The 288,358-nt window shown below is 37.7% G+C and overlaps 10 protein-coding genes and 1 long non-coding RNA gene across 22 annotated transcripts in view; 7 read left to right on the forward strand and 4 right to left on the reverse strand.

Annotated features, from left to right (window-relative positions):
* Nucleotides 1-28,101: 28,101 nt before the first annotated feature.
* LOC139149886 (centrosomal protein of 128 kDa-like) lies at nucleotides 28,102-84,019 on the reverse strand. Of its 4 annotated transcripts, none has more exons than XM_070721897.1 (27): nucleotides 83,841-84,019; nucleotides 80,360-80,642; nucleotides 77,340-77,426; nucleotides 76,392-76,547; nucleotides 75,335-75,406; nucleotides 74,998-75,165; nucleotides 74,154-74,276; nucleotides 73,504-73,656; nucleotides 72,957-73,098; nucleotides 72,372-72,535; nucleotides 70,824-71,089; nucleotides 69,187-69,361; nucleotides 67,868-67,987; nucleotides 66,727-66,858; nucleotides 65,213-65,374; nucleotides 63,177-63,236; nucleotides 62,218-62,304; nucleotides 61,043-61,236; nucleotides 54,592-54,739; nucleotides 51,851-51,913; nucleotides 51,269-51,461; nucleotides 49,492-49,577; nucleotides 45,506-45,598; nucleotides 43,670-43,713; nucleotides 41,779-42,017; nucleotides 40,653-40,828; nucleotides 28,102-30,384 (listed from the first exon to the last, which is right to left on the reverse strand). In XM_070721897.1, exons 2-27 carry the CDS (start codon nucleotides 80,519-80,521, stop codon nucleotides 30,361-30,363), a joined length of 3,489 nt encoding a protein of 1,162 aa, XP_070577998.1. In that variant the 5' UTR covers nucleotides 80,522-80,642; nucleotides 83,841-84,019; the 3' UTR covers nucleotides 28,102-30,360. The 4 variants fall into 4 exon arrangements, with proteins under 4 accessions (XP_070577998.1, XP_070578000.1, XP_070577999.1 ...); XM_070721899.1 differs by lacking the exon at nucleotides 83,841-84,019 and adding an exon at nucleotides 77,166-77,252 and having other exon boundaries at nucleotides 80,360-80,463; XM_070721898.1 differs by lacking the exon at nucleotides 77,340-77,426 and having other exon boundaries at nucleotides 83,841-83,997.
* A 342-nt stretch (nucleotides 84,020-84,361) lies between these two features.
* LOC139149887 (cyclin N-terminal domain-containing protein 1-like) lies at nucleotides 84,362-86,311 on the forward strand. Its single transcript, XM_070721901.1, has 2 exons — nucleotides 84,362-84,473; nucleotides 85,183-86,311. Exon 2 carries the CDS (start codon nucleotides 85,230-85,232, stop codon nucleotides 86,166-86,168), a length of 939 nt encoding a protein of 312 aa, XP_070578002.1. The 5' UTR covers nucleotides 84,362-84,473; nucleotides 85,183-85,229; the 3' UTR covers nucleotides 86,169-86,311.
* Nucleotides 86,312-89,294: 2,983 nt separating this feature from the next.
* On the forward strand, nucleotides 89,295-110,495 carry LOC139149889 (PHD finger protein 10-like). 4 transcript variants are annotated; one of them, XM_070721904.1, is made up of 14 exons: nucleotides 89,295-89,353; nucleotides 91,471-91,586; nucleotides 92,058-92,191; nucleotides 92,488-92,571; nucleotides 95,801-95,937; nucleotides 96,734-96,862; nucleotides 102,977-103,086; nucleotides 103,223-103,355; nucleotides 104,013-104,156; nucleotides 105,031-105,105; nucleotides 105,842-105,950; nucleotides 108,555-108,667; nucleotides 108,975-109,050; nucleotides 109,968-110,495. In XM_070721904.1, the coding sequence occupies exons 1-14, from the start codon at nucleotides 89,333-89,335 to the stop codon at nucleotides 110,072-110,074; spliced, it is 1,488 nt and encodes a 495-aa protein (XP_070578005.1). In that variant the 5' UTR covers nucleotides 89,295-89,332; the 3' UTR covers nucleotides 110,075-110,495. The 4 variants fall into 4 exon arrangements, with proteins under 4 accessions (XP_070578005.1, XP_070578006.1, XP_070578007.1 ...); XM_070721905.1 differs by having other exon boundaries at nucleotides 104,016-104,156; XM_070721906.1 differs by lacking the exon at nucleotides 105,031-105,105.
* A 1,519-nt stretch (nucleotides 110,496-112,014) lies between these two features.
* LOC139149888 (uncharacterized) lies at nucleotides 112,015-153,230 on the reverse strand. 2 transcript variants are annotated; one of them, XM_070721902.1, is made up of 32 exons: nucleotides 153,118-153,230; nucleotides 144,965-145,437; nucleotides 140,900-141,045; nucleotides 139,886-139,987; nucleotides 139,300-139,425; nucleotides 138,551-138,623; nucleotides 135,311-135,421; nucleotides 134,776-134,915; nucleotides 134,084-134,150; nucleotides 133,015-133,136; nucleotides 132,342-132,492; nucleotides 131,896-132,033; nucleotides 129,729-129,832; nucleotides 127,226-127,316; nucleotides 126,340-126,540; nucleotides 125,075-125,151; nucleotides 123,394-123,504; nucleotides 123,008-123,071; nucleotides 122,612-122,688; nucleotides 122,167-122,266; nucleotides 121,661-121,717; nucleotides 120,916-120,963; nucleotides 120,559-120,627; nucleotides 119,848-120,039; nucleotides 119,296-119,487; nucleotides 118,939-119,142; nucleotides 118,472-118,537; nucleotides 116,702-116,745; nucleotides 115,685-115,757; nucleotides 115,195-115,264; nucleotides 114,398-114,521; nucleotides 112,015-114,156 (listed from the first exon to the last, which is right to left on the reverse strand). In XM_070721902.1, the coding sequence occupies exons 5-32, from the start codon at nucleotides 139,302-139,304 to the stop codon at nucleotides 114,111-114,113; spliced, it is 2,817 nt and encodes a 938-aa protein (XP_070578003.1). In that variant the 5' UTR covers nucleotides 139,305-139,425; nucleotides 139,886-139,987; nucleotides 140,900-141,045; nucleotides 144,965-145,437; nucleotides 153,118-153,230; the 3' UTR covers nucleotides 112,015-114,110. The 2 variants fall into 2 exon arrangements, with proteins under 2 accessions (XP_070578003.1, XP_070578004.1); XM_070721903.1 differs by lacking the exon at nucleotides 153,118-153,230 and adding an exon at nucleotides 148,470-148,605 and having other exon boundaries at nucleotides 118,939-119,139.
* LOC139149890 (uncharacterized) lies at nucleotides 141,804-217,823 on the forward strand. 2 transcript variants are annotated; one of them, XM_070721909.1, is made up of 4 exons: nucleotides 141,804-141,957; nucleotides 166,368-167,518; nucleotides 202,680-202,798; nucleotides 214,692-217,823. In XM_070721909.1, exons 2-4 carry the CDS (start codon nucleotides 166,582-166,584, stop codon nucleotides 214,899-214,901), a joined length of 1,266 nt encoding a protein of 421 aa, XP_070578010.1. In that variant the 5' UTR covers nucleotides 141,804-141,957; nucleotides 166,368-166,581; the 3' UTR covers nucleotides 214,902-217,823. The 2 variants fall into 2 exon arrangements, with proteins under 2 accessions (XP_070578010.1, XP_070578009.1); XM_070721908.1 differs by lacking the exon at nucleotides 141,804-141,957 and adding an exon at nucleotides 157,370-157,509.
* Nucleotides 217,824-240,764: 22,941 nt separating this feature from the next.
* Nucleotides 240,765-246,137, forward strand: LOC139149891 (uncharacterized). The gene is made up of 2 exons (XM_070721910.1): nucleotides 240,765-243,848; nucleotides 245,061-246,137. The coding sequence occupies exons 1-2, from the start codon at nucleotides 242,826-242,828 to the stop codon at nucleotides 245,127-245,129; spliced, it is 1,092 nt and encodes a 363-aa protein (XP_070578011.1). The 5' UTR covers nucleotides 240,765-242,825; the 3' UTR covers nucleotides 245,130-246,137.
* A 2,773-nt stretch (nucleotides 246,138-248,910) lies between these two features.
* LOC139149892 (uncharacterized) lies at nucleotides 248,911-253,442 on the forward strand. Its single transcript, XM_070721911.1, has 2 exons — nucleotides 248,911-251,971; nucleotides 252,446-253,442. Exons 1-2 carry the CDS (start codon nucleotides 250,949-250,951, stop codon nucleotides 252,644-252,646), a joined length of 1,224 nt encoding a protein of 407 aa, XP_070578012.1. The 5' UTR covers nucleotides 248,911-250,948; the 3' UTR covers nucleotides 252,647-253,442.
* On the reverse strand, nucleotides 253,184-257,544 carry LOC139149894 (uncharacterized). Its single transcript, XR_011556162.1, has 2 exons — nucleotides 257,459-257,544; nucleotides 253,184-255,544 (listed from the first exon to the last, which is right to left on the reverse strand). It is a non-coding gene; the product is annotated as an uncharacterized lncRNA (long non-coding RNA).
* Nucleotides 257,545-260,585: 3,041 nt separating this feature from the next.
* On the forward strand, nucleotides 260,586-262,497 carry LOC139149895 (uncharacterized). The gene is made up of 2 exons (XM_070721912.1): nucleotides 260,586-261,661; nucleotides 261,931-262,497. The coding sequence occupies exons 1-2, from the start codon at nucleotides 260,639-260,641 to the stop codon at nucleotides 262,069-262,071; spliced, it is 1,164 nt and encodes a 387-aa protein (XP_070578013.1). The 5' UTR covers nucleotides 260,586-260,638; the 3' UTR covers nucleotides 262,072-262,497.
* A 2,088-nt stretch (nucleotides 262,498-264,585) lies between these two features.
* On the reverse strand, nucleotides 264,586-267,324 carry LOC139149896 (mediator of RNA polymerase II transcription subunit 30-like). Its single transcript, XM_070721913.1, has 2 exons — nucleotides 267,245-267,324; nucleotides 264,586-265,250 (listed from the first exon to the last, which is right to left on the reverse strand). The coding sequence occupies exon 2, from the start codon at nucleotides 265,247-265,249 to the stop codon at nucleotides 264,881-264,883; it is 369 nt and encodes a 122-aa protein (XP_070578014.1). The 5' UTR covers nucleotide 265,250; nucleotides 267,245-267,324; the 3' UTR covers nucleotides 264,586-264,880.
* Nucleotides 267,325-271,165: 3,841 nt separating this feature from the next.
* Nucleotides 271,166-288,358, forward strand: part of LOC139149897 (uncharacterized) — a 38,995-nt gene continuing 21,802 nt past the window's right edge. For 2 of the 4 annotated variants that reach the window (XM_070721915.1, XM_070721919.1), the window contains exon 1: nucleotides 278,719-278,888. The gene's annotated coding sequence lies outside the window, so the exon portion shown is untranslated. Of the gene's footprint in view, nucleotides 271,310-278,718; nucleotides 278,889-287,477; nucleotides 287,574-288,358 lie in introns of those variants that run through there. The other 2 variants (XM_070721917.1, XM_070721918.1) reach the window with 2 other exon arrangements.

Here is a 288,358-nt window from a genome sequence, read left to right on the forward strand (position 1 = left end):
CAATGTTCGTAAGCGATGACTTTTATCGTCCATTTGCAAATTAAAAGTTACGAACATATATCACCACAGGCGGCCAAAAAATTATTACTGAGTTTTTCTCACAGTTTTCTCTATCATTTTCTCTCCTTTTCTTCATGCTCTGACTGATCGGAGTAAATAAAACCAGATATGAACTGAATATGCTCACGTGTTTTACAACAGGTTCATTAATAGTAGTGCACTTCACAGAACAATGAGATATATGTTATCACTATATGTAGCAGGTTTTTTTAAAACTTCGCACAGTACTCTCAGAGTTTAATCACTAATTACAAAACTTTATTTAATATGCTAATGAGCTGTCAATTAACTTGACACTGCTCAATGCTTTATGGGACAATTAGATATCCATCAGATCAACATTTGTAGCACATTTTATTTAATTCAAATGCTGTAATTTTAGAGTAATGTCACTTATTACAAAGTTCATTGAATATGCAAATAAACCCTAAATTAACTTGACACTGTTCAATGATTCATAGCAGTATTAAATATTTATCAAATCAACATCTGTAGCACGTTTCACAAAATTTTAGTGCCGAAATTTCAGCAGATTTCATCACATTTGGTGCAGTTATTTTGGAGTTATATCACTAATTACTAAACTTCATAAAATATGCAAATGACCTATTTGGTAACTTGACACTGCCAAATGCTTGTCAGTACAATTAGATATTTATCAAAACAATATCTGTACCCAATTTCACTGACTTGGGTGCCGTAATTTCAGATTTATATACCTAATTACAAAGTTCATTAAATATGTAAATGAACCCTTAATTAATTTAACACTACTAAATGCTTTACACTACAGTTAGATATCAGTCGGATCAGTATCTGCAGCAGATTTCATCACATTTGGTGAAGTTATATCGGAGTTATATGACTAATTACAAACCTTCATAAAATATGCAAATGAGCTATTTATTAACTTGACACTGCCTAATGCTTCTAAGTATAATTAGACAGATATCAGATCAATATTTGTTGCAAGTATCGTCAAGTTTGGTGCAGGAATTTCAGAGTTATCTCACTAATAACAAAAGTTCATTAAATATGCAAATGAGAAGATAATTGACATGACACTCACAATATCATGATAATGTTCTGAGATTGTCATCTGTGAAAAGTTTCATGAAATTTTGTGCAGTATTTCTTGATATATGTCTTCACTGTCATTACCGTCTCCATAGGGAAACCATTGTACGGAAAAAAAAACGATATTGCATAACTTCATTAACATGCAAACTACCAAAATCTAATCAGTTCTTGCAAGTAGCATATGGTACCTGTGTACCAAATCTGACTTGAATCCGTTCAGGCGTTTTTGAGATATCGTGTAAACAGACAGACAGACACACACACAACACACACACACACACACACACACACACACACACACACACACACACACACACACACACACACACACACACATGGACAGACAGACAGACATCGCTATGACATTAGCCCACGTGTTTACACACGTGAGCTAAAAGCAGAAAGATCTTATACAAAATATTTGTGTTATCATAGTTATGTATTGTTTCTCAGAAGCGATTCCACTGAGATCGATTTGAAAGTTATGAAACTGTCAAGAGCGTTAAATTTCAATTTGCAAATTACATAGGCAAACTGCAGTCGATGAAACCCAACTTTAATAGATATTTCAACACGTGATTATATGGTCCGTTTCCTTCGGAATCTGGCGTCCGCGAAGGACATTCGTTGAAATCAAAGAGAACTGAAAAGGCAAGACGTAACTTTAAGATGTAGTATGTGCCTCGAGGACAGACAACTTGACTCCATTTTTTTACAATCCTCTTCGGATCTAAGCTTACCACTTGTGGAGGTTCATTTTCAAGCTCTTTGAGTATGAAGACTTTCCACCATCTTACTTTTGTGAAATTTAAAACTAATTTTTTTCCCATGGAGTTAAAACGAGGATGGCAGGCATTTTGATTTTTATGGAAGACCGGTCACGACATGCGACATGCGAGTTTTTAAAACTGCGATCTGCGCTTAGGGTTAGGGGTTAGGGTTAGGGTTAGGGTAGGGGTTAGTGTTAGAGTTTAGATTTTCTCTGGTAAAAAGCCTTACTTCGCTCTCAACCCTGGAGGTTAGGCCAAGGGAGGGAAAAATTGTAACGGCTTAACTTAGGGTTAGTTAGCGTTAGGGGTTAGGGTTAGGGTTAGGGTAGGGTGAGGGTTAGGGTTAGGTCGCAGATCACAATTAAAGACGCAGGTCGTATGTTGCAGGTCGTGACCGGTCTTCCATATATGTCGGAGTCCTCACGTGGCCGCTATTTCTCCCAGGGTGTATCCATTGTAGAAGTATGCAGAAATAAGCTCGTCTCTACCTCTGTAATCCATCGTTAGGAGGAGAACGAAATGACATGTATGCAAACGCCATATTAGTTTTGCAACTCGCAGTTTAAGAACTCGCATGTCGCAGTTTAAGAACTCCCAGGTCGCAGTTTAAAAAAACTCGCATATCGCATGTCGTGACCGGTCTTCCATAGATTTTCCATATCGGTAATGTTAATTAATTTATTTCGCTAGTTTCAATATTTGCGGGTATCCTCTGTTCACATTCCCTCCACCAACTGTTATACCACTGTCCCTCCGTGTGTGGCTATGCCTTTGCTGGTTCGTTCGTTGATGACTTTGTCAAAGTTAATCCGGTCATAATCTGGTGACAGCGTCCACAGATTAGTAGCTTACACTTGCTTGCTTTGGCGCATTTGGCAATCACACGCATGATAAAACAGCGTAAGATTATCACAGGACAAGTACATGACACTGTTACTATGTTCAGACAGGGAAAAATTGAAACGCTTCTGCAACACTATTTGTGATTTGTAAACACAGGGGATTAATAGATTGAGTCCGCTTGCGTCCACATACACAAAATTAAGCCATTGTTTTGATGTTTAAGACGTCTTAATGCGCCCTCTCGAGTTCAAAAGGTGTGTATGGCCAAGCATTGTTTGTAACAAGATGGCTGAAATGGACGACGTCGTACTGGCTGTAAAGAATGTGAAAGAGGCTCCCCACCTAACTATCCAAAATATTTTTGTGTCGAGTTTGTGTTTTATTCGTTTCTAAATGTGTTCCTACATTCTTATCCGAATGTTTGTTTCGCCTCACCATAAGCTTTCTCCACACAAACAAAACATTACTGTACACACTAATCCAAACTTCCCTACAAATATCCGAGGTGAAACAAACATTTTTATAACACAAACAATCGGATAAGAATGTAGGAACACATTTTTGAAACGCATCAAACACAAATTTAATGACTCAATAGAATATTTTAGTTCCCAATTAATAAATTATAGACAATCTCAATTCTCGGTTTAGGCCTATGGCATTTTTTGTCCACCGATAAAAGTCTTTTCATCTTCAATATTCCATTCTAATTTCACCTACGGTATATAATATCCTAACCTCCTGTGACTTTCCTTCTAAACGTTGATTTGCCTTGTGCACCAAAAGAGATGCTGTATTTTATGCCAAACGATGAAAAAATATGTGAAGAAATAACCATGTGTCAGTCAGTACGGCAGGCGAAACCCGGACGGCCATACCGATTGGGGACAGAGCAGAGTAGATCAAAACGCAAACGGGGTGTTATTATAGGAAAGGCGGTGACTTATTTTAAAGCTGAATAAAATGTTGTCTCTGGTTGTGTAAGTCTGTTGATAGAAATATAAAAAAATATATTTTGTTCCCAGTTGATTAATCATTTGGGGATGGCAGTCTCGATCTCCCCTTTATGGTTCGATATTTACTGACTCGTTCCCTCTCATTATTGTCAATCGACGAAAGTATTTTCGTCTTCCATATTCTTTGACCGATGTTACATCCTGACCTATACTGTCATTAGTTTTGACCAACGTACAAAGACGTTGCCCATGCGTCCGGTTGATGATATATTTTGCAAAACGGTGAAGAAATGGGGGCCCGGGAGACATCGATGTCAGTCTTTCCGGACTGTTTACATGTAGCTTAGGGGATATCAAAGGAGATGAATCAGTTAGTTGAATAAAACATAACTTTTCGGACTTATTTTATGTCAATTTTGTCAATGTCGGACTTTTGATTCGATTGAGAAACCAGAATCACCTACAGAGATGTCTGTATTAAACACGGACGCACAATTGGGAATAGTTTGTTGTGCTACTGTCAGTCTCAGTCGTGGTGTCTCTCCCATAAAATTTCGAAGCTATAGGTCTACACTTGTCGTTTCGATTCACAGGTAGCGGTACACCGATGACCAGATATTGTACCGTTCTTAAAACTAGTCTAAGCAATTTTACGACACTGCACTATTTGCCATCGTGTCTCCCCGTGTACGTCCTTGAACCTATATATGCACGTGACCATTGTCTTACTGCGCCCATTAGAGTGTAAACCCGGCCCTGCTCGTTCCCAGCAGAATACTTTTTAAAGTTCTGTACATCAGTGTACACTGTGTGTATAAGCCCTAAACCTAGTTTAATTCAATTAGGCCAAAGTAAGTAAATTCTTTGTTTTGCGTCCACTCAAAATCCTAAAAGGTACGCGGGTAAGCGGTTAAAAAACACACACAGAAAATTTAACACAAAATCAGTTTGCCTTTATAGTACAACTTTTCTCAAACAATTTGAATACTCCTGTCATAGTGTGACACACTGTATGATCGCTGAATGCATTTTCATAACAAATGGATCAAAATAAAGTCATTCTTCAAAGTTTTCTTTTGTCTTAATAGTTTTAGATGTCTTTCTTGTGCATTCAAAGGGTCCACATGCACAGCACCTTGACAGCCTCATCAAATTACTTAAATCTGGACAATTTGAGGAATGGGTACACTATAACGGTATACAGTAGCAGTCTTTTGTCCTCAAGTTCTTGCACGTTTCTTTCAAGTTTAATTTTCTTGGGTAATGTTTATGCTCTGATGGAATGTCATAGTTTTGCTGAAAGGTGTCTTTGTTTTGAAAGAAAACACCAAACAGATCAGGTAACTTAAAGCCTCTGTATTCAATTTTAGAAAGATGGGGTATCAGAGAGAACAAGACACTGGCGATATTATCGACAAAAGTCTTCCCTGTACCTTCCTCGGGACAATCCGTAAAACCAGCACCTTTCCTTTCCTATGGAAGACCGGTCACGACATGCGACATGCGAGTTTTTAAAACTGCGATCTGCGGTTTAGGTTAGGGTTAGAGTTAGGGTTAGGGTAGGGGTTAGGGTTAGGTTTATGGGTTAGGTTTTCTCTGGTAAAAAGCCTTACTTTGCTCTCAACCCTGGAGATTAGGACAAGGGAGGGAAAAATTGTAACGGCATAACTTAGGGTTAGTTAGCGTTAGGGGTTAGGGTTAGGGTAGGGTTAGGGTTAGGTCGCAGATCACAGTTTAAAGACGCAGGTCGTATGTCGCAGGTTGTGACCGGTCTTCCCTACATGTCGGAGTCCTAACGTGGCCGCTATTTCTCCCAGGGTATATCCATTGTAGAAGTATGCAGAAATAAGCTCGTCTCTACCTCTGTAATCCATCGTTAGGAGGAGAACGAAATGACATGTATGCAAACGCCATATTAGTTTTGCAACTCGCATGTCGCAGTTTAAGAACTCCCAGGTCGCAGTTTAAAAAAAACTCGCATGTCGCATGTCGTGACCGGTCTTCCATACTTTCCATCAAATCAATGAAATCATTTCGCAATTGCCAGTCTCAAAGAACAGAATCATCAGACCCGAATTTAGGTGGACACTTCATATCTATTTTCCTTGCATTTTCAAGTACCACACCCCAGATTTTTTGAAAGATGAAGTATCATGGCATAAATGAAAATATTCTTCAGTGGAGCAAAGCTTGGTTGACGAATACAAAACAGCGAGTAGTCATAAATGGAGCATCATGTGAATGGAGGATACGTCACAAGTGGTGTCCCAAAGGGTTCAGTTCTTGGACCAGTACTCTTTCTAATCTACATCAATCATACTGACGTTGAAATTAGTTCTGAACTCTGAACTTACTGACAATACCAAGAAATATCACCCCTTGCGAAATTGTAGTGGCACTAAAATTCAACAAGCTGATTTTGACAAGCCAAAAAATTCTTCATTCTACCTTAAAACCGTCAAGCAAGTGTGTTAAGTTTGCAAAAAGGCAAACAGAATGTTTGGTTTAAACAAACGATCACTGTCAATCAAATCAAAAAATGTCATTCTTCGTCTTTACAAGCAACTTGCTGTTTTGCTTGAATATTTGGTACAAGCTTGGTCACAATGGCTACAAAAGGACATAAACATCTTAGAAAAAGTGCAACGCAGGGCAACAAAAATGATACCTGAACCCCCACACTACAATTAACAAAAACAGACTTAAATAGCTTGGTTTAATAACACTTATAACACTTAAGCAAAAAAAAAATCGTGGCGACATGATTCAACTCTACAAAATTATCAAAGACTACGACCAATGTAACCTTTCACTTGCGTTAGCAGCTGACTCGAGATAACTTGCCGTTCGACTTAACACAAGGAAGTACTTTTTTCTACAGGAGTTGTGGATACTTGGAATAATTACCAGCCGATGTCATTAATGCAGAAAGTGTGACCTCCTTCAAAAGCAGCTACGACTGCCTACTACAAGTTTGAACTTTCACAGAGGAATTTTATCCTTAAGGATAACTTTCCCTTACCCAAACTGAACAAAATAGCACGTAAAGGCATTTCGTTTACAGGACTGATCACTGGTTTGTTTTTGTTTAAAGTTAAAATGGACAGATGAACCAAATTTTTGGCAAACCTGAAAGACTGATAAACTATGATAGGCTTCAACACTTTCCGATTTTTCCGTCTGCCATAAGCTTACTCAAGTCCAACCGGCCGACTGAATCTCTCTCTGTTTAAGTCCGGGTTGCTCGCGATGACTATGCCTTCAAGTTAATTGCCGTGCAAAGGTTTCCTGTTTTGTAACGTCGATTACTTCCCTGCTTTCATCCATTTTCTTTCGTTACAAGGCAAAGCAACAACAGGTAAAGCCACAACAGACAGCGAGAATGATTGTGAGGCGGCGAGTATCGACAGGGGTAAATGTGTAGAGAGTACCGTTTTACGTCACCGCATGGTCCATTAGTGAAATCCGACTGCCGTAAAGGAGTGTTTCGCCGCAAAGTAAAAAGCCACGACCTGTTTTTGCGACAAAATAGCGCCACCAACGGCGAAATTTTGAAAGGAACGTTTGTGTTTTTTTTCCTTAAAATCTCCAAAAACCTAGGCGCGCGCGGACGCAAAACAAAGAATTTACTTACTTTGGCCTTATGGAAAGGTATTAAAGAATAAAGGGTCGTTATAGTTGCTAAAATTGCGAGAAAAAGGGCACTTTTAACTCAAATAGAATAGTCCTATCCACAAGCGCTATTGTTTTAAATCACGTCCAGGGTGTGCTGTTGATTTTCATTCTTTCGTGCAATTTCATTCGTTTGGAGCACATATCCTTTTATTTGACCGCTCTGTGGGAGTCTTCTGGATATGTATTTTGGATGAAAAGAACTCTACAGTGAAAGACATAAACTTCGACGGTGATAGGTATACAATATCGGTTCCATGTGCGAAGATATGCAGATTACAAGTTATTTTCGAAGTTCTCAAAACCAGTAAAAATAATTCTGCACGCCACTTATTGATAATTTCTTCTTGTGAACGTCCTTGAATCCGTGACCGCGACCATTGTTTTCGCAGTGTTCGACGGTCGATGATCGGTAGATTAATGAAGATATATGTAACTGAACTATCCTATGATTGTTTAATAGCATGGTTAGGTAATAGACGGTGTAGTCTGTAGAGGCGATACGGCGAAATTCCACGGCCCAAGGGAGCGTACATCGCATGGTTTCTTACAACGAACGAGCCGTCGGTTTCCATAGCTACTACGTGAAATCCGGCCTCACAGATATCCCTGGCCTTTGTCCCTGTCCTGATTCGGAGAACAACTTTCAAGCTGCGTGTTGAGGTTCAGATGTCCGACTTTTTCATATTCAAAAGGCTTATTGATTTACAGAGAACGCCCGTCTTGTTTTTAGCTTTAACTTAGCACATGATGGCAATTGAAAATTCAAAGCCAAATAGCCAGTGGGAAAAAACGTGCGTTTGAGGTTTTTTTGTTACCTAATTGTCGACCTCACAAAATTTCACAGTCCATGCTTTGAAGCAGTCTCAACATGGCAAACATGTCTCGCTTTAATTTCATCCTCGTCATTCCAAATTAAATTCGACCACTAAATTATTTCGGCAGTTTTAATTTCCTATTAATTCGACGTTTTTCAAATCGTAATTATTTTTTTCTGGTCGAATTGATAGGGTTTTTGGTAGCAAGCTTATCTCTTCGTCGGACCAGTATACCGCGAGATGTAGTACTGTGTTCGGCAGCCATGGCGAAAGTGAATATTGTATGTTGGTTGTTGTTTGTTTTATGTTACAAATACCTGTCGCGTGAGGGCGTTTGAAACACTTCTGAAGCGGCTCAGTCTGTCCACACAGCGATTTGCGGATAGAGTTAATCCCTACAACGGCTCTGGTCGGGCCGACTAAACCGTCTCAAATCTGAAACGCTTCAGAACCACTTCGGAGTGTCCACACATAACTTTCTGTGTCAGTATTGGCCCAGAACCGTTTCAGAGGCGTTTCAATGGCCTGTGTATGAACGGCATATGTGTATGCAGTGAAGGAGAACAACTTCAACAAGAAATGTCAGAAAACCAGTTCTATAAGACCAAGAACTTTAGGATGGTAGTATAAATCTTTATTGGCAGTAGTATCATGCTCGAACGTATTAAAATAAAATTAATACTAGCAACAAGAAGGCTGTGCTGAGACCATGACACCCCTCCCCGCCCCCCGTTCCTGGGGACGGACATGTGAACTGCCCCCATGGTTTTACCATCGGAAACACAGCATACGCATCGGGCTCATATTTACTTGTGATAGCGAGAAAGAACCGTTGTTGGCTTGCACGCGTGCGAATCGTAGCTTTTTGGTAATATTTTGATACATGATTGATTGACATATGTCAAGTTTATAGGGCGGTGGCTTTGTCCACAACAGTAAAATATTCATTCAGGAGTTTCAAGATATTATATAGAATTATAGGCCTGCAGGGATTCTGGCATTTCCAGGAAACAACTTTTTACCCCCTTTCTTCTCTCCATGATGGACTTGTCCTACTCGTCGATCGCGTTTGACGTGGCTACGTGCGCTTCTCCTCACATGGCACACTTCAGACATCTCCAATCACCAACGCATTAAAAAATAGGAAGACACGAATTACCCATGATGGCGTAATTGACACCCCACTCCCAGTAAGCTCGTGTCACGTCGCGTGCACACACAACAATGAACCATGGTGTCACATGTGTGCGACCGCGTGAGTGAAAGGAAGTTTGGGAAATATCATCGTCGTACACCACGCCCTCTTCGGCGAGTCTTATCACCCAACGCCAAAAAGGCGCCAAAAATTGATTTTGCGAAGGTCAGCGGAGCGGAAATTATTGCTCTGGCTCGCGAGAATGGGAAATATTGGAATTTCCTGAGGCTTTCAGTAATACACGGGAGGGAAGGCAACAGCCCCTGAAGGCGTGACCATCATATACTCTTACGTAATCAATCCGTGACAAATGAGTCGCGCGTGGCCAACCTGTTTACTGCAACGAGATTTCAATAAAGGAATTTGAAAATAAAATTTTTGTTGATTTTTCTAGTTTGATAAAATCTACTGAATATTGAAATGTACAGCTCTTTCTATTCCTATCACAGGTTAGTCGTATTCTATTTTCTATCACAACTGAGCTGACGTGCGTCACGCTACAAACCGAGACACCACGTGCCAGTGTGGTCAACATCGTTCCGCTTCGGTATTTACGTGGGAATAATAGAATCTCACACCCCCAAGGACCTGGGATCAGATTTCTCACACTACTTGGGAATATTTTGTCTCACACGAGTCGCAGGCGAGTGTGAGAGAAAATATCCCACACCGTCGATCCCGCACTACCAGTGGCCAGGAACGTGAGAAACTGGTTTTAATCTTTCTTGTTTTTCGAATGCTATGCGTCAGAACATGGATTAACAAAAATGTTTGTACATCCATGGTCAGAATAACTGCCACGCGTAACTTATCTCTCCCCGACGAAGAATACGGCGTACCAGTGATCATGACCTTCACCTCTTCACTTTTCGAGCAACGGATTGGCTGACTGAACCATTGATTCATTCATCAATCCTTTCATTCGTTCGTTTGTTCTTTCAGTCAGTCAGTCAGTTAGTCAGTCATTCTGTCTGTCCAGTCAAAAGTCGGTTGAGAACTTGGTGCCAAAGTTTACACCAATGACAGACTCGCAGATGAAAGACAAACACATTCTTGCTGCAAATATAATATGCGTCTGCAGAGGGTATAGTAAATATGCACGTAACACGAATCATGCATGAACTGCAGGGTATACGCCACGGGCACTGTATGTACCGCCATCTCGCGTCCCTTCCACTATTCATGAGAGCCTCAACAACAGAACGGCAGCAGATCCAGAGCAAGAAACGACGTAGACAAACTATAAAAAAGACGTTCGTCAACAGCAAAAAGACACAAAATAAATTAAAGTGGACAGCCCCGCTGGCAGTTATGTATGGTAGGAGTTAATTAAACAATCGCCTTATTTCTTAGGCACCGCATTTCAGGTCTAACCATGGAGGTAGTACCTCCATGGTCTAACCAACAGGCTGATTTCGAGATCATCATTCCCCTCCCGACTAGGAGTCCTCCCTCTTCTCGCCAAGAAAATTCTGCTCTCCCCGCTCACTACTGAAAACTCTCCCGACTACTCTACCCCCTAAAAAATATTTCCCCGACTATACCTCTCCGCCATCGCTGTATCTTTCAATATTATTTTGATTCCCATTACAACGCATGTCCGCAAACACCCGAATTTTGTCCCTCCTCTGGCTTCTGAGACTGGTGCAGTCAAAAAGAACGAACTTCCCCCTTATCGATCGTCCGCCCGCCTACTAAAACGAGAAAAACAATTCCTCAACACCAACCCACCCCATCACCCTCCGAGAGGAGGAAAAGTGTCCGCCCGTCCGCAAAGAAAGTGCTTAGGGATAGTTTTTGCATGAACAGCTTTATTGGCTGCCCCTGGGGCTGCCCCTAACTTACGCTACTTGAAACAAAAAAAAACTTCCTAAACGACCTCTTTGTACTTACCTAGGAAACTGTTTAGGAAAGCGTAGAAATCGCACAAAGTTTGTCCCCATAACCAAGATCCTGGGTATGTGAATGCCGATATCATTGACAAAGGATAGGCTGTCGCACTGACCAAGAAATCACAGATACACAAGTTCAGCAAGTACAGGGAGAACGGTGAGTGCATCTCACGGTTGCACACGACAACTGCTATCGCGACCATATTGTTCACGACGCCGAAGAAGCACACGACAGCAAACGTCGATGCGATAACCATCTGCCCGCTTCGGTCGAAACTGGCGGCAAGCGAGCAAGATTGATCTTGTGCGGCGTCTGTGTCGGACAAGTTCATGTTTTAGCAAGTCTTGCCCGTTTGTGCAACACAGTCCATAGTTCCCGTCGACACGCGTTGTACGTACATAAATATGGGCGATGCGCGACGCCGTGAGCGGCTTTATATACTTCACTCTCGCCTCAATGGTCGTCCCATGAATGGAACACGATTGCACACTCTCGTTTGACAATAATAGACACTTCTCGTTTACGTATAACGACATCAAGAGGCGTTCAGACAACGCTAATGTGAGGGCGTTATCGGATTCGCTCGTGGAAGCTCATGTTGTTAACAGTGTAGGAGACGCGTTTAAAATCCTTCGTCGGTTTGAGCCCCAAGCGCAAAATACGGTTGATACGTCCTTTGCAAGGACAATGTTGGACGTATGACATCAGATCGTACGCAACGATGCTCACTCACGAACAAGCGAAAACAGTTTTGACATCTGTTCACCATCGTTTTCAGTTGCAGGGGCGTAGGAAGCACTTCACGGTTGGGGGGGGGGGCAAAGGTAACCTATATTCTGGTGATGAATGAATTACGATCTAAAATTTGCATATATGAATAAATTAAAATATTAAATCATACACGAATAAATTAAAATAATTAAAACAGGCCAAAATCAATCTAAATAGTAAAAAATGTAATGAAAGCACCACTACTTTCACATACGGCAATGTCTCAATATTTGTGTTTTTATGTATTAGGCCGTGTAAAGAAAATTCTTTGTTTGAAAACCTACAAGCCAGCCAGCAAAAAAAAACAAACAAACACACAACATAGATCAATCGCATAAACTTTAACTTTCCCATCGGTTTATGGGTCACTGTATGAAAAATCATCTGTTACATTTACAATGCAGTGTTTCTTATGCTCTTCATTAAGCACGTTGAAAGCAATGCTTGGAAACAAAGGTTATATTTGTATAAGTACAACAAGCATACTTAGAGTTAGGTGACTGTGAGTCTGAACAAAAATTCCATAAAAAACTAATAAACAATGGCAATAAACACTATACCAGTACATAGGCCCTAGTGTACCACATGTACAGTGTGATAGTAATCAACTGGTTGTGTTACGCAGATCTATAGTTTGTCTCTGACGGAGGTTTATGCACTAGGTAGTCATAGGCAAGAGTAAAACTATTAAAATAACAAGATCTCAATTATGAATAAAAAGCATATTTGCGACAAATGTAAAAGATGCAAATTACGTATTACGAAGTTTTGAAGAAAACAAAATATATTTGAATCAACACCTAATGAAGGAACATAAGAACTTCACCGTTTACGCAATGGCTTCAATTTTGCAACGTGTCTAAGTGACATTTGTATATTAATTATGACATGTACATTTAAGATCGAGATCTGTATTGATGTTTACGATTGGACGTATATTTCCATCTTTAATTCATATCTATCATATGATCCAAACCAAGCCTTAAACATAACGTTTAAAATCCCATTCTAAAATAATACGGGAAAGGGAATACAAAGGACAAGAGAGAAAAATACAACAGACAGGGCAGGAGGACAGACAATTGGAGAAGCGTATCTTGGGCGATGGCAGCTGTCAAGCTTGTCTACCGAGAAATAAAGTCTATGTAGTACCAACGAACTCTGAACATCTCGTGTAGTCAATCGAAGATTACCAGCACCTCTCAGCAAGCTAAGACGAGTCATGAGTAAAAGCAGGCCAATATGAGGTAATGAGATAATAGGAAAACAACGAGTAGTAACAGTTGTTTTGACAACTGTACACTAATGTATTTCAACATGTTGGGGTAAGCTTAGAACAAAAAGGTGTTCTTGCAAAACCTGAAAATTCCAAATATGAAACTGCAAAAGTTACTGAGTATAACAGAGTATGTAGTTGTTACTCAGAAAACAAATGCTAAACATCTTGGTAAAAGGTGAAACTACTATCTTTTCCATAAAATTACAATTTTTACAGTAAGAAGAGTGGGTAGCTGAACAAATCATAACAGCCTCGAGTACAAATCCCCTTAAGAGTCAAATAAATACTAGTCCTGAGCACTGTTACTGTTGAGTTGAATGATCCATTATCTGTAACTTTAAATGCTATTAATTCTGAATTTTGTGTATCAACTATTTTTTTAGCCGAATTCCAATAGCGCTGATCGCGATGTCAGGTTTGTTACTAAATATAGCTGCAGGGGCGACTTCAGACACCGCTGCCTGAAATTCGGACAAATTTTGCATGCGCGGTCGTTGTTGCAGCTCAGTTGTAGTCTGAGCCATAAATTCATAGGAATTAGTGTGAGTTTTTGTATTCATTATAACACTAGCAGGTTTTGATATCATCGTTCTTGCCGAAAATGCGGACTAATAGTTATTTTTGCATATTAATGACAGAAAACTGACGCTATTGCATACTAAAATGCTAAATATTCTGCTTGTCAAGAAAGCAATGCCGAATGGCCATTGCTATTTTGAAAACTGAATTCTAATCCGGACTTATAAAATGTCCAAATCGTTTTTTAGCAGAAAAAATGTTCAAAGTAAGGGCAACTTCCACCGCGTACGAACTATTTGGAGCATTCAACAACGAACATTTCACCGGCGGTACCTGCTTGCCACGGTGCAGATCCAACATCGTGATCAATCGCGGATCGTGGAAAAGCTGATGGAAATTCAGTTCCGTTCCTTATTCGAAGCTAAACCAGTCAAGAATTGTTTTCGATCCGTCTTGTATGGAGACCAAAAAGATTTTACGCACTTCCGCCGATTTGAAAACTTTGAGGGAGAAATCAACTTGTGAAACGGTCGATTGATCTTCACTTACGGTACACTGCAGTCCGCTACAACAGGAGGTGCACATGTACACTTTATGTACAGCGGTTGATGTACCCCTTTAAGATAGGTAATCTGATTTGTATGGAAACGATCGTACGACATTTGCGTTTTTGCGACATTAAAGTAAATTACTGCGACATCGCGAAACAAAGGAAGAGCACATCCCGCCGTATTTTCGAGCGTGCGATCTGTGTTTGTTTTCAGATTTCGTCCAAAAACCCGTAGTACCCGCACGCGGACGGCAAACAAAGAATTATTTTACAGCGCTGTTTGTTTAACTCCCTACATAGCACTCAGCAATAGTTAGGACAGCTAGCCGTAGTCAATGTGTATTTGTAAAAGTTGGGGGGGGCGGCAAAGTATATCTTTGCCCCACAACTTCAGCTTTGGGGGGCGGCCGCCCCCCTGCCCCCCCCCCCCCCGGTTCCTACGCCTATGAAGCTGTTACGATTGATCTTCAAAATTTTTGTCCGGATGGGCAAGATGGAGCACTACCCCTTCGAGAAAGTATCAAAACATCTCCATACCGCGTTCTTTCCAAGACTTAAAGTTGAGAAAAATCATCTTTACAGGTTCAGAAGTTTTCTAAAGTTCGAATATATAGGGGGTCAGCCACTTTTTGACGTCGGCAAAGAATAGTCTATCTCCCCAGGCCGAAGAAAGTGACAGTTCCTTAGTTTGAAATGTTACCTCCCCCGATTCCTTTTTGTCAAATCAAATATGACCCTCCCCCTTTGCTAAACTTGTTAAACGTGACACTCCACCCTATACTCATAATGTGGTCTTGAGAAATCTTTTGATTGATAATATGCCGTGCATGCAATTACAAGACACGAAGTTATTCAGGACACTAAGTTGTTTTGATAGATTTTTTATGTGACGGAGACATCAAACAATCACATATTCGGACTCTCAAAACTTTTCAATTCGTTTCTGATCTACCACTTGTAGGGGCTCTTTTTGCAGCCCGTGGAGGAGAAAAACTTTAACCTTCTTTGTTTTTTTTTTCAAATCGAAAATTGCATTTTCCCCCATAGAGTGAACACTAGGGATGGTGGCCATTTTGAATTTCAAATATCGGTAAATCTTGGGTAATTTTTTTCTCAAGTAGTAAACTTTGCACGGTGACCCCTAATTTTTATTCTTGATTTTGAAAGAGAATGGTTGAAAGACTCCTTAAGGAAAGTTTGAGCAAAAGTTTAAGTTTTTTCACTTTCGAGGCGCATACTACATTAATAATAATATCGTAATTTCCAAGTCGTACACACTCTCCCTGAAATATATGTTGTAAGAGTCAATAGAGTCGGTCACTGTCTAGATTACTCAAAACCGCATCACCATCAGCACCCCAACCATCACCACCACCATCAGCAGCAACAGCAGTTGATCATCATCCTCGTGGCAAACATCGTCCTCACCCTATCCATCTCCCGGATTGCTTTTTTTCCTTTGGTGTTTGCAATCTCTGAAATGTTAGAATCAAAAATGCAAAATGCCATTTTTCACTGAACTTTATCATGTAGGCTACTTATTCAATGCATGTAGTTTTTAAGGCAAAGTGCATACATGACTGTTTCTGTACCTTTTTCCACTGGCGAATTATAATATTGAAAACTGTGTTCACTTTCAAATGTAAAATTTGCAAATTCGACCCTCCCCAGGACATATTTTCAAATTATGACTCCCCCTCCCCATTCCTCCGGCCCACCCCTTCATAACAAATGAAAGCTCCCTTAAAAAAATCCTCGATTGCTGATGACGTCACGCCGTCCTTGAGAATGCACATCTGTCAGACATTTACGGTGTGCAGAAGAAAGAAAGAAAGAAGTAGCTTAAGAGCCACTAGCAGGCATTTATGGTTGTACTAGGACATAATCTGTAGCGGACATTAAGACGAGCGAAGCGTTATTTAAAATCATCGCTACCTCACTTGAAAATTGTGAATTTAGAAGCTTACGCAGCCACCGTTTTGTGCTGAAGTTGAACAAAACAAATACATGAAGTGTGTCGAATTAATGACATAATCATGGTTGTAATGTTACTTAAGTCTTCACTGTCATTGCTATTAGGAACACCATCCGAAGCGCAGCCAACGAATCGTGATGTCGGTATTATCACCTGACGACCGCTACTCATAGAGAAAACTTACGATGAGGTGCAAATACACATGAAATGTATGCACATACACGTGAGACGGGTAATTAACGCCAAATACAATCTTCAGCCAACTTGAAGGGGGCGGAACGGGCAGTCACCAATTAGTATACTGGCTGTTCTTTTTGAACAACATGAAAATACAGTCTTTGCCAGCGATTCCTTGAATGGCAGACGATATCTGAATCGATCATGGAGAAACTTGTGAAATTTTAAGCGGGCGGACAGAAGTTAGGTTTGCCGTTTGCGATGACAAAATCATATTACACTTTAAGATAATGCAATACATTACAAGCATGCAAATATCTAATGACGCAAGCATTTAGGAGTCTCAGAGTAAGATTACAAAATTATGTGGCTTCGTTGTGGAGCATTTTGCGCAGTTTCTATATTACTGTGGGGTTTTAGTGAAAGTATAGTGGGCGAGAGACGATACATGCAAAGCCGCAGTCGGACCAAGAGTAATTGCAAATAACTTTCATTTATTTCCTCCCAATTTTTATTCATATTAATTCTATACGCTACAATAAAATGCGTTCATGTAACTACGCCTGGTAACGATTTCCCGACACTTGCCACTGTGCTGCCCCTCTCCCACAAACAAAAACTAGCCCTCTACATAAACTTGGCCATGTAGCGTCACAGTTGGCGTACAAACCTGCCTGAAGAAATGACTTTATGTATACCTGTATAAAAGGCGACCTGGTCACTATCCGCCGGGCACCATTTGTTTTGTTCAACTGAAATATTAATATTTGGCACTAGTATTCTAGACAGCAAAGCTAACAGGCCGGTTACTTTGAGCACCTGAAAGACAGGAGTCTGCGCCTCGGAATGGTAGAAGTGCCTTCTGCCAAATGGAGGGATTCTTGTTCTGCGCACTGTAAATACTTTTTCACGTCACGTTCTTCGAGCCTACAGGCGCACACTTATAGTTGTTCGGCTTTCATGCCCTTTTTTACTTCCATGATACAGCTTACTAACTCTAAGATATGAAACGAAAAAGCAAAAGACACACCACTCAAGTTTTCATCCGATCTCTCTACAATGAAATATACAATAAATCCTAAAATAAACTAGCTGGTGGCCGGTCTATAGCACGATATCCGAACAACACCAGTAAGCTTACTCCACAAAGAACACTTTCCGCCCTTGTACAAGTACACGGAGCAAAATTTAAATTAACGCGCTTCTCATCCATACTATACCGGCTCAATTAATTTGCACGCGTTTTTTGTTAGGACGGATCGGGTAATAAAATCCATGGGGTTTCTGATATTTATACGGGGTTGTCGACCTATTAAAATGATGAGAATGTTCAGCAAGACAAAATCTACAACCTCAATAGGTCGTTAGGACCACAAAGGATGAAAACGAAAGCGAAAAGAGAGACAGGAAACATTTTCCTGACCTGAAATGGAAGGTTAAACTCATATTTCATGTTCAAGGATGATGAAGTTATAGTAAATAGACAAATACACTAATCAGGCATACAGAAGAGGGTAAAATTAACGGACCTTGTCATCGTTCGGCAATGAATAAACGGGTAGGAGTTGCTAAAACGCACGTGCGCCCGTGATATTCTCGACGTGCGGCAGCCGCATTGTTCTGTTAGGAATCTCGGTAAACATAACACTCCACCCAATCCTCAATATTAATGTGGTCTCGAGAAATCTGTTGATTGATACAGATATGTCGTACATGCAATTACAAGACACGAAGTTATTCAGGACACTAAGTTGTTTTGATATATTTTTATGTGACTGAGACATCAAACAATCACATATTCGGACGCTCAAACTTTTCCAATTCGTTTCTGATCTACCACTTGTGGGGGCTCTTTTTGAAGCCCGTTGAGGAGAAAAACTTTAACCTTCTTAGTATTTTTTAGGGATGGCGGCCATTCGCATTTCAAATATCGGTATATCTCTGTGGGGTATTTTTTCTCTAGTACTAAACTTTGCATGGTGGTCCCTGATTTTTATTCTCGATTTTTAATTAGAACGGTTGAAAGTTTCCTTAAGGAAAGTTTGAGCAAAGATAAGGTCTTTCACTTTCGAAGCGCATACTACCTTATTAATAATATCGTAATTTCCATGTTGTACACACTCTATACCTTTCTGTGTTAATGGGGAAATGTCTGTTATAAGAGTCAACAGTCAACAGAGTCGGTCACTGTCTAGATTACTTAACACCACCATCAGCAGCAGTTGATAATCATCCCCATGGCAAACATCGTCCTCACCCCCTCCATCTCCTGGATTTTCTTTTATCCCTTTGGTGTATGAGCGTACATTTCACGTGTATTTGTACCTCATCGTAAGTTTTCTCAATGAGTAGCGGTTGTCAGGTCACGATTCACAATTCGTTGACTGCCCTTTGGATGGTGCTTCTAATAGCAAAGGGCAGCCAACGAATCGTGAATCCAGTGAATCGTGACCTGACGACCGCTACTCATTGAGAAAACTTACGATGAGGTACAAATACACGTGAAATGTACGCACACACACGTGAGACAGGTTATTAACCCAAAATGCAATCTTCAGCCAACTTAAAGGGGGCGGAAGTGGACAGCCACCAATTAGCATTCTGGCTGCTCTGTTTTAACAACATGAAAATACAGTCTTAGCCAGCGATTCATTGAATGACAGACCGTCCGATATCTGAATCGATCATGGAGAAATATGAAATTTTAAGCGGGCGGAGAGCAGGTAGGTTTGCCGTTTGCGATGACAAAATCATTACACTTTGAGATGATGCAATACATTACAAGCATGCAAATATCTAATGACGCAAGCATTTAGGAGTCTCAGAGTAAGATTACAAAATTATGTGGCTTCGTTGTGGAGCATTTTGCGCAGTTTCTATATTACTGTGTGGTTTTAGTGAAAGTATAGTGGACAAGAGACGATACATGCAATGCCGCAGTCGGACCAAGAGTAATTGCAAATAACTTTCATTTATTTCCTCCCAATTTTTTATTCATATTAAATCTATACGCTACAATAAAATATATTACAATAATGTATTCATGTAAAATACGCCTGTGACGATTTCTCGACACTTGCCACTGTGCCGCCCCTCCCCCATAAAAAACTAGCCCTCTACATAAACTTGGCCATGTAGCGTCACAGTTGGCGTACAAACCTGCCTGAAGAAATGACATCATACCAGTATAAAAGGCAACCTGGTCACTATCCGCCGGGCACCATTTGTTTTGTTCAACTGAAATATTAATATTTGGCACTAGTATTCTAGACAGCAAAGCTAACAGGCCGGTTACTTTGAGCACCTGAAAGACAGGTGTCTGCGCCTCGGAATGGTAGAAGTGCCTTCTGCCACATGGAGGGATTCTTGTTCTGCGCGCTGTAAACACACTTTTTCACATAACGGTCTTCGAGCCTACAGGCGCGCTCTTATAGTTGTTCGGCTTTCATGCTCTTTTTTACTTCCATGATACTTACTTACTCTAAGGTATGAAACGAAAACGCAAAAAACACACCACTCAAGTTTTCAACCGATCTCTCTACAACGAAATATACAATAAATCCTAAAATAAACTAGCTGGTGGCCTGTCTGTAGCACGATATCCGAACAACACCAGTAAGCTTACTCCACAAAGAACACTTTCCGCCCTTGTACAAGTACACGGAGCAAAATTTAAATTAACGCGCTTCTTATCCATACTATACCGGCTCAATTGATTTGCATGCGTTTTCTATTAGGACGGATCGGGAAACAAAATCCATGGGTTTATGATATTTATACGGGGTTGCCGACCTATTAAAATGATGAGAATAGCCAGCAAGAAAAAATCTACACCTGAATAGGTCGTTAGAACCACAAAGGATGAAAACGAAAGCGAAAAGAGAGACAGGAAACATTTTCCTGACCTGAAATGGAAGGTTAAACTCATATTTCATGTTCAAGGATGATGAAATTATAGTAAATAGACAAATACACTAATCAGGCATACAGAAGAGGGTAAAATTAACGGACCTTGTCATCGTTCGGCAATGAATAAACGGGTAGGAGTTCCTAAAACGCACGTGCGCACGTGATATTCTCGACGTGCGGCACCCGCATTGTTCTGTTAGGAATCTCGGTAAACATAACACTCCACCCAATCCTCAATATTAATGTGGTCTTGAGAAATCTGTTGATTGATACAGATATGTCGTGCATGCAATTACAAGACACGAAGTTATTCAGGACACTAAGTTGTTTTGATATATTCTTATGTGACAGAGACATCAAACAATCACATATTCGGACTCTCAAACTTTTCCAATTCTTTTCTGATCTACCTCTTGTGGGGGTTCTTTTTTCAGCCCGTTGAGGAGAAAAACTTTAACCTTCTTAGTTTTTTTTAGGGCGGCCATTCGCATTTCAAATATCGGTATATCTCTTTGGGGTATTTTTTTCTCTAGTACTAAACTTTGCACGGTGATCACTGATTTTTATTCTCGATTTTTAATTAGAACGGTTGAAAGTTTCCTTAAGGAAAGTTTGAGCTAAGATAAGGTCTTTCACTTTCGAAGCGCATACTACCTTATTAATAATATCGTAATTTCCATGTTGTACACACTCTATACCTTTCTGTGTTAATGGGGAAATGTCTGTTATAAGAGTCAACAGTCAACAGAGTCGGTCACTGTCTAGATTACTTAAGACCACCATCAGCAGCAGTTGATAATCATCCCCATGGCAAACATCGTCCTCACCCCCTCCATCTCCTGGATTTGCTTTTATCCCTTTGGTGTATGAGCGTACATTTCACGTGTATTTGTACCTAATTGTACGTTTTCTCAATGAGTAGCGGTTGTCAGGTCACGATTCACAACTCGTTGGCTGCCCTTTGGATGGTGCTTCTAATAGCAAAGGGCAGCCAACGAATCGTGAATCCAGTGAATCGTGACCTGACGACCGCTACTCATTGAGAAAACTTACGATGAGGTACAAATACACGTGAAATGTACGCACACACACACGTGAGACAGGTTATTAACGCAAAATGCAATCTTCAGCCAACTTAAAGGGGGCGGAAGTGGGCAGCTACCAATTAGTATACTGGCTGTTCTTTTTTAACAACATGAAAATACAGTCTTTGCCAGCGATTCCTTGAATGACAGACGATATCTGAATCGATCATGGAGAAATATGAAATTTTAAGCGGGCGGAGAGCAGTTAGGTTTGCCGTTTGCGATGACAAAATCATTACACTTTGAGATGATGCAATACATTACAAGCATGCAAATATCTAATGACGCAAGCATTTAGGAGTCTCAGAGTAAGATTACAAAATTATGTGGCTTCGTTGTGGAGCATTTTGCGCAGTTTCTATATTACTGTGGGGTTTTAGTGAAATTATAGTGGGCGAGAGACGATACATGCAATGCCGCAGTCGGACCAAGAGTAGTTGCAAATAACTTTCATTTATTTCCTCCCAATTTTTTATTCATATTAAATCTATACGCCACAATAAAATATATTACAATAAAATGTCTTCATGTAAAATTCGCCTGTGACGATTTCTCGACACTTGCCACTGTGCCGCCCCTCCCCCATAAAAAACTAGCTCTCTACATAAACTTGGCCATGTAGCGTCACAGTTGGCGTACAAACCTGCCTGAAGAAATGACATCATACCAGTATAAAAGGCAACCTGGTCACTATCCGCCGGGCACCATTTGTTTTGTTCAACTGAAATATTAATATTTGGCAATAGTATTCAAGACAGCAAAGCTAACAGGCCGGTTACTTTGAGCACCTGAAAGACAGGTGTCTGCGCCTCGGAATGGTAGAAGTGCCTTCTGCCACATGGAGGGACTGTGGTTCTGCGCACTGTGAACCACACTTTTTCACGTTACGGTCTTCGAGCCTACAGGCGCGCTCTTATAGTTGTTCGGCTTTCATGCTCTTTTTTACTTCCATGATACTTACTTACTCTAAGGTATGAAACGAAAAAGCAAAAATCACACCTCTCAAGTTTTCAACCGATCTCTCTACAATGAAATATACGATAAATCCTAAAATAAACTAGCTGGTGACCGGTCTGTAAAGCAAGAGATCCAGTAATCCACAAAGAACACTTTCCATCCATGTACAAGTAAACGGAGCAAAATATTAAATAAACGGGCTTCTTATCCATACTATACCGGCTCAATTAATTCGCACGCGTGTTTTATTAGGGCGGATCGGGCAATAAAATCCATGGGGTTCATTTATGATATTTATACGGGGTTGCTGACCTATTAAAATGATGAGAATAGCCAGCAAGAAAAAAATCTACACCTGAATAGGTCGTTAGGACCACAAAGGATGAAAAAGAAAGTGAAAAGAGAGACAGCAAACATTTTCCTGACCTGAAATGGAAGGTTAAACTCATATTTCATGTTCAAGGATGATGAAATTATAGTAAATAGACAAATACACTAATCAGGCATACAGAAGAGGGTAAAATTAACGGACCTTGTCATCGTTTGGCAATGAATAAACGGGTAGGAGTGCGCACGTGATATTCTCGACGTGAGGCACTCGCATTCTACTGTTGGGAACATGTGTCTCGAGAGGAAAGGTAAACTTCAAACCTTTTGGATCGAGCATGGCCGTGAACGTACATGTTCCCCGATAAGGCCCATCTCTCTCTCTCTCTCTCTCTCTCTCTCTCTCTCTCTCTCTCTCTCTCTCTCTCTCTCTCTCTCTCTCTCTCTCTCTTCAACAACTGATATATTCGGTGCGCCTTTGTGCATGGTGACCAATGTAACCATAGAGTTGGTTTTGTGATCAATCATCCATATGTAACATTAGCTTTTCTGACATTTAAACCGGGGAGTGGATAGATTGCGGTATACACATGTGATACTTCATTTTGCAGATGGGATGGTTGCACAACACTTGTACCGAAAACATTTTGGGGGTTTGGTTTATTCAGAATTCAAGGCCTCCGGCCTTTATATTATGCATGAAAAGAAAAATTGACACAGACCCGTTTGGCGCAAATTAATTTCGTATAATACATGTTTGTAAACATTGAAACAAAGCATTATTGGGCACAACGAGAGGTGTCCTCTTTTAATCTAGAAGCGTAAAAATGAACTTATATTTATCAAAGAAGACGAATTTTTAGACTCCATAATTTTACCTGGGAAGGGAATTCCCAAAAGAATGGAGATGGAAATTTTCTTCTTAAATCTTTGTACAACGGACAAGACAAACAAAAGTGAAATTCAGTTCCAACCTGATTATGACACATCGGACATATTCTATTTTCTCTTGATAAATTTTCTATGACTTTGACCGATCCAGGAATGAAACATGGGAAGAATCAGAAGAGAGAGTCAAGAATTTATATCAGAGAAGCTGGATCTTGAAGGCAATAGTTTAAAATTCGACGGCGTTCATCGCTTGACTAACGCGAGATCACGTCCTCGGCCTATAGTTGCAAAGTTTGCACGCTTCAAGCACTTACAACGAGCTTACAAGAGTTGCATTGAAGAACACGCGCTTCAGAATGTTTTCTTGAGAAGTTTTTCGCCGAAGGTACGCGAAGATGTAAAGAAATTGGGTCCATTTCTCAAGAAAGCAAGAGAAGAAGAAAAAACGCGCTTTTCTAGGCTACAAGTTAAAAAATACCGCAATTATACGTTGTCGCTCAAATTTGATCAGAATTGGTATATACCAGTATGGGTACCAAAGATCAATAAATATTGTTTCTATCTGTTCAGTGCAGGAAAATTCTACATTGATGTTATGACAATGATTTCTGCACAGTACAACCAGAAAAACAACAAGAAATATTTAAACCAGAAAAAAAGAATGACAAAAGTAAATAAGGTCTGAAACTTTAGGTACTGGAGGTCAACTTTAGCAACATGCATAGCAAAAACAGCTAGTCCCTCTTAGTTTGACCATAGACAGTCTTCCCCCCCCCCCCCCACTCTACTGTCTATGGTTTGAGCAGGTCTGTTAATATGTAACAGTTCATAAACAACGACAGGAAATGACTCAAGCCTGTTTCAGTCACTGGCATGCCATCACTCCTGCACATTTGCAGGATTTCCCTTTTTCTTACCTCATTTGCACATTTTTGACACTGACATGTTCATTTGAACAAATTCATATCTCAACCCCTGCATCTACCTGTACACCAAATACTGAGATGGTAGCTTTGGCAGTATGGGAGCCTTTGTGTGTGACGGACATACATCCGCACATACATACCCACAGACGCCACCGACTCACCATATAAGCTCTTTTTGGTATTTATACAAAACCAAATATGAGCTAAAAATTAATCGACGGGACGTTCTATATTCTTGACGAGTCACACAACATTTGTATTTGTGTATTTGTAACCAGACAGTATGCAAATGAGGAATCAGGTGTTAGAGGATGGGTTTGCCAATTACTCAACTTCGTACAAAGATTGTCCTGTAATTGTTTGTGGGAATTTCAATGCCCGCACTGGTTATCTGCCAGATGACATTGAAAGTAGCTACAAAGTTTTACCAGTCGATGACCATATGACTTTGATTCAGCCTGACCAAGACGAGAGTCACGTGATGTATTTGTAAATTACAATGACAAACGCTTACTTGATTTATGTAAAATAACAAGTTTAAAAATCATGAATAGCAGATATTTCAAAGATCATGGGAGCGGTGACTATATCTTTTGTTACATAGCAACGATGTTTATCTTTCATCAGCTATGTGTGTCGATACAAGACTAGAATCTGACCACCAGCTTTTGGTTTTTACACTTAATTTGTCGCCTCATATTAAAGGGGGTGGTCGTCTGAACTCTGCTCAAAAGGGACCCCTACGACCGATGTAAATGCTGCATCTAGGGTACGTTGGCGATTGATGAAAGTTGAAACATGCTTGTTAACAATGAATATCGTAAACTTTATATGTTGCAGCTATGTTGAAGTGATGCATATTGATATCATGCATGAAATATATTGTTTGTAAACAAGAAAGTCGCACGTGCGCAGTTCCGACGACCATCCCCCTTTAAATCAACTTCCTTTTTACCAAGTGTAGGAGATCACAATGATGACACCCCTTTCAGTTGTAAATGGGATAACAGTTTGCTTGAGAATGTTAATAATTTTTGAGTCGATGCTATTCACTGTTCTATTCACTGTTCGAGTGCCACTGAAATTAATCTGCTTATTTCTGAGGCGGGATTGATAAAGCTACTACCGTTCTGAACGATTTAATCCATAAATCACTGCATTGTATGAAAAAAGTAACGCAAAAACATGTCTACAATAGAAATATTTGGTGGGACAAGGAATATGATGAACTCAAATCTGTAGTAAAAGCATGCTCTCAAAATGCATAAGCGTATGCCTACTTCCCGCGTCATAAGCTTATATGCTATTACAATCGCTACCGACCAAACACTGTCATCTGCTTCAAATCTCTCCTGATTTCGACCACGCTCGATCGTCGTACGGCGAAGAGAGAGGCTGCCATTGTTGTTGTTGATATGTGATATCCCTCCTTTACATGTATGCAAGTAGAAGCACCCTGGCTCCGTCGATGTAATAATGTTCTGGGCGTCTGCTGCCATTGAACGTGTACGTAGAACATGGCAATAAAAATAAAACCTCTAGAAATTAGTTCAATATAAGAAATTAGGTTCGTCTGGTGCAGAGGAAAGTAAGCAGAGGCATCAAAAAGCAGCTGTAAACATGTCATGAGGACATTCCAGGAAGCGATCAATGGACTAGGATTCTTTAAATTCTTACACGGGAAGTGCGAAGATGACTCAGTGCTGGCAGCACAAAATGCGGCCACCTGAACATAATCTGCATGTAGGGTTCACTTTGTTTTGGTTTAATCTTGCTTTATTTGCTTGGAGAATATAACAGCCAGTTATAGTTTTACTTTGATGTAGGCATGCCAAGTATCCCTGCGATAGGAGTTAACAGTCGACCAAACAGGATGAGGCTTGTTCCGGCTACAGGCTTCCAAACTGATGAATCTGAAGGAAGATTTTCCTTTGGCTTCATCAAGGAGTTTGGTGTGCCAGAATTTATCGATATTTGTCTTTCGGAAATACTTCCCTTATGTAATAGTGAGATATAACGGGGAAGCTTTTATTTAATGAGAAGTCTATTAGCCTAATGATGATTAACCAACTCTTGCTCTTGATATCCTTCACATATATTGTCGCAGAGCTACATTATATTCAGCAGAGTTCTTTAGGCAGCAAATATTGAAGAAATCGGCCCAGACATCTCCAAGAAATTTTGTCTACCATTTTCTTTGTTTACACTGATAGTTGCCATGTCAACTGGGTCACGCCACGCGCTCACCAGCTACGTTCGGAGGTACGGTAGACCATAGAGGTCTCTACTACCTCCATGGATAGACCGTCCCGTGCGAATTGCGAACGGCGAAATATTTGCTAGAGCTTGTTCAAAAAATGCAAGAACTTTAATAGAAAAAGCATGGGGAACATTACAGGACTCAACATGTTATTTCCGTAATTAGCAACCCGAAATATCATTGTTCCTCAAAACCCTGCAAATTTTAACGTCGGCAACATCGCTTTGTAGTCGGAGAGCGGCAGCCATTTTGTTTGCTACCGTCAAACCTAAATTGTAGTTCGGGAACACTCCAAAACCGATGACGTTTATCGTGTATCTCGATGACGTTTACCTTGAAATATCACAGCTGATATTTTACAGTAAACGTCACTGTGGTGAAGCGATATGGGCATAGGTATATGATAAGAACTTGGAGTCATGCAAATATTTTTTTTAGTTCGTACGGGAGGCTTTTCCCGGAGATGCCTGTGCCGATTTCTTTCGAAGTTGATAATAAGGACGTAACCCTATCCCATATACAAGTCACAAGTATACACAAGTATATACAAGTCAGATTAGACTATTCAATATGGCCGGCTATTTGAGTCAAATTTAAATTTGTTTGTGTCTTTAGAACATGTCTGGGGCGATTTTCAAAGTTGATATAAGAGCATTAACCCGTTGTCCTCCATATGCAAGCCGATCTGTTTTACGATACGTTCCAATATAGCCCATAGGCGGCCATTTTTCTCAATTTTCTGATGTCTAGAGCCATAACCTTGACCGATTTGCTTCATTTAACGTTTGTGAAAGGTAAAGACTTTAGAACTGTAAGCCATCTCTTCTTGATACTGGGATCTGTAACCATGAAAACAAATCGCATAATCGCTCACCAACGCTCATGTATGACGTGGGCGTTTTGCTCAGAAAGTTATGAGGCACCGTGGCTCAGTGGTTAGGGTAACGGACTCACTGTCAGAGGGTGGTGAATTCAAGACCCGGTAAGTCCAGAGTAACGGACTGTCAGAGGATGGTGAGTTCGAAACTCCAGACGGTGTTGTGCCCTTGAGCAAGGCACTTTACTCCTCAGTGCTCCATTGGGGGTTAGTGGGTCATGCATACCTCATCCTGTAATTGGGCTAACGCCTGTTGGATGATGGACTGAATAAATAAATAAAAAAAGATAATAAAAATACATCCCCATTGCTTGCAGCACAATATGACGCATGTATTTTATTCTTACAATGAAAATTTTTCAGACGTTCCATAAAAATATATGCAGAATGATATTGTCTCAATTATTGCAAACTATGTACATAATACTTTGATTTGATTCTTGATTTGTCCCCCCCCCCCCAAAAAAAAAATATGGGAAAACAACAATGCAGAATAAGAATACATGACAAATAGCATTTTAAATTACATATTAAAATAGATTTTCAATAAATGGAAAGACATCAACAGTTACAATATGGATAGGAATCGTGGAGTAAAGTCCTACGGTGTCAAATAAAATAATATTGACATACGTGACATAGTTAAGCACCAATCAGAAAAGCAGTAATTTAAAATATAGATACTAAAATGAGCCATTCAAAGTTTTGATTCTTTTTTATATTTGAAATGTAATTATCTATATTGTATTGTTCAAGATAATTTACATAGTACTTATCAAATTTGTGAATTACATGTAGACATTTGTCCATTCATTACCGTCATTTGATGTCCTTAAAAAACATTTTTTGGTTAAATTATGGCACTTTTCTCTTCCATTTCCACTTTGGGTAGATGGCTCTGATGACCTGTGCAACTAGAATATCTTTTTTTGATAACTTATATGTATCCCTAAGAATGAATTTCATTAAAAAAATATGGACAGTTCATGTATCATTTCAAATCTGTATAAAAATAGTGGATCTCATTTAATTACAAAATTGAAACATTCTGCCCTTTCTCATCCCTCTAAGTTAAAAGTAACATGCAAAAGTATACTTCGTTTATACATAAGACTTACAACAGAAAACAAGAGACACACACAGACATGGATTTCATGGAAAGTATGGAAAATAGCTGTAACTATTGACAATAATTTCAATATTTTTGTTCAGGGACAAAGCACACTTTCTTCCTCTTGTCCTTAAAGGTATACTGTCACCTGCTCCAATTTTGCCACAGTTACCATGGAAAGAGAAAATCTAACCAATCACAGATTTTAAGAGGGTGGCCGCTTTTTAAAAACAGCGCCCTCACATGGGCATTTTGAATACCAAGGAACGGCCCTTTGACCATATATGGGCATATTTATATTACAGGTGACTGTATACCTTTAAAGTATGTGGAAATTAAAAGGCTTATTCTTGCAAAGGCAACACATTATGTACAGGATGCAATTTCTTGTTGACAAATGAATTTTTGTCTGGACTAAAATTCAATTGTCAAGAATAACGTTGGATGTTGAATGCACAACGGCTGTGCTGACAAGTTTAACACTAGGCATTTCAACATGAGTTTGGGAGTAGAAGAAGAAATACATTTTCAAAACAGCACCACACTGATGGAAACTGCATAATAAAAGATAGCACCACCGGAGATTTGTGGGTATATATGCCAAGTTAGCCAGAAACAGGAGTTAAAACAATGTCCACATGAGGGCTTCATGTAATGAGAATCCCACAGACCCAGACTTGATGATGATGATCAAACTGATTAGCTAACCTGATCAAATACAATGATCAAATTGTCTTTCACATTTGGAAGATCTCTCCAGAAAGACCTGCCATTAGAGATGTACATTTTTTTCTCATCTAAACAATTTCAGTTGCATTTATTGCTGGTGACAATCTCATTGAACATTACATTGGATTCCACAACAGATAAGTTGTCATTCTTCAGTCACACGAAACCTCTGAGGACCCTATGGGTATTATCGATTTTAACTGGAAATGTTGATCCAGAGGGGGATGTTTTGTGACACTGCACACCCATCACTGTGTGTATACCTCATGATATTGATACCTTGCAGATCTTTCGCCTTCAAATGCATTTTAGACTCCTTGGAACATCCGCTTCCTCTTTGTATCTTGTTGGGAATTGTGTCTCTTTTACAAAAATAAATCACTAGAAAGGTTCAGCAGCACTGGCAAGGTCAGTGACTGAACATAGATAACAAGGTTCTTTTACTTAGATGCTGTTCAAGTGACCGTAATGTGATACTCAAAATCAGGAAATACAGACTTTTTCCCTGACTGAGATTGCTCTGGCTTCAATTGCTGGTAAAATGACATACACTGTAATGCCTTTGAACTTTTTATCAGTCTGGGAAAATTTCTTTAATTGGAGCCATCCGGTTTTTTGTTGAATTGCTTGGTTGTACGTCTTCAAGGCTGTCTTCCTCATCTATTAGGTCCTAATGAGTGCGTGTTCATTCCGGCAATTCTAAAGGCTTGCCTCATGGAATGGTGGTCCCTCAGGATATGAGCTCACGCTCAGGCTGAAATAACAAGTAGAAAGTCTTTAATATAACGCAAATGAGTCTATGACAATGAGATACTGTTCCTGAAGAAATTTGTAGAAGAGTTTCCTCTCTTCAGAGAACTGAAACTATACCTTTAGATTGCTCCCAAGGGCTGGCAATTAGAACACTGTCACTCTATGCCATATGGCCCAAAGTTGAAGGGGTGGAGTGGGTGGGTAGCTGAGAAGAAAAATTCACGCCATTGCTTCAAAAACAGTCTGGCATTGAGAATAATTATAGTAAATGACAAAACACTTGATATGATCCACTTTGACATTTCTTTAATGTTAATTTCTAAGTCAAGTGCTCTCTTGGGTTTTGCGCAGCAAGTATCTTATACACTGTATTGACCGGAAATCAATCCACAAAGTGAAGAAACATGCTAATTTTCATAAAAAATAGACTTATTCACTTCCTCTACACTGCTTGCCAGTTTTTAGTAAGCTCTTGAATGACAGGCTGCTAAGCCTAACGGTGGTTTTTTTCTCATCTCTTTGTAAACTTTTCTTATCTTCTCCGTGTCCATACGCAAGACAGTTTTCAAAGTTTGGCTTTGTGCATTCCTAGGGATGGCCTCACTCAGATTTGAAGAACTGGAAAATTTCCACATTTGTAGTTTTGGAGGTTATGCCTTAATCATTTTGAGTGGAAAGACCTCTTCTTCTCTGAAACTTCTTTTCCAGAAAAAAGTCAAGCTCATAGGAATCGCCTCAATATATTCATACTAGTGTTTGGGTGCAAATTTTGTAAAGTTGATCAAAGGTTATTATATTCTCTGAAACTCCTTTCTCAATAGCTTTCAAACTCTATTTCTTGATTCTTATGGATGACCACATTCAGATTTGTTCTAATGATGTTGAAAATACCATATTGTGTTTTGGGGCCAATGTGCTACTTTGGTAAAAGATTAAGTACTTTCAAACCGATAGATATTAAATTTCATTTTTTGATACCTTAGCATGACTCTTTCTTACATGTTTAAGTTAAACAAATTCACACATACCCTCCTTGGTCAAACTACTGAACAGACAGCTTTCAGAATTAAGGTAGTATGCACCTTGAAAGTGAAAGACTTAAACTTTTGCTCAAACTTTCCTTAAGGAATCTTTCAACCATTTTCTTTCAAAACCAAGAATAAAAATCGGGGGTCACCAGGCAAATTTTGGTTCTACAGAAGCAAATAACCCAAGATTTACCGATATTTGAAATTAAAAATGGCCGCCATCCCTGTGTTAACTCTATGGAGAAAAATAACATTTTCGAATTTCGAAAAACTAAGCCAGTGAAAAGTTTTCTTACACCAAGAGCTTTAAAATGAACCCCCCACAAGTGGTATATCAGAGAAGAATTGTAGAAGTTTGAGAGTCCAAATATTTGTCCCCGAGGCACTTTCTACCTTAAATTCATTATTTCCTGGTGAATTTTACATATGAAATCAGGTTAACTCAAACTATCATCAAATCTGTACATTTACGTTTGTGAGGATGTTTTCCTTATTTTCTGTATAAAGCTAATTTCTTCTCAGACACTTATTTAGCGGTAGCAAATGGTACACAATCAAATTATTGTTCGTACGCATTGGACCTGTAAAAGTCACTACGGTACATGGACAGTTTTAGTGCCAACTTTCATTGAAAATGTTCATGCTTTTCATGCAACAATCTTTCTAACTGGAAACAGGTGGTCTGCGACAATGCTAGGTTTTCATATCGGGATTTTGTTGTACAGCAGGTACCAGGTTTGTACGGGACAGGGTAACATTTCAGCAAAAGCCCCAGCTTTGACTAAGACAGGATGAGTAGAGAGTCGCAAATGATGCACACAATGTGAGCAGTCGTTCTGTCAACTGAGGTTCAGGTCAGTGACAGATGAACTCTGCAGTAAAATTATTCTTCTTCTAAAATATGAAACAGCTTAAACCATAGAGTCTGTGGGATTTATCTGATAGAGTGATGCGTTACGATAGTTCTCTTAGCTGTACTAGTGAGCATTTATGAAAAATCATAATATTATAATATCTTATAAATTCTGCAAGTTACATCTGCGAGATTCCACTTAGTTCTAGATAATCATCCGAACACTCCTCATAATAAGATAGTCATATTTGGTGCAATAATTTTTTTTTTAGTTATGAGCTCCACAAATTTGGTCTACAGACGTATGGACAGACAGCACAGACATACAACAGACTGACAGAGTGATGAGATAAGCCTCCTAGTGCGCCTCTGGCGTACGGGTACCAAAAATGACTACCATGAACATTTGAGCTCACTGATGAAGAACTCAAACGTGGGGTCGAGCAGTGCAGATGTATTACACCTAATTGGTTACATCAGGAGGACGAAGAAATCGTGACAAAATGAATGCCTCTGAATAATGACTCTGGGACATTTTGTCCAAGTGATCTCAATTACTGCCTACAGTGCTTTTGTGAGTATACTTAATTCATATGCACACCAAGCTGCGTTTTGTATACACTGATTTTATCTGGCATGGGCTTTACTCTAATTTGAAAGACTGCTTCAAGTGGAAAGCAGATGATATTTGGTACTACAGAAGCCGTACATGTGCAAGGAAATGTGTTTCTAAATGCAGTACAAAGATTGGAAGGACCCTATAGGGCCGTTCACAGTTAACGTCACTGTTCTCTCATTAATATGCAAAAATAAATATTTGTCTGCATTTTCATATAACGCTTTTGAAAATTACGCATGCAAGAACGACGAAAATACATCTCAGTGGGTGACTGCTAGTGTAACAATGAATACTAAAAAACATATTCACGACTTTGAGTACTAGCTGCAAAAACGGCCACGTATGCAACATTGATAAAATTGTCCGCATTTCAAGCTGCGTGTGCGATGTCGCGCGCGTACAGCTATATTTAGTAACAAACCTGTAACCGTGAACAGCCCAATTATCTGATGATCATGAAAATAATGGCATTGATATTAGAGTGTACATGTGTACCGAGCACATCAGCAGTAGGTGTTATAGGCAATGATGTCTAACATTATTAAACTCAAAACAGGGACAGTAGCTGTAACTTTTGATGGTTTTTTCCCCACTATTTTTATTTTGTATTTTATCTGCAAGTTCTTGTTGTAGTCCTGAAGCGTGTTCAAACACCCATCATGCAGCTTGTCAACACAGTATGTATATGTGAAATTTGCATTGTTATTGTTTACCTATGGATTTTAGTCTTGACTTGAACATGTATTAAAAAATTCAGTCTAGACTGAAATTCATTTGTTAACAATAACAATTCACTATACACATGTACAGGCTGTGTTGACAAGCTGAATACTGTGTATCTCAACATGCTTTTGGGAGTCGAACAAGCAACTATAGTTGACATAAAACATATAACTTGTAAAATGTCATCAAAAGTTACAGCTTCTGTGCCTTTAATGTCTTACTATTTTCTTGGTTTACTCCCAAAAGAAATGCACAGATATACTGTATTCAAATTGTCAACTCCACTTGTTTCTGTATGAAGTGCATTGTCATCGTTGACAAGTTAATTTTAGTCAGGACTTAAATTTTTTAATGTTTGGGTGTAAAATTCAAATGTACACAGTGCTCATTATACATATACACATTATGATAATAATGAAGAGTGGGCATATGAACACGCTTTGGGGAACACGACATGTCGACAAGAACTTGCAGTTGACATGTAAAATAAAAATAATCAACAGGTACTATTCTCCCATAAGTGTGATTATAATGTGTGCGGTAAGCTTTTGATATGAGCAAATGATGAAAGGGTGATGATAAGAAATGTTTACATAAAAAATGGTGACAACATCACTGTTCGCTCCCATATATTTATCAAAACAAGTCAACAATTGTATGAAACATGGACATACATATACAGACAGACTGACATACACAGACTGGCACAGAGTGATGACATTGACCCAAAGTGTGCCTTGGCCCATGGAGAGTAGCAAAGATAAAACAAACAGCTGAAAGTAATCATAAAATAGTCAAGTATAGGCCTATACAGGCACTGAGAGTGAATATGTTACAGCAATTTGATTAGTTTCTTTCCTTTTCTACTTCTGTGATAATCTTTAAGACAATCAATCTGCAAGGCAGTTTATGTATTGACAAATATGTTATCTTTTACAAGCACACAGCAAACTGTTCTTGATTTTTTCATTTACAATATTTGACACAGACTGAAATACATAACATGCAACCAATGTTTACACTTTGCCCATACACCAGATACATGGAGAAATTTCAACATACAATCATCAACTCAGAAACCCTACATGGAAAAGTAAACATTGTTTTCTTCCAGAACAGCTGGTGCATCCACATCTGAACAACTTACAAACTTAACCAATGAATACACAAGGATGATGACACAAGAGATAAAGTTAAACTGTGGTGAACTTGACTATTCCTTTCGAATCCTTACCTAACTTGACATCTTAAACTAAAATACACTGCATGGTTAATTGCGCACAAAAAAACATCGGGGTGGACCATTTGATAAGGGACGGTGTCTGGAAGATCGATGAGGTACATTATCTTTTTATCCAATCCATTGTACATTCTTTTTTCCCCACTCTCCCACCTTTTCTTTTTGTCAAACCTTCTCTGGCTGAATTTTTTATTGGCATTTGTTCGGAATTTTTCAAAATCTGCCAGGATTTTTTTACTGCATTTCAACACCAAATACAGTTTACCATATCGAATGCTTACTAAATCACCACATTATATACTCTTAGTTCCAGTAGGTATAAAATTACCAAAAAAAATCTTAAAAATACAAAATGAAAGATATCCCAGTAACACTAACAGTTTCGCAAAGTTGCCCCAAAAATTCAAAATTCCGGATTTCAACTTAATTTCAATATATCTTATTAACAAAAACCCTAAGAACTGGTTTACTAAATATCAAAGCAATCACACTGGTAAATTTTGAGAAACAATTTTTTTTACCAAAAATGAAAAAATTGCCCCCAAAATACAAAATTGCAGATTTCATCCTAATTTTAAATATATCTAATTAACATAAACCCTAGGAACCTGTACACTAGATATCAAAGCTACCAGATCAGAAGTTTTAGGAGAAAATTTTTTTGACCAAAAAAGGCAAAAATTGCCCCAAAAATAAAATAAAAATTGCCAGTTTCAACATACCTTCAATACATTATATTGAGATTAATCTTAGATACCTGTATACCAAATATCAAAGCTATCAAATCAGTAGTTTTTGGATAAAAATTTTTTTTATCAAAAATTGGGAAAATTGCCCCAAAATTACAAATATGACAATATCAATACAATTTGTACAAGCATGACTGAGGTCATACTGAGGAACATGAATATCAAGTTTCATAGCAATCAGACGAGCGATTTCAGAGAACAAGATTTTTTTGACTAAAAAAGGAAAAAAATACCCTAAAAATACAAACATGCAAATTTCATCCCAATTTTTGCACACATAATTTAGAATACCTAAAGAAATCTGCATACCAAGTTTCAACCAAATCTGACCAATGCTTACTAAGTTTTAGCCATTTGCAGGATTTTTCCTTTTTTTCCCCTCATTTGCATATTTTTGGCACTGACATGTTCATTTGAATAAATTCACATCTCCACCCCTAGGTGCACCTGTACACCAAATACTAAGACAGTAGGTGCTACGGTTTAGGAGTTTTTGATGTGGACGGACATACATACATACATACATACGTACATACATACATACATACAGACAACATTTTTCCACCTTATACGAATACCTCCCATTTGCATATATACATATGCATATATGGGAGCTAAAAATCAAAGTAAGACTAAGGTGGAAACCGTGTGCCAAAAAGGAATGCATTAGATACATGGTATAGAAGCAACATTAAAAAAATTATTGGCATTTATACATGTTTGTGTATGCTGTACACAAACCTGTTTTACTTTCTCATCATGCTCATAAGGGTTCAGGTAAACAGAGGTCATTTATCAGCGATGTACTTGTTTAAAGTCAGGGTACTCAGCTTTGATAGTTGCCTGCATGCAGTTGGTCATTTGTAGATATGCAAATGAACTCATTGTGATTTGTCAAACTCATCTAACTTCACACATGCCAAAGTGTGAGTATGATACTCATGTCATGTTCATCAGACTTTCAGCATAAGCAACAGTAAGGATGTCAAATGTACCTTGGAAGTCCGATGAAATCCACTGCATTCGACTTTTTTTTTTCATGGCCTACTTATACAAAGTTAAACATATGCAAATGAGCTAATTGTGAGATGTTATACCCAGGGATAGAAATACTTTTTTATTTCTTGTGGCAAAAGTTTGCCACCGGATATAAAATCAGGTGGCAATTATGAAAAATCTGGTGGCAGTTTAACACATCATGTGATCGGTATAATACAACATTTTGTCATTGCCACATACTCATTCTAATTTATAAATTCTTGAAAATATGGTGAGTACACGTCACAAAAAGTCAACCCATACTGCAGGCCTCGAAAAAAAATTTTCAAACTTACTAACCGTGGGACACATGAATTTCATTTTTACTTGCCCGAGAGGAAAAATTACTTAATTGCCCTAAATTTATAATAAATTTACCAGTAATTTGTAACAGAGAGCAAGAGTTTGGCCATATGAAGTGAATTCAAAGAGGGAAAAAACAGATTCAAACATGAACTACATGTACATCTTGTTAAAATGAAGGACTATTACCAAATCTGAAATGTAGCAGAAGAAATGTGAGAATACTTTAGTCTTTTCTGTAGATTTGGCCATCTCGAAAACATCTTTGAATTTGGAATTTTTCCACAACCTAATCCAAATTAAAATCTTTGCATTAGAGTAATAAGATTGTGTGATTTACAATGTGCATGGCTGGCTGCTGCTGTTTATTATCACGCTGAGATCACAAACAACTGCTCTGCTAGTAGTATTGTTTATCTTCCAATGCACACGCACATGTACATCTGCAACCCTTTTACCTGTTTACATGTTTGCTCACTGAGCACAGCAGTGTTCAAAGTTTTATTTTGATAAAATGTATTCGTCAAGAGAGCAGATTCAAGTTTCGTTAGTCTTCAGTGCAGATTTGTTTTCTGTAAGTGAGAGCCGATTCCTAACAACCAAGGTCACGTAATTTGAAACTGTCTGCATCTCACGCACTACGTAGCTGCAATATGTAGCCTCCTTGGTCGACTGAGCCCGTTTCGACTACAATGTAAACTTGTACTTTTTCAACAGGGTGTTGATTAACATTGAACAGTAAGCATTGCCGAGATCCATGGCTTCGAATAAGTTTACATCCATTTACCAAGCACATGATGCAATTACACTATCGCGTGAAGCCGATACGACTCGTACACTTGCACAAAGCATCACAAAGAGAATGGCAACCACTGTCAAGAGCATACCACTTTACGGCACACATACAAAACAGTGAGTTCACTCCGTGTCGTCGGAGAGAACATGTCGCAAAACTCTATTTTTACGACTTTTTGTGTTTTACAACAGCAAGAACGATTATTTTGCGATGTCGGGCGGATTTCAAGGGTTTTCAGAAAAAAACTTCAGAGAGTTGAAGGACTTACAATGATTGTAGGCGTGTACAGACCTAATGAAATACGTTTTCAAGCTTGAATTGTCCAGAGCTAAGTTAATTCAACCGCTGGTGCACTTGCCCGTCAGACGGGAGGAATATTGATTTTACTTGCCCGAACGCAAAATTCACCAGCCACGGTCGTCGAGCAATAGGAATTTTTGAGCCCTGTACTGGCTATTGAATTGCAAGTATTTATCATTATTTAATTCATGCAGGCTGCAGTTTGGCTTTGTTTTCAAAATGTCACAACATGCTTTTATCTTGTGCGGTATGACTGCATATGCGGCTATCACAGAGGGCAACAACATGTCAAGTGTACAAAAGCTGCTGTCATCGATGTGGAGATTAGCCAATCAAAAGTTTGGATTTACGCTGTGTTTTCATCATGCCAAAATGTCGCAATTAGTTTGTTTTTTGGGTTTTTTTGCTAATGAGTTTTTCCGCTGTCAGACAAAGCGTGTTCCTTCAGTGTTCCTTTATTCAAGCCGTAGGATCGATGACATGATGACCCAAAATTTAGTGGCAGAAAAAATACCACCAGAAAACAATTTTGGCGGCAGATTGACAATTTTTGGTGGCAAATGCCACCATTGCCACCGATTATTTCGAACACTGGTTATACCCATCAACATCCAGTATGAACTTAGTAATGCAGCGTTAAATGTAAGTATAGCTACTGTGCTTTAGAGGTCTGATCAAATTCAGCAGCTCAACATTTGACACTTTAGTGTAATTACAGAATTTCATTAAATATGCAAATAAGCTATTATGGTCATCAAACTTTCAGTATAGGTATAACTGAGTTTGTCAAGTGTATCATATAAGTCTGATCTAAATCATTGCATTTAATTTGATAATAGCCTAATTACAGAGTGATTAATTATGAATATAAGCTAATAATGAGTGTGTCACAAGGGCCACACTTTCAGTACACCTAAAACATTCTGCTCTAGAAGCCTAATCAATTTCAGTGCATTCTGCCTTGATAGATGGCCTAATTACAAAATTCACTGAATGTGTAAATGAGTAATTATGAGATGTCACAATCATCAAACTTTGAGCATAAATAAATCTCAGTATAACCAATGTACCTCAGAAGTTCAATCAAATGCAGTTCATTCAGTTTTGATATATGACCTACTCACAGAATTTCTGTAAATATGCAAATGAGCTGATAATTTGAATGCTGAGTTCATTAAAACGTACAATAAAAGTAGACCTGAGTATGATAAATTAATAACAGAGGTCCAGTCAAAATTGGTGCAATCAGTATTGACATATAGTCAATTACAGAAATTCATTAAATATGTAGATGAGCTTATAATTAAAATGTCATACCCATAAAACTTACAACATACCTAGATCTAAATATTATCAATGTACAGCAGAGGTCTGGTCAAAATTGAACTCAGTATTGGTAAAGAGCCTAATTATAGAAATTCATTAAATATGCAAATGAGATTATAATGTAAACTGCCAGAGAAACAAATTGCCTTAAATTTACTGATATTTGAAATTCTGAATGGCTGTATTCCCTGAATTAACTCCATGATTGATTTGCTCAAAGAGCTTCTAAACAAGACCCTTCAAGTGGCAGATCAGAAAAGTCTGGTAAAAATTTGAGTCTGACCACCTGTCCCCAGGGTGCATGCTACCTTAAAACAATTCAGTCACCTAGATTAAATTGAGGTTATAAATGGCAAGCGAGGGTATTTGGTTGTGGATATGAGACCTCCCGGGTGAAATTTAGCATATATGGAGGGAAATAATCACCAAGCCAAGCGAGGTGATTATTTCACTCAAATGTACAAATTTTCACCCCAGAGGTCTTATATCAGCAATCAAATACCCAAACGCACCATTTATAATCTAATCATAATATGATAAAGATAAATACAAGTGTAAAATGTCGTTATTACGATGAGCAGTTGGGACGATGGTTCAAGAGCCTAGCCTCAACACAAATTCTAAATAGAACATGTCAGAACGTGTGTATACACGGTTGATTCCATACAATACGGTAACGCAACACATCAATTACACATCGAACTTGAAGAATTTTTACGTGCAAAATGCTCAAAAAAGAAATAAAAAAAATATTTTGCTGTTTTATCGCTGGCGCTGTTTATACAAACTCTTCATTCTTCTATGTTCATTGAGCTGCACCAGACTCAAAATTAACCTCAAGCTGTAGACCTGTTAGAAATAATAGTGTGTTGAGCTCTCTAGCTGGACATGAGTTTGAAATAGATATGCACGAGCTTCCGAATATTATGCAGCGCGCAGGTCTTCTTGTTGAGAATATAAACCCTGGCTCCAGTGATCAGTTGGCCAGATTCCAGCTCAGCATATTATGATTGAAGCCAATCATTGATTTTTCACTGTGGATGGGCATCAAGCACAAGGAAAATGCTTCTGCCCAAAACTGTCCAGTCCTACTGATGTACGGTAGTGTAGCCATTAAAGCATAAATAGTTGGCACATCTCTTTGAAGTTACCAAGTATGGATTAACATTCTTTTGCAGCAACTTAGTGACATTATGAAAGTTATTTCAGAAAAGTAGCGCTTCACTCATTGACGATTGAGTCATCTGGTCATAAAGTGGGTTAAGTAGCATAAAAAAAGTTTATGAAAAGTCACCTCAGAGGAGAAGCTGGGCATCGGAGGTAGAAATCTTTGCTTGAATTCGTTATCTGATAAGGAAAGGGGATCAGGTGAGCTCCTGCCAGTCCCAGTCAGACCGACTCTGTTCCGACTGTACGACCAGTTTACTGGAGATGCATCAAGACTACTCATTGATAGCACTTTGCTGTCATCTGTGGAAGACATGTACAAAAGTTCTCTGTTACAGCCACCGAAAAGAGGCAACCTGTCATCAGCATAGTTGGCACACTGACATCAGAGTTATCTTTGGGATTTATTTTGCCTGGCCCTGTTGAAATTGGGTTGCCCACATCTGTGAAAACCATTTATCAGGAATGTAAACTGGGGGTTTTCAAAGTAGACGACACCATTCTGATAACTTGCTAGTGTCAGCTGTTGTCCTTCAATTTCTTGAAACAGTATCTTGGGGAATTTTTTTGATGTTGAAGGATTTAAAGATTCATTAAGTCATGATTATTATCTGGATTGTAATAATGTACGATATCATTATCATCAATGCACTGCCACGCCATTGTCTATTATTCGTTTTCGATGAGCTGTTGCTGTGTCCTGAAAGTCATGGATTCTATTCAGAACACAATCTACATATCTTAAAACGTCTGTCAAACTCAAGTAATCATTCAAAGCAGCAAAATAAATGGCCCTTGGCTGTGACTTTTGATGATTTTTTTCACTATTTTTGTTTTTCAAGGTCAACTAGTTTCTTGTTTTCCTTGCCAAAGCATGTTGAGATACACAGTGTAAGCTTGTCATCTCTGCTGCTACATATGTTGTGGACTGCATTGTTATTGTTGCCAGGCGAATTCAACCAGTCTACAAATGTAAACAACAAAAGTGTATTTTTTGCATACAGACGCTGTGCTTGCAAGCTACATAAGAGTGTGTTTCAACATGCATTGGGGAATAGACAGAGAAATTGCAATTGACATACGAAACATAAATGGTGTGAAAAATCATTAAGAGTTACAGCTACTGGCCTTTTACTGAAGGGCACGGATATCTTTACAAAGGAAGCGACTCCTTTGCATGCAATTTTAACACATATTCACCAGTTCAATGACAATTCTTTTTTTCCTTTCTCATCACTGTTGAAACAACTTACATCTTGTGTCTGGTGATGCTGGTGAACTGTGAACAGGTTTTTGCACACAAGTGGGCCTGATTACAGTGGGTGGAGAGTCCCTTATCTGCACTCGACGCCTGATCTTTGGACTGGGTGGGCTCCAGCCTGACACCCTAGCTGCCTGCAAACTAGCATCCAGCCGTGCCTGACGGCGGTCCTCGGCGGTCTTCTTTGCATCCTGAAGCTGCTGCTGAAGGACTCCGATGGTTTCCTTGTACCTAGGCAGGTGACAGATTGAAGACTTGCTTATTGATATTGAGTGTGTTTCTGCTTGGTGATGGATGCTGTATGTTGTGAATTTGAACCAGATTGAATACTAGCCATACTTTCTACCCTGGGTTGATAGCTCTGCTGGTGTACAGAATTGTCCCCAAGGCTGTCTTTTGCTCAGTTGAAGCGATGTATTCATTACTTCAATATAGATTGTGTGCGATGTGTGATAGAATGTAACAACTTGGCTCGGTTATATGAACAACTCTTTTTGCGAGTGGGGATTTGGCAGGGCGGTTCTGTCTGTTAATTCACTGCTAGATAATGGATGCCATATGTTGTGAGTTTGAACCCGATTGAAAAAATATCATAAATATCAAAATAAAACAAAGTGGCCGCCCGGCACCCATATTGGATCGTATCAGGGAAACAAATCAAGAAGCATATGTATGACCTAGGGGTATGTCCTTCTGCCAACTTTGAAAGCAGTCCTGGCATCTCTGAGAAAAGCTTACAGACAGATGCACAGACAGACATGATCAAAACTTGACTTCCTCAAAGGGGACTTCAAAATCAAAGGAGCCTCGGTAGAAATCTCTGATGAAAGACAAGACTGCAAGACATCTGTTTGTCACTGGCAGATTTGACAGAGGGCAAAACAAATACCTTTAGAAGACTATAATGCAATGTCTATGTAGACAATCAGCTCCTCAACCTTCCCTGAAATGTCAAGCACATCTTAGCAAAATAAGATGACACATCTTCCCAGACTGTACATGCTTAACTTATCGCAAGGAGACAATTTTGATGTCACAGCTTCTCATTAGGTATTTTCAATCTAAAGCATGTCAACGAGCCCACTCATAAGATTGCCGACACAACGTGTACATGTGTCAAAATTTATACTTCAACCGATTGAACATCCAGTTAGGTCTGGTGTGTTGAGAGAATGCAAGGTTGCAAATGCATAAGCTATCACGTCTCTACTTTGTTCAAACACTGTACTTCTTATCATGTTCTGTAGGGGCAGGGTGTTCTAATATTGCATATTCCTATCATGATGAAGAAAAGTGACAATATTTACAGTTACTCTCAGTGGATAGTAGACTGAAAGATTCAGTCGTCTGCGGGTCCTCTGGCGCACTGAGACCTACGATCCTTTCATAGGTCGCAGTGCGCCGAAGCGCCTGCACGCAATTGAATGTTTCAGTCTAAGTGGATAGACTCGAGGAAGCTAAACTTCCCTGAAATGTCAAGCACATCTTAGGAAAGAAAGATGACACATCTTGCCATACTTTACTTGCTTAACTTATCGCAAGGAGACAATTTTGATGTCACAGCTTCTCATTAGGTATTTTCAATCTAAAGCATGTCAACGAGCCCACTCATAAGATCGTCGACACAACGTGTACATGTGTCAAAATTTATACTTCAACCGATTGAACATCCAGTTAGGTCTGGTGTGTTGAGAGGATGCAAGGTTGCAAATGCATAAGCTATCATGTCTCTACTTTGATCAAACACTGTACTTCTTATCATGTTTTGTAGGGGCACGGTGTTGTAATATTGCATATTCCTATCATGTTGAAGAAAAGTGACAATCTTTACAGTTACTCTCAGTGGATAGATTCAAGGAAGCTCAATTACATTGGAAACTTACTTGTTGTAGCGTTCGTTAATACTCTCTCTTTCTCTCTGCAACTCCTGATTCAAAGAGAAAAAAAACCACATAAAAACATTGGGTGAAATAGAAAAACTGCAACTATTTTAATGGTGACTGATCAGAACTACTGTGCTTTCATTACCTAATGAATGCCTGAAACAACTAACTTTTATTACAGTAATGGTCAGTCTATCACATCATTTGTTTATTTCACAAAGTGGGAATATGACGTCAAGACTTTATATGATGCTGTTACTTTAAGCTCATGCATTCAGGCACATGAGCTAATGTTGCAGCGAGGTCTGTCTGTCTGTCTGTCTATCTGCCCGATATCTCAAGAACGGCTTAGGGGCCGTTGATAATAAAAGCTGACGCACAAGAAAAGTAATTCCTTCATTTAACTTGAAACCCCCTCCCGAAAGTTATTATGCAAAATCAATTTCATGTTACGATGCCGTTTCTGACAAACCCACACTTACATCTCCGATCTGCACACCCATGAAAAAATACCGGAAGGGCACATTAATTAATAAACCTCCACTTTACGCGTTTCACTTTTTAAGACAGACCATTTTAATGTATGTCACACGTAGGAAAATGTTTCACATACATGTTTCACATTGAAAAATCATTCAAGTTTTTATTTCACATTCATGTCTTTTCGTTGTCTTTTCTGTCTCTGTGTTTTGTGGTCATTCTGTTCTCAATGAACGCGAAGGTATTTTTGCGTTCTCACTGCAAGGTCGCACTTCGAAAACAATATAAATTCCTTATGCAATTTTGATGCACACAAAACGAAATGAGCTTTTACCCCCTCCCCCTACACAAAAGAATTACGTTTGTCGTGTGTCAGCGTTTATTATCGACGGCCCCTTATAAGATCAGAATCAAATTAAGTACATAGATTCTGTTTGAAAATGGCAAGAGCTGATTAGTTTTTGGCAGGTGTGGCTTGCATATTTCATGCTAATTTGCATAATTAGTGATTTTAGAAAAAACAAATACAATGAGAACAGCTGAACAGAATTGGATGAGATTTGCTACAAATGTTGATCACACAAGGCTATATCCATCATGAAAGATATAATGGTGTGACATGAAAGTCAATTGCTAATTTGCATATTTAATGAACTTTCCTAATTAGGCATATATATCTGAATTGACTCAATCAAAATTGATGAAACTTGGTACGCATATTGAAGATACCACAATTTAACATTACTGAAAGTCATTAAGCATTTTTACTTCAGACAATTCCCAATTTGCATATTTAATGAATTTTCTTGATTAGGGTTATATATCTTGATTGTCTTGACCAAAGTTGATGCAACTTGCTATGTACACAGAAAATTCTATGATACAACAAAGTCATCAGACATTTTTACTTCGGCCAATTCCTAATTTGCATATTTAATGAATTTTCCTAATTAGGGTTATATATCTTGATTGCCTTAACCAAAGTTGATGAAACTTGCTATGTACACAGAAAATACTATGATACAACAAAGTCATCAGACATTTTTACTTCGGCCAATTCCTAATTTGCATATTTAATAATTTTGTACAGGTTTTATGTACACACCCACATACACAAGAGGGCAAACATCAAAGACATACAGACACACCGTGACACATGATTGCATGCCAAACATCCTTGTAAAAAAGGAAGTACATTCCATTTAAGTGTTCTGGGGAATGTTGTGAAAAAAGGTGAAGCCAGCACGTAATAGTCAGCCACAGAAATTTTGAGTACTTCATTTGAAAGACACTGATAGATAGAAAAAGTCGTTTTGTCGGCTCTTGTACTGATGTTGTCCAAGGGGAGTGACTTACCTGTAATTGTTGAAAATCTCTCTGTATTTCTGGGATAGCAGTTGTGTCATTGTCTGGAATGGAGTCCAGGCTTCTTTCTAATGCTCTGGCTCTCTGGAAGCAGGTGTTAAATAAAGACAGTTCAATGGTGTGACATTTCTCGAGCAAACGGTTCGTATATTTTCAAGTACAAGATTTGTTCACCTTGAAGAATTCCAAAAGAATCCACAGAGGCAATTTAATGCTGCCAGCTCTCTTAAAAAAGTAAGCAAAGCAACAACAGCTTTAAATGTACCTATTAAAATTAAATGTGTTTATTTATCAGGGCAAACAATCACAGTAAGTCCATGAAAAATAAAAAGTTTGTTTCTCATCCTTGTCTCAATTCAAGCCCACCGCATCTTTTTTTTCTGCTCATGAAGAAAGAAAATTTTAAAAATCTGCAAAAATATGCCACGTATAGTGTATAACACAGTGCTGTATAAAACAGATCTATAAACACTAACATTCCATTCAGAACTGTACACATATGTCTCTGTTATATTAAGATGTCAAAACTGTGCTGCACTAAAAATCAAAACACAGAACTGTTGCTATACAAAAATACTAAAGCAACACTGCTGTGCATTTATCTCTGTGTGCATTCCTATGTCGTTTTATGTTTTTAGTGCGTTCTTGTTGGTTGAAGAATAAAAAAAATTGAGAAAAAAAAATGCGTCATCGCATCATTTTTCCAATATGTCTAGCACAAGAAACAAACTTTTAATTTTTCTTGGCCTTAGACTTTCATGGCATCTTTGTATATTCGGGCTGTGAAATTAAAAAAATACAACATCATCAACACGATTTTTCTTCCCAAAATTAAGCCAATCCATGGCATCTAAAATCAAATATGGAAATAGAGTACATGACATCACCATTTGCACCAAACAGAAAGCAGTCAGCCGTAAGAACCTTTCAACTCAATTTGAATGCTTGTCTCCTCTCAAAGATAAGATGTTTTGAACCCAATGAGGAAACTGCCATAAAAATTGACAACCATCTATTTCAGTGATTTTCTGAAATCAAAATTAAGTCATCCCCTAAGAAGCTATCAATCACCTTGAAAGCAATCAAAATTGTGATTTGGAGAAGATGATCCTTTTTGAAACATGGAACCCTAAAGCCCTAAACTGCAACTTCTGCCACTATTTTTATCCGTTTTTGTAAAAAATTGTGTGAATTATAAATGGAGAAAATGGCTTTTCCAGAATAAGCAACCCCAAATCTCGCATATAAATTAAAATCAGCCTTAGTGAACTTCCCCTTTAACATGCAGCAGTAACACTGAAAGATGGCAACAAAAAGTTAACTATTCATAACTGTTGAGCAGGCATGAGTGATAAGACAAACATTCTCTGCAAGTCATCTATAGGGCACTGTCACATTTTATTTTGAATTATTTTTTTTAAGCAATTCAGTAAATGAAATTCAGTAAATTTTGATCGGATTCAACTCACAAAGTTCAGCACTGAGTCATCTAGCAAAGACAACAATTGACCAAGCCACTATAGCTACACTGTGATATTTTCCATAATATATATAAACAGGTGTAGGCTGGTTTGTCAATTAAGAGAATACTAACAAACTTGGGACACATTTGAATATCAGCAGCAAATTTCGACATATGCTATTGATTATCTTTTTGGGATGGGAAAGGGTCCAACCGGTGATCCTTTACAAACATCAGTGCTGGCTCCAACTGCTGGTGGCATACATTGTAGATGGCTCACTTTGCCTGAGTACCAGCATGTAATCATGGCTCATTGCCCAGACACTAGTCAAACGTTTTGTTTGACCAAAACTCACGAAAGTTGCCCCAAAATATAGGTATGCAAGTTTATCATAATTTCAACAAGTCTGAGCCAGGTCGCCCCTGGGAACCTGCATTTGAACATTCAGACTGGGGAATTGAGAAGATTTTGGTAAATTTTGATGAAAAATAGCAAAAATTGTCCCAAAAATACAAAATGTGTACAAAGCTGATAGAGATCATCCTTAGGAACCTTCACTTCTCTATTCTTGGCAGACAAATGTTTCGGCAGAATTATTTATAGGTTTCAGGGTGATGACTGAACAGCAATATTAGAGAAGCAAAAAGCTGCTTCTTTCACTTACAGGCACATCAACGCCATTTTCACCGTAATAATCACAACTACATGTACCAACCACATAGATTGTCTGCGCTACCACCATCCATCATCAATCCCATCATTACCATGCCCCTCCTCCTGGTCATCAACATCATCACAATTAACCCTTACATCAAAATGTTCAAGAAATTCTCAGAAGATGAGAGATCAAGTTCATAATGACATTTCCAACCAATGCCCTGTCAACTTTTCATTGAAACCATTTCAATTTCAGAGGGCCAGTAGCTGTAACTTTCAAAATTATTTTGGCTGTTGTTGGGTTTTTTTAATATCAATTATAGTTTCTTGTTCTACTCTACGTAAAGAGCATTTTGAAACAGCTACTATTTAGCTTGCCAACGCAGTCTACAGATGTAGACACGCATTTACAGTCATTGCAATATAATACGTCATTAAGCAGTTTATACTTCGTAGGATTCCCACCATTGGCATAGCCAGGTTCAATCTGCCTTAATGATGAGACGTCGACAAGTGGAGGATTACAAAGGAACTTAAAATTAATACCCAGACTGGACAAACACATATCTTTTCACGGAATGACTCAGCAAGAAGCAAAAGGAAAGAGGTGTTGTACAACTGTCAAGATTAAATTCTGATTACCTAATTTCTTCTATATTATAATATATTAAATCTTGATCTTCAAGGCATTTATTCATTCTGTATATAGAATTTTCATCTGAACTTTATTTTTACAGCTGTTGCCATGACCAATTGATAAGTACAAAACAGTTGAACCAGTGATGACTACAAAATGAATTTGGAGGCAAAATGATTTAGTTTTTTTGTACAGTAGTCCTACTAACTCTCCCAGAGAACAAAAACACCTTATCCAAAACGTGACCATATTTCAAAAACAGAGTCATGTTTTTCACAGGCAAGGGAGCATCTAAAGCCCTACTCAGCCAATTAGAGCAGAAAACGCGTGGCCTTGTCAGCGAATTACAATGAATAAATGCAAGAGGGGAATTATACGATCAAAATTTAAAACAGAAATGCCATCAACAAATGGCACACCCTGCACTTTTCAATAATATCATTGAAAACTGACAAATGCTATAATTGATTGTGGGATTTGCGGAGACACGGTCGTTGACCTTTAGGATACATATATGTATCGTCGTGTCAATGTAATAAGGTTGTGTCTGCAAATTTCAGCCAGTAGGTTTGCCAAAAAGACTTCATTTTGCTATAATTGCAGCCATGACATGAATGCAAAACATTTTCTAAAAAATGCAGGGTCCATACTCATAACCACTTAGAATTTCAAACACTTTCCAGCAGCGCATGTAACAAGATATTCTGGTGGTTTGGATCATATTGAAATTTATAGATAAAATTATAATAATATAGAACAATTTTTCTCATTCTGCTTGGCATTCTTGTTTCCATAATTGCCCCGATAATTTTATGACACTGACTGCCTCATCTGACTGCCATGCTTATGCAACAGAAACAAATACTACGCAGTTTTCTTCATTATTTAATGAGGTTTTAATAAAAAGAGTACGGTCACTCGTTAATCAGTGAGAAAAACTGCAGCGTAAAGCATTTGCTTCTTATCGATATTTCAACAAATGTTGAAATCAGCAAAACTAGATGTTGCGATTTTGAGGAACAGTTCTTGAATTAAGTCAGACCTTTAATGAAATATAACTCAACAAGATTCGAGCAATGCCTGCACAAGCTAGACCTACACCAAACTTGTTCTACTGACGTCTATTCTTCATTGTCCATGAAAAAATAAGCAAAATCAAAATCATTTGCATAGGGCAGGATGAGCCCAAAGCGAAGGCTAAAAAAGAAATCTGGACGTACCGTTTCAATTTGCTGGGTGAGTCGCGATATCTGGTCTTCAAGGACCATAACTTTTTCTGCTTTCTCTTTATTGGTCTCTTGTAAGACTGGATAAATAGAAAAAATATTAAATGAAATTAAAATATCGATCAAAAGATGCACACCTTTCTACAATTTGTACCTCCATCTCATCTATCTACCTCTCTCTTTCTCTGTCCGTAAGTGTGTGTGTATATATATATATATATATATATATATATATATATATATATATATATATATATATATATATATATATATATATATATATATATATATATATATATATATATATATATATATATATATATATATATATATATATATATATATACACAAATGTATATATATAATAAGACAAATTACTTCATATAGAAAGTACTAATATCTGTTGCTTAAGTTTCATGCATCCTGCAATCTTCAGACAGACAGACAGAAGTAGTTCTGTCAATCTGTTTGAAGAATGCAGGATGCATGAAACTGATGATGAAAGTTTGGCAACTTTTGAAAACATAGCGTTAAAAGATCGTACTGCTATGCAGAGTCTCTCAACTCTGGAGTAGAGGCGATTGCACTGACATGCAGATTACAGCTGTGTCTCTCTGTGGCTAATCAGTTCTATAATCAAAATAGCAAAACATAAAAGACACAAAAATACAGGAGTAGAGTGCTTTGGCTCATGGCCACAACACGGTGCTGGAGTATCGACTTTGCCATCCTCCGACAGAGCGTCTGTTACTCTGGACTCACCGGGTCTCAAACTCAGCATCCTCTGATAGTCAGACTGGTGCCCTACCCACTGCCCCACACTGCCTTCCATAGATAGATAGATTATGCTGCTTCCCCTCCCCACCCTACTCCATACTCGCTTTTGGTGCTTGCTCAATAAACTTTCTGTTGCATAATATGCAAGTTAAGGGGGTAACTACGGTACCGGTATGTCATGCACACCCTTTGTAAAATGTCACAAATGAATATGGCTATATGGAACAGTTACAGTGAGATATAAGCTGAAACTAAAGCAATATATTTCTGGTCTTCTGTTCTGTTTATTTTTCGTTCTTTCAAGTGAATGCATTCACAGTACTCCCAAACCAAGAATAGACAGTCAATCTCAATGGCAGCATGAGTGGTAGGAAACAGTTACATAAACCTGAATTTACTTTGACTTCCTCAACTTTCTAGTTGCTAGGCAATTCCCTCCTCTATTCAAAGATGCCGGTCGCTCTTCCGGTATTGCTTCGTAATTTGAACATAATTACTCTTACATCTAGCACAGACTTAACACTCCCCTAGACACTGTGCCCGGAAATGTCAAGCCTAGAATCAAACAAACCGTAGATGTGTATTACATGTATTCCATTTCTAGAGCTGAGTGAGGTGTTGTTTTATCTCACAGACGTCCTTGCCATTGCAAATGGCATTGGCACAGACGATGCACTCCTGAAAAATTGCTGTTCAAGGCAACACCTGCTGGGAATCTTTCATGCTAATGATGACATTGCTCAGTGAACGGTAACTGTCTCCCTGGTGACCTTTATCATCTTTCTAGAAATGCTTTTATTCTTTTTCCCAACAGGCCATCTCTAGACAGACAAATTCGTACATGAAAAGAGTGAGTTAAAGCCCAGTAGGTGGTTGCCAATCATGAAAGGGTTACAGGGCTACAGCTCTCTCCCACTCTCTGTCTCACACCATATAGCAAGAAATATTTCTAGTGATACTCAAGCAATTACTATCATATTTCTTGCTGTCTCACCTTTCCTCTGTGCATTGACTTCCTCAAGCATCTCCTCTTGTCGTTGCAATTCAGATTCATAGAATTCCCTATCATTGTCGCTGGCCCTCACAGTTTCGTGGACGTCGGTGCGACTTCGGTTCAGCTCCTGTTTTAACATTCTCTCACTCTGGTGTCTGGTGCGTAACTCTCCCTGCAGCCATTGTAATTTCGACTGAAATCATACACGCATGGGAAGAAAAAATGTTTACATAGCAGTATGGACTGCGCTTGATTAAACATTGTTGCAAATTTGCTCTGGTCAATGTACGCTACTCTCCCGGTAGCATAAAATGTAGGCATTCAAGAACAAGGCCCATCAATTTTGTTTTGGCTCAGATCTGTTCACCAACATTTAACAACCTACGACCAGAAGCATTCTATGTGGTGTGGAGTTCTATTGGTAAACAATAAATTTTCATGATAACAAACTGCATGATACTGCAGCTCAACAAGCTTACAAAGTTGTAGCAACCATCAGATTTACCGTAAAAGCGAGGATATCAAGGTTGAAAATATGAGAGAATTTTGAAAAGTTTCAATTCTTATTCCAAATGAGCTCACCCTTTTATCAGCTAACCACTTCTGCGTATCTGTGTATATGCCTTTGATTGGAGGGGTTAGAACCTGTAGTCAATGAGAATTGTTGGAAAAATTACAGTGACGGTGAAAGAATACACCAAGGCACTTTTTCTGCTTGACATTTCCCATCTCATATTTTGTGCACCTGATATATTTATGACTACATGCACGAATACATATTTCAATTCACATGTATGTAATTAGGTACTCGCATCATTTACTCATGCCCATATATTTTCAGATATAAGGACTAAAATCTCATTTGTCTGCGTATCAAATCATTTAATATGAGAACAATAATCTTTCTGTGAGATCACTTCAAGGATATTAACATTCAAATGGTACACATAGTGCTACAGCTGCTGTTTCACCGTATTTATTTTGCAACACACCAGTTGTATGCAATCGATAATGTGACTTTCCAGTGCACTTAGGTCAAAAGTAATTTGATTGACAATGCAACTTTAACCATTATTGGATTTCATTCAACCATTATTGGATTTCATTGATGAATTTCCAAACAGTATGTTGCATACATGTATGTTGCATGATGCACATATTGTATATTTGTGTTTGGAGTCACAGCGATATGGCTACAATTTGCAACATTGTATGTTTTTTGCATGGAGTCATAGCAACATGGATACAATTTGCAACATTGTATGTTTTTGCATGGTGTCATAGCAAGGTCTGTATGTATACAATTTGCAACATTGTAGATTTTTTGCATTGAGTCATAGCAATGTATACAATTCGCAACATTGTATGCAAACAGAAACAAAAGAATGAAATTTGAAAACAATTCTATCATCAAAATACTCTTGTTGAGGGAGAACATTTTTTACAGTGAATGATGTATCACAGCTGTCCACAATGTATAAAGTTCAAGACTGTGAAACTACACCATCAAGAAATGTTGCTATATTAAAACTGCTTATCAACTGTCATGGCCATATGTACTGCATTGTTGACACTGTATAGAACTCCATCTATGATACTTTGAATACATCATACTTTCTTGGTAGTTGTACTGAAGACTTGATAGAACTCAATTGAAAATCAGATTATGCAGAGAATCTAATGGGATGACAAAAGTGGCTTGACTTCATTATTGTTACAAGGAAGGGTGATACAGAGATCTTTTGAGATGCAAAATCGCCATTTTAGTTCAGTAAATGATCACGTTCACTGTTGATGTACAGCAATCAAAAGAAATCATAGAAGCAACACATACACACTCAATGTCACTGCCAGATCAGTAGATATTTCAAGGAAAAGATTTAAAAGAAAACCAAACTTTTATGGTGTATCAAAAGGACTGCTTCCCTCAAAGTGTAGATGACGACAAGGTAGTTTCCCTCTGGTGTTATAAAAATGTTGTATTGAACTTGATTGAATAAAGCATCCACTTTGATGTTGCGACAGACTTTAGATTCCAGATGGCACACTCAAACTCTTGAGTAGTAAATCAACCATTTTAAAGTCAATTTCCCAAGGGTATACATGTCTATGCGTCAACTTGATGGAAAACTCTGGCATTGAAGGAAACCAAGCATGTTTTTCTCGGTGAATGAACTGGGTCAATGGCAGGTCAATGGTTGAGGTCCTTCAATTTGAACCTGAACCTGGTACAGTAATATAGAGATGCATGCTTATCATCAACAATAATAATCTAATCCGCATGGTTACTCAAGTGCGGTGATCTAACTCAAAAACTGTGCTATTTTCATACTTATCTGCTAATACATTCATGTGTTGTGTGTGTGTGTGTTAGAGAGAGAGAGAGAGAGAGACACACACACACACACAACACATGAATGTATCAGCAGATAAGTATGAAAACAGCAAAAATAGCATATCTGCCAATACATTCATGTGTTGTGTGTGTGTGTCTCTCTCTCTCTCTCTCTCTTACACACACACACACACACACACACACACACACACACACACACATGCCCGCGTGTGCATGCATACATAACAAATACATGTACATACAGTAACAAATATATACACACCGTATTGTCATATACGGTAAAACAAAGATCACTGTTGAAATACGATATTTTTTTTCGAGGCATTAAAAAAATCAGGGTATAGACTTTCTGGTTGTAATGAAGTATCTTGGCAACGTGAAGCACCATTCTATCAGCAAGTCAATGTCAAAGTGACTGGCTCGACTGATGAATGTTATTTTGACATAAAAGTCCCACTATGGTAGCAGTAATGAGAATGATTGGCTCCGTTTTTACTAACTTTAAACTTTCTGAGGTCTGACAATAGCTGGAAGCTGTGGGTACTGTGAGTGAACCTTAACAGCCATGCTAACAAACAAACAGCTGGTTTGACAGGTGACAAGAATTGAAATGGTGACAACCAATAGGGGGTGGTTGATTATCTCAATACATTGAGTCTTCAGTCTGTTATATGAACCTTTTTATACATGGCACATCAAATAAAAGGCCAATTAGCTTTATACACGAAATTGCCTCATAACACCTACATGTTATCAAAACCCTGGGTGACACTATTTTCTGCTAACACTGATAAAAAGCTGAGTGACAGATAAGCAATGTACGCGCACACAGATCCATACATAGATGCACACATAAGACAACAGTGTAAACACACAGACATTACATGTACATATGCACCGGTACGCGTTCAAACATCAGTGCGTAAGCCTTGCTTTCATGTACCAAGCTAACAACTGTTTGACTTACCCTGAATCTCTGCGGCGCATCGGAAGACGTTAACTGGACCAGCAGATCTATCTCAGAACCAATGCTGTGCAGTGTACCCTCGCACTCGGCCTGATGTCGACGCAGCGTATCCTGTGTTTGCTGCAGCGTCAGTTCCAGTTCAGCAAGTCTGATGAAACAAGCAATCAAAAGCAACACGTTTGATAATATGACGATATTACACAGAAGGATTTGGAGTTTGATGAAAAGTTTCATCTTGTCATACCCTCGGACACCTCTTGCAGACAACCATCTTTCACCCAGAATTTCTCAACTCTGACAGGTCAATAGTGCATGATCTTCTCAACATGATCACTTATTACAGTCAGGTCTTATTCCACTTCCTTGTTCTACATGTACTTCAAAAATCATGTTAAAATACCGTGTGTTCAACTTGTCAATTAACATAGCCTAAATGATTAGAAGGTTTTAATTGTTGTCAGTTTACTCAATATCTAAAGGGACAAAGTCAGCCATTTTTCATGAATTTTGTTTGATACAAGATACTACATATATTGTTTGACATGTTGAAAGATAGTGAATGAATGGGTGACCATGCATATATTCGCCCCCAGTTTTAGACAAATTAAATGAAGCCATCGCGAAAATGAATTAATGGTCATGACCATTAATTCATTTTCGCAGTGGTTTCATTTATCGTCTCTAAAACTGGGGGTTTTTGACATCATTTGAACAAAATTGAATTAAATCATCCCTGGTAACTTGAAAACCAAATTTGATTTCTGTTGGAGAGATTTTACAAAAAAAATATATGAGAAAAAATGTAAACAAAATTTAAATATGCAAATTTGAAAACTTGATAAGGGAATACCTGCAAGCTACACAACGAATTGGAAAACTGTCAGATGAGCAGTATAGAGAAAATCAGGTCCTTTTTTTTCAACAACTACGAGAAAGCTTGCTCTAAACGTTTGCATATGCAAACTCCATCCTCATTTGTACAAAAATTAATGAAGTCATTGCTTATAATCAATAGCTAATACCATTGGACGAATGGTTTGAGAGACAAACTAAGAGAAAATTGAGCAAACAAGGAGAATTCTAAAACTTTAAATATATGTAAGTTTTATTCTTATTTTAACAACACTAAGCTCTTTCTGAAGAATATATACTATCACCTACAAAGTTGTAAGATCATCAGCGACATCAGAGAAAATGTTTTAATATAAAATGAGAAAATTAACCCAAAAAATTTGCATATCTAAATTTCATCACTATCTGTCAGTGAACAAAACTGAGTGAAATCATCCCTTGGAACTTAATTAAAGAACTATATTTGATTGCTGTTGGACAGACACGTTCATAGAAAAAAAAAGTTCTGAAGAAAATTCTCAAAAATCTACATTATGCCAATTTTAAGTTATTTTTCATGAAACTTAATAAATGGCATGCCTAAAAAGCTATATGTCAAATTTGAAAGCATTCAGACCAGAGATATCTCAGAAGTTGTTTGACCAAAAATGAGAAAATCAGCCCAAAACATTTGCACACACAAATATTCTCATTGTTTGAACAAATCAAACTTAGGTCATCCTAGGAGAGTTCTAGACTAAAATATGAAAGATTTCTGAGCAGCCGTTGAAGAAGTGCCGAGTCGACAGAGGACAGCAGACAATAGATGCCTAGTAGATGATGGACAACAAAGGACAAGCATTAACCTATAAACACAGCTAAGTGTCACTCACAGTGGACATATAAAGGTAGCAAATCTTACAACTCAGTATAGCTCTTTTAATTTATTTTTGCAGAAAGTTACCAGTGACGTACGGCTTGGTGATGCCCAGTGTATTGTGCAATGGAGGGATGGGTAAATAGATAGTGCATACCAAGATGTCTATGTCAGCATTGAGTAAGTGGTTTTGGGACAGCTACATACTGGAAGGGGGCTAGCTCTGTGGACTGAAAAACTAGATCTGTGTCATCACACAAATCTTTATCAAATATTACTACTCAGTATAGTTCTTTTTACTTATTTTTGCAGAAAGTTACTGCTGACAGCCAAGAAGGGCAAACCTGATTTTTTTAAGGAAAGTATGCAAAAAGTAATCATTTGACAACCTTTCATCGAAAGTAATTTATGGCAAACATCAACATTTAATAAGAACATCATGTTGACAATGTTGAATGGAAGATAATTGAATAATTCTCTACATTCAAATTTTTTTCCGTTTATGATAATTTGAGAAATGGCCTCGTTTTCTGACTTTTGTAATGATTAAATCTCAGTAATACCATGAAGCTGATTATAAACCTTGGGTCAGCTTCAGAGATTGAGCAACAACACAGACAACCTCAGAGGGCATACTTTTGTGGAGCATTGCTTTGAAAGCTCATCAGGATGTCATATTAAATCAAAGCCTTGGGCGGTACACTGTACACAAAATCACAATCACCTAGGCCCACTCATCATGTGGCAGCACATACACGGGCGACTGAACCTACCAAGGTGGCCACCTACTCTGCATTGATCCACAAGGATTATCTCCTTGATAATTGCAGTGGTTTTGTATCTCAACACTACTGTCAGACTGATTGAAATTATGTCATCAATGCTCGTCGCCCTTCAAAAGGAAGACAAGAGAAGGCCACGCAAGCTGGAAACAATTTACTCATACTTAACACTTATATGTGGACAAGTTCGTATCAGAGGAGTGGACTGAACAAACATTACTAGGAAAACTTTGCACCCAACTTGGGTTGAAAAACATCAATTGAAAACAATGGAACTGTACCATGAAGGAGATGGAACATGATATGGTTCAGTGAAACATAACCTGCAAAGTTTGACAATTTTTTTCCATGTAATTCAGGTCTGACATTTGACTAATGTAGCATTTTATATTCAGGTACACATACTGAATCGAAAAACCATGTATTCAATTTGTCAAAGTGACTTAATATATTCATTGTTATTCTTGACAACTAAAGTTACAAATATTCAATTGTTATCGATCAGAAAGTAAGCTATGCTGTGTCGGCCAGCTGAATACCAGGTATTATTGCCACATGCTGTTGAAAGAAGAGAGAGGCACAGTAGCCTACACATGAAATGTTATTACTGAGATTGTTAAAAAAGAAGCAGCAAATATTCCCTGAAATGTAAACAGCTGTAAGTTGAGTTTTTGAGTATTCTGTCCTGTTGATCTGCCTGTGTATTGGTAACTATGCATGGCATCTTTGTAAACATGACGGCATTTCATGAAACCTACACCATTCCAGCTGACTACGATTTCTTTATTGTTGCGTTGACCTACATGTAGTAGCTGCCACTGATCTGACTTCTAAGAAACAGAGTAGACTTGGTACTCTCCTTGTTCCACGTTTTATATAAGTAGAATGCATGAAGTGCATGTCATAACCTCAACACAGATTTTCTGGGGTTTATAGCGATAGGTAACCTGGTGGTATTAAAGCCGCTGGCCTCTGTGCGGTGACCGTCAGAGGTTCGATTCTACTTTTTAGCACAGCTTGCTCTGTGTCGTGAGAGTGGGTTGTGAAAGAAGACTCAGTCAAATTAGTGAAATCATTGAGAAAATCTGATGAATGATCATTGCATCGACCTCTGAAGATGCACAGAACCAGAACCCTTATGAATGTTCAAGGACCAAGGTCTAATTAAACATCTATTTCAACCCCTTCCTTAAACAGAATGAATGTCTGTTTTACACAGAGCCTGTCATACTGCCACATCTGACGGCACCAAAGTTTATCTCCAAATGTGTCACTTACTATTAAACCTGAGTCTACAAATTTTATAAGTACTCCCAACAACTCCACTGTTACATCCTGAAATAAATGCACTTCAGACTTTTGATTCCCCAACTCCTCAAGTTACCCATTCTTGTCACAATACCTTTACAATTAAATCACTATGGCTACATCTTTGTGATACGTCACTGGTAATTATGCTTCAAGCTTCAAGTTTTGCCATTGATCAATTAGTGCATTTCTGTGGCTACCTGACCCTATTTAAAGGGCCTATGACATGCCCATAACAACCTAACGTAAAATCACTCTTTGGGTCTTGAAGTTAGCTCACGTCACTGTCTTGCATTGCGTATCGCCCCCCTTGTCCACATAAAACGCAAGTAAAAGTTACGGGTGGGCGTGTACCCCTTGCCCAACTTCTTCGACTTTTTTCGGCTTTTCGAAGTTGAGCCGACGACTTATCTTAATACGGGCAAACAGTCTTTCACACCTTCGCAATCTCATGTCCGTAAGGGTGTGTGGCTAGGGCTTCCCTTACCCAGCGCGTAACGCACCAGAAAACATTGTAAGCTTAGTGTTTAGTTTGCTATAATGACATGGTCTTTTCAGGAGCTCGAGATCACCAACGGTAACATGTCGTGTACGGTCAATCGCCTCGCCGATCGAGTATAAAATAAAATGACTTGTCAGGCTATGTGATTAGGTATACTATGCTTTCGTGCCAATTATGGCAAATAAACATTACAAGAAGGGTGACAGTTGATGTCACATTCTCATGTATCGGGAATTAATTGTGCGGCAGGAAGCTTCCCATCTCTCTCTCTCTCTCTACACAATCATGAACGGTGAAGACGGCGATTCAAAATGGCGACCTGACAATGTGGCTACAAGCTTTCTTTGTTTTACTTCATCAAAACATGTACAAAATTGGGACTGTGGCCTAGCACATCACTTTTTGTAGGATTCGTTTGCTCTTGAAATGCACGGGAACATATGGGTCGATTGCATCATTTGTCTCGTGCTCCAAGGAAATGAAAGTTCTGTCAAAGGTCTACGTCCAACACAGCTACACTCAGAGTGATAGTTTTTGGCAGCGTGATAGTTTTCGGAAAGGGTAGTGAATTTCCCCCTAAGCCGTTTCATAAATGACGAGCACTACGAATTCTTATTACCATACCTTTTGAATTTTGTTTTGTTTATCCTCAAACTGTTAACACAACGGACGTGTGTATTTAGGGCGTCAAGTTACAAAATTGTTGACACCGTGTTGAGTGCGTAGTAATCGGACTGCTATCGCAGTATTCGGAGGTTGAATTTGGAAAGTGATTAGGGGATAAATGTTGATAATTTGAAACTTGAAAACCGCGATTTTCATTTTCGATGTTTAAAAAACTGAATGTAAATATTTCGTGATAATTAGTTACGTTTAATAGACGACATAACCATATTTCGACGTGTTTGGCGCTTACCTACCGGACATATGGGCTGTCTCTGTGTGTTGCTTTCGGCACCTTTTATCGTGTGGTCTGCCTAACTTCGCCAAATTTGTGTAGCCCGAAATAGCTTCTAATAAACAAACTATCCAAAACGGGACGGCAGTATCACTTCACTTAATATAAGGTCACTCAACTTGTAAAACACTATCATTACGGAGCGAAGTGAGTCGGACGAACAGCATGTGATTGAATGTCCGAAAACTGAGGTCGTCCGAAAACTGTCACACATACTCATGGAGGTAGGAAGAGATTACTGTACTGCAGCTACAACATGCAATGTATTGAATCGAAACACTCAGGCGCGGGATTGATCCACTTTTTATAAAATAAATTCAACCGTGAAAAGTTCAAACTGAGACTGATACTGTTTATTTCATACAAAGAAATGAAACGTAGCCTCATCGTACTTTCAAATCTGTCCCGAGCTACTCCCGCTTTGTTCTTCAGAGTCAGAATCTGACTCTGATTTTGAACCACCCGTCCCGGATGCCTGGGGTTGCCTATGCGCCTTCAAGCTAATTCCCCTCGAAATCACTTTCTAAATTCTGGTCAACACTGTCCTTGCTGGAAGCAACTTGATAGGTCCCTGCAGCTGGACCGCCGGTGTGCCTTTCTTGCCAGTGTTTACTGGGCGTCTGTGAGCACTGTTTATATAGCTGACATTGTTTGTAGCCTAATTTATGCGAGGACCGCTAAGTACACTTTCGTGACAATAGCGTGGTCAAAATGACGTCAATTGTCCATGTTGGTCAATATGCAAATACCGCTGCCTGGCTCGGGTGCGAAGAGGCCCCCTGATCACCAGGCATGAAAAAGGAGTCAAATTTCGCCCTTCGCGCACATCTTTCCGAACTGACACTATATGCAATCCATATACAGGTCCCCTGCCTAGGTTTTTGAAGGGAAAAAATAAAAACTTTGGAAATCATGTCATAGGCCCTTTAAACCTCCTTTCAAATTCAAACCATCTTTAACCCTTCGAGAGTGGTAATTTTTCCCACAAAAATTTTAGTGCAACATTTTACCAATTTTTATGAATTTTTCTGTAATTTTTTAAATAGTTTTGAACCCAATGGACGTGAAATTTCATTGGCTACAATTTGTCACCAAAATTTTGGCAAACATTGGGAAAATAAATTGACCTGAGTATATTTTATAGAGGCAACAGAAATTGACTTTGGCGCTCTAATACACACCAACTTTCATACCTTGCATCTCCATCTTCGGCTCTCTGCATGTTCTCTTCAAACCCTTGTTTGAGTCGTTCATACTTTTTTCTCACTCTACTGTTTTCATCCTGTATTTTGGCGAGGTCCTCGCCAACTTTCTCAAGTTCGGCTTTCATTTTCTCAGCCTGTCTTCTCAGCTGCTTCATGGTACACTTGTCATCAGCTCTTTGCATCTTCATCAGAGGGAGAGACAAGTCTTGCGTTAATATTGTGATTCTGTGCGTTTTTATTAAAATGTGCACACAAACAGATGTGCGTTAGCATTTACTTGTGAAAAATGACCCATTGTATAGCTATCAAAACTTTGACAGAGACCAATAATTTATTCATTAAAGCCCCAATAGCTACGAATATTATGCATTATTTTCATGATTTTATTTTTAAACTAAAGTTGGTTTGTGTAAATGTGGTAACTGAAGGAAGTGTATGTAGATATCACTGCTTGCTGATTTGGACTATGCCTAAGCATGTTAACGGGTTAAATAATAAATGGGTGCTGCATTCATAAAATGGCGCCCCCACGGAAAAGTACAAAAATACAGTATTGCACGTACACACCATGATCATCCAAGGAACTAGCATTATGCCATTTACGTGAATGCAGAACACACAATGGCCAACGTTTTGTTGTCGTAATCTTTATTTTCTCTGTCACTTGATTGGTTTTTGAAAATGGAGGGAATTCTAAAATGATGTAATTGTAACTTTTGAATTTACAAACACTCACGACAGTGTTACACACAGTTTCAATCTTTATTGGTCTAATTCAAAGAAAACCCTAGGAAAACTGAGGATATTTTGAGATCGGTTTATTACACATACATAGCTATAAGAGCTTTAATAAACCAATATATCTTAATAGGGTCACAAGAATAAAATAAAGTAATCTAATAAATTGCATTTCAATGTACAAAACCATGTCTGTGGTTGTACCAATGTGGCTATTAAAAGAACATTGGCCTAGAACAACTCTAATTACAAAAATTAATCACGTATAAATAAATAAATAATAAATACAGAGATAAAAAGCTTCAGATCCCCACTGGACGGTGTTAATTACAAGTTGATTCACAATGGCAATGATACTGAGGAGCAAGGGTCACTCGGGAATTCCGCCAAGGAATTAGTTCTATCATCAAACATTCAACCAGTACCTTTAACGTTTGCATTTCAGCTTCCAATTCTGCATTTTCTTTCTTCATCTTCATGGCAACTTCCTGTACGCTTTGATCTTCTCTAGCCTGTCAAAAAATGAAAATCATTCAACTGTCTTTACTCTTTCACTGCCTTGGTTTGGTCTAATCCTATTGTATTCAACGGCAAAGTTGGACATCGACACAGGGAACTGGAGGGGGAGAGGTTTAGTTGAATGGTATCATAATCATCAGTATCTCACTGATAAAGTTCCAAGAAAAATGAAAACATCCTTCCAGCCCTCTCCCCCTCCCTGCACTCCACCCTCAAAAAAATAGTTTACCGGTCTAACTAGTTTCACAGATGGCAGCGGGTGTGGACTGACTCTAATAGCTCGATCAGCACTGTTATACTCCCTGGTTGTACTTCAGAGCTGAAAAATACCATCAATGACTATGTGCTCCCATATTGCTAGACTACACACACATTGACGAGCGACTTTTACTTGTAAATGTGGATTGAGTATACCTGAAGATGCCATTTCCATGCAAAAATTGCATTTTTTTTTTGACAAGCACATCCATTTAGGAAAATCCTATCTGCAACCAATGATGCATCTTCACAACAAAGATATACTGAGATTATTCATGCAGTTCTAAACTTTTGACATGGACATACATACATATACACACACTAACACACATAACTGCCTACAGACATACATATTGACCAGGGACGTTAACCGACCTCGACAGCTCCCCTTGCTGTTCATATGGGAGCTAAAAACCAAATGAGATTGCATGGTTACAAGTGAAGCTGTCTGAAGGGAGAAAAATGTTTACATGTTCAAACGAACAAGCTTTTGCAAATTGACCTCAATTTTTTTATATCCAAGAATCCATTATTACACTCCCGAGGGGTTTTGCTATAATCGTGTTGCATCCTCAGGCCATTGGGGCGAGGGGGATGGTAGACTCACCTTGACTTCTTGAAGCTCTCTTTGTAGCTGTGACATGCTAGTTGTGTGCAATTCGTGTGCCTGAAGGGAAGGTGAATCAGAGATTTACGAACCATGATATAATATTAATAGCCCGCTGGGTGAAATTTTACGACCGAGAGCTGACTCGGATTTCAGTTTTGACTAATGTACTCATATTACACACTACCCTGACTGATTCTTTGCTTGCAATTCGCTGATTTCCAGTACCAATCCAAAACAGACTGCCATGAAAGCTTTTTTTTTTTGACTGGCGATACAAAGCAGGACTTAGGCTTGTACGGACCCATGAGATGTTTTTGTTGATTGACAATGCACAGCGGGAATTTAGGCCTGAAAAGTCATGTGAGAAGTACGAATGAGGTTTTCAAAAGCAGATTCAATTTAAAGAGACTATATCACATATGGTATGAACACAAAAACATACTTTTAAAAACCACGTGTTTACAACACACAAAGGGAATTGGAAGAACCATCAAGTCATATGACTGAACTGTTAAAAATGCATATAAAATTGAACAGTCAAGGCTTTATAAGATATGGTATAAAATCATAAACATAAATTCTAAAAACAAAAAAAAATCAATATACATATTTCTGGAGAAAAAAGCTGAAAGAGCTATTTAAAATAGGTCAACTGATTATAGTCGCGCCAGCGGCTTACTGACTACGCATGCGCTTATTCATAATATAACTATGCGAGTAACCGGAAGTGTACCCTCGGCCTTCTTTCATGGGCGCCGCCATGTTTTTTTTTTGAGTACTCGTAAATAAACAAATACGAAACAAATTACTATGATATAACATGCCTTTTATAAAATATACCTCTTTTATTAGCCAGTAAATGTTATTATACACCTTGTCGCTGATACAAAGTATCGTTGATATAGATAAACGGAGAAAACTGTCGTGCATATGAACGGGGGCATACGCAAAGAATGCTGGGATTGAATTATAGAAGAGCGCCCCCTGTGTCAATAATTAGATTCAAAAATTGCAAGTTTTGAGACGGAACGCTCTAGTTTTCAGCTTGCAAGTGGAAGGTGGGCAGTGCGGTTACCATTGCAATGATAATTATTGCATAATACGTCCCTTGTTTAACGCAATAGGCTGTTATCATTGTAAAAATTGCCAATTTTTGTCCAAAATTTTTACACGCTACAGAAAATCTATACCTGCCCTGCTGCAGGGTTTGACGTCGTGTAACACTGTAAGTACGTGAACTGCTTTCATCAGAGGGAAACTGGGCATAGTTGTCATATAAACGTTTATGAAGTAACAATTACAGTTTATCATGAATCAATACAAATAACATTGCCAATCTTAACCCCTGGCGCGACACCAAGGGCTGAGCCCTATATAATATTATAATGTATAACCCAATGTATAACCCAATGTACATGGATACTCTGCATTAGTAATGAGTCCTAATCTCCCATTTTGCATATTTAAGCAATGATAATTGATACAATTTGCATAAATGAATACTTAATATGTCATGCTTTGAGCATTAGATACAGCTGGTCCAAAATATCGAAAGCCAAAACCTTTTAAATTTGAAAATCACAAAAATTATTGTTTCCTCAAACTGATCTGCGTATAAGTTTAATCACATGTACATGTAGGCGTAACTACCGGTAGAAATAATAGTTCAGTGTTCATGCACTGATTACAGTACTATAGACCAAATGAGCCTAGGCATAATATGGCAAATTATTGAACAATTGTATGGATGTAATCATGTTTTATCCATGCATTACAAACAGGAATCATCAAGGCATATAATGATACTTTGTTATTAGCAATTCATTCCTTCATCAGAAATGTAATTTTACATTCTGGTCAGATACGATGAAAAATTTGATTTTCTCTTTCATTTGCTGATGTCACTTTCTGAATTTTAGAGTTGAGTGGCCAGCAGTTGAAAATCACAGACACTTTACATAATAGGGTCAAGAATACCCCTTGAACTGTTCACAACATCTTTTTACCGAAAGGTTTTCACAAGAAAATGGTACCTGTTTCAATTCCTTGATGAGTTGTGCGCTTTCCTCTCTGGCTGCCTCTTCCCGCTGTTGAGCTTCCGTCACTTTGGACTGTAGCTCTTGCCTTGCCGCACTCTCTTCTGCCAGCCGAGCAGACAACTGCGCTTTCTCAAAGCCAACTTCTTTTAAGTCAGCCTGCAAAATAATACAGATTTAATGCAGGCATCAGTTGGAATAATATATATGTGAACAGCAGCTATTTAACTTGAACATTTAAGTCTTCTGTTTTGTTTTTTCTTTGCCCTTTCATTTCTTAACACCTATGTAAGTCATTTATTAGTTTGCCATGTTCCTGATTGAAGCCATAATGTATGACATTTTATCAGATCATGTATGTACCAGACATCAGGGCTGGTAATTTTAAAAAGTTAACTGTCCTTTCAGAAAGTTGCTGGTCCTGATAACTGTAATTTTTCCCTCAAGATCAGACAACACACCAGTACTTTTAAAGTTAGACAGTACGGATTAATTTCAGAATTAATCAATTATGCAATAGGCTGCATTTGATGTAGGTACACTTTATCTACAGAATAATTTACATGATCATTGTGAGACGCTGGGAATTGCAACAGTCACTTACAGTAGCATCATCAAAATTATAGATTGAGTCTGAGTTTAAATGCAGCTGTATGTGCATGGAATTGTGCATCTGCATACTGTCCTTCTTCCGAATCAAAAGTGGTATAAACTATGGAAATGGTTATTTTATATTTTGTTTCCTCAATTGTTTATCCATCTATAGAGAAGATCAGACGTCAAGAAAAAACTGATGGTTGGACTGTTTCATTTTTAAGTTTTTCAGTTTCGAGCATTAAAGTTTCCAAACCATTGGTCTGGTAAAATTTATACCTTTCCAGCCCAGTGGCATTGTTACTTATCTCAGGCATGTAGGCGGAAGAAATTTCAAAAACTTATGATGATTACGATGGATTCTAAGAAGAAATACAGGTCTTCTAGTGACAAACATCTTATGCAGTCTCAGCGGGGTCAACTTAAAGAGGGCAAGATCGAGCCACGACTTGCTCACTCAATTGCAGCTGTTCAAAAGATTCAAAGTCATCGTGATAGATGAAATACCTTGAATATTTTACAATAAAGTCAATGAGTATGAACTCGTGAATAGCTTTAATTCACTCATTTTTCCAACAGACAAGACTCTAACATCCTGTCGAAATTCAATGTCATCGCAATTTAAATAGCAACAGACTTTTTGACCTTGCCAAAATAACTGAAAAAAGGGAAAGGTTAGAATGATCATGAAAACAATGTGTCATATACAATTGGTTCAATCACCTCAAAATTTAATATAATTCCTGACCCTATTTTAAGATAGTTTTTCTCTACCAGCACAAGTCTCTTGTCTGACTCACAGAGAGGTGGGCTCCTGTTGAAACCTCTCATCACGATAGTTTGGCCCTAACCGATTGTTATCATCGGTGATTGCGCACCTGTTTACAGAGAAAATTAGGTTGAACAGGTTAACTTACTTGGAAATGATGAACTTGGTCTTGAGCTTGCTGGAATGAACTTTTAACAGAGAGGAGTTCTTCATCTGTCCGGAGTTTCTCTTCTTTGAGAGATGCCTGCCTTGCAATCTGAGTCTGCAATTCATTGTCGAGCTGTGATGTGAAAAAATGGCATGAAAAACAACATTTAAGACAAGACTGAAGAATGCTGGGCCAGTGCTATGCTGTAGGACAATTCAACATATTACTAGGGGGTATGTTTGCTGTAGTACAATTCAACATATTCCTAGGGAGTATGTTAGCTGTAGTACATATTCCTACTAGGGGTAATTTTGATGTAGTACAATTCAACATATTCTTAAGGGGTATGTAACAGTTACTGCCGTACAATTCAACATATTCCTAGGGGGTATGTTAGCTGTAGTACATATTCCTAGGGGTAATTTTGATGTAGTGCAATTCAACATATTCCATAGGAAGTAATTTTGAGGTGGTACAATTCAGTACATTCCTAGGTGGTTTTGATGTGTAATTATTCAACATTAAAGGCACCCTAGACAAGCACTTATTTTGACTGGAAGAAGGATGTGATTGAGTGTTCTCCGGGACCAAACTTTTTCCTGCCAAGTTCATATATCACCATAAAGTCAAGTTGGTTAAATAACATACCCCATATGTCGCATTTTGACGAAAACGTGAGCATTTGAAGGCCTCAGAAAACATTGATACAGTGAATAGAGATCTTCACTTCAATAACATATCATGCAAAGTAGGTAAAAACTATGTATAGGTTTTGGCTCAATACCGCTTTTCAACGACTCAAAAGATAGGGCAGCAATATTGCTAGCAGGATATGGGTTAAAGCTGAAGGGGGGAGATACCAATACTACTGACAAGACCATGGGTTAGTATGATTCCATAACAGATCACGAGATAAATGAATTTTAGAAAGACTTCAATAACTCATTAAAAGCATCAGGAATATTAGGACATTCACAGATCTCACTTTTATCCTATTTTGTAAGGAAAAAGGCCAAGGGCAGATGTAATGATAAAACATTCAATTAGGTGGGTTTTTTGCTTGCCTGCAGAGCACTAAATTGCAGAAGAGATGATGTCAGGGTAGAGATTAATCAAGATGAAGCAAAAAAAACCAACATACCTTGTCCATGAACGCTCTAGTGTCCCTGAGTTCTTTTTCTAAGTCCATTTTGAATGATTTCATCTCGTTCAGTTCAATCTCCTTCAATCTCAACTGCTCGTCCTGCTGGGCTCGGATTGCCTGCCCGGGAAATCAAACAAGACAGATGGTTGGCCTAGGAAATTAGCTCTCTTAATTGTACTTGAAACTCAAGATTTGTAGTCTCCTTTCATGGTACTGCAAGTATTGACCATGGTTGCTATTTTTAAAATTTTTCATACACGCCATTGTAAAAGTAAACCCTTTAAAATGTTACAATCATATCAGAGTCATGTTGCTAGCCAGAGTGCCCTCTACCGCCTCTCAGCCAAATATGCCATAATATGACCCAAGCAATATTTTTTGGATCACATACAAAGACAGGGCTGACACAAAGAAATTTCAACAAGTCCTAAAACTGATGCAGTTTCCAGACGTACATATTTGTCAGAGGGGACCTAGTCTGGTTTTCAGAAAAATTTTCAAAAGAGGCAAAAGAAAATGCTTATCAAAGTTCAGTATGTCTTCCAAAAAAGGGAGGAAAAGTGTGAAAAATTTAATTTACAATTTTTGCCTGCCGTTCTTTTTGACAGGTACACAGATTCTGTTCATTAAAGTAGGTGTAAGTACGTGTGTATCTAATGAAATCTTATGAGTGAGTGTTGGAAAAATTGTGGGCTTTCATTCAAAATATCTCCCTAAATATTTGCAGAAACTCAAGATTTCCCTGTCTGCTTTCATGGATATTATTGATCTTAAATTTATACTTGAAACAAACAGCCAAGGATGCACCTTAAATCAAATATACAATTGATTTTGGGGGATAGTCACAATTCACATATCTTAATTTAAAGGGATGCATCAGTCGTCAGAACTCTGCTCAAAGGTTGCCTGGGACCCCTACGACAGATGAAAAACTATCTCTAGGGTACGTAGGTAATTGATGAAAGTTATTAATAAAACATGCTTGTTAACAATGAATATCGCAAAATCTCAAAGTTGCAGCTATGTTGACTTGATAGAGCTAGATATCATACATGAAATACATTGTTTGTAAACAAGAAAGTCACACATGCGCAGTTCCGACGACTGCCTCCTTATATTAAATTTATCTTGCTTTACATTTTGTTCACATTTTATTTTTTTAAGGAAAACTGGATTATTCATGCGCAAAGGCTTACAGGATAGTACATTGTGGTTGCAATACGTTCCAGTATTGAAAGTGAAGATATTTCTAGGTTGCAGTTTCAGCCATGCATTTCGTTTTCAACATCATTCAAGAGGTGGGACAACAAACCTACCAGAGCATCATTGAGCTCTCTGTGGAGACTTTCCATTCTCTGTACGTTGGTTTGAGAGGAGGTTTTGTTCATTTCATTATCCCTGGCAAGTTTCTCATTTCTCCCCATCAACTGTTCCGCGCTGTGCTTATACCGGTCAACGTCCTTTTCCAACTTCTTGCATTTCTGTTTCCACCTGTGGGTACAGATTTGGAAAAAAAACATGTTTTTTTGGAAAGGAAAGTTTATTCACAAATAATTACTTCGATGGTAGGTATGTCTGCCACCAACATGAAGCATCATGCCTACATAACTGAAATAAGCAAAATACAGTAGATTTTCGATCCGATTCGGACTCACAACATATGGCACCCAGTCACCTAGCGAAGACATCACAGTCAAAACCGCTCGGCCAAACCCCAACGCTTAAAAAAGCATGATACAATACGAGTGGAATAGCGCCCTCAGTAAGGTACATTTATTTTCGTTTGTTTTTACTTTTCTTTGTTTGTAGAATTTTGAATTACAGTGTGCAATGCCTGATTTGCAAATATTCACTGTCAACAGTGCTTCATTACAGTCGGATTTACATGCTTAGAGGCACTCCCACTTTGTAACATTTTTAAAACACATTTTTTTAATGCCTACGGTCGATATTTGACTTGGTGACTGCGTGCGGATCGCGAGATATCGATAGAAACATGTCATTTCCCGAGCATATGAAGTTTTACGATCGTTCTAATTTTGACTCGAAATCCCCCGAAGGTTTGTTGTTGTGCTGATTGACGATATTCTAGGGAGTCTACAATAAGTTCGAACGACGCAATTAATTTACTTCCCACTGCAAAGACTTTATATACAGCATTATGCCTTTACCTCAGGTAAGTTTTTAAAAACTTCTCCTTAGTTTTTGTCGTTTTCATTATTCTAAATCGGTTGTATTATATTTTTAACCAATACCACATAAAAATCAGTTTTTACATGTCAAATATTAGCCGCCTCCGATGACTACATTTTGTCGTCTGGCACACAGTACGCCACGCGCATGGTATGCGCGCGTGGCATGTGTCTATGCATATCACGCGGCGGCCGCTATGTATCAACCGCACGTAACTGTGCTAGTCACCTTTGCCAATTCTGGTGGAATCAGCAAAAATTGTTTTTCATTTATACGCCAAGTCAGTAAGACTCAGCTTTCTCCCACAGGCCATGACCGATCACCGACGCCAGTGGTACTGTGGCGTACAGCAGCGTCAGCGTAGACTCGTACTCCATAGCTTAGTTGACAATGGCCCCAGTGCCGAACGTTCGATGTTCGGAAGCTGAATTTAGGTGGGCCACCGGAATTCAAACTTTTACTTTTTTGAAGACATGTTTTTATCGATATCTCGCGATCCACGCGCAGTCGCCAAGTCAAATATCGACCGTTGGCATTAAAAAAATGTGCTTTAAAAATGTTACCAAGTGTGAGTGCCACTTTAAATAACGTTCAGTAATACACTTAGCATAAAGGAATATGGCACTTCATGCATTAGGTACTCAAAATATGAAAGAAGAAAAAAATTATTATCTCTGCACAGAAGAACAATTATTTTTATAGCCAGGTGATGTATGAAAGATAACACCCAAAAAGTGAAACAAGACTCGCAACCACTCACTGTCTGACAATTTCCTGGGCTTTCACTTTCATCTCATCTCTCTTTCTCTCGGCATCCTCGCAGAGCCTCTGTGTGTCGCGCACTTTATCGGCCAACATGTCGGCTTCCCTGTTGATCTCCCTCAGCCGCTTCTGCGTGTCCTCCAACTGCGCCATGGCCAACTGTCGCTGCCTGTCGCTCTCCTCGTACTTGTCCGTGGTGTCCTTCAGCTGGTTGATGAGCTTGGCTTGGTACTTCTCCTTGGAGTCGATGTCCCTGTTCAATGCCTGGTGATGGAGAGATGGATGGGTTAAAGGTATACAGTCACCTGTAATCTAAATATGCCCATTTATGGTCAAAGGGGCATTCCTTGGTATTCAAAATGCCCATGTGAGGGCGCTGTTTTTAAAAAACAGCCACCCGCTTAAAATCTGTGATTGGTTAGATTTTCTCTTTCAATGGTAACTGTGGCAAAATTAGAACAGGTGACAGTATACCTTTAACAGTGCTCTTTGCAGGTAATTTTTTTGACAGCGTAGTTTCTAGTTTTATTATCAACAGAACTTATTTTTACATCAATGCATTTCCTTGTTTCTCTCTTCAATTAAGCGAATTCGTAGCAACCATCCTTTCCCTGGTCTTGGAAGAATACCCAGTTGGGCTTGTAGAGTGTTGGAGATATAATTACACCTGATAGCCTACAAATGTGGCTCCTTTGACTGTCATTATTTCTTCAATCTTAAGTTTTCACCTTTTTTATTTTAATGGCACTTACATACAGCTGTAACTTTTGACAATTTTTGCACTCTTCTTGGTTTTAATGCTTAACTACATTTTCTAGTTCTACTTCCCAAAGCATGTTGAGATACACAGTATTCAGCTTGTCAACTTAGCATATACGTGGGTAGATCGTATTGTTATTAATGACAAAAAGAATGATAGTCCTGGTCCGGACTAAAATTCAAATATAGACAATAACACTGCAAATTGTATAGACTCTGTGTTGAGCGAGCTGCGTAGTAGGAGTCACAATATGCTTTGGGGAATAGAACAAGAACTTGCAATTGAACTACAAAACACAAATAGTGAAAAGAATCATGAAAGGTTACAGCTAATGGCCCTTTAACTCAGATTAACCCCATCAGACCTGATTTTCTGGTCATAAATGCATATCTGAATTATATGTATACAGTATAATATATTATATGTAAAGGTTCAGACCTGAGGCGGTTCATGGAAAGTTTAAAGTGGTAACATGCTCAAACTGGCCACTCATTTATATAAATCTAAAATTTTGCCCTTTAAAATCTGGATAATCCCTATATAGTATGTACAGTGTATAATATTTAGGGTTACGACCTCAGATGGTTAATGGAAAGTTTAAAGTTGATAACACACTCAAACTTGTCAATCATTTACATAAATCTTAAAGTTTAAAATGTCGGGCAAGTTGTTTAACGTTTACATTCACATCATTATTGAAAGTGCTCGTTCTCACTGTAGAGGCGAAAGTTGATTCCACTGAGGACTGAGTACTTAACATGAAAAGTGAAATGTCCCAGTTCTTACTTCCATGTGATCGGAAAGCTGAGTCCTCTGTCTCTCGCTCTTTTCCAGCTCCTTCCGTATTCCTTCCAGCTCCCTTATTCCACTGGACCTGGTCAACTGGGACTTCAAGCTCTCAATTTCACGTTCAAGCTTCTGCTTTTCCACTTCCTGTTTGTGTCTCTCATCTGGAATGAAGGAAAGAGGGATTGGATGAAGTTAGAGATCGTCTCTCTCCTTTCTGGGTGTAAATCTTGACGTTGTATACACCTCAAGACTGAACAAATCACCTAACATTCACCGACAACACTTGAAGTTCAAAATGACCGTCATCCCTGTGTTAACACTATGGGGGAAAAAATTGAAATCTCCATTTTTACAAATTAAGACGGTGAGAACGTCATTCACTTCACAAGCTTTAAATAAGCCCATACAAGTGATAGACCAGTAGACCAGAAAAGTAAATTTAAAACTTTGAATCTCCAAATATCTATCTCTGAGACACATTCTACCTTACAGGATGTATCTGCCGTATGTACAAATTACCTATTTTCTGCATTTCAAAGACATACTGCTACATAATCAATACAGAAGGAGCATCTCACCCACCTTGTAGCTTTCGTTCTCTCCGAGCTTGCCTGCTCAGCGGTAGGCCCTCTTCTTCTAAGACACTGGTGTACTCTGCAAGCTGGTCCTTCATCCGGGCTTTATCGTGATCTGACCTTGAGAGTTGATCTTGAAGTTCGTCAATCTGAAAACAGGTCACAATGACATTGTGTTGTTGGAGACATGTGACTTAAGCATGGAATGATACATCTTAAAACTATAAAAATGCTTGCAAAACTTCAAAAACCCTTTAAAAAATTTAAAAACACTTTATGCACTAAAACTGCGTACTTTTTGTTAATTTTCGTCTAACGTACAGTGTTAAATAAACAAATGTATTGTCTACGCACTACAGCCAACTTCATGATTGATGATAAAATTCTCACAGAAACTGTCCCATATAGTCAGTCACAAGACAAATACAGTGGCAGATCAGGGAAGAACGATCTGATCATTCGACACTTATCATTGGTATCACTGAATTGAACGCAGATATAAATATATGCTGCTGGTTCACTGCAGTGGCAAGCAACTGTAGGAGAATACAGACCTGAAATTTGAGAGCGTTTCTCGTGCCCTCGGACTGGTCAAGTTTTCTCTTGGTAACTTCATAGTCACTCAGGATTTGCTGTCTGTCATTTTCACTCTTCATCAACTTGTCTCTCATCTGTCTGTCCTCATCAAGGGTCTGTGATCTGAGAGCCTATAGCATAGACAACGCAAGAAAATTTTAGAAAGACAAAATACACTAGGAGATGTTACAGACGACCAAACTTAGGTATGTTGGCCATAGCTGCAGTGCTTCTCGGTATTTATTGATGTGTTGGAACAGAACATCAAGTTAGTGCTTTGCATCTCTAGGCTGTCCGTTTCCAGATAGTGTAGAACAGCGATGAATGAAAGCCAGTTTTATTTTTGCTCAAATCTCTTATTTACATGCAACCACTGGCATTCATGGATGTACACTGCAGAGGAATAACATATTAGGTCATTCCAAATTAACTGTGTGACACAATGTCCAGATGCTGCTTAGCACCGTTCTATCAGTCTGTCTGCTCAAAATTTGTACACTTCACCCATTATAGCTTACATATTTCCACTGAACACTCACATATAACGTTACATCAGTTCTGTCATGGACAGTGTGCCACATACAAAAAGCATATCAAATATGGAAAAACAGAACAGAACATTTCTCACCTGTCTGATTTCTGCAGCAATCATCCCTGAGGATTGTGCGGGTTCTCTTATCTCCCGCGGCCCTCTCTGCGACCGCATCTCGTCCTCAATTTCTTTCAGCCTCCTCTCCACTCGACTGGAAACCTTCAACAAATTGATATCAAGGTCAAATGACTGTGGGAAAAAATCATCACATCCCCTGATCAATCTGTCCAGTTTTTATATTGACGGGTAAACAATACTTGCATTTCATTATTGGTGAATTTCAGTTCCTTTTGATTTATTAAATTGAAAACAAAATTTAATAATGTACAATGTACTGTGGTTTTAAGCCTATCATACCACATAGAATACCTCAAGATATCATGACAATTTTACAGCATAATTCAATCAACAAATAATGGTATTCTCAATATAGTCAAAATGCTAAGCCTGAATGGAGCAAAGTCGCCGGAAATTAACCACGAAAACCAACATGTGAATCATTCCAGCCCCGTATGTAGATGAGTCCCATAGAAAGCAATATAGAGGGACCACAAATATAGGAAGCACACGTATGACAGAGGTCCAGGTAACCAAGACTAACACTACAGACCTTGAAGGGTACTCCATGTCCATTTAAATCTTATTTCTCTTTGGCAAAGGTGATGATAATTCTCTTCTTTTCTTTCCTTCATGAATAAACCAAACTAAAATTTCTGGTTCTGGACAAGTAGAAGAACAAGTACAACATTCTTCACGACTCACAAACCCAAAATCAAATTCACTTGCCACATGGTCAAGTAAATTTCAACAAAATATTTTGCAGTTTCCCTGTATTATCCATGCCCTGTACTTGCTAGCTGTCTCTTGCATTGTTACTTACTGATTCTTCTGGTGCTCGGCTCCTGTGCATGCTGTCTGTAATATCAGTTATGGCCCTCCTGTGGTCATATTCTAACCATTTCCTCCTGTCTATCTCTCTCTCCAAGTCCTCTCCCAATCTCAGCTGGTCACTGCTCAGATCACGGATCGTTTGGTGAATGTCATGCAACTAGTGTGAGATACAGGAATATCATATAAATATATATATTACATATAAAATATACACCAAAAGAAATGTATAAAAACTATTGAAGATGATGGTTGCTTTGGACTGAAACATGAGTAATTACTTTATTTCAGAAAGCCTAAATGTGAAAATAATGTTGGTGATCACCCACCTCCTCTGGTTCACTGTCAAATCTCACTGTTGTTTTCTTTCTTCGTCTTCTCCTTGAGTAATCACCAGCATCCTGTTGGAAAAAGCAACATATTTTAACGCGAATCACGCTTCAATCAAAACTTCATTGACTGACAGCCTATCTGCAGTACAAAGGGGCTGTCAACCAATTGAGCCAATCCAGTGGTTAGGGTTCCAATGAGCACCAGTGTTTCAACTCTTGTATCCCCCAAGCTTACTCCCACCAACCCCTACCCCTCCCTCACCCGTACCCCCATTTCCACCCCATGCCCCCTGTATATAAGTTCACCCATCCAACAAGAAACAATGGACATGTACCAAAGTCTGTTGAAAGGTTTAGGATCATATCAGTTGTGTTGAAGTTCTGCTTGTGCAGAGGACCTTTATACGCTAGCAGAGGAATAAAAGACCACCAGGCTAGGATACAGGATCAATGGATTTACCCTGGTTCTTTGGCACATCTACAATTTCTGGATTCCCACAATCCTAAGCTTAACTCATTTGTGATGAGTAAAAAGGTTTAAATATGAATAGACATGCACACCTTAACATGAATAAGTAGAGGGACAGATATTCAGACTATTAAACTTTTACAATTCTTTTCTGATCTACCACTTGTGGGGGTTCATTTTAAAGCTTTTAGTGTAAGATAAGTTTTTACTGTCTTAGTTTCTCGAAAATCAAAAATTTCATTTTGCCTCATAGAGTTGACACAGGGATGGTGGCCATTTTGAATTCCAAACATGGGTAGGCGTTTAGCTTATTTGTTTCTCTAGTTCCAAATATTGCAAAGTGATCCCTGCTTTTTATTCTTGATTCGGTGAAAGAATGGTTGAAAGGTTCATTGAGGAAAGTTTGAGCAAAAGTTTAAATCTTTCACTTTTGAGGCATACACTACCATACATCCCTGCATGCAAGTTTCGCAAACCAATTGAAAACAATTGGAATATACCAATGTGTGCTGGTAATAGGGGCCAAACTCAGCAAAGATATTGCACACATAATGTTTGACAGTATATGCGCGCATGCTTACTCACCCCATAATCTCTCAAGGGTGAGGTTGCGGCGAATCTCCTGCCCGGAGCCTCTTCCTCTAGATCACTGGATCGGAGAGGCCTCGAGTCCCTGAGAACACCTCTGCGAAGTCTCTCTTCTCGCAGTCTGTCACTGGATCTGGCTAAGTTTTCTCTGAGCTACAGAGACAATCAGCAGAGAAGACAAGATTACGAAACCTGTGTCCGGAAACCGAGGGCAAATGATCCCTTTAAAAGCATGAGTGATATTAATTGTGGTCTGGTAGAAGAAGTGGCCGTCACCTTTTGAAGTTTCATAAGATTTTCCGCAGAGCATGGTACAACCCATGGACATTATACTATTGAAGTTACAGAGGAAAAGCTTTTTTTTTTGTAAGATATTCAGAAAGCAGGATCATTTAGTTTCTGAGGTGAACATGGAAATGTGCCTTGCATAAGATGTGTTGATGTACATGTAATTTGTAGGTCATGGAAAGGGAGAATGGAAATGGTAAGTTTTGACCGAGGTGACCAAAAAACACCAACAAACATGAATTTTCACCAGTGAATAAATATTAGAGGCAAAGATAAGTTAATTGAACATTTTGTGAATTAAGATTTCTTAAAAACAAGAGAAAAATTAGTCAAGTATTATCCTTTGTAAGTTTTTTTTTCTTTTAAAATATTTCAAAAATGTCATGTGCATGATGTGAACCAATGAAACACTTGAGCTTATATAGGTAAGGCAGTCAGTGTGTGCAAAAAATGAACCACAACTTAGATTTATAGAAACTCAACTGATGCCGACGCCATGCTGAGGACCCTATTCTCTCAAAAATAAGTTGGATGAAAGACTCCTTACACTTCCTTGTAGGCGTGTACAATCTGTAAAAACGAGATTAATTCTTTTTTTTTTGCATTTGTGAAGAGAAAAAAAAGTTGGTGAAAAAGATGTGGTGTTAGAGATCTCACCCTGTTAATGGCGGCACTCTGTGAGTCGGTGGCGTCGCGGTATCGGCCTAACATGCGATCTACTTCCCTCAAATTACTCTTTGTGTCCTACGGGAGTGGAAGAGCGGAGAAGAGTGTATCAGGACCTGGACACATTTGAGGAAAACAGAGGTGGGGAATTTTTCCGGAATATTCTACCCACGTCATCGAGGAAGAGCAGCTCACAAGAATTTTGTGAAGAAGCTTAAGAATCCACTCCCAAGAAGAGTACATGTGGTGCTATGTTGATGAGAAGGATTTTGGCAGCCAAAAGAAATTACAAAAATTTTAAGCCAACAAACAACATAATCTAAATGTATCAAACAAAAAGAGGGCTGTTCTTTGAGAAACGAAGTTGAATTCTGAGTAATTGATTGATTGATTGATTCATTCATTCAATAAAAGAAACATGTTTAACCATCTAGAGGGGACTCTTTAACAAACAAATCAACAGAATTAACTCTACGCAAAAAGGAATTTCACTTTTGTGTCATCAAAAATGTCATCTCAGTTCCTTGCATTATTATGCTGCGTACAGAGATTACAACACCGCTGAGACCATAAGACAGCTATTGTCATTGGAAGGAGAAAGGTATTTCCTTTTTTTCATCCAAGAATAAATAAAATAATGAGAATTACATTTCTACAGAATCAAAGTTCCATGGAAGTAATAATGAGTACAGAATATTTCTTCTTTTACTGACGGAACTTAGAACAAATCCATTTCAAGGAATGAACACCTTGACCTTGAAGAAATACATGTATCAAGACTGAATCAGATCTACATGTATTCAAGAGGTTAACCGTCATGTTGTGCCATCAGAAAACAGAGTGATCAACACTATATTTTATCTAGATAAACTGGTCGCTTTTTTTGACAGTACATGCATGTCATATAAAGATATTTGTATGAACGCAATATGTAAGATGGAAGTTCAATTTTTCTTCTTCTTTTTGTTCTAAGTTTTTTGGGGGGAGGGGGAGAAGAGGGTGGTAAAAGTTGCATGATATGAAGGGTATGACATGGACGAAGGGAAGTCAAAGTACATTCACTGATTCACATAAAGATGTTACGACTGTCTGCAAGGAATACTGACAAGAGACTTTGTTCAATTGAACATTGCCAGGAACGTCACAGGGAGAGTGAGTGTTGAGTAGAAAATGGAGCACTCATCATTGTTCCATTCCTAAATGTACCTCCATGATTGTTCTGACGTCATTTATGGTTTCAATGAAAAGAGGTTAAAAAGTCCATAAACAAAAAAAATAACCATCTCTGCTCTTTCTGTTCCTTCTCAATGTCTGCATACGAGCTAACTTGGCCCCTGTCCAAATTCACACACAGTTTTTGAATGTAGACAACATAATTAAACCACTGCTGTGCGTAAAAGCTTTCTGTGGACGTGCAAACAAACAGGGCTTGCCTTTCTTTGAGGAGCGTCTCATCAGGTGAATGAATTGCTACCATGTTGACATCAGTAGTCAAGAGGCTTTTCAAACTCTTCTCTGTGTAAATGTGTTTAAAACGTTTAATCTCGAGTAAGCCTGCACAATGTGTTGCATTGTACAAACTACAATACACAATGCCGCTCACAACATTCTCACATCAAATATTGGAAAATCATACACACTCACCCTTTTTTTAAGTGTCTAGTATTAAATTCAGACACATAAAATGCATAAGAACAAGAATTGGAACAAAAATTACATCCCAACATATCTAAGTCTATATGAAATCTGTCATTAAATGTATATGTAAATTTACAAAGTAACAGAAATGAAAGCATCTTCGGAGGGTTAACTACATGTAATGAAGTATCTTCCAAAATTTTCATTGGCTGATAAAATTTTCATGAACAGTTCATTTTTCCGGGTGCCTATTGCTTGCTGAAATGTGATTGAAAAATTGCAAGGTTTTTCCTTTAGAATACATACTGCCGGAAGACAGATTCGTGACAACTATATTACATCATATACAATTCCTTCCCTCCCCCCACTGTGTATGCTGACATGTAACAGAGCAAAACTGATGTTCAATGCTATGGTAAATAACAAAATTGTAACGCAATGAATTAAATCTCCTCAACCGATTGAAAAATAAATGAAACACAAACTACCGCATTTAAAAGCTTAATTTGTTCATAATTGTTGTGATAAAACACTCTTTCCACACACAAGTAATGGTATTTTGTGGTGTGTGCAATGATCTCCATCTCTGAGCTCAACAACTGAAAGTAAATATTTGTTAAATACATTGACAACGAAAAAAAATTTGCTGTGTCTGCAATTAAACACAATATGCACTTTGATTTTAACAATTTAATTCATAAAGTTCTTGCAATTTCTTTGAGAAAGCCCTTATGCCATGATACACAAACTTCAAATGTCTACAGAATATCCTTGAGTCAGCAGATTAAATTAAATCTTGCTCAAAGAGCACACGGATTAGGAAAACCTGTCACAAAGTGCAGCATTGCAATTATTGCAATGTACATTTACCTGCAATGTTTATTGCTGTCAAAATCAATTGACATTTTTTCAATCAGTCATACATTTGGCAAATGGCTTGAAAATTGTAAAATTGATATTAGCAAGGAAGTAACACAACAGTAGCTGTAGCTTTTGGTGATTTTTTCATTATTTTTGTTTTTAATATCAACAACAGAATTCAAATGTAAACAATGAATAAACGGCAGTTTACCACGTATAGACACTGTGTTGACAAGCTGAATAGTGAGTGTTTGGTTTCAACATGCTTTGGGGAGCAGCACAAGAACTTGCAATTCACATAAAAACAAAAGCAACAAAATCATATTAAGTTACAGCTACTGGCCCTTTGAGAGTTTAACCCTTTCACCCCCAGTTGCCTGTATACAGGTCCAATTTACCATAGAAAACAATGGATTTTGGGACAAACCATGGTGGTGAAAGGGTTCAACAATCAACAGAATTGCAAAAGTGAAAATTGAAAAATCAGAGGAAAGCAAATGTGTTATACTCACGTGCAAAGTGGACGTCAGGGTGTTAACACTGTCTCGGTTCAATATGGAATCGGACAAAACGGGGCTACGGGGAGAGGACGGAGGAGTTGGAAGCCTTCTTGATGTTCTACGCAGCGGAGATGGATGATCAAAATCCTCCGAGTCAGAGGACATATCACTCATATAGGCTGTCTTCTAGATGAAACAGGTCTTCAAGAGTCTAGATTGTGTGGATTGTCACCTCATCTGGATGTGTCCTTACCGTGGCAAATACTGCTACTCTAGATATGCGACCCTCCGGGGACTGAAAAAACAAATACCAAAACACAGTTGTGTAATTCGTTTCTCCCAACGACACTTTCATTACTAGTAAGTGATTAAAATAAAATAAATACATTAATTATTTATATAGTAAAGAGACAATAATTTAACTTTCAGTGATATTCTAAATTGATTTTGTTGAAGCAAGCAAATATATCTTCTTCTTCTGCTGCCTAAACTTCACTGAAAGACACAATATTAGCCTTGCTAAACTACCGTATATACAATATCCAAAGTTAATATTGACCAATGAATTCTAGTTTCTACTAGAAGTCAGTCGTCCACACCGTGTTACATTGGACATAACAGGTACACCTTCCTTACAGACAATGAGCAATATTATTCAAACTCAACGTTGATTTTGAGACTCTTCTTCACGATACAAAAACCAACAAAATGAACAACGGGCTGATAATTTGTTTTTTAATCTAAACAAAATTTTTGAGTAATTCTGTTTGTGGACTCACATGCTGTGCTTCTGTACATGCGCCGGTATGCAGGCTTCCCTACTTGACCTGGCACACGGCTATTATTGTAATCTAATTTCAACGGTTCTACAACCGGGAAGTAGACAATGGGAACCAAACAATGCCATCAAGGACATACCTAGCAGCCATGAGACCAATGCCCTATTGTCAAAGACATCGTGCCCCAAGTGGTAGTGACTCCACAACTTGATCAAACACAAAAATCAATAGAACTTGGAGTGGAGGCACGGACGGAGGCTGTCATTGCTTGCACTGACGAACTTCATACGACATTCTTGGCTTGCTTGGACACGGCCTTCTTTAGTGGTGGTCAAAATTAATGCACCACTGAAGTCCAAAAATCAAGCTCCACACCAGGTTAATTATTATATTATAGAGAACATGTCAATTATAAATGTAGTACTTTGCCACAGAGGTTCAGTTATGCAATTAATATTATTACTCGGTTGTCTCTCAGTGTCTCAAAAAGGAGGGTTACATTCAGAGTATTTTTTCAATGGAAGGATTTTTCTGCGATTTTCTGTCGGGCAATATTTTAAAATCAATTTGTTTTTCCAAAGCCAGTAATACCAAAAGGATTCTCAATGAAGAAAAATAAATTTATTTTTTTTTACAAGTAATATTTGTCAACCAAATTTCAAAAATGTTGATTTGATTTTAGAGAGCCAAGATGTCTGAAAGCTAGTACTTCGTTAAAAACACCAGGGAGAAGAGAACACATTGTGTCCCTTTTTGAACTTGCACCAACAGGACTGTGCTCTACCAAATACACACATGAAGACTGACAAAGCTGACAATTCACCCAAAAAATAAACAAGACATTCAAAAATCTAAGGAAGTGTTCAAGAGCATTGAGCAAGGGTCCCTCACAAAAATGTAACAGTGATTACATGGAGGACCAGTCAAATAGTGGCTTAGCTAGAATGCATATACCTGCAGAGAATAACATACAAGTAAGGACATGTCCTGTCATGTTCAATATGTGATCTCTCCATTGACAAAAGTCCCTGATAAAGCTTTCAGTTATGCTGCCACTACTATTACTACACCTCGCATATCCCCGGAGATGGGTCAATCGTTTTGAGCCATTGTAGTATTTTTCTGTGGTGAACTATCTGGACAAGACTACAATCAATGATTTCCTGTTATATTCAGGCGATCTTATCGTGTTTGCGTTTAAACATAATTGAAGTTTTCAATACAGATACAACAGCCATGCTTGAAGAGCAGTTGGCCGAGATGGATAACTCACTCACTGGCCACTAGTGTCATTTTAGTCTTCATCGACTCACTTTTTTTGTACATTGGTCTAACCCAATATTAAAAAACAATTGGATTGTACCACATTGGAGGAGGGATAGGGCTGAAGGTGTGAACAAAACATGAGCCTGTTGCAAACAACAGCACTAATGTATCAAATCCCTGCTTTTATAGATATTAGTTGAAAACTATAGCTGTTTGTCAGAAATATTAATGGAAAAAAATTAAATGGATAAAAAACAACATATAGGTATTAGGGTTGAAAACAAAGGAACAGTACTTTACAATTTGAAGAGAACTCTATAGTACTGTATTTACATGTACTTTGTATGACAAAAATGTTTTGGTCATTTTACAAAGGGCAAAGCATATTACACAGCTTGATACAGTGTGATATAATTTTAAAGTGATAACAGTACTGATATAACTCATTTATTATCACTGGTGGGGCAAAAAATATTTGAAAAAAATTTTAAAATACATAGACACTCTTGGTAAATATTGTCATTAATGCATAAAAGATAATGACCTGAGACACAACTTCTACAGATGAGGGGTTGATTAATTATAATGATATAATGTAAAAAATTAAGACTCATCCAAGTTTGTGTTTAATACACTTTGATTTATGAATGGGAAAAAAAACGTATCTGGTTGTAATCTCGATGAGAATGTGTACACACACAAAACCAACGGTTAACCTGGCCTGACAATGGTAGTTGCTTGGCAACTGACGCCAATTTGGGACGATGCCAACTTGGCAAAAATACCTCCGTGAGTCGTTGAACGTTTCTCAGCTTTTAGCAACTGTGGATTAACTTCATTGGTCAAATGGTACCGGTCGAATGATGCATGACTCTGTCTTGTCCCGTAGCGAATAGCTCAAACATTTCACGGTTTACGTTTTTTTCAACTGCCCATGAGGAAGGGATAATACAATGGTCAGAGAATTAAAGTTTTAGCAAATTTTGTCATGGCCAAAGCATTGCTTCTCAGTCCATGAGTTGCTCTACAAGCGGAAACTTACTTTGGTAGAACTCATAACATGGAATAGATGCGAAGATCGTTGTTCCACCGTCAAGTCGCTATTTTAACAATTCGCAACACGCAGATAAGGACTGCCCTGGCCTGCGAGGATACAAGTGGTCTAGCTTTGCGTTCGAGGTTTAAATTCAGCTGTCAATACATCGTGCCTCTGATTCTCGATGCGCGGTTCAGTAATTGTAAGTTTCGGTTGATTAAAAAGACAACCAAATAGCACACAAGCTACATTGCACCTTCTGCATTATTAGCCAACCGTTTGTAACAGAAGGCGCAAAAAGAGAAATATCCCACGCTCCCAGCTCCGGACGCATAATAAACATGATCATGACATGACGCGACCACTGGCACTTCCACTTATCTGATCACTAAATTATTTAAACGTCTCTTACCTGGATGGTCTTCAAAATTGTACTGTAGCCCGTCCGTTCGTTCGATTTAGTATCACTTTTCAACACAGAAGAAGTTCAAGCTGTCATTGCCTTAAAACTGAAATGTACCACAGAGAATCGTTTTGCGGTCGACTACACGCCGATGCATATGGCATATGGCAGGAGCTTCGTCGTTAACTGAGGAAATTGAAAACGCCGCCTGAGGTTGAATCTCGTTTTCAAACAACCTCGCTGATTGGCTAAACGTCTTTATGATTTCTCTGTTTGAGAAAATGTTTTCTGAGCATTGTCAATTCTAATATACAGTTTGCTTCAATAAATACCAATATTCATCCACAAAAATAACATATAGAAGTACAAATCAACATTAATATGAAATCGCTGATATTTTCACATCAAATAGTGAAACGGCAGAAGCTTCGTCGTAACCAATCAGAGGTAGTATACCGTTGGACTATCGTACAACTAATCGACTTCCTGTGCGTGTTAGAGGGCGTGCTAATAATTTCGTCTGCAAGATTATTTTCTGGGGTACACAGTGGGAGAAGTCGCGAGCGACGTGTCACACACGAGGGCCCACAGTGAATATCCTTCAACAAACCCGATGCAGACTGCAGTCAGACATTGCATATAGTAAGTTGCGACTTAGCAGTATCATTGTATTTCTGTCGTCTGCATATTGTGAAACTTGCGTTGCATGATTACTGGAGACTTTCCAGAGATCGGCAACAGCACCAGTTTCACTGTCACCAATGTCAGTGAGCGCGTGCAACCGGGGACGATTGTTTTGCACGACCTCTCCTGGTTTACGGTGAACTGTAGTTGTTCCGTTATGTTATGTAGGAGTGGTCTATTCTTGTTTCACATATATGTATTTTCTTTGTTTCCATGATACAGTCTATAAAATCTTTCGTGTAGGACTGTGAGAGGCCAGTGATTTCTGTTCCTCTTTCCTGCCTTGCATTGGAAGCTTTAGACTAAATATCATGGATGTAAAAATAGATACCCGCTCATGTCAATATGCAATGCATGCTCAGAAAATAACTAAAGAAAACTTACTGTTAGGTGGCAGTCTGTGATGAACTGTTGTTTTGCAAAATATTTCCTCTTATCTACACCACTACAAGTCTTTGTTGGGCTATAGTTTTCAAAATATCTCCTCTTATCTACACTGTTGTATTTATCTATTTATTTATTCAGATATTTTGGGCTTTGCTTGTTTTTGTTTGTTGTTCATACATTCATTCATTGAATGACAAACTATCTTTTACATGACAGTGTTTATCTTTTCCTCCATTTAATTATGTGTTTATAATCTCTTTCTCTTGTTGTTTCTCCGTAGGATTTCAAAAGATGGCTTGGTGATTAAATAAATGAAGCATTGACATCATGTCAGCAGGTCAAATATTTGGCAGCCCACCTGAGCCAATCTTCAACCTTGATGGTGTATGTGTACAACCAGACCTCTTGGAAGACATTTTACACATCTTGGCATCCAGAAGTGAAGAGCGCACCAAATCTGCTGTAGGACAAAATTACGGGCAATTTTGCGGTGGAGACTGTGCAAAGTACATATTTCTGCTATGTGAGCGTTTTAACCAACCACCAGAAACCAGGTATCTTGCTGTCGACATTTTTGACAAGTTCATGTCCAAGCATTTATGTGGACTGTACAAATATATACGGACAAGCAAGAAGTATGTAGATAGGAAGAAAGAATGGGAGGATCTGGAGACAAAGCTTAGCCGCTTGATGTGCTTACGTATGGTTTCCTCTGTGCAATTAGCGAGTAAACTATGTTCACATTGTAAAATTTTGACACTGAGGAAGTGTCAGCGGTTTTTAGCAGCATCAGGTCATCAGTACACGCTAGATAGCATCATGCTTTCTGAACTCAGTATCTTAAAGACTTTGGATTTCAAAGTGCCTTCGGCATCAGCTCTGACATACATTGAAGCCCTTTTGGAGATTCTGGGCTACAACGATAGCAGCACAAATGTAAAAGTGTTGCATGCAACATGCCTTGATGTTCTTGATGTGACAATTCTCAGGAGACAAGTAGTGTACAACAAACTCTGCACTCTAGCCATCAATAGCATAGAGGTCACCAAAGAAGATCTGGAGCAGTTTGCAACAGTTGAAGAAGACATGATGTTCCTCGCAGTGGCTGTTATTGGAGCAGCAACATACATTGTTGATCAAGATACTCTTCATAGAGTTGTGGATCACATCTCTAAAATAACAAGAATTCCTTTTGCAGACATTCTTGATTTTTCCAACATTCTTATACAAGAGTGTGTACCGGTACAGGGTACTGGTATGACATAAACGTGAAAACACATGAAAGAAACAGGAAAGGCGGTACATCGGGAAGACTTTTCAAACGGCATCACTTCCATTCATCAGATTTTGTAAAAAATCAAAACAGTACATGTTACATGTAAGAGAAAGATTTATATGTATTTATTCAAAATATTTATTACAGCTCTAATGTGAAAATATTCTCTGTCACATGTATATGTACATGTATTTATTTCATTGATTGTTCTACAAACATCAGTTGAACTTTGTCAAAGAAGACTTTTAAATGAAAATAGTTATTACAGTGAACAGTTTATATTTTCTTTTTTTTGGTACATGTCCAACTTTTTCCATTTATTTTCAGTCATTGACTGTAGTAAAATAAAAAGATATAGTTCACAAAAACTGTGGGTATGATTTTTTTTTGTTCTACATAATTTTCTCTGAAATATAAGACCATAATATGCAATCTACCATATTCTATGGTTATGTTTACATATTTTGGTCTCTTGTAGTTACAAATGCACTGCTCATGCTGTTTGCAAAGGAATTAATCTACTATCACACTGGTGGTCAATAGAGTTCATCAGTGCATCCATGGCCAGAAGTCTGGATTTTTTCATTTTAGACATTTTTACATTTTAGGGAGCGTTCAGTTTTTACGGCCGGGGGGGGGGGGGCGGCAAAATCTTGTCGCCGGTGTTCAAAAAAATATAGACCCCCCTGTATTTTTTGTGAAAAAAAGATGACCCCCCTTTGTCAGACAAAAAAATTGATGACCCGTCCCCCCCCCCCCCCCCCCCCCTGAAAAGTAACCAAAACCCATATGTCAAATTTACCCGCATGGTTTGGATTTGAACTCCGGTACGCAGCGCACTTTATTCGTGTAGCAGAGATGCCAGTTTACAAACTTCTCAGCCACATCCATTGAAATGTCTGTTAATTAGGATGACTGTAAGGCAATTTTTAACTTCATTTCCATAAACAAGTCATGTCCATGGACATTGTATAAAGTAAACTTTATTGGAGTGGTTCGCCAAAGGCAGCCCTGCGGTTAAGAGGGTCATGGGCCATTACGTAAAGTAAACTTTATTCTAGTGGGCCACCAAAGGTGGCCCGCCGGTAAAGAGGGTCGATCATGGCTATTGCATAAAGTAGACTTTACTGGACAGGGCCGCTGAAGGCGCGCGGCCATTACCATTATTCAGTGCGTGATCCCAGGGGTCCCTCAAAAATGTTTCTAATACAAGCCGCAGCTTCAATTGGGAATTTTAAAGTAAGATTGCCTTGGGGTATTACATAAAGTCAATTTATTGTAGTAGGCCGCCACAGGCGGCCCACCGGTAAGGGTCGGATCATGGCCATTGCATGAAGTAAACCTAATTGGAGTGGGCCGCCAAAGGCGTCTGCCCGTTAAGAGGGTCATGGGTAATACATAATGTATATTTATTGTAGTGGGCCGCCGAAGGCGGCCCACCGGTAAAGAGGGTCGATCATGGCCATGGCATAAAGTGAACTTTATTGTTGGTATTATGTTTTTGTAAATGTGGTGACCCCCCCTTTCCTACCAGTGAAAAAGCGATGAGCCCCCTTTGTGGATTCCAAAATTACGATGACCCCCCCTGGATTTTGCCGCCCCCCCCCCCCGCCGTAAAAACTGAACGGTCCCTTAGTGGTTCACATTTGACATGTTAGGTCAGAGCTAACGTGCCTAAAATATCTAACGCGTTAGATCAGTGATATTTCACACAAAGCATATGAATTGTAGGAGACCTGAAATGCAGAAATCAAAGCAATTCCGTACCCTCTTTTTTTAAAAATTCTTTGACGAAAATGATAAATATGTATGCCTCGAACCCCTTTGTAGTTTGAATAAGCACATCTGTAGCTTCAAAGAACTGCAAACTATGTATATTAAAATGGTCAAGCGAGTGGTAAGGGAATTCTTGGTTTTTACCTTCTGCCCAACGCTATTTGGAAGTAGTGATTAGGAATATGAAGTTTTGTGACCATGCAAATTTCTGCAATTGCATACTAGGATGTTCTTTGTCAAATTTTGAAATATACTATAAGACACTCTCTGCTTGTGTGAGTTGAGTATAATAAAGATTATTTGATAAATAACTTTATTGACGGTATTCCCTCAAGAGAACATAGTCAAGATTTGAACCAGGACTACTTGAAAAAATAGAAGCACACAGAATAAACAGAAAGAAAAAAAATATTATGTTAATTATTTTACATATATAAATATATATTAAAATGTATAAATATATAATGTATTGAGAAAATTTAGGTAAAATCTAAAAAAGATCGGTTTCTTGTATAAATGTTATGTGTATGTTATTGCTTCTAAATAATGTATCAACATTAAGCATCTTCACTCAAAGAGGTGAAATTTTCATCGCTTACCACTATGGAGTTTAACAACTTTTATCTTGATTGCATATGTTGTTGACGATGCATGATATAGTGAAATTCTTCCTCAGTGGAGTTTGTATCACAGCTAGTACAGATTGTGTCATCGACTTTTAGTTATGGTCTTGTGTGTCTGCCTTTTTCGATAATCAGGTTTTGGTCACTTATCCTCAATTTAGTAATGTATTTTCTGTCGTTTTTATTTTTAAAACAGCTTAAATACTTTTCCATCTTAAAATCTGTTCTAAATTTTCCTTACATGCATAGTTTTCACCAAATTATGTCTTTTCCACATTTTATATACCTCTTGCTAATTTTTTCACACTACGTTTATCATTTTGCCAAAAATTATCTTCACTCTGTGATCCTACAGCTTCTTCTATTACCTTTGCAAAGGCCATATTATTATTGATACAATATTATTACCTCATGGATCAAATTATTTCCTTTTTTTCTTGTGATTGATTCAATGATTGCAAGTTCTTGCGGTGAAGAAGCTAGCTTCGAGCAAAATTTAGATTCGCATTTTGGGATTCAGTTGCACCTAATATGGGTGAAATTGCTGCTTCTACGTCGAAATTTTTGTCGAAATTGTAATTTTCTATGCAAGCGGCTCGTAAGATTAAATTATCAACTTCTGAAAATCTTTAATGTTAAAAGATAAACATGTAAAACAGGCGGCCCGCTTTTAGTGTACAACATCACTACGTAATGTGAATCCAAAAATAATCTTGACCGCTCCACATCGTTGTTGTTCGTGCACATTGTGGAATATGGCGACTACCGTGATACAGGTAGGAATATTTTAACATTTTCGTTTAGAGCGGCATAAACTATGATAAATTGTACGTATCACAATTGTTTCTAATATTAGTTAGCGTTAAAATAGTCATTTCTGTAGGTGCATGTTCAAGAATTATATGTGAAGTTCAGCAGAAAATTCTTGCGCGCCGGACCTGCCTTTGTTGTGGGCGTCCCGGTCAGTGTGAGTGTGACCGCTAGTCAGCACAGGCTTCTCTTTTCGCGGGATACATACAGACACGATGAGATGTTATTACAGCCTACAGGGCTCATGTGCGTACATCGTCGCCTTGCGCCGATTCTTAATATGTTAAAGTGCTGATTTTGCAAGCCCAGACACCGGGAAGTCTTCGATCATGTCAACACTTCCTATTTTGCGCATGTACCTGAGATCAATTTCATGATTTTGGACATCTCTCCGGCATCTCTCACCACCGGTATCGCACATACATGTAAAACCGAACATGAACGTACCACATCATATATGATCCGGCCTTGACAGGTTGTATGATTCCAGTGTACTGTCCTTCGGGATCTTAGTTAAGATTCTCATCAAATTTCCAAACCTATTTTTGTCCAGACCAGAATGGAACAGAAAAGAGAACAACCAAATAATATTGATCACTGAAGGGACCGTGTATTGATAGCTGACATGATTGTTATGAAAAAAACCCAAAATCCCTTTAATTGCAACTGATAATGATAATGTTTCATGAGACGTGTGGAAAATACTCAGTCATTATCCAAATGCACCACAGAAAAACAATTCATTGGAAATTTAACATTTATTCCATGATATTATATTTTTTATTGTGAATAGCATTTTAAGGTACAACAATCAACATTAGCTTGACCTTTTAAAAAGGTTTTTTCCATTAAATTTTATATGCAGCATTGTGCAGCATCAGGTTGATTGAAGACTTCAATGATGTAGTGGCTTTCATTCTAAATGATCTAATATTCACAATTAGGAATATCCTACTGTTTCTAATGAAGTTTCTTCTCAATATTTTGACCTCTGTCTTGGAATAATTAATGCACAGAAACCATCTGATATTTATGAAATAACTATGTTCTGCATATTACAGTAAAATTGATTTGATTAAAATTAGCGTCGTCAAGATGAAAAATTCATGTAATCAGACTCGGATAATCTGTCATCATACATCATATAGCTAAGAGTATTATGTGGAACAAGCCAAAAGCAAATTGCATTTAGTTTGACCTCGTTGATAGTAATTGGCAAGAAGCCATGGAAACGTCAATTAATTATTTGAAAGCCTTATGCTCAAGGACACCTTCATTGCAACACCTGGATCTTTCTAATCTAAAGTCTCAGCCAATAATAGTAATAAGAACCCCTAGAACATCATATATGAAATATCTGTTATTTGCACTGCAAAGACTTCAATTATCCATGAAACGCATGTCATAGTGAATCTGAAAATAATTCATGACGTGATGTTGTTTACAAATCCTGTCACATGATCAGGTTGACATCAATAGATATTTTGTGCAAATGTAGGTATTTTTATACAGCATACATCATACAGTGTCTGTGTGTGGTCACGACGTGTTTTATAATTATACATTTCATATGATATCAGACTGTGTGTGCTTCATTACACATGTCCTTTTATAATAATACCACAATATTCTATAATTTAGATCTGTATATTAATGTGTCATGTGCAGGCAATTGTCTATTATCTATAAATGGATAATAAATCATGTGATATTTGCCATTACCGGTAAATTTAGCAGCATTATCTGTGCAAGTTGCAATTTCCATTGTTCAAAAATCATCAGATATTCAGAGGGTAGTATAGTAATATTACTGTGCGGTAAATCATCTCAAAATCACAGACAGCTTAAGAGTAATGAAAATTACTTCTTCTATACTGATTACCTCCTGATTTTTGCACGGCGGCTAAAAGATCAAAAACAGCAAAACAGGATAGATACTGACTTGACATATGGTGTGTGTGACACATAGTATATGTATCTGACTAAAAAAACTACTATTTATTAATTATGTAGAGTGTTAAGAACTGCAAGAACCAGTCAGAATTTCTTTAATCTCTTTTCCTTTGTTCTCATAAAACCTCAGAAGGATGTGGAATATGTGGATTCTGGTGATGAGTCGTCACGCAGGCCTGCCAAGAGGCGAAGGGCTGGCTCCCGAGAAAGCAATAAAAGTAGCGATTTAGGAGATGACGTTGCTGGGTAGGTCGAATTACTTAATCCAAGGGGTTAACAAAGAAAGTAGCTGTACGTTGTGGACAACATAGATTTTGCTTAGACTGTTAAGTTTCCAATTCCACTGGTCCAATACGCTGGTGTGTGCTGATCCACCTTTATGATATTATAAAGAAAGTGTATACAAGACTGGCACACCACTCTGTATTCCAATGCGCTTGCTTTGATCATGATGCAAGAAAAATAACATTCTGAATTTGCCTGTTTTTTGTCAGTTCCAATATGTTTGGCAGACGTGAAGACACAGTGATCCTTTATGAAAACATCACTAGGAATTTATTCATCCTGACCCAAAGATACAGATTGCCAGTAACCAGATGGCAATGTAATCCTGTTTTTAAGCACCAATGTCTGCCTCATTTCAACTTCATTATAATCTGGATTGCTTGTATACAATATTTTTCTCACAAATGTGTGTTTTCTGTTTATCTTATTCAGTGAGACGTTCTTTCCAGCAGAGAGTCTCTATGAATACCAATGGCCTCCGAATTGTAAAGATGCTGAACTGTACATGCTGCAAGAGCAAGTCAGCGAGTTTTTGGGCGTGAAATCCTTCAAAAGAAAGTACCCAGGTTTGTGAACAGTTACACTCTTGTTCTAATAACCGCTCTGTCACATTCTTTAATTTTGATTGTGCAAATCAAAACAGATTCTGGCAATATTTTTAAGCCTTTCTGATTCAAGCCAAAAAAATGTGCGTCACTCTTACACACGGAAGGAAGTGTCCATTGCTCATGCACGTGAGAGTCGTTATTACATGTGAATGTAACTGATTAGAATTCATGACAAGCTATTACCTGTTGATGAGAATTTCAAAATATTTAGTATCTACTGCCCTCTATGATCACCTTCCATTTTCTCTCTTTAGATCTGGAGAGAAGGGAACTGGACATGAAAGAGAGGAATTATTTGAGAGAAAAGGGAGCTGTTACTGAAATGCAAGTTAATCTAGGTGAGAATAAGAGTTGGTAATTTAAACTGTTATTTTACTTTATTTTCCTATTCACATCTACCTGTGCATTCCTTTTTTGCTCACGTGTGAACACGTGAGCATATGTCGCAGCGATGTCTGTCTGTCTGTCTGTCTGTCTGTCTGTCTGTCTGTCTGTTGGTCCATTTTCTCAAAAACGGCTGAACATATTTCAGTCAAATTTGGTAGACATCTTCAGAATTCAAATGGCTAGAACTGAAAAGGTTTTGGTGGGCGTGGCTTGGATATTAATGAAGTTATGAAAGTTTTAATTTTTCTGTTACGCCGCGTATGACAAGTGAAAACAATCGACTGTTTGAGGGCGCTGTGAAATGTGCTTGTCCAGGTTGGCTGCAGCTGGATAGCACTGGTTTCAACCACGGTCCCTCCGTGTTTCAACCTCGTATTGAACATTAAAAATATGATATTTATTACTCATTCAACTCACTATTCAAGATAAAATATCGTTTAGCAAATTAGCTTTATCCTTGGTAATTGATTGTTTCCCTCGCTGCTCGATCGCCAGAAATGAGTACATACGTTCTCTACCTAGCCTCATGGCATGGAAGTGCTGATGAATAATAACTTTGGGTCAAAGGTATTGAAGTGTCCAATCAGGTTCGTGCACAGAGTCCAAGGCCATGACCTACTTCATGTACTTCTGCACTGTTTTGAATTTGCTTCGCCAAGAAACGTGTTCGTCATTGTCCATAGAAGTATGTTTGCTCTCCTTTGAGGTTGTTTGTGAAACAAATTCCGGGATAGGCCTTGGAATGCATACGATCGGCATCGCGGCAGTGCATGTAGCTAGCCCTACGAGTATGACGAGAGTGTCCGGCTTTGGCTACGCCGCCTCCCACCTCCGGTAGGCGGCGTAGCCAAAGCCGGACACTGTCGCCATACTCGTAGGGCTATGCATGTAGCGTACCATGCTTGTGTAACTGCCGAGCTCAACGTGCATTCACGGTTGATACTCGTGTACAATCATGATGTGTTCAATTCTGATGAAGATTCATAAGTCTTACTTTTGCAGTCTTTTTTCCGTACGATAATCCCGACAATACGTGTTACTGTTAGACGAGGTGGCCATTTTATGATAAGTTTCAATACTGCACAGCTACATAGCGTCACTATCGTGTGATCGAGGTACAGCGTTGTTGAACGGGATACAGAAACTCTGCAGAGGGAGAAACGATCGTTGACATGAACAGTCAATGTACTTCAGCACGTAGTCCGCAGATAGCGGATCGAGAAAATAAACGTGTCCCAGTAAATAACGGAATATTTATGTACATTAACTCGATATTAATCAAATTTCCAGCTCATCGCAAAAAAATGTATTGGAAAGATTAATTTGTCACTGACAAATACTGCACTGTATGGAAAAAAACAGTCTGTAGGATAGTTCAACCTTCAAGTGGTATTACCCGAGACAAACACTTGTGTTGTCAATTTTGATTTCATTTCATAAACTTCATACTTCATCGAGTATCGTGTATTTCAGCCTTTGTGAAGCCATTTTATTGATATTTTCAATTTTTGTCTTGGCTTTGTTGTGGAACATGTTGAATCGTCTCCGTGGACATGTAGGCAAAAGTGTGACGGGGTCGAAGTGACTTGGGTACCTGGGGCCGACCAAAACCAGTGTGAATTACTGGGGTCAAAGCGGACAGCGGCCGGGATGACGTGTTCCCCAAGCGAGCTACCTTCAGAAGTCTGTTTCATCGAAAAAAAACGTCAACTTTTAAAACCCGTCATTTATTTACTGATGTTATTCTCAGCATCACAAACATATACGCCTCTGCTATGTATCACAGCAAATAGTTATATTTGAGCGCCCCGTAAATGGGATCCTCGTTTTTTGCGAACCCGGAAGTGTGTCTTGCTCAATGCATTTCCTACCATAGCGAGGGAAACTGCCCGCGTTCCATGCTCCCATGCACCCTTTTTCAATGCCAGTGCAACGCCATCTGTGCAAAATTTGTGGTGGTATGCTCCCGTGTGATGAAAACCTCTCTTGTTCAAACAATGACGTTGTTGATTTTGGACTTCGATTTCGTAAATGTGATGTCCATGCAGTGAGTTGGGTTTGGCGCTCTTATAATGCAATCTTCACCCGCCTGCGGTCCGATATCCCGCATTTATTAGCGATATTTATCTGTTTTGACTTGACCAAAGTTGGCAAAACTTGCTATGTACATTAAAGATACTATGATACAAGATTATTGAAAGTCATTTGACATTTTTTCAGCCAATTCCCAATATGCATATTTAATGAACCTTCCAAATTAGGGATATATACTGGCATTTACTTGATAAAATTTGGCGAAACATGCTGTGTACATTGATCATTATACCAGGTTATAAACAGTATTGAAAGTCATTTTGCATTTTCATGTCAGCTAATTCATAATTTGCATAAATAGCTAACAAGCTTTCACGGTTTGGCATATAGAGCTTGAAGGACTTGACCAAAGGTAATTACACATGCTATATTGTGATACAATGACAGTACTCAAAGAAATTAATTATTTTTATTTCAGCTAATTACATATTTGAATACTTAATGACCCTTAGAATTGATCTGTGGTGAAATTCATTGTGTTGATCATAACACTTTAAATGTAGCAAAGCATGTAGCAAAGGTTCAAACTTGCACATAAATGCAATATATAATGAAACACGTGAGCATTTTCAGTTCATATCTGGTTTAAGCCCAGAGTTTCAGTTCTATGAATTGCAGCATGTATTTATAGAATATAAGAATTATGAATGTCTTCACTGTGTAAGGCAGGAATTTACAGTGTAATCAGGGATCTAGAGGAAGCCATCCATCACATTAAAATGTTTAAGCTTCTTACTTCTCAGTATACTTTCTAATTGTAGCATTTATCTGTGCTGATATCTGCTTAGAAAATCATCTCCTTCCTCATTCCATGTCTGAAGATATGTTTTTGCCGAGAGTGATAATCATGGGTGAATGCTATTGTCCTGTGATGTGATTGCATTGAGCCAATTCAAATTTTGCCAGTTCAAAATTCGTAGCATCACCACTCCAAAGACAAACACAACCAGATTGTGTGCTATTATTTTTCTTGACATGAAATTCTACTACCGGTCAATTCAGCCAAATTATTTCTCACCCATGAATAAATTTGATTTCTGCTTTCATAAAAGTGAGTGTACAGTTTTTTTCCTGTTCAATATGTAGGTCTGACGGCGTTGAAGACCGAGGAAGTTCTGGACTTGATGGCCAAAGATTATCCAGAGAAATACAAAGACTATGCTGCTGTACTGCATGAAAGAGAAAGGCTGAGCATTACTGAGAAACACAAAGAATACGAAGTGGTGAGTGGGATCTTCTTCTTTACACATGTAACATGCATACATACACACATGAACACAAAATAAGTAGTACACAAGTACATACGAGTACATACCCCAATGTGTCACATACAACTTCCTCCATGCGCAACACTGGTTTATAGACTGACTCTCAGTCATTCTGTCAATTTGCTCTCTTGATTGTCATCAGGGTCCATATGCTCCTGGAAAGTCCTGGAATTTCAAAGCTTCCTAGAGAGTCCAGGAAAATTGATAATCCACAAAACATTTTCTAAAGTGATAAGATGATCAGTCGTAATATCATAAAAATGATACTTGAAATGCAATACACATGAATTATATGCATGTATTGTAAAAGTGATACCTGGAAAATAGTATTTGGACCTAAAAAGTCCTTGAATTTTAAGTGACTGTGAGTGTATGGACCCTGGATCGTGGGTGAATTTGAAATATTTAAGGATTATTGAAACTCACAGTTAACTCTTCAACACCACCATATTGGTAATACTGTCACGTTCATGGTGGTCCAGCTGGCCTGGTACTGCCAAAGGCGATTGACCTGTTCACCCCTCTATCCTGTAAATAGTTTCACCCTTGCCATGAATAATGTCGGGTTAGGACCAAACCATCGTGGTGATAGGGTTATGCCAGGCAAAGTGCAGCAACACAAACACCACTGTTCCTTCATCGTGCTGGCTTCATTAATCATGGTGCCATACACACTCATACGTACAGCTTGTTAATTTGTTTTTCAATGACTTCACAACATGGATAATTACCAATAATGTTGTCCTTTCAGCCTGCCGTTGATGCCGGTAAAATCAAAGAGTACATCAAGAAAGCCGTCAAGCAGGCGTCTGAATACAACATGTTATTCAACAGAGATAGGCGAGAAGAAAGACAAGCATACTATGATATGCAGACATCTGTGAGTGCCAATTTTCATTTGTGTAATGTCTCAATCCTTTGCAGTACAGCATCAATTCGGTCTTGTGCCACAGATTCTTAACAATAACACATCTTGCCATTCAGAAGTAATGTGGAGGGGTTTGTTTATAAAAGGCTAAAATGTACTTTGAATCATGAGACTAATTCCCAATTGTTGCAACGTGCAGTTGTGTGCACACGCAGAGTTATGAAATTTGGATTTTGTCACATCTGTTTATCCACCAGCGTAACATTTATAACAGATCGCATGGCTATACTTGCTACAAAATGTGCTGTGAAATAATACCATAAACCCATTCAATTTTTGTGTTGTGTACATGGCATCTCCCTTGCAGTCATGTACTGTACACCACCCATCATCTCACGCAATCTTACTCTTCATCATAATGCCAATGATGTTGTATGAATGACATCTCAGTCTATATTGAGCAGTAGTATTTTGCCTCCAGGCGAAGGGTTAAATTAAAGACCCATGATAAAGTAGAACTGTTCCATCCCTGAGTGAGAACAGATGTGACAAGGGGTTCTGTGACGTGCAACCATGAATGACTGACACCACTAGAAAATAGTTCAGACTTAGAAAAAGCCAATGAACACGCTTAACCCTTTTCCTGCCAAGTCCATATTTCAGCATCAGGTTAGGTCAACAGGGTTCTGCCCAGAGTTCCAAGAGTGCTGGACGGCTCATTAATATTCATGAGCATTAATATTCATGAAAAACTGTAACATTTATATGCTTGTATTTTTACATTCTTAGGGCTTGATATACAAATAATAGCCAATTCCACTGTACCTTCAAAGTATTTTTTCAGTTTTAACTGAACAAAACAGAAAGAAAACAATCTTTAGTAGTTGTAAAGGAATCTTTTGAAGCTTCTGAAAAATAATGTACCACTTTTTTGTCATCATTTTCCTGTGCTTATATCATCCCTCACAACTATGAAGTTTGGATTACCATTGCACTGTACCAGCATCCAGTGTTTTTTCAAATGACCTAGGTGGTCTTGTTACTGCTCATGCGCAGACTCTATAGAGTTTAAACCAAGAACTTAGGGGTTGCTAATCGGCCATAGTTTTGAAAGTGGAATTTTAGTCCAGTCAATCTACGAGATTTTGGCACCTAACCCACCACAAATTGCAACAGAATTTTTTTCTTCAGAATGCATTTCAGAGAGGTACCCTGAACAACATATTAAAAGTTTACTCGAATCCACCTTGGGGAAATATGTCTAATTTGCATAATCAAATATGGCTGCCAGCCATCCGACAAAATAGCATAATTGACCATATATCACATATTAAACAAGCTATTTCAGTGATTTCGAAGTCTGACACTAGCTATTTGGCTCAGAGAATCATTTTGGAGTATAATGTTTCATATAGGCATTTCATTAATTTGCATAATTCCAATATGGCGGCCAACATTCCTACAAAAGACATTTTCGGTCATATACGACATATTAAACAAGCTCTTTCAGTAATTTTAAAGTTAAAAGTACATTTCTTAGGCATGGACAAACGTTTTTCGAGATGCAATGATTTGCATAGGTAATTTGTTAATTTGCATAAATCCAATATGGTGGCCAACATACCTACAAAAGACATTTTCTGTCATATACCACGTATTAACCGTTTGGGCACCACGGTCCATTTTTGTCATCTTTATAAAATGTACCACAGTCATTTTTTCTGCTTTTTGCCAATATTTTGATAAAAAATGTAGCTAATGAAAAATGATATCCATTCGGTCAAAAATTATGAAAAAACGTACAGAAAAGTTCGCAGAAATTGGTAAAATATTGCATTAAAATTTTGGTGTGAAAAATTACGGCAGTCAAAGGGTTAAACAAGCCATTTCTGTGATTTCAAATAAAAGTATATTTCTTTGGCATGGAAAAACAATTTTCGAGATGCAATGATTTGCATACTTAGGTATTTCATTAATTTGCATAAATCCAATAGGGATGCCAACATACATACAAAAGACATTTTCTGTCATATACCACGTATTAACCCTTTGGGCGCCAAAGTCTATTATTGTCAACTTTATAAAATGTATTACAGTCAATTTTTCTGCTTTTGCCAAAATTTTGATAAAAAACTGTAGCTGCCGGAAAATGATGTCCATTTGGTCAAAATTTATGAAAAATCGTTCAGAAAAGTTCACAGAAATTGGTAAAATATTGCATTAAAATTTTGTGTCAAATAATTAAAGCAGTCAAAGGTTTAAACAAGCTATTTCTGTGATTTCAAAGTTAAAAGTATATTTTTAGGCATGGACAAATGATTTTTGAGGTGCAATGATTTGCCTTGGCACTTCGTTAATTTGCACAAATCCAATAGAGCGGCCAATATACCTACAAAAGACATTTTCTGTCATATATCATGTATTGAAAAATCTATTTCAGCCATTTTGAAGTTTAAATATATTTCTTGAGCATGAAGAAACACCTTTTGCGGTTCAATGTTTTTAAAAGACACTTTGATAAGTTTCAGAAATTAAATATGGCTGCCAAATTAATGACCAAATAGCTTCTTATATAAATAAGGTTCTGTAGAGTTTTTAGCAACCGGAATATCAAGAAAAAACTGTTAAGAGGGCATTGCACCCAATGCAGCATATTTTGCTCACTTTTTTTGCAAATATTCATCCAATTTGATTAATTTGTTAACCCAAGATTAAAAATTGGTTAGGATTACCTTTTAGCTTGGCAAGCAGTCGTAAGTTGCATGATATAGAAGGGGTAATTTATGCAAATTTATGCAAATCACCCGATTTTCTGCTTCCCTTTTATCCGAATTCAAGATTTGCTAAGAATATAACTCTAGTCTGGCTGGGTCAAATTTTCTAAAATTTTCACATTGTTTTTTAAATGCTATATAACAAAACAACTATTTTGTTTTGCAATAAAATTCTGATGCAAAAAATTTCAGACTCTTAAAAACTTGATCAACACATAAACTCACAAAAATTGAAAATTGCATGCTTAGGAAAGGCTTAAAATTAATTCAAACAACTCATCAGCCCCACAGAATCCAACTGTTACACGATACAAACATGTACATCTGGAAAAATGACACTTGGAAAAATGACTCAAGATGTATTTGTTTGTATTGTGTAATAGTTGGATTCTGTTTTTGGATTAATTGTAAGCCTTTGCTAAAGCATGCAGTTTTCAGATTTTTATGAGTCTGTGTTTCCATAAAGTTTTTATGAATCTGACATTGTTTGCAATAGTGCTAAGTTTCAATTTGTGTGTATTATGGCATTTTTTATTTGGTCATATCATTTTTTCTGTATTTTAGCTTTGTTGTGTTTATTGTATTTTTGCTGTTATGTGTGATGACTTCTTGCCTGTCATCTAGGGGATCTTATAAAGATGCACCCATCCATAAGAAGGGGTTCAGTCTAAATTAAAAACTAAAGATTTTGAACACGTCTTTGTTTTACCAGTAAACATTACAGATTACATGTTTAGAACTGTACAGTGTTAAACACCCATACAAATTACGAAAATGCCTTACACAGATGAATCCAATGTTATATTCAGAAAGAGAATATATTATTCAGAAGACTAACAATCATTAACAGTCGAATGCATTTCAGAGAGGTACCCTGAACAACATATTAAAAGTTTACTTGAATCCACCTTGGGGAAATATGTCTAATTTGCATAAATCAAATATGGCTGCCAGCCATCCGACAAAATAACACAAATTAACAAATTAACAGAAAAATTAAAATTTTAAAAATACTGCAATTATACAGTGTCGCTCAATTTTGATCAGAATTGGTACATACCAAAGATCAACAATAAGTGTTGTTTCTATCTGTTCAGTGCAGGAAAACTCTACGTTGATGTTTTGACAATGATTTCTGCACAACCAGAAAAACAACAAGGAATATTAAACCAGAAAAACAAGAATGACAAAAGAAAATAACGTCTGAAACTTTAGGTACTGGAGGTCAACTTTAGCAACATGCATAGAAGAGAATCTTTCAACCATGGATGTACAAAAATAGACATCCATGGTTTGAGCACAGGCCTGGTTTGAGCAGGTCTGTTAATATGTCACAGTTCATTAACAATCACAGGAAATGACTAATAAGCTGTTTCAGTTAATGCCACCACTCCCGCACATAATAGGTACCCTGCATACAAATAGGTTGAAGGTCAAAAACCTCTTACTCAGATGTGTGCGCTGTTTCAGTTATTGCCACCACTCCTGCACATTTGCAGGATTTCCCCCTTTTCTTACCTCGTTTGCATATTTTTGACACTGAAACAACGTCACAACTCAACCCCTGCATCTACCTGTACACCAAATACTGAGATGGTAGCTTTGGCGGTATGGGAGCCTTTGCGTGTGACGGACATACATCCGCACATACATACCTACATACATACAGACATACAGATGCCATTGACTCACCATATAAGCTCTTTTTGGTATTTATATCAATACCACATATGAGCTAAAAATGAATGTCGAAGGACTTAACAGTTTCTTCTTGATAGTTTCCTAGTGCTAAATACTATACCAAACCCTTATTTATATTATAAGCTATTAAGCTATGGGGCATTAATATGGCAGCCATATTTAATTTATGCAAATTATCAAAGGTTCTTTGTAAAAGTTGAACCACTTAAAGTGTTTCTTCATACCCAAGAAAAATATTAAAAGTTTAAAATCACTGAAATAACTGTTTAATACGTGGTATATGACCGGAAATGTCTTTTGTAGGAATGTTGGCCGCCATATTGGAATTATGCAAATTAATGAAGAGCCTATATGAAACATTATACCTCCAAAATGATTCCCTGGGCCAAATAACTAGTGTCAGACTTTGAAATCACTGGAATAGCTTGTTTAACATGTGATATATGGCCAATTATGTTATTTTGTCGGATGGTTGGCCGCCATATTTGATTTATGTAAATTAGTCATATTTCCCCAAGGTGGATTCGAGTAAACTTTTAATATGTTGTTCTGGGTACCTCTCTGAAATGCATTCTGAAGAAAAAAATTCTGTTGCAATTTGTGGTGGGTCTAACCCTATTTTGACTGGACTATTTCTCGATGTCAAATTCACTTCAATTGCTTCTTGATAGTCATTGTAGAATGGGAAAATTCACAAACAGAGAGACTTGTTGCCACGGACAAGTAACTTTTGGCTTATTGACCTGAAAAATAAGTGAGTGTTCATTGATAATTCAAAGACTGGATTCGTTGACATTAAACTTGCTCGTGACTTTCATTGCATGCAGTCTTTCCACAATGCCACTCATTGAGTTTGAACTGAACATTGAAGAGTACGTTTTAGTTAGAAGTCCTGTTTTTTGTGCTCATTTTCGCTTCCGTACTTCATTTTTGTGGTGTATAAACCTTGATACAAAGCAAAAAAACTTCAGTTTTTCTCCTTCTTTCGATCGTACAGAGATACTGTGTGACAGGAAAACCGTGTCTAGTTCAATAGGGCGATGATCTTGTGAACGTACGTTCAACAGCTGAACAGCTTTTCATATGCAAAATCAGCGTACGGTAATCAACCAGTGGTATTGTTTAAATAGCATTTTATTGAAAGGCATTCTATAGTACCATTGTTTTCATCAACTCTTCATGCAATTTATGAACTGCTTGACCTCAAAAGTGTCACTCATAGACATTCATGTTGATTGTTCAAGCATTGAACTGCAAGTGCCGGTCGGTCACTTGTCAATGCTGGTCGGAAATTCTGAGTGCCGGACGGGCCGTCCAGCGCCGTCCGGCGTGGGCAGAACCCTGCAGGTCAAAATGGTTAAAATTAATGAAACACAACATATTCCATAAGTTGTATTTTAACATAATACTGTATACGTACATTTGAAGGCTGTTGAAAACATACATACTGTAAACTTGATTTTTTTGGACTAAAGATGCTAAAACAGACCAAGCCAAGTGGTTGAAAATACGTCATGTTTTGGCTTAATACCGCTTTTTACTGACTTGGCTGATGGGGAAGTGATACTGTCTGGCAGGAATAGGGTTAACCCTCACAGCTTCGCATGCTAGCTCAGTAATAAGATACATGTATTTCACATCTGTCTCACAGATTGTCCATGTACCCACTGGTAAAATGTTGAAACTCCCAAAGGAAGCTACAAAAGTTGGGGCATATCCAGTAATGCTGATACCAGGACAATTCCAAGAATATTACAGAAAGTGAGTCAACATTTATGATCACTTCGTGGAAAATTTTCTTAATCACTTCAAATTGTTTATGCCACAACATTGCTCAAACACAAGGTGTGACAGTCGACACTGTTTCATTGTTCAACTGCCTTCCATGATTTCCCAGATACACATCTGATGAACTGAAGTACTTCCCATTGAACACTGCCATCTATGGCCCGCCTGTTGCCGCTGGTGACGTGCCTGCCGGAGCTGAAGATGATCTCTCAGAAGAGTCATCGGTAGAGAGCAGTGCTGAGGTAAGTGTAGCTGTGTGTACATAGCAAGTAAGCTTTGTCTTTTGTCAAAAAAAAAACCAAAACAAAACAAAAACTACTCATTTGTTCAACCCCTGCATGGCCTTACATCTCAGAACATTTTCCAGTATCAGTGTATCAGTTTTGATTTCAGTAATTGCAATATCAGCCTCTGCCATTCACCATGAATAACATAGATACAAAAATGTTTAACTTACTTCATCATCAAGGAGGAGGAATATGAATTTACAAGTTTACAAAAGCCTGATCAAAAGTCATCTTCATGCCTGTCTCAGGGTACTTGTATTAAGGATCATCGGCTAGGTATAGGAACATCTGAAGAAATATTTGGATAATCTTACATGTGGTGTTCATCTGTTGATAATACATATATGTTGAGGTGCATAGAATAACGTACCTTGTTGGAGAAATGTTGAATGGTAATAAAAGCCAACTTCTTCAGTTTTTCCATGGCCCCCGTTTTATCATGTGAAAAGTGAGAGTAGTCCTAACAGTTTATGTCTCAAACACAGGCAGATATGGAAATCTCACAAAGATGTTGATTTTCACATCATCACAGTATAGAGTATTTTGTTTGCCATTTCCCGTTTGGTTGTGTCTCTCTATTTCAACATCTTCGTGATTTTTTGCCTTTACCAGCAGGAGAGTGAGTCCAGCGACGGATCGGGATCAGACAGCAGCGACAACAGCAGCAGTGGCAGTAACAGCAGCTCCAATGAATCCGACGCAGAGAACGAATCCGAGAAGGCCAACAAGCAAAGCGGCAAAGGAGGAGGCTATAAGGTGAAATCAAAATACGCCAAACCCAATAAGAACGGTCTCCGTTTCATTCTGTAAATAGTCCTATTGATCTAAAACTGAAGACACTCAGCCTGCTGATGTTGTAGACTCATTTCTGTGCGTAAAAAGTCATCCTTTTGATTACAGATACTAATGTTAATTGATAACTTTTTGACTAATCGTCATCGAGTTAAAATGTGTGAGTATTTTAGACTAATTGTCTTTAAGTTTTGAAGCTGTACTATCACTTTTTTAAATCCCTAATTTCTAATATCCAACTAGAAAATTGAACGAAGACACTTCTTATTTTCAGAATATCAGTACTAAATTCTGATATTTTCAGTAAAGCTACATCAATAACAATATTAGCAATGAGAAAATCCCCAAAGGATATGTGACAGTACAGTTTTCAAAAGTCTCTCATTCTCTCCAAAACGTTTTCAATTTCTTCCAGTATGACATGGCGTGAGTAATTTACTGATCTCAGACTTTCCATCGCCAATGTCAGAGCTGTCAGCCAATGAGGTGAGAGCCAACAGTGGAAAGCTCCCCTAGCTCTCTGTTAATTAACATGGTAGCAAACTTGGCTCTCAGCCAACAAATCGTACACCTTAAGTCAGCCTAAAAAGTAATAAGCACCCCTAGCACAATTGAAAAATAATTCCTTATCGGGGTGTTTCAGCCCAGACTTACTTTTTTGCATGAACAGTGAAGAACCAACACAAAATTTTTTCACAAACCCGTGAACATTTTCCAACCTGATAAGATGTCCCCGACTTTCAAAAAAAACTATTAGTTAATATTCGTTTATGTATTTGTTTATTTACTCTTTCTCTCTTCTGTCTCTCTCTTTAAAATGTCGCTGTTGTAAATGCAGTCGCAGCCTGCTGAGCAGGGTGAGGAGGATACTAAGGAGGAGAAGGCGAAGGAGGAGGACACAGTCCAGAAAGAGGTGTCCAAATCTTTCCCTTTCACACCCTTGGACTTTGTTACCTTCTTTATTCTGTCAGACAACCGGTTACCTTCCACTCAGTGCTGCCGACATGTGTCTCTATTTTTTTCATCGTGTACTGATGTCCGTCTGTCTCATTGTTGTGTTCTTTTGACGTGGTTGGCTTGTTTGTGTTGTTGGGTTTTCTGTTTATTTAACTTCTCTATGGTCAAATCATGACCTTTCACCTCTCGCACATTACCCATTGTCCGCCACCTGTGTGTTAATTTCACAGCTACGTGTAGGTGTAACATCTGCCATTGTTATGTTTGTTTCACACACCATCATGGCAGATACAATCTGGTGTTGGCATAATTATATAGTATCCTCTTTTCGGGGAAAGGGGAACACAAAACAAAAGGGGAGAAAAAAATCAGGAAAAAAAAAGCAACACCACATTCCATATTCACTGCATGCAACATGGATCCATTTATACATGTTGTTGAATATTAATGTGTTGGGTTGAAATTTCATTCCTCCAGTGTGGGCTGTCTGCACTTGCTCAACAATGTTTGGGGTCAGGGGGGAAAAAGATTGAATGGGTCACCATTTCTGGAGGATTTCAATGTAGCCGAGTTGTTTTATCATAGATGTCTTCACCTGGATTACAGCCAAGTCTCAATCCGACAATATCCCCTCATATATACTAAAAAATATCCATCTCCTTTTCCACCTTCCTTTTTCTGACCTGGAACAGGCTAAGGATATTCCAGATGCGATATGTGGCATCTGCTTGAAGGGCAAGCAGAGTAACAAGAAAGGCTTGCCGGAAGTCCTGGTGCACTGTTCACAGTGTGACAATAGTGGTAAGTGAACACGTAGCCAAAACCTAATGCTTGACAAAAACGGCAGATAGGTAATCTGTACCAACCAAAATCACCATGCTGTAATTGTTGAGTGCTTAAATCAGGAAATAAAACTGTTTTCAACTTCTCTCATTATTCTTATGATGTTGTGAAAAGATGATGTATTACGCATTCATCACTAGTATGTCTCTTTTAATTCTCCAATCAAATGTCTCACCTTTTTGATTGTCGCTTTTATCACATTATTAATACGTAGCCGTTATTATAAGTACCATAAAAAGTTCTCGGAAGTGTGTCCACTGTAAGAAATCTATTTTTTTATGTTTGTCAGTTCAACCGTTTCTCTTCCAACCTTGATGTGCATTTCTCTGTGCAAGAACATTAATTGTATAACCAGCAGAGCATGCTGGCACTCCAAACTGACCCAGCTCAGTGGCAAAAGAGTTAGATACATTTGAAAACGGTTGTTAGTCCCCATGGACACCGTTCGGGGTGACTTATAGGTTTGGTCGTGTCCGTGCGTGTGTGCGTCCGTCCGTGCGTGTGTGCGTCCGTCCGTCCGTCCGTCCGTTCACGCAGATATCTCAGAGATGCAAGGAGCGATTTCATTCAAACTTGGTACAATAATTACTTCATATGTCATACAGATGCACGTTAATTTGTTTTGTGATACGATCCAATATGGCCGCCAGGCAGCCATTTTATTACTATTTTTTCATGTACAGAGCCATAACTCAGACACGTTTCAACCGATTTTATTCAAAGTTGGTACAAGGACATTGACCAATGTCATAGATATGCACGTCACTTAGTTTTATGCTACGATCCGATATGGCTGCCAGACGGCCATTTTCTAACGATTTTTTCATGTACAGAGCCATAACTCAGACATGTTTCAACCGATTTTATTCAATGTTGGTACAAGGACATTGACCAATGTCATAGATATGCACGTCAATTTGTTTTGTGATACGATCCAATATGGCTGCCAGGCGGCCATTTTCTAACGATTTTTTCATGTACAGAGCCATAACTCAGGCATATCTCAACCGATTTTATTCAAAGTTGGTACAAGGACATTGAACAATGTCATAGATATGCACGTCAATTTGTTTGGTGATACAATCCAATATGGCCGCCGTGTGGCCGTTTTCTAATGATTTTTTCATGTACAGAGCCATAAGTCCGGCATATCTCAACCGATTTTATTCAAAGTTGGTATAAGGACATTGACTTATGTCATACATATGTACGTCAATTTGTTTCATGATATGATCCAATATGGCTGCATGGCAGCCATATTGGTTACAATTTTTTCGTGTCCTTAGCCAAAACTTGGGCACGTCTCAACTGATTTTATTCACCGATTTTATTCAAACTTAGTACAAGGACATTGACCTATGTCATACATATGCACATTGTGATACAATCCAATATGGCCGCCGTGTGGCCATTTTTTCCGATTTTTTCATGTCCGGAACCATAACTCAGACATGTATCAAGCAAATTTATTCAAAGTTGGTACAAGGACATTGACTTATTTATACATATGTATGTCAATTGGTTTCACGAGATGGTCCAATATGGCCACATGGTAGCAATTTTGTTATGGTTGTTTCATGTCGAGAGCCATAACTCTGGCAAGTCTCAACTGATCTTATTAAAAGTTGGTACATGTACATTGACTTATGTCGTACATATACGTGTTGATTTTTTAAACAGAAAGATCAAATATCGCTGCATGGCGGTGATTTTGTTACAATTTTCTAATGTACAGAGCCATAACTCAGACATATTGCCACCAGTATCATTCAAAGTTGGTACAAGGACATTGACCTATTTCATACATATGCTCGTCAATTTGTTTCACGTCATGTAGCAGTAACATGTCAATTATTTAAGTTTCGTAAATAGGCTGATATGTCAAGAAATACTGCATCAAATTCATGAAACTTTGTACAGATGTTAAGCTCACATTGCTTTAACATTGGAAAAGACATTTATCAGTGTCATTTTAATTAATTTGTAATTGCATAAGTAATGAACTTTCCTAATTAGGGTGATATAGCCACAAATTAATACAACGTCAAATGTGATGAAACTTGATACAGATGTTGATCTCATAGTGTTGTAAATACTGCATCAAACTTTGTGAAATATGGTACAAGTGATAATCTGTTAAGTGTTAGGATTGTATGCAAAAATGTTTTGCAACATCCTGTTGATTAATTCCTAGTTGACTCATTTTATGAACTTTAGGATGGTGGCCTACTTTGGTTTTATGTTTTCATCACCATGGAACTCATTCTTGGCCATTGAGCGCCATCTGTATCAAAGTATTTTTATCACAGACCTAGTTAATGAAGAGGACTCTATCCTCTCTGAGGACATGTAATCAAAGTACCCATTAACAAGTGGGGACTGTGTCATCAACGATGACTTGTTCCAGTTACTTCAAATTCACATGCCTCCATGATACCTTGTGCAGAAGATACTATGTACCCGTTCCATAAAAAACGACTACTCCCTAGCTTTTATAATGTGAGAACCCAGACCTCGTTCATGTCATCTTTAATATGGAAACATTGACACATCTAATTTCAGGTCATCCATCATGCCTTGAAATGAGTTCAGAGTTGGTGAGAGTGATCAAGACTTATCCGTGGCAGTGTATGGAATGCAAGACATGTACACTCTGTGGTGATCCCACTCATGAAGTGAGTATAGCGGGGACAAAAAACCATCTTTCTTTCTCGTTGTAGAAATTTTCAAAAGGCATGTGACATTAAAGTGTAGGAAAAGTCAGTTTCACAACATCCATCGACAGAGTCATGTGAGGACCAATACGGAGTTTGTCATTAAATTCATTACCATTGCTTGTGTACAAAATTAGAATCAGAACTTCCACTTTCGAAATGAATACCTTACACACTCACTGCAGAACCTCTTCCATTTCACATAAAAAATGTGACAGTTGACAAGTTGACTCAATATGAAGTCTGAACCCTTGACCTTTTTTCACAGGACAAGATGATGTTCTGTGATGAGTGTGACCGTGGATACCATACTTTCTGTGTGGGACTCAAAAGCATTCCAACAGGTATGTCTGTCATCTTTATTCAAGTTTCACAGCGAGAAGAGATAAAGCAACCAAATACAAACATTCTTCTTGGGTCACCTGTTCCTAAGTATGGTTTAAGTAAAGACTAAAAGTGTCAGAATTGGATACAAAACAAAGCAGTTTTGAACTTCGTAATTGAAATGTCAGACTTTTGCATGAAACATTTAAAGGGAAAGAGTCGTCCCGTTTGTGACTGCGTGACTTTCTTGTTGATAAACATAGCCTCTTCCAAGAAACTGAATGATAAGTAAATGAGAAGCAAATTCAGTATTAACTCTTTGAGCGCCGTAAATTTTTCCCGCCAAAATTTTAGTGCAATATTCTACCAATTTTTATGAAATTTTCTGTAATTTTTTTGATAATTTTGGACCAAATAGCAATTACATTTCATTGGCTACAGTTTTTTCTCAAAATTTTGGGCGAAAATCTGAGAAAAATCGACAGGAGTTTATTTTATAAGGGGACAATAATAGACTTTGGCGCTCAAAGGGTTAATTCATGTTTGTAGTTCACAGTTGTATTTATAGCTTTCCTATCACAGGAAAACTTTGCCAAGTAAACTTTTGTTGCTTCCCTTTATTTATGTGAGGCTGCTTTCAGCTGGAGCCACCATTTTGAAAGTTTGGATATGCACAAAGGATGTTGGGATATTACCGGTACATATTGTGTATAGTAACAGACCTGCTGTATGGGTCCCATATGCACAGCCGCAGATGGCTTTTACAACTTTAAACTCATGTTTACTCAAAAAGTATCGCTGTCAAATGCATTTCATGTTAATTCACAAACCATCAATTTTTCCCTATCAGTAGATTTCATTGTTAGTGTTTTACATGAAATCCACCACCCGCCCATCATAATATTACCTTGACTTCACTGTTCATTTGTCCCTCCAGGTAAATGGGCTTGCGAGAGCTGCGTCGACAACTCCGACACCAGCAGCCACAGCAGAAGCCAAACTCCAACCACAACACGCTCCGGCCGCAGATCAAGGAGGAGGTGATGGTCCTCAACGTCATGAACTGAAAAAAATGTTCCTCAACATTTTAGAAATGGACAATGGACACATTAGTTTCTTGAACAGTGACCCTTATAGAAATCTGTCCACTTGCCATGTTCGTCACGTAGCTTCATGGCCAGATAATGAAATATTTTTGTATCTCACTGTTGTGTTCAGCCGTTGCCCTCCCTGAACTAAATTACTGCCACTGACATAAAAGCCTTGACGGATGAATGAATGTAATGTTGACAACGTAACTTTTCCATCACATCTAGATTTTCGAGGACTGTGCATATGTGATTATTTTTTACCAAACTGAAGCATTTTTGATACAAACTACTGAAATGTTCCCTCAGAATTTATACTTAGCGTTTCATTCCTTGTCAATCAGACAATAAAATCAACAGGGTTGGAATGACCAATACTTGCATGAGTGTTGCTCCTTCTTGAAGATCTTCCATTGTATCTTATTTTCAAGCTGGACACAGGACAAATCGACTAGGTATTCACTTTTTTGGCCAGCTGGCTTTTTTTCTCTCAAATCCTTTCCTAACCATGATGGCGTACTTACCTGCTGTAAACTCCCTCCATTCGACAATCACCTATCGCTGACTATATGCCCCCATTTTCTTTCTGAACAATTTTTGAAAACCCTGTTCCCTGCCCTGTGCATTGTGAGCATGATTTTGTTTTATTTTGACACCAGTACATTTAGCAACTTCACTTCATCAAGTTTACGGGATCATAAAAATTTATCAACTCAACGCATAGAATAGATTTACTGCCAACCAAACAGGCATGTTGCATTGCATCTCGAGGATGGACTTTTTTTACCAACTGCATGACATGAAAAGCATAATTCAGATATTTTCAAGTCTCACCACAAACATTCAAATCACTCTTCACCGAGAGTATCTCAGACCTGTGCTTGGGACAAGCAGCTCTTGTCAGAATATTTTTCAGTATTAAAGTAGACCCTGGTACAAAGCAAAAACATAACAAGCAATATCAACAATATGTATCATTATTCATGTTTACTTCAGAGTTGTGATAGCAGCGTGCTGCTTTTCAAACTTTTCTATTGTAACACTTGATTTCATAGAGATGGTGACATGTTGACAATGCTGTAGAAATTAGTTAGGGAGCAGTTTCTATTTCCACAGCACAGACTGTGCACCCCTTTCCAAAGTGTACTGTACCCCAGGTCCTCAGACTAACTGATGGTCTGAAATTAACCCAGTGTTCAGAATAACAACCAGTGGAACAGCACCCTCACATGGTTTCATGGGGAGATGGGTTTTGTTACAGCCCGACCAAACCTGAACTGCTTCTACATCATCAAAGCCGCATTTTAAACCACATGACCATAAAGTCAGCCCTGAAAATACATGTACTGGGATTACCATTGACTGCACAGTAAAATGTCTTGAAATCAGAATGAGTGGTTTGGTTTGATGCTACTATTTAGTATGGACAGACACTTCCTACTGTGATGCTCCCTATGCCAATATTGATGGAATACCCCTGACACAAAACGGCGATGGTGGCCAGATCCGGCAGAATAATCACTCTACTGACACATGGTACAGCTCTGCAAACTTCAAGAAGAGATACACATAAATGGAAAATGTCAAGTTTTATAGTTTATTAAATCATAAAATATGCAGTATTTTTTTACATTTTAAATAATTTCATTGGATATCAGAAGCAAACCACAGAAGAATGTCATAAGCAAAATAAAGTGACTACATGTTGGATTGTAAAATATTGGAACTTTTGCACACAGTGAATTGATACTGTAGTATCTTTTTTCCAATAGAAAAATACTAAAAGATAATCATCTAATACATTAAGTTACGGTCAAACTTCATTCCTTTACAGTTGCCTTGAAGTGACCGTAGCACACGCCAGCAAAATATACAGAAAGATTTTTTTTTGTAGTCTGCCTATGATGGCTTGATAGCCTTTGTATATACACTGTTGAGAATTATTAAAAAAAAACATTTCAACATTGTTATAGTAGCATACTCTTACGAACAAATTGACCCATTACTATCCGATTTATTATAAAAATATGAAGCTCTCCCTACATGAAGCTCTCCCTACATGGGTAACATGCTGCCTAGTTGTTGCGTCTTGCATATTATCAGTGTGACATTGGCATAAAGGAATCTGCAGTTGGCAGTTTAAAAGGGAAAGTTGCATCAAATCTACAGAACTGGCCAGTCGTTGAATCAGCCCTAAGCTAGTCACTTTTCATGTGAAATCATTTCTCAGCGTCGGTGATTGTCAGTCAATGGTAAGTAGCCCTAGATGTATGAAAGAAACCATGATTGTAGTGAGTGTCTGGGTTTTTGAGATTGGTTTGTGCTTGCTCTGACCACCACAGAGTGACACGCCGCAATCAGCGTGCAGTGTTACTATTTACTGCAAGACAGTAACAGCTCTGTTGAACACAGAAATTTCACTGGAGATTGCTATCGCCTGATATGATGTAACTTTTTTTAAATATTCAACTTCAAATAATACAACACCAGTGTGTTCACCAATCACAAATGAAATGTTTTCTAAGTACATATGAAATGTGATGTTCAACTATAAACATCTTACAATGATATTAACGTTTATATTAAAATGCAATATTTAAAAATATTACCCTGCATGTAACTGCAACATGAAGATCTATCTCCGTACTGGAAAGTTCAGAAACAAGAGGTTTTCAAATTTTGTCTCAAAATGAAAATGATGAAACAAATGAAATTAGAGAATAACTTGGAAAAAATGTAAATTAAATAATATACCGTGTCAGATCCATTAGTGGCGCATTTAAGTTCCTTGGATGTATTCATATGTAAAAGCCTGGCCACATGGCTACCTACACTTCAATGAGTCACTGAAGTTTCATCACAGACTTCTAGAACAGATGTGTTTACGAAAGTAAAATTTTGAAAAAGGGGAAAAAAAATTTTACACTATTTGCAGGAAGAGAGCAGTTTTGTATTTGTTTAAGTTAAAAATGTAAACTTGTCTTGAATCACAAATATTTACATTTTAAAATTATCCAACACCTAAAAGGTATAGATTGCACAGATGCTGCATGTAAAAAATGTTTTCCAATCTGAATAATCATAGCCAATTTTTTTGCGATCATCATTTCAAAGTATTTTGAAAAGGTTGGCAGCAGTATTTGAACCACAAAACGCTAAGGACTGTCCTATTTGTGTATTTTCATCTAATCTCCCTGATACCAGGATTGTCATTTTATGAATATGCCTGAAAATTGAAATATTCAAGTGATGATTGCCCTTGTTTAAACTCGCATGATTGGTTCATCTAACTGCATTGCATTCTGGGACACATGATTGAAGTCATCCGATTGTCTCTTTCCATGATTCAACGATGTAACAGTTTCTTTTGGTAAACTTGTAACGCCCATGTGTAAAGGAGAAACTTTCAAACCCAGGAATTGCGCCCTCACACATTTGTCTCTATACATTGATGCTGTCTACCCAGTGTGCTGTTCCCAGCTACACTGACTTCGCCATTGGTTTTTGATCGTACAGTATATGGGTGCAGTTTGCTCTTGACATTAGACATGGAAAGGAGTTGCTCCTTTTACTACATGAATGTCATTGCTGATGTTGACTGAAGTCCAATGCAGCATCTCTATCAGACTGTGCTCAGATGCCATACCTATAACTACAGGCCATGCCTGTTTTCCAGTGCGTAGCCTGGCACCTGCAGTTCCTGTGTTGGGATTCAGTGAAGGGGGTCACGCTGCACAATCAGACACAGGTCCCTGTACATTTCCAAACAGTCTCAGCAGATATGAATATTCATGACTGTGGAGCATGTTGTAAATTACATTCGAAAAAGTACCGCATTTAAAAAGTACATTTAAGTTGACACAGCCTAAAGCCATAGAAGAATGGACACGGCGATATGATTTCTACTGCATGAAATTTACCACATCCATTCCAGTGCTTACATTCATATTATACAGACTTGGAGCAAAATTACATAGCGCTGATATTCGACATCATAGTTCTGTCGTCTGAATATTAGGATTTCCCGGTAGTGATGGACTGCAACGAAAAAATCAAGAAATCGATATCACAGATCAATCTCCGTACAATAATTTAGTGTGGTGTCACCAATGTGATGTCAAAACAAACTGCTACAGGTAAACAGCAAGGGATTTTACTGTGAATAAAGTAACTCTGAAAATATTCCCTTTGTTTTTACGACATGGAACAGACACACAATAAATTATTTTCACAAAAGACTATGAAGACAGAAGTCGAAGGAGGGGGAAAAATTACTTACTCTTCGTTTTGTTGATTAGGTTTCTCCAGTTTGACGTCTTCTTTAACGCTGATGTTGTGACTTTCAGCAAACCTCATCATCCAGGACGGCATATCTTCTTTTCCTTCACTGGTGCCGGATTTCTCTAAAAGTTTTGATCAATTTGAAAGGATTTATTTAATACGTAGCACTGGCTACTTGAAAACTTCATGTATCAGGGACAGAAGTGCTTTATGACGCTGAACTATTTGTTGCAAAAAGTGGGACATCATTCGACTCAATGGGGACAAATGAATATTTACTTGATTAATAATAATAATATTTTATTGCTTCCTTGCAAATATAGGATTTACATCACATTTGTGGCAATAAAAGTGTGATACAAAAATAAGTTTAAGTTCATAGAGGCAAGTTATTTCCATTTTTAGTGAAATGCCAGCAGTGCCTGTGATTTTTATGGATTTGTATCCCAACACAGGATCAAGTTCCTTATTGGAAAAAGGTCTTTATCAGATCAGACAGACTTTCTCACTTCCTTGGCTTCTGCTCCAATTCCATCAAAACAGCTAGCATTTGCCCGTAATGAACATACACAGAATCTTACAGTTGGAAGTATCCTATTCATACTGGCAATGGTGTGGGCCCTAGACAGCCACTGTGTAACAGTGATGGTAAAGGCAAGAGCGTAAATTCGAGCAAAAAAAAAAAACGTTCTTGGAGATTTGAGGGAAGGATATTGAGAAATATTCCTGCCTTTCTGTAAGAAGTGCGTTAATCAATTTTAACATTTGAAAAACTGGAATAGTGGATCATCTCACCTTTCTCAGTCTCTCCGTTGTCTTCTTCAACCTTGTTCAACGCAATGGATGGAATTTTATCACTGCTGATCTGCTCAGATAACATAAGGAAAATGGTTATAATAAATGGTTAAAAATTCAATGATGAAAGCTGAAGAGCTCTCTCTCTCTCTCTCTCTCTCTCTCTCTCTCTCTCTCTCTCTCTCTCTCTCTCTCTCTCTCTCTCTCTCTCTCTCTCCCACATCCTCTTCTTCATGAGAAAATAAATGGACAATTCACCCCGTATTGATCATTATTTAAAATTTGCATATTAAAAGAGCACTCACAAGTCAAAAGTCACTTCAAAAATATTCCTCGATAGAAACAATGACGCTTTCATTTATTCACAGATTTCCAGTAGATATGTTGTCAGAAATCTTTTAGCTCCAATTTATTTCACAAGACTTCATACAAATATTAGTATGCCCTAAGTTGTACTCGTACACTTGTGGCTGAAGCCATCCATACTCACTTGACCAGGTGCTGTCATGTTGAATCTAGCTGCAGCATCAGCTTCTCCTTCCTCCTCTTGTATACTGCCATCTCTGGTGGAAGATAAAGATTCCTTTATTTATACTTTATCTTTACACTCTATTTGAACAAATACCACCCTATTCACAACATTTTTTCATCATGGTAAAAAAATGTTGGATTCACCAAAATATACTTTGTTTTGTCAGCAACATTTCACTGTGAAAATATGAACTATCAGCATTTTGATAAAAACACTTCAATCTCAATGTTACAAAGGTTGAACTCCCACATCTGAAGGTCATGAGCAGTTAGAATTTACTCCTTTGATGAAGAGCTTTCAAAAAAATTCAAAGCGAGAAAATTTTAATCGTCTACTTTTGACATTTGGAAGGTAATACCCCCAAGTGATATACACATTCTGGAGTAAACAGAACTCGCGTAATTGAGAAATTCAAATTTGAAAATCCCAACTAATTTTCAACACACTGTGTGAAGGAAGAATCTACCTAGAATAAGTACAATGTTTCTCTGACATTTGCCAATTTCAAAGGAAATTTGAAAGCACAATGAGTACTGAAACGCCATCAATATGGTTGATCTGCACATCCAAACTCATATTACGTTTTTTGTGTTAAAAATTACCAGCCCCAGGTTAGAAACTGTCTACATCTAAATTTTAAAAGTTTACAGAACCGTTCACACTCTACGTCCGTAGGTTATGCACAAAAGAGCAGAAATATGACACAGTTTTCCACCGACAAAGCCTCAGTGAAATGCAAAGGTGGAGCTGAGCAGAAAACCATGCAACTCTGCCCACAGGGCTGTGCTACCTAATATTTTTCATTTCCCTTCACGCGAATCGTTTCAAGGTTTCTTCACAAATTGACTGATGAATCACTCTACAAAAATTCTGAGAAAAAGAGGAAAAGTTTCAAAAGCTTCCTGTTGATGACAGTCTTGTAGAGAAGACATCTAAACTAAGATACGGGACATTTTTCCGGGAAATCGTACTCACATCGTTGATGACAATTTCATGGTTCCTGGTAACGATCCTGACGACTGCGGTGATGAGAGAAATGAAAAGAAATGAAAGAATGTCGGTGTATTATTCATAAAAGCTTTCAATGCCCTACATGTGAATTGTGGAGAAGGCAATATTCATTGCCCATACAAATTGTGTAACTTTCTAAGTTCCCCTTCAGCTCTGAAATCAATGATTGATGTTTTGTAACCGATGCATAATACATAAGCAATGACTTTAATCTCTTGCACTCTGCTTTATTTGCCCTATCCACGCAGGCCTGCCTTTGATGATACTGGTTCAGTATCTCTGAATAAAACAACACCAGACAATTTGGGCAATTCCTGCATCAGGCAATAAGATGTGTGTTTTCCATTAAAACATACCTCAGGGTATGGGGTAAGTCGGTCAGGAATATTTTTTAACCTTTTTTTTTAATGAGGTACCTTATGCCCATCAAAAACAGCAACATTTGGCAAAACATGCATGATTTTGAAATTTTGAAAATATTTGAGTGACAGTTTTAAATACGGGAAGGTATATGTAGCATTAAAGGATTTCTTTGGCCTTAAGGTAGCGGTAAAGGCTATTTTTGCACCAATTCTTTTCTCAGAGTTAATGCAAGTTTCAAGTGTTAGAATCAAGATATTTAGTTCAAATTTTCAGGATAACTCCCTTAGTTTATACTTTCTCCAAAGAATATAAAAATTGTATGTTTGTAGCCATGATTTTGAAATATGACACCAATCAATATTAAATTTAATTTTTTCATATTTTTTTACATCTTTGAATTCAATAATAAATTAATATTACCAAATTAGTTATAAATATGTTGACACTATTAATTGTAAGATTTGTACGGCAGGATTTGTAAATAAAATTTGTTTTTATGATTTTACATGGGTTTACATATCAAAAAATTATTAAAAATTCTTTCAAAATGTGATTTTTCAAAAAGTACTTCAAATACAGGAAAATTGTGCCGTACAAATCTTATCTGTAACCTTGTTAATAGGCTGTAAAAATTCCATGTCCATATCTCATTTCAAAGGTTGGATTTAATTGGTATAAAATTATGTAGGAAAACTGTTATTCTGTCAAAATTGTTGAAAACAAGCCATATTTGCACCCCTCTTTTGAAGTCAAAGAGCAGTCTTTTTGGTTAATCTCACTTTTGACACCTCTTTGACACTCAAAGAATCTAAAAATGCATTTATAATAGCAGTCACGCATTCTGAATGCAAGCACTGCCTTGTCAAACTTTCCTAAAAAACAGTAAAAAATGACTTTCCCTTTTCAAACATCTTTTTAAAAGCTAGGGGACCTCTACCATAGTTAATACAATAAGGACTCTCCAACTTCCTCTTATTTGGTCAGTTTTTCAGAAGTTTCAATGGGCTATAACTCTGCAATGCTTATGACCCCAAATGTCTAGTTTTTTTTATTCCACAGAGAATGTTGACTTCTTTCATGTTTTAATAGTTTTATTGAAGTTTATAACTGACGCTCTAGCCTTTACCGCTACCATGTGAAAACATTACTTCATCTCTTATGAAGAAAAAAGGAGAGACAAACCATTTATATATTGCTAGTTTCTCAATCTCGTAAAAACAATACAAAATTATGCACTAGTCTCTCACAAGGAGAAGTGCTCAGTGACAAATTTTGTGAATAAATTTTAGACTTTGAGTGCCACAGGTACATAACATTGGAGGCCCTTAAACATCCCCTTGTTTACAAACACAACATTCTCAGCATACTCACGTCACTAGAACTCATTCTGCCTCTGTATTTGAACTCAGATTTCATGATTTTGTTGAGTTCTCGGACCTAGGAAGAGACCATATGAAATGTATGAGTGCCTCTGTGCTATGAGCTCAAGCAATCATACTGAACAAAAAAAGAAAAATATTCCATACATGAAATGCACTGTACAGGCTGATACTGCAATGAATACTTCTAGTTTCAAAATTTGAATGCTGAAGGTAGAATCTTTGGCTAATTTGCATTAATGTTGGAAGCTATTATGTCGGTTACCATATGTCTATTAAAAAGCTACTTGATATGTTTCAAAGTAAATTGTCATGTTAGTTTTGAATATTTGGCGCAATTAAGGCATTATCAATGATACAAAAATACACAACAGTCAAAGTTTAAAGGCCAGTTATCAGTCTGACACTATGCCATGGAAATGACAAACTAGTGGATAAATCAGTGGTAATCATGAGTACCTCTTCTGGATTCATGACGGTAATATCACCAAGAATGCTCTTCCTCCAATCAGTTTCTCTCTTCTTAACCTTTAACCTTGGTTGCTGTGGAGACTGCTGTTGCTGCTGCTGCTGCTGCTGCTGGACTTGTAGATGAGTTGTTGCGGCAGCTGCCAAGGCCGTGTTGTGAAAGGATGGGTGGTCCCCTCCCTTTCCGCTACCCTGCTGGATGGAAACAAGGATGGATGTCAAGGGTCATTTGAAGGGTCAAAGGTGGTAGAACTCATGACTCCTGTCTTTGGTGTCAAATATAATTTTTGCGATTTTAATATTAATAAAAAGGAAAGAATTCATGACAATATGGCACAACATATTTACCTTTGAGTCACCAGTTTTATTGTCTGCTTTTTCACTGCTCCTTCTGTTCCAAGCTGGTTTGGGGCTGGCATTGCTGGACTTGACAGGACTGTTGGCATCATCCATCGATGAAGTCCTCTTCATCTCTCTGACGTGTGAGGCTGGCAGCCATCCGGTCTTATCATTGACAGAGCCTAACAACCAATCATTTCTCTGGGGAGACAAAACAGTATATAGTTATGTCGTGAACAGTTTTGAAATATGGAAACTGGGATGAGTAGGAGAAGGAAGTCATCAAGGGGAGGCCACATTGTAATTTATCATGTGACTTATTTATTTGTGTGTTGAATACCAAAAAAATTGTAAAGTATCACAAATATGCAGCTGCCATTTGCATGATCATGCTGGCATATTTCTGGTGATTTTTTTATAATTACCTTTTATGAAAAGAAAATATTAGAAAAGACCAAGGTGACCTTTCATAATTCTTTAGCTGTAAAAGAAGTTCAGTCAGATTTTTAAAATATATTGTATATTCCTTCAGGTGAGTACACAATGAGAAAACAAACTAACCTTTTCAATGACACTAACTTCTTCACCAACGTTCAAATCCAGCTCATTTTCTCTATCTGCTTTGAACGCTGTCATCACAATGATCTTTGTCATGGCAGACTTGGCGTGTTTCCTCTTTCTCTGTGCCATTTTCTGTTTCAACATCTTCTCTCGCCTCTGACTCGCTGGAAGGTCAGAGAAGTCCTCCTTACCCTGTTGAAAAAAAGGCCACAAAATATTCAACATATCATTTTATTTAAATTACATTTGTCAGGTGTCCCACAGCATCTATGCAATTATTTTAGTTTCTTTTCATTTTTATTTATTTTTTTATTTTTTCAATTCTATTTTTATCCCCACTTTTAGGGGCACAATGTTAGTCAACATTCATGAGAGCAAGATTTTTTGTGATTACAGTAATGATACTTTTGCTTATTAAAATCCAATTTAAATGATTGATAAGTATAAAAGTCAGCTTTCACAGGAACTGCTTGCCAAGATAATCACAATTTTCAATCATTACGGCAACAATGATTTCAAACCAGGATATCACCACAATAGTTTCTCTATGATATATCTACCCATATATCTTACGGCACTACGGAAAGCAACAGCTTTGTACAGAAGGGTACTTCAGAGAACTATAACAAAAATAACTCCATTTCCCCTGGCCAACAGCAAAAGTCTTTTAAACCACAGTACTTTACGACAAGGTGAAAAGGAAATACTTACCTCTTCTGAATTGCAATTGATGTTCAAATTGCTGCCTTTCTCTGATACATGTGACAAGCTTACTGCACTCTGAAAGGCAAAACAACGTACAGCTATTAACATTCTGTTAAATTACAGTAATATTTGATGCACACTGATCAGAGTTTCTAAATGAAATTTCACATAACAGGGAAGAAAAACATCCAGAAAGCTAAATAATGCTTTTTTAATAGTTCTAATCGATTTTTCTGACATGAATAGGAATTCAATATAACTGTTTCTGTAGAAATTGTTTTCCATCATATCAAAAGCTGTTGTTCTTCATTTTTTTTTTAACGTTGGTAGACACTGATGAGAAATTTTGTGGGAGTTACTCACAATATGGCTTCCTCTTCTGACAACACTTGTCTTTCTATCTGGTTCGTGCTACAACAATGAAGTACATGATACAGCTTTCATTATCACATTCTGTGATGGAATCATCACAAACAACTACTAAGATAGAATGTGCCTCGGAGACAGATATTCAGTCTTCCAATACTTTTCTAATCCGTTCTTATGGGGCTCATTTTAAAGCAGTGGCGTTAAAAAATTTTTCACATTTTTTTGAAAATCAAAAAAATTTCCCCATAGAGTTAACATAGGGATGGCAGCCATTTTGAATTTCGAATACCATTAGATGTTACGTAATTGGTTTCTCTTGTTCCACACTTTGCACGGTGACCTATGATTTTTATTCTTGATTTGGTAAGAGAATGATTGAAAATTCGATTGAGGAAAGTTTGAGCAAAAGTCTAAGTCTTTCACTTTCAAGGTGCATACTACCTTACAACACTATTTTTTGTAACTTCATATAACCCTAAGTGCGGTCTTCTAATTCACTGAACACTGGTTTCATATCTGTGTCAATGAAGTAACATGGACATCTGTTTTGGAATAGCAAAGTTTGCCATATTTTCAACATTCTTATAATTTTGCATCCAACAACACTCATAAATACACTGACAATCACATCTTTACAACTGTACATCATGTCGAAAGTGAATACAAAAACAAAATTTCATAGGAGAAGCTGTGTCAATGATATAGTTCAAAATCTTTGTCTCATTGTTGCAATGCTTACCCTTGAACTTTCAAACATATTGGAGATGAAAGTCTTGGCATTTGCTGCTAGTGTACCCTGAAAAAAACGAAAAACAAAACTTCACTCTGTGGAGAAATAACTGGCAGTCCCCCTCCCCAACTTAAAAAAAATATGACAAATTATGCCAAAACTTAGAATCACTGCAAAAGAATAAAAAAGAGCACTTCTAGTAGTTATACATGTCAAACTATGCAAGCATTCAGTGTTCCCCACTACTGTGTCAAAATTTGTGTACAACCGCTTTTCAACATTTCCCGTATAAACAAACTCGTAATTACCTGGCATAGGTTTCCTAAAATAAAAAAATCCTGGATGAACAATAACATAATAAAACAAGTTTATAACAAGTTTACACATGGAATTTACAAACTGGAATTCTTGACATATTCCGTCATTTTTTGTGTAAATAGTCACTTTGTGACACTGATGAAGTTGGGTATAATACTTTTAAAAGTCTTCTTCAATAGATGTTCTTAGTTTCTTACCTTGGCTCCGTCAACATCATCCTCTCCTTGCACCATCTGTTCCATCTCCTTCTCAGTGCCCAGTTTGTTGAACGCCTCGATTGCTATGGCAACAAATATGCTGGAGGAAAGCAGAGGGGCAAACTTTTAACAAATTCTAAATGAACTTGACTTGTAGTGTTTAATGGTGACAGTATCAATGACAATGAGACAAAAAACCTGAACAGCGCAGCCTGGAGAAATGAAGACATCAACAAACAAACTGCTCCCAACAATTAAAATACACGGCTAAGGTTTGTAATTTTCCTTCTTTCAAACTAGATCCATATGCACAAAGTTACAGAAAATGTCAGGACTTTCTAGGAGCATGCCAACCCTCTTCAAAGTGCTCTTTGAAAAGTCCCTGTACGACTGTACGGTGAGGAAAGATTGTGTAATTCATGGTAACAACATATCTGACACTTACTTCATGACCATCAACTCCAAAACAAAGTAGCAAGCAATGAAATAAAGACACGCCCATTCACTGGTTGATAGCATTGTCTGGGGAGAAAATTCAAGAGAAAACACAAGGCAAAGGTAAGTTTGAAATTAAGATCTCTGAAATAGGAGCGGTTTGATTGATTATCTGACATAAACTGTATCATACCCATCTAACAGTTACTTGAACACTGTGTTTTCTGATTTTCGAAGTTCTCTGCTGTGCAAAAGCAGTAACCTGCTGGCCCTGAAAACATCCATTATTTGGTGAGGGGCAGTGATATTTCAAATTCACAGAAATTCAGCTTGATTGGTCAATTTCCGGAATATGATGACATAAATATCACCAACTGTCTCACAATTCAAAAAAAGTTAAACTTACAGCATTCATAATTTCATGCCAATTACTGGTAGTCATGACTTGGAAGATAACAAGCAAAGAACATCTGGTGAGAAAAAATATGAAAAGTATGTTTACATACATATAATGCAACTCGTATCCAACTCAGGCCACACACAATAGAACCAAAAATATTTTTCGGAGTGCAAAACAATCATATAGGGGTGCAAAACAACAAACATTTATATTTTGAAGAACATGTATGCCCAACTCCATGTTTGGATCAAAGCCATTGTAAAAATTTAAAATCAGGCAAAATTGTTAGCCCAGTAAATTTGTGATCAGTGACATTTCAAGAACCCTGTAACGATCCAAACTGCCGTCGATTATATGGCTGAGCTTTCTACCATAGGAATCCTGACACTCACGGAAATGTTTGAAATCCAAGTCCACATTCGTACTGGTAGTAGTCTGTGTCAAAGCTGGAGTCAGGTGTCGCACCATAGAACAATTCCCATCCGAAGACAGAGAAGAAATAACTGGGGACAAGGAAGAGAAAAGTAGATTAAATTTAGTTGCGAAAAGAATCACTTTATCAGTCTAAACTGAAATGAATATTATGACAGAACCCCATGGCCTGTGAGTGCAAGCGCGCCGTACTAGCGGTATTTGCACGAGTGCTGCGGTGTATTCGGCGGCAGTCCTTTCACGAGCGAAGCGAGTGAAAGGACAGCCGAATACACGGGGTTCTGTTATTATTACATATGTTCTGTCTGTTATTTGCATCATTTATCGAGAGAATCGACGATTAGTCGTGCGTACTACTTGTCTGTCAAAGCTTCAGGGCTACCCTGCGGAGTTATATAACATTGACATCACTGTAATGAGGCATCGAATCAGATTTCACTTTTCATTGGTCAACGCCGCCACACCCTCCATTTTGATTGGCTAAACTATTGTTTACTTGTTTATCAAGGATGACGTAAGAGGAACGTCGGAGGGCTTGAACTCTGCTTGCGATCGCTTACACATACGCAGCCATAGATAGCCAAACGAAGAGAACTTTGAACGTGGAACGCTTTTGATTTTTTCACATTTTGAGCTTGAAATTCTTCTAAATGATCGATACAAATAACAGTTCGAAGATTTTTACGGGAAATTTAAGAGTAAGATACAGCAAACGTAACTTGTCGAACGATCAAATTTCAGTGTTCACCGTGGCACACAAGCGCTCACTCAGTCTCTGTTATCAATAGCGTGTAGGACACACAAGCACAGAATAAACTGCATGTAAAAGTGACTTTTTATTGTAAACAGGGAATGTCCGGTGAGAAAACTACTGGCAAAAACGTCTCTGAAAATGTTAACTGTTTAATTGGCTCCGCTGCGCCCGCAGTTACGTGTGTTTCGATGTATGATGGCCGCCGTGGTACGGCGGCCACCGTGTATCCACCATTCAACCATTGAGCTAGAAACGGACGTCGCCCGTTGTCAATGTTTTGGCTTCGCTGACAAACAAACTGCTCTTGCGGATAATAAAAATCATCCTCACACTATAATAAGTACATGCAATTTTCTTTGTCGTAGTTTTTAATCGGTAATGTCGTGCATTTTACTATAACGAGCATCGAACCAAAGTGAAACGAAATCTTGTAGACGACATTTTTTGTGTTTACAAACATAAATAGTTCCGGGTCAAAATTGGTAAATACTCATTAACATAAAGGAATGGCATAATGTTTTTGGTATTGCACTGCAGTGCAAATACCGGTAGTACGCGCGCGCTTCGATGCAAGTAAACTGTGGTACATATGTAATATTAAAAGTTACAGCATGTATGGCATCTGGCATTTGAAAAGTACTTGGATTAAATAAGAAATTGAGCCCGTATCATTTGAGGGCATCAATAGAATCTAGGATTTGCATAGGATTTGCATAGCATCAATAAACATTTTTATAAGTGTAGCAGATTTTTCCAGCACAGAAACATCTCACAGCTGTGGGGCATAAGTTCAATTCTGACACTCTTTGCAGTGGTTTAAGAGCTGTTCAACAGCACTCTTCAAACTTCTACTATAAAGACCTCTGTAAAATTTGTTTTGTACTTACAATATGATCACTACCAGTATAGTTAGGTCAAACATGACTGGGAAGATCTTCATGAGCAAACTGACAAGTCTCTTTGTCTGCAGTTAAGAAATGAAATACAGGGACAAAATGATAACAACAAAATCCAATGATAGAACCCTAGTGTAACAAAGTATTGCAAACTTGAAATGTATCAACATATGACAAATGGTTAAGATACAGTATGGTCCGCTATACTAGTGGGCTGTACGTCTTTTCACCATAATGCTTATAATTTATCATCCGAACGTTACATTTGTTGTCTTTTTCGCCAATGGTTGATTCGGTACGCTGAAGAGGTGACAAGAGTTGCTTGCTGCATGAGGCTAACATTCTTTCAAGAAATGGCCAAAACAACGAACGTAAAGTTGGTGTCATCCTCATCCTCATCCTCAGCCTCAGGTGACCTTTCTGTGACCTTTCTAGCTGACGCTGAAAATGACGCTACTCAGCGTCAGCTTCAGTGTCGTATCCGAAGATTGCTGAAGTTACGCTACCTGATGACGGATAAATTCGCTCATAACTTAAGAAAATAACAACTCCATTCTTTCTCAACTTTCTTTTGAATCGTAAAACTGGTTCGCAGGTAATATTTTATCGTTAGAATATCTCATACAGACTAGTTTTTTGGAAATGTTTGTAATTTTCAGTCCATAGATCCGTGGATGTGTTTGTTGGTATCCTCTCAACTCTTGCGTTAAGATTTTCCAAAAATTGGTGCAAAAAAGGTATACATGGTCCGAAATGTGTAAAAATCGCCACCATGAGAGGCGATATGAAAGCCCTAATTATTCAGAGGACATATAAAACAATTAACTTGTACAACTATGATTTAAGGCCTGAAAAGTCAACGTATTAAACATATAACCTTTGAACTTTAAGGGCTAAGAATGTTGCGTTGTAACTACATCGTGAGAAACGGATATTAAGAGGAGAGGTTACTAAATATTATGAAATACAAACCCCACTGTGTTTTGATTAACATTTACAGTGATATTAAACTTGGAGCACATTTTTAAAGTTGTTTTTACACTTATCATTACACTTATCATTCCATCAGACGCATTCGGGAATAATCGGATCTGACGCCGGTGAAGCTGACGCTGTAGCGTCATCCTCATCCTCATTTTTGCGTGACCCCTGAGGCTGAGGATGAGGATGAGTATGACGCCAACTTTACGCTCGTGCCAAAACATGTACACTTAAGGTTAAAGGTTAAGGGGAAAGGGTCATTTAAGGTCACTGACCTGTGCAGAGTTAAATCCCATCCTGAGGACCACAGCCAGACTGGAGGTGACGACGCAGGCCCCTCTGTGTATAGTGATGTCAGTGACTGCATACCACACAATATTGGCTGTAAATGCGATCATCACCAACACTAGATCAAGTATTTCTAAAACTTGTAACATTCCACGTCCTATTCCGATTGCTCTCAGAGTGATTTCAATCTGTAGGACATAAATTACGTAAAAATCTGTCAGGGGTACTATCTGTGTGAGAGTTATTAGTAATTTGCTGATTAAACAGATTTTCTCAAGAAATGTTACATTCATCTATATTGTCACTTTGTAAATATACAAAGATACAGATAAAAAAGTTGAAATTACTCATTAAAGCTTTGATTTGCAACTGGTCTGAACACTTTCTACTCGGCACAAGAAAAATGATGTATGCAGTTTAATTATGATAAAAAGCTGGACTCTAGGAAACTTAGGACCAATGACCATATACTATAAAAAATATCAATCTTATCTGGCCAGCTGTTCTTGGATTCTAGTACTTTTACTGATTTTGCTTTTTTTTACCTAGTTTGATATTTTGGATTCTAACATCGTCATATGAACAAATTCATATCTCTTAACGTATAACATACCTGCACACCAAATACTACAATTGTAAATGCTGTAGTTTAGGAGTTTTTGATGTGGACAGACAGACACACATACATACATACATACATACATACATACATACATACATACATACATACATACATACATACATACATACATACATACATACAGACAGACAGACAGACAGACAGACAGACAGACAGGCAATTTTACCAGCCTATAAGAATAGCTTACATTGGCACATATATCTATGGCCATATGGGAGCTAACCATGACCTACCAGGAAAATGGACACAATGACTGTTCTGATTGCCTGTACAATGAGTTCCTGAGTGTACGTCATTCCCCACCATCTCACACAAAATATGATACTGGAATAGAGAAAAAAATATGAAGGGTGAGTATCTATAGCTTGTGAACACTCACAACACTAATGTACTAATTTCCCGTGTCTTATGGTTGCCATACATGGCAATAGCATATTTAAAAAGTATCACCGGAGTACAATTCAATTCTGAATCATGCTAACATTGCTGTTTCTTTACGATATCAGCTGATATGAATATTCATGAGTAAAATGAGCACCATGTAACATTCAAAACGTACCAAAAGTAAAACAGAAATCAAATCACTATCACCTGAGAGCATATAATACCAAAAATACCGTCAAGGACACTATGTGCTCACATTCGGTTTGAATTGGTCCATTTGAGAAATATTTAAACCAGGAAAAACAAGAATGACAAAAGCAAATAAGGTCTCCAACTTAGGTACATGTACTGGAGGTCATCTTTAGGAACATGCATATCAACTTCTATAGCAATGGGAGAGCAGATCCTAAATATACAACCAAATGTCAACAACAACAAAACAGAGAAGGCTTGATTAAAAGAAAAGGTGGGAGTGGGCAAAAAATGCACAAGGGATCTGGTAAAAAAGTAATGCTACATCATCAATCTTCTAGACCCTACCCCCTCCTGAATATCAAATGTTCCATCCCTTGGTATTACATAAGACCAAATGACAGGAAGTACATTTACAACCTTGGAGATTTTTTAATTAATGCCATGAGTGTTATCATTCTAATGTAAACAGCACTTAAGTTAGTTACAGATAGTGAAATGTCTCTACTGTGGGCGGTGATTACACATCTGGAATTATCCTGGATCCAAATTTCTCATCAGTTCTTGTATGTCTTACATAAAAAAGTTGCAAAAATTGGTCCAAAATGAAAAAAATCACCTCAGCTTTGTTTTCTGGATCAAAGTTTCCTACAAATTGATACCAAATATGACAAAATTATGTTCACAGCCTTCAAAATTGTCACACAACATATCCTGGGTTGGTGTAGGTCATTTAAGGTCAAAAACTGAGAAAATTACCTAAAATATACAAATTTGGGGGTTTCCCAACACTTTGAGCAGAAAATTTATCTCATAACATCTTTCGGGACTCTATACCAAATTACAAAGCTATCAAACATGGGACTTTATACCAAATTACAAAGCTATCAAACAAGTAATTTTGAGATAAAGTTTTCTTGACCAAAAATGACAATATTGTCGTAAAAATACAAATTTTCAATGTTTCAGGACAATTTCCACATATCGAACTATTGTCATCTCTGTACGTCTGTGTACCAAATATGAAAGCTGTCTGTCCAGGGGTTTTATAAAGGAAATACTGTTTAGGATTTTTAGACCAAACATGACAAAATTGCTCCAAAATAGTAATTTCCCAATTTGTCATAATTTCAACAAATTAGAAGAGTAACACCCTTGCAAAGAGTCAACCAAAATTTGAGAGCGATGGGCTGGCGGTTTCAGAGAAGAAGAATTTTTACTGAAAATGAGAAAAATCACAAAAAAATTCAGCAAAAATACAAAATTAAGGATATCTTCACAATATTCATAAAACTGTATAAGGTTCACCTAAGGTACTTGCACACAAATTTTCAAAGCAATCAAAAAAGCGGTTCTTGAGTTATTAATTCTTAACCATTTTCACATTTTGTAAGCTCATTTGCATAATTTTGGCAATGCAGACTTCATTTGAACAAAATCCCATCTATAGCCCAGGATGCATCCACACACCAAATACCAAGCTGAAACGTGCAGCGGTTTGCGTGTTTTTGATGTTGACGGACATACTGTACGTACATACATACATACATACATACATACATACACACATACATACAGACGCCATCGACTTCAGCCTATACGATAAACTCACATTGGTATAAGCAAATGTGAGCTAAAAATACAACGACAATGACGTGCATTGTGTCAATGAGTTGTAAAAATCCCTACAAGTGCACGAGCGTTTGTCAGCATCTACATGGAAATCCACAACTTGAAATTTTCTGCATTTAGACATGTGAGACAAGCATTCATATTGCTGTCTTTAGGATTTATGAAACTTTCTGCTAGGTAAAACACAACATGTTACTCAAAAATAATTTTTTCCCCAAGTCTTTGGTCTAAGAAATCTACAAAACCTGTCATATTGCTGTCTGAGAAAAACCCTTTTGTATATGTGTATGCATAAAGGCACCATGCATTTCATTGACACTAAATCAGGTTACCAAAAGGTATATTATGGGCTTGTCAAAAAAGATTAAAAACGCTGATTTTGAAGGGAAACATCAAAGTTGTATTGAATATTTTCATAAACTTCAAACAACTGCACATTTCAAATTCATGCTTTAAAACAGAAGACAATGACCTTTTAGTTGTCGGACATACAAAACAGAATATGACAATTGACTCTGACAAACTTACCTATGTACAATTATTAAAATAAGTATTGCTATGGAAAAGACCCTGTTGTTGACCAATCGACGGGCAGCACCTATGATCACCTGGCAACACCTGGGTAGCTTGCTCTGCCAATGAGAACAAAACAAGAATCAGTCTACTGGAATTCCCTCCCTGGAACTAATTCTCTTGCTGGAAAGATATCTCTTCAGGTCTATGTATCTAGTTTGAAATAAAACAGACCTCCTGTTTCTGGTCGGACTGTGGAAATGACTGAAATATTTGAAAGGACCAGGAAATTGGGTATATCCATGGATCCAACCCGGAATATCAAAGAATATTACTGTATTCATTCCAAGTTGATTTTTTGCTGCTATCTGCAGTGTTGGAAACTGGCCGAAATATTTGCCAGACATCAGGACTGGTAACTTTCAAAACTTGCCGGTCCTGCCAGAAAGTTGCCTGTCCTGAATTTTTGACAAATCCATTCATTCAAAAAACGCAAAACCATTATGTACTTCAAACTGTAAACAACTTTATTTTCAACATGAGTATTAACTGTGATCTTACAAACTGTTCTGAATTCCACTGTTCGAAATGAATTCTAATCCGGACTTGAATACAAAATTTCTACAATAACAATGCTGATAACACTCTGATACATTGTGTTGAAAACCGAGTACTGGACATTTCATCATGGATCTTTGCATGGTCTCCTTGATGAAATCAGTGCTGACATGAGTCAAGCACAGATTACATCAAATCAGTGACACTACCAACATCACTTTCCAGGAGATCAGAAAAGTCTGATTCATAATCAGAGTCCAGTCCCTGTCCTGCTACAAATGACTGCAGCATCTGCCCCCTATATATTTGGTTTTAACAATGGGGAAACTGAATTTTTAAATTAAATTTATCTCCATTTCATGCCACAACTTATCGTATAAAAGCAAGATGCAATCTGTCATCGAATTGGTACTACAATTAACCAAACTGAACAGATTGCTGAGCAATACAGAAAACATCATCTGGCAAAGAAAATCAAAACTGAGAGAGTTGCCATATAAGTAATCATAGTTGGCGGCATGAATTAAATAAACCAATACTCTCCTCAGATCAAACCGATTTCAAAGGCCGTTTACAGAAAATATTGTTAACGAAACCATGAAACCTGGGAACGGCTAAACACAGAGAAACAAGATTTATTTCTCGAAACAGCCCTTCACAACATGCTTTTCAAACACCGGAAAGCAGGCACCAATATCGACCCGAAATCTATTACAAAGTCCATAAAAAATTGACACAAAACTAAAAGTTCGGATAATCGATTTAAATGCCTAAAACAAACTAATCGTTGACAGATTAGTACAACATTTACTGTTAACACAACGAGCACTAGCAACGCTCAAAATATACCCTAAAACAAAAATCCTTATAACCGTCCAGAAACTCCGGTCGATGCTGGGTCATGTCAATTATAATATGACACCACACACCGGATCGCTCACTATAGAGTCAGTCAATAGTGGCTAACTCTCTCAATAACGAATCTGGCTTCTCCTCTTCGAGGACGAAGATGACTTCATCACACAACCAAGCGGATGGGATACAAAACAAGAGAGCGACTGATGAAGGAACCCCATTTTTGGTTCCGAAACACCGTTAAGACGAATCACTCAATCAACAAACCGGTTTACCGGGGACCCAGATCACATGACTAGGGTCAAAGCACTATCGATTCACCGGTGTCTCGCCATCTGTTCCACACAAAATAAATGCAATGATCCTCTTATTCACCATATCGTAGTACTGAACAATCTTGGTACAGCCGATGTGTGGAGTTGCCCTCATTTTCCTTTATATTCCTTTATAAGCAGCTGATCGATGAGATTACTGGGTATGCCGTATGGCCTACTATCGAGAGCCCGACACACGGACGTGGAAGTACAATTTTCCTCCCGTCCGACTGAAAGTTACCCGTCTCGGACGGGAGGACGGGCGGTAGTTTCCAACGCTGCTATCTGATATCAGTAAGCATTTTAAAAATTAGGTTTAATTTTAGACTGTGAAATAAAAACACATACCCACTTGCATTTGGTCACATTTTTATTAATTGAGAGAATTCTGTAAAATAAAATACAGGAAAATCTAAACTAGTCATGGAAATGTTTTATTTCAATGTCAAGGTCACCTGCGTATTTGCATCATCTTCTTCAAATTCAAAGCTGAGGGTTTCATTCAGCCTTGTTGTCCATTCAAAGGAATCAATGTGCCCGTCATCATTGCCGTCCAAGTAATCGATGAGCTGTTGATTCATGTCATCCGTGTTCTGAGGAATTGAAAAGAAATATATCGTAATTTCATTTTCTGAAATGGTCTGATCATCATGAAATGAGAATACTTGAAACTGTCAGTCTATTTTTATGTGGAGTTGTCATCCGATAAAATATTCATTACACAGTTTGATGGTTAAGATTACACTGAGATACCTGATGTTTTCTCACTGCAAAGCAGTAAGCGAAATCTGTATCTGGCATGTTCATGGTAGTGAAAAATATTGAAAGTGTTTAAAGACGGATTTTCATACACAATAATGCACATCAAATTCAGCTTTTGGAGCGTGCGGTCAAAACTTACCTTGGGTCTCAGAAGCCTGAATAAAACCAAGAATTTGGAATCGCTCTTTTCCAGGATGCCTTTCCCTAACGGGTCAAGTAAATTCCATGCTTTGGCCAGTTCCGCTCTCTCCCGGCTTCTTTCCAATTTCACATGTTTCTTAGCAAACACCCTGGAAATGATGAAAGAGGAATTGGATTAAATACAAACTTTGATAACCAACCGCCCTGGAGTGAGGATGAGATAGGCCTTCATGAACACATATTACCAGGACTTACATAACACATTACCAGGATTTACATCTATACATGCTGAAAGTGTTCTACAAACATTGTCTCACGAGCTGCTCCGAACAGTCAACAGTTATAATTCTTTAACAAATTGTAAGAAGTCAAGTCTTTGTGATTATCATCCTCTTCAAGTAGGTACTACACATCTACAGTATTACCGGGCACGGGTCCAGTCTCCAAAACTAAACCAATCGTGTTTGCTTAGGGGTGCCTTCCTAGCTCTATGAAGCAACTTGACCCTCTAGGATTGTAGTGACTTGTCAAATTGTTAAGTGTGGACCCAGCATTTCTCGGTCTTGCTGGATTACCATTCACTATGCCAAGGTCATGGGTTCAGATCTCATGACTGGCTTGGTCCTCTCCCTGTATGTTGTCAACAAGGACGGGGAATTTAATGGACTTACCAGTATCCATCTACAATGACAGCAAGCATTATGGCAAGTAAAAGAAAGACGCCGGCATATATAAATAATCCAAAATAGAAGAAACTGTATTTATTCTTTGCATAGGTAGGTAGCATGAATTCCTGAATGTGCAAGAAAAAGGGAAAGAGAGTAAAAATGTATTATGGTTTTGTCATGGAAACATGAAAATCATCTTTTTTTGTTTAATATCATTAAAGGGGCCAGCAGCTCTCACTTTTGATGATTTTCTTCATAATTTTTGTTTTGTATTTCAATTGTAAATTCTTGTTCTACTCTAAAAAGCATATTAAAACACATAACCCTTATCATGCCAAGTTCATGTCACCATCAGGTCAAGTTGATTAAAGCCAATGAGGCATAAGTGGTGCTATATGTTGCATTTTAACAAAACTTTCATATTTGAAGGCTCCTGAATAAATTGGTACTGTAAACTGATTTTTACTAACCATACCTGCTATAACATACCATGCCACATTGCCAAGTTGGTGAACATACATATACATTTGGCTCCACACCACGTTTTACTGACTCGGCAGATGGGAAAGTGATACTGCCTGACAGGACTAAGGCCTAAGCTTGTCAACAGAGCATCTATACATGTATAGAATGCATTGTCATTGTTTAAATCTGAATTCAAATGCGGACCTGAATTCAATGACAATGCAGTTAACACATGTACAGGCTGAGTTGACAAGCTGAATACTGTGTATCTCAACATACTTTGGGAAGTAGAACTAGAAACTGTAGTTGACTTTTAAAAACAAAAGCAAAGAGAAAGCCATCAAAACTTACAACTACTAGCCCTTTAAGACTGTCTGTTTTATTTCCATGTCTACCTGGACATGCATGAAAATTGCAAACATTCTGAAAATGATTGTTATCATTGCTCACTCTTCAATGATCTTTATATGCAAAGACACAATCTGTGACTGTGTCATTTTCCTTGCTATGCATACTATTCTACCGGTAGTCCAATATTCCATCGGGTAAAACAGAGCAAATGCTCTACTTTCATCAGCCGTTTGAAAATAAAGATAGCTACACTTACGGGATAATTTTCTGTTGTCAGAAGAACAAACAGGCGTAAAGATGATATTCCGATGTGATCAAAAGCTCTGAAAATGATTTTGGAAAAAAATATAAAAATTGAGTATATGTCCTGAGTGAAATGACAAATGTGTTATATTTGAGCCGAAAAACACAGACAACGCAAACACTGTGCAGAGATGTTTAAGTCCATGACAGAACACGCCGAGTTGATGATATGGCCAACAATTGGAGGCCATAAAAATTTTCATCAATGATTTCACTCGACCTCATAAACTCTGGAAATGACACATAAAGAAACCATATTTAATACCCATATATGATCAATCAAGTCTACAAGTAATTTTTCACTCTCAGCTTTAATAACAAGAAAGTTCATAGAACTGTAATTGTACGTGGCTTTACTTTTTAAACCACACCTAGAAAACCTCAGAAATGACAGATTGTGTAAACAGTGTCTTTACTTGCCATATTATACAAATAATACCTCATAGAGCATCATGGGATACATTTAAAACCAGGTTTTTTGAAATTCCATAGCTTAACCCTTAACATTTCATTGTTTTTTCCTGATTACAATGACTGTAACCATTGAAAAAAAATAAACAAGGAGTGCTCCAAGATTGGCTGGAAATAGTTTTGTGCGAAACTGCAATGACAAACACAATTTTCATTTAAAATTGCAAATCTTACCCTGTGTAGATGTTATCATTATCTTCAGTACAGTTCACCAAAGCAGTATTGTTACATCCAATGTAGTGATAGTCAACTCCAAACAAGTGAAGACCAATAGCAGCATATAGAATGATGAACAATGCTATGATGAAGAAGATCTGCAGATGGGAAAAACAAAGTGCCATGAAAAATGTACATCTTGCAGGCAGGTAATACAACATGGAAGAGCGCCCTCACATGTTATATCCTTGCCAGCCCGTCCTTCAGTAAATCACTGCTTAATTATGATGTTCTACACCATACAAAGTCCCTTACAATTTGGAATTCATTTATCATATCTTTGAAATAAGATTTGTGAAATTTATGAATGGGTTTACAGTACATATGATCACGACATTGTCAAACCAATCTACCGGTTTACTCTTAAGATACCTGCTTTAACAGTGTATTTGGTCATATCTATTATATAGTCATCAATGTATGAGTGACAGGGGCCAAAAAATTAACAACTGAGGCAATCAAATTAAAAAAGAAACATAAAACATTCACTTACAGTTGCCATTTTGACTGTGATTGATAGTGCAACATCGTAGATGTGGCCCACATTTTTTAATTTACAAAGCAAGAGAGCCGCTCGTAGACATCTAAAAGGTTGGGCTAACCTCTGTGAAGTTAAAAAAAATTGAAAATAGATTATTGGGTTATGTTCTCAAAATGCAAAATATGGTTGCTAAGTAGTGGCTTTAACATCAGTTTTCTACAGTTACAATGTATGGGGAACTATCTCTGAACTGCAAAGTTATGTGTTATTCTGAATATCTACCAGAGTTAGTTGATTTATGGGTTCCGTAATAGATAATGATATCATCCCATTGATAGTGATATAAAATGACAGAGTCTATTTAAAATAAGGAAAGTCTGTCATTACTATAACAGTTTAAAGCTCCATTAGCATTTTGATGTGTTTTCAATTAATTGTATTGTGATTGTGGAATAAAGTTTCTTGTTCTCCTTCCAAAATCATATCGAGATGTCAAATGTTAAAACATGTCAGCACTGTCTCTGTTTGATGTTATCATCGACAACTGAATCTTGATCAAGGATAGAACTCACTGATCAACGATAACACTGTATATTGTACATATTGCACTGTGTTTGCCATATTAAAAGTTATGTTTCAACAAATTTTTTCAGGAGGAAAAGAAGAAACTACTATTTTTTTTAACAAAATTCATGAAAATATTTTAAAAAGTAACTACTACTGTCCCAAACTGTCTATGTTTAAATTACTGAAAACATTACATTGATGACTTGGATAAGGATGATCTGTATTTGCTCTGATATTAAATGTTACAGGGTGTCTCAACAACCAAATCTACTGTTTAGAATAAATGCTTCCACAATAGTAATCTGACGGCGATAAAAAAACTATCACTTTTTGGTCCCTAAAATATGTCCAAGTACCTTTATGTTCTGGAGTAAATGGGCTTGCATTCTTGTTGCATGATAAGTTAATTTCTTGCTGTGCACTTCAAAATCATAGGCTTACTGCCGTTGTTGACATACTTAAAGATACTTGACAGTAAAATGCTGGTAATTCGAACTGAGGATCACTGTTTCTAAGCTACATTTTTTCTTTCTTTTTTTATCTGACATCCAAACTTGATCATCAAAAGCTTGTGGTCATCTATATAATAATGTAATATGCAAGTACAAACTTTACTTGAAATATTACACGTGTTGGATGCTACTTGACTTTTTTCTGTGTCTACTGAATCATTTTCACTGGGAGATGGAGAGATTGAGCGAAACATAAGCAGACCCTCACAGACCAAATACCTACAGAGTATCGTGCATGCAAGCCAGATGTGCGCACATGCACACACACGGAGCGGCAACTTGTGTTACTTTCACGGCAGTCTGTTTTGATTTCGTGTACTTATAAACTGTTTTTTTCTGGAAAAAACCCACCAGCTTAAACCTTACCCATCGCTCGGCAGATCGTCCATGTAGCCGACACGAACACGAAGTGTGTGTTACCGGCTACTAAAACTATGAAAAATAGTAAAGAATGAGCTACAAAACCACTATCAGTTTGAAGTTGAAGGTAGAATATAAGTCTGTGCCTTAGTATAAAATACTATAAAATTCGTAGAAAGTGAAGAACCAGCTGAAAGTTAGTCGAGGGGACCTTGACCGCATATCATTTGCATCTCATTGTCGGCTACATGGACTGTGTGCCCATCGCTCTGTTCCCAGCAAAAATCTTCAAGGATAATGGAAAACCCCCTAAGTATGTGCAATTTCATGGAACAGTTGCTAGGTTTCTAATACCCCATAAAAATGACCATCACAATGGTACAACTACAAGCAGCATTGTCACTTCTTTCTTATAAACAGCGGTAGTATAAGTCAGAATCCATTCGAGGGATCACAACAACAGACATTCTTAATGCCTTAACAATCACCTGAAAAGTCTTCAAGTACCAGTACTGAAAACACCTATGTCTGTTGTCCTGGCAACCTGGGAATGTGCCCGCCGGCCATCGACCTTGCCGACCCCTCTGAGAGCTTAGAACACATGTTACCTAACAATCGCCATTGTTTTCAATGGTCAGGTACTAAGCCCCATGGAAACTTTTTAAAATGGGTTTTAAAGGTTGTATTACCGAATACATGGTAATTAACCTCAAACTCTGATTGATAGAGTACAATGTAAGAGTGCACCGGTAAAAGTTTAGTCAGTTTAGTTTGTTCCTTGAAATTCAACAAAACAAATGCTGATTTTTCAAAACTGACAAACTCCCTTCATTTCAGCGTAGACATAGGCAAACATGACCCCTGCTCTCCTAAAATGCAAGCATCTTATTTGTTTAGTTGGCACTTTCAGATCTTTGTTTACTTCTGTACATAATTTTTAATTTTTGAAAATATTTTTACATCAGTTACCTTAACCCTTTCACCCCAAGTTCCCTGTGTACAGGTCCAACTTTACTATAGAAAACAATGGATTTGGGACAAACCATGGTGGTGAAAGGGTTATAGGCAGAGATCTTGCAGCCAGGGGGCAACTTGACATTGACTATTTATGTGATTTTTAATCTTGTGCTCTCCTTTGAAAGGAAAAGCTTCCGATTTAAACAAAGAAATGAAAGCCCCGAGTTCCAAACATTCTCTAGCCCAGAACCTACGGTACTAGGTAACTGCAGTCTCTTTACGGACAAAGAGGCTAATTATCAAATATCCTTTCATTTTCTCCTGCATGAAACATTTCAAGTAGAACTACATGGCAACATTAGTACCTGTCATGTCATGTTTAATGGTAACCATAGAATTTCTTGAAATTATTCAATATTTTGTCTCCCGTTTGTAATTCTATTTCATGACTTGTTTAAATTAACACCTGAAAAGCAGTTAAAATTTTTTTCTTATTTTGCTTTTCCACGGAATGAACTCCCATGAGTGGTATATCAGAAAAGATTTGTAAAATTTTGAGTCTGAATACCTGTCCTTGAGGTGCGTTCTACCTTAAAAGAACCCGGTTTGGGGGACCAGGTATCCTACATGTATATGTATATCCAAATTTAAACCCTCCGTTATGGAATACATACTGAACAAATGAACGAGTGAGTGAATTATTTCTGTTATGTGACTTTTAGTAAAACCTTCAAGACATATGGCACACTGACAATTAGTTATGGTAAATGTTCAGTTATAGTCAATGTATACCCTTCAACTGGAAAATACTGGACGCAAATGCATCAGTATCCTGGAGACAGTATTACCGACTTACCATTTGTATGCTCTCTTGAATTATTAACAAAAGAAAGTCCACTGAAAACATACATAGAAAGACAAATTCCGCTCTGAAAAAGAAAATGCAACAATAAAAAAATGTTACATGTTGATTTATGGCTGTGACCTTTCAACTCAAAATTCACAAGTTGCTATTTACATATGAAAAAAATTGACATTAAACTCTGAATTCGACAGATTTCAAAAAACTGATTCTGATTGTGCGGAGTGACTTACGATCTGATTACTGGCTACAGCAATATCATCTCATAAATTTTGCACATTGAAAAGAACGACCAAACAATGCAGACACAACCATCAGATTAGTATCTGAACCAAACAACAATGAAGATTTACCGATACTCTTGGCAACTTGAACTACTGTACGCAATCATTTGTTGATAAAATTCCTGTGTCTCAACTCATGAATTATGTATAATTATCATTGGGAGGGTATCTCACCAGTTGAAAAGTACATGCTTTCATCTTTTTCTTTCAAATTATTCATAAACAATAATGAATTTTGGTTTTCTCTCTAGCTGTTTTCTTTACAGTAATCAAAACATTTCAAAATTCTAATGTCCATCTTTACAATGTGCCATCCACAGATTGACTCATGAACACAAAATTCAGTTCTTTTGTTTTTTGTAAGCCATAACAACCGTATCAGACATAACAATACAGCATTGATAGTGCAAGATGAAAAGTGTCATTCTCAGACACCATTTCATACTGGGTCAAACTCACCTCATCCATCTGTTCTCCGGTATGGACCAAAACACCGGCCACGTCAAGAACGTCACACAGAGTATGACATCGAGCAAGTAGATGAGTAAACATATTGCAGTGAGAACGAAAACTGCTGGTGAAGTCCTACAGATTGCAAAAAAGGAAGGCATGAGAGTTCATCGATTTTTTCATCTCGTTTTGCACTCAGTCCTAAATATTTTCAACAAAATCATAAAAGTCAAATGAAACCTGTAGTACAGATTAAGGAAAGCTGTTTCCACAGATGTATTTGTTTAATTTGGCCATTTTGGATAATATTTTTCTAAAAGTGTTCTGTTTATTCCATATAAAATTGACCAATTTTCCACACTTATGCTACATTTAAGACAGCTGGCTGCTGAATATAATGATGTTTATCCACTCAATTTCCATTGGTAATCTTCATTGGGATGGCTATTTTTTAAATATCAAAACTGCTTTTGAACTGGAATTTCCAATATTTAGAGTTGAAGCACAACAAACAAACAAACATATTCACAGAGGACTGCATCATTTAAAAAGAACGACATACACATTTTTACTTTACAAGTGATGTTTCACTCACCCATTTACCGGTGGAGGTTCAAAGAAAATGAGACAAGTATGAACGATGATTGCAACCAAGACAATTTTGCTGAACCATCTACTGTCCAGAATCGAAAAGCATCTGAAATTTTGAAGAAAGGATCAAAGTCACAACTTACTGGCAATTCATTCCCATAAAAGCAACCAAAGTAGATATGCTTCAAATGATTACAGGACAATGACACTATTACAGTAGCAGATTTCACATGATCAATGTCATTTGCGCAATTCTATGAGATTAAAATATTTGTACATAGAATTCTCGTGTCAATCGACTTATCAGCTGCAGTGCAAATGGGTTTTCCACTGCAAAAGAGCAAACAAGCTTTGAAAAGTTTGGTTATATGATCAAAAAAATACAAGTTGCATGATATGTCTACCAAATAATATGGCACTGATAGTGGACAAAGTAACCGTGGAGAGAGACTGACTTTTATTCACCTGTTCTCCCCTATTCCCTGTAAATAGGTCAGCCATCACCATCAATAACAATGGATTTGGGCCAAACCATAGTGGCATGTGGGTCAAAATAATCTGTCAGCAGTTATAAAACCAAAACGGGACCACAAATATACATGAAATCATAAATGTGCAACAGGGAACTAGTTTCTTTATGTGCAATCTTCTCACTAAAACCTCTTAGGTGATCATTTTGTAAAGATTAGACAGGTTCCAAGACACTGTGACACTCTTTCCTCGGTACCAAAGGTGGGAACACTATGATGAGGTCAAAGTTGAATAAAATAGAGTATGCATGTATATACAGTGGTGTGATAGAATAATGTGAACAAGTACTTTACAGCATTGAACTTCATAAAGCTGGTGGTCTCAACTTCATCTAAAGTTCACAAACTTTTGTGCTGCTTTGGAACTGTCACCCCTCCTTGCCAGTGCACAGATTCAACAGCACCACTGATCACAGAAGCCTGAGAAGGGCTGCATGACCCAAGGCTTGGAAGTTTAAGGTCAGGTGGTACAGAGAGAAAATACTCACATCTGAGCCTTGTTGGGCTTGAATATGGCCCTGGCTTTGCCATATCTACCACGACCGTTGATGGCATCATCTATGTGAGCTGCAGCCAGGATAAGCTCTCTGTTTTCACCATGGAGATCCGGAAATCTCTGTGTAAGTGCGTCATTCTGTGTTTTCAAAGACAAGAACAGAAGGAAATTGAATAGGATCATAAAACGAACAATATAACTGCAGTCACTCAGGATAAGATGGGATTACCAGAATGCTATACTTGTATGATATTTATTTTGTGTATCAATCCACTGAAACTGTCAATTATACTTCCAATCAACAATCAGCCTGATGAACCACATGTCAGGCGCCATGTAATTTGTAACTCTCAAAATATCATCTGCCAGGCACTGTTCTGATAATACCGCAAGTTTGGTAACTGTGGAGGCCCTGATTTCAGCCACCCAGTCCCACTTTGACCTCATCACATTCTCCAAAACTAATCAGATATGTCTGAAAAGTGACAATACATATTAATTAAAGATAAATCATTGACTACAAGTATCGATATTCCTTGAAAATTTGACTTTTGGTTTATTTTGTCTATTTCCATTGATAATTTTCTTGCTACATGTTTACGAAAAAGCATTTCAATGTCACTCTCATTTACACTGATGGAACACAGACCACAAGGCAGGTGCCGTCAGTTTTTGCAAATTGACAGAACCAGCCAATGCAATCACCCTGTAACGGAGCCAGCTGAATGCAACTGACACCACCATTCCACGCATAAACTACCATGTAAGGAACGCTGGTTCCATCCATCACCACCAGGGGGCACCGTTGACACGCATTAATTTTGCCCCGCAAACCTCTACAGCAGCAGAAGCAGCGTGTGCCGGTATTTCTGGATGGCGCACTGGTCTATGTCAACACTGTCAGTTGGAAACCCACTTCCACGTTTTGTGTTCCCGTTAATTAATTAGTCCAGGCTAAATGAAGATTGACAGGCACAAATTTATTTTGCATTTCCATTGGACTTGACTGCTGACAAGAGAGTACACAGGAGAGATCACGCCCTGTTTCAGGTAGGTGAATTCTTTTTTAATAAGCAATTAGGTTTGAGTAAAACAAATTCTCTTCTATCAAATTTTCAAGCTTTGTTACAGGGGCATCATGAATATACACTGACACTAGTGGTATCCCATATATTTCAAACATGCAGCTTCATAATAACTCAAAACAGGGATCAGTTCAGTGTCCCTCATAATGTGATGTATCATGCGAAAACTATGTCAAAATACAGTTGCTACTGAATACTACAAACGCAAATTTTTCCTTTTTGAAAATTCAGAGGGGAGTTTCTTTTTTTAGCACTGTCATCATACATATGTACTAATTATAGAAGTTACCATGCCAGGCGAACAGACTTGTGATAACATTGTGACTTATAAATTGACTTATTTCCACCTTCGTGCAGGCCACTGATGAAACGTGCGTGGAAATGTGCGTGAGTGTGCAATTCCCTCACTTCATTACTTTCCACACGCGTTACCTCAACTCAATTTTCGCAGATTTTAAATTGAACGCATGCATCAGATACTGATATTACTGACATATTCCATATATTCAATAATTGTTGCTGGTCCGTTACTGTCACTCTTTCAAAATTGCTAATTTTCAAAGCCAGCATGTCAAATGTTCAGTGAGGGACGTGATGCAGTCCGCTGCGAAAAGTTCACGGCTGTAATCATAAAATCCTGTTTTAAAGCTTAATGTGGAAACAAGATTTAATTTCAAAAAATACTGTCACAGCTAAGAAAACTGACCGTCTCAGAAATTGACTATTGGGCTTAATAATTAAACAAAAGCCTCTTTATTCCCATAATTAGTTTACCATTGTATATATACATATTGCTTTTCAAGGGTTGACTACCTACCAGGCATAGTGGCAGCCCTGACATGAATTACTGTTAACAGTTGCCGGGAGTGAAACGCAATGAACTACTACAAATAAGAGAAAAGGTTGGGAGGTCAAATGAAGTTTGACCTTCCCAAAGGTCACGTTGTAATTATGACAACAAATATCTCGTTTATGAAGACGCAAACACGCATCCCATGGAAATTCTATATATTTGGTGTGATCTTTCACAGCCATTGACGATAGGTAGTGTTATGTGTGTGTTGAGAGAGAATTGCTTGACGTGTACAATGGGCATAAAGAAACACTGAGGATTGCTGAAATATTAATTGTCAGCCACTTTACTGGAATAAAGGCAAGATTTTTTCAAAAAAAACGGTGAAGGTCTAAAACACTCTGAATGTCAAACTCCTCTAAAATGACTGTTTTATGTTGCAGAAGCTTCTGTTTTAACTATATTTATATTTTTTGCATCATCTGATTTTCCTTGAACAGGAATCGTTACTTTTAATAAGCAAGATTGAGTTGTCACACCATTGGAAATGTCGTAAAACTTTCAGAATGTTGGATTTGATGCTCCATTGTTGTATTATTGTTATTGTTGAAGAGAGGCACCTCTCTATGCACAGTGCCATCTCCTCTCAATGCCAGCTTGGACTACAAACCATAGAGGGTTTTACAGTGATGCTTACATCGCTCATTGTCAGTAAAACTGTAAACAGAAAATGGCAAACAAAATGTTTTCAAATGTTTTTATCATTGATCTTGATACTGAGATGCCCCAAATTTGAATGTGTTGCAGAAACAAACACCTTCCATTTTGCATTTTGGTTTTTTGGTCATTATTTTTTGTCTTTTGGTTGGTTTACCTTTGTAGTAAGATGACTCAAACAATTTTCATTGCCCGCAATTTGGAAGAAAGATAGACTAACTGAATATATGGGTAATATGGAGAGCAATTTGCAATAACTGTATCCTCAAAAAATTTCACTTTGCCTCCAGTTTCTTCCTCTCCCCTCCAGTGGTTCCCCTCCCCAACTCCCTTACCAATCAGCTCTGAATTCACTGGTTTTGCTTTTAAAATTCATGCAATCAAAATGCCACTGGTGAAGTAGTTAATGAAATGACACAGAAAGACATCAATTTAGCAAAGTTACGTAATAAATGAGTGATTAACTTAATTAGTCAAGCAGAAACACAAAGCATTACTAAATTGCAATTTTCTTTTGAAAAAATACCCCCTATTAAAATTGCCACCAGCCTACTTAAATGTCCATTTCATTGGAATACATGCTGGTATACACGATTACCACTAAAAATAAATTAACGATTTGAAATCAACACTAAAAATAAACATGTGCAAATAACTGTAGCATGTACATGCACACTATCCCACAGGAATTTTACGACGTATTTCTGTTCTATTTGTAAGTGAACGGTGAATTCCCTGATCACGACATCGTTCGATCAAAAATATTTACAACATTCCAAAATCAATCATCAAGCTGATGGATGTAGACTTCAGATGTTCTTTACATCTACGTATGGGACAATGAAGTGGGAATATATTTCCAAAATGTCAGGGTTCAATGGTACAAACTACATGGTAATGAAGATCGTATTATAGAGTAGTAACCTGCATCCATGTATGAATGTGAAATATTTCACGCCAAGTTTGTAAATTTCCTTCATAAAATTATGTCCCAAGATGAAAAACAAAGAGCACTACGACTATTGTATGTTCTTATTGTTGTCTCCTCAACTCCTACCAACACAGAAATGTGTTGACTATAACAGAATTTTTGTTTCCTCCAGTAATGTACAATAACGTGGATGACAATTCCAGGGAATCAAAGAGGTACTTTTCATTGTTATGCTTCAAATGGTAGTCCAAGTTTTAAATCGACGATTGTTTGCTCCCCGGGGCATGGAGCAATTGCTATTTGAAACCTTCTAAGACTGAATATGTAAACAGAGGCAATCAGAATGATATACAGGCATGGGTAAAATGCAAATTCACTTTTGTATTTACATCAAAACACTGAGGTTTGCGTGAACAAATACGCATACTGCTAAACAAATACAGAGTCTGTATGGAGCTGGAACAACAGAATACACTATCACACACAAACACACTTCGACTCAAACCCTTGAGATCAAAACGACAAACTCACCCCATCAATTTGTGGCACAAGAATCAACGCCGGCGCAAGCAAACCAAATCTTCCAAAGTTTTCAATCGACGATCTCCTCTCAAATGGTTTTGTTATCTTTTTTATCTCCTCCTCCCCCTCTTTCTCATCCTCCCCGCCATGTTTTTTGACATCGTTCAATTTTTCCTCTCCCCTATCCTCCTTGGTGTGTTTTTTGACATTGTTCAATTTTTCCTTGTTCGGTTTTTCCGTCCGATTGCATTCATTCTTGTTTACATCGTTCCAGTGTTTGTTCTTTCCCTGGCCTCGACGTGTGTCAGGCTGTCACGTTTCTTTCCCTCCTTGGCGGCCGGCAGGAGCAGCGGTTTGCTGTCCCCTACGGTGTCCTGGCTTTCAACTTGTATCACAGTGCTTTGTTCTGGCATAGTGTCATCTCCACAGTGTGTGATGTTGACATTCTCTCTTTTTTAATTCAACACGGCAGATTTTACATACTGTGAAAAGAAGAAAAATAAGAGACAATTGATCACTGACAGCAGTTACGTGGGGAGCTCAGAGTTGAACCACAGTCAATTGATCCTGTCTTGGACTGGTTACAGTGACACATATACCGAACGGTTTCATTGCGCGAACACTGCCGAGTACTGCTTAGCATTTCACAGCCAAAATGATGACATGTTTGATGGATGGATATAATTATTGCATCAGTGTTTAAAACTTTTTATCGCTATTGTTTTCTACTGGCAATGAAGTTGGACCTCTACAGAGGGAAATGGCAATGTTCACCCATGACTTCCCTGAGGAAAGATTGACTCTCCACTTTGCATTACAAAACAACATGGTAACTTTGAGATGTGCAAGGCAATACTGAGAAATTCACAATCTTGAAATGTAGCAACCACTGGTAAACATTCGTACATGCGTGATCGATCAACATACAGAATTTAGAAAAACTTTCAAAAACTCATGAGTTGATGATAGGTGCAGTTCAAAAGCGGTCATAATCTGAAGCTCAATGGTCAATGTGTTTGTTATGCTCAATGTAATGAAACTTTCAATTGAATGGGTATTTTCTATCGATGCCAGCCAACTTTAAACCTTTAATCTCCATTTCCCTACTCATAGAGATCTTAATCCTCTGCAGTAAACAATAGAGTTAGACCACACTGTTGGTGAAATCCTCATCATAGCCTCAGACTGCATACCCTATATTTTTGCCTTTTGCTTGAAGCGACTGGATTTATTATTATGTTCTGACAATTGTTTAGTGGTTTTCTTCTTGGATTAAGAATTGAGATGACGTCACCTTCACCCTTTTTGAACATGTAATTGTGTTCACTTGGTGGACTCAAGATTTACGATATGTGACAACTTTTCAAATCACTTGTAGTTGAACTTGCAGATAGATCAATTGAAACTCCTGGTACATAGAAAGCAGCTAGCCCAACGAACTTATATAAACGTTAGCGATGACCGCTAGATGCATGCTCAATGTTATGGAGTAGGAAATCTATTTGGCCACATACATGCATGTATCCGGCCTTAATTATTTATATAAACCATGAGGTAAAATGTTATTCCAACAAGACGATTCAAAATAAATAGTGCCACATTGATTTTCCTAGGGAATCAATATAAACTAACAATTGATTAATTACATTATGTGTATCCTCATCAGACAACACACACTGGCATTGAAACAGAATGTAAATATCCCATTTTAAGGTTTACTCTTACTCTGTGTCTAAGTAAATTGATTTCAAATGCGACAAAACGACATATATTGGCCAGATCCACTTTTTGCCATTGTTGATGTTAATACACACCTAGACACCTACCAGGTTTGTAAGTGACCAGTTACACTTAGACAACTCTGGTAAGACAGGGATAACTTCAGTTGTCAAATGTTCAGGACGGTGAGCTGATTTCACCTTTTATTAATTGACCTCTGGTAAAGGGGGAGAGGGGAGGAATTGTGACCAACAAGGAACATGCATGCATGAAAGAAACCAGTTATAGCTGGTCCTGATCATTTCTCAGTAATCACAAGTCTGATTATATACACCAGGGCATTGCCCTCTTGTAGAAACATGCTTCAAGATTCAAGTAATTACTCTAATTTTATCCGCGAAAAGATGTAATTTGACCAAAGCAGCCACACAAGTGTTAGTGAACACAATATCAGTATATGAGACGTATCTTGATGCATGTATACAGTATCATTAGTTCTGTTAATTGTGTACTGTATCCATTTCCTAGTGACTATTCTCATTGAGATGAATATCACAAATAACACCACACATGTATTACAAAATACAAAATGCGTAATAGAGAGAAAACTGGAAAAAAAATACCTGACTTGATTCACGACCCAGCCAGCTAAACGTATCATTGTATCCCGGTGCTGTTTGACCTAATCAATTTCGGGGTTAAAGGTTATCTGGATGTTTGAGAGTACTTGAGAGTTTCGTGGTAATAAGTAGCTTGAGTCATATCTCATATTGGAACTGAAGTGGATTGCATTAGGAAATTGATTCAGAGACGATTCATGAAAACATTGTCTACAGTAGAATGCTGCGCAGTATTTAAATAAGGAACAGATTTGGGGAAAAAATGTATACTTCATTGACATAATAATACAAAATCGTGGTAGTATGGGTCGAAAAGAACTGACATACTGGTGCTGTAATTTTACAAGATGTACTTTAGGCGTGTACACGGTATGTCAAATGCTAATATCACTCCAAATTACAGTGGTGAATCTGTTTAATTAAAAAAACATGATACAAGTCTCATTTCTTGCTTCAAATGGAAAACAGTCTGGAGATAGAGACATAGTGTGATGTCGTAACGGGAACTTGGCATTGCTTGAAGTTGTCATGGCAACTTGAAAAGAGGCCAACAGGCTAATACGGAAATCTACGCAGGGCACACACTCAGCTTACGTCCTTACGCTACAAATTTCAATTACAACATGCATTTAAACCCATTGAGAACACAATCTGGAGATATCATAAAGGCAATTGATAACTGACCTGTTGATTCATATAGAACGATACATATAAAGAGTCAGTAAAGTTCTGTCATATGGTTTGCCTTCCAACTTCAATGATCAGAAAGCATAGAGCAAAGTAATCAGTTTGCTGGAACACATCACAATATGTTCCCTTTTATAATGAACTTGACAAGAGGTTTAACGTACCAATACTGTTAAGAAACTCAGTTTAAATCCCATGGCCGGCCACTGGGATGTATCATTTACAAATCCACAATCCTACAACCTGGATGATTTACCCTAATTATTTGTCCGGATCCAGACAGCTGTTAAGTTTTGAATTCTGTAAGTTTGGAACAGAAGGGAAAAATATCCATGCCTTCTCTTGAATATACAGCGGTGCTAAACACATGTTACATGTAATTAACCTGACTTTTCATACACAACAGACTGACGTTAACTCTATGCTAACTCAACGACAACGACACTGCCAGTGTTGCAATTTAAATGATCAGTAAATAGAAACCATACCTGACAAACAGACGAAACCACTCAGACACAGAAACCATCATCGGTTTTCAATGCGTGAAAAGGTCCACACATAATAGTTATTTGTTTGATTGCTGCTAGGTTTCTCCCCACACCACATACCACAGTTGTGGTAAGTGGTCACACAGGGCAACCCTGTTGAAACTGAAGGGGGAATTCTTAACCCGATCACGACTGAGGATCTGATTTCACAAAGGCATTATTACCACTCATACGGGTACCCAGAGTGTATAACCATTGAACGGGGAAAGTCTGCGATAGATACATTACACCCACTGCCCTATGAAATCTGATAAAAAATTCACCAATGGGAGCCACTGGTGGTGCGGTGCACTCACACACGGTGTGATCATTTCAAGTTTTTGACACCAAGTGCAGAAATGTCAACGAACCAAACACAACACTGTATACATTGTACCTATAAATGTCTGACAAAAGTCAATGAACCATGAGACTTTGGTGGCTGACTCAAACATTGAGAATTTGTGGTCAACCTGAGTATCATTGTTACATAATTTGACAAGTCTCAGTGAGACAAAACAAAGGAAATGCCAAAATACAAACCACGATCCCTCTGTGATTGAGGAACCCTGAACAAACATAACTTCTGGCAGACAATTATGCAAGAAAAAGTCATATATCCATGCATTATGTAATTTGAATGAAAGTACAGTTAAATTAATATGATGATGTTATTCAATGTATCATTCAATCTTTTTAACACGACACACACTGACCGAAAGTGTGGCATAGTGCATTCCAAATGACATAAAATGCGCCTTAGGGACAGATATTCAAACTAATTTTTTTATAATTCTTTTCTGATATACACTTGTGGGGGCTCAGTTTAAAGCTCTTGGAGTAAGAAAGCTTTTCACCATCTTAGATTTTTGAAAATAGCAAACTTTATTTTACTGTTAAAACAGTAGTGGTAGTCATTTTGAATTTCAAACACAGGTAAGGTTAGGTAATTTCTTTCTCTTAGTACCAAACTTTGCAGGATGACCCCTGATTTTTTTCTTGATTTGGTAAGAAAATGATTGAAATTGTCACTGATGAAAGTTTGAGCAATTAGTCTTAATCACTTTCGAGGCACATATACAACCTTAAAAACTAGAACACCATTATTTGCTAAAATATTATTTGCTTACAAGCTTTCTTTTAAGGAATATATGGATCTTAAATGGATCTTTAACAATATATTGATATTACCATTGTTGCTCCAATGCATTCTCTAAAATGTATATATTTGTTAGATGGAACAACAAGAAGTAGAATTTCCATGCCAATTGAGCGATACAGCCATTGAATCTTGTCACCTTTATTTAAATATTATGAACCCAAGTTGATTTGCTTATTCAAACATTTGACACGTTGTGACCAAAATTTATTGTTACATCTTGGACTTTGAAGGAATACAGTGATTCTGTCATGCCTGTAGGAAGCATGACCAATGAGATTACCTGACTGATAACAACACAGCAGTACAGCCTGGATAATGATACTGTAGAGTTTCAAGGCTTCTTCGTACTTATTAAATAATAATAATAATAATAATGGTTTATTGTAAGCACTCAAAAGGTGACCGACGGTCAAAAAGTATGAGTTACAGGGAAATAAAAGAAGTATTACATCTAGAAAACACTTACTGAATAATATAAAATAAAACAAATTATTGCGTGTAAAAACACTGACAGAGTAAAATAAAATAAAACAAAGTCGAGACCAGTTGTATCTCTGAACCTTAAAATACCACTCAGTTGTGTTAAAACTTGAAGCAAACGGCAAAATGGCATTGAAATTGTAAAATACTGGAGAGCAGATTTTTGGTGCTGCATGAAGCGCCACCACTCGATCAACGGTGCTCAATTAGCCGCAAATTTTGTTTTTTTAAAGTTACTTTTGTTGTCTGTAGAGGGCCAGTAGCTGTAACTTTTGGTTATTTTTTTTTACCATTTTATTTTTTTATTTGCCAACTATATTTTCTTAGTCTACTCCCAAAAGCATGTTGAGATACACAGAATTCAACTTGTCAACTCAGCCTGTATATACTGGGCGGGTATAAGCGAAATCTGTACAGTCTTCAGGTATGATATATTATGGCATCCGGACAACGGAAACAAGATTTGCTTCTCCTGTCTGTGGTAAAGAGAATTGTTATTATGGACGAGTGAATTCCGGTCCGGACTAGAAATTCAAACAGAACCAATAACGATACATTTTACACGTATTAAACACTACATTGACATGCTAAATAGTTAGTGTTTCCACATTCTTTCTGAGGGTAGAACTATGGCTAATATTGTGGACAAAAATAGTGCAAAAAATCATCAAATAGCACCATTCTACTGCTGAAATCAACACATGATGAATGTTACATCCACTGTAATTAACAATTGAATTTTCGATGACGAGGGGGTTGAATCCATTCATTGAAAAAAAACAAAACAACATTGCATATTGTTCATACTGCATTGAATAATTGAGGCAAATACTAAATGTTTCTCAACATACTTCAGGAAAAAGAAGAAAATAAACTCTTTCTAGCAGATTGCTAATACGGAGCAGACCAACTCTAGAGTCCCATTGCAAACTTCCAATGATGTCTCTTTTGATTTTTTAACAGATCAATTCGATAACATTCTGCCCCTTTTGTTTTTGCTGGTAAATGACGAACACATACAAGGTTAACTTCATGGCAGTCGGAAAATCCTGTTATGGTGCCTTCTAAAGAAACTTAATTATTCTAATTGCATTTTAATTATACTGCATCGCAAAAACGCATTTTAATTGCGGTTTTGGCTGCACTTTACCAATACAACCACTTTAATTACTTTAATTGCAATTTTTTGCCTCATTTTACCAATGCCAACACCTTGTTAAATTGATTCAAAACATTGAAATTTGATGATTCACTGGGGTTGAATTTGTTGATCAGAGATATATGACCATACTCACAGAATCAAAGGACAATAGATTGTATTGTTACGTTTATGAAGACAGAATTGCCAATGTTTGCACAATGTTTGTCTAGAACATTAAATCATGAACGTTAAATTCAAAATTAAAAGTTAATAATACATCATTACTGTATCTTCCCAAGGGTTGGTTAGCACAGAAAAAACTGCTTTTAATTCTACTGAAGACAAATTACGGAGAGAGAAAAAAAAGCGGTAGTTGCTACCAACACCGAAAACGGTTCCCAGACACTTCGCACCAAAACCACTTCGCACCATACCATCTCGTCCCATACCATTTCGCACCAAAACCACTTCGCACCAAAACAACCTCGTACCAAAACCTCTTCGCCCCAAAAATCACGTCGACCAAAACCATTGCGACCCGAAAAAAAAAACACGACTTAACTCCCCAATTTATCGGTAACCGTTAAAAGCTGAAAATAACCAACCCCTGCCAGTGAAGTTTTAATCACCTTTCTACCATCCCAGGACTGAAATCTTGAAATTGTACACATTTCGAGAAAATGACATCGCATCGTACAATACCGCGCACGGCACCTGAAATGTACCATTTAGTAGTTTGTGTGTTTCTTTTTTCTAATATATGGTATGGTTTCATGGAAGAATAAATGGTTCGTGGTAGCCAAGTTGCAGGTAAAAACAACGTTATGATACATCGTGACATCGATGTTTTAGGACGAGTTCACGGAACTATACGGTAAGCGAAGTGGTTTTAGTACGAGCATGGATGTAAAAAATAGATTATAGGGCTGTCCTGTATCCTTCTATTTTTTACATCCATGGTACGAGGTGGTACTTGGGGCGAAGTGGCGTTGGCCGAGGTAGTACTTGGGACGAGGTGGTTTTGGTGCGAAATGGTTTTGGAACGAAGTTGTGTGGGGCGAACTGGTTTTGGTACGAAGTGTCTGGACCCCCCGAAAACAAAGAAGCTGCTACCGCAGCGAGCCGTGGGGGCTGTGTGTACAGGAAGGTAGCAGCGGATATGTGCTTGGGGTCATGTTCATGGTCAACGAGATTGGTGACCCACCAAGGTGTTGTGAGTCTACACTAAGACTTGAAGGAAATGCTCATTTTAATCTCCCCGATCGACGAATTGACTACACACATACTGAGCGCTGGGTTTAATAACGTCACTGAGAATTCTTATAGAATGAAACACTTTCCCGGACCTGGGATCTGCTATGACCCACAAAACGTGTAGCGGTGCGTACCTTCAGGATCCAGTTTGTTTACTAAGCCATAGAATCAATAGAAACCATGGTTGAGTTCGTGCGACTGCTCCATGACTCATGAACATTTCCTCACCCATACACATACCGCACTACCGGTAACAATGCGTTTGAGCCCGTCCTAATGTATTTGACGACTCGCGTAGTCATCACCAAAAGACACAAAAAGCGGTTTGAGGAGAGCATGTGTACTGGCGAGTTGCCCCGATGATGACCGTCTTGCTTTAGCATGAGTACTGCGCGCGAGATCCTGGGCTTGATTCGCAGTACACTGGAGTAGTGGTACTACGAGAGTAATTAGTACTATTTCGTTCCTGTACTTGGAATAAAGCCTGCAGGTGTTAACTTAAAACTTGGCCATTGAACTTAAAAAACGTAAATGCGTTTTGCAAGTGATAAAAAATATAAAATGTGCCTTGCCTTACAGTCGTCTTGACAGAAGAACCCAAAACTGTAGCGGTACGGACGTCGCCATGTCAGTTTTCAGAAGACACAAGTTTATTTACAAGTTTGCTGGGGGTAGTCAATTAGCCACCAAAACTCAAGACTAGACCCCCTAAGCTACGGTCGTTCTGCTTCTCCGAAACTAGGGAGCGAATAGTGCCCCTTCCCCCTCCCCATGTCCAATACAAGTGCACCGGCCCCAACTTATGTGTGGCACTGTACATCTTATTCTATATTGATGTTCTCATTTATTAAACCTGCATACCTAGTACAAAATATGTTTACTAGTCCTGTATATGATTTAAGTAGGTCCTATGGTGTTACTGTTGACAAATTACTAAAAATTAATAAACATATTACATGCTTATGTATGAAACAATTGCGAAGTGCCTTAGCAAAAAATTACTGCTACAGCCGTTGAAATAGCAAAATCAGGGAAATTAAGGTAGCATAAAGTCCCGAAAAAATGCGACGTTACTGCCGATCCCTGGAGGGGTAAGCTTACTCCTATTTAAAGGTGTCCGGGTGTGCAAATGAGCACTTTTTCACAAAAAATATCAAAAAAATAGGTCGACTTTTCATCCGAGAAAGCCCTAAACAAGGGTCTCTAACATAGGAAGTGTCCGCGTGCTTAAAATGAGCGGCAAATATTCCCCGACTTTGTTATATAATAAAAGAAATACCCTTACAATGTTTCGAGAATATTTATTATCGGTAGATGATACTTTGGCGGTACAACGCCGTCCGTATACGAAAATTTTGGAATACCCCTGCATGGCTGCATGATTGCACATGTAACACCCTTGTAAAAAAAAACTCCAAGAAATAATAGGAGTGTTGTTATTTATTTATTTATTTATTTATTTATTTATTTATTTATTTATTTATTTTGTTCTATTCATTTATTCATTCATTCATTGTGCATTCATTTACTAACAAACTCACTTGAAATACCTCATAATGCGCCGTGCTTTAGAATTACAATTTGCATCAGTGATCGCATACGGGTTGTTTCGTTTAAGCCTGCTGCTTCATATATTTCCTGGTATTCGTGTTGTATAGTAGTGGTTTATTATTTGTTTGAAAAAATGGAAAACATACTCTGTTATGTACATTGTCAAGAAAATCTAAGGAACATTTTTTCCCATACCTTGTTGCGCGACAGTGAACACGTCGGCCAGACGTTGGTATGGACGGGCCCGGGCGCGGTCAGACGGGGAATACGCCCTCTCGCGAGAGCGACATTAAACGTTAACATGGACAACAAACATGGACTACAAATTAAAAGCTACAACATGGCCATATGTCGCAGTTGATTTTACATTGTGAATGTTTTGTTATTTCGCGTAAACTTTTTCTACGAGTCATGGCGGTGATTATACAAAAATTGCTGTTGTTGTTTTTTTTTGTTTTTGTTTTTTATGTCTCTTGTAGTGTAAACAAATGCAACAAAAAGTTTGTCCCTATAGACCTACTAGGCCTTCATACCTTTGCCCAGGGGGCACCATGGCAAGGGTGAGCTTATACACACGCGTACACGCTGCCGTGGTTTCGCTTCATGTAGACTTTTGACTGAGGAAATGATGCTTAAATGTATACTTTTGATTCTTTTTTTTATTCTAGAACAACTTTTGACACCGAATAAGCAATTTTTGACTTACCGTTTTGAAGAGAACGTCGAGTTGTGACGTAACTATTTAAATTTTGTCAACTGAAAATGTATTTCTTCGAAACACCTCGCAGTAGAGTTTTTGCCGTATTTTGGAAGAGCAATACAAGTGCTGGAGCCAGTGATGACTTGGAAACTTTTGTTCAGGCTGATTGAGCCCAAAATGCGATAGCTAATAAACCTCGCGATTATTATGCCCTCCGGCGTGGTTTTTGTATATTTCAGGACTCCTTTGACCCTACGTACCAATATTTTCAACGGGGTTAATATTCATCTGTTAACAAAAGACATGTCAATAAAAGCTTTTGGTGTCCACTTCTTTCGTACCTGTGGATACGCGCAACATCGATAGAATCCCGAGTGTATATGTTATAGCTTTCTCTTCAAAACCAAACACACTTAGCTATATATCAAAGTTTTGACTCTAATCAAAGTTTTGACTCGTCAATAATTTACACCCCCAAAAGAAAAACAATATGTAAGCCGTATGTTGAAACTTTAAACGAAAGACACACAGTTCTATTTGTTTTATATAATAAGATTAATGAAAATACCATCAAATTTTCATCTCTATCGTCCCTTTTCGGAAAAATTCCGGGAAATATTTAAAAGTCTCGCCCGGGAGCCACAGCTCTGTGCACATTCGCACACTTCAATCAGGACGAATAATACTCTTCTGGAAATGTTTATGTAAAAAGCTGGTATGCAGGTAGCTGTAGGTCCATAGCTGTGGTGTTTTTGAATGGGATTTCTCCCTTGTACGGGCTGGTTTTGACTTTTACGTAGAAACATAAAAAGTCAAAACAGCTCGTAGAAGACAGAAATTCCGTCCGAAAAATACCACAGCTATGGACCCACAGCTAGCCTATATGGTATTCGCTAAAAAACTGCAGCGAAATTATGGAGTTATTACATTTACATGTAACTGTTCACTAAAATACGGTCATTCAGGGAAAATGCGGGAAATTAGGGAGCATTCGTTTTTCAGAGGGAGGGGGGTCAGTGAAAATCAGGGGGGTTGACTTTTAAAAAACCGTTTTTTAGGGGGTAAAATTTTACAATCAGTGATTGGAAGGAGGTCATATTTTATAAAGGTTTGTATGGAGTTGTGGGGAAAAAATTGACTTTGGAATTTCACCGAAATGTTGCTTGGTCCTCCATACATAATCTATGAGTAGTCTATGAGAAGCTATGAATACTTTCTTTTAAATACAAAACTAGCTAAATATGTGTATTAATAGACTCTTGATTACTGATATTAATGTACTTGATCAGACTAGGGTAGTTACCGGTGCATGTGTGAGCAAGAAATTTGATTTTGGAATTTCACTGAAATGTTGATTCACTATCTTGTCTATGTGAAAACTATGAATAATTTTTTTCTAATACAAAACTAGCGAAATCTGTGTATTTATGTGTGCTTGATTATTGATATTAATGTAAGCCTTACTTGATTATACTTGAGTGGTTGCAAGTGGATGTTTGTGCAAGAAATTTGATTTTGGAATGTCACCGAAATGTTGATTCACTATCTTATCTATGAGGAAACTATGAATAATTTTTTTCCAATACAAAACTAGCTAAATCTGTGTATTTATGTACTCTTGATTATTGATATTAGTGTACTTGATTAGACTAGGGCGATTACAAGTTAACGTTTGTGCAAAAAATTTGATTTTGAAATTTCACCAAAAATGTTGATTCTCTATACATTGTGGTATGTGAGGAAACTTTAAATTTTTTTTACAATACAAAACTAGCTATTAAAATACGTGCTTTAAAAAAGTTTGACAATTGATATCACATTTGAAAGAGCAGATCTGAAAAACCAATAAGAACTTATGATATTGAAATTTCACCCAGTGATTATTTGTAAAGTTCAAAAAGGATTCTTTGAAAGTTCAAAGATCAAATGGAAAATTATAAGTCAATTATAAGATATTATTGATACGGACTGTGACATCTGGGGAGGGTCGCTGTTTTTTGTGCATGAAAATTGGGGTTGGTAACTTTTTCTTGCCAACACTTTTGAAGGGTCTAATTTTTCAGCCCAGGGCCATAGGGTGCGAAGAGTTAATTAATCAAATTTGATAATTTTTTTTTTTTGGGGGGGGGGAGGGGCACATTTTACAATTGATTTGGGGGGTCGAATTTTAGAAATTTGATTTGGAGGTGGGTCGCTTTTTACATTTCATTTGTCGCTCAAGTTCCACCGACCCCCCCCCCCCCCGTAAAAAACGAATGCTCCCTTAAGGAAGAGGGTGTGATAATCAAGACGACGGTGAATTTGATCGTAGCCCCGCTATACATGGAGACATTCCATCCATCACTGAACCGAGCATACCACCTGGTGAACCTCATTTTGTACAGATGGGTACTGGTGAAGCTGTCTCCTCCGAGCAACATCTTGAATCTTGTCAATCACGTTTCCTCCCCTCATTCACACAGTACGTAACTATGAATGATGTTTCGGATGTTGGAGGCGTGCGCCCTCTACATCCCCCTACTGTCATTTCGAAAAATTGGACCGTGTCATCATAACACATGGCGCAGTAAGCGGTTAACGTGGTTCCGGTGGGAATGACACTTCCCGAAAGAACAGCGAGCGACGACGGCAAAATAGTCAGTCACGATGTACACGGATTAGAAGCAGCACGTGTGGATGGCTGTCGTTCAGCCAAGTTACTGGATACGTGGCGGTGAGTCGAGTTGACCCTTCCGAGCTCTAGATTTTGTTTATTGTTTTTCAGTCGGTTTTTGACACGAGTTGATTGAGAATATTGGAGCACAAACTTTAATGAGCGTAATATTTGTCATTGGTAGTTTAGTGGGCACTACGCGTACGAACAGCGTCGGCTGCTACAAAAGTTGATGATCTTGCTGTACAGCGATAGCTGAAGAACCCGCGCTTTTCAGATAGCATAGCAGTTCTGTGAGAATATGGAGGTATATACCTCCTGTGCAGCTGTGGTGAGAGGGTTACGTTTACGTCCGATATCTGTAACCCATTGACCACAACGCCGTCTACGGGCAACGCGCTATTAAAATACGGAAGGCCGTACATTGTATTGTTATTTTCAGTTCACTGGTATCTGAACTATTGTATAGCGCCCTATTTACAAAGTATTTGCAAATTTGGCCTGTGCTAAAGCATAATAAGCATGGCGGTAATGATATTTTCACCAAATTGTTTTATTTTGTTTTTTTTTTAATTGTTTTTGTTTGTTTTTGGAGGTTAAGTATAGTGTACGCGATTTTACACACTTCGGAAAGAGCAGTATATAACAGAACTTACATGTCAATCTAGACTTGCCCAATAGTCTGCAGACACAAACATCAAAACAGTAAAATATGAAGTATTATTATAGACTCTGGCAGAAAAAATTGCTTGCTTGTAAATAAAGGATTGGGATCACATTTTGTAACAATAACAGTTTTATAACAGTTTTATATAAAAGTAACTTTTACATTTTCCTCTGACATAACAAGATAAATATGATAATAATAATAATAATGAAAAAAATATCTAGCTATTTCTTATCATATATTATTCATATACTTTGCCTGCAGTTCAGATCGACGCCTACGCTCTGGAAGGGGAAATATTTTCAGCGAGTTTGCATTCATTAGGTGTTGTCATTTCTGTCGGAACTATGAAAATTTACCAGAGATTTTCACTAAGTTGAACTTTGTTTCATTAGTTACCTATATCCATTGCAGTGAGCTTGTGAGATATCGATTTCAATGTGCGGTCCTGGAAAACAGAAGGTAAGCTGCCAGGTGTTGAAACTATCTGCGCAGTGTTTGCAACTTGTCGCTAGAAAGTCAGCATAGGGTCAGTCGAGTGGCAGAGAGGACTGGAAATAGAATGTGCCTTTTGATTTTGTCTGCAGAGAACCTGAATGACACAGTGAAATTATTGTCCCAGACTGACATTGCTTACCTTTTGTGTTCCCTGACTATATCCACATTTACTGCTATTTAATAGTGCGTCGGCAACCTTTGTCTATTATACGGCCTCCTTGGATGCAGTTAAAAAAATTTAACCGATCTCGATTTCCCATTGTTGAGGGTAAATGTTTACTTGGACAGTTCTAAATTACACATTGCTGGAGGCAAATGTTTACCGAGAGTAGGGGTAAATCATGATGCGTGAAAGTTGTTGAAAAGTCAGTGACAATCTACTGTAGTTGCTTCATTGCTTCTTTGTTTGTGTTTTCAGGCATATTATTAGATATATTTCAAGAACACACACAAAACAGTCACCTCAAATTCAGTTTTTTTTGCTCTAAAAAGATGTGAACATTTTTACAAAAAAAAATACAGCAATTAAATGGCATTCTCAATGTGGTCAACTTGGTGGAGGTCAATCATCGCTACATTGACATCTGTGCAGTAACTGTTGTAGCCCTGATAAAGTCCAGCATTCGTACTGGGTCACTGTTGATGAAGTGACATATGTTTTGTCTGAATATGCAATGACCAAAATATGGCATTGAAGCTTTTCATAATAAGCAAAATTAATATATGTATATGTGTATATGTAAATTAATATATGTATATATATATATATATATATATATATATATATATATATATATATATATATATATATATATATATTAATATATATATATATATATATGTATATGTGTATATGTAAATTAATATATGTATATATATATGTATATCCTTGTATAACAATCGAATAAACATAAATTTCACTGTTAGATACCATAATATCCTTAATTTAATTAAGGATATTATTTAGTTAATATAGGAAGTTAGATGCACTTGATTTCAGTCATATATAAGCATGTTAAATGTTTTGAATAGTAAGCATATGTTGTGAGTTTGAATGATATCATAACATATGTATAACACAGGTATCAGTTCAAATGGGCTTACTTCTGGGTCATAATTCAGGAAAAGCATCGTAATCATACAACAATGGTTACATTCACCGATAATTCACAGTTGTTTGATGTAATTTAATACTCTTCTCACATCCATGATGGATTGCTGTATTTTGAGCCGTTTTTTTTTTTTCGGTTGTTTGCTGTGTCCTTTCATTAACCTCTTTACATAATTACAAGAAGTAGCTTTAATTTGATAACACACTTAACCCAGGCAGTCAATCTCACAGCCAGGAGATTTGGCAAATTCCGCTCGGTGCATTTAGAACATTTTCCCTCTGCAGCTCCGTATCTGCAGCTTCTCTGCCACACTTCAGGGCAAAATGTTGGGAATGGGTGATTCAGGGTCAGTGAACCACATCTAGCTAATCTACCGCATGGATCATTTACCAAGTAATGTGATAAATTTATCGCATTCGCTCATGTATATTATTATAAAATTATTGTGCTCTCTAATTTTTAAGGGCATTTTGAAGACATCTGTATTTGATGCTGAAGGCAATTATATGCACATCTTACTTTGTTGAAATATGTATAATTTTAAAAATACATCAAATGTTTAATTGTTTTAGAAATTGCAGTAATATAATCACCCATATATATAATATATGTGTATATATCTATATATATATATGTATATATATATATATAGAGAGAGAGAGAGAGAGAGAGAGAGAGAGAGAGAGAGAGAGAGAGACAGAGAGAGACAGAGAGACAGAGACAGAGAGAGAGAGAGAGAGAGAGAGAGAGAAATATTGTTCTTATCATCTGTACTCCGTTAACACTCTACCCTATTGTCTTTTTTAACACACACACATACATATACACACATATATATAATGGTGTGTGTGCGTGTATATATATATATATATATATATATATATATATATATATATATATATATATATATATATATATATATATATATATATATATATGTGTGTGTGTGTGTGTGTGTGTATAGATAGATAGATAGATAGATAGAGATAGATATAGATATACAATATAGATAGATGCATGTGTGTATAGATTAATCCACACACACACACACACACACACACACACACACACACACACATATACCGTCACATATATAAAGATTTTGCAGAATTTTTGAATACTAATATTGGTAATAACAAATCTGACATTAACTCAGCCACTAAGCATTTTAATGACATCTTAGATAAAGCCTGCAGTGGAATTTTCAATAGACAAAAGCAGAGAAAGAAAAATTTAAAGAGAAAGAAATCAAAATGGTTTGACAAAAGCTGTGATGCAGCAAAAAGGGACCTAATAGCAACAGCTAAACTATTAAATAAAGCTCCATATGACAGTCAGTTAAAAATTATCTATTATACAAAGAAAAAGAAGTTTAAAAAACTTGTTAAAAATAAGAAATTGCAATTCTGGCAAAGCAACTTAGACAAACTAAACAGTCTACATGCTAACAATTCACATGATATGTGGAAATTGATCAAGTACTTAAAAAATAATGATAAAGATAACAATACTGGAGATTGTGTCTCAGCAGCAACATGGATGGAATTTTACAAAAATTCTTGCTCAATTGAAAATGACAGGTATAATGATTTCCAACAGCAAATTATTGATAGTTTAACATCTGAAGAAACTAAGAACCAGGCTAATCAGCAGCTGGATAAGTCAATAACAACTAATGAAGTGTTATCAGCAATTAGAAATTTAAAAAGTAAAAAAGCAGCAGGGATTGATGGGTTTTGTATAGAGTTGTTAAAACATGGTTCCTCCTTTCTCTGTAAACCCTTAGCTAAATTATTTAATGCAGTTCTAGACACATCCAACTTTCCAGACATCTGGAATACAAGCATTATGACACACTTATTTAAAAAAGGAGATAAATATGACCCAAAAAATTATAGGGGCATTTCTGTTGGAAGTTGTGTAGGAAAAGTTTTCTCTTACATTCTAAATGAAAGGCTAAATAGTTTTTAGATGACAATCATATTATACATAATAATCAAGCTGGATTTCGCAAAAACCATCGCACAATAGATCACATATTTACCCTGAAGACAATAATACATAAATATATTAACAATAAGCAGAACATTTATGTTTGTTTTGTTGACTTTGCTAAGGCTTTCGACTCGGTATGGAGAGTTGGTCTTTTTCATAAACTTCTCAAAAATAACATTAATGGCAAATTATACAGACTTATAAAACACATGTACACCAACACAAAAATACACATCAAAACAAATAATTTATCTCGCCCAGCCTGAAAGTTGAAAAAGGAGTAAAACAGGGCTGTGTTTTAAGTCCTAGTCTGTTCAATTTATATGTCAATGACTTGAAAACAAATCTAGACAAAGTAGATACTCAACCACCAGTGTTGAATAATACCCCAGTTAACTCATTATTTTACGCTGATGACCTTGTCTTAATCTCTACTTCAAAAGAAGGTTTGCAGAGGGAGTTAAATACGCTACACACATTTTGCTCCAATTGGAAACTTGATGTTAATTTACAGAAAACCCAAGCAATTAATTTTAGTAAATCTCCTTTGATAGATAAACACATATTTAACTATGGTAGTACATGCATCAAATCTGTTAAGAGCTATACATACTTAGGACTGACAATTAAATCAAATGGCAGTTTTAGTGACACAATTACAAATTTGGCTGATAAAGCAGCAAAATCTTTGTATAGTTTAAAAAGGGTTTATTGCACAACAAAAAGATAAAATTTTCCCTACATCTATTCAATGTTTTCATTAAACCTGTTTTACTGTATGGCTCAGAGATTTGGGGACAAGATTTCATGGACTACAAGAAGTGGGATAAATCAGCAATTGAAAAAACTCACCTCAAATTTTGTAAGAACATTTTACAGTGTAATAGACAAGCTTGTAATGCCGCTGTGAGGGGTGAACTAGGACAATTCCCACTTCTACTTGAGATCAAACTTAATATTGTTAAACACTGGCTTCATATCGTACAACTGCCACATTATAATCTCGCTAAAGAAGCTTTCCTGGAGCAAATGGTAAACGACACTTACAATAGATCCTGGTTTAACTCTTTAAGTTCTTTAGTTAAAGAAAATGGAATGAACTTTCTCCTTGATAAAGCTCCATCATTTAAACACCAAAAGGTTATTGCGCGATTAATGAAAACTTTAACAAACAAATATGAGGTCTTTTGGAAAAAATTGATCACTGATTAAAATAGTAAACTAAGAATGTACGCCAAAATAAAACAACATATTAGATTAGAACCCTACTTAACACAGTTACAAGGTGAGAAAAGAAAATTACTCACCAAACTTCGCATTAGCAATCATGATCTAGCAATTGAAAAAGGAAGACACACTGTTCCAAAAACCCCAATTACTGAAAGATACTGCAATCAGTGTAACACCAACAGTATTGAAGATGAAACACACTTTTATTAGTCTGTCAGAAATACAAAGTCCAAAGAAAGAACTTTTTCAGTAAAATCAACTTCCCAAACGACAATACTGAAAATCAGCTTATTTCTCTACTAACAAAACAAGAGTTCTCTTTTAATGAACAACTTGCAGATTATATTTTTACTTTATACAAACAAAGAAATACCTAGTTATATTTATTATTAGCTACTATTATTATACTGTAATACTTTATCTTTATTGAAGAAAATTTTAACTTTTTTTGTATCACACTTTTATTGCCACAAATGTGATGTAAATCCTATATTTACAAGCAAGCAATAAAATATTATTATTATTATTATTATATAAAACCTCAAGTCTTTCCTTTCACACGAGAATCATGCTAGTCAGACACAGTACAGAAATCCATCAGCACTGCATCTAATCAGTCAAAAGTCATTGACTTTGCCATGACTCCATGCCAGATACTCCATATTTCATGTGTAGGTACTCATTTGTCCTCTTTGTTTGATGGCATGAAACTCAGAGTGACACTAAACAACCCGTTGTTGTATCATTTTCATTTTATTTTGCATCGTTTCACTCTACTGGATTCCATAACAAGTGTCTTCGTGCTAATTATCCAGTCTTCCCTGGGTAGAATATATGCTGAATTCTCACATGATAAACCTAAGTGACCATAAATATGCATCAGTGTTTCACTATCGCAAAACTTTATTCATGTTCACGCCTTGATTGCATTGTCTGGTAGCATGATCATGAGGAACATCAGATCATTTTAGGTATTTTTTATACTTCTTGTGAGTGTAATATTGGCATATAACAGAAATGCTGTCAGTGTCTGAAATTTATTGAATTTTACAGGAGATAGTGTCTTTCATTGTGTGATATCATCTCTGTAATGTAATGCTTGAATTGAAAGGGGGGACCACAAAAGCAATCTTCCATCAACCTCTGCAAAGAAGAGTGCTGTATCATGTATGGGACCATCTCACAATATTGCATAGTCACCCAGAAAATTTAATTCATGAAGATCAAAACTTCCTCCCCCAGTGTAGACAGAGAGTACGGTAGCTATTGAATCATACTCTCACCAAACCTTTCCATGGTTCCAGTGTCAAAGATTATTTGAATTTGGTAGTCCACGTTCTGATGTCAAAGATTAGTTGAATTTGGTAGTCCACATTCTGATGTCAAAGATTAGTTGAATTTGATAATCCACATTATAATTTCAAAGATTATTTGAACTTGGTAATCCAAATTCTAATTTCAAAGATTATTTGAATTTGATAATCTACATTATAATTTCAAAGATTATTTGAACTTGGTAATCCAAATTCTAATTTCAAAGATTATTTGAATTTGATAATCCACATGACATTCTAATTTCAAAGATTATTTGAATGTGATTGGCTACACTCAACTCTGCTATTTACAATTCCTTGCCTAATGGGAAAATAAATATCAACCAGTGCACTAAGCTGCAGTTGTATATATTTAGTGTAATTACCGTGTAACTATTCTCTTTTATCCCATGGTATTCATTTTGACTGCACTTGTCTTTAGTAAACTGTTATTTGGAAAAAGGACAAGCAGTACTGGGCCATATGTTTGAATTTAGTGATAGAGAAGTGAAATTGATGACAGAATGCAGGTTAAAAACCTTTCAGGTGACACAGGATCAAGGCAATCATGACCTTCAATTTCAATTTTTAGGGGACTTTGAGAGCAGCCAATCATTTGACTAGCGTAACGCTTATCATGGGAACAAAAAGAATACCCTACTTGATTTTTTTGTCACTTTGTATCATAATCTACATCATATTTCACAAAGTAATGAATGCTTTCGCTGCCATTGAAGAAAAAACTGACTTAAGTTTGTTGGTGTTAAATAGATTGTTGTTTTTTTGTTTGCATAGATAATATTTTGCATTGTGAGCCGTTAATACAGTGTTGTATAATTGAAACATAACTGTATCTAACATAGTACATGTACATAATATACCAGTATGCTAAAGTTGGGTACATATAGACTGACCTCGCACAATGTATGATTATTTGCATATTCAATATTTCAAATTTTTTTTTAAACCTTGAGAAAAACATCTAGTGATGATCCAGGCTAGGGAACGTCTGAAATGAGTTTTCAAGCAATCTACAGATTCCCCAAGCTCTCATACACAGTAGTTTTCATTGAATCCTCGCATCCAATGATTCAGTCACCAACAGCTAGCTGTACATTATATGAGAAACACTGCGATGATTAAATCAGTAGACCTGAACAAGATTAAGACGGGTTTTGGTAATATGAATTGCATTGTTCATGAAAAGGTGACACTTTTATGGCAAATAGATTCATCTCGAAATGAGGTAGCAACCTATTATCCACATGTATTTAGATGTAATTACAGAGTAAAAACCCAATTCAAAGTGGATGACCGTTCTGGGACACATCACATGATCAGGCAGCGGGCAATGTATTGTGTTTATTGTTTGCATGTGATGCTTAATGATATAACAGAATTAATGGAAGTAAGCTGGTACCTGCATTCTGAGTAACCAACAACATAAATTAACGTAAACAAAATTTGTGACAAAAAATATTGCCAGTGACAGTTATAAAATGTGTAAAGTGACGTCCTCATTTGCCCAAAAAGGGATACAGCTCTCATCTGTTGTAAAGTTTTGTTCCAAGATGATAATTTTGTTGTTATAAAGATGTTATCAATAAGTGAATGTGATCATTTGGTAATGAGTTGTTGATGATTTTCATTGATAGTCATACTGGATGGAATGACATGCATTAAGGTCTGAAGTGAAGGCCAACAGAACAATACGCCGTATATGGTTAATAGCCATGAATAACAATCATCTTCAATAATATAACATTGGTGCACACAGGAGTTCTTCTCTGTGATATCAGCCACCAAGTGTAAATTGTCTTCTTCAGTGAATGACATGTGAACTTCTAGGTTAGTCTTGTGCCACATATTTGATTATGACATTATTCTGCTTGGATGTGGCAACCTTCTGTTTGTACTTGGAACGTAACTGAAAATGTTTTTCATTACTTGTGATGACCAATTGTGTATATCACACCCTACATCATACATAACATGTATTGGTTTTTGAACTGTTTTGATGGTTTGATGTGAACGGTTGACTCCGGATGAACAACATGTGTACTAATTATAAATGGAAAAATGACTTTTTAATCTCTTTTTCAGCCATTCAAAATAGATCAGGTCACAAGTGCCGGGACTTATGATGTGGAATTGAGTCAACGGATGGCAAGATCTGCAGGATTATGTGCGCCAATCAGTGTTGCCATGGTGACAAGAGTGAATAAAAGCTGCCATCTGAGAATTCCTGGTAGTAGACAGATGAGGCAGTGCCAGTAACGATAACGTTTGTCATTGTTGCGAGCATCGTCTGAACAGTATGGCTGAAGATTCAGAAACTGCTCTGGAACCCCTGCACGACCCAAGTGAAAATGGGACGCAGAATGGAAAGAGGGACATCTGCAGAGGAATACTCCTGTGCCTCGCGGATGCCACGTCGCTTCTCGCGGTGGCCACCACGGCTGTCGTCTTCTTCTGGAGAGGCACGTGGTACATCATGGACAGCATGGTCAATCCGCACAACTACGAGGCCAGCGGGTGGCTATCCTTCGTTCTGGGCTTCCTCATCCTCCTGGTCATGCACATGTGGCAGTCGACGCTCAAGCGCTTGGTCAGCAAGGACCGCCCCGTCCTGTGGCACGTCCTGAGCCGCTTGCACTCGTACATCCTGGCATTCGGATGCATCAACTACTGGCGGGGAGTGTGGCATGTGTGGGACAACTACACGGGAGACGGCCTGACTAGCTCTCTCATATGCACATTTGTGTCCCTGGTGGTGCTGTGGCTCCTAAGAAGCAGCAGAAACGCCTCAAGAACACCCTTCCATTTACAGTTCGACAGCAATCACAGATTCGTTCTCTTGACGAGATTCAGAACCGATATCACAATTGACGTCTACCTGTACATACTAGATTTACTCTTCACGGTCATTGTGGTCGGAACAGCAATAGTCTCCCTATGGAGAGGGGTATGGACTTGTCTGGACAACACTTTATTTCCAGCAGATATCGAAATGTCCGGATGGACTTCCCTGGGCATTGGCTACGGAATAACTCTATTTACCTATTCTACTCAGTACTGCACAGCCTTCGTCACCAGAAGACTCAAGAAGTTCTCAAGGATTATTTTTGAAGACATTTATCTTTCAGTGGTGACTTTCGGCATCATCAATGTTTGGCGGGGGATCTGGTATCTCAGTGATGTATATATTTTGCCTGGTCAAGTTCTGCCTAGCGGGTGGATAACACATTGCCTTGGTAAGTATTTTTATTTTATTGAGATGGCATGCATGTCCAACACTTCTGCTCAATTTTTGGCAAGAATACTGGTACTTTTTGAAGTATTCATAGTTGGCAATTTTTTTTGAGGGGGTGGGGGGAGGGGAGAGGGGGCAGTTTCACTTATATTTTTAATTAAAAAAATGAAATTCCAAAATACACTCTTCATGAAATTCAAAGCCATATTATTCCATGTCACTTCGATGTGAAAAAAATCATGTCCATTTTCATGAAAATAAAACCCTGAGCAGTATATTGACTTTTCTCTAGTAAAATGGCTTCACACACAAGCTGTTGTTTAGCACAAAGTGATACATGTAAGGTAAAATGTATGTAACTAAGGGTTTTTATATATTCTAGAAGAGTATTCAACCTCAAAGACAACTTCCATGATTGATTCAATATACCAGTGAAATATGACAGTGATGTTTATCATTTTAGTGACTCATTAAAAACTCCAGGACAAGTTTCAATCTCAGGATTCAGTTTTTTAATAAAACAGAGCATTAATTCAACACAGTCAACCCTATTTATCTGGCTATGATATCGATGGCCCTCGAAAAGAGGTCTACTTGGCTGACCAGCTGTGCCTCCGCACACTTTACTCTCTAACAAAGCTAATAGTTACATCACTTGTACCTGTGTGTCAGCCACTGTCAGACACTTCCAGTTCTAGGTGCGTTCAGCTGACATGCTGTTTGTTCGTAAATGTAATTCAAAAGCTACATTCCCCAGTGTCATATAAGGGAAAGGAGAGAATGTGACCACAGCGGAATTGAAAATAAAGTGGTTTTCTTTCCCGCGAAGTATTCCATCATTTGATTATCGCGCTCATGACTTTTCGTAATTTGGTTTCGCAGATTACTTTGAGTATGTACTGTATACATACCTGTATACAGTCATAGTATCATAAAAAATGTACAGGAAAACTCGATATTGAAGCCAAAATTTCCAGCAACGCTCCATCTGAGCCAGGATTTCCTCACAACTCCAATATCATAAAGTGTCAGAGGCCATTAATAATAAAAGACTGCGGTTGGAGAAACATAATTCCACCACATTGGGGAAGAGTGAAAGTGATCAGAATTTGATTCGTTTTCTTTGCATGAATTGGTCTGGGAACGATAGAATGTATCTATTCTTATGAACTTTATTTCAGTGAGGAGTTCTGTTCAGAGAGGAGGGCTGAGGGGAGGGGTCAGTCAGCAATCAAATAAACTTGATTCAGAAGGGTGTGCTTCCACAATCAACATCCATCACCACACAATCTTTTAGTACATGGACCCTCCAATCCTTCCATCTCTACTGTTTGTGTGAGTCACAATAATTTATCCGTACTGATGGTTGTTATAATGCACAACTTACAATGTAACAATGATTGCGTTGATGGTATTATGACATGGAGGCCAATAAAATATGACAACCCAATGATGCAGGCAGCTCACAAAGTCACCGAACAAAAACCTCTCTGAGTACGGTATATGGGCTACCCAGCAATATCTTCAGTCTCAGCAGGTTTTACTGAGTACAGAGTAAGTTCAGGAACAGAAGGGAAGTTTCACAGAAACGCTGCTATTTTTATCACTTATACAAGGTGCATTGTTGATTCATATATATTGCTAAGTGACGCATTCATTTTCAAAATGATTCAATATAACACATCAATTTGTCGCATTTGATCCATTAGATGTTGGTTGAAAAAATACGAGTGCTTTTATCTTTGCAAATATTGAGCTTTTTAGCTTTTCACCGCAACCTCTTCACTATTTCCTTTTGATGGATATTTTCCCCTGTTTTACTGTAAGCTTTGGATCTTAAAAGTTTACAGCATGGGATTTATAGCATCCGTATATCATGGTATTCAATCACGTAATCGTATTTCATGTACCTGTGTACGTGTACTCATTATGAAGCACTTATTGAGCAAACCACATTTTGTCAATCACATACATAACTTAAGCTCCACTGTAAGGGGTTGTGGATAATTAAAAGGTGAGCAATTGAAACTTTTTGGTTTTTTCGGTGGAAGGAGAGGGCTACTTAATATAACCCTCTTGCAATGATCATGTGCGCAGTTTTGCCACAAAACGTTATGCCAAGGTTGTGCCATCGAAACTGTATGTACACAATAATGGATCAGTATTAAGGCTTTGTTTTGAAATGTTGTTCAAAAATTCTCAGCAATTCAGCGATTTATCATGTCAATGGGAAGTTCAAATCATAATTTTTTTCCGGATTTCTCACACCTCCCATATTTTCGTTCAGGGAACTCCGGAGAGTGAAGGGATTTGAGGTTAAACACAGTGGTTGAGTTTTGCCACATTCCCATTTGAATTATCCATGATCCGTGTAGGAATACTACTTCCAGCTTCCAAAGAGTGTGACAATCAATCTTGAACAGTAATCACGAAAAATCAAGTCTCTCAATAAAATGGTCCAGCTCAGACTTTGAAAAAGGGATTAATATCAGTTTTACTGAAATTCCAGTGGAAAACTCATTTTCAGAACAGAGAGGCATGCAAGAACAATTTTAGAATAAAGATTCTAACTGCCTTCAAATTGATCGCCAAAGATGGTACAGCCACAGATATTCCGTACATGTGAGTTGTGCATAGGCAAAGAGCATGGCTTCTGTTTTGTTCCATTGGGCATGTACATCATACGTGCTATGATGAGTTACCATTAAGTCATTTACTTTTCTTCCCGATTTTCACTTAATGTAACTTTTCTTTACATCTCTTTGAAAATCGCCGTGCATCAGTGCATTGATGTGTTCGCAGCACGCACATTTGACAAGCCAACCGTACTCTCTGCTTTTTAAGTGTTTTTTTATTGAACAGCTCGAGCTTCTGATGCTTTTGCCTGCATTATCTGTAAAGTGATTCCCCCACATTTGCATCATCACGGTGCAAAGAGATTGCACGGACACAATAATGTATTTGTACGCTGCATGTAAGCCGTCTACCCTTTCAATTTCCATTGAGTGTTTTATAGGAAAAAGATACCGGAACATTAGAGACCAATTGAAATCTATCTATTAATAGGAAACTTGGTACGTTATAACATTAGTGCTTTGAAGCATAGGGGAAATAGTGGTGTCTAGAATTTCCAATGCAATGAAACCACAGTCAAGTCATTCATGTCTTCTGACAAAGGCAGAAATCGTTTGCTTCTTCCCAGAGATAAGTGAATTGGACTTCAAAAGCTCCAAATTGAGTCGATCTGTCGAAGGGTTTGGAGCAAATTTGGTAGTTGATTCTTGATACAGATAGGGAAAAAAAAGGAGTCAAAGTATATGAAAATTGTTACATATTACTTCAACAACAACAACAACCATTCATTGAAAGTTGGTCCATATACTCAATATTGATAACAATGGATTTGGGCCAAACCATGTTGGTGAAAGGGTTAAAGTAACAGTCACCTTGAAAATGAAAATTCTTTTGCTTATGCTTGTACCTTTGCCAAAGGAATTTTACTCTTTCACAATAACAAATACAAACAACTGTCATCATTGGTATATACTATGATTTATAGAAAAGTGGAAAACATCAAATCTACTAATATTTTGAATTCAAAATGGTTGTCATTCTCTGTGTTAACTCAAATTTCACAAAATCAAGATTGTTAAAATCTGATTTCCTCCATAGGATGCAAAATGAGTCTATAGATGCTGTAGATCAGCTATCACTAGTTTGAGATTTTTGAGTGTCTGAAAAAATCTTTCATCGAGATGATTCAGCTGAAAATCAGTGTGTGAAAATCCGCCCTTCAGGTCGTTAGTTCTTTGTAAAAGTTAAATAATATTTCGTGTAAATTCAGACACAGAAGGATTGCGGAGGATAAGATGTGGGCCTCAAGTTTTCTGCAGAGCTGTTGAATGCTTCGCAGAGGAGAGTTGTGTGTTGAAGATGGCAGTGCCTTGCCTTCATACATAATTCACGCTAATGAAATAGTCTGTAGAAAGAGACAGAAAGTATGTATTGAAAAGAGGGATGAGGAGAGTCTAATTATCCACGTCCAGCTCTCCACCACAACACATTCTTCTTCCATGGCTACGCCAATTAACGTATCCCTTTATTTCATGCTTTCTTTCTTTAGTGCTTCAATTCTTTTGTGTTTCAGTGTTCCAGTTAACTTTGGCTTCATTTCACACTCTGTTAGTACATTAATTGACATACTTCAACACACCTTTGCATCGTTTGGTGAGACCGGGAAATGCTTGAACTTGTTTTTGGGTCGCCCTGACACTATATCATGCAAGGTGTGATTACCCTAGTTGTGTAGGTTTTGCGCCGGTATTCTTGGTCGTTTTCTCTGCCTCTATCAGTCAAAACTTCCCTCTTGAATTTTGGTAGAAAAGGATACGTATTAATTTAATGACCCATGATGAATAGCGCTGATTGCAAATGATGTCATTTTTCTTTCATTAATATGCAAAAATAAATATTTGTCGGCATTTTCCACAGGAATGATGAAAATAAAACCTGCTAGTGTAGTGTTACAATGGATACTAAAAGTCACACTAATTCATGGCTTACACTACAAGCTGCAACAACAGCTGCCATGCATGCAACAACAAAATTTGTCCAAATTTCAAGCAGTAGTATCCGATGTCACATGCTCGCAGCTCTATTTAGTAACAAACCTGAAATCGCGATCAGCGCAATTCATCCTTCCCAACACAATAGTGTTTCAATTGTACCATGAGAATAATTCATTAATTTTTTACGCACCAAAAAATATACATCCTATTTTCGTCACTTTTGGGAATTAATGGAAATGAATTTTTGAAAGTGCATCTTTTGTTTTGAAACGCCTCAGTTGTCGCCAAAAACCACTCAGAAGTGTTATATATAGCGGGCACACATCAAACAAGTGAAATCAATTTCAAGGGTTTCTGATAATGCGTCCATGATTGTGGCTATCTGACCGATGAAGTGTGTAATCATCAAGGAAGAATAACACGTGATATGAGAATGTCTTCACACACCATAACGTACATCAGTGTGTGTCATCCGTTGCTTAAGGTAGAACGCACCTCGGGGACAGATATTCGGGCCTTCAAATTTTATCAATTTTCTTCTGACGAACCACTTGTGGGGGCTCATTTTGAAGCTCTTGGCGAAAGAAAAGTTTTCACCGTCTTAGTTTTTCGAAAATCGAAAATTATATTTTTTCCCATAGAGTTAACACAGGGATGGCAGCCATTTTGAATTTCAAATATCGAGAAATCGCAAGTTATTTGTCTCTCTAGTGCCCAAAGTTTGCATGGTGACCCCTGATTTTTATTCTTGCTTCGGTAAGAGAATGGTTAAAAGTTTAACTGAGGAAAGTTTGAGCAAAAGTTTAAGTCTTTCACTTTTGAGGTGCATATTACCTTAAAGAGCCACTAAGCTGTAACCTTTGATGATCTTTTTATTCACTGTTTTTGTTTTGTATGTCAACCAGACTTTGTTGATCTGTTCCCCAAGGCATGTTGAGATTTTACTTTTATTTATCAGTTCGTCAACTCAGCCTGTACATGTTTAGATTACATTGTAATTGTTGACAGGTGTATTCTGGTCTGGACTAGAATTCAAATGTAAACAATACTAGATGATTATGGATCTGCTATAATCATGGTTAAAGGTATACAGTCACCTGTAATCGAAATATGCCCATATATGGTCAAAGGGGCGTTCCTTGGTATTCAAAATGCCCATGTGAGGGTGCTGTTTTTAAAAAGCGGCCACCCCCTTAAAATCTGTGATTGGTTAGATTTCCTCTTTCCATGGTAACTGTGGCAAAATTTGAACAGGTAACAGTAAGCCCCCACTCAATTATCAGATTAATCTAATAAGTAATATAGATATTATTTACTTGATGAAATATTCAATAGAAGACAAAAGAATGATAAATTGTTAATGGGCTGTTGGCACATTCGCTAATGCGAGAACCTGGGATTGAGAAGGGCGCCTTTAAGGCTGAGTAACTTCAGTAAGGGCACGGAAACTAGGGCCATGTCTACTAATCTGTGCAAGCTTAGCTATTTCACAGTGGTCTCATATCACCCCATACAATGGTACAGTTTTAAACACATCAATACTACAATGATGAAAGTCATATCTGCCTCATACTCAATCATTATCACTATCCCATATGCATGCCATGCATACTTCTATTTACACCCAATCTGTTCCGTAGTTGGCTCATTGCCCATCCATCAGCCATCAGTGCTAACATCCTCTTGCTCATTAATTTCCACGCTGCAGCCATTTCATGTCTAGGCCACACTTGCATTCGCACATCACAAATTCCCTCCAACCCACTACAACTTCAAAATGAACAACAACAACAAGCAAACAAACAAAACAAGGCAGCTCACACAAATACATTTCAGAGTTGTCATTTCCTAGTAGAATATTGCTTTGGTTTATAAAGCTCAAAGTTCCGTGGAGTTGCTGTCGCAGGTACGGAGGGACCATGGTACCATGCACCTTGCCCGTTGCACGGCATGATCCTGTCATTATGACGCTGTGGATCATCCCTGCCATGGCAGTAAGCACTTCTATGGTAACATGTTTCCCTCCCTTGATGTGATTCAAATCTGTGACTGGCTTCATGATAAAGGCCACTTCAGCACCTGGACAAGATATCACCCCTGGATTTTGGCTGTTAAACGTTTGTCTGTGTGTCGTTTCTTTGCGTTATTAAACTGTACATTTTACACATATTGACACTGTGTTGCTTAGCTAAATACCGTACTCATCTGAGTATAAGCCCCTGCTCATGTGTACGCCCTCCAGTGATTTCAGAGGAATTTTGAAAATGCATTTCATCCGTGTATAAGCCCCTACCCTAGTGTAACTCAAAGACAGAAAGGTTAGGAGAGTATATTTGGTCATTAAACTTGGTAAACGTAAGGAAATTGACACGGTTTTTTGAGAACTTTCTTGATTCTTTGACCCTGCTCACCCCGTCGCCTAAATTGAATAGTCTCACTCACATCCGCCATTGTTTATTTTCATTCACAACCACAATGTTTTCATCCTCTGAACATGCAGTTTCTTTTGTTTGAAGCAATTATCCTTTCATTTGTGAAGACTTTTTCCTGGTGACTATTACAATTTTCACTGCTATGTTGTTGTTTACACAAGATGTAGACAATTGATACTGGAATATTGAGTTGCCTTTCCGTGTAGGCAATGCATATCATGCCAGTTCACATTACTGTTGATCAGCAGCATACATGACGTTTTTAGTCCCCACGGACACCGTCCGGGGGAACTTATAGGTTTGGTCATGTCCGTGCGTGCGTCTGTGCGTGCGTGCGTCCGTCCGTCCGTGCGTGCGTGCGTGCGTCCGTCCGTTCACGCAGATATCTCAGAGATGCAAGGAGCGATTTCATTCAAACTTGGTACAAGGATTACTTCATATGTCATACAGATGCACGTCGATTTGTTTTGTGATACGATCCAATATGGCCGCCAGGCGGCCATTTTATTACGATTTTTTCATGTACAAAGCCATAACTCAGACATGTTTCTACCGATTTTATTCAAAGTTGGTACAAGGACATTGACCAATGTCATAGATATGCATGTCGATTTGTTTTGTGATACGATCCAATATGGCTGCCAGGCGGCCATTTTATTACGATTTTTTCATGTACAAAGCCATAACTCAGACATGTTTCAACTGAATTTATTCAAAGTTGGTACAAGGACATTGACCAATGTCATAGATATGCATGTCGATTTGTTTTGTGATACGATCCAATATGGCTGCCAGGCGGCCATTTTATTACGATTTTTTCATGTACAAAGCCATAACTCAGACATGTTTCAACTGAATTTATTCAAAGTTTGTACAAGGACATTGACCAATGTCATAGATATGCACGTCACTTTGTTTTGTGATACGATCCAATATGGCTGCCAGGCGGCCATTTTATTGCGATTTTTTCATGTACAGAGCCATAAGTCAGACATGTTTCAACCGATATTTTTCAAAGTTGGTACAAGGATACAAGGATATTGACCACTGTAATAGATATGCATGTCAATTTGTTTTGTGATACGATCCAATATGGCTGCCGTGTGGCCATTTTGTTACAATTTTTTCATGTACAGAGCCATAACTCAAACATATCTCAACGGATTTTATTCAAAGTTGGTACAAGGACATTGACCTATGTGATACATATGCACGTCAATTTGTTTTGTGATACAATCCAATATGGCCGCTAGGCAGCCATTTTATTATGATTTTGTCATGTACAGAGCCATAACTCAGACATGTTTCAACCGATTTTTTTCAAAGTTGGTACAAGGACATTGACCAATGTCATAGATATGCATGTCAATGCGTTTTGTGATATGATCCAATATGGCTGACATGCGGCCATTTTGTTACGATGTTTTCATGTGCAGAGCCATAATACTCAGGCATATCTCAATCAATTTTATTCAAAGTTTGTACAAGGACATTAACCTATGTCACACATATGTACGTCAATTTCTTTCATGATATGATCCAACATGGCTGCATGGCAGCCATTTTGTTACAATTTGTTCATGTCCTTTGGACACGTACGATTTTATTCACCAATTTTATTCAAACTTAGTGCAAGGACATTGACCTATGTCATACATATGCACATTGATTTGTTTTGTGATACAATCCAATATGGCCGCCGTGTGGCCATTTTTTTTCCCGATTTTTTCATGTCCGGAACGATAACTCAGACGTGTATCCAGCGAATTTATTCAAAGTTGGTACAAGGACATTGACTTATTTATACATATGTATGTCGATTGGTTTCACAAGGTGGTCAAATATGGCCACATGATGGCAATTTTGTTATGGTTGTTTCATGTCGAGAGCCATAACTCTGGCAAGTCTCAACTGATCCTATTCAAAGTTGGTACATGGACATTGACTTATGTAATACATATACGGTACATGTTGATTTTTTAACAGTAAGATCAAATATCGCTGCATGGCAGTGATTTTGTTACAATTTTCTAATGTACAGAGCCATAACTCAGACATATTTCCACCAGTATCATTCAAAGTTGGTACAAGGACATTGACCTATTTCACACATATGCTCGTCAATTTGTTTCACGTCATGTAGCAGTAACATGTCAATTATTGAAGTTTTGTAAGTAGGCTGATATGTCAAGAAATACTGCACCAAATTCATGAAACTTTGCACAGATGTTAAGCTCACATTGCTTTAACATTGAAAAAGACATTTATCAGTGTCATTTAATTAATTTGTAATTGCATATGTAATGAACTTTCCTAATTAGAGTGATATAGCCACAAATTAATACAACGTCAAATTTGATGAAACTTGATACAGATGTTGATCTCATAGTTTGTTGTAAATACTGCGTCAAACTTCATGAAATATGGTACCAGTGATAATCTATTAAGTATTAGGATTGTATGCAAAAATTTTTGCAACACCCTGTTGATTAATTCCTAGTTGACTCATTTTATGAACTTTAGGATGGTGGCCTACATTGGTTTTATGTTTTCATCACCATGGAACTCATTCTTGGCCATTGAGTGCCATCTGTATCAAAGTATTTTTATCACAGACCTAATTAATGAAGAGGACTCTATCCTCTCTGAGGACTTGTAATCAAAGTACCCATTAACAAGTGGGGACTGTGTCATCAACGATGACTTGTTGTTTCAAGTTTAGGGTTTTTTCAACGCTGAAATTTCACCAAAATGTCACTTCTTTTGAAAGCGATAGAAAGATCCAGAGGTGTTGAAAAAATTGTGCATAAAATTAGCATAAATTAAGTGTCAGTAGCAGATACCATGGGGTAGTTTTAACGCCGTTCAGTGTTGCCGAACTTGGGGCTTATACTCGGACAAGTACGGTATATGTTGATAATGTTTCAACATGCTTTGGAGAGTAGAACAATAACTCACAATCGACATACAAAATAAAAATCATCAAAAGTTACAGGTAAGTGGTCCTTTAAAGTGCAAACAAGGTTATCACACTTTTTATTGCCTTCATCAAGTGGATGAAACTTTCAGTGTTGGTTGAAAACGAAACTGCAGTGGCTATCAGTGCCGATAGGAATTTATCCTCAATCAGCCAGATTAACCGTCAATGGAAAATTGAAATTAAACCTATTGTGCGAGATAAGTACCGGTATACATACCCACATCTTCTGACTCAACGTATTACCTGATTGAAAATTTTCTTTGCAAAAGAAATGAAGATTTGTTTGATTTGTGTTCATTTCAGAATTGCTGGGTGCATGCATGTGTTTGCCACAATGGCCGGCGTCACTCACAGCTGGGCATCAAAAGTCTTTTGACAGTGGTACAAGCCCTCCTTTGTGGCCATCTTGCTTTTCAGGATGAATGTACACGTAATTACATAGTATTAAGGTCTTTCGCATGCTGGTAGTGTTTCTTTGCTGGAATTGTGCCGGTATTGGAATTTTCAAAGGTTGGTATTTGAGTCAGTCCACCATATGGCTACGCTGGAAACGCAATACATTCCCGGTGACATACCATCCATCACGGAAGTACAGGATCGATAATATGATCAATGCACGCTGTCTGATCCTTCCTGCCGCATGAAAATATTGAATATTAATACAATTACTTTTTTGTTCACAGAACAGTCAAATAAAACTCCATATATTATATTACCACTCTCAGAAACTCTTCCATGGAGACATGAACATGGGCAGTCAACAAAGCTGTTGGTGTAAGAAATGTTCACAAGCAGTTTCTCGGTTGATATAAGCAAGCAGGTTATGGATAGATGGACAAATTTGATCTTTGGTGGGAGTGGAAATTTAATTTTCTTTTCAGTGTGCCAAGAGAGCAGGCACAGACCAGGATTTACTTATTTATTTATTTATTTATTTATTTTATATATATATATATATATATATATATATATATATATATATATATAATATATATATATATATATATATATATATATATATATATATATATGGTAAAATTTTAAAATTTGATAAAATTTGATAAATAATATTATTATTATTATTTATCAAATTTTCACACCACCTACAAATAGAATGATACGTCCCGATCATACATATAAGACTGTCAAGCTAAGAATCCTTTCACTTCTTGTCTGATGATTGCAGGATGCATGAAACTTAAGTAACAGATATCTACTTAAGTAACAGATATATATATATATATATATATATATATATATATAATATATATATATATATATATATATATATATATATATATATATATATATATATATATATATATATCGACATTCATATATGTGGACATTTTCTGTTTGTGTAGGCATCCACCCCTATTGTTAAATAATCTTTGCAAACTGTGAATTAATATGGCTGACCATGTTAGCCCAACCAATGATATTGTACACTGAAACCTCATAAGAATGCCTAGAATTCAGTGACCTGTTCTACAAGTTAAACAAGCCCTGTAGAATGGAGTCTTTATCATATTAACTTTCAGAGATGTATTTAAGTTGGCTCACTGGTCAACACAGGAAATAACTTGTACTTTAAAAAACAAATCAACTTCATTTGGCTGCACATGGGCAAATTAGCTCAATATCTATGAGCATGAAAAATCCTAGATAAGTGGTGTGCATCAGTACATATGTTCATGAGTCACATCTGAGAAGCTGCAGCAAAATATCCGTAATGACTTGTGAGAAGCCTCATGAACTCAACTGCAAATTGCATGCTTGTACGTCTTTTCTCGACTACACAGTGGTTTTAGCCATTCACTGCTGGTAGCAAAGAGTACAAGTATTTTCATATAACTACACATTTATTGAGGGTCAAAAGTGACTCAGAAAGGAAAAAGAATCGTCAGTATATATACAATCTACCTTCCATATGCTTTTAAATCCCACTTGCTTTTCCTAGGAAGATTTGTGGAGAGTTTAGGCATGTCGCTTAAAACTTGGAAGTTTGCCAATTTCGATTTTATCTGATGAATCATGCATGAATTCCTGCAGAGACTTTTCCTGAAACAGATATCTTCTTTGCTGTTTAGACAAACTGAAGGATTGTAAATTGAATCTGATGAACTTTCGTTATAATTGGAAAATGAGTGAGTCATGCAGCGGGATGAGTGCAAAGAGAAAATTGAAAAGATATCACCAGAATATTTGCATTTCATATCTGTATTGAATCATATTTATGTTTGTGAAATACATTCATGTACTAGAAGAAGTTTGGGATGTTTTAATGCAAGCATTTTTCAGTTAATGTAGGTTTAGCAATATCTGCAGGAAAAGACACAAAAGGTGAAATATCACTGCACTGTACGCTTCCAAAGTGCAGGATTGACGGTATTCAGAGGCAGCGCATAAAATTTACTGGCCTGACAGTAAGCAATTCATGCCAAGGAAGGTACACAGTTTATCAAAATGCAATGTAGTTTTAAAGCTACTGGTACGTATTCCACCCACTATTTCTGATGCAGACACCCACACACAGGCTTTAACCGTCGGTAAATTTGATGTAAATGTTAAAGCTGGATAGATATCACACCTTGTTTTGCCCTGCAGCACCGAGGGAAATGTGAACCTTTGACAGTCACTCCCTGAACGAGAAGTGGTTATAAGTCAGAATCAGTGATTTTTCCACATGGCTACCGAATAACAGCCTTAGTGTGGGTTTCCACAATTATACTATTTAGACCAGGAAGCGTAGCTTCAGCATTGTGATGCTAATGCCTTGTAGGCTGCAATTAAGTAGTTTGGAGAGAGTTTTACGCAGTAACCAAGAAATGAGACGATGGGATATGAATCATCGCCAGTGGTGTTTATTTTGGACTGCAAAACAGACAGTCATTATCACGTATTACGCACGTACTGGGCAGGCCGCCTGTGAGAATACGTGCCAAATTGCTCAAACAGCTAGCTTCAACCATTATGTGAATATGTGTGTCTATTAGGCACTGTTTAACTCAAAATCGGCATATAGTTGTAAACTTGTTGATCATGAGATTTTATCAAGGGCATTATGGCTGAATCAGAATTATATGAAGGAGCTACCGGTATGGGTTGAAAAGAGTTCAGATTTCAATTTCCGTTCCCTCTAATGTATCTCCCTCCTGAAATATTACAATTAATAACTCTATCACTGTCACTTCAGTAAATCAGGTAAAATTGCTTATGTGTGCCATGAGAAAACATAAAATGATCAGCACATACTGGTATGTAAAGAATGGATGCCCTTATTCAGATTTCAGATATTTTAAACCTAGCTAGCAGAAAATTTGCAAAATTGAATTTTGTTCACATGTTTCACCCATTTGACTTTAAATCTTCTCTGAAAATATTTGTTCGATACCCAGTCAGATTTCGTTTCCTCCCAGGGATGACCTCATTCAGTTTTTGTTCAGATGATGGTGAAATTTGCATATGCAAAAATTTGATGTGCGTCTTCTGAAAGAAACGTGCTCACTCTTTTCAGAAAACTTACATCACTGCATTCTTACATTGCACATTGTACCTTTCCCACTTGACAACGTCATTTTGTCATAAGTGGACTTACAACTTGTGGAACATACCAACAGGTACAGCTTTTGATCAATGTATCAACATTTTGGTCACCTCAACCTTCTTCAAAACATACTAGTTATAGTTAAAGGTATACAGTCACCTGTATTTTAATGTGCTCATATATGGTCAAAGGGGCGTTCCTTGGTATTCAAAATGCCCATGTGAGGGCGCTGCTTTTAAGAAGTGGCCACCCGCTTAAAATCTGATTGGTTAGATTTTCTCTTTCCATGGTAACTGTGGCAAAATTGGAACAGGTGACAGTATACCTTAAGAACTATATTCATGTTGTGGTATGCTGACATTTTTTTCACCCTTTTTTTTGCTTGCTGTAATTTCACTTCACTAATTTCACAAATTCAAGTACTTTCACTAAAAGTATCTTATGACACAGTCTTGTGTCATTTATTGATTTGTAACTGGAAAAATGATATACACTCCACATGGAGCCCCAAGCTCGCAATTAAACTCATCTTTGTTTCTCAGTGCCGTAACCTTACACACTGACATCAACGCTATCATCTCCCAGAAATCAATATCATCGAGAGAGGTAGTATTTCTGTCACATATCTCTCAAGACTCCAATTATAAAAGTAGATATTAAAAACGTACATGTAATTTGATACAACCGCAGTAGATGAGCTCTATAATAGCTAGCAAAACAAATTTCAAAATGGTTCATGCTAAATTTCAAGTGCCTCACAGAAGGGACTACACCATATCGTGAACCTCCATAGGGCTTAGTGATACAGTATATTAAAAAAAATAATATTTGCAGTAGTGTTACCAATACTTGTACAGTTTGTGGGAGGAAAATGTCACTCTTTAACAATGCATGTGGATCGACTGATTAACTATACTGCATATATGCATTTCGTCACTCGGAACACCATACATCCTTCTGATGCTGTCATATATTTATCTGACACGTAGAGTTACTATATTTTGTCACATACCACACAACAGCTGGTTTGGCTATTAAATTCACTAGTCGGCAATATACTAGCTGGTAGCCATTACAGTTTGTTGATTGCGGATGTTGGTGATGTACACTGTGTGCATCGTATGCTCACAACCATGGGAATGTGATCCACAGTATGTTGTTTGACCATCATATCAAATACTCTGGAAAATACCTGCAAAAAGCTCATCTTGGAAAGGAAAATGCTGGAATTTTCTTTGACTTTTCAATTCCGAAAATATCAAACTTGTGTACTCTACAGATTCCAAAACCAATTGTCTTATTAAGTGTTTATTTCACATGTGGTGTCATAGTAATGAAATTTTGAGTGGAATTTAATGACAGCTTTCTTAATTGTAGATTAAATGATCAATTTTTGGTTAATTAACCCTCTCTCTCCCAAGTTGTATTTGTTTCTGTGGTTTGTCTGTGGAGCCTGGTAGAAAGAGGATTAAATTCGTCCTTTCTATTTTGCTAACATTACAAACTTTAGAACGTTATGGAAAGTTTACCACAGACAACAGTGCCTTACAATACTCTTTAACCTGTTCACCCCCAATTTACTGTAAACAGGTCCACAATCACCATTGATGACAATGGGTTTGGGCCAAACCATGGTGGTGAAAGGGTTAATGCATTGAAGGAACATATCTTTTTGTCAAATATATTAAACATTCAATGATTGACAGGCCTTTATGTGTCGCACAGTAAAACTAAAAATAGATCGTCTTTTTTTTTAGAAACAGAACGTTCTCAGGAAGGTTTGCCTTATTCAATGAATTGGAAAATTCTCTCAAAACAGAAAGCTGATAGAACACAACATTGATGCACATCTGTGCTGATATGGCATTTTTGTACAATGCGCATGCAGTTGCTATTCATCACCTTTACATCTACACTGTTAAGCGTATCATGGACTCAGTCGGCTAAACCAACTGCAATTCCTTATCAATGACATCTTGTTCGTAATTAATTATTTTCATGATACTGTCCGTATATCGATTTTTGTTTTCGCAACGTGTGAGCCAATATTAAACAAAGAAAACAAACAATTTTCCTGTGTACTGTATGTGTGTTAAAGTATCATACTCGTCCTAAATACGTCCCTGGATTTTTTCATTCAATCTCCCATTGTTTCAAGGTACCCTTGTCAAAAGGATATAGATACTACCGATATACAAGTCATTTTCCATGCACTCTGAACTGAAGAGATCTTCGTTATTTTATTGACAGTCCTTCACACTGAAGTCAGATGTGGCCATGATAGCTTTTCATGCATAGACTTTTTATTCTCATTCAATGTCAAGGGCAACGGCAGGGAAATGACAGTACCCTTTGCATCTTGTGAAATTTTAAAGACAGTTTTTAGACATACTGCAACCAAGCTATCATAATTATTTCAGTTTACTTTTCTTAGCATGGCAGGAAATTAGTGACTTGCCATTTGAATACTGACTTTTACATGTATGTTATCTGATTTATACAGCAATCAGCCAGAAAATTTTCTTTTAAAAAACAGGATAGGAATAAATTATTAGTACAAGACATTAAAAATTGACATGGTTGGAAGTAATGAAGTGCTAATAAAAATTACGTGATCAATACTGTGTTGCCATGAGCCGTTTGGTGAGGAATTTGACAGCGCTTGAAGACAGATGACCCTAAAATATTGATTTCCACACATCGTTTGTTAACCCTTTGAGCACCAAAGTCTATTTTTGTCCCCTTTATAAAATAAACCCAGTCAATTTTTCTCAGATTTTTGCCAAAATTTTGAGAAAAAACTGTAGCCAATGAAATGTGATGTCCATTTGGTCCAAAATTATCAAAAAGTTACAGAAAAATTCATAAAAATTGGTAAAATTTTGCATTGAAATTTTAGTGGGAGAAAATTGCAGCGCTCAAAGGGTTAAGCGGAAGATTTGCTTCTATAAGAAATAGTGTTAATGGTGTTTTAAAGTGACACCATCTGTTACCTTCATTGAATGAGTTATACAGTGCGTTATCACTCATCAGTCTCCGGTCACACTGTCCATTCAGTTTATGTACACGTACTGTGCAGTTACTATAACCCAAGTGCGTGTTGTTCCTGCATCCTAATCGTTGCTGCTGACACACATACTGAAATCAGAGGCAGAACCATTGTCCAATGCTACTGCAACATCTTTATAAACCAAGCAAGCAATAACAGTCATTTCGTTGTTTTTTCATGAATTGAAACTTTACCTTTCTTTCACTGTTGATTATTAAGTTCAACTAATTAATGGTCAAGCAAATTCACTTTCAACATTTGTGAGTAGATAACAAGAAAGACACCTGCACTCTGTCAGATCATAATTTGAGAAACTGTACCTCCCTGCACTAGTACATGGAGGAATGAGAAACAATTTGAGAAAGGAACATCAACCAGTCAAAGGATTGAATGACAGCAAGTTCAATGAAATGCAAAGCAATTCATGAATTGTTGCCTGGAATATGAAACAATTTTGCGTACTGCATAGGATTCAATGGTATAACTCATCATTGACTTTGCAGGCCGCATACTATCCATAATTTGACTAAAGGTGAACCGGAACTATTTCAAACTTTACAACTTTGGGATTTAAAAATGTTCAAATTATATATTTTACATAGGAAATCAAGTTTTGAAGAAAATAATGCATGAAAATAGATAATGGCATAACAGTAATTTGAATAAATCTATGCAGGATTGGACGATGAAAATCATCATTTTTTTAAACATATTTTTATCTAACGTGGAGATAAAGTATGATTTTGTAAGTTTTCTTTTCTCTATCTATGAAAACTTATGTGTGTCAGGCATTTGTTGACATGCAGACATTCTCATAAAATCACCAAAGATACACTGAGACTCAAACTTTGTTACCCAGGGATACTGTCTGAAAACACAGGAAAATGCAATTTTGGTAAATATGCTGGTATTTCATACGTAAACTGACTAAAGATTTTATGTTTTATGTTTGTGCGATAAAAAATGGGCAACTGAAATACACTTCAGAGAAATATAGCAAAGGGGGATTTCTCAGCCCCTTTCAAAGAACAAATCAACTGAAAATTACTTACGCTCACATTTGAAGTGATCACATTAAAGGGAAAAGTACCACTCTAAATCCTGCTGCAAAACTTATTAAAAGTGAACCATTTTTCAATATCGACAATAGTAAAAATGTGGAGGGATTAATTTCCATTCTTGTCACTCAGGGTCATTCTACTTATGATCCAGTGTCATCCTACTGTGACCCAAGGTCATTCTACTGTGACCCAGGGTCATTCTACTGTGACGCAGCGTTTATTCCACTGTGACCAGGGTCATTCCACTGTGACCCAGGTCATTCTACTGTGACCCAGGGTCATTCTACTGAAGATTGACCCAGGGTCACTCTACTGAATGTTTCATTCTATATATCCTCTCAAAAAAAGTGCCCTGAGCATCTGCAGGTGGTATCAATGTAATAAAATCAAACATGGCTTGTTGCAACTGTATGTGAAGTTATCTACGTTACTAATACCTAGTAAGTCCAATATGGATTATTTTTAGGTTTAGTCATCAGTATATTTTCCATAGCCCAATTCTAACTTGAATACCACACAGTCAACCTTCTACTGGTCATTTCATGACATTATTATTTTCATTCTGCTTCGTTCTCTTGACATGCAGCAGAGTCACAATGAATTTTTATGTCAAATTTAAATGAATTAATTCAACAAATTTATTAATCTGTTGAGGTGTACAATATACTGGTATGTCATCTGGTTTCTTAGACCTATACATAACCCAATTTAACTGTAAATAAACTGTAAATTATGTGTTTGAAATGGATATTCAAGCCTATAAGTTTGTGATGTGTTATGCGAGTACAGCATAACATGACACAGCATGGTACAGTCTCTAAGGCTTCAGTATAATCGTGAGTACTATACGTACATCTTACGAGCGCTTACTACAAGTTGCTTGATTTTCAACACCAACAAAGAGTGAATGTGTCCAGGAACATCTACTGGAAAGAGCTAGAAGAGATGTATGTAATATATCTTTCTGTAATAGTAACACTCAGTCAACCTCATAATTGTCAATGATGTTAACGTATCACTGGAAGTTGTTCTTGACCTCTATAACAAAAGGTCGTTTGAGTGAGGACTATCAAATCTCTATGTAATGTTTTCATCAAATTATTGTTTCAGTAATTAATGCAAGGCTTATAACCCATTTATCACCATGGTTTGGCCCAATCACATGGTCTGCTATGGTAAAGTTGGACCTCTACACAAGGAAATGGGGGTGAAAGGGTCAAATATAGTTCAGGGTCTTCACACCTGCATAGCTAATGAAATTGAGATACTGCATGACAAATGCATTTATGTACCAGATACCAGTACACTGGTAGTGGTACAGTACATTGGTGCACTCTGTCATGCACAAAATGCTATAGAAATCTACAGGCCTATTATATCGATATAGTTTGAAAATTAAAAAAACGTTATTAAAAATAATTGATAAAAACTAGTGTGTGAGAACTTCTTTTGTATTGCTTTTAAAACAATTTATTTACTTGTATAATGTAGAAAAATTGATGAAATTTTTTAAAGTTTTGGTTTTTTTAATTTTTTAGCATTTTAACATGGCAAAGGTTTTCATGGTCTTTTAAAATGTTTGCTGCTGGCATAAACACATATGAAATAATTTTTTGACATTAAAATATAAATGATTTGCAGAAATTTGCTTGAGGTGATATCTAAAGATGACAACACCTGCCAGCTATTTTTGAGATGTCCCTCATTAGCACATCACAGGATGATTTTGCTGAAAGGAAATATCATGATGATGTGTGAGGAGTGTAAACATGACATAATTGCATGGTAGAGAGAACATTTAGATAAACTTGCAAGGGTTTCTTGAGGTAATTTCTTGACTTGACAAGATAAATTACAAAGAGTTGCTTTAGGCAGTGTTTAAAGTTTAGACACGACTCGCGCCTTTGAAGTGATTTTAACATCACTTGTCAGCAAAGCAATTACTTAAATTTGTAGATATGAAGAAATTTCAATGATTGTTAAAGTGTTCCTCAAGATAATTTTCAGACGTACAAGAAACGTAATGATCACTCCAAATCTGCATATCCAATGTGCTTCAGCACAATTATACATTTGAGATGATTTTGACACAACAGAAATTTCAATAGAAGAGCAGATCTTACCATTTTGAATTGAAAATAAATTCCACTTGCATGTCCAATCCAATAGTGCTCCAGATGTACATTGTAATCGAGAAAAGAACTCAATTTAATAGATGTGTGAATTTTGTTTCTGCTTTCCAGCCTGTAAGTGTCATATAGTTTGAAACCCTGGCATATGCTCTACACTTCAGATTCTGTCTTGTCAACATATGTCCACCCACAAATTACCAGATGTTCTAGGGTCTACTAAATTAGTCAGTCATGCAACTTGAGGTGAAATAATGAAGTACCGGCAAAGCTATATAATAGACATTGTCAGTTTTCAGAAACAAAATAAAATTCTATTTGGTATTGGTGAATAGGCATTACTCAATTTCTCAATTAATCACAGAAGCCAGTAAACTGTGAATCTGACATGAAATATGCTCAGCTGCTCCAAACCCTTGTTAAGTTTCTCTGAAGCTGCTTTCTTATCTCACGGATGCTTCATTGTTGAGTGATCTTTGGAGCAGATATCTACCAGAAATATTGCCACTTCATACTTTGAATTTGCCCTACCATACTGATAACTGCTGAAAGTTGCCCACTCCCTGATGTCCATCCCTCCCATACAGATTACTGAGTGAACAATTTGAATGCACAGAGATTCGTTTTCCCAATGCTCCACTACATACACAGGTTCATTTTTCAAGCCAACTCCCAAAGAAACCAATTATTCCAACCAACGATTATTTTTAATGAATGTAAAAAAAATTCCTTACCAAATAACAGACATAGGTTGGTTTTAAGTGTCAATTAGATTTGCATGCCCTGTCGACAGAGGTTATAATTACAGGTGACAAACGTCAGCAAGTCCTTGGTTTGCGAGTGTTACTGAAGCTGAGAACTCTGAAACGTTAAGATTGTCTTCAGCAGATGTGGCCATACGTCAGCAGATTGACTTCATACCACCACAAACAGATAGGATCAAAACAGTTTAACCCTTCTAGAGCTGTAATTTTTCCCACCTAAATTTTAGGGCAACATTTTACCAATTTTTAGGTATTTTTTGTAATTTTTGTGATAATTTTTGACCAAATGGACATCACATTTCATTTGCTGTAGTTCTTTATCAAAACTTTGGCAAAATTCTGAAAAAAATGTGACTTTAGTATAAAAAGGCGACAAAAATTGACTTTGGCACTCAAAGGGTTTAAAGGAAATCGTCAATGGCCAATTATACCAATTCTCCCCTTAAAATACACTTGCGTCTGTTTGTAGTAAGGGTAGTTCTGCAGACCTATGGGGCTAAATAGGCACATAACCTTCAACACTCTGCCATTACTCTAGGTTTACGAATTTACCAACCGGCAATATTAAAAGCTACCAGTAGAATAGTGTGCACAATAATTGAAAGATGATGAAAGATTTGCATATCATGTAAAGTTAAAAAAATAAATGGCAAATCAACAGAAAAAAATCATCAAACCATTTCATAATTTATTGTTGATCCCACTCATTAAAAGCCTCGTGGGATAAGTTAACAATTATCAGGCTGATGTAACCACCATGACTGCTTGGCTCTAAAGAATTTGTGTTTTATAAGTGACATATTATTAACCCATTAAAAAATCAACATTCCATACTGAAACCAGGTGTAGCGGCATTGAACAAGTGTTATGCTGCAAGTTCACAATTATATTTAGTTGCTGTCCTCAGTGTTCATATTAAAGAGATGGTGTGAATCGAATGATATTAATCAGATCTGTATCTCAAGTGGTTTCACAGTAATATGTGATCCAGTCCAGAGAGAATTGCCCTCTGAGTGGTTGCTTTCTATTCATCACCAGATAAATTGATGAAACTGCCAAAAGTCTTCCCGAAGTCAAATTATGGCTACACACAATGGAACGTTAAGCATCCTTCAATTTAATAATTGGAAATTTTTTATCAAGAGAATGATCACCCCAGATAATTCTTCATCAAAGCCACACGATCTATTACGGTCTTTCTAATTCTGGTATGTGGCCATTGTCTGAAGTGGACAAGCAATTTCTCATAATGTCGTGTATTAAAAGAATGTCTATCATCTGATCAGCAGAGAGAAACACCGTAATTACATTCCGCAAAATTCCTGTTTGTTCTCACCAATCATCTACGGCTTTGCCCAATGATCACGATGAGTGTATCACGACTCCCACGCTCTAACTATGTACTTCGTACCTGTTCCTTCTTAAATACCCATTTTATAGCAGACTGCATATCTTGCAGTGGATTTCACTCAATCTAACCAATGCAGTGTCTGGTAGACACACATTTCGTGCAGGGAGCCCACTCTGCCACAGTTTTTAAGACATAAAGAACAGAAAGTCTCATGAAAGAGATGCCATCTAAATTTAGGAATTAGGCCTATATAATACAAGAGAACAAAGTTTCAAATAAATGACCGCCATATATACATTGCATCTGTCAATTGAGACGACATCACTTTTGTGAAACTTGTTGTTTGTGTCAGATAAATAAAAACATTGAGGGTTCCATGTGTATACCAGAAACTTTATTCTGAGATGAAGCGAAATCGGCTGTAATTCAATCCCCAATGTAAACAAATGGAATTGGTTTCCTGGCACTGAATTCATGGAAAAAGTGTTTTCACACAAATTTAATAGTTGATTGAAACTCAAACGATGGGTTCCTTCCAGCTGCTTTAATTGTACTTGTTTCAGAAATCGCTGAATAGATCTGCTTATTGCACTTGAAATAACTGTCACAGTCATTTGAAATTGGTACACTTCACATAGTCACTCCTCAAAAATTTGCGTAGTCACTGTGTTCTAACACATCAAAATGTTGCTCAACACTCACGGAGTGATGAAGTACTCTTCACTCAAATGGAACCACACACTGTCAAAGGCAACGATAGAAGTATCAGTATTGAGTACACCTTTTAGCCTTTCACTGTACACTGTTCAGTTCAATTCCTGAGGGTGGGCATCGGATATTGGAAAGTAAATTGATATCAAGATGCAATGATTCAGTCATCTCCATCGTTCGATTCCTTTCATCCCGTGTGGGACTGTTCACTAATACATGTAAAGGGCAGCATAGACAACTAACAGTACTGTAGGGGGACCTATACATTTCCAATTGAATTCTTATCCACACTGAAGGGTCACTGTCCGAGAAATTTCTCTTTCGTTTCCAACTGAAAGAAATATTAAAAGATCATTAATTAAGGAATCAGCTATCAGAGCAAAAGTCATCCTTACTCAGTGTAGAACCATAATATCCAAATTCTGAGATCTTTGAAGATGAAAAGACGTCATAACCGAACTAAATGAGTTCTAATAGTGGATGTACTCATTTGTTTCCAATCTATCTGAAAGCGTATTGATGAGTTCCCTATGGAAATAGGTCATTAATAAACAATAACTATTATGAGCAAAGCTGTGCATGTAAACTAGGAATTACGCCGTTTAACTTGAAAGATCAATAAAACAATTTGAGATATCTGAAGTAAAAGATTACCATCTAATGAAAAGCATTTGATTCCAAAGGAAGAGCAGATCTTCAAATTACAAATTTACATTTTAAAAAAATGTGCACATATCAAAACGTAAACTACATTTCTTGATGTCCAACTGCATATGCAGATTTATTAGATATGTACGAGGAAACCATGAGCCATTAAACCTTTGTTATGTGTGTAGTAGCAGTATCAGGCTTTATTTGTGTGAACTCCACGATCTAATTTTCATTGTACTGCACCGGAGATTTCTACATTATTTCAATTCGACCAATTTTAATGCAGAGCTTAAAGGATTCCTAGTGAGACGAGTATTGTACTTGTAAAACGTTGCAGTTCATATGGTAATAACGGCACCATTGTAATGATAGCGTATCATGTAATGATGGTGGACTACCTGCCCATGAAACGCAATATTGATAGAAAATTGGAGACACTCAGAAGCATACAGATGTCTAGACCACTTTACTGTCTACTCAAATCTCAATCATGCAGAAAGTGGTCACGGTCTCTCTGCCTGACATTTCCCAAAGCAGGAGAGAAGAAAAAAATTAAAAGACTCAGTAATTCTTTAGCATCATGAAGATATCAATGAAGTGATGCTAAAACTACGGAAGCTTAATATTCAAAGAGAAAACACTCTTCAAAAAACTCATTCCCTAACTCATTTTCACAATGCCCTTTTATCGGTTCATCTACTACGTATGCATTGTGTTGTCTTACATGCACACATGCATAACTGTTAGCTATGGACAGGCAACTGACAGAAACAGATTGTATGAATTTACTCCAATACACGTCTCATATTGTACAACCAATTTGCAAACTTTTCTTCACCTTTTGATAGAAAATGTAATAAGTAAAGCTGTTTTTACTCACATGTATTTATTTATTTATTTGTTTGTTTGTTTTACATGTTTACTTATGAGCTCCCATTTTGTTCTGAATATATTTTTGTCTCACACTTTCGTTTGGACATTGATATGACTGATTTCAAAGATTTCTTATATGAAATGGTGATGAATAAAACATCTGGTAAACCATGCATTTCAATGTGTCTGCTTTAAAGCATGTTTTCAAAAGGGGATTCCTTTCATAGAAACATGGGTTCATCATACATATCTCAGTCAAAGCGTCACACTATTTGTACGTATGGTAGAGTGATTGTAAATATCATAGGTCACATTTAGGTCAGAGAGATAAAATCTGCCACAGCCTTCGTGAGTATGTTGAAATGACAAAGTCTTTGTAACTTTGTCGCCATATTATTCAAAAACATTAAAAAGGCATATATATTCTGAAATTGCTTCTGTAGATACTAATCGCGGCATAGGTTTTATCCGTTGTAAAATCACGCGTAGCTGTATTGACTATGACTTCGACAATCAACAATATCCACTTCAGACCAGTCAGAGATTTTACTTTTGATACATCGATGCTGCAGCTAGATCAGGCAGAGATTTTACTGATGATTTAAAGCTAGATACAGGGCAGAATTTATCGACTTTTCTTTTCCATTCAGTGTTGAGGAATCACTTTCAGTAAGCCTGTACAGCTTTCACTTAAGAGTCCATAGAGTCATTTTAAGAGCCATTTTGCTGTTTTCAGAAATGCAGCCACTATCAGTTATCTGAACTCAGCGTAATAAGAGCTGAGAAATGTGCATCACAAGGCAGAAATGCTGGTTCTGTATCAGTTTATAGTAACTCTGTTGCAGTGGGCATTTGGGAAAAGCCTGTGAGTTTGTCAATTCTCACTGTTTGGACCTGCTTCAAGCAATCTCACTATATTATAACTGCAGATAAAGCATCAACTGGCACTATAAGTTCTATAAAGTTAGTGTTCTAAAGTTATATTAGTTCTCAATTGGTCAAATTATTGGAGGAAGGGAGATTAATTTTCAAAACTAGACTAACATAAATTTTGAGATAGCAAGAAAAAATAGTACTGATTTCGTTGTAATTTTTAGACTACAGAAGTCTGGAAGTAATTATTATGCCCATGAATAAATGAATAAATAAAGTTTTGAAAAATATTAAAGCCACAGGCCTCAATCCTTGGTACTCAAATTATTTCTTATCATTATTGACTATTTAAATGGTTTTTCAATTAATCTTTATTTTTCACTAAAAAAGTTTTTTTAGCAAAGTTAATGTAGATTGACGTAACACGGATATGAGCAACTTGCACCATTAAGTTTGGCTTTAAGTACAGTTTTCGAATAAATAATAAAGCTTCCAAAAACTTGTAAAGGTATACAAGAAAAATATTTACTTCCAAGAGATTTAATTTAATACAGAAACCACAGTTAGAGAACAGGTTTTATGGAAAGAGCCAAAGGGAACGTTCTGCATTATGTTTATGAAAGACATTCAATTGATTGTTTTCAGACAGTCGATGAAGTATCCAGAAAACATGGATTCTAGGTTTCAAATGTCAAGTGTCGTCAGGTGATGTTTTCTGGTGTAGACAGTGTAGTCAATAACCAGAGTAACACTAGATCAGTGAAATTGGCAGATGCCCATACAGAGCAGAGGTAAATCGCCAATCTGTAAAGTGCAAATTCAACTGTAGTCATGTCAGCCCTATGACGAAAGGTAGCAACAGGGAGTACTAAAGAACCAGGCAGAAAGTTAATTATGTCAGGAGCACTTTTATGGTGTTTCTGAAAAAGTAAATTAAATTTTCCATCAAAATGAATGTACAACTGACATTTTTACGCAGAACACAATTTATTCATGAGTCAGAATTATTTTGAGTCACAATTCACTGAGAAATATGAATTAAGCAAGGATTAAGAGATGTGCCAAGCCTTCATCTTCTGTACCGTGCAGTTTGAGTCACGGGGCACTTTAATGTAGATGAACACGTAAAACTAACAGCTGTTTATAACTGTGAGAAGTCTTAAGGGCTATTTTTGTGTACTCATTTCCTCAAGTTGATAATTCTGACAGGGAGTGCTGTCACCGCTCATCTGCCCTACAGTTAATGGACCTGCGGCTATGCACTCAAAACAGAGGATTGCAATATTGTGTGGGGAAATCCTGACAGACACACGTGTTTGTTCAGTTGAGGGATAAGTGGTTCATTTTTTTTTTGCAGTAGATGTGTTTTGGTCACCTACTCAAGTGCTGATTGGTCCAACCATGCCTGCAGAGCAGAAAAGTCTTGAGAAACTTTCTTTGGGGTTCAGAGTTCCTTGATCGCAAACCTTTCAAAATTTGAAACACTGTGAAATGCAGTGTAACGTGATTCCATCTTTCTGTCATGGTAGCTGGATCTTTCCAACTGCCAACTGAAAAGGAGAGATGATGATGATGATGATGATGATTATAGTGATGATGATGATGATGATGATGATGATGATGATAATAATGATGATGATGATGATGATGATGATGATGATGATAATGATGATGATGATGAGGATCTTCAGTTGTCTACTGTTATCATCATTTGGTAAAAAATGCATTATATACATATATCTCAGTCCTTAACATTAGATGAAAATAAAACTACCAGTACAATTTCTTATTTTTTTTTATATCAAAGTAGAAATAGTCGCCAAATATGATCCTAACTCATAAACCAATATTTTCCCAGCTACATTGAGTCTTATGGTTTTATGTTCACATGCGAAATTCACAAAACTAATACCAAAATATCAACAAAGACAATGCTAAGATGATACATGAAGCCAGTTGCAATAAACAGATTGTAAGAAAGCAGTTGGTAAAAGTAGTAAACAGTGGATGATTCAGACTCAGTTTTTGAATTCAATGAATTGTAAAGTGTTCACATGGCAAGTTATAATGGTGCAACCTTTCCAAAATCAGCCAGTCCAAGTTGCTGAAATACCTAGTACTTAATTTTCAATTTCAACTGACGCTGTCATTATTTTCACATATTAAACAGAACAAATCACTCTTTTGTTCAGATATTGATCGGCGGTGGTTATTATAATGGTGCAATTCAAAATAAAGCATGCCAATTAGAGTTTCGTTGAAACTTACATCAGTGCTATTGCACAGTAAAGCAAAATATACAGTCGCATTTAGTTTGGTAAGGTACATTGTAAACAAATGAATGACAAGGTCACATACCAGTATGTGTGTTTGGCTGTGAGTTGTAAGATGAACAATTTATACATGCTCATTGTTGGAGACATACGTTTCAGTATCCTTATTGAGATTTGAAGTGAGGTATATACATATTATGTAATATTGAATTTTTGCCGTTCGATATCATAATTACACTAAGAATTGCTAGGAAATCCATTTATAGAAATATGATTTTCATGAAACTACACTAATGTCGGTGTGGTGACATCATTTTAAGTAAACTTTACAAAATGAAGTTATGTAATGGATATACTGTGAATAAAAAAAACCAAAATAACAAACCCATCAACTCCTATTACTTGTAAGTTGTAATAATAAGCCCCTGATCTATACTCACTGATGTATTGGATTTCTCAGGTAAATGTTCAATATTTATGCAAAATGTATCAATGTTAGTTGTATTGGTTTGCAGATCAACTAATGAGACATTATCAATGCAAATTCCTCATTTATCCAAAATCATAGTGAAATTCTTAACACATCAAGGTAGGGTTTCAGTTTTACGGAGATCTTCTCAGCTCCCGTGTGTACACAACGAAACTTATGTTGTAATGCTGTCTCAGTACCTCTGTCATGTGTCTGTCAATGTGCCCGACAACAGAGTTTCTCAAAAAATGTTAGCAAAATTTACATGAAAAGAGGTGGGATTCTCTGAACAGATATATCCATGTCCTAGATGTGTGATCTGGACTTCATCACACACGCTTTTGGGAATTTAGTCAGATGATAAAACAGCATCAGTTCCATCTTAGTATCTTTACCGGCACCACCATGCACTCTCCAGTTTAATGTCCCCCAGTTTAATGACCCCATTTTGTGTCTCAATGGCGCATTTGAATGGGGGTTAAAAGATACTTGTTTGATGAAAATGTCTCCTTCTAACTGCCTTTTACCAGTCCAGGTTATGTCCATAGAGAGGATATTACGATTGACCAATCAGCGAACCTGCCGCCGCCAACGTCATGAATAATTAACCATGCGAACCTTGGCTCGTACATTGCAACGAGTTTGGTACTTTCGGCTTGATTTCGCCCTTTATTTTTAGCACTGGGTAGTTTTTAGATGTAGACGTTACGCACAATGTTCAGTGCGGCCGAGATGGTGACCGACACAAGTGGTTAGTACATTGAAAATTACTTATCTGGATGAATTTCCTGGCCGGGAAAATCAGCATTTGACCCTTGTAAATCTACAGTAAGTTATTGTCGCCAAATATCGCCTACTTTTGGTCAAATTTCAATTTAACCTTGCCATCTGCAGTATGGAGAATGTTTCAAGCTTTGCAAAGATGGGTCAATTGTTTTAGTCGGTCATCGGAGCACGATGGAGCACGATTTTTTCGATAACCATGCGTTGCCCGGTACGATTGACCCTTCGCTCAGAAAAACGCGCGCTGGATCAATCGCCGAGAAGTTATCCAAAAGCTGGAAAAGAGAACGAAAAACGTCCAATAACTCTTCGTCGAATATGGTCAAGGGTTAAGAAACTCAGAAAACTATTCTTGAAGAAATCTTACAATTTTTAACACGGTAGAACGTCGCCAATCGACTGGAGCTAAGATACTTCCGGGGAGCCAACAGTCTCACTCGATCGGTGGATCTGTCAGGTCATATCGCGATCTGAACAAAGTGAACCAACGTAACCTTTGACCCTTGTTACATATACAGTACGTGATTGGTTCTTGCCTTAATTTCATTACATATACGGTACGCCATTGGATCTTCCCTACTATCCTCTATATGGACATAACCCGGACTGATTACTGTACAGTTACCAATGATTTTGACGATGAGATACAGCTGGATATTGATACACTACCTAATTAGGTTTGTCAGTTTGCTGGCGAATTTACCCTTTTAGTGGTCAACTTTTACAACTTTGCGCCAACATCAGACAGACTAAAACAGCAGGTGACGCAGCAAGATGTCTGTAAACTAATTTTTTCATTACGCCAGTGAAACTGATAGCTGCTAATTAGTGTCAGCGTATGTATACAAAGCCCCACCATGGCTGGCAATACCAGAATATCTCATTGTCTGAGTTTATTAGACTAGAAAGTTGCTGACTCAAAGCCCTGACTTCCAGACATTGCTATCGCTACTCAAACGTTCTGATTCTTTCAGATCGATTTGTGTTGTTAGTTTTAGATTTTGTTTGAAGTCATGAACTTTATTGATATTCAACTACAAAGAACACTGTCTATTATTTTTTGTGTTTAATAAAAACGTCGGATCAACTAGAAATGATAAACACTCTTACAATGTTGCAATGCTTTTATCGCTTGCCACTACAATCTTGTCAATATAGAAAACAAATGACGTTCACGAAATAGCCTGAAACCCCCAAGTTCACTTCGTACTGAAGTAGGCCCCGATGTCAGCTCATTGAGAAATGTGGTGTCATTCATTTGTTGATAACCAAAGTAAAGTTTGTTCATTTTACACATCACTCTATTATTTTTGAAGTCATGAACTGTATTGATATTCAACTACAAAGAACACTGTCCTCTGAGTCTAAATTTGCAGTAACTTCATTCTTTTACCACCTCTCCGTGAATTTGAACTGCTTGTAAAACTTGGCAACCAGTCTCTGTGTGTGTCACCATTGAAACTGATAGCTGCTGTAAAGATATAAACATACTACATAGAAATTAGTTTACAGACATCTTGCTGCATCACCTGCTGTTTTAGTCTGTCTGATGTTGGCGCAAAGTTGTAAAAGTTGACCACTAAAAGGGTAAATTCGCCAGCAAACTGACAAACCTAATTAGGTAGTGTATCAATATCCAGCTGTATCTCATCGTCAAAATCATTGGTAACTGTATAGTAATAAGGTGATTGCGTAGATTGAGATGATCATACCGACAAAAGTGCAAATGGCTCTCCTTTGTGATTGTGTTTGTCAGCACAGAAACAGTTATTATCTATATGGCACTAGAAGTCAATTAAAAGTATTGATGACACCACAGAAAGGCAAAAAGCTTGTGCCGTAATGTAATGCTATAACAGTCGTTTCATTCCAGTTGATGGCTCTTCAAAGGTACCTGACTCTTTACAGCTTTCATTTACTGTTGATGAGTCAGTATTAAAAAAAACGTTGATTAAAGGAACTTCACAGAGAAAATGGCATATACCCTTAGGCTGCGTAAACCCAGGAGGCCAATTAGCCATTCCACAACATTTGTACCGCCACAGTACCCATACACAAGCAAGTCCTCCTTAAAATTGTATCGAATCAATAGTTAGAGTAAGCTTGTTTATGGTGTAAGCTACCACTTGTACTTGTGCAGATAACTTGTTTTGACGAGTATACAGCTACACGTGAAACGAGTGTGAAAAATCAATGAATTGACGAAATAACAACTGAAACAGCCCTTTTTCAAGGTGCGTTCAGTAGCTTTTAAATGCATTCATGTGTACGGCACCATTGTTCACATGACATTTTTTCAGTTTGAGATGAATAGTTTTATCTCTGGTTTAATCCCAGACTTCACCCCCGAGCAGTACATGCTGTAGTATTGATCGCAGATTGCGATTGCTTATCTGTCCTGCTCTCCAAATGGAAAACAAAAAGAGCGCTGCTGGCAGGGAGTGCTTATCCCTACAAATGTTTTCTTCAGAGCCCTAGTTCTATCTCATACTCTGTGACTCTGCATAAAACTTGTATGGAGATGGTGGCATCATCAATATATCCATTGATTAAAAAACTCAATTATGTTGGGCCAATTCCTCATTGTGTCTGGCCTAAGTGAAACATCTCTCTCCACTGATGTCTGTAGTTCAGACACATGGAAAAACTGCATTTAAATATAGTACATAAAATTTGTACAGAGCGTGCTTGATTTAATTGATTAAAACCTATCATATGTGAACAGCAGAAAAGGTCTTCAAGATAATTATCAAACTGGTGATACAGGTTCTGAGAGCATTATAACACAGTGCTAACTAAATTATACACATTGAGATTCTCTGAATAGATTCGTCTATGCCTGGTTTGTCATGGATGTTTTCAGCTACCAGTGTTCAATCAAACAGGGAGTTGATGTCATATATACAGTCATACCACAACGCCCTTCTTTTTTTGTAGTCAGCATTTCACAACCTGAAACCAGATTAAATTGAAATTTTGTACGGATTGTTGGTACATGATAATGCAAAGGAGATTTGGAATAATTCAAAATAGATTTGGCTTGGTTGGATTAATCAATATGATTAATATGTAAATTAGTTTTCAACTTTAATAGCAACTGATCATTGTGTATTTCAATTATAACTTTGTCAAAGGCGGTCAGATTTGGTCAAAAAGATGCACCAATGCGTACATGTGAGAATGTCACTGGGAATTACACAACTGTGTGCATACCCCGGTACTTAATTGCTCATTTTCATATTTCATGAACTAGTTAACTTTTGACATACACTTACACTCTAAGGTCTCTTATTTAACTTGCATCATTTTCAGAGTTGACTATGTCACTGGGAATTCCACAACCATGTGCTTATTCCATTGCCATTTGCATATATAATATATTCATAAAGTTCTGACATACAGAGCTATGTGCATGCTTATACATTTATTTGCATATTTATTGAACTGATGAACTTCTGTCATACATATGATTTATGATATACATCGTTTTCAGAGTTGAGTAGAACTTTCATGTTCAGGTTGGCACATATATGCTGGCATAAAATTGTCATTTTTGATGAATACATCGTACAAATTCAGACTGATCTGAAATAGATATGAATTCACACAGCCATGGAACTTGATTGATGGATTTTATTTGATTTGGAGATCATGTAAAGTTGTGATTTGCAATCCTTCAGATTTAAGATATCATATACTGACTATGAATTCCATGACATTACTTTCCATGTAAACTCTAAACTCAGTGTATGCAACTCATGAAAGGCAAACAATGTACAGTAATCTATCCTTTTCCGTGAAATTTACCAGTAAAGCTGTGGTTAACTCCCGGTGGTTGTTTCGCTCATATTTGCTGTGCTACCCAAACACTTCTGGCATGGCCACGCATGAAAATATACTTTGAATTAGGACGATTGTGTAAACTTTTGGGTGAACGTGCTGCCAAAGTTGTGACCTTCGTTATGATTATGAATTATAGATGAGATTAAAATACGACTGACGTGCTCTTTCACCACCCAGAGCTGTGCTCAGTCAATCTACCTGGATGAGGTCTGCAGGAATGAGGTCTGCTCACAAGGGATGCAGGGATTCTGTGAGTTGAAAACTGTCACTGTCGTCTGTGACATCAAATAGCTCTGTGAACACAAGAGCATCGGTGCTCAGGAAACGGAAGAATGAATGCAAATTTGAAGTGGAATACCTGAGGTGTGAAAAGCAAATGTGTTTTGCACAAACTCTGGGAAGAGAAAATCAAACAGGTTTAAAACATTGTTGCTACACTAGCCATTGGCATGTCAGCAAAAATTTGAGTGGCACCTTTGATTTTCAGCAATGCTACTTGTATATATAGATTCTGCTTGCATGTGGCTTTGCTGTATGGTATATTGGTAGGCATACCGTTGCTTTTCTATAGTAATGTCATGGAATTGTCAAGTTTTGATCTGAGTGTACATGCATGTATCGGTACGTCTCATCGGGAATACAGTGACAAGTTATACAACAGCTCAGGTTTCGTGTATCTAGGTGAGGATGTAATTTGACAAGTTCAAGAATCTGCCAATGAGACATTGAAATTGTATTCAGTCAAATTATTCCTTAAAGCATCCTTACAAATAGCAGTTTTGCAATGTGTTAACCAAATCTGATGGAGTGTTGACTTTGATCACTGAAGTTGGACATACGTGGTATGTGTACGAAATTTTTCAAGCAAGTACTGGCGCAATTTTACCGTTCGATACACAGATCATTTGGCATTAGGTTTTTAAAACATAAACTTTTTATTGTCCGGGTTGAAGCCATTAATTTTTGCCTTCCGATTTGAACCCCCTCCCACAAGGAAATGGAGTGAAGAGCTAAAGGCATTGAAGAGTCTAATTCTGTCCCCTCACATTTCTCTTAGAATACAGTCTGTTCAGTGCAAAGTTGCACACCCAGTCTACGCAGAGCCATGCTAAGTAACGGTATCTCATGAAATCTGCTGTTACTGTAGTATCTTTCAAACCATCAACTCGGCCATTGTCATTAGGCAGACGGTATCACACTCTCTTTTCCTGTTGTTGATGTGTGTGTGTGTGTGCCTGGACTTCATAGGTATCAGAGAATAACACCCCTGGTGAAGACAATTACCCGATACAAACTCAGACAGTCTGACACTGCAGCTCATGTGTAAACATCACTTGATGAGTTTAATGGTACTTTCTGTGGACTTAGCAAAGCTTTACATGGAACATCACTGCTTTTTAAAATCCATCAAGGAGGTACTCGTGACTCATGTCTCTCAATTGAGTGTCCGCTCACACCAAGATTTCCCTTTAGCCGCACATCCCGTTAAAGTTATCTACCCAAATAATGATGCTATCACTCACCTCAATTTCATAAGTGGTCCTCAAATGATCAAGTCGTGTGTATTTAGTTATTGAAAACTCGCAAACAAGCCACTCTGATCTTTTGTCATCATCGCAAAGTTACCCCCTCCCATTTATTTCTTTCAAGTCTTTATGTTGGCTGGGGGAATGTTTGGAAAGTTACTGCCTTACCTTCCTGAGGATCACGATATGATCTTGAATTTGTGCCGTTGGGCTGTACATGTATTCACATGAATGATTCAAGAAACACTTGAATGGTTAGGAAATGCCCCAGGTATCGAACCATTTTCAAAGATAGTAGGCATTCAGTAGAATTCTGTACAAAACTAAAAGTTGACCTGCCTAAATGATTAGAGTTTATCCAACTATTCCAAATGTAATGGGTTTTATGAGAATTCTGTACAATACCCAAGGGTGACCTTCTGGGTTTCATATGATGAGGTATAACTGCAAAAATATTATTTCTTGATATTAATATATCTTATGCATATTGAAATGGTTATTACATGCTGTTAATGTGTAAGCCTGAAATCAAATTTAATCTACTCTGTCTGTGTGTATATATAAGTTCTCCAAAGGCTACCCACACAGAAGGCTTTACATAGAGTAACCTAGTTTCAATGATGTAATGAAATGAAATTTCCCATGTTAAGAACCACTACTTTCGGGAAGCATTCAGACTCAACATTTACTTTTTTATTTGAACAATAGTAATTAAAGCTCTTCCACCGTCATGTGTTGAATTGCAAGTCATGATGATTGCATCACATAATTTGCCGTATCTCATGCTGGCATTTTCATGATAAAAGGTTGCAATGTCTCTCGATTCCTAAATTAAAATTCACAAATAGTTACCCAGATTCTTGCTGCTTTTCTGTCCACTGTTTCAACAGCAACGTTGTGGGACCTGCTGTCGAACGATTGTACAAAACATGATCTTGCTCCACAAGAGAAGCAAAAACATCTTTCAGTCGACATAACAGCCTCTACAGCCACCAGTCAACTGGCCTTCATTTTGCTGTGCTGTGAATAAAACATCACTGTGCAAGAAGTGCAATCAATGCCCTGTGGAGGCTTACCCACTCCATTGAGAAATGCCCTTGCTTTCAAATTTTTCCCCATCTAAATGTTGAGAAATGCCCACCCTTTAAATTTTCACCCCATCTAAATGCTGGATGTTAAGTCGCTTACTATAATTACTGCAAGATAGAACCAAAATTCAATCAATTTTCTGATGCTGAATCAATTTGAAAATTCTTTTCTCATTTGTTTAATATTTCAGGAGCTGTCATTATCTTCGTAATGGGAGTTGGGAGATCGCTGCTCACTGTGGGATGTGCAATTGATGGTGAACAAGGAGACGGAAGAGGAGTGTTATATCCTCATTACATCAGAATCAAGGTATGTTTTAAACACCAGCCATATCAACTTTACGATAAGCTACTTCCTTGCATTGAAAATAAGGAATTTGTAGATGTTTTCAGTCGTCACTTGTGTGTGTAATTTCACATCTCACATCTTAGCCTTCCTTTTGCTTGCATTAGTTCCAAACCATGCAATGCAACGCAAAGATTTCCTGCCCATGAGAAGTGAAGAATTGCTTCCAAGTTCATGGACATGATCTACTTGTAATGTACCCACACTTCCGAATGCATCTGACTGATCTTTAAGTATCATTGGAGGTAGCTTTTTGTACCACGTTTGAGAGATGTTTTAGAGGAATTTGATCTGTAACCATTTTGATTTTCTGCATTGCTGCATATATATTTTGATGTTGTGTGTCCTTGTTGTTTTGTACGGTTTAATTTGTCTTCTCTTTATATATTTTTGTCATATTGACCGCTTTTTGCAAGTCTGAAATAAAGTGAAAGATTATCGTCATCCTCATCATCATCATCATCGTCATCGTCTTCGTCGTCATAACACGTACTTTGCACATTCTGTGTCATATTGTACAACTACAAGTCAATGTAGTGATTAGTGCGAAATGATTCTTTTTACGCCAAAAGCAAACTGTATTCACAATTGTCTCCACCTCTGATAACTCAGTAATCCCTAATCAAAGCAGTCACCAGGCCCACTGCTGCATGTTATTGATTATTTATCCAAATGGTCCATTAGTCTAACAGCAAAATCTCTCAGAAGCGTTCAACACGTCCAGAAAGAATAATAGAATCAACAAAATAAAGACTGGCTAATTCTCAATTGGATAATTAATTGTCAGACAAAACAGGTAATGAGGGAGATTTACTGTTTGATGTTAAAGATTTAATCTCCATGTGATGTCTGTCCAAAAGGATGGACTGCAGTCAAAAGTGAACTGCCGTAGGCAAATTGTTCATATTTGCCGTCACATTTGCTCTCTATTATGCATATTATGTGTGTTGTGTTAGTATTTCCGACAGTATTTGTCGCTTTAAATAATTTGTCTTCAGGTGATGACAATTGACATCATGATTAATTATTTACGGCAACAGACTTTTTGTCTGCAGGATGCCTAATAATAATATACTTGTAAGTACGCAGTGCTTTTTCAGCACGCCCATGAAGAGAGTCAATTTTTATCACATTTCATCATGTAATATTAGGGATGGACTTGAAAATTCTGGAACAGATGCAGGAGGACAACAAATTTTGATAGGGGAGGTTAAACCATGAAAATGTTCAGTGATCAAACAAGTGCGTGTAATTGCCACAACAGATGATGGAATGTGTTCCAATATGGAACTTTGCATGCAGTCAAAGTTTGGCATAAAGCAGTGAGTGTCCATTTTCAAGGACTAACATCATCGGAAATATCACAGTGATGTTTTATAAGGGTATCGCAATGAAGTTTATGGTTGTGTGTGCATACAGTTGCACCATTTTTATCTGATAGGTAATTTTCCTAGGCATTACAAAAGGCTCAATTGCACACTTTCTGCAATCACACAACCAAAAGGAAACACTGTATCAGTATGCATATGTCTGCCTGCGGGCTATCAATAAGAAATGTTTCTCTCATTTTCATTTTCTTCCCCGTGTTTTATACAAAGTAGGTCACTTGTAATTATTTCACGCACATTTGTGTCAACGTCACAGGTGTCCCGTTTCAATTATTAGAAGCGAGGTTTATTTGCCTTCTCTTAATTTCATTTATTGATATGCCAGCCACTGAGTGATGCATCGACATCAAGACAGTCAGGCTGGTCACATCGACAAACATATTCCCAATACTGTATCTTTATTTAGTATTCATTTCAGTTTAATATATCTCTATATCATGAAAAAATTGATGCAGCGGGAGTATTTCATTCCGTGAGCTTTATATTACCGGTACATCGTCAGAATTGCAATGGATACCATCATGAATTTGATCTAAAAATATACTCAAAAAAGATAAACTTTAATTGCTTTCTTTATTTATTTTTATTTAAAAGTTTCTTTGCCATCCCTCCCCTTTCCTCAAGAGGAGAAGGGAGGGATGGCAGGGTTAATGAGTACCTAACCTACGCCACACTGTAGCACGGGTGCAGTGTGGCATAGGTTAGGTAGACTCATTAACCCTTTGAGCGCCAAAGTCAATTTTTGTCACCTTTATAAAATATACCCAGTCAATTTTGTTTCAGATTTTTTGACGTAATTTTGATAAAAAACGTTAGCCAATGAAATGTGATATCCATTTGGTCCACAAATATCAAAAGAAATACAGAAAAATTAAAAAAATTGGTAAAATGTTGCACTAAAATTTTGGCGGGAAAAAAATTATAGGACTCAAAGGGTTAAGGCTTAATCATGCTACAACATAGCCTCAATCTCTGACACAAGATTTAAATCCCGTTGCACAGTAGTAACTCAATGCGTATATCAGCATCAGTGCAAATAAATTGGTTTACATTGGTGGTGTTAAAAGCAAATACAATTAGCTGTATTTTGTGCTTCTTTGTTTTGGCTATCAATCTTAGCCATTAGAGTTGGGACTGTACCATCAGAATCCAGAGGGCTTTGTGCTGCAGAGGTTTGGGAATCAGACCAATGCCTTTTATAGGGAGAAATTAAATTTCCCCTCCCTATATTAGACTTTGCAGTGTGCTAGAGTTCTGAGAAAAAAAAATCAAACCCTGATTATATTTGATTTTAGATGCCCCAGAGGCCGTGCACTCATTACTGGAAAGAGATTTTTGTTCCCCAATTTTCAGCAAACTGGAGCAGATTCCTTGTCCGCATGATTCAATCATCAAACCAATGTGATAACAGCACTGTAAATACTCTGCTAATATAGACACTTGCTAGGGAAAATTACCCACTTGATACACCTGCAGCCACAAAGTCTGGCACTGTCGCTGGTCAGTCCACCCAAGGTGAGAAGGGGCACAGTGTTTGATGTCATCAGCAGAGAATTGATCAAACTATAGGTAATTCTTGTCTTGACTTCGGTTATTTTAGCATGAGCCTTCTGTGCCAATTGAATTCTCAAGAGGTGAGATAAATTTTCTGTCATTATGGAAGGGCTAACCCCATTGTATGCTCACTGAGTATATATTTCCATCACAGCATTTTACCAGTATGCCCTAGATAGTCAATTACAAATCTCTGTTCAGTGCCTAGATAGTCAATTACAAATTCTCTGTTCAGTGTTCAACGTTTAAAAGCATTGTGTCAATGTATCACTCTCCTTAGAGCCACAGTGAAAAACTTGTACTCGACTGTGTTCTCCCACGGCACCTTGGTTACATTCAAATGGCTCATTTTATCCAAGCTATTTGTCATATGGAGTCCCAGTTATTTATTATTATGTTTCATCCCAGCTGTTTGCTATATCTTGACACAGTTTCATGAATCCCAGCTTGAAACAGCTGCAATAACCAAGTGGTGAAAATAATTTATTGCTGAAATACTAGATGATGGGAAACATCAGGAGGAAGTCACGTGTTCAGCACAAATTGAAATTATCAAAATTTCTCAGACACCACAAAATAAACAGCTTATCTTGCCCTGCTTCAGAATTGTCAATTTAAGTCAAGGCAATTATCACTGTACAGCATTGATGCCAATGAGTGACTGTAATATATTTGTTTTATCATTTTTATCATCATCTCATCAAAGATACAGTAATCATAATGAGTAATACAGCAACTTGCCTCTTTGTGCTATCATTTGCAAACATCACAATATTTCCAGAAATTAATCCAAAGATTAGAGTACAGTTTAAATTTCACCAATAATGCACAAATAGCAAGGCCAAGTTTGAGATCATAATTTGTTGCCTTCCCAAGGGATGTTGCCCACGACGGTAATATTGATAATGCTTGAGCCGAGGGCAAAGCATCATCAGTATCGCCATGAGCACCAGTCCAATAACTGTATGGTATTAAACAAATTTTGATCTAGCCCTTGCCATCATTTGTCGTTAATTTGATTTCACCAAACAAAAGTTTGTGTCTAAACTTTCACATAGAATTTTACTGAGTCACTCAGAGTAAAGTGAACCATTTTATTTCTCAATCACACCATCTGGATTTTGATGACGAGATAATTTTAAAAAAAAACATACTGTGTTGTGTTGTTTGAGCCAGTCTTGTGTACTTGGTGTCGGATTGTATGAAACTGTTATCTCAAGGATAGTAACTCTACCCATCCTTTTTCAAGCTACCACTATACAGTGTGTAACCTGTGAATGATGAATTGTCATGGAAAGTCAACATTATCCATTATATCTCAATATTTTCATGCAACAATCTAATCTACAAAACCCTGATACACACTAGAAATGTCTCTGAGGTGGATATGCCTCGGAAACAAATGTTCAGACTCAAATTTCTACAATTCTTTTCTGATCAACTACCACTTGTGGGCATCCATTTTAAAGCTCTTTAAGGTGAAGTACTACGAATTACGTCAAAATTAAGTTGTGGTGTCATTTTCTTGAAACTTTGCACAAATATTCTTGGAAGTTGTGCAAGTGCAAAAATAAAATAAAAAATGAGGGTCACCACGCTCGTTTCCATGGAAACGGACGTTAAAATGGCGTCGTTAGAAATAAATAAAAATGATATAATTCACTTAAACTAAAGAAAACAATCATAAAACGCTTAGCAAATGAGTTAATTTTAATAAATACCAAGACTTAAGATCCATTTCTATCGAATGTATAGTTTTCATGATGTTTGTAAAGAAATTTTTACATAAGTATCGATTACAAAATGACGATATCGAAATTATATCACTACATAATTTTCGAACTTTCTTCCTGTCGTTTTGAATGGTGTCATTTTGACCAAACTTTGCGAATAAAATCCTGACATAATACCGTTTAGTTTACACTTTTAATAAAACGGTGTCACCACGCTACTTTTTACAATATCTCCAGGTGAATGGGTAATATGCGCCATGTAAATAGGAGAGAAATGTTAATTTTTCGCTCATATTGAATAAAAACTAGCTTCCTAGGGGGTCAAAATATGACAAGGTTATAGGTCACATGTATTTCTAAGAGACTGGGTCAAAAAATTAGGTAAAAGCGCAATTTCAACAATTACAGGTGATGCTGAATACATGCTACAAAGTAACCCATTTGCGACAGGCTGGAGTTAAATCTGCGCAGAAACGTTCTAAAGCGTGTGCACGTCCGAATTCGTCGCCCTTTACCTTAAGTAAAAAAAAATTGCATTCTCAGTTCTTTGAAAATTGAAAATTTTACTTTACCCATGGAGTAATTAACACAAGGATGGCAGCCATTTTGAATTTCAAATGTTAGTAATTTGTTTTCTCCAGCACCAAACTTTTGCTCAATGACAGCTGATTCATATTCTTGATTAGTAAGAGAATGGTTCAACATTTCATTGAAGAGAGTTTGAGCAAAAATTTTCACTTTCGAGGCAAAATTGTATTTACTATAATGCACGCGACTAAATTTTCACCAGCTTATAGCGATAATGATTTACCCAGCTTCTGTGAGCAGGTGAATGTGCAGATTTCTACCCCAATTCCTAGTTTCTACTCATTTTTAGCTCATATTTGGTATGTATAAAAATACCAAAAAGAGCTTATATGGTGAGTCGGTGGAGTCTGTATGTCTGTATGTATGTACCGGTATATATGTATGTGCGGATGTACCGGTGTGTCTGTCACACACAAAAGCTCCCAAACCACCGCACCTAACATCACAGTATTTGGTGTACAGGTAGACCCAGGGGTTGAGATGTGACATTGTTCAAATGAACATGTTACTGTCAAAAATATGCAAATGAGGTAAAAAAAAGGGGAAATCCTGCAAATATGCGGGAGTGGTGGCATTTAATGAAACAGCCCACACATCTGAGTTGGAGATTCTGTAATCTCTAACCTATTTGTACGCAGTGTACCTATAAGGTGTAGGAGTGGTGGCAGTGACTGAAACAGGCTACTCGACTGCCTTGAGTCATTTCCTGTCGTTGTTCATGAACTGATACATATTGGCAGACCTGCTGAAATCATGAAGGACTGTGTTGAAACATTCCTCTGCTAAGCCTGTTCCTAAAGTTGACCAACAGTACCTAAAGTTTCAGACCGTATTTTCTTTTGTCATTCTTGTTTTTTCTGGTTTAAATATTTCTTGATGGACCAATTGAAACCAAATATGAGCACACTGTCCTTGACGGTATTTTTTATTTTCACCCATGGTATCTTGAAGTTCCTGAACAATAATTTGTCCTCCAATCTGCCACACTCTCTGCAAAAATACAAGACACAGAATTGGGCCTTGTGCATAATTGCTGTAACCATAGCAATTCATGGTTTTCAGCCCGAGGGTCGTTGTTATGTCTCAAGGTTCAGCGTATTTCCCCCTCATGATTTCCACATTCCCGGTGTGAAGCACTCAAATCTCAGGCTAAGAGTTTGTCTCAAATTAGTGGTGACCAAGGAACATTATAGCCAGCTCATTTCATCAAGCGGAGGAAACAGTCAAGTAGAGATGTGCCTATATTTCCATCCTGCCCACTTCATGTGGAACATGTGATCAAGTCCATGATTTATTAGTGATCCACTTTTGTGAGAACTTTGTTTCTTCTTTTGATGTATATTCAAATAGGTAATACGTTTAAATCATACTTACATGCAATTTTTGGTATATTAGTTCCATCCATGCCATACATACATCTTGATTGTGTATGTCAAAATGTCTCATTAGCCAGAGTAAGTGAAATTGCCAGTGATTGCCATGTCTGCAAGCAGAGGCAGACAGTGTAGGTCAGTGCCTAACAACTGTGGAGATTGGGACACTCTTTGTCTAATTTGATGAGGTAGTTTGGAATCCTGTCCATACATGGTTTATTATGATTTATCATGTTTTAACTGTATCGGTTCCAGTGTTTAAGTCAGCACACTGTTCCTCATCAATTGAAGCCGTTCCCATTGCTGCATTAGGTTGTGATTCAATTTTGGTTAAGTCATCACATTGAAATCGTCACCGTTGGTAACTTGAGTGTGGGCAATATTCTGCATGGTTTCTTAATCATTGAAACCAGAGAGTGAATTAGGTGGTTGTTGTTGAATTTCCCAGTGTCTGCACAGTGTGGTAGCAAATAGCAACCAGTTTGAGTGTCAAGATTTCAATACAGATATTAGAAAACTATACGTTAAAAATCAATGCATTTTAGATTAAAGGACCAGTAGCTGTAACATTTGATGAGTTTTTTCCACTCATTTAGTTTTTAATGTCTACAGGTTCTTGTTCTACTTCCCAAAGTATGTTGAGATGGACAGTGTTGAGTTTGTCAACTCAGCCTGTACATGTGTAAACTGCACCATTATTGTGGAAAAATTGAATTCTTGTCCAGGCTTGAATTCAACCAATAACAGTACATGCATAGACGCTGTGTTTGCAAGCGAAATAGTAGGTGTTTTAGTGCAAAATGTTACAGCTACTGGTCTTCTAAACTGAACATAATAATGATTTATACATTTATTAAATTCAGTGTTGCACCAGACATGTTGACGCTTCTTTGCTGATAAAGAAGTCTTCATCTTAAATTTCAATAATATTCTTTTAAACACTGCACTGTCAATTATATCAACCCAACAAGTATGTCTGAACAAGGAACTGTAGATGCATCCTTATAGTATTGCTGCGTACATTCTGACATGTTATTGAAAACATCTCTACTGCTTGCCAGATGTCACATGAAAAAGTTCAAATCAATAGCCTACAAGGATGATCCTATCTGCATTGACATAAAGAGACAAAAGATGAAAACATCTGTATAATCACAATCAGCTGATCAAAATGAATAGTATACCACAACAGTGTGTCATGTCTACCAATATGTCGTTCTGATTGGATGGAAAAATCACACCAGACCAATGCGTCGCTCTGATTGGATGGAAAAGATGACATCAGGTTTGAGTAGTAATCTACCAGCACTGAAATGGGCCCCTCAACTGGCATAGATGGCTAATACCGAAACAAAGGATGTTTACATGTAGTAATCTTTATTTTTCTAATCGATAAAATAAAAAAGAAACCCTAAAAATTTGCACGAAAATGTCCACCAATAAAAATAACAGCACACACTAAATTTCTAAACCAAGATGCAGACATTGTATACAATCATGTAAAACATGTAAAGTACGACATCACCGCAGAAACACAACAGCTAACAACACTGAAATCAGACACTGCAATTTCAAACTGTTGTAGGAAAAGATTGATTAAAACCAAGTTCATCCCACATTTAAAAGATTGAAACCATTTTTCCTGAAGGAGATTGAAAAAGCGATTGATCTGGATGGGTCATGAGATGAGTTTATGAACTCTAGGAACCGGGAAAGTGATGTCAAGAGATTTGAAGGATGGGACCTTGCAAGCAATTATTGACTATTCTTTTGAGACTGATTCTACCATTAGCAGTTGCATGGCCATACCAGTTATTAATAATAAATGTAAGGATAGCTGGCAAAAAACCACGTAAACAGTCAGACCAAGCAACACGTTGTTGCTGTTCACTGGCCCTATCATAATGAACCAGGGAAAATTAAGGGTTAGGAAAGATTGCCTGATTAAAAAACATTTAAATTATTGGAAATGCTGCATAAACCTTCAAATTGTGTTTTTCACAACATGCACTCTGCCCTCCGAGGGTTGTCTGGTTATCTGTTTTTACTTCCAGGTACAAGTTCCAACTACTCGTGTTCAGGATTTCTGTTTTAAAAAATACGTCGGTCCCTCCATTGAAAACGCCAGGAACAAATGTGTTGATAATATAATAACAATAATCCCCTCAACAGATGGCTTTACATTGAATTTGAGTAGCTTTGCTATTTGTCACGTATTGTACCCAAATCTTATATTTACCCATCTGGAATTGGGTTTCCAGCAGTAATTGTATGTGTAAGACATACCCTCATATCTTATTCACACAATTTCAACTAAGGTTTTGATTAATTCACAGTCATCCTTATCTTGTTCATTGACAAAGCCATAGAGAACTTCTATACATGTTCCCATGTTATCTATCGCTGGATTATTTATTCAGTTCATCATAAATTTATTTGTGATGTCGAGAGGAGACGGAGGACAGATAACTATGTTTGGAGCTTCTCTCTGTGTTAGAGTAAACCATTAATACTGTCTCCCAGTGTTAAAATGTAAAAATATCATTGCTTTTTAGACCATCTTTACTGGAAGATTACTTGCTGGATCTATTATTTTGAAAAAAGAGATACAGGTATTTTATTACTGCATTTTTTATGGAACAGATCTGTATCCACAAGCACAGAACCAGCCTGACATCAGAATATTCTTATAATTTGTACTCCATCTTTCAGTATAATCATCCACTTTTCTATACAGTGTTCATGGCTTACAGCTTTTCCATGACACCTTTGCTTTGCATTTTACATTAAAACATTTCATTTAGAGGTTTCTAAAGGAGTCGGTTTGTTACATTTTACAATTTATCCGATATGTTGTGCATGCATGTATGATCACTGGTACATGAACTACAACTGCAGAAATTAAGCTCCCATATAACACCAAGTGTTCAGCACATTTGCATATTAAGCATCTGTTGTTGTTGGCAGGGAAATGACAGCATAGACTTCCATGCTAATCCATTTTGAGCCAATCCAAAGCAGTTTCATCCACGATGTCATAGTAAGGAGGTGATTATGTCCCTCTCACTACATTTACAGGTGGAGTTTAAGATTATTGAATGGGTTAGAAGCTATCTCTATTGTCAGAGAGTGGCATGATGTTGTGTCATCCCAGTGTATGACAAGTGGGCCTGGGTCTTGCCAAATTGCGGAGAATCTTGCAATCCCACAGACTAGATGGTAGACCAAGGATGTATAGCTTCATTGTCTACTAAAGGTAGCTTTAGGAAGCATGGGTCCACTGTTATTCAGTGTAACTCATCTCTTGTCACTTCATTGATGAAAAGTCAATCAAGTCAAATGATATACCAAGTAGAACCGTGTCATTGATCAGACTTGCAAGACAGGGTCACAAATACCAATGGTGGATATTGCCACAAGCCACAGCCTACCATCCCTCACTAACAGCACTCTGTAAGCCAACTTTGGGCAAAGTGTTCAATGGTCATCTTCATTTGTTCCGGTAGCAGTGATGAGCAAATGTTCAGCATGAAGGACACTAAAACACTGTCACTTTTAGATGTCATTTCAGTGTTCAGTCAGTTGTATAAATACAATCAATACCAATTATATATATATATATATATATATATATATATATATATATATATATATATATATATATATATATCTCTCTCTCTCTCTCTCTCTCGAAGTATACAGGTGTCCTCGTGGGCAATTACAGTGCCCAATGCAAAACCAGAGCGTTATAAATAAACAGATCTATTACTTACTATTACCTCAATGCTTTATCAATGATTGACCATGAAATGTCAAAGTCTTGGCCCTTATGACCGCTTGCCTTTAGCGGCGTATTGTATTGCCCTACAGTATGGCGCTAAAGGCAAGCGGCTACACCGAACAAATTGAATTCACAAAGACCAACCAATTAGCGAGGAGAAGCAATAACAGAAAGCGTCACATCACGTGGTTCAACCCCCCTTTCAGCAAGAAGGTGGAAACCGTTAACATCGGCAGGAAATCTCTCCAACTTGTCAATAAATATTTTCCAAAGGGTTCTAAACTTCACAAGATCTTCAACAGAAACACAATTAAAGTGAGTTATAGCTGTAAGAAGAATATGGCAAGTATAATCAAATCGCACAATAAGAGGGTAATCTCCGAAGAACAGCGTAAGGACCAACCAGCTGATTGTAATTGCAGAGTTAAGTCGGCATGCCCCTTGAAGGGTAACTGTCAAGTCAAAGGTGTGGTGTACAAGGCCAAAGTATCGCTGGAAGACAACGGAGAGAGGGTTTATATCAGCCTCACTGATAACACCTTCAAGACACGCTACACTAATCACATGAAATCGTTCCGTAACGAGAGATGCAAAAACGACACCGAGTTGTCAAAATTTGTATGGAACTTAAGAAATAAGGGCCAAGACTTTGACATTTCATGGTCAATCATTGATAAAGCATTGAGCCACTCTAACATGAACAAGCGATGTAATCTTTGTATATCAGAAAAGCTGCACATTATCAATGCTGACAAATCTACACTGTTACACAATCGCTCTGAGTTGGTTTCAAAATGTCGCCACCAAAACAAATATTATTTATCGAATTTTAACACCACCTACAAATAGAATGGTTCGTCCCAATCATATATGTAAGAGTGTCGAGCTAGTAATCCTTTCACTCTATCTGAGGATTGCAAGATGCATGAAACTTAAGTAATAGATTTCATGACTTTGTACTTGAAGTAATCTGTTTATTTATATATATATAATATATATATATATATATATATATATATATATATATATATATATATATATATATCAAAGTAGATTTCATTACTTTGTACTTGAAGTAATTTGTTTATATATATATATATATATAATATATATATATATATATATATATATATATATATATAAAAGATTTTTGATGAAAAGAAACAGTTTTCAAAATTAATAAACAATATCAGTCATCTGTATTATCAACAATATTTGTAACACTAATACCTAAAAGCCATTAACACCACCAACGCATATGGGGCATTGTGACAATATGGTAATGGTACAGTGAACACACAAGGGTCTGTCGTTAACTCTATATCAAGCTTTTATCTCAACAAACATTGAATGTGACATTTTTTTCTTCAAGGGTCTGTCACTACTTCAGAATAAAGCTTTTAGCTAAACAAACATTGAACGTGAACTTTTTTCTTGCAGGCTGACAAAACAATAAGAAGTCCCTACGAGGCAAGTCCAAGTGTTACCGTGGATATGAGCGGCTCCCAAGACGATAATCTGGATGACAGAACTGAAGATCAAGCAGATGGGACGGAATACGATGACGTGGAAATCCGAGGAGGTCGACGATCTGTTGACAGATACACCAGCCCCTGGTGGCTCTCCCACGTCAAAGTGTGGTATTTTTAATGAAATAAATGATCACCACGACAGAGATTCCCCTCAGTGCCTCTCTTTTTGATACTCTCTAATATGGAAACAAAATTGAATTTTGTAATATATGCCGTCATTGCATGGTTTTGGTATAGATTCCTTTAAAATATCAATTAAAATTTCAATGGGCATAGTATGGCTCTTGAATGTGATGGTTTTTCGTGCAGTCTCTCTCTGTCTTTAATACCACTGCAAGTTTTGGTGGATTTTTTGCCCATAGTAGCAGTTGCTTCATGAATTGATCTAGTCTGAGTTGCAGACAGACGACACACAAAACTGTATGAAAATCTCACAACAGGTATGTTGAGTACAGTATCATATGAAATGGGCTGCCAATCACAAATGTTGTCGGTGACACTGACAAAGTCAATTTAAATTGCAGTCAGTAGTCTCAGTTTCTGCAAACAATAATTCCATCAACAGATGCATCGTTGGTATGCAGCTCTCAGAGGCTGTGTGAACTTTGGAATATCTTACATATAAACCTGCAAGGAATTTGTCCTTCCAGAGTACAACAGAATATGTTTCAAGGATATATTTAGGGTTTACTGAACAATATTTTCAAACTCTGAGCACCATATACAAGCAGCAATCAAAATCTTCAATTCCGTATTTGAATTCTAGAATTATTATACACATCAGCTGTACCAGTCACTTGCAGAAATGCAGTACAACCAGCAACTAAGTTTTACCGAGTTTATGTAGGGTGCACTCATAGAATTAGGTAAGAATGTATGTCTTACCAGGATAAGCAAAAGTAATGATGTCATGCATGACTGCTTTCCCAGAAACTGATGACACAATCAGTTTCTGTGCAGAAACTCATGATGTTGTTACTTAGGGTATAGGTATACAATCCATGACTTTTTTGCATTTTTTGTATATACCGTAAAGCATTTTGAAAAATTGCCCCTGCTAACGAGGACAGCCCTCATCATGATGCTAATGGTATTGCTAAACTTCAAAGTATAGCATAATTTCACGAGTAAAATAAATGATGAGAAATTTAAGATGAATAAATTATTGTAATAAGGAATATGTGCCTTCTATTCACTGAACACTGAGTTATCTCATATACCGTATCTCTTTGCTGTTTTGCAGTGGGAGATGAGTCAATAAAATTAAATTAATAATTGCAATGCAAACAATATAACAATATTGATGAAGGCAGTAATCTGTGTTTGGGATTTTAATATTTGGATTTTTTTACATCATGTAATTGTACATTGATTGTATCATTTTAAACTGTACAGTGTGAAAGACCAAATAACATTAAGGGCAGTCCAGCGTGTTCAAGATAGATAAAATAGATTTTAGAAATTTCAAGTTTATTTTTTTCAAAACATACATGTATTTATCAATGTTGAATTTATATAAGATAGTTGGTAGTATTTTGTGTGCATATGGTCTACCGTATACTTCTTAGAAGGTATAATGATGATTGGAAGAGTGAATAGCATTTCTAAATACATTTACCATAATGCTCTATATTCTACAGTTCCTCTTCAGAGCCATTGTACTGATGGAATACCCTTGGGACAAAGCTGTCTCCCTACACTCTCTATGGGCATAATATACTCCAGCATACCACTACCATGTACACATGTATGCATGCACACACACATACATACATACATACATACATACATACATACATACATACATACATACATACATACATACATAAATCGTACATACATCATACATACATTATACATACATACCATACGTACATACATACATACATACATACATAAATCGTACATACATCATACATACATCATACATACATCATACATACATACGATACATACATACATATTTACATGCATATTGACATACACTTTCAGATACTCACACAGATAATTTTTTCAGTGTGAACGCCAAGGAACACTGTCAATTCCATGAAACCTGATACCATTGTGGTCATTGACTGCAATATTAACCTCAAAAATGTGTATCAGATTGTATTCTAAATTGTGCATTTTAGTACATCGACACTGAATAAGCATTTGAGTCTAATGATAGTAAGATATGACATGTACATAGCAATACAAGCATTGACTCAGTTACAATTTTGACGAGATGAAGAGATTGTTTTTTCGAAGGTGGTGAGAGCATAGCTTTCTTACACAGCAATATTAAAAAATGTTACATTTTAACCTTATCAAAATACAGCAAATAAACTGTTCAACCGTTCTTCTTTTTATCAATGTGAATAAAGGAATGTTCCTCTTCGATAAGTTTTTAAACGTGAACCTATTTATATTTGTCTGGTACCAATAATTGTAATACAATGAGGGTATATTGAATCAGAATATTTTGTAAACGCAAATAAGACTCTGTTGCCTCAAATAAAATTGTTGCCTGGTGGAGGAAATTATTTGTTCCAAGGTCTTGAAAGAAAAAAACAAGGGTTTGTAAAGATGTTCTGTAGTTTCTAACATGTGATTTTTCAAATTAATAAGAAAGAAATGTGTTTCCATGACACCACCAACATACTCAGTTTCAAATCTGCCAGTATTTCACATTTTTCTACAACTCATTGAATTCCTGTGTAAGGGACCTTGGATGAAAAAAATTGGTTACATAATGCACTTTTGGGTCACGGGAGAAAAAATTATTTTGACCTTATATTCTTTTTACCAAGAATGCATATTTTGCTGTAGAAAACAATTTTCGACTGTAAAATTTAATTTGGTTTTCCTGATCATGTATTCTGTGTTATGCAAGACAGGGGCGTGACTAAATACCCTATCAGTGTCGGCCATCTTAATGAAATACACTGTATTTCTGCATGTATGTATGTGGGTGTAAGACAAGATGTTCTTTTCACCAGCCACAGAACTGTGCAATTATGCACCTTTTATCAGTTACAATAAACAACAGTTTTACAAATTTGTTTATGATCTATCTTTTTGTTCATTCTGTAGTTTGTTTTCGTCCTTCGGCGAATTCATGCCCCAATGGTGTCAATGCGTTTGGATGTGTGATGAGTTCGCGATCAGTAACATCCATGATGTTCAAGATGCTAGCGCTGTAAATTGCGCACAGCCATTCATTGGAGTGGAGTGGAGCATTGAACTTTATTCAAGCTTTAGGCTATCTCAAGTCACTAAGCCTTCGTCGCTGTTGTTTGCTAAATAAATCCTGCCCAGTTGCCAAGCACGAACGTTTTCACATTGATGTCAAGGGTAGCAGTTAAATACTTGCTCGGTACTGATCAAGTTTTGGCAGGAATAATTCGCCATTTTTAGTTTGCTAATTATCAGGTAGCTACTCTCTTGCTCAGGGAAGCAACCACAAAATTCCTGCCGTGTGCCAGGTAGTTAATTGGTTAATTTCCATGAATTTCCTACACTATTCAAATAATAGAATTTCCGACACGTTTTCCTCACCGTTATTGACCGTGTCGTTCCTAGAAAGTATCAACCTAGAGTTGCCCTTTATTGAATTAGGAGCATGGTTTCGCCCGCTGTAGAGGTTTGCAGGAATATACAATTCGAATAAGCCTATGTGAATTGAGGTATGTAAGAGCGCGTGAGAAAGTTTCGACTGCAGACAGGATGTTTGAATCAATGGAGATATCGATGTAAAAATGCAACGGGCTGAAGAATTTAATAGTTTAAAAAATTAGAAGTCCAGTGTAATTTAAGGGTAATCAGTGCTGGTTCAACCATCCGCCCTTTTAGCGAATGATTTAATGAATTCTTTTTAATGGTAAATGGTGCACAGTAAGATTCAGCCGTTGACAATATTCATGACCCTTCTCAAAGTGGCCGGTTATTCAGTAACAAATAGAGATATACCAAGGCCTTTCATGTTAACTGAAGATATTAAGATTAGTATGAATGTCAAATATTTGTTTTCGGTAATGTGGTCTATTTTTTAATGTATACTGCTTTGGTATTCTTCAAATATGTTCTGTCCAGGAAAACAGTCGAATTTTAGCTGTTTTGGCAAAACTGAGCATAGTCGCTGGGCTTCTTTGCAGATTTATACAATATCGACGGGACTGATAGCTTATTAGATCGACGTTTCCACTTTGATACGGTTGAATATATGCTACATACACAAAAATAAGAACTACGGATATCATAAAAGAAGTTCATGATCATTAACACGCACGCTGGAGAAGATCGGTAACCCTCTAGACCTGATCAAAGTCAAAGAGCCAAAGTGAAAAACGCAGAAACAATGAAGTGATTGACATGCGAATATCCCTTAGGGCCTTTAAATTCGCGAAGAGGCAAATGTAATGATATGAAGGCCGAGTCGTTATGGATGTCAAGTGTTTTACAGAGCACACCCTGCATCCCACCTTGTGTTGTCAATTGGTCCTTTTGGGAGTATGTCACTTTCACGTGACCTTCAAACCGCCTGCGACCTGGCATCACAAGGAGAGATTTCTCACATGTGTCCTCCATCTGGCGAAATGCTGGACAAGCTGTTGTGAATATGGCAGGGTCTCTCCACAAAGGGACCGTGAACATGGTATACGAGGACATCCTCGATAAATGACACCAAAGAGCAATGTCAGCTGGATGAGTCCGAGTACCGTCTGCCACTATTTTGAATGATACAGCAAGTTTTGAAGAGCAGAAAGGGAGATACGCGTGATTTGTTTCACGATATTGAGACAAACTTAATATGTAAATTGTTCCTCAATTGGAAAGCGATGCACGTTTGCTCCAGTTCGCGTTGCTTTTGAGTCGGCAATATATTGAATTTCAATCACAGTAAAGTAGCTAGTGTAGCTACCCGTGTAGGTATACTGATACATGTACTTCCAAATGGTTCGCTGAAGAGTTTCAGATGAACATGCGTGCAGAGTGCGTACACATCAGATCCCTGTCAATCAAAATATGGTATAGTAGATTTCACAATCTAGAGCCACTGGAACTCCAAAACGTGGCCGAGATTCATGACGAATACTGCCAGTTGATTTTGTCCGGTCTATGTTGCAGGGAGGTAAAAAACGAATATCACAGCTCAAGTTATTGCTGTGTAGGGATTATCTCAGAGGGCAAGACAGCTGCTTGGAGAAGACCCTAATCCAGGTGTTAATAGGTTTGAAATATTACAAAACATATTTTGAATCAGACCAAACAAAATCCGCAGGCAATGTATGGCTTTCGTTCATTTTTTTTAAGTTTAACTGTAGTAAACATCGTGAATTAACAAACATGCATAATGGCAACCAGCTCCAAGTCAATCTCTCTCTCTCTCTCTCTCTCTCTCTCTCTCTCTCTCTCTCTCTCTCTCTCTCTTCTCTCTCTCTCTCTCTCTCTCTCTCTCTCTCTCTCTCTCTCTCTCAGAGCAATGAGATGACACGCAGACGGGTACATTCTAGTAAATATTCCCGTTGCACGATGCAGCTGCCTGCCGAGTGGACAGGTACTGCCATCTTCGAAAGGTAAGGCCTTTTAGTGAAATGAACAGAATCGTAGCCACAGGGTAATTCAAATTGAATTTCTACAGCACACTGATGTCCATGGTCATTAGTTTTCTCCGGAAAGAGAAAAAGACAGTGATAAAAATACAGCCCTGGCAAATTACAGTCTTTTTTCGGATTTTGCTCTGGGGGACGAGAAGCAGTCAGATACGGTTCGTTTGACTAGCTGTGTACCATCGATGATTAGCTACCACGGGGCAACGTGTTCATCATCTTTGTGATCGTTGTCGTCCCTGTTTGCAGGCTTTGCTGGAATGAAACTACACGGTGCGCAGTGGGGCGATTCTGACTGTTCTACCGCACTCGTTGCATCCATGTCTGACAGTACGACAAGTATAGAAAATACTCTCAGCGACCGACGGGTCACAGAACCATGTATTCTTTTTTAATATATTTTCTGCATCTGTCTGTCTCATTGGTATATCTGAGAAACGTCGAGGTAGTTTTAATTTCCGTGTGCACTTTTTAAGTGAGGACGAATGAATTCTAAATACCGCTTTCAAATGTCAGGAGAATCAAGTATCTCCAGGTGCTTCTTTCTGTCTCCCAGACGTTTCCAGTGTCCACGGCACCCACAAATGAAATCTTATATAGTTTCTGAGCAATACATTGAATGCAATAGTATTGCGTGGGTATTCCTGATTAACTGCCGTTATTTTGATTCCAGCATCATGACTTGGAAGAGAGCGATCGCGCACACAAATGAGGACGTTCATTATCACTTTTTCTTGCGGCCATGCTGCTCGACTTATGCTTCAAATTACGGACAACACTCTTTCTGGTCTCAGTCAAATATTGAGATACTGCAGAGAGAGCAAAATGCCATAAAACAGAATAAAGGTGATCGATTGAAAGGATTACTGTAACAGAGCATGGTTTCTGTGTCCGTTACATAAAATGTAACGTAAATAATCTTACGTTTATCACATGTATGTTAGCGTTTAACAGATTCACCAAAAAACTACCATGTTATACTCTCTCTGCTTAATTGTAATTGTATGTTCGCTTATATCCATAATAATAATTCAAGTTCAAACTTAAAGCATACAAACAACTCTAAAAATAATAGCAGGTAATGATTTACAGATCTTAATAATATTAAGTTACACTATGCCTAGGTTGTATGTAGATTAGCCGACATTTGAGTTTTAATTAACCATCAACTTGAGCATCGTTTGTCATTGTTTCCAATTGACATATAAATGTCCAAATTCATAAAGTCGGCTTACATAAAATTTATTGATGGCTTACATGAAATATTATCAACCTTTGTACTAGATAAAACGACTAAAGTTCTGGAGGTGTGAATCATCTCCATATCAGCGCGACAGGTTTACACGTTCATATGGGCGACAAGGAGTGTCTTAGTCTGTTGAGTAGTGGATGGAGAGAGTCTCGAAACTAAACACATAAATGTCGCCTCATCTGTAATTCTCCAAAACGTTAGCAGAAATGACGGGCTGCCAGGGTCTCTAAGTCTTTACAAACCTGGGAATGCGTCGATCTGAAATTGAGTTTTCCCGGCCCAAATCGTCGGACGGCTGATGAATGTTCCTTTCTGCCATCTTTTGCAGTATACTTTCAGTCCCTCGCTGATTTTTCTAAGCATGTGACAAGTTCATTGACACTGTCTGCGCTCCAGCCATCGCTGTGATTTACCAATACGTCGCAGTTCCAAAACATTTACCCTCTATGCACTTAATCGTAACCTACCAGCTAAATTGAAACTACTTTTAATGAAATTTTAATTATAGTTCACATTTTGTGTCTCATACATCGCAATTCCTTAACATGAAGACTCCGTGGATTTAGAATCCTTCCTTCCTAGCTGAATTGTAACCACGTTTAATGAAATTTTAATGAAGGTACAAATTTTGTTGCGTACCTTTGTACTCCGATTTTACAATCAGCACAATATTAAGTTTTCGGTTTTACGGCGGGCGGCGATACAAATCGACAAGTCCAGTACAAACAAACGGCTTTTCGATGATTTGTTTGAGCACGGCGCGTGGCATAAAATGGCTTTTGTGAGGCTATGGCGACACATTGTTTATTCTGCCCGGGCGACAGATGTGCACGACGACGATGGGATTTCAGGAACATGCAAAATGCCGGATTTTATTGGTTTCCAATGATACCCTGTACAGACATTACCTAAGGCTGATATTGGAGACGCTATACTTAATCTCGCAAGACTCTTTGCCTTGTTCGATGGAATAGGGTTCGAAATATAGCTTTGTGTAGATCAAAGGCTTCACATACAATCTCGATTCTGTCAACAGCAGGTGGAATTAATACACAGATTTTATCAACCGATCAGAAAAACGAGAAATGATAAAAATAATCAGGAATGTTTGCTTATATCAAATGGTTGAAAATGCTTCAGGATAATATACTGGAGAAGAAAGACAAGGCATTTGTGTTTAAATGGAAGAATCGCTTTATCAGCAACGGATTTTTTTTTCGGTATCCCGATGAATGGCCCGTTGAGAAACAGGTCACGCAAATAGTTGTATAGAACTGCAGTTTTCTATTGAAGACTCAATATTTGTACCACAAAAGTAAATCTTGAATGCGTGCGCGGCAAGGTTTCTGAAATCAAAGCAAAAGAGATCTGGCATAGAAAACATACGTGTTCGGCGGCTAAGTAGAGATAGGAATCGTAGGTATGCCACAATACCGTTCGCTACAGGCAAATTACCTTTTTTTTACCTATCACTCCGAACCCTAGATTTCCCTTGTAGGTTGATAGAAATTTCTTGTCGACACTTCGAAGTGGAATTGTACCGAGGAGAGAAAGTAATGTCACGTTTACCGCGATTATTTTATGGGCGTGAAAAAAATTCGTGACGATTCAGTCGCACTAGATGAATGGTCCAGAATTGTCTAATTGCATGTATGTTTCTTAACAGGAAAAGCCTTTATTGATAACACAAACGCCGCTTGAATAAAACACAGACTAATAAACACGCATTTGTCGGGGAAAGCGTGTATGGATACCTTGTTATTCACGCTACCGCAGTTTGCTTCTATCAAAAATTGAATATACAAAGGAAATAAACGCTCAATCATGCTTTTAGAAGTTAATTAAGAGCATATTGTGCATTAGGAGAAGTGCCATTATTGGAGGACTTAACCACTTAAAAACTATTGCAATGCTCTTGGAAATACCATCCAGTGGATGAATATACAGTCTGCTTATGAAGCTACTGTTTTGCATTTTAGTCTTTGACAGTTCTGCCCATCTGCAAGTTCAAGGGCTCTAGAATTGAAGATTTTCCCTTCTCTCCGTGGCTGATCACGAGTTACAATCTTTGCAAGAGGCCAATTTTACCTGGACGTTGTTATTGAGGTTACGATATCCCTTGTTAACGACAAAAACAATATTGTTCACCTTGTTTCGTATCGCTAGTTCTAAATTTAAGGGTTGGTGCATGGTGGAGATACGTCAAACCTTTCAGGTCGGAAATGGAACATTTTGCCTAAATAAGACAATTGTTGAGAGTTTGTGAGTGTACGCCTGCAGCTCTGTGGCATAGAGGTTACGGCAGTTGAACTGCGGATTCTCCACCATGTAGACCAATTTCCCTATTGTATCCCGAAGAGCTCGCGATAGAGTTCCCGGTGCCTCTTCGAATGCAAATATTCGCTGTTAGAATGGAGGGTGGATATCGACAAAGCACACAGTAGCTAACCAATACAGTAGATTTTCGATTGGATTCGAACTCACAACGCACGGCACCCAGTCACCTAGCGAAGACATCACAGTCAAAACCGCTCGGCTAAATCCCCACCCTTAAAAATTGGTTCAATAACCGAGCGAAGTTGTTACAATATTTCTGACTGCGACCCCTCCACAAGCTGTAGAGTCCACACCCTGTAGAGTTCATGAAGTACTCCCACTCACGTACTCGTTATCAAAAATCGCACACACACTTAATCATAGCAGTGAATACATCGCTTTGCTGGGCGAGTTACGTATCGAATTCGAAGGGAGAAAGAACGTATTCTTTACACCAAATGACGAAGGAAATATCACTGGGATTCGTCCAACCTTGGTGCACGCATTTGTATGCACAAAGCTTTTCCTCTTACGCAATTTATGTGACGTAAAGTTCTGTCTCAATATATATTTTTAGGCACATGATTCTTGGAGTCAGAAAGAGTTTATCATTAATTGATAAAACGAGTCGAACCGTGAGAGATTCACGTAATCTGAAGAAGAGCTTGTGGCGAGACTTAGAGATTGTGTAAGCTATACTATATCCCCTGAAGGTCTAATTAGGAGTCGTTACCAAAGCCTTGGAGCCAAGCACAACGCCAATGAAAAGTAAAGGGTCGATGTCGTTTTCTCACAGTGCATGTTTTGTTGTCCATTATATTTCTTAAGAATTCATTATTTTCCTCAGTATCTTCACAGACGAATAATGATTTGCAGAACGTGAATCATTCACTCGCAGATAGAAAAAAAGGAAGACAAACGTGACACAATTTATGCTATCTGTCAAATTATTGATAATATCCTAACGGATTCTCTACCAAACTGTGGTAATGTGCAAGTAAATTCTCCATCAAACTCCAAACTTCGGCGTAGGGTATGGCTACAGTGAGATTGAGCAAAATTATGAAGATAACAATATTGCGAGGTGCGATTTACCATAGTGATTTCACCCTATAAATTTAGACAATTAGAGTATATCACTGTCAAACCGTTGCCTGAGTTTGTTCCGAGCACACACTTTTTGCGTGCGTCATCGATGTTCGGCGAGGACATGCTCCAGAAGTCTTTGCTCTGTCGCACAGTACGTTGCCACGGTAACGTGCCATTACCTCGATAACGCCAACCACATCTATCGCTCACCATAGCTGACTCCTCTGCACGAATACAGCAAATTGGCTTCATTTCGTGTTGGTGGAGGTGTATCATTACAAAGTCAAGGACTGCAGAATTTCAGTCTGTAACCGAAAACTATAAGACACAGATGATCGGAAACAGCTTGTTTCATTACCATGAAATTCGAAAATCCATAAACTCGTTTCACCAAAAAGGTATAAATCTTAAAACAGTGAGTCCACGTAAAAGATCCCTCATTGTGCGGTCGCGCTATGTAAAATTATTCTGATTTCATTAGGAACAAACTTATGAGACGGCCCCTTACTTAGATGATCGATTTGGTAATAATATTCGGGATTGCATCAAAAGGAGAAAATTACATGTGATATTTGCAGGTAATTGAGAGTGCAAGGTTTAACACCCCGGTTCCTCACCAACGCTTAATAGTTTCTTAGGAGTAGGAGAATTTGAAAATCCGTCACAAAGTAATGTATGAGATGGCAATTTAGAGATTATGGTGATGGAAAATTGAAGTATAACTGAACGCTGCTGACTTTCAAGTATTACAGCGTGTTTGCGTTAAGCCATAAAGCCTTTAGGAAAATATTTGATCTAGGTATTTCTGTTACATCCTAGAAGTATTAGGGTTAGTTATATAGCGCTGAATTGTTTACTTACAAAATTGTTTCGTTTGGAAATATTTCAAATTAGGTTTTTCTCCATTCCACTCTTGTAACCTTTTTTATGTGTTGCATTTTAGGTGGCTTCCAAAGCGGTGTGGGTATTATTTCAACGGTACCGGCATAGTAACCAGAGTAAACGAGAAACTAATGAACCTTAAACTGTATTGGAGATGAATCTCTTACGGATACAACATACGCCTCGGGGGAAGAGAGAAAAACGATATCCTAATTACGAAATTAATATTGCATTTCTTCTCCGGTCCCGTACCGCTCTGCGCAGTTCATGAAATGGTCAACAGTTTTTCATGGCGTGATACTCTGTATTGACCAAGATTTCGATAAATGGCCCTGTCCATACCCTCTTATTAAAAAGACGAATCATCGACTTTAATGGCGATGTACTTGGATGACTGCACGCGGTGTTTGGCTTGAGGGGTGACGCTTTGATATCAGATGATTTAAAAAATTAATTCTTCCGATATCCAGGAGAACAGGGAATGCGCATTTAAAAGTCTCTGACACAGTCAGCTGATAGCATATAATACTTATTGCATCTTATACTGCAATTTTGTATCTTAAAACACATCAGGATGCAATCGGCATTTTCACTGGAAAATTCACCGGAGGGCGACATTGAAAAGAATTGTACGCCTCCATGGATCTATGACACGGTACGCGAACAGAGATCCAGTCTCTCTCTCTCTCTCTCTCTCTCTCTCTCTCTCTCTCTCTCTCTCTCTCTCTCTCTCTCTCTCTCCAAATGAGAGCAGATGGCAACAGGTACGTTTGAGACACCGCCAAAGAATGCCATATTGTTTGTGCCAGCGAATATACCTCGCAGGTTTGTTTATCAAAGAAAAAGTTTCATTATCAGTTCCACACGTCAAAATCAGCCTTCCAATATCCTGTTTTCAGACATTTTATGGAATGTCCAATAAAGTGCGCTGATTCGTAAAGTAGCACTTTTATGGAAAGGGGCTTTTATTCAAGCCGTGGATAAAATGAAACTGCTTTTATCACACCATACGGCTGTAAATAGTCACAAATTCTGTCGTGATAACAGTTTTGAATGAACGGTTGAAATCATGGACAATAATCTCGGCTCATTTCAGCGGCGGGTCTCTTTGCTGTCTGAATTAAAAAGCGTGCACATGGCAAGATTAAACAATGTTTCCAGTCGTTTTACGACGGTCGCGCATGCGCTGCCGAACTCAAGAATTGCTGTAAATACAATACCATATATTGAACAGGTCTTTCAGCGGCGCGGCTTAATTATCATTATCATGTTATCCACTACATAGAAACATATCGGTAAGTATTTTTGTCTTTTGGAATTCTCATATTCTGTACAGAACTATTTAATAAAACCTCTACATCATTAAATTTCCCTTATTGTGCGAAATAGCTGTGAAATAATGGTATTATTATAGAATCCGGAGCCTGTCCCAGAAGAAGTGTAAAATTTGCCTCTACGATAATTCTAAGCAAGCAGAAACAAAATATAGACAGAGTGATCCCGATGTGATATGTGTCTACAAAAAGCCAAATGCAATGACCGGTTTTTAAAAAAAATTGAACAAGAATGACGAAAAAACCGTTTGGCACATACCGAGATGCTGTGGCAGGCGTATTGGTTTGGGGCTTTATTTTACAACTACCATGAATGCACATGCGGGTAAGAATTTTACCTTTTGTTATATTGAGAAAAAATTATAAGAATACCCCCTTGAAGAAAACTCTTTGATATCAACAGGCATTCCACAGGTAACAACGGTGCTGCAAAGATACAAAAAGCACACGGTTGAATGATTGTACACTTGAATATTGGATCGTCACACGAGGCACGTACAGCAGCCAACGGAAACCTCTGATTCACACGTCCATACACTTTAACTATTGATCCTTGTTATTGAAATTTGATAGTTAGAGCGCCATAGCTTATAAAAACTTTTTTCTAGACTGTCAGCCTACGAGCACTCATTCGGGTGTCACAAATGTCAGCGTTCTCGATTCCAGAATATCAATGGTATCTAGGTTAGTAGTATATTTCGTCAGTTATCGGGAAATGGATGTCGGAACACATGTAAATCATAGCCAGGAGAGAGCAATACAGATTATGTTGTGTTTGGGGATCATGGGAGATTGCCGAAATATTCGGCTTCATTCCGTGCGCACAATGTCAACCAAATCTTGATCATATATCATTTTAAAGTAAACCGTCTCCCAGTGTTAAATAGTGGGAAAGGTTAGAGATCAGTTCAACCGGTGCCAATGCGATAAACTATTTGTCTACAGTATTTTTGCCTTTTTTGCATGATTTTTTCCGTTTTGCAGTTTCAATTCATGTCAATATTTTGTGGCAAAGCGTCGAAGCTTACAGTTTTAACAATTTTTAATACCCCCTCTGAATTATCTTTTTCCATTTTCCTCTGCCGTTCCCCACAGCAGACCCTTCAAATGCTGTTTCACTCTTTTGTGATACATTTCCATCACCGGTAATCACGTGCAATACGTGCGTAAACAGAGGAAAACAGAAATATGGACTGTCAGGACGCAGAACAAGCCATATGTAATTATTTCATCAAAATCTGCCGCGATTCGACGAGAGATGATGTATCTGTGATCTTAGAAAGCGCGCAGAGTCGCGGCCAAATCCCAAATCAATTACGACTCGATATCTGCGTCCACTATCAATATAAAATATGTAAAATATGAAGAATAGCACGTGGCAATAAGGTCGCATGACATCAGAATCAATAGAAGAACAGGTTTACCCCTCGGGATCCGCCATCGCCATCACGGCGTGAACAAAGGCGTGGGAGACGTTAACATGCACACGTACACATACATGTATCCCGAACACCGTGATATTTATTTTCGAAAAATGAGATTTAGTGAAAATTATGTGTTTTCCAATTTAAATTTCATAAATCAGTACAATTGGTCAGATTTTCAAATATGTAATAAACAAATAATTAAATTGCAAATACGCCCACTTGGTTTTCCAATATTTCCCTATAGTAATGGCATTTTTCAAAAAGTTGCAGTAAATGACTGCTGTATGATTTTAAATTTTCCAAGCCGGAAAACTTCCAGCCTACACGAGCAAATACTCTAGTAAAGTCGGAGAATAATTCTGAAATTTTGGTATTTCACAAATTTGAATATTCATTTTTTGAATCAGAGTGCATATTCTCTATTGATTTCTCTTGATTTCAGTAATGATTGTTTATTGGATTTTCTAGGCTTCGGATTTGTCGTGTTCAAAAACTCAAAGATGACCATATTTTTTATTACTTACCTTGCCAATCGAAAACCTAGCATCAAATGATATTGACGTCATGAAGAATGGGCCAAATGCGAAAAGTCGTCTGCCCCATTCTTGTATCAGAGAATTTAACGATGACTTTGTCCACAGATTGCACTTAACCCAGTTTGTATAGAGATACTTTATATGAGCAGTTATGAGTAAATAATAGTCTTGAATAAACGTATCCAAAATTGATTTTTAAACATATTTAATAAAAAAAGGTAACATCAAAGATAATACACGAGGCTAAGACAGATAAGGTTTGTCAGAGACCAGTGTCTCAAGTAGCTTGCAAGCGTTTTATAGGCTTTCGTATTTTCTTAAGGGGCCAAAGATATAATATGAACGAAAACATATCAAAAACGATACCCATTCGTCGCGCAGTTATTGGAGCATGATCCTGGACTTATAGACGCCCATGTTTCTGAAAATAGTCAGCTCAGAATTATCTTCTTCCTACAGTACAGCACGCCAACACAGGACGACAAATCGACAACGGTTAGCTGTCGCCGGATTAACACTGGGCAAAGAGCGGATGTTTTGACATCAAGTGACCCTGCCCCTAAGGATTCAAATTTAATTTACAGAGGAAGTGAACTTCAACATTGTTAGGATGTTGAGATTGACCGAAGTTTAATGTCTGCTTCACTCCCTGGTGTGATTTTCCTCTCGTATTACCGAAATTTTGAGAGTTGATTCCGTTGCCAACAATCACATCCAATGTGATGTCAAACCGCTACGCACGGTGGGAACGATTGCTCGAGTCATAGGGTAACATCCAACTTTAGTTTCAAAAGACGTTTTGTCATTAACGTCGTAGAGCTCAAGAGTGTCACTTGGTAAAGATGTGTTGAGAAAGCTTTCGTTGTTAATGGGCACAACCTGCCTTTATCAAGCACGGTGAAGTAGCCAGATTCAGATTTTTCCCATATTGTGCTGTTGTTGATACCATTTTATGGATATACTCGTGACCTTTTTCGTAATTGTTATTTTCAAAGGTATATCGTGAAAATGGAGCCGGAATCACAAATGATTTGTTTTAATTTCAACATGATGCGCTGGGATGCACTGTCGTTCGAGTTTCAAAATTTGAAACCGCAAATGGCGAATGACCACCTCAAGTTAAACCCAGCAGAAATGTTAAAGAGAAGAGTGTTATTGAAAGATAATAAAACAAAACGACTGACGTAATAAAGGGAAAGCAACTCCACATATCGTTCATATCTGAGTTTTTTGCGTCTTGTGTATGATGTTGTGTATATTATAAGAGAATATTATGTTTGGCTATTTTATGTAAAGTGTTGAAGGCTGGGCTAAGGTTGAAATCAAAGAACGATGAATAGTGATTTCGAATCACCGTGTCGTTTCCATCACTAAATGGACTAGCTAGCGATCAGTACATGAATCGAACCATGTTGCCTTTTACCTCATGTCCAAAAAACACGAGGAAACTTAATCGAAAGCTAAATGTTCCATCTAAAGAGTTAAGGTAGAATGCGCCTCGGGACAGATATTTGGACTCTCAATCTTTGACAATTCTTTTCTGGTCTACCGCTTGTAGAGGTTCATTTTTAAGTTCTTGGGGTAAGAAAAAGTTTTCATGGGATTAGTTTTGTGAAAATAAATTATTTATTTTTGCCGATAGAGTTAACACAGGGATGGCTGCCATTTTGAATTTGAAGTATTGGTTAATGTTAGGTAATCTATTTCAGTACCAAAATTTGCTCGTAGACTCCTGATTTTATATATATTATGATTTGTTGAAAGTTTGGCCGAGGGAAATTTGAGCAGAAGTTTCGATTTCGAGGTGGGTATTAACTACCTTACGAGTCAAAGTCGATTTTTGTTATCTTTATAGAATATAACGCCAACAACTTTTTTCAGATCTAGACATTTTTTTATATTTTTTCCCGGACTTTTTGTCAGAACTTGCAGCCAATGAAAAGTTATGTCAATTTGGTCCAAAATTATTAAAACAATACAGAAAAATTCATACATATTTGCAAAATATTACACTGAAAATTGGGAGGGAAAATTACAGCACGCGAAGGGTTAAAGAAAAAACTGATATATGTCTGAGCTGTTAAATAACCTGATGCACATCAATTTCAACACTAACAATAGATGACATCAATTAATTATTAACCAGTTCATTTAAGTAGATTATTAAAAACAACACGAGCGGAGAACTACATATATTTTGCAACTACAGACGTCAGGCTTCTGATTATATAAAATTAGGCGACGTGTATGGTATATTCAGAATCAATTTTGAATCTAGAATACCATTTTACGCAAGACCCCTGTGTTACAGGAGTTATCAAATTTCCGTAAATTTCTCCAAATGCTGTTAACTTCACTGATAATAGCTGTAAGGTGAATACAGTACCGTTCATGAATTTGTCACAAAAGATAACTCTGTGAAATTACATTTGATTAAAACTTCAAGCTCGACGGGGATTTTAGGCTTCAAATCATTTTCCCGTGAGATATTCGCGGGTAATTTCTGTTTACAATAATTTTCCTGCGAGATGATCGATGGAAATGTCAGAATTATCTTAGCTAATTTATTCTTTAAGGTAGGCCTGTATAGAATGCCAGTGTGCCTCGAGTACAGATCTTCAGACTCTCACATTTTCCCAATACATTTTCTGGTCTACCGTTTATGGTGGCTCATTTTAAGGAGTAAGAAAATTTTTCACCATCTTTAATCTTTTGAAACGGGATAATTTTATTTTCCCCCGCAGAGTTAGCACAGGGATGGCGGCCATTTTGAATTTCAAATATCGGGTAAATGTCAGGTAATTTGTGTCTCTAGTTCAAAACTTTACAAGGTGACCCCTGAATTTTCTTTTGAGAAAATGCTTGCAAGTTTCGTTGCGGAAAGTCTTAGCAGTAACTTTAGTCGTTAACTTTCGAGGCGCGTACTATCTTATGGGGAAAAACCCGAGTTACACAAAGAGGGGAAACTGGGAAAATATGCCACCAAAAAGCCATATATATCACCGGTCTTCTAACCCTTTGAGGGGTCTTCCCGTGCATGGAATGTCCGCATCCCTGAATTCATACTGGCAGAGTGACCTAGTGTAGAAAAAGCTGTGACATTTTCAATTACGAGTGTTTCATGAGCTTCTTCTGTTTTATCAGATTTAATACTCCGCATTAAAGATAATTTGCGTAGACATTTCACAACATAACGCAACATACTGCAAAACCGATAAAAATATATTTTGAGCATTTAAGGAACATGTCCTAACAAGACTGATATCAATTTATTTCTGTGATACTTCATTGCCTACATATTAGACCGTCACCTTCAATTGATAAAATCTATTCGTGTTGAGATGGCTTCATGAACAATAGCTCTTTTCAAGAGAATATTTTGTTGATTCCGTTCTTTATTATCAGAGATGTCACTTTGGCTACATGTACCATGCACACTTTTATGTCCATTAATTATTACCTTAATTTATTACTGTAGGTGGGTCGCAGAGCCGTTGAAGAGGTGATACTTAAACAGCATGTCGAGTTTGTTTTATGAGAACAGAATTTCGGTAATATATTAAAAGGGGGTTATCGTAAGTAGACGGCATGATGAAGTGGGCATTGTAACCAGACGGTCTCCTAATGCGGGGAACAATTCCTGAAATTTTCATACCGAAAATGATTTACAGGGCCCTATGACGTCAGCTCTTGCAGTCATAAAACAGGTTGTGCGCATATACTCAGTGACACCTACAGTAATCGGCGTGCGGGGTTTTTTTCAAGTGGGAAGTGGGCGATTTTATTCATCGCGGTTGATTTAGACATGGCAGCGTCACGACTAATTATAAAATTTAAACCACAATGCAAGAGGCATGGATCGTATTTTTAATGTAAAATCAGAGATAGTTCTTCGATAGCTGAAACACTTTCGAAATGATCCTCTGAAATTGTGTTTGAAATAAATACACATCAAACCTACACGTTCATCACTACATTGTTGTTGTCCAAATCTAAAGCTTACATGTAACAAGCTGCTTTTGAAGACTCACAAATGTTTCTCGTTTTTGACAGATATGTATATATTTTTTGTACTTTTTTCCTTTCACCTATTCTTCGTATTCCTAGCTTGTCATACTTCCGGCATATGAAAATAGGGATCGGTGTATCACATGCTTGCAAATGAATGTAAGTGAACGTGCTTAAGGAAACTTTTTTCATGGGCTGGCGTGCGTTTAATATGCGGCCCGTCTTCTGATTCATACTTTTATTTTCTTTGGCGCGTGTCCTTTCCAACTGTTTCCACATCTCCTGAAAGTAACTTTTGATTGACTCAAGGCTTGTGAAATGACAGAATACAAATAGTTATAAGGTTCAAGGTCATTTTTGCAATTAAACTACACAAATCGCAAATCCACCTGATGTTGATGAAGATCGTTTTTCTTTCCAAGTGTACAGGACTGCATTATTGGAAATGCGTTTTTCACCAATTTGTTCTAAACGTTGACGGGAAACGCAGCTCTTCAGCAACCCTACTCATTAGAAACAACTTCAATAGAGAAAAAAGACTAGAATCCTGCAACAATTGCTATTATTTGTCGTGATTACTTTGCGATATGAAAATTTCACAAGTCGGTGATTTTCCTTTCAAATTTCACGTCAATTTTGTTCGCCTGTCATAATCTGTTATTTTGTCTCTATGGAGAATTCTGAGACGACCATCGGTTTTTTTCTCTTCTTCTGTTGGCGTGTTAAATTAACTGCAATCGAGAATTTGACAACGCTTGAGTGTTTGTAGCTACTCGAACACGTAAAAGGCGAGAGCCGATTTGGTGTCGCCATAGAAAGTCTACAAAGCTTGTCCGATGAGGAGTGTGTAACTATACACTGTCATAACTGTTTTTGTTTTGTTTTGTTTTGTATTCAAATCCACAAATCTCTCTTTGTTTATTTGTTTGTTTGTTTGTTTGTGCCTGTTTCCTACTAAAATAATAGAGACGGATACACGAAATATTTAATTATTTATTGTCCTATCCATATTAATGTATGATTAGGCTACTTTCGTTGTGTCCCGTTAATTCAGTTAACTGCCAATAAGGCGACCAGCCCTTTTGTCCAGTATTTAAAAACCGGTACACTTCAGTAAATACGTTAGGCTCTTCTGTGTAAAATATTAACATCTATGGACAGCAGGAAATTGAAGGAAGACGTAAAAGTACTCGATATTTTGTAATCGTGTCACAACCAATATGCGTCTGGTAGCCAGTCGGGGTCGTCAAGCTGTTTTCTTATTACTTTACATGTGTTCATAAAAGAGAAAAGAACGTAATTTGTCAGATTGTTTAAGAGTAGCCAGGCCCGTTGATGACTGGTACCTTCGTAAACTTTATAGACGAAAGTTTGGATACTGCGTTTGGTCCATCTGTACACACTACTTATCAGTTATTGATAAATTAAATCAATTGTTTTTCTCTTACTGTAGCCAGTGACGGCCAGTTTACCTTTGTATCACTACGCGTGAACGGAAGTAATTCCCCATCGTGCAAACCCGTCTTTATTGAACGATAGCTTATTGTCTAATTAGGGCCAGGGGTCGACCATTAAGTCTTGGCAGAGGTGGCCAGAAATTAGAAAAATACGGAGATGAAAAACTGACAAACAAGTTTCGTAGTCATGCTGTTTTTTTTTGAAACCACAGAACACGATTGGAACTAATTTGGGATAATTGGATCTTTTAATTGTTGACATTTATCAAAAGTGATAGGTGCCATATAGCTGAAAGTACAGATATTACAAATTATTCATAAGAATAAGTGAATTGCAAAAAAGGAAAGTAGAGGAGCTCACATTTGCTGATTAAATCAACATTAATGCGATATCCAATTATCCCGACTAAGTTCCAATCGTGTTACAGACATTCCCGTGAAGGGCGACCGAAAATGCACGATTAGGGTTAGGCCTTTGCGTATCAGCAAAATCCTATAAAGCGTTGCAAAGATTTTGGAATGCAGAAAAAAATTGCATATAGGCATGTATTGTAAAATCCTTTCCAAAGATCTAAGGGCCCGTCCCCGGGGCCAAAATGCGAATAATTCAAGAAGGTGGGAGTGTAGAGCTTTTAATTGCGGGCTTCACCTGTAATTTATATTCAGTTACAGATACATTTGAGAATGGGCAATTTATTGAGTGTTCTTCCATGGTTTCAGTCTGCCTGTCTGTCTGTCTGTCTGTATGTCTGTTTGCCATGGCGATCTCTTGAAGCAGTCCTGCAAAGAAAACACAACAATCTCGTGCTGCAGACATCAGCGCGGCTTTTCGTCCTAACAAGTCTCTTCTTACTTGAAGTATAGGATAAAGCCCGAGAACGAGGGCTCTTCTGGTATATAAAGTCCAACCCAATGATAAATGTCGAGGCCGCAGGCCGAGACATTTTATCGTAGGGTTGGACTTTATATACCAGAGAGCCCGAGTACGAGGATTTTATCCGACTTAAAAACTATCGCCCCTAACTGATATATTTTCGTTTTCAATGTGTTTACGTCAACCGTCCCCTTTGTCAATGTAACATGTTTAGGATATCAATTAAAAATTTTATTTGTGAAATAGCCTTCCAGTGTAATGGAACATCCTATAAATGCCCTAGGGCACATTATATAAATGCCCTAGGGCACAGCAGATTTGTGTTGCAGCTGGTTTCCGCTGTGTTACCAAATTTGAATATTAAAACGTACCAGATGCCTACAGAATATGACATGTTCACTTTTGATTGGACAGTACTTTACTACGGCGCTGTCATTCGTTTCTGGAATTTGGTGACCAAGGCTTTACGAGTAGATAAAACACCCTGAATTGAGCACTCTGATTGGTCAATCAATAGTAGATAGTTTTTAAGAAACGTTTATCTACAGCCCTTCGGCTTTATAATTAATTTACTTTCCGATGAGTTATTCTAACTTCTTTGTGGTCGGGCGCGTGTGATTGAAAAGGCTTGTGCTGTGTGATGGCGCTGTGGCACACAAAGGTCTTCACCAATTGAACTGCTCTGTGATACGTTAATTTCAATATTGCTAACATTAACCCACAATTACAAATTTAAGTTCAGTTGCCCCGCACCAACCAAGTAGCAATTACAGATTCTCAGCATCTTACGTTACTAAGAAAGGTCGCTGGTGTCAAAATAGAAATAAAACTGCAGTTCTGTACTTCAGAACCAAAATTAACAGCTCCTCATATACTGTATTGCGCGCTTGATGTTACGTAACACGACATCTGTTGTGAAGGATGTATTGCTGATATTGATATGAAATACAGGTGTCTGTTCAAGACAGGGAAAATATATGTATTGGGTGTCTTGGTCCCCGTTTTCCTGTGCATATCAATAATCTCACATCATGACCAGGTTCTGTCATATGAGGCCCGATCCGATGACTTTGGAGGACTTCTACAACATCGTGCACGTGGCAGGGGTGGCAAAACAGCCCGTTTCGAGAAAATGTGACTATGCGTGATTTGCATGTAAACGAGCGAAGGTATTTTAAACAAAATCAAAATTTGAGACACTGATACAGTTCGCAATCGTTCAAAGTACCAGTGCGAGATAAAAAAAAATCACTCGCCTGTTAGTTTTCCTTTCGCAACACTCTCCACCAGGAACACTGCCCTCTCCATACTACAAACTCCCCACTATACCCGTCCCGTTCTCTCAACAAAAATTCCCCACACACTTCTCTCTTCCCACCGTATGAATTCATCCGCCATGTCAATTCTCTCTTCCCGTCGTATGATCATGAATTTGCCCGTCCCAAAACTCTTATCACTATGGAATCCCATTCCCTGCCCTCCAGCCAGCCGATCTTTTCAGCAAGACAACCCCGCCACCCTCAGAAAATCACTTTTGAAAACATGTTCAGTGAAGTTTTGGGTCGGCCGCCCCTGAACTTTTCGACCGTTTCAATGACGAAGAAATCTTTTCATCGCTACTGCCGTGATTCAGATACAGCTTCCATGGAAACCTCAAGTGGCATGCGATTGCTTCCTCAAATCAAAGTCCTCCAGGGTTATTTACCATCACTCCAGATCGCTTATTGCTGTGTAAAAGTTTATTGAACAGTCAGTTCATCATGTCGTGATACTATTAGTGGAGCAATATCCAATTCTATTTATAAATTTTAAAATTAAAGCTTCTACGAAATTCTCAACTGGCTATTGCAGTCTCGTCCAAAGTAGATTTGAGGCCACAGTTTTGTAAACAGTTTTAACACGACTCTTTCATCTACATTGCAATAATGCAAAGCTCGGTCGTGTTTTTAGACTCATAATGTTCGAGCTGAATTCATAAAAAACGCTATCTCGACACGAAGGCAGCTCGCTGGTGAGATTACGTTGTTATGGAAGCGCGATGATTGATGGCGCTGTTCGAAAGTTGATAACCGCACTCCTCCCAGAGTCGTAACCTTTTCAGTTGTCTTCGTTTTATTGCAATGCAAAGCGGAGAAAAATGACATGACGAGCAAGCCCCTCCTGACAATAAGCTTCCTATAAAATAAACGCTTCTTTGCCTCCATCTAAAATTGGTCGTCACGCTTAATGAAAAAAATTGCACCGAGATAGAACTGAACACGACATGCGATGAAGCAGATACGTTATTACTACAGTTCACGCGATGAAGGGATGGGTGTTGCTTGGCAACAGTTATTGAAAGAGAATGCTATGTCACGACTTTGAATTGTTAAAACTGATTAAACGCTATCGAACGTTTGTTCCTTGAAGGGCCGCGAATCTAAAGGGAGATAGTTGTAATTTTCTTATGATTTTTGGTTACCGTTCTCGTTCCAGGACACAAATCCATGTTCCCATTCTTCTGCGTAAAGTACGCCGAAATGCGAAATATTAGCCTTGCCAGCACGATGTATTCTTGACAATATGAAATCTTTGACAAAATATGAATTCTTGTCAAAACCAGGATTCAGTATCTCGCGGTATAACGTCGGGCATGACACACATACGGGCTTTGCCGACGATTTTAAGACTGACGATTTCGGTATAATTTTCGGGGTAGGGGGACGAGAAATTAAGTCATAAAGACTGATCAAAAATATAGACAAATCCGTGAACATTACCATTAAATTCAACTTAAGGTGAGAAAGAACAACTGCATTTCGAGGCTGGTTTAAGGAGAAAGCTGTCGGGGATAATTGTTTTGACGGGTTTGCCGTTCTTATAAGCAACAACGCCATATCGAGGTCTGGTGTCCGCTCGCTGGCTTTTTATTTGATTAAATGTAAATATACTTCCAATATATTATGTTTTTCTTTATTTACGTTGTGATTGTCATAGAAATATCTGTGTATCTGCCTTGAGGTATCACCTCCAACATCTATAAAAAAAGACAAAACAAATAGGGATAAAATTTTGGTGATAGTGTAGTTCCTGGCATCTTCCAGAACAAGCGAACGACGATGTTGGTGGCGCACGGTTCACTTACACATCACTTGCCAGTGCCCGTCAAATGTATGATAAAACTGGTACATATTGAAACAGCCTAGACTTGGCGCCACTTCATCTTTTGTAAGAATATGCGAGTAAGACGGTCTTAGACTAAAACGACCCCGTGAAAAGTCCAAGGCTTCGTAAAATAGCAGATTATTAAAATCGGGACGACAGAGATTCTTATGCTCAAAGTATACACAGCATTATATGAACAAAGACACTACTCTAAGTATTGTTGTATGTGACATGAAGTTTGAAACTAAAATCTTGAAAACGATGCAAACTTTCAACAACTTAGCTTTCAAGAAACGCTCATATAGTTTTATAACTTTCCATGAGAGAGAGAGAGAGAGCACATGTAATGCATGAAGCGATATACCGTGGTACTCCTTTGAGCAATGGTATTGTTGACGTAAATTACATTTTAGATTATTATCGATGTTGCAAAATCAAGTTCCTCGGGTCGTGTGTGGTACTTTCTTATATGCATACTGTGATGAGGTAAAAACGCATATATGTGGGTTCTTTATCTGTATCCTCGATTTTTTTAATGAAAGCGATACCAGCAACAGTGAGGACAAAACTGACAACACTTCAAAGTTCCAATGTCTTGTCTTTTCAATATAATTCTTAAGGTTGTATGCGCCTCTAAAATGAAGACTTAAACTCTTGCTCAAACCATGCTCTTTCAAAATCATGAATATATAGGCTTATCGGGGGTTACCGTGCAAAGTTTGGTACTAAAGATACAAATTACCAAAATTTACCGACATTTGAAATTCAAAATGGCCGCCGTCTCTGTGTTAACCGTATAAATGAAAGTAAAATTTTCGAGTTTCGAAACACTAAGACGATGAAAATTTTTCCTACACCGAGAGCTTTAAAATGAACCCCCACAAGTGGTACTGATACAAAAAAGAATTGTAAAAGTTTGAGAATCCGAATATATGTCCCCAAGGCGCTTTCTACCTTAATTTTATATCAACAACAAAAACAACAATCATCATCATCATCGTCGTCGTCGTTGTTATCATTATCATCGTCATTTTATTTTATTTCCAAACTGACATCATTTCATGTTGTTTTACCCATTAGGAGATATTTGTCTGCTGGTTATTACTCTTATAAAAGTGATGAATAGTTGAATTTTAATACACTAATTATATCTTGAGGTGCATGCACTCCAGAATATGTCTGTCAATATACAGCTTTATATGAAATCTACATATTATATTACTGGTCGGTGAAAGCTACCGGATAAACCAATGCTTCTGCCTTTGCTGACCAAAGTTACGATGAAGTGTATCATTTTAGACACTGTCAGATATATATGTCATTAGTTTCTAGTGGAGCTGTGTTAAAACGGTCGTTAGAATTTGAATTTCCCTTTGTAAGTATAATTTCCCTTTGTAAGTATACTTATAGGTTAAAGTTATTGTTACAGGTCTGAGCTATACCGATTGATTTCAACCGAGATAGTAGGTACAATGAACGCAACTTTCTTCGTATAGTTTAATTCTTACGATAGTCATGTGCCCGAAACCTGCATATCGTCGGCGGAAACTCGTTTCAGGTTTCCAAGAAATAAGTAAGAAAGTACATGTATTTAGCATTACAAAAATGTAGTGCACGAAATCCGTGATCGGGGACATTTAGGGTATAGGTATATGATGCGCAAACACCTTAGGTTTCGAATGTTGAAAACAGTATGGAGTTTATGAAATTTTCGAAAAATGTGATAAACTCATTTGCATTTCTATTTCACGCGTCTATGGCTAGACTGCGCATGTGACGGGTCACAAAGTAGCTGAATACACAACTATACGTAGACTCATTTGTATATTGCAACAAACAAGACCTTCAAACGAACAAAAAAGCATCACACATACACGCGCACACACACACGCACACACACACACCACACACACACCACACACACACACACATATATATATATATATATATATATATATATATATATATATATATATATATATATATATATATATATATATATACATATATATATATGGAGTGCATAGAAACTTTAGTTAGGGTTGAAACACAACTAAGAGTTCTTAGTTGAAATGTTCCTGTGTAGTCAACTGTCATTTACTTCTCTCATAAATAGATCATAAATAGAGCACAGTACCTTCTCATATAATTTTAGTTTAGTAGTTTTGAAATGCCTTTATCCAGGTAAGTCAAAATATGTGAAAATTTCAGAAAAACTACATACTGTATTCTGGGTGACTGAATAATTAACGTAAAGGAATAAATTGTGTAAATATGAATGCATCTAAATGAACTATTGTTCAGTAATTAGTGTCTATTGTCCACAGCAAATCATTACATAATAATGCATATTCGTGGTAGTTTCACGACAACGCAGGCCTCTCTACTCCCAGGGTTACAAGTCTATTAGAGAAAACACCAGAATCTCTTTATATCCGTGTTTTTGTTGATAGCGGTCATTCACCTGAAAACCTCAATATTTAGACATAGTCTATAGGCTGAGGTCCTTCAGAGAATACCAAGTCCTTCTATGGTTTCGCAAGTACAACTCAAGTGACCAACAGAACTTAGAGTAGAATGCGCCCGGGTGATAGACATTCAACCTTTTATAATTCTTTTTAGATCTATCGCTTGTTGGGGCTCATTTTGAAACTTACGGGTCAAATTAAGTTTTCACTTGCTTAACTTTGTGAAAAATACTGAAGGACGAAACCCTATAGGTCTCAGCAGAAGCAAGTGAACAACAACAACAATAATAATAATAATAATAATAATGTTTATATCAGTGAATAGTTACCTTGGCTTTGTAAGTACTCCAAATGGCAAATTTAAAAGTAATTTTAAAAACTTGAAGTTGAAAGCTATGACTTGAAGTTGAAACCTATGAAGGCCCTTTAGCCTTTACAAGGGCATGTCACATAATGATAGTTTCCTGTTGAAGTAGCTTTAGATCCTTTTGATTGCATGATTGTACCTATTATGAATTATGGAGGTGAAATATGGGGTAATGAAATCAATGATAAGAAGAATTTTCTGAATGATGTTAGCCTTTCCTTTTACAGATATTTACTGGGAGTTGCTAAACAAGCTCCAAGAGCTCGTATTCTTTGTGAATTGGGTAGATATCGCATTCAGTTCTCTGTTATAAAACACATTATAAAGTAAAGGCATATATTGGTTTTATCAGATGACATATTACTGCGAAATGCATATACTACTGCTAAGCATCATTCCAAGTCGATTGATTATATCAGATACATTCTAGATACTTATAGTGGAAGACCAATCTGGTCAGCTGTTTGCAACGTTAACCGTACTACTAAAACAGTTAACAGAAATTTGATGGTCGAACATAGGGTTTCATGGATATACAAATTACTGACAAAAATAAACTGAGAACCTACCAACAGTTTAACAATTGCTTTTCTCTTGAAGAATACTTAACGCACATCAAGAATAAAATATGTAGGAAGTTGATAAAATTTCGCATTTCTGATCATAACTTGCAGATAAAGGTTGGGAGAAGGTCAGTCAACAAATTCCATCTGAAGATAGATTTTAAAATTTTTGTAAGTCTCTTGCAGAAGACGAATTTCATAGCATTAAGTGTAGTAAATATTTTGCCTATAGAAATGTCTTTTTGTCATCTATGGAGTCACATTTTCAGAATTTTGAACATTTTGGTGATAGACATTCCTTTATATCGTGAGTTTTGAAGATAAGGTACCTCTTTTAAGATATATTTTAAACACAGCCAAATCACCCCACCAGCAGCCTCTCCAAATCATATGTGTGACGTTTGATTTTGTAACTTGCTCTACCACACTTCCTGAAGTGTTTACGCAATAAAGTTATTATCAGCAAAAGTAAGAATTACTGGCGCGATTCAATAATTCTTTGTGCTGGTTTAATCGGTTAGGCTGGTCATTTCGATCGATGCCGGATGCATCATGTCAAATACACTGTGGGGTGACCGTATTGAAACATATCCTCTTTTGAAAAACTGGTCGATATATTATGTCGTCCATGTACGGCTATGTTCCACACGGTTATTGAGAACAAAGGGATTGCATTCCATCCAGGGTGAACAAGGTCGACTCTCTTTTATGTGACGGGCTGACCTTATTAAAACATGGCAATCGGCAAACGCGCTGGTCGCTTCAAGGTCGTACTTCTGCACTGCTTAGAACTTATAGTTACGCCAGGCGTAATTACGCCATGTGTGGTGGGATATTGGCGAGGGGTGTGGAATCTTCTGAACATGTACCTGTTTCCGAATCATCCTGATATCAGCTACATCATGTCAGCGCTGTCAGGCCTCGCTCTTATCCTCGTCTTTGGAATTACGCAAAACTTCCACAAGAGGCGGTTTCCTTTCACTACTGTAAGATGGCATATCTACAGCAGATTGTACAGCTTTCTCATGGCGTTTGCGTTTCTGAACCATTGGCGAGGTCTGTGGTCACTGCTGAACTTCTACACATCGACCAGCCTCTCCAGCACTCTGTCGAGCCTAGTGATAGGAACGACCTCCTTGGTGTTTCTCCGCGGCGTTAAAAACGTCGCTCTCATACCATCGTTTGTGTATCGTGACCACGAAGACACCGTGTTCGACTGCTCCACCAGGTTCAACGTGAACTGTTCCGGCGAAACGGTGAAACTCAAGCTTCTGTTCATAGCTGATTTGCTCGTGAGCTTCCTCTTTATAAACAGTTTCGTTGTGTTCTTTTGGCGAGGAGTTTGGGGCACGCTGGACAACTTACTCCTTCCGCACCACAAGGACATGTCATCCTACGCTTCGGTGGTTATTGGCTACGGTACTTTCATCGCGTGCTATCTATTGCAGTATCCGACCCAAATAGCTTCGGTGAACCTAGCTCAGAAGCCATTCCCACTGCATCTGTTGTTCGAAGACGTATACATGCTTGTAGCAGGTTTCGGCGCGGTCAATATATGGAGGGGCTTATGGTACGTTTATGACTTGCACATTCTACCCGAAAACTTTACCATTAGTAATGTGATCACTGCGGCGGTAGGAACTGTAATTCTTTACCTTCTTTTGGCGGGTCGTTGTCTCGGTGTTTGTGGTTGTGCTGTCGATGGCGATCGAAGTGACGGCTCGGGAATCCTCTTCTCGCACTTCTTCGGCAAACTGGTACGTACGATACCACTTCCTCATTTAAACTGCACTAGCTCTAATTCTTGGCGTGTATTTCCCAGTATTTCTGCTTCGCTTGATAAATAGTTATTGCTCTGGGTGAGAATTAATTTGTCGACGATGATGACATTGAACCGAATGCTTTGCGTTTGCAAGGCTAACAATTTAAAATTTCAGTTTGCCTTAGCGCGACAAATATATACCTAAACCTGTCTTATATAGGCCTAACATACTTGCCCCCCCCCCCCCCCGGTGAGTGAGCCAAGAGCAGCAATGAAGCAGAAAAACGCCTGATCTGGTGCAAGAAAGTTTAGTGAATTCTTCTAATTACTAATAATGCGCTTTTTTACATAAGCTGTACATTGCAGGACGGAAAACTTTTTTTCAGTTCCTTAGATACCAAATCACTGCTTTTAATAAAAAATGTAGCACCCATAGAAAATGTGCAAGTCTATATAATGATAGTTATACCATCATGTGATACTTTACATTTCACTTGATAAGACCAACAATATATTTGTGCTTCTGTTATGATGCCTTCAGGAAAAATTGGGTCGGTCGATCGTGAAGTTCTTCATTTTTTAAAAATAAATTTCAAAGAGGAGGGGGCGACCCATAAAGCAAGAAAATTTGGCGAAATAGTGCATGATATCTTAAAGTTTGAGGGTTTTCGTTGGGGCAGGTGTAATTATCGGAGACACATTTTTTATTTAGCCTATCAAAGAAGAGCCTGAATGATACGAAATAATTTTTGCCAGCGTTGTGTACGGTTTTCGCTGTTATGAAGACGAAAATATTCCCAGCGTAAAAAAGCGAAAAAAAAAAACGTTTTCAAGTCTATTAGAGACTAGCATTTGACAATGGTAGGGTTTTCAATCTGAATAGCAGTGGTATATCATCGTACGTGCATTCATCAATGGAAGGTACTGTTGAACAGTTTGCATTTCTTAATGTGTTTTATCACAGGCAGTAGAGCAGCCCTCGCTTTTCTGTCGATGTTTAATCCATTCATGGTGAACAAGTCTCACACGTATGTTTCAACAAAATTTAAAAGCAGATAATTTCTGCAATTATTCGTAGCGAACGTAACTGCAGAATTTCTTCATAACCTACAATTCCAGCTCAGTTTGCCAGGTAGTAAATGTAACAAGGACTGAAAATTTTCTGTGAAGTTCGGTTTCCTTTCAATTTGTTTTTCTCCTTGCGCAGAATGAACCGCTGAAACCGTCAGAAGAACAAAGCAATTTAGCGGATCATGGGTGTAGTACGGTCATCTGAAAATATTTGCACTGGCCTATATCTCCAAAGAAAGAGAAAAAACCTGCTGGCTCCTGATGGTGCATGATTGGTGTGGAAAAGAAGTCCGGAGGCACTCTGGAACTATGACCCGATAACTCTATCATCGTTACAATGAGTCTCACGCGACCTTGCCGGGAGATGTCAAAGGTTAACAGGGAGAGTCTTTAGGTTAGGTCTACTGAAGTGATCTTTCTAATTGGCTGGGGCATTTCACTGGGGCAAGTACCCTCCTTGGTTATAGGGAGATTATACAATGCTGACCTATTCCAAGCCGGGCGGATTGGGCAATGCCTGAAATGAAGTATTTTATCATGGACTCTCTGCAGAATCTCTAAAGTCTATGGCTTTACATACTGACAGATGCATATTCATGTGTACATTGGTCACTGTTTGCCCTTATTCAGCCGCCAACTGCCATTTTTAAAACTCAAAATTATCAGAAACTTATTCTGGTGTCTCAATCAACACCGAGTATCCAAGATCGGATGGTGCGTAACGTTTCACATTAATTAACCTTTTCCGTGGTAGGGCGCCACCATGGGTCAAATGGAAGTAGCGCCCGAATGTGCAACATAAAGTTGGCGATCTATTTGACAACTATAACAGGTATTCATTGGATAATATTTGTACTGGTTCGCTCTCTCCCGTAACGGCCTCTTCTTAGGGTGGACCTATGAAAACTAATCAGCTAAATAAAAATTACTGCATAACAAATATATACAGCGAGTGCAATTGAGTATCTCGAAGTATAAGAGGACATCAAAAAATTAACTAATGCAACACGGTGCACCATCACTTGTCAAATCAACGAGAACAAACACTTAACACGGATGGTCATAATGGTGTTCTATCTATGATGACAGATGGATTTAAGTTTTTTTGTTTTACGTGAGATAGAAAACTGGTTACATATTCATTACAACTGGTCGGATTTGTAAATTTCATTGACATGTTATTATAAAATAATAAATACGAATATAAGAAGCGAAAACAGTATGTGTAACGCGTTTGGTATCCGGAGAAAGCGGTGAAAGAGGTCGCAAGGTGGTGTTCAATGAAAGGAACAACAGCTGTACCTTATGATGATCATATCAGTAATATTGTTGTTCCATAAATCAAGCACAATTTTACTTCTTTTCTATGAAGTACGCTGAAATGCAAAGTCTCAACCCTGAAATCACAACTCATTGTGTACATTGTGCCATATGAATTGTAATCGGGGCCAAAACTTCCTAATCACTAATGGCATTAGGCATTACGCACACACTGGCTGTGTCGACTGTAGAGAACATTTGGCATTCGAATATTATTTTAGGGAGATGAGCAAGAAACAGTATTTGAGAAACAATATGGGAAACTTAGAGCTACAATGAACATACAATTTCTCTTCGAAGGGTGTTTGTGTGTTTTTACCTGAAAGTATGTCATGTCGATCACCCTATATCTCTCTACATTTGTAAAAGCGTCCATAGACTTGTGACTCTTGAGACCATGGAACGCTCCAGGGTCAAAGCTTGTTGCCCACGAATTGATCTTTCTATACCTACGATCACAGGAAAGTTCCGCAGTTTGCCTGACGCAAGCATTCGATGATATCATGATATTTCACACTTTGTCATAAAAAAGAGAACGCCGGTATAATAAGATAATGCAGTGTAATTTGTCGCCATGCGATAATTGCGGTTTTTGTTTATTTTATGAACGTTGAAATATTCTTTCTGTAATTGTTTTTCATATTACTTTGTCATACCTATGACAGGCATGCATTCGTTAAGAGAAATAATTGGTAAAGTAGTCAATGGCACTGAAGTTGCTACGACCGAAGGGAGTAATGATAACTTTTTTCCATAAAATGCTACCTAGAATAAGCTAAAAGATATTTCCTGTGTCTGATAACACACACGCTTTTTCCGAATAAAAAACACAAAAGAAGCGTTTCAAGCTTGAACAACTAACAATTGAATTTGAGTGATGACGATACTTCACCTCAGAGAAAATAACATTGTACAAAAGCAAATTTATAGCCTGATTGCGATTATTTCGAACAAGTACTGCCCGCAGGCTCGGTGCAAAATGGAAACAGAAGCGGAGTATTCGTGTTTGAAAGGTGAATAGACAGATCTTGAAATCAAATTATCCTTCGAGTCACATTATTTTGTTGGAAACAGGGTCCTAAATACTGTGTAGTGGCGACTCGGTAACTGCGTTTTCGGTCCAGCGAGTTTTGCGTAAGCCTGGTGTCAGCGTACCGCCGAGGAGATGAGGTACATCTTGCTCCTTTCATATCTACGTCATTGTTACAGGTGAATTGGTATGTTAAGTGGAGAGGGCGCGAAACTCACTATGCGACGGACATTAGGTACGAGATCTCATAATTCACGCACTTTGGTACGTTCGAGCTGAAAGCACAGCCAATACGGATTCTCCACCATGTCAAGTTGCAATTCAGATCACATGTCGTGATTGATCCAATCATAGGGGAATCTATCGTTTGTGCTGCTCATCTTCATCATCACTTTCACTACTTCAAATATTACATTTGAAAACTGTTCCCTGCCTTACACATAATATTTTTTTTCATGCATCTCGCCAGTTGTGGATGGCTAATCCATTATATGAGCCATCGCGTTGCTTGTTGTATGACCTGCTCGTGATTGATCTGAGGACACCACCGACAAGTTGCATGTATCAAATCAACACCGAATGTACTGGTGAGTTGTCACTCGGGCAAGAGTATGAAACTGTCTTGTTTTGAGGTATGTGTCATCTAAATTTAAACTTTTGGAAAATAAACATCATGAGAACTCACACCACATGTCATAATGAAGAGTAAACGTGTCATATAAAAAAGTTTGGCAGAGATATGTCTGTTTTTCGTATTTGTAACAGGAACATATTCCAGCATTATGTTCTAGTAAGCGAAGTCGTTACCAAAAGTTTTACCCATTTTAAACTTTTGAAAGTTCTTTCGTATATGTTTACAATAACATAATTCCTACAGCAATTCCTGTTATTTTACATTTTTCGGGAACGCGAATAAGGCATTTGTCTATAGCTTTGCTCGGGTGTACGTGTAGTTACCTTCGGTCATCCCACCACCAAGCCGACAGTGTGATGAAGATTATTCCTCCAATTTACTGTATGATGAAATTAAAAGCATACCAATGTTAGGTAAGTCGACAAACATTACTCATGGGCCAAACATATTGGCCTTGCTGAGGATAAAATCAATAAGTTTAAATCATGCGATCGCTATAGTAGTATATTGCGTGATATTTTCCACGTGATGTAATACTGCTTGGCAGTTGCTCTATGCGCACGTCACGCCATTGTTGTATTTATGTCATTTTGACATTTTTATTGAATGCCCATAATTGGAAGTTCATAATAGCCAAAACGTTACCTCTAGAGGCCTTTGACGTGTTTTGTATGGTCAAAGTCCCAGCATCCAGGGGGCTGTGGTGCAGAAAAGGTATAGTTATTTGCCTGGAATTTATCCACCGTTCTGTCACGGGAAGTTAGTAGTCGGGGGCCGAAACGACGGATACCTTCTAGGCAACAGAATTATTGTTTCGTCTTGTTCGTTACATATACCAATAGAGTTTTTTATCGTTCTCTTTTGTTGCCCATGATTTTTATCGTTCACTGTAAATTATCTATGCCTGCAGACTATAAACACGCAGGTAATAATTGTTTTGGTTCCCGTGACTTAAGTTCTGCTTTATTTAGGTCATAAAAAGTTGTTTTTTTCTATTCCCAGGATTTTACATGCACCAACTTTGTGGAAAGCTGTCATATGAGGTCTCTGACAGTGCCACAAAAAGCCTGTTCTAGATACTGTCGTCACATCGGACTGGGCCCGTATTGCAAACACGTTTGGTTTTTCGACTAAATACAATCTTTGTTTAGAGAGAAAAAATTAACCAAACCCACTGATACATAAATCTCTGCAGGCGTTGACAATCGTTACCAGTGCATACCACAACAGTATATCCATATTCAGTTGTCCTGTGCATAGGCGGATGCATAGACGAGTTAGAAATCGTCAAAATAATTCACAGGCCGAGCACCTTCCGAAACTGCCATTTGCCATTGCATGGTAAATAAGGACGACGAGGACGACAAGGACAAGGACAAGGACGATAGAGACCAACTTTAAACGTGGACTGGGTTTTTTTAAGCCAGTAAGTAGAGAAGTGAAACCAATAAACGGAGAAATGAGGAACATATCATTGCATCTACTTATTGCCGCATTCTATGTTGCCCATATTGTTAATACTTTCTGTAGGGCTCAGATTGAGAGATGTTAGCCGCGTGTGCGCTTGGGAATGTATATCCGCTCGCCATAATTCAAGGAGGAAGAAGGGGGCTCCAAGGTTAGTCGTCCCACGCATGTATTGTTCTCAAAGTCAACATACAATGTGTCCCGTTAGTTTTGACACATTTACAACCGTTTAATTATATTACCCGACCATAAAAGTCACGTGGTGCATGTATGATCGAGAAGGTCACATGATGTTCTATCATACCGGTAATTGACAAATATTTGACTTTCGAAAGGTTAAAGATTCGAAGACGTTCGCAGTGTGGTTGTACATAGATCATGTTAAAGGGACTAAATTGTTTTTACCTTTCTGTGACATCAAAAAACATGGAATACTCGCATAAAGTCACTTAGTGTACTAGATGATCAACGTAGACCTTAGCGCAAATGTGTCAAAAATGTTCAATCTTGTCGGCTGCAAGCAGGATTGAAGTTGTGTACAGTTGACCAGTTTTTCAGAATGTTTCAAGAAGTCAACACAAACTATACTTTTCATATCAAAAAAAATTCATGAATAAAAAAACTCAACAGGGCGACTTCGTCATTTCTGTCAATAGCTTTGGAAAATTGAGCTTTCTCGATCGCAATATTAAAGAGAGTTATTACAAACCATTCCAATTTCTTGTTAAAATGTTGATCGTTGTCACATTCGTCGCTATCACAGTGATGTATTTGATAAAAAATGATTGGTAGACCGTTTTACGTATAATCATTTATATATAGTAAGCTTAACTGCAGTCGTACCACGCAAAACCACAGTCTCTCCTATGGGGGATTTGTTCCAACACTACCCAAGTTATATCGGAGTGTACCACACTTATTTTGAACACTTAATCATTTCGTCAAGTGGAATGTTGCCTTCGATATACTACAACAAAGGCTATCTATATTATTTCAGCATTTGGGCTAGGGTAAACCAAAAAAGTTGGTTGATGGAACGAATTGGGCTGCAAAATTTCACGTGTGATGGCTAATTTAAATTTTCATTGGGTCGAATACAAAGTGCTTCGGTTTTGTTATCGACTGCATCCGATCTTCACGTAGTCATGAAGTGAGCTCATTGTCCGTGACGTGGCTGACCGTTTGTCCTTCACCCTGTTTTTCTGTTTGAAACCGTGGTTGCTTGACAGTGAGCCCTCTGGTCTTTCGAAGACCCTCTCACTTATCAATGGTGCAGATGTGCAAAAGTATGTGCCAAGTTTTATAATCACTATCATAGTAGTAAGAGCCAAATTAAAATGATTAAAATATATATATATGGTATAATTGCATTCTGTTTATTTGTTACGTTTGTTAACTTAATCGATGACGTGCACGTGACTCGGAAATCCACGCAAGGCAGGCTGTAAATACCGAACAAAAGCTACCCTACATACGTCACCAACTCGTGACTGTATATATTTAGGGACAAAGGAAATGCTAGTCCATTCAGTAACGGGTAACGGCGTAGGCTCCATGTGTTTTAGTCTCACTCATGGCTTTCTGTAGAGTCTCTGACAGCCTAAGGCAGGTATCTCTGCATGGCTTTGAACTTGTGATTACCCTCGGTATAATCACACCATGTACACTGGGGTATTGGCGGGGAGTGTGGAATCTCCTTGACTTATACCTTTTACCAAATGATCCGAACATTAGTGGCATCATATCAATATTGATAGGCCTTGGGTTGATCTTCGTCTTTGGACTTTTGCAAAACTCACACAAAAGGTGGTTTCCCTTCGGAACTGTCAGATGGCATGTTTTCAGCAGGCTGTACAGCTTTCTTCTGGCTTTTGCGGTGCTGAACCACTGGCGAGGACTATGGGCACTTCTCGACTTCTACACCACGACTTCTCTGACAAGTGCTTTATCGACCCTGGTGATAGGAATCATCTTTTTGCTGCTTCTCCGTGGTATCAAAAACATCCCTCCCCAACCCTCAGTCGTGTATCGTGACAACGAAGAGACGGTTTTCGACTGTTCGACCAGGTTTAACGTGAACAGTTCAGAGGGGAGCGCTAAAGTCAAAATGTTGTTTATACTTGATTTGATTGTGAGTTATTTCGTCATACACAGTCTAGTTCTGTGTTTCTGGCGCGGACTTTGGGCAACACTTGACAGCGAATTCCTGCCGCAAGACTGGGAAATTTCGACGTATGCTTCCTTGGCCATCGGTTATGGTACATTTCTTCTATGCTATCTTTTACAGTGTCCGGCCCGAAAAACTTCCAGAACTCTCGCAAACATATCATTTCCCCTCCACGTCCTATTCGAAGACGTATATATATTAATCGTCAGTTTTGCTGTTGTCAACGTTTGGCGGGGCTTATGGAACGTTTGTGATTTGTATATTCTGTCGGACAACTTCATCATCAGTAATGTGATTACTGCAGCTGTTGGAACTGTCGTCCTCTATCTTCTTTTGGCGGGAAGGTGCCTCGGTGCTGTCGGCTGTTTTGTTGACGGCGACCCCAGCGACGGCTCAGGCATAAACTTTATGCACTTCTTCGATAAACTGGTAGGTAGCTTATAGGCTGTTATTGAAAACCTTACACGCGATTTACAATAACAATTATATTCACCCTTTAAAAAGGGGAGTCTAATAGTTTTCCTTGATAGGTGCTGTACAATGAACAATTTCACTTGAAACGTTGCATTTTATTGTAAGCTGTTCAATAACTAGTCATAGAGATTTTATGACATGACGTCATCTGGAAGCAATTATTGCTAACTTCTGCTTTTACCCTTTGAGTGCTACAATTTTTCCCACAAAATTATAGTGCACTCTTATACCGATTTTTATGAATTTTACGGTAATTTTGTTGATAATTTTGGACCAAATGGACATCAGATCTCATTGACTGAAGTTTTTTATCAAAATTTTGGCAAACACCTTAAAAAATTGACAGGATTATATTTTATACAAGCGACAAAAATTGACTTTGGCGCTCGAAGGGTTAAAAATAACCTTTGTGTGTTTCTCTCGGAACAGAACGAACCAGAGAAAGAAAATGAAACACCGATGGAGGAATATTCCAGATGCCCTGACAATCTCAATAATGAAGAGAGCAAGAAAGATGTCATCGTCAACTGGGATCCTCGAGACATGTCAACGAAAAGCTCTACCGCCGAGAACGTTTCTAGAGAAGGATATACTCGCAAGCAGCGGTGCCTTTGTATCTGGTGTCCCTAAATGTGCGAGTACAGGTGTCAGGGTTTGCATGTAAAAAGACTGACCTTGGCCAGCTTTACACAGTACCGATGTCGACAAGGTATCTTCGCTAGCCAAGCGTCTTTTGTTCAAGCGGGAGACCTTATATAGTATTTTGGTGAGGAAGACTTTGCGCTACGCAACCTGGCTAAGCTGTGAGATGGACAATGGTGACCTTGACGCAAAATGTACAAACAGCTTAGGTACCGGAACTCGAGTACATGACGTCATGCATAGCATGCGTTGTACTTTTACGGCCATGATTTATGGTTGTTTGGCTCTACTGCAGTTTGGTCATAGTTCTCGTGCAATGCGTGTAAATCACCGTACTTTGTACTTGTATATCATTCTCAGTCTTACGTCACTTGTGTACGTCTGTCTTAGAGTTTCAATTCCGCGGCAATCTGTAGAGCTGTGATAACATAGGCAATGTGGAAGGACGACAGTCATATGCTGTTCACAATGAATTTAAAACCTGAAAAGATTTGACCTCTCTCAGGAAGTCATTCCCAACTCAGGTTTTGTTAGAGCAAGATTCAAAATGACATTTACTGTTTGAAATATTATTCACATTCCAGTACATTTTTTTGCTATCGACTTTACTTGCCCTAACCTGACTCAAAATCGCACATCATTCTGTTTTCTATTGTCTATTTTCATGAGACCACGGAGAAGCATTACAATTTTTTTTCACTCAATAACGTTTAGTGTTGTATTTCATTTCTTTCTATATAGCTAGTAATATTTGAAATAAAAAAACACAAGCTTACTATAATAATCGATGCCCATCCTGTACATTTGATCCTTTATCTTTGAAGCGTATAATGCTAGGTCTAATCAATTCATTTTGCGAAGTGCATTACTATCTAGCATTGTTTGGATATGTAAATCAGTGTGTCGTCATTTAAGGAGAATATTCAACCTCCTATAAGGGAGCCGTCATTATTTACGGCCTGGGGGTCGGAGGAATATCATCGGAAACTCCAAAGTTTCGAGTAACCCCCCTGTCAATCATGATGAATTTGAGTAACCCCCCCCCCCGTAACTCAGAAATTTTGACTGACCCCCTCACTTAGAAAAGTTAAATACCAATACATGTATTTGTAAAATTTATAAAATACAGCAATAGTAAAAGACCTTTCAAACCCTGATATACCCTGCAATATTATCATTGGTTAGCTCATGACGGTTGAAAAAGGTGAAACCAACAAAATCAAAGTGACAACAAAATACAGCTGAAAATACAGATATAAAAGCTCACGCTATAACCAGTATCCAAGCATATAGTATTGTTTAATTTGGATGAGTATCGGGACAGGGTTTTCACTAGGATATCTTACCTGGCAGAATTTGAAAGTAGATGGGGAGAAACACACGACAGGTTAAGGGGTAAAGTGTCAGAGGGGGTGCCCCCTTGCCTGCGTGGAAATTTTGAGAAACTGATATATGCACTGGTGTAGTATGGTACGTGCAATCTGAGAGATGTTCTAATTTGCTTTTTTTACTAAGTAAAACTGTAAAAATACAAAATATGTAACCTTCTTGTGTCGTTTCTCCAGCTGCCAGCTTTTAATGAAAAGACTGAATACGGTATGGTTGGATGTCAAAATGGTTATTGAACTGAAGTCAATTATAATAAAGGATGAGTTCACAACTGTTCAGTTTTGTCCTAGATCCTGTGAAAAAAAATTGAGAAATTGATGTGTGCAATGGTGCTGTCTGGTGCAATCTAAGAGGTGTTTTCGATTTGCTTTTTTACTGGTTAAGAACTCCCCAAGGGGAGAGCACGAGAGTGGAGCGTCCCCTCTTGCATAGAAAATTTTGAGAAATTGATGTGTGCAATGGTGCAATCTGAGAGGTATTTCAATTTATTTTGCACCAAAAATTGAGTAACCTCTCTTCCGCTCCACATTTTGAGCAACCCCCTTGAAGTTTTCAATTTTTTGAGTGACCCGCTCACTTTCCTCAAACCCCAGGCCGTAAATAATGACGGCTCCCTAACCTGCACTCTCTACTATGGGCAACAAGTGTCACTTTGATGTGTCATCGGCAGGGCATTGCTGATTTGGCTGCCGAGGCCCATCCATGTAGATTTACATGTTTATCCTTCATGAGATCGCGCCATCAACGGCAATTATGAAATTAATTCTGGTATCATACCTTTAACGACTTTATGTCTGTATGGTGGCGTCCTGTACACGTCAGGTACTCCACAGAATGAATCTCCGTCAATTTTATCTGACATGATTGTAGGAACTCAATTACTGAAGATTTACTTTTCGTCACCCAGCAGAGGTTTTGAGCCTCTTTTTATGAAGTGAAAGTGAAATTCCTGATTTATTATAAGTAAATCGTAATAGTTAAACCACAGTGACGCAGCTTATAGTCAAACGAATTTATATACAAGCAAGACAATGAGTGAGTATAATGAGTGTGTAATTACAAACTACTTTTACGTTAGATAGAAATCGAGCTTATATTTCCAAAGGGAAAAGTATCCATTGTTCAAAATTTTACTTCTTGGTAGGCTGTCCTCCAGACCGGCCGATTGGCATAGCTACCGCTTGCCCCGATTGCGACGAACTTGAACCCGACTGTGGCGTTTGCTGTTGAGTCATTCCTGCCCCTGGCTGCTGCATTGGCATTGAAGCGCCACCTTGCATTTGCTGCATCTGTTGCATCATCGCCATCCGTTGCATCATCATCATCTGCATCATCATGGCCTGATTCTGGTTCGTGTGTCCCAATGGCATAGAGCCACCCTGGCCCTGCTGGGGCATCGGCATTTGTGGTGGATTCTGGCCGGGCACCGTTCCGGGTGTCTGGCCGGGCGTCATGCCGGGATATTGTTGTTGGTTCTGTTGGTTTGGGTTAGACATTCTAGAAATACAGAACAGAATACAAAATATCAACTCGTACTCCAAATGTTAACTGGCCGAACAGGATATGAATAATAGCAAGTTTGAGGCGACGCTCATTATTCGAATACCGCACCCCTGAAAGAGGAACACAACCAACCATCAGTCCATTCGTCCGTCCATCCATCCATCCATCCATCAATCCATCCATTAATCCATACATCAATCCATACATCCATCCATCCATCCATCCATCCATCCGTCCATCCATCCATCCATCCATCCATCCATCCATCCATCCATCCATTAATCCATACATCAATCCATCCATCCATCCATCCATCCATCCATCCATCCATCCATTAATCCATACACCAATCCATCCATCCATCCATCCATCCATCCATTAATCCATACACCAATCCATCCATCCATCCATCCATCCATCCATCCATCCATCCATTAATCCATACACCAATCCATCCATCCATCCATCCATCCAGCCATCCACTAATCCGTACATCAATCCATCCATCCATATATACATGTATCAATGCATGCATCCGTGCATCTATGCATTGGGATGAATGCTCTTCTGTGTCATTAGCCTTCTTAAATGCGACCATGAACCCAAATGTTATTGACATGACCATGAATGACAAGAGTTTGCAACCGTTGCGTATAATTCAGCAATGTATAACAGCAGCTGTTTGGTCATTAACCTACGTTTTTGCTTGATACTAAAATTGTGTCATCTATATTCCAGTTCTAATTATGTCTGAAAGTCCTGTAACTGGGGTCAAAGGTACAACGGTATGTATGTTTTGTCTACCATTCTTTCGATCTCTTAAAGGTTGTGATGAATATCAATACACCAATAATTTCCATGTGATGAAAATGCCAGAGAGAGAGAGAGAGAGAGAGAGAGAGAGAGAGAGAGAGAGAGGGAGGGAGGGAGGGAGAGAGGGAGAGAGATCTTGTCTTTTGATTCATAAGTTTTTGAGTTTGAATGAGCTATTATAACTTCTAAACCTTTTGCTATATTGGTCAAGAAAGCACACTTTCTGCTCTGTGTAATCGAGAACCGCTAATGGTTTAAATGTCGGCGTTTGCCTCGTCATTCTTGTCCTAGACGAGAGGTGTGCTTCTATTTGCTCGAACACAAATGAATGAAATGCATAGCACGGTTAAGTGTTTTTCATTACAACAAACTTGTAATGTAGTGATACCTTCCGAGAAAACCTGTCCGTTGACTGTGTAGCATGTGGGCTTTTTCAAGGGGTTATCAATATCACAATTCTGCATATTCGTCCCAATCAATTGTAAGGATATGGTATCACCGTGGTTTTTCAACCTAAGATGACTATCAGGCAATTCTCAAGCAAACTATCATGGATATCAGTACACATTTTTGGGTATATCACTTGCATTTTACTTGAACATAGACGCAGTTCAGGGTGTATGGACTGTCGCTGGCGAATTGAACGTGACCGAAATAGGATAGTTTATCAGAAGACCGTGCGAACCAAGGTTTACCCTTTTACCATATTCTGGTCAAATGTTGACAAGCTGTGTAAGATGAAAATAGAGTCTACATGTACATGACATCTTGGTAATTTATCTTCCAAAAGATATGTTCATATGTTTCATGTACTACTAAAAATAAATCTGTTCCATGCTGATTTGTCTTATCCTGCTGGCATAAATTTTGTAACACACCTCGGCGAAATATTCCGATGCTCGACAAAGTTTGTGTAGTACGTGTTGTGATTTGTTCTGAACTTTGAGCAGAAAATGGCGTTTGAGTCGGTTAGTACCTTTAAGTGACTTTAAGACCAATTCTCTAATTACCGGCGTGCTTTAAATTTCCCAAGTTACTGCGTCATTGGATCAATTTGTGCTCTCAGTTAATAAATTTGCAATCGAAATTCCTTACCTTGAAAGTGTAAAAATCTTCTATATAAGCTGTCACCAATCTAAAACAATGACGCCTTGTTCTATTAAATACCAACAGGTAATCTATTTTGTGAATATTAACAATGAGGTTTAGGTTGAGTTGGAAACGTTCCTACCGACCTCATTGGGTCGATTTACCTCTAAAAGATAAGTAATTTGTAATTAAGCTTAAAGTTATCGATTAAACTGCGCCCTCTATTTGGCCAGACGAATTGGACAATGTAACGTGCTGATGCTTTTTCAATCACGCTGGCACTACTCTTAGATTGTAGAAAACGTCTTGGTTTCTGTGTCTTCTCGGGACGGGATGGATAGGAACAGCATTGATACCGGAGTGTGTTCTATGTGTAGTCGTTAACATCCGGTTATCACAGTCACTGGGGCTCAAAAATCCATTCTTGGCTCCACTGACTATGACTGTGCTACTCAGAACTGGGTCACGGACATTACTGGCGCAAAAAAACGGTCATGAAATTAGGTCATTTAAAGTCAAACACAACGTCACATGGTTTGCTGCTGACCTCTCACCTACTCACATTTCGATCGCATTTCTGGTTTCACGAACAATTGAAAACTAACATGTATTTAAAATATAAAAAACAGAGAGATTTGCTTTCAAGTGAGCATCAATGACGTATTATTCGACCATAGGCGCTCCTTAGCTGGGTAGTCTGCTAAGTAGATCGATTTTCGGATCGATCTATTGATCCCGTAGTCGATATGCCCGCCACTGCAACCTAAGCAGTGGCGGGCATATCGACTACGGGATCAATAGATCGATCCGAAAATCGATCTACTTAGCAGAATACCCAGCTAAGGAGCGCCTGTGTGTTCGACTAGCACTCTGTGAATTCAATTTCTCAATCTTGTTTTCCTCGAAACATGTAAAAAATTTAGTTAGCCTTTCAACATGAAAATAATAGCGTACACTTAGCAACCACACTTGGAAGGAATAACTTTTATTTGCTTACGACAACCAATTGAATCCCTTTAGTGTTCAATTTTTCCCGCGCATCCTGTTTGAGCACAACTTGGACAGTTTTTGGCAAAAGACAACGACTGCCACGCATGTTTGCAAATTTTACAGAAGTCACTATCACGCTCTAAGACGTTACCTGTTACAAACTTCAGCCGTAAAAGTTGTGCTCTGTGCTAGCAGCAGCTCATTATGATCACAAAATATAGAACAAATATACCAGTAAACGTTGCAGCCTCTATCCCATCGAAATTACAACACCTGCACAGAGTTGGCAGTGAGAATCCGAAGAAGCAGTTTTCAAAAACCGGATGCAAATTTCACCAGCGTAGCACCTTCTCAGACTACCAGGTAAAGAAGGATAACAAAAGGGGCCAACCTAAAACGTAGGCTAATATACAATAAAAATAGTGAAAGAAATCACATTCCACAATTATATCAGTTAAATTTACTACTTGAAGTTCAATAGGCTATTCAAAATCAAAGGGACAATAGCTGTAATGTTTACATTCATGTACAGTTTGACTTGTAGTTATACAGAGAGCACTATTGTTCGTCAAGAACCTTATAAATGCACAGATATGGCAACTTTTGTTGGGAAAACTCAATTGTTCATAGTTTACCCAATAGACTCCCCCGATACTTATCGTGAGTTTCAATGTTTGTTTCAAGTCCGATATTTTTTCACATTCGCACTTTCGATCACCCTATTTATATAAATTGTCAAACATCTAGAAGTGCACAGATAAAGCTATATAGCTAGTTTTTAGCGGAAAAAAAAAACAGGTTGCCCTATGGGCTGCCATGTATATTTAATCAACATTTTCAGTGAAATTCTAAAATCAAATTTCTTGTGCACGTGTGCACTTCTTACTACCCACTTTCAGTAAAGTACATTTATATCAATTATCAAAGATATACAAATTTAAGGATATAGCTAGTATTGTAGGAGAAAATCGTTAATAGTTTGCCCCACAGATTGGCATGATTGTGATTTTGATATTTTGGGGTAAAATTTCAAAGTCCTTCTTAATATGCACTTTCAATCATCCTACTCTAATCAAGTACAATTAAATTTTATCAAACTTTGAAATCCATATGCCTGCATATATCCTTCATTAGTTCCAAGGTGGTGTACATATGTGTATATATATGCAATATATGCACACATATACACTTACACACACAGGCAGACAGACAGACAGACAGACACAGAGACAGACAGGTGGAGAGACACACACAGGCACAGAATCTCCAAAGCATCTTCCCATATCAGATTAGAATTATATGTTCATTACAATGTAAATACAGGGTATTTTTTTGAAAACCAAGCTGAAATTTAAAGCTGTCATTTGAACCATATCGGCCAGTTTGTCGTCACCTTGCCTTCATATAAGTCCGCAAAAAACTGTGACCCTCCCTAAACGCTCACGCAAACTTTCATGACACTTCAAAATTGCATGCATACTAAATGGCGATCCACCCCTCAATATACACTGCCCCCCCCCCCCCAATTTCTATCCAGTCCGGATCCCTTAAATTAAAGCAAGATGCTTTAAATTTTCTAGACCTTAGTATTGAAGAAAATTAGAAACTCTGTCGATTTCTTGTTAATCGTTGTCGTATTTTATCGCTATTATAGTACTATACGCGTCTAAATGAATATGGTATAAATTTAAATAGCCCTTCTACAAATTCACAACATTGAGAGCTGTCGATGTCCTGCCACAAAAAATTATGAGGTTGCCACCCAAGAGCAGGGTTGGAAATTGTACTTCACGGCGCTGTATAAAGATAATCTAAATGGTCCAAAAGACAGTTGAATGTCAAAGTAGTCAAGTTCACACAGTCTCTACCCAGAGAAATGTTCGAATTCCTAAGGAAACACTATATCAAATCAATACAAATCAAATCAAATCATCTATTTCTTACTGGATGTGTCCAAACCTCTGTGCTCGGGCTTACAATCATTATCATGGTGGTAAAGGACATATTGATAAGATTTACACGTATACAATTCTGTTAATGTATTACAGTTTGATCGATGAGGTGAGGACTGTAAAATATCGACCAAAAGTTGCCCCGTATACGTCACGACCTCGTGACCATATATGTAGAGGAACAAAGATAATACACACTGATAAACAGGTAATGGCGAATGTCCCTTGTAATTAAGTCTCACCCATGGCTTTCTGTAGAGCTTCCAATAGCCTCGGGCAAGTATCTCTGCATGGCTTTGAACTTGTAATTACACTTGGTTTAATCACTCCATGTACACTGGCGTATTGGCGGGGAGTATGGAATCTCCTTGATTTATACCTTTTACCAAATGATCCGAATATTAGTGGCATCATATCAATACTGACAGGCCTTGGGTTGATCTTCGCCTTTGGACTAATGCAAAGCTGGAACAAAAGGTGGTTTCCCTTCGGAACTGTCAGATGGCATGTTTTCAGCAGGCTCTACAACTTTCTTCTGGCTTTTGCGGTGTTGAACCACTGGCGAGGACTATGGTTACTTCTAGACTTCTACACCACGACTGCTCTGAAAAGCACTTTATCGACCCTGGTGATAGGAATTATCTTTTTACTGCTTCTTCGCGGTATCAAAAACATTCCTCTCCAACCTTCGGTCGTGTATCGTGACAACGAAGAGACCGTGTTCGATTTCTCAACCAGATTTATCGTGAATAGTTCCGAGGAGAGCGATAAAGTCAAAATATTGTTCATACTTGATGTGATTGTGACTTATTTCGTCATACACAGTCTAGTCCTGTGTTTCTGGCGTGGACTTTGGGCAACACTTAACAGCGTATTCCTGCCGCACGACTGGGAAATTTCGACGTACGCTTCCTTGGCCATCGGTTATGGTATATATTTTCTATGCTATCTTTTACAGTGCCCGGCCCGAATAGTATCCAGAACTCTCGCCAACATATCATTTCCCCTTCACGTACTCTTTGAAGATGCATACATGTTGATCGTCGGTTTTGCTGTTGTCAACGTTTGGCGGGGCTTATGGAACGTTTGTAATTTGCATATTCTGTCGGACAACTTTATCATTAGTAATGTGATTACTGCGACTGTTGGAACTGTCGTCCTGTATCTTATTTTGGCGGGAAGGTGCCTCGGTGCTGTCGCCTGTGTTGTCGACGGCGACCCCAGCGACGGCTCAGGCATAGCCTTTTTGCACTTCTTCAGTAAATTGGTAGGTAACTTACACGTGTATGAAATGTTGTTCAATGAATGCTCTCACATGAAATGGGAGCTCGAAAATTAAAAAGTGATTATCCTAAGGTGCAATACTATGAACATATTTAACAGAAATATTGCGTTTTATTGTAAACTCTTCGATAACAAGCTATTACAGATTAATGATACGCGACGATGTCTGGCATTTTCTACTTTTAGTATTCAAAATTTTGCTCAAAAATTTATATATCACCATTTTAAATTTTTGTGTTTCTTTCGGAACAGAACGAATCGGAGAAAGAAAAGCAAAATGAAATACCGATGGAAGGAGAGACCAGATGCCGTGACAATCACAATAATCAAGGGTACACGAAAACTGTCATCGTCCATTTGGATCCTCATACAACGAAAGTCTCCACAGTTTAACAGAGCTTCGCCTGTGAAGGATACACTCGCCAGCGGTGCCTATGTCTGAGCTGGTGTCTCTGAATGATCGTGTTCCCGGTGTCGGAGTGTGAATACCTCACCTTGGAAAAGACCGTACTTTGCACTAGCTGGCAGCAGCGCACAGTTTCTGACTCGGACGCCGAGAAACGATCTTCGCTAGCCAAACAGCGTTTGGTCAGGGAGATTATACTTCTACCTATTAAAAGGCCAGTAGCTGTAACATTTTGTGTTTTCACTCTTCTGTTTTTAATGTCAACAACAGTTTCTTGTTGTACTTCCAAAAGCTGCTTTAAGTTGTATTGTCACTTTTTTAAAAACTTTATTAATCTTCTTTGGTCACAGTTTTCCATGTTGATGTAAACGCAAAAGAAATAAATCATTATTAAATAATCATTGTAAAAGCAAGTTTATTAGGGTGGATTTATCTTTAGAAAAAAAAATGTCGACCATCCAATGAGAAGGAAAATGCTGCAAAACCTGCAAGAGAAAAATATGAATGCAGTCCCTCCCTCCGAGATGAAGGTAAAAATATGGATGTGAGGTGTTGAATGACCCGAAATGAGTGTTGAGAATCGATATTCATATTTTGAGGGGCCGCCTTGGGCGGCACAGTCCGTCCATCACTGCAATTAGATGTATTTCCCATGATCTCTTTCAGTACATGTGATGATTTATTCGTAATTACATATCTATATGTATAATTTCCTTTCCACTACATAGCGGTAAAATCTGCAGTTCATATCCAGGATAGCATCTTCCACATTGTTTGACATTTAAAGAATGGGTGCACATGAATTTCCTCATCGGCAATATTCACAGTGTACGGCATCGTTGATTCACGTTGCTTTGGTGTTCATTAAAATGCAGCTTTGAGGTATGTATACTACAAAATTTACTAAAATGGGAGGGCGCCCCTCCCACATCCACCCCTTTCGTGGGTTTGTTAATTCAGCTGGTGCAAAGACTTTTCACTAAAAGTGATGCATGCGATCTACTTAATATATTTTTCACATTGATATCACTTCATCATTCGTCTAGTACAACCATAAATCACATAAAATATAGATGCCTGAAATATGACGTACCAAGTCTTAACGATTACTGGTTGCACAAATGAAAACATTGGCTCTTTTAGGCACTTCATAGTAAAATATTTCAGTGCCTTCTGTTATACCGAGAACAAAATTGCAGCTCGAGCACACTTTGAAAAAAATAATTCTTTCCATAATGGGCGAAACAAAATGTTGACACTCCCATTTCCTCAAACGACCTCCAGGCATCAAATGGTCTCTCCCCCAACCATAGACGGTAAAGGGGAGTTTCCCCTGTACTGTCTTTGTCCCAACACACATGTATAGACTCTAGTATAGTGGAAGATGAGGCTTTCCAATACTCCCTCTGATATATACCGGGGTGTTCTGTGGATACAGAGAAAAAAACCTTGTAATGGCGAGACAGTACGTTCAAAACTGCGTCCTGGCTTTGTGATTACCGTTGTCTAGGCTTTCGATTGTGCTTATGATAACAAAACAGCTGATAAATCATTTGGAGATGTAAACGGGGCTGTCGTGTAACATGAGAAACGTCAACTAAATCCGCGGTTTTTCACCGCACTTCACCTACCAGCGTTGTAAAACTTCCAAACTAACTGTTTAATGCTAATACTTCATCCCCTCACATTTCCGTTTTAAAATACGAAAAATTATCGACTGCACGTGAAAGAATTATGACTGTCGTATGATGCGAAGTGTGACCGTTGAACCTGAAAACACTTTGTACCCTGGTTGGAAGTACATTCCAACGCGAAGTTTGTTTTAGCAAGATTCTAAATGCCATTAACTGTTCCAATAAAGTGGATTTACCTAACTGAAAACATATCTGTTTTCAGTTTGATTGGTATTTCTTACTCCTGACCTAACCTGCCTCAATGTTGATTGCCTTTCTCATAATGGGAGAATTACCAGTGTTTACTCGACAACAGTCGTGTATTTCATTCCTTTGCATTGCTTGAAATATTTAAAATTGAAAAAACGAAACTTATTGTTATCAATATATGTCCACTCTCTATCATTGATTGATATATACGTTTGCGTCTCTTTGAAACATGTGGTGATGGATTCCCTGTGTATTCATCTATACTAGTATATGGGAGAGTTATTTTAATACACAAATCAGTGAGTCATTACCAAAGGAAAATATTCTCTGGCCTAAATCGTGCACTATCTAATGCGGTGCTACCCATGCAGTGTGCTACGTTGCTGTCTGAAGGCCCGTCACTGACAGTATGGTGTCACTGAATAGACCGCCACAGCCAGATACGCACATGTACTCCACTCCTCGTCGGATTAGCGCCACCCCAAACGCCAATTATGAAGGTAACGTTTGACTTCCTTCAAAGTTACATCTTTTTACACCTTTTTACAGTGACAACGTTCATGATATGGTGAAGTCGTGTCAAATGTGTAGTACTCGATCTTCGCCCTAAGTCAGTGATTCTCTTTTCAATTTTTATTTAAGCAATAACTGAAGGTTCAATTTTGTTCATTACACAAAGGTTGCATTTTACTAGTACAGCGTTCAGACATTTCTGATTCAAATAAAACAGAATTTTAAAGCACATCGTTTAAACGAATATAAATTCAATCGGAGGGTAAATTAGATAGGTACACAAGTAAAACAATGAATGTACCACGTCAAAAATATTCCCTTTAAAGCAACTACCAAAAATGCATATTTCGTTGGATATGAACTTATTTTTCCACAGGAAAGTACTTCCATTTTTCAGTTTTTACTTCTTCTTGGACGTTGTCCCCCCATACTGGCCCATTGGCACGGCCGACGCTTGCCCCGATGAACTTGAACCTGTCTGTGGCATTTGCTGTTGAGGCATTCCTGCCACTGGCTGCTGCATTGGCATTCCAGCGCCACCTTGCTGTTGCTGCATCTGTTGCATCATCGCCATCCGTTGCATCCTCATCATCTGCATCTGCATCATCATGGCCTGATTCTGGTCCATTTGTCCCATGGGCATGGAGCCACCCTGGCCCTGCTGGGGCATCGGCATTTGCGGTGGATTCTGACCGGGTACCGTACCGGGTGTCTGGCCGGGCGTCATGCCGGGATATTGTTGTTGGTTCTGTTGGTTCGGGTTGGACATTCTAGAAATACAAAACAAAACTTCTTACTCCAAAAGTTAAGTAAGTAACGAAACACATCCATCCATCCATCCATCCATCCATCCATCCATCCATCCATCCATCCATACATACATACATACATACATACATACATACTACATACATACATACATACATACATACATCCATCCATACATACATACATACATACATACATACATACATACATACATACGGGGAGTAGCATGCACACACTTTGGGAGGGATACACGGACAAACTCGGTATTTTTCCTTTGCCTCGTTAACCTTCTAAATCTAAACGAGGAGCTTCTGTAAATCATACAATTGACTATGAATGGTGTAACAGTAAGTATGCAACATAAACATGCTATACGACACAGCATGGTTAACTTGCCGCGTATCACCTTAGAACAGCTGTTAGGTCATTTGCCTACGTTTCTGCTAGATACCAAAACTATTGATCTATTTCGGCCGAAAGGTAGAATGCGCCTCGGGGACAGACATTTAGACTCTCAAACTTACACAATTCTTCTCTGACATACCACTTGTTGACGGTTCTTTTAAAGCTCTTGGTGTAAGAAAATTTTTCACCTGCTTAATTTTTGGAAATTCGGAAATTTCATTTTTCTCCATAAGTTGACACAGGGATGGCGGCCATTTTGAATTTTCAGTATAGGTCAATCTTAGGTTATTTGCTTCTTCTTTTTGTACCAAAATTCGCACGGTGACCCCCCGATTTTTATTCTTGATTTTGAAAGAGAATGGTTGAAAGATTCCTTAATGAATTAAAGTTTGAGCAAAAGTTTAAGTCTTTCATTTCGAGGCGTATAGGCCTACTACCTTAAAACGCATCTGTCTGTCACCGGGGTTAAAGGTATGTTTCAATATTGTGATATGACGAAGATCCAATAAGGCTTACAGCTAAAACTTGACACTTCTAATAACTGATAGAGAATGGCCTTGTCACTTGTGAGTTTGAAAATTCATTAAAATTTCTACATTATAACTCTCATCTTTTTCCGTTCCCCTTCTTCAATTCGATCCCCCAAGCTTCTTTATTCGTATTGATTGGTTCGAATAAATATTTTATTTTTCCGTAACTCAATAATCAAATGGCGATGGCTCGCCCTGTTCCTCGGGCCATGGCGGTAGACCGCGTTTTCCGTTTACTGATTGACCAATAAAGCTAATGTTTAAAATGTCGACGTTTTGCCGTGACATTCGTATCCGAGAAATATTTCTGTTGGCTCGAACACAGATGAATGAAATGTTTGGCACGGTTGCATGTAAGTATTTTAAATTGCAGTGAAATTTCAAATGCAACGAAAATTGTCTTGAACATTGGCTCGTTGACTCTGTGCGGGTTCCTTTAAGACTGTTATCCATATTACAATGCCTCTTCATACCGATAAATTACAATATATGATAAAATTATAATTTCGCAACCAAAGTGACTCTCGGACAATTCACTAACATGTTACAATGGATTTTAGTACACTTACGGCAGCGTGTATTTTCACTGAATATACACCGAGGGTGTGTAGACTAAAATTGGCAAATTGAAAATGGGCGAAATGGTCATTTTAGCCGAAGCCTGTGCGATGTAAGTTTCTACCGCGTAAAATGAAAATAGGGTATTCAACGACACCTTTAAGATTTGACCAACAAAAGTTACTTTTGGTCCACTGCTTTATATACATCAGAAATAAGATATATTCCATGATTTCTTTCCTCCTTGAAATGACGTCAATGTGCCACAAACTATAGAGGAATATTCTGATTCTCGCTAAGTTCATGATGCGTGTGTTTATGTTTGTTCTTGAGTTCTGAACTTTAAGCAGAAAAATGGCGCTTGATGGGTTGTTGGGTTCATCGCAGTGACTTTAATACCATGCTATTATAGCCATCACGTTGCTTTCCAAAGTTACCGCGTGATTCGATGAATTCGCTCACATAGTAAATAAATTTTGCGATTGAAATATGAAACTCCTCACCTTTAAATTGTGATCTTGTCCGTAAAACCTGCCAGCGATCTAAAGCACACCCTTTTCTATCAAATACCAACTGGTAATTTATTTGCTAAATATTAACAAAGACACGGAGGATGAGTTTGAAACATTCCTACTTCACTGGGTCAATTTGTAGCTAAGGATGAGAATTATTAGTAAAATACAGTTACCGATTATACCGCGCCCTCTATCGACACGTTTCGATCATTATCAATCCAAAGGTGCTCACAGTGATGCTGGGATAGTAAATCGAAGCTCGAAGGCTGATAGTGTGAGGCTGAAAGCTGAACCTTGGTAGTACCTTTCTTAGGAGTGGACCATATGATATTCTTGAGGGGGGCTTGGAAGATTGTCTTTCGGGCATTATTTTTTCCTCCCTTCTTCAACTGGAATTATTTGTTTCAACTGTGTGAATTCTGGCATCTTTTTTTTTCACTTCCCATCTCAGAGGAATTTTTTTCGCGGGCATACGTGAGAGCTGAACCGCCAATACTTTCTGTTCTTTTTTGTTAAGACGCTTTTCTTCATATGACATGACAAAAGTTTACATGAAACCATAGACAAACAACATCTGCTTCAGAATGCTGAAATTGGAAAGAAAATACTACAGCAAAATAACTGATGGAGACAAATAAGAAGTAATCAAGGTCTCAGTCTGGAAGACAACCACTACCACTGTTAGTGATTAAAGGGAGGTGGTCGTCGGAACTCTGCTCAAAGGTTGCCAGGGACCCCTACGACCGATGTAAATACTGTATCGAGGTTACGTTGGCGATTGATGAAAGATGAATATCCTAAAATTTATATGTTGCGGCTGTGTTTAAGTGATGCATATAGATATCATGCATGAAATACATTGTCTATAAACAAGAAAATCGCACACGCGCAGTTCCGACGACCACCCCCTTTAAAGTTTATTCTGGGTAGTAGGCTAATGTATGTGGCACAAACCGACAAAGGACTTTAAAGACTGCAAACGCACAGATGTGGTCGAATATTGAAGTGTTACAATTGATCCAGTCACTTGGGGTGGTTAGGAAGGGGTGTCCTCTTCCTGATGTAGAAGTTTTGAATTTTACATATGAAAATGGGGATATTTGGTGGCCATTTTGAGTGTTTTTAACAGAGTTCTTGTGAAGACTCAAGATATAGACACAAAATGACTTCCCATTATAGTTGTCAACAAGGGCAAGTGTACATCTAAATAGGAAAAAAATATTTTTTCGTTACTTAATGCAAAGATATGCAAATTAATACAAAGAAATCAAAATACAGCTTTGGCATATGTGTATGCTACAGAAGTGCTTGTGATTTCTAATGTTTCAAAAGTTATGTGATACATTGGTTCAAATTAACAGTGTGGCTATTCATTTTAGAGTGCAACTTCTATTTGGATATTAACAGGTGTATCCTACAGCATGCTTTGAAAGACAAGATAAATAGTAAATTAAGGATATTATTGAGACATTTATAAGTAGGTCTATTTTACGGAAAAATTATTGCACCCTTGTCCAACCCTCGTCACATTGCACTGCAAATGCTGCGCTTAAAGTTGCTGGAAATTTGAAAGAGTAGTTCTAGAAACATTAATATTGGGATGAGTGCGGGATTCACTTTATGGACAGCAAATGGGTCTTTTGTTGACAAGTCATGATAAACCTGGCACATCATTGTAAAGAACAACAGTGGACACACAGTATCTGGTGCAGGCTATGTGGACAAGCTGGATTGAGTATTCAAGATATTTTCAGGTGTAAGAATGAGAAACTGTAGCAGAAGCACAATAAATGAATAATGCTATGCTTAATGTTTCAAATTGAAACATTGAGTACATGTAAAACAAAAGTAAAAGTATGACTTAAAATATTAATATATTATTAATTCAGATGTTATGACATTATCATGACCAAAGGGCACGCCGAAAATTAAAGGTATTATAAAATGAGGCACCCGGAGGGTGCACTGAGAATTTCAATTGTCTTTGCATTGTTTTTTATTTAATATATATTTTATTTCATATATGGCAATTTTGGTTTTTTTCTGCTATCTTTGACTGGAATGTCTTTTCCAAAGGCAACCTCTCCTAATGTATTTTTAAAGGAAATCTTCCAAGCCCCCCAGGATATCATATGGTCTACCACTTAGCTACTACCGGGATTCGGTAGTTGAAACCGTACCTGTGGTCATGACAGAAGGTACCAATTTCGGCTGCACTCATCACGGTCCCTTTATGGAACGACCGTGCCTGTCTGTTCACTTGTAGCATAGGGTATTCAGTACTCATTAATGATAATGAAGGAATATGAAAAAATACTGTGGAAAATATGAAATTATTTAAGAAATGTGAAAATTATTATTGTTGTTGTTATTATTTTCATCATTATCATCATCATCATCATTATGAAGCACCATTGGCAAATATGGTGATCTTCCTTTGTCAGGACTAGAGTCTCTTTTATGTTTCAAACAAATTTGAGTCTACTTGGTCACCCAGTAAACAAATGGTAAAAGGTACAGTAACCTTCAACAATTGTAGGCGTCACTAGTAGATTCTGCACGGCTGGCTTTTTGCTGTATTACTACTGACGAAGGCAAAGATCAGGGACATAAAAATGAAACGTAACTTTTGAAGCCTGCGTTTACTTCACATGTGTGGCTACTGTGTTGCTGACATCCCACGCAGTCACCAATCCGTTCGCTTGCATTTTTGTGGAGAATTTTACGAGCATATGCCCCGAACACTCATCTAAAACTAACATGTTAAATATATACAAAAACATTTGCTTTGGCATCGCATGGTTCGACCAATGCTCTTCAAATTCGTTTTCCTGGATATTTTTTTTTAATTCTAGAAACATGTATAGAATTGTGTGAGCCATTCAAAATGCAAATAATATCTCATTACTTTGCAATATGACTTACAAATTATGGACGGTTTTTCTTTTTGACAGGCAAGAGATGGGATCAACTTCCGAGAATTACTCGAATTCATGATGTTGTTCAACTTCTCTTACGCGCATCCTGTTTGAGCATTGCAGCTTTAGACATCAATTTTAATGGGTAGCATTTCGAAGGTTTAATACACGTTTATATACTTGAGATCAACCACAATAAATTTCCAAGACGTGAAATTCTACAAAGTTCAAAGTTCAGATACTTGGACTGAGTCTCTCAAACTTTTACAATATTGCTTCGGTTCATTAATTACAAGGACTGCATTTTGAAGCTAAGGTGTTATTTTTTGGTATTTTTGGTATTTGAATATTTTACTGGTAACATTAAAGAGGGTTACATTGCTAGTCAGAAAGGTGTAACAGTACAATTCTCCATTTCATTTGTGTTTTGTAGCATATTAATTCATTTTCAACAATATGTCTCAAGCTTGTGTTTGGCCACAGCAATTTCGTACTCTGGGTGGCATGAATTCTGTTTAACTTGTAGTAAATACAGTGCAAAATATGGTTTCCTATCATTAATTTTCTTTGCACATATAAATGATTTTTGCTTTAAGTGTGAGATGATTACAAATAAATGGAGCACTTGCGTCTCCAAAAAGTAAGGAAGGCATCATCGTGAAGGCTAAGTCTCACAACAACATGAAAAAAAAGACTCTTTGTAGAAATTATAAACTCAGTCCAGTATCAGAGAATATAAATGAGTAAAATAAATGGTCATATGTTTCGTCATTGCTATTACGGAAGGAACAGCTCGTTTAACATCCCCATGTAGACATCATAGTTCGTGTACAAGATACGAGTTACTGTATCGTGTACTGTCTATGGTTCCAGCTCCAGAAGGCATGTGCTATACTGCGCCCTCTAAGGCAGTTGCGGGCAATGGGCAAAGATGATTACGTGGTTACGTAAGAAGTACACAACTCGTCCATTCAAAATTTGTGCGTGCATCCGCTATTCCGTACAGAACCAACCAGCTGGTACCGACAGAATTTGCGCCGAAGAGCAAGACAGATTTCACGCCAGTTCTGGTACAGCAACTCGTCTGTTTAGCCAACATATTCATGATATCTCAACTAGCTACACCAGGCAGTAGGTAAGGACAACGAAATTTAATATCTACCCTAGCTTGAAATTCCCATGATCAGTAAATTGTTCATAGTGACAATACAGGCACCACAAATTATGGTAGTTGCCGGATACATTGCAAATTTGACGACATACATTACTACGAGTACGGGAACCCCTTTTTGAAAACAATATCGATATACCTACAAGTCGTAGGAGGACTTTCAGTAAAATGAATGGCCGATGCTTTGCGTAGCGCGTCGATAGACAGTGTGCGGTGACCAGGCGCCGCCGCCGCCGGGGGAGTATGGCATCGAATCAGGGCATACGGAATACAGTCGGTTACACGGGGTCGGCCACTGTATGTATGCATTACATTTCCAATGCATACAGTGGCCTTCGCAATGTATCGACTCACAAGCGACTGTAATACGGAATGTGTTACATGGGGACCCTGAAAAATGAACCTTGTAGTTTTCAAACTTTGAAACACAGACAACAAAGCTCACAGTGGACGTATCCCCAGGAGGATATCCCACATGTATGTAAGACCATGAAAGTAAAAAAGTAGATCTATTTTTGTTACATCCATGGCAAGACATTTCTACCATTTCCGAACTGTTTAAAGAAAAAAAATCTACTGTGTACCATGGCACTTTTCTTTAATACTTTGTATTCTGAAAGCTATAGCAAAATATGGGAACCCCAAGTGTCTGGATCTTGATGATGTAGTAAATAAAATTACTATTTTCTGCTCTAAGCCTGAGCTGCATAATTACATACAATGATACAAGCGTTTGCAGGTTAATTTCTTTGTGTTGGGGTGTTTTAGTATACAATGCAGGATTCAGGGCACATGAATGAATATTCCACATTGATAAAGAATCAACAGCATAAAATTTCAATACCGAAACAGTGCTCATTAATATAATTTGCATAAATTAATACTAATCTGCCCCATTTATCTTGCACTAATAGTGTGTCAGTGGTGGTAGGTCACAAGACTTGCCCCAAATCTGTCGGCATTTATTAGTTATATCGAAACGATAAATTGAAGGAATAAACTTTAGCAGACTGTCAGGCTTAGTGGTAGGCTGTTGCGTAGATCAAGGGGTGAATGCGTTGGCCAACGAGTAACTGCTGCTGAGAAAAGCCAGGTGACTTGGGCCATTCTAGTGGGTCACCTGTTGTTTTTTTTACTGTATTGGGGAAGATCACTGTGCTTTCCCCAAAGGGGAGGGGGTGAGTCTGTCACTGAGCTTTTGATGGCGCCAGAATAGACTGCAAAATTGTAAATGTTCTATTGCCTGCATCCTTGCAAAATTGAGCGCTTCTATTTGTTGTCTTTCTTTTAAATTTATACAAACTTTCCAAAGCAATGTCCGAATACAGTGTAGTTAGATCTAACACTTGGTGGTGAAACTGACGCTGTACAGTGATGTTGCGTCACTCTCAGAATCTTTTTCGCCTCCCCCATAAGCTGAAAATGAGGATGCCGCTAACTTTACAGTCGTCTTCCAAGCCCTTTGAGTATACTATTGTTGCAATGGCAGTGTGTATGTATATATATATATATATATATATATTATATATATATATATATATATATATATATATATATATATATATATATATATATATATATATATATATATATATATATATATATATATATATATATATGTGTGTGTATGTATTAATTGTTTGTGATTCTGAGGTAATGTTTTCAGGATGCTACCAGTAATATTTACTGTTCAAAAATTGGTTTACCTTCGTTGGAAGCTAATGGCTCTGCATCTTTTCTCTCTCCATGAGAAATTCACTCTGTGCCATGGCCATGTACAATATTCTTTCCCACTGTTTACAGCTAGGTATTTTAGGTGACACAAGGGTGTTCGCAAGGAATGTCCAGATGAATTTGCTCAATTCATCAAGATATGAAATATCCCCTGAGGGTGCAGGGTCAAATTATAAGCAGTTAACCTCACAATAATCCAATAATCAAAATTATAATAATTTGTTCTGCAATACACTGAGGAATGCATTTCTGAACAACAGCCTACCCTCCACTCTCTGATATATCTGTGTTTTTATTCTTTCCTATGTTAGTTGACACTTCTTGGTAATTACTTGGAGGACGCTCGGTTTTGGTAGTCAAGGCTTGGATAACATTGTTCAGACATTGACAAAATATAGCAACTAAAAAAGGCGAGGTTTTGGCAGCACCTGGGACAGAGAAGACTGCCTCAGGGGAAATGTAATGTAACTCGCATCATTTTAGATCTGAAAGGTACACATGTGCCGCTATGAAGTGGTAATGTGATTACTGATATCATCTCATGCATTTTCACATATTCATTTGGGTGTAGATAGCGCCCTCTAGTGTTTGAATCAGGGCAAACTACATAAATGTTCAAATAATCCGTAAATTCACTCAGCCTGATTCACTCCATGATAATTTTAACACTGATTTCTAAGATGCTGTTTTAAAATATCCCGTGACTATCGTTAATTACGTCTCGTCAAATATTTTCAATGCAGCTGGTCATGACAATGCCTTTTCAATTTCTACGAAAATTATCAAATACTGTATTATAGAATTTTCAATGCCTTTTCTTCAGAGTCTACTTAAGCATTGCAGTGTGAAATTGTCAATAATTACTTGACTTTGGATGTGGAAAGATTCAACTTTTGTCCCACCCCGGTGGTATTGAGAGAAATCTTTATGCTTATAGTGTGTTTTTTAAATTGGTATTGTGATATTTTTTGTGCCAATTACAACTCTAAGGGACTTTATTGCCTGGCTATGAATTTGTAGATGTACCCCCCCGCTATGGCAAATGACCATGGCACACTGTCACAGTAGACTGTCATGTCTTGAATGAATCTGTGAAGGGCTTTCATTCATTGGATGAAGGACATGTAGTCACGTTTGCAAGGTGTTAGGAATGCAGACATTTTTTATTACAGATGGCAAAAATAAAAGTTTAGGCAGATACAAGTAATGTGTGGAAAATATCTGTGATTTTTCATTAAACGGATAATTTTCACAGCCAGCAAATTTTACATGTAACTGACAGTTGGCTTTCTATATCCCTGAAGTGCATACATTAAACAATACTCTATCTTTGCAGTCGGTCTAGTACTATTTGTATTTCTAGTATTTCTAAATCAGCCGGCAGTGTGCTTCTGTTGAGAGTGCCTAACCCCCATCTGTCTCCCCTTCTCCCTGCCTGTGCCTGCTTTTTGCTGCAGCCTGGGTCAAAAAATTGGGTCAGGAAAGGTGGCCGGACATTCACAGGAGATAAAAACATGGCAGGCTACATCATAAAGTTAATTGCTGGCCTTGGGTTACATTGATGATCGTAACATTATTGTTATGCAGATCCACTGTAATGGCCAAACAGATGCAAATAATGTTGTGTGTTCAGTTCAGGAGTGTTTCTTCCTCTTTGACGCATTTACTCTTTGTTCAGTAAAAAAATCAGTAGTCAGTGGCTACATGCAGTGCGGCATTTATGAGATGCTATTCTGTTGTGTTGTCTCTGTAAGTGGGTGGCTACGGCTGGCGAATCATTGTAACCAGTTGTTTGCCTATGCCTGTCTGGGTGCCTGTAAATGTGCTTGCAGATCACATTCCTGTTTTGGAATGGATCTCAGCATACCTGACTCCAAACATGATCTAGTACCTACATGTACACTTGCATCAAATATGCTTCAAAAGACTTATAAATTTACTTCTATGAAATTTACAAACAACAATTTTCAGCACGAAAGTCGCACAAGTTCATTTAACCATTTCTGCTGTCTACCAATAATCAAAAGGGGATTTTTTGGCCAAAAGAAAGTCAGAATTTAATGAGAATCTGTCATTCTGATCTTTGTAAGGTTTTCATAAACTATTATGATGGCATGTTAGTTAACAGAGAGAGAGAGAGAGAGAGAGAGAGAGAGAGAAGCATGTTAGTTTACAGAGAGAGAGAGAGAGAGAGAGAGAGAGAGAGAGAGAGAGAGAGAGAGAGAGAGAGAGAGAGAGAGAGGGGGGAGGGAGAGAGGGGGGAGAGAGGTGGTTTAATAGGTATATGATATGGTTAGGTTAGTTCAGAAAAAGAGAGAGACTGAGACTCTGATTGACTGATCCACCATAGAGAGAACTAACTGTAAAGTCTTGATTACTATAAACCCTGGATAATGTCAATACAGTAGGCTCCGGTCAAGCCGCCCACCAGTGATCACAGTCATTGAATGATTTGCTTGGCAAAGTCAAAGGCACCATGTACATATTACATGATGTACATAGTTCTCCTGTATTTGAATAAAATTGTTTTCATGCATTATAATACTTTACTACAGTTCAACTGATATAGTTTAGGTTCTCCTATACATGTACCCTTGAGCTGTTCGCATCATATATCAATGTGAAAGATAAAAATAACCATGAAATAGTACATTCCCTTTGGTGCAGAATAGCAGAAATGACCTGACTGATTGGGTACTTGTTTCAGAGTTGACAGAGATGAGATGCACAGTGTGTGTTTAATATTCATTGCCATGGGGAGAAATGCGGGACACTTTTTTAGCAACAGGACTTGTCAAATAGTGGATCTTAAAAACCTCATTTGTAATCATTCAAGTGTGTTATGGACTGTTTGTTTGTCTTTTGAAACATCTCTGACCCAGAAAAAGTTTACAGTAACCGTACTGGATGGTCACTCTTTTGCTATAACACTAACAGAATAGATTGATGATGAGAAGTTTTTTGATCTCACACTGGTCCTCGTTTTTGGATTGTGATTGTTGATGACTCTCACCAGTCATTCCAGTGTTTTGTTCATTGTTGTCAGAACAGATTCTCACAATCATTGTCTTTTCATAAATGCAAATTAAGACATTTTCATGGACCTGGTAACAGTGAAGGTGACTTCCATCGACTATTTTCACTCTTGATTTCTAGTTTAGTAGAATCATAATGCCTACTCTTTTATCCATGGGGAATTAACAAGTTTACATTTTAAGAGAAAAGAGGGCTGCCATATTATGCATGATAATAAACTTCATGAAATTTAATGTACTACTACTAAAAGGAAGTTTGTCAGGAGTGACACTTTACACAGTTGCTGTGCTTGGCGATGGTATGTTTATTGCAAAGCACAGGTGTGGAATTCACCGTGGGGACCATGATGCATTGCCAGACATCATAGGTGACTTAGTACATGTACCTTTCTCCATGATCACTGTGGATATGAATATTCATGAATTATGGTGCACACGGAGTAACAGGTTTGGAAAAAAAGTTTCAAGGTTAAAGCAGAAGTTGAACCACCACAGCCTGAAGGTTAATACAGAAAAGACAAGACCCTGTTCATGTTCGTTGCGTCTATGATGTGTATGTGTGTCGCAAACACGGACAAACATTGCATACGTTCATATCGTACAGTCTTTCGACAAAATAAGTCCAGAGCTACACCGCTACTGCAGTATCAGAAATGTCTGTTGATGTCAAAGGGAGGAAATGCAGTGGTAGATATTATTGAGTATCTACGCAAGCCGACGATGAATTGCACTGATAGCATATGTGTACACAGCAGTTTATAATTCTGGCACAGATGATAAATGAGTACGGAGGTTTAGCTGTTTATTCTTAGGTCATCCAGTTCATGTTGGCCCTCTCAAAATGTGGTGGATTTTTTTTATCTGCTCTAGCACATTGCATTTTTTCCCATAATACATATAGCTGACATGTCTGTGAGTGTTTATTCTTGTCCAGGAGGCCACGTTGTCACACCGAGGTCTACACACTGTCTGAATATTGTAAATATTTAAATGTGAACAACCTTCATATACTCCGCAGCTTTGTTGTAGAAGGTGAGAGTACACTGGAACAGCTGTGATGAAATTGATTATTTTTGTATATATGTACAATTGCAAACTAGGTGAAATGCATCACTCAACTGGCGTACATGTTGCATGAATTTGTCCAGGGTATTGGTACTTCAGTCTTGTAATTTGCTCTCTACCTAGTGTTATAAATCACACACTGTTACATAAAAATAGTACTTATTTACTAATGGAGGATATGGTTCAGAGCCTAGGGTACAAGACTCAGCATCTCATGATTGTATTCAAGGGTAATGAATTCAAGACTAGATGCATGGCTAGTAGTGAGCCCTCTTAAGTATGAAAATTCTGAATTTCCGTTGGTCAATTTCCAAATTTCTAGGTTTGACCATCCCCTATCCAGTGTAGGGGGTGCGGAGTTTGACATTCAAGTACAGGTAGGGTGTTGTTCCTTAGAGCAAGACTCGTGGCTTCTTACTGCTTCTCCCTTCAGTACCCAAGAGAGGTCAGGCGGGCACCTCATCATGGCTGACAGAATAAATGAATAAAAAAAATTATCAACACAGTATTTCGGATGAAAGGATTTCCTGTACAGTCAACCGTCATATCTGTTTATCAATTATTGTACATTGTATGTTGACAGGTAGAATAATGAGTATTTTATTATTCTTTGTACTCTGTAAGTCTCGGACAAAATTGGAATATTGATTGACTGAGTGTATTTTTAACTGTTCAACAGTACTGTAAAATGTCCACCAGATGTCTATTTGACACCTCTTCAATTATAAATGCAGTCTTCTTCAAACAAGGGATCCCAAATTTTTTTGTTTTGTCTTTCTTTTTTGGTGTGAAGTCAAATAATTATTAACCGGCCATGTAAAATGGATAAGAATTTGCCATTTTGAGTACAGCTGAAAGCAAGCTGCGTCAAAACTCTTTCACATCCTGTGAAAAAAAATAAAATTGCATTTTTATTGCACTACATTTAACTCGTATGGGATTCCTGTGTTTTTGAGAAACGGTTGGGAACAAATTGGGGATTGTGAAATATTTTGCGTTTTAATAATATTTGCAGTGCAATTGGTTCCACTTCTCTCAGTTCTGCAGGTATGTTCGTCGTAAGCACGACACTACAATGTACATGTATACATTAAACTCATAAATATTGCAAAAAGATATGCTGAGCCATGTTTGTTGTACCTGGACAAACCAGATGTATGTACTCACAGCCACTTTTCTTCCCAGGTATTTCTGTAGTGTCTGTTTTTAAATTATTTTTTTTTAACCAACTTTCCCTTCCTCTTCTGTATTTCACGAGAAAACTAACTTGCAGCCCAGAATAAATGTTAATTTATGCTGTTCATTGTGCAGAAGGCTAATGATATTGTATACTGTCATTCGATCTTAAGTAAATCACGCTGTAAAGCATTGGAAATTACAGAGTTTGCTCTGAAAATCGAGCTGAAACGACTCCTGACTCGTGTGTAAACATCATTGGCAACGAGAAAATAATCCATCCCCTGGCAGCTTGTAGAAGTAAGCGCTGCCGACATCTTAGAGTTATTAATATTCATGAGCTGAAAGGGATGATGTCATCGTATTGTATGTCAACGTGGACCTAATCCATATATGTAGCGTCGGTAGTTGAGAATAAGGTCAATATATGTTGTGCTGCCGGTACGTAGAAGCAGAGCTGTAATTTTGGTTACTTAGTTGGGGTTTTTCTCTTCGTGGTTTATGTTTTCCCGGCTTATAATTTTGGCTAATAGGTAAGTGAATTTCAATATCACTTGACTCTGTGTAATACTATCAGTTGAGACGGACTCAAAATTGAGGATAGGATCGGGGAGGGAAAAAAAAACTCATGGCTTTGAGACCCAACTGACTGACGCTGTGGCCGGCTTTTCATGAATTGTTAATAGTGTATACAGATTACAATGGCCGTTGGGTATTGCTATGGAGCAGTTGTGATAGTGGCTGTTCTTTCACCGAAACAGTCAAGGACAGAGACTTGATTCTGTCGTGGAAAAAATTCAGCAGATTTGAACAGAAAAAGATCAGTTTTCTCATCATTTGGAGTGTGTACTACAGCTCACTAGCACTTTAATTGATAAGTGGTGATTACGGTTTGCTGTACATTTGTGTGATACACACATTTTGGAGGCGTCGTCGTTGAAAGTGTACGGGTAAGTAATGTCCTGCCGTTTAGTGAGATTATCATGGTGAAATTGCAGCCAGGAGGATTAACACACACTGTCAGAAATTCATTGATTAACTTTAATTAATCTTGTTATTAACTGAGTCAGGCCATAGTCTGACAAATATGGCATTGTAATCATTCAAATTCATTATCAAGTCAGTAATATTCCCAATCAGGGAAAGCGATGTGTGTGTGTCTGTAGGACGTCGTTTATAGTGAAGGCAGCAGAATTTGATCATGTAGTAACATGTTGAAAATTGCTGAAGAAATTATGGCACTGTGGTTTCAAAATTCAATAATGCTGAATTTAGATAATACTGTGCATTGGGAGCATTGCTTTTGCTGTTGTTGTACTGCAATCTTGCCCCCCCTCCTCCCTACCTCGAGTGTTTCCTGCAAGTGACAATGTGAAGAACAGCCGTTTCCGTAGAGCCTAAAATAACTGCTCTTCCCTCCATCCTGTCATGTCCAATGCATCCTGATAAAGGATGCACAATCCCAAAGCCATGTGATTTCATTTCAAGAGAAGGGAAGGAGAGGGCCTGTGATAGCTTCACACATTCCAGTCAAAACTGTAGTATGTTTATTATGCATGCAGGAATAAATGTATTTCCTAGTTAGCCTTAATCCTTTAAGTACCTATTGATTTTAACTAGTGTTCTTTTCATCACCTCCAAAAAAACATGACGCACCACACATACTGTTCAATCTAGTGCTCAAAAATCGCACTGATATTTTTTTAGTTTTTTTCCTGTAAACCAGGAAGTGAGTGTGACATACAATATGTACATCTTACATGTACTCTTTTAAAAGGCGATACTAAAGATAGTCGGAAGTGTTTGGGCAGAACCAAGAAGTTTACGTGCTCTATTCAAATTAATAATGGATGACGGTGTCTTACAGTACCAAGGGGTCAGCAGGCATTCCTAGAGAGTGACTTCACTGTTTCTTGTCCGCTGTGTTCTTTGGAAGACGTGGAGTTTTTTACGTCATAAAGAATTCAGGGTCTCACCATGGGCAGGCTGAATTCTATGGAGCACTAGTCTTGTGACGCCGCACAGAAACTGCGTGTCTTTCAAAAGGTTGCTTTCTACTGTTGTGTTTTCAAAGAGAAGCTATGATGTATTTTTTTTGTTCTGAGACTTTTTTCTGACTAAAAATAGAGTCGGTATGCCACAGTGGATGGATGTGGGTACGCGCAACTCTGCAAAACAGATACGTGTACCTTATCATCTGAGTACAGTGCATGAACCATTTCAGTTGTTGGCATTTAGTGCTGTTCCGTCCATCTTGTTGTGTTTGTTGGTATTCATAATTATGTTTTTGTTCTAAAATTACTGTTCTCTTTGTTCATTATAAAACAAGAATGAACCTGAGCATTGAGTGAATTCATTATCTTTCACAGTCTAAAAATAAATTATTACTGACAAGCATAATAGCTTATTCTGAAGTTGGTGATTTCTCTTTTATAGAAAAATTCAAAAAGCCATATCCTGATATTTTTTCAGGACCTACATGTATTTCAAGGCCTAGAAAGGGAAGGAGTGTCAACGTTTAGAGAAATTCTTCCGCCACATAGTTTCTAGTATTCTGTCGTCCATAACATCATGATTATGTCCCAAATTGAAACACAGAATACTTGTGTATCAAAGGTGTAGCAAATATTTGACTGAACAGTTTTCTTGACACTTAAACCAGAAGCTATGATGAAGTGTGATTAATTTGAGTACTGTATAAAGGAGTATGCCAGCAACATTGGAGTGCTTTGGTAATTAAGACATATTTTGAGGCAACGTTATAGTGATGTCGCAGTACGCACCAGGGCGGCATGAATAAAAGATTCCGCTTCTTTGTTGTCTCCATTGATTTTTTTTTTTTCAGTCGATGTAAATTTGTGGTCCCACTGTGCCTGAATGAAAAATTACCTTTGTAATTTCCATCAAGCAGGCTAGTTAATGCATAAATTAATGGCTAATAAGCGAATGTAGGTCATGTTTAATCTTCCGTATCACTAGCACTCTGCTTTTCAGTTGAAAAAATTGATAGTGTTGAATTTAGTCAGAAATGAGTTCATATTTTATGAATTCATAAAATTACAATGATCAATATTGGAGATATATATATATATGTATATATATATACACTCCTCGGGAATAACTAACCCCCAGGTATTCTGGTATCAGTATGTTTTTGAATACATTAAATGTATCTTGATATTGTTGAATGTTGAAAGAGTTATATTCAACTTGACAACACAAAATGACCCGAGGAATGTTTTAGTGGGAGTAGCTTTCAATCAATATTCCTGCAGATAAAAATTGCTGATTTTAAGTGCAAAAGGGGTTGGAATACATATTCTGCGTAAGCTTTTCAGAAGTAAATTGCTCTTAATTTACTTTTTGATTTATTTAAATTGGTATGAGGTGGCATTCAGTTCAGTGCTGTGGATGAATTCTGCATGGTGTCCGTTACAATAGTCAGTCATTTTGAGCATTTCTGCAAAACCATGTTTAATCTGAGTCATATTTTTAAATGAGGTAAAATTGAATCGTAGCCCAGGATGTTGTAAAAATTGATTTTATAATTGTTGACTTTACCATCTGCATCAATTTACATAACACGGCACAATTTGAAAATCAATAAATTTTTATCCACTTTAGTAGTTAAATTACATAATACAAATACACGTAGAGCAGCATTGTACTGTATCTTTGGTGATTTTTCAGGAATTTTTTGTTTTAGGCAATTTGCTCATAATGTTAAAGTACAGTAGCATGAATAAAGCATTTCAAAATGCTATTAGATCATCTTTTTCACCTGGAACAATGTAAATCACTTTATATTCAAAATCGAGCATTTTTTTTAAATATTCATGTGACGTAACTCCTGTACTTGTACTAAATGCAAATTGTGATAAATAAGTGTGAGAGAAAACAGAGAGTGATCCTTTCTGTCAAAATTGCATTACTTATTCATGAATATGAGGCAATCCATCATGTCTGACATGTCTGGGATTATAGGGTTACGGTCAAGGCTGCTGAAAAGTTCAGTTCGGGTGATGTGTACCAGCAAAGTCGTGTGTTAATCATGTAGCTGTCATCCAGGCTTGGTAATAGAAAAGTAATTGCAACAGTCGAATGGCCACATATCTTCCTTGCCATTTTGTAATGTCTCTGACAAAATGCAGGCAAGTGTCTGTTGGCGTTAGTTACGTCATACTGATTGCTTGGATGTCCTAGCTGTAACAAGTTAAACTGCTTCAGTCGCTTTTGATTTGGTGTTTAATGAGTTTGGCTACTGATTCTACACCACAGTGTATTCAAATGTTTGATTCAATTTCACCTTTGTTTTGGTGATGGCAGAAGTTCCGCGTCTGCAAAATCAGATTTCTATGGCCTCTTCATTCATGCGTAGTACAAGCAGAACCTGTGTTTAGAACACTGTTTCAGTGTTTGCTGTGCAATTCACATTTTACCAGGAGAGAAAATAAGTGCAATTCTATGTTTGGCAGCAAGTGCACGTCTTTCGTCTTTCATGGTGTTAAATTGATCTGAGGTGCAAAAGCTCAGTGAAATGCAATTCTTCTTGATCGCTGACCCTCACATATAACCTTCAAACACTCGGCTTCTCATGAACAACCTAATGATTTGGTCCACTTCATAGCTATGTACTCCAGGGATATTTTATGGCTGTCCTTTCAGCCTCACTGTTTGATTGCGGTGTTCTTCCACTTTCGATACTGCTGCCCCAGGGTGCTGCCCCTTGGCTGAGCGAACAAACCAGCCCTGTCATATGGTAATATTTCGTCTTACAGTGTATGTTCAGTAATGCCATTGACCTCCAGCAGTGACATTGTACTGGTCTTGGCATTGAACATTCTGGCATGTGCTAATGAGGGGCACTGAATTTTAAGGCAAAGGCCTCAGGACATGCAATGAAAGGTCAAATGTTCACGACCCGAAGTGGTCATACAGTGTAGCTTACATTTCTCTTTGCAGATGACTCGGCCACATGGAAACAGTCGTCTGGTGATTTGCTGTACTGTAAACAATATCCATTAATTAAGGTAGATAAAAATGAGCTTTCATTGTTGTACATGAACTGATGTGCAAATTAAAGTGCATCAGTTGACCCCGTTTTATGAAAAGGTAGAGAACAATATTGTAATATATTTGCAATATTGATGTTATTCTCGTCCCCACTCTCAATCCATAAAAAAAAATTTGTGTGTAGTCTTCATGTACATTTGTACGGTGTAAAAATGGCAGTGTTGAAAACCCAATCTTCAGAAGTCATACTTTATTCAGATATGATATGTTAAACCAAGATCACTGTCTTCTTTGGCAGCATCACCAAATTTTTCATGAGCGTGAACATATCATATCATTCCCTTGTACATTTACTTTGGAGAATTATTTCAGTCAAAAGTGCGACTTTCACATCCTAAGTCACCTGAAATATGCCAGAGCAGAGTTGACAACAGTCAGTTTTATCATCGTATCAATAACCCTATCACTGACATAAACAATTGGCATACTTCTTGTCGATAAAATTTCAATATTTAAAAAAATTTCAGATAACTCGGAGAAACTTTTTGTCATGGTGTATATATGTTCCCTAAATGTGTACGCGCATGTATGAGCAGGATGTATGCGATTTACCTCATGTCAGATCATGTGAGATACCTGTCCTTATCAAAGTTGGAGCTCAGCAGCACTTGAAGAAGCATTATTTTATCTTTAACACGGTAGAGCAATGTTGATTTTGCTGTATTAATTATAGGGACTGAAAAGGGTAAGGGAGAAATTTTGACGCAGCACGGCTGTGAACAATAGAACCAGAAGTCACCCCACTTTCTACTCTATGACCTCACTCATAGATTTCATTCAGAGTAAGTCTCATGAATGTCCAGCAAACACGGCGGCTTTTCAACTGTTTGCTTTGCTGATACTGTTAGGGGGAAAAAAGGGGAACTTGTATTCCTTCATTTGAAGAAATGTAAATTTTGCAGAGAAACATTTACGTGATGTTAACTCAACTGTGCAATGATTTAATACAGCACAGGGCAGCCCAGCTCCCTGGCAAAGCCCTCATAGATACAGCCGGATTGGTGTCATCCCGCATGCACACTGCTGTGTGGCAGCTGTCTCGTGACTGAAAGGTGCATGTATGTGTATACAAGTGTGTATACGCTGAGCTCAAGACTATATGTATAGCTCTGTAATTCACAGAAACACTGCTATGCAGTCTGTTTTGGCTTTTGTCAAAAACTGGGTGCAAGTCCTTCTGTTTTTTTGTTGTCAATTGTACAGTCTCTCCAAGATGATTTGGATTAAGGTCATAAGTACCTTAAAATGAAAGTTTAAAAGTTCTGTTCAAATTCTACCTCTAAAAGAAAACTTGAAACATTTTCTGTCTCCAAGAATTACAAAAAGTGGGGTGACCATGCATAATATTATTATCTATGTCGCAAAAAATTATAATTCTCTGTTGTTCACAGAAAACCATGTTGTGAACGTTGAGTTCATCACAAGTTTGAAAATGAATTAACACAAGCTGCAGGCCAGTGAAATACATGTATTGTGTGATTTTGGGATGAAAATCTGTCACTTAATTGCATTTTGTCAGTGGTATGGATCAGTGTATGTACACTTTACATACTGAATCACATTGTTGCCATAATTATTTACCGTAAGTTGTGAGTTCAATCCATGTGTAATAAAAGGTATCAAGGGAGAAGTTGATGTTTAGACTACAGAAAACTTTTCTGATGAAACTTTGATATTGTGATCCATTGTAACTAAGATGATTGTAAACTTCCCAAGAAAATGTTTGGTAATTTGCAACTGACTTGTTCACTTCTGCACATGTTACTTTCCACCTGCTGCATCTAGGGTGTCTTCAAAGACTGGACCACAAGGTGGGGGTACGGGTTGAGACAGCTGTGTGATCAATTGAACTGGTTTTCCATTCAAAGTGGTCAACTGTGCTTCCAGTAAGCCAATCAGACTCGGCCGCTCAATGATCAGTGCACAAAAAGTTCTTTTTTTGTGGCACAGAAAATGTTTGGTATTATTATAAATATCTGTCGTTATCAGCTCAAGATTGGCACAAAGAAATTTCCGCTGATTATGAAAGATTGTCAAGGGCTCACAAAGAGTGCATGCACTGCAGGGCACTCTGTATGGTCATTGTGAGCATGGAGTTTGATATATTATCATTACAGCTACTGTATATGGTTTTGCTTACTTTCAGTTCGCGTTGGACTTTGATCATAGGTTGCTTGGTAATTAAAAAACCCCCTGAAAACTGGCTTATTAAATCATGAGATAATACAGTGAATGAAAATTACTGCAATTTGTAGTTCTCAGCGAAGACAGACATTGAAGATCAGTTTTTCAGATTACATGAACATGAAGATTGTGATTAGATCGGCAGTTTGAAAAAAAGGTTGATATTAATGAAATGACATCAAGTCACATCGCAGACAAGCCGTTTCAATTGAAAGAGAATCAAAGAAGATGTAACAATAATGAAGAGAGAGGATTAGTTGATTAATTAATATTTACTTTATGAAAGTGAATAAAGGCTTGTATGTTGGATAAGAAGCCCATTGTCATTAAGGTTTCATAACCATAATTGGTTGACATCAATTTTCATTTTCATTTTCAATGCCAAAAAAGGCATTTTTCATACAATGTGCATGGCATATGCTGTTTCATTCAATTTTGTGCTTGTTTCACCATACATGTAGAATGTTTAAATAGCCTCAGTCGTGAATAGCTCATTAGGTTTTCATTTTGTGGAAGGTTGTGGACTTTGCGGAAGAAATTGTCAGCTGATGTTCTGTTACCATGGAAACAAGCACAGGGTGCTTTGTCGGTGGTGTTTATTCAGTCTTGCTGCTCCTTGAAATCAAGTACATGTAGTCGAAAAAAAAAGGCATCACGCCAGCGGAACAACATAAACCAGCCCCAGGAGTGTACTGGATATCCATCTCCTTTTTCCACTAATGCTGATTTGCTTTTCAAAATGGTCCAGTATTTGTCTGCTGGGCAACCAAGCCCTCCGTACTGTACCCAGGGCAAAGGCCGGAGTTGTAAATACAGTATTCACTCCGTTGCGTGTTTACAATTTCGTGAAACTGACACTCTTAAGAACTGTGGGCTCTCTGTTTGGCTTTGTAAACAAAACAGAGTTCACCAGAAACCAAAAACTTAAGTGTGAGGAACATATATACAGATATACGCAGCAAGAATTGAATAGTAAGGTGTGGGATCATTGTAGGATAATGAAAGCCACTCAGGTTTGTCTTTCAGGAGGTCTGTACCTTCTGAACCACAAAAAAGTAGTGGTCATTGATATTGTTTGGTTTCAGTTCAGCTTGTTATACTGTGGACTTTTGTTTGGTAATTTTACGACCACATCGTAACTTGCCATAGTGTTTTCAAATGGCAATCTTTTGGTGCAGTAATACTGCCATAAAATTCAATTCTTTGATTAAATTCACCACGGTGTATACACTGCCCTGGGTAGGTTTACCCAGGGTGGCCTATCATTCTCGTCTAAATGTTCCTGTAATAATTAAACTTTAAGTAAAATATACTGCATGTCAATGAATGCATGTCTTTGATGAAATACGTCCAGTTCTTAGAGTTTTACAAATTCACTGTTCCCTTATAAGGAAAATGTGAAATTAAAATCCTATGCATTCTAACATGAGTTTATAGTTTTTGGCTAGTTTTCATCATTTGTGGTGAAAACTGATCCTTTGAGAAAAGACATGGAGAAGGAAAAGGACGGAAAAATTCAGAGAGGGTGTATTCAGTCTTGAAACCAGGAAAAATGCTCTGGGAAGAAAAAAAGGAAGAATAGCAGCTATTGTCTGCCTGTTTTTTTGCAGGAGAGTTGATTGAAAACAGCGAAGACCTCAGAATATTTACACAGCTCTTTGGTTTCAGTGTGTTATTGAATTCTGTACGCTCAGAAAGCGCTTTCAACATTTGCCAAAGGTACAGGTACACAAATGTCTCCCAGTTGTATGGTAGCATAGGTAAAACAAGTACATGTAACTTGATTCACTGGCAGGTGATTGGCTGTCTAGTGTCCATACCCTCCCCCTCTTTCAACTTGTCCCATTGGATTCTGGGAAACCTCATTTAAAAGGCCAAATTCTGTGTGCGTGCAGACATAGTCTGCTAAGCTACATGTAAACAGGTGGAAGAACTTTTGGCGGTCTGCACTTAGTTTGCAGGTAGGAATTGGGATTTTTTAATGGTTTCTGTATGATTGTGATTTGCGTTCTTGATTTGAGTCTTTCTGTACATGTTTGACAAACCTCAAGCTAACACGTTTTCTGCAGTTTATTCTCAATTTTGTTCATGCGTGCAAAAAAAAAAATCCTGCCACAGAAGACGAGCTGTGTTTTGCTCATCTGAAGCAGTGGGCTCAGATTGCCAGAATGGATGCCACATGTTACATTTTTGAGATGGAAAAAGAGACAGAAAAAACAGTTATTTATGGCTTTTGCAGAGTTGTTTGTCATGCATATATTGGTTTCAGGCAGGCGGTTTTGCCTCTGCAATTAAAATTCCTTGTTTTAACTTCTTTTGTCTTTAACTTCTTCAGATCATCCGCAATTTTCACCATTGTTTTACTTGTGCATAGAATTGCTGATTATGGTCAAATCAGATCCGTTCCATCAAGCATTTACTCCGGCTTTTTCCTGCTTCCAATCTTTATTTATGAAAACCCCAGGGGTGTCAGGCTTTTCTGTGGTTTTCCCCTCCTGCAAAGCCAATCAGACTAGGAAGCGGGGCTTTTCACTTTCAATGGGTATTCACAGTGGAGGGAAAAGGGTAATTGCTTGTATGGTGTATATATGTGTACTATCAGCTGTGTTCATTTGGTGTGGGTCAGAGGCATAAACAGCAGCCTATTACAGGTATCTTTTGTACACAGATTTCTATGCTAGGGAAACCCAACCCCATTCCTTGATTAGCCAATCAGGGCGCAGTACTGCCTTTGATTGGCAGCTCT

Source organism: Ptychodera flava, chromosome 14 (assembly GCF_041260155.1).
Source record: "Ptychodera flava strain L36383 chromosome 14, AS_Pfla_20210202, whole genome shotgun sequence".
NCBI lineage: Eukaryota > Metazoa > Hemichordata > Enteropneusta > Ptychoderidae > Ptychodera > Ptychodera flava.

Bases quoted from the DNA above. Each gene is read 5' to 3' on its own strand.
- LOC139149887 (XM_070721901.1), top strand. From the start codon at position 85,230: ATGTCAGCAGGTCAAATATTTGGCAGCCCACCTGAGCCAATCTTCAAC.
- LOC139149896 (XM_070721913.1), bottom strand. From the start codon at position 265,249: ATGTCCAACCCGAACCAACAGAACCAACAACAATATCCCGGCATGACG.
- LOC139149891 (XM_070721910.1), top strand. From the start codon at position 242,826: ATGGCAATCGGCAAACGCGCTGGTCGCTTCAAGGTCGTACTTCTGCAC. The intron at 243,849-245,060 runs GTACGTACGATA...CTCCTTGCGCAG, and splicing joins CGCACTTCTTCGGCAAACTG to AATGAACCGCTGAAACCGTC.
- LOC139149892 (XM_070721911.1), top strand. From the start codon at position 250,949: ATGGCTTTCTGTAGAGTCTCTGACAGCCTAAGGCAGGTATCTCTGCAT. The intron at 251,972-252,445 runs GTAGGTAGCTTA...CTCTCGGAACAG, and splicing joins TGCACTTCTTCGATAAACTG to AACGAACCAGAGAAAGAAAA.
- LOC139149889 (XM_070721904.1), top strand. From the start codon at position 89,333: ATGGCGACTACCGTGATACAG. The intron at 103,087-103,222 runs GTGAGTCAACAT...ATGATTTCCCAG, and splicing joins TTCCAAGAATATTACAGAAA to ATACACATCTGATGAACTGA. The intron at 108,668-108,974 runs GTGAGTATAGCG...CTTTTTTCACAG, and splicing joins GTGGTGATCCCACTCATGAA to GACAAGATGATGTTCTGTGA.
- LOC139149890 (XM_070721909.1), top strand. From the start codon at position 166,582: ATGGCTGAAGATTCAGAAACTGCTCTGGAACCCCTGCACGACCCAAGT. The intron at 167,519-202,679 runs GTAAGTATTTTT...TTAATATTTCAG, and splicing joins GTGGATAACACATTGCCTTG to GAGCTGTCATTATCTTCGTA. The intron at 202,799-214,691 runs GTATGTTTTAAA...TTTTTCTTGCAG, and splicing joins CTCATTACATCAGAATCAAG to GCTGACAAAACAATAAGAAG.
- LOC139149888 (XM_070721902.1), bottom strand. The intron at 123,505-125,074 runs GTAAGTACAAAA...CCTTGTCCCCAG, and splicing joins ATACTGGTAGTGATCATATT to TTATTTCTTCTCTGTCTTCG. The intron at 115,265-115,684 runs GTGAGTATGGAT...TTATCTGAGCAG, and splicing joins ACATGACAGCACCTGGTCAA to ATCAGCAGTGATAAAATTCC.
- LOC139149895 (XM_070721912.1), top strand. From the start codon at position 260,639: ATGGCTTTCTGTAGAGCTTCCAATAGCCTCGGGCAAGTATCTCTGCAT. The intron at 261,662-261,930 runs GTAGGTAACTTA...CTTTCGGAACAG, and splicing joins TGCACTTCTTCAGTAAATTG to AACGAATCGGAGAAAGAAAA.
- LOC139149886 (XM_070721897.1), bottom strand. From the start codon at position 80,521: ATGAGTGATATGTCCTCTGACTCGGAGGATTTTGATCATCCATCTCCG. The intron at 76,548-77,339 runs GTGAGATCTCTA...TTGTCTCTGTAG, and splicing joins AGAGTGCCGCCATTAACAGG to CTCAGAGAAAACTTAGCCAG. The intron at 63,237-65,212 runs GTACCATTTTCT...CCTTCCCTTCAG, and splicing joins TCATCAAGGAATTGAAACAG to GCACACGAATTGCACACAAC.